The sequence below is a fragment of the Cydia fagiglandana genome, chromosome 24 (genome assembly GCF_963556715.1).
Source record: "Cydia fagiglandana chromosome 24, ilCydFagi1.1, whole genome shotgun sequence".
NCBI classification, from domain to species: Eukaryota; Metazoa; Arthropoda; class Insecta; order Lepidoptera; family Tortricidae; genus Cydia; species Cydia fagiglandana.
In genome coordinates this window covers 8282946-8532197 of record NC_085955.1, presented here as the reverse complement: position 1 = coordinate 8532197, position 249252 = coordinate 8282946, and the positions used below count along the sequence as shown (strand labels likewise).

The following is a 249252-nucleotide window of genomic DNA, read 5'->3' as shown; positions in this document are numbered from 1 at the left end:
CTTAATCATACATGCATAAGGTTCAAATTTAACCCAACAGTACCTATTGTCTGTCTTACAGAGTTTGTTCCCGTTTCTTTTACATAATTATTAAAAACATTCGAAATAACAAGATCAAGTATTTGTTATTGTTTTATTCGTTGACTTAGGTACCTAGTATATTGATTCTTGTCAGGTATAAGTTTTTAATTAACTGTAGGTAAAACTCAAAAAAAAATTAACAGGTGAGCGCTAGAAACAAAGCGCGCATTTTCAAACACCGATTAATTCACATCGCTGTATTTAATACTTTCCATTACCTACTTATATTTTTGCATCATATTTGTGGACAGGTGGCACGCTCTCGTTTCGGAGGCCAAGATTCTCTTTGGATCACTGAGCCAAAATAGTTAGTTTGTATTGCTGTTTCCTTCTTTTTTACTCTACCTGTTTTGCAAGCAAGAAACTAACAGAAATAGTTGTTCGCCGCATTTTACTCGCGAAAGCTCGGGAGGTACTTATCGAACTGTACTGCTGTAGCTAGTAGCTCGGCCAAATTGTCGACCTTGACAGAGCCGGCTTACACAGGACGGCACACCGTACTGCGCGAATGTTTAAAATATTGCATTGCCGCCTGAGACGATAATGACATCACGAAATAACGTAGAAGAACGGAAACTTATAAGGATAAGTTCGCCCATTTTAATACAATAAATATGTTAACTAAAGCATTTATTACGAGAATCATAAGTAATACATAGGCAAAGGGTTAGGTTAAGACATATGTAGGTAGGGTAGAAAAGGGGTTTCAGTCGATGTGTGGAAGGGCGGCACCGTCGTCGAACCCAAGCCACCTGGCGGGGGACTTAAACCGGTGGCGTGTGCCTCGGATGCACATGGTGGTGGCACGTATAACGGCGTTACTGATCCTGCATCTCAGCCAGCCCAGTACAGTACTTAGAGATCGGTTCCAACGTTGAGATATGGTTTCTGCCATATGTTTTATAACGGAGGACATTTGGGGTGCATAGACGCTGTCAACAGATGTTACAAGTGGTGTGAAAGTTGCATGTCGCATTTCACAGGCCGTGGAATATTTTCTCTGTTTTTCGTCTTCAGCTGATTTTAGTACAGATAATATGTCACGGGTCTTGAGAGGTAAGAAGGAGCGTCAGTGTCGACGACACGGATATCAAACAACGCCAACAAATACAACAAATAATTTTGATTAACCATAAACTTAATCGACGCTCTTCTGATATAAACCGCGAATAAACTTAACAAGCCTTGTACGCCCGTACAAAGTTATCGCGAGAGTCGAGCTCACGTAGTTGTACGCAGTGTGTAACAGATGGCGCTTTTTTGCTGACATGAAGATCGCAACGGGCAATTCGTATGCATGCGCTCATCCATAAGTTTATATCTATGTGGACTTGTAGAAAAGTTACTTCTTATAAATACGGTTTTTACCAAAATTTAAGATACAGAATAGTCATTTAGTCGAATTTTATTTATTGAGTCGTCAATTTATCTGCTTTTCTGGAAATAATTAATTTTTTAGAGGTCGCAGTTCTAACCTAACCTAACCAATTTTTCTGAAAAAAGTTCGTTTTTCTGGGGGTCGTAGTTTCTAACCTAACTCAATTTTCTGGCAACTGTTCGTTTTCTTGGGGGTCGCAGTTCTAACCTAACCTAACCCACTTTTCCAGCAACGGTTCGTTTTCTTAGGGGTGCAGCTCTAAACTAACCTAAACTGCTTTTTTAGCAATTTCAATGAATACTACGAGTATGTGAAAGTTAATTTAGTAAAATAATAAATTAGAGAGAAGTTTTTCTAGTTAATATTAATGCCAAATGAACATTCGACCAATTGGACGTAGTTTAGGGTAAAAGATCCAATCCACAAAAATCTGTTAGTAAAATTTGAACTTTCTGTCAAAGGGAAAAGTCATTCATTTAAATGACAAATTTTAGAGGATGGATCTTTTACGCTAAACTACGTCCAATTGTGTTTCGACCAATGGTTTCTCGGGTAATTATGACAGTTACTAAATGATTATCCTACGAATAGTAAATATGCGTATCAATGTTCTGCTTATTGACTACTCTCGCAAACGACTACTATGCGTAATGAGATTCGGCCAATCGTTACTCTGCCGAAGAACCCGTCGGCGAATCGTTGTCGGCGAAACAAAAATCGGCGTAAGTTTTTTCGGAATATCAATAGGGCACCCCCTTCGACTCCCCGGCACTCAGTACTACGGTTACTGAGTGCCGGCGAGTCGAACGCTACAGAACCAGTCTAAAATGTGCCATCGAGATGCGTAACAAAGGCGCGTTATCGGAGAGCGCACCTACACTGTTTTTTTAACAACGTCAGTTCAGTGTGTGTATTATTGTGTTCAGCTTCAGACGAGGAGCCCCTGGGTCCGCCTAAAGATGAGCCGCGGGACGAACATCTGTTACGTAAGTATAAACAATAGTGTCAATATATTTATATACAATACAATAGTCTACTCCGTCTATACCATAGAGTAATATAAGTAAAGAAAACGTGGTAACTCCATACATCAGATTTCTTACCAAAACGCGCGTTATTTCTTGGTCGATATCTAATCTCTATGGTCTATACAAATCCTTAAGCTACAAAATTGTTTTAAAATTATGAAACATCTGGACCAAGAACATAGTTTACTGTTATAATTACTTCAAAAACAATAACCTATCCCTTTAAAAAAAACGTAAGATGTATAAAGAATTTATTTGTAGCTAAAATTCATCAAATGTTATTACTTAGTTATAGTAGAGGAGCACAAGAGGAGATTTTTTGTAGTTACCTAATCCACTGTTCGATTTAGATATGAGTGATATCTTGCTACCCATGGAACTGCCTTTCAAGGTGGTTCGGTTTCCATACAAAAAAACAATTGCGTTATATTAAATAATTACACATACACATTACAATTACTACTACACCTACCTACTACATAAATATGTGCGCATCTGTCTTCTTTTAAATGTTTATTTGCTCTAAATTGATAGTAAAACTTTGTTTTATACAGAAATCACGCAAAAATATTATTTTGGTATTGCATTGATAAAAAATAAAACGTTGTTTTCAACCACTTTTAGCGTCTATGTTGTGGACAGATAAAATGTGATGTTTCAGTGTCTTTACCCGGCGGCGAGTACAGAGTTAGGCCGGAGCCTCTGTCCTCGCGCGTCTTTCAGCAGCTGTCGCTAGGGTGCTCGGTGAGGATCGAGCGCCTCCGCGACGCCGCCAAGCCGTGTCCCGTGACGTCACACCGCGAGCCGAGCCCCGCCAAGCCGTGTCCCGTGACGTCACACCGCGAGCCGAGCCCCGCGAGGAGTGTGGACGCGCCCGGTCACACCGCCGCCGAGGAACAAGCCCGCACGTCGGGTAGGTACAGTCAGCAGCAGAAGTAGCTAAGCGGGCCAGGTGTTCAAAATGATCTTGACGCGAATTTATTGTTAAGAGAATAAGAGTGTGTCAAGGTCATTTTTTCAGCAAATAGGCCACAAGGGCACTTTTACACGTCAAACGTTACGATTTTTAATTCCATTTTTGTTTTTAATTATTTCGACGATCATGATAGAAATTCGTATATTATTGACATCAATGAAAACTCATGATGTAATTTTCGTTCATGAAATAAATCATCTTATCTAATCTAATCTAATGTTATAAGTATCATATCAAGTATATATCATTAACGTCGGGAATTTTTCCTGACCGCTGGAAACAAGCTTTAATAACTCCTATACCCAAAAACAATAGAAAAGACGATGTATCCCAATACCGTCCAATCTCAAAGTTATGTATATTTGGCAAAATATTAGAAAAAATAGTTGTTATAAATGACCTATCCTTTGCAGTTCGCAACTATTTGTCTCCAAATCAACACGGTTTTTTCAAAGGTCGTTGTGTCGAATCCAATTTGGTCTCCTTCACTGATTTTTTACTAACCGCACTAAATAACAAATGCCAAGTTGATGTCGTGTACACGGATTTCTCCAAGTCTTTTGATAAAATCAGTCACAGAATCTTATTGGAGAAGCTCTGGAGTGCCGGAATACATGGCGACTTGTTCCGATGGATCAAGTCATACATCACAAATCGCTCACAAGCCGTTTCGATCAAAGGTTTCATGTCAGATTTTCTTTACATTCCTTCAGGTGTCCCGCAAGGGTCGCATCTCGGTCCACTGCTGTTTACACTTTATATAAATAATATTGGTGATGTAGTTAGCAGCAGTCATCACCTGTTATATGCTGATGATGCAAAAAATTTTAAGATTATTAACACAGTCAATGATTGTTGCGACCTTCAAGCCGATATTAATTCTATGTCTGCATATTGTGAGAGTAATCAACTATTTCTTAATCCTGATAAGTGCAACATTGTCACATTTACACGTAATAAAAATCCAATAACATATAATTACATATTAAATAATCAACACATAAACAGGGTTGATAAGGTCCGTGACCTTGGGGTTATAATAGATGATAAACTAACATTTAATAATCACATAGATGTTGTTGTTCAAAGGGCTTACAAACAACTTGGTTTTATATTAAGGGTTTGTAAGCCTTTTCAACACGAAATGACATACAGGATATTATACTACAGTTTAGTCAGATCAATCCTAGATTTTGCGTGTATCATTTGGAACCCTTTCTTTAAGTGTCTTATCAATAGGATAGAACGTGTGCAAAAGAAATTTCTTAAGTCCATCGACTTCCGTATGGGACGGGGTCGGAACTCATATAAAAACAGTCTTTCTCACTATGGATTGCTGACACTTGAAGATCGTCGAGCACAGTTTGATATAATGTTTCTTTACAAAATCATTAACAGCTTTATTGACTCCCCCTCACTTCTTGGTAGGTTATTATTTAAGACACCTCAACGCACTGCACGCCATAAGAAACTATTTGCTATCCCTTTCTCTCGTACAAAATATTACTCAAATTCTTATTTCAACCGTTGTCTCAATTATTATAATATAAATGTATCCCACATTGATCTATTTTCGTATAAAACCTGTGAAAGTTTTAAAAAACAAATTATTACTCACTTTAAATTGAAATTATAAACAATAACAAACTGTATATTTAAGTAGGTAACGATAATTAACGATAAAATAGGTATAATTGAAAATAACTTATGTATATTAGTTAGTATAATTTATGCACTCATTGATAACTTTGTTATTTAATGATAACTTTGTTTTCCGCTTACTGCTCCTACACTTAGATTAAAAATTGTTTTATTAAGGTAGGGCACTCAAGGTCTATTAACACATATAATATTATTATATAAGTTTTTGTACAAGACTGTTTGTTGCCTAAATAAATAAAAAAAAAAAAAGTAATAAATGTTAATATTTTTGTTTTAGATGTAAAATCATCGATTAAACCAGAGCCTTGTGATGACGTCGAGGGAGATGAGCAGCTGCTAGATGTGTCATGTAAGTCCCTAACCCTTGTCACAGCATAAATATTAGTACTACCGTACAGAAAGGAAACTTCCTACAAAACCGAAATTTGACTGCGGTTCAGGGTCAAAACATGCTGTCCCTTTTCTAATGTACGGCATTTTGGAGGCGCATCCATAAAAGCCGATTCCCACCGGCTTGCCTGTTTTTGGACGTTGGAGCAGAGTTGTAAAGTAAATATGTAAACCAAGTTAGCCCCGGCTTGCCTAAGGATATGTTTGACGCGCCGCCATTGCAAATTATTAGCAGTTCGAGGCCAGTTAGAAATACAGACTATACAAAACGCGAGAGTTTAAACTTTTAAAGTATTAGGTATATCATAATAAATGTTAATATATTTGTTTTAGTTGAAAAATCGTCGATTAAATCAGAGCCTGATGATGCCGGGGGAGATGAGCAGCTGCCTGATGCGTCATGTAAGTTTATCCTAACATGCAATATGCTCGTTTATTTTTTATTTATTATGAATGGGCTTACTCATGGCCACAGACTAGCCGAGGCGTAGACGTGGCCTACGATGGAGCGAGCTCGCCCAGAAGGTGCCTGTTCACTCTTGATTTGAAGGTTGCCGGGTTATAAGAACACGGAAATATAGACGCCGGCAGGGAATTCCAGTATATATAGAAGTTACTTGTAGAGCCATAAGAGCTTGTCACATACTTTTTGCAGCCAACCATACTCTGTATCTTTAGGTATTTAAATAAAAGTAAACACCATCTACCCTCAAATGGCTCCTTAAGCCAGTTGAGGGTAGATGAAAACATAACATGGTGAAATAATGTAGGTTAAAGTCAGGTCGTTCAGTGACTGATCCAGGCGGTTTTGTATTTGGTTGGTTAACCAATAAATGTTAATGTGGGATCCACCGGTGTGCGCCACTCAGCACAAACATTTTTGTACTGAATAGAATATGCTTGTGCCGCACAGTGCCGCACACCCTTGGAATCTTGCCATAACTACCCGAAAATGTACAAATTGTTTGTTAACTTTTATTTAAATACCTAAAGATACAGACTATAAATAGAGTGGTCATCATATATTTTGATTTGTGTCCAGCGGCGGCTGTTGAGGTTCCGCCGGCGCAGCCTGCCGCCCGCGCGAGCCGAGCCGAGCCCGAGCCTCGCCACGCCTCGGCGCCCGCGCGGGCGAGTCCCGTGACGTCACACGAGCCCACTCCAGCGACCAGTGCGAAGTTGCCTGTTGCCCGCCAACAAGCCCACACACACCAGCCTAGCTTAATCGGACATGTAATTAACACAGACACTGATGCAGTGTACTCATGCAGAGTCTGTCCACAAAAGTTCTCAAATAAAACTCTCCGCGAACTACATGAATACACTCACATGGAAGTATACATTTGCGATATGTGTAATAAAAAATTTAGGGTGAAATCAGTTTTAATTAGTCATATTTTTAAGTTACATATGAAGATAAATGCTGTGTGCAAAGTTTGCAACAAAATTTTTGAGAAAGCGTACTTAAAGAAACATCAAAGACTTCACACTGGTGACAAACCATACAAATGTAAGGCATGTGGTAAGAAATTTGCACTTGTTGAATATTTACGTTTACACATAAGAGTTCACACTGGTGAAAACCCATACAAGTGTGAAGAATGTAACAAAGAATTTAAATATAGAAGTGGGTATAACAGACACAAAAAAATTCACACTGGAGACAAAAGATATAGCTGTGATGAATGCGGCAAACGTTTTATAAGAAACCACACTTTAACTGAACACAAAAAAGTTCACACGGGTGAGAAATTATATAAGTGTGATGAATGTGACATGCTATTTGGATATAGAAATTCTTTAAAAAAGCATAAAATAATGCATATCCGAGGTAATATTTACAGCTGCAACTTTTGCGACGAGAAATTTCCACAAATAATACTTTTAAATAAACATAAAAATAAGCACGTCGGAGAAAAACCGTACTGTTGCGAAGAATGTGACAAGAGATTTAAAAGAAAAGATCAATTAGATTTGCATAAAATATCGCACAAAGGAGACAGACCATACACCTGTGACAAGTGTGGTAAACAATTTAAACGAAAACATAATTTATTTCAACATGAAAAAAATCACGCGGAAAAATCTCACAGTTGTAATGAATGTAACAAGAAATTCACACACAAACATCAGTTAAAAGCTCATGTTAGAACTCACACTAAAGAAAAACCCTTTATTTGTGAAGAATGTGGCGCGCGATTCGCTCAAAATTATATTTTACAAAAACATAAACAGATTCATTCTGAAAAGATACCCGTGACTGAGTGTGAGGAAATTATTAACTAAAGGAATTCATTATTATTTCTTTATTTATTTGAACTCTTAGGCTAGGTGATTTATAATATGAATATAAAAGTAAAATCTAAAAACACTTACAAAACAATAAGAAATACATGTAAACACATTGTAAAAAAACCTAACCTAAGGTGCCGCCGGCAGCGGGGCCCAAGCTGCCGGTGGTCAGGGCTGCAGAGAGAGAGGAACCGACGTACTATACGCGCCGTGTCCAAAATTACCGCCTTCTGCATCTGACCCTTGATCCAAACACCTATTATTATTATTATTGCTTTATTTCAGTGAAATTTTGTCCAATTTACAATGTTGGTTTTAGATAAATTAAATTTTAGTTTCTTTTATGTGTTAATATTGTTTTTTATTTCACTGATCCCTATTGGGTAAAAGCCTCCTCGAGTCCCTTCCATTGTTAATGGAGCAAGGAATTAATAGTAAAGATTATTACTGAATCGCAATTAAAAAGGGATTGAGATAGCTGTCAATCCATATTGATTTAGACGTAAGTGTATGGAAATCTGTCATTTCTAATCCCTTTCTGATCGCGGCATGATAATACCTAAAGCTGGACTTCCGAGCAAAGCGGCTCTGACGCATCGCCAGCAGCGTCAGAGCCGTTAACCTGTTTCGTAGTGAACGTTCGCGCGAACTCATTTCTAGGTTCGAAATGAGTGCGCGTGCAAGTGAGTCGAACTGTGCACATCACATAAATAAATGCCCTACCGGGATTCAAACCCAGGACCATCGGCTTCATAGACAGGGTCACTACCCACTAGGCCAGACCGGTCGTTAGTTTTAAAAGATAAAAATTCAATTAAGTATCTGGTTTCTTTTTTTCCGGGACCGTTTGGTGAGTTCGTAGAAAAAAATATGACATATTATAGATTCGTAAAAAACGGGTTCGTGTTGTAAAATTAAAAAATCATTCATGGATAATTGTGTAAGATTTTATAATAAACTTCCAAACCATATTACTGAATTATCTATTCATAAATTTAAGAATTATGTAAAGCGTAAACTTATTTCTAAAGCTTATTATACCACACAAGACTACATAAATGATAATACAACGTGGGATTAATTGTTATTCCAAATGATAATTTATTTATTAGGTATATTTGATTATTGATGAGGAGATTGATATTCCGATGTAATACTATCTACTTCTTTTGTTACTTATGCTTTTTTTTGACATTTAGATTTTATTCTAGAAATTCTAGACTGGTATTCTTTTATACAATTTTTTTATGTTTGACGATCCTTTTGTGAAATTTTTAGTATTAAATTTGATATGTATAATAATTATGGAATAATATTAACATCAATAAATTGCTCTGATAATTAGATTAAGATTAAGGTGTAAAGTAAAGCAAGTGCCCTTGGATGTCTGTATCGATTGGTTTTGATTTGCGCGCCATCTCTGTATTTATTCAAGAGTTAAGATCCATAGCGCTATTGCGACTATCGTTGAACAGTCGCGCGGCTTAACGAACAGATGGCGCTTATACAGGTAAAATAATATAAATAAATGACAAGACAAGACAAGTGAAATAAAGTTTCTGTTCCACATCGACTGCTGATCTAACAACTTGAGTTAGACCAAGATAAGTCTGCATCGATTTTTATAGGACACGCAGTGCAAGTGTTATTTTAAACGTCAAACTTTTATGAAATAAATTATGACGAATAAAATAACACTTGCTCTGCATGCTATCGAAATCGTTGCAGACTTCCCTAGGTCAACTCTATACATGATAGAAAAATTCTATGGGCCCTGGAACTACCTTTTAAATCTTTATAATACCAAATAATACTTAGCTTATTTTACGTAAAAAGGAAACATTCTTTTAATTTTGCTATATGTACCTATAGTAAAACTGCATTAAGTTTTTTTTCTACTTGTACCTATAATAAGTTGAGCAAGCTATTTATTTACAATAGAAAAATCTTATAGTACAAAAGGCGGACTTAATGCCATAAGGCATTCTCTACCAGTCAACCTTAAGGCTAAGCAGAGAGATCTCAACTCTATCTCAACGTTTCAAGGTAGAGTCCCTTCAGAGCCCATATTTTTTTCGGCCCTATGTAGGTGACCGATGAGAATAATAATATCCCCATTTATCCCCTATATCAGGCATGGACAGTGGCGGATTTGCCCTAAAGCCCGGGCCTAGGGTGGCCAGTTTATAATAATATGGTAGGTGCTGAGAAAGAGGTGGCTAGTACAGTCACACTCCGTGATTGTTGATCCATTTAGGGCTCTAGCTAAATTGGACATTCCATAGCGTACGTATTGAATAAGCAATTTAGTGAGGAGTCTAAATGGTTCAACAATCACAAACCGTGACTGTATTTACTTCAGGGCCTGAGGCCTAGGGCAGCCAAGACTGCAAATTCACCACTGGGCATGGAAAGGTAATTAATAAAATAAAAAAGTTCCTAGTGTTCAGAATTACACATAGACATAAAAGCAATTTTTGCATTACCTAGTAGAATTAAAATAAAAACCAACATCTCGGTTTTCTTCGTGTAATTTTGAACACTATAATGTTATATTTGGAATAATACAAATAAAACAGTTTTTATCGTTTATTTATTGCGACTACGACGGCTGGGGGGCGGTGGTATGTTTTCACTGTTTTCAGCTAGTTTTCTTTTTCTTGGTGGCGCAGAGGTTTTCTTCCTCTCTTTCTCATTAATGGCTTCTGTTATGTAGGCGGGGTCTCTAATCGGCATTTTCCGTGTGTGCCTGGGGTCAATAATTTCGGGCAGAAGACAATCTAAATAAAATTCTGTTAGCTGCCTTTCCATTTTTTCCTTCCACAATTGTGTTCCTTTGCATCTATGTTTCTACTCTGTGCTACAGAGCAAATTGAGCAATACTTGTTTTTTATTGCTACATACAATATTTTATTAGTCCTTTTGCCAATAATAGCAGCTGCACCTGATAAAGCAGAATAATTCTTTCTATAGGACCTTTTGGAATAACATCCATCAGCTATCATATCTATGATAGCAATGCCTTCAGAATTGACTCTTCCCTCTTTTATAGCTAATTCGCGTTCTTCTTCAGCAGCCTGGGTCATTGATTTATACAATTCTTCTTCCCACTTTTTGTGTACAACCGCCATTCTGGCAGAAAATATATTTTTTGACATTGGAGGTATGCCAATAGCAGCTGTTAAATCAGTGAGTTGAGTGTAGCCACACCCAATTGCTACTGTGCCTGCCACTGCGCTAATGTTCAAGTCCAATGTATCAGCAGCATTGTCTTTGTGAATATGAAACCTCATATTGCACATTTTGCACTCTAATGTGTAAAGTGAGATAAGACCAGTTCGTGTTTCTGATATGATCTGGACTGATTTTAATCCGCAATTGAGAGGGCCATGTGCAGATATTTCTTGTAACTTGTCAAAGAACTGGGCCACATTGACAATCCTCCTGCCATATTTTGTTTCATGGCCACTGAAATTATAGAAAATTATTAATAAAATAACAACAAATTAATTAAAACTACCTTTTAAAAATAAACTTTTAGAAATATTTCATTAAATACAGTTTCACATGTATATCGCTTCACTGGGAGAAGGGAGTCATAGGCACATCTTAGAGATCACAAAAACTTAAAGGTTCTCACCCGCCTTATCTTATACAGAGTGAGGAAGAAAAATGTATTAAGTAGTTTGTAAGAAATAGGTTCCCTTTTTTCATTAGGCTACAAAATCAAAGCCAAGTTCCTTAATTACAGGATTTTATACACAGCACAGAACTTGGCACCAATATATAGTTCGTTTTTTTAGCATTAGAAAAAACTTGCAAGAAGGTAAGCGATCTTGATATGTCTTTTAATTGAAAAACGCTTTTAAAAAAAAACTTTTTACATAAAAAGAAAACCGACTTCAAAAAGGATGAAATAAAATATTATCCTTTTTAAGTCTATGCGTTACCAACTGATATGTTTGAAGTCGGTGCCAAGCGAACTTTTGAAGCATACCATGATTTTGGTGCGATTCGATAAGGATGTACCTACGTGGATTGCCTTACACGACGACAATGAACGTACTTTCTGTAGGTACAGTCGACGTTAAAAATATGTTTACACTTTTCGTCTTATAACAAAGGAGTAAGGTGCAAAAGTGTAAACATATTTTTGACGTCGACTGTACCTAAGAACACACGATCAAACCTTCTTGGCACAGTCCGTACCATGTTTGTCGGCACGCAAGCGTGGGATTGGGACTGAAGTTATTTCCCGTCCCTTATTCAAAGGACTACATTTCAAAATATAAAACAATTCAAGGAATTTACTTTCTTGCCAAATTTCACCTAAAGCGGTTCAGTTGTTTAGCCATGAAAAGGCGACAAAGAGGCAGACAGAATTATTTACACATTTATAATAGTTATTAGTACAGTTCTAATGGGATTTATAGTCATAAAGCTGATTATTTTTGACGGGTATTGTTACTACTTGGCTTGGCACCGACTTCAAACATATCAGTTGGTAACGCATAGACTTAAGAAGGATAATATTTTATTTCATCCTTTTTGAAGTCGGTTTTCTTTTTTTTGTAAAAAGTTATTATTTTTCCATTTTTAGTTTTAACGCATTGTTAAGAGCGCGACGCATGAATGAAAAACGACATCATGATTAACACTAAATTCGTGTATCTACTTTAATAAATATGTAATCAGGAATTTTCCTTAGTCCGTCTGGGAAATTATAATTCCTGTCACTACACAAAATCCATCCTCCGCCCCGCCACTGACCCAATCCCTCAACCCCCCCGATCAACCCCTGATCCATGTACCCCTCGGCCCTGAACCAGCAGCCCTTCAACCACCATTACCCGACCCCTTAACTCCTAACCCTAATCCCCGATCAGTAGCCTTACCAGCTTACCAAGCGTTTGACATTGATTTAATCGCTAGCGTGTGTGTAACTTACTTTCTTTGCATCTCGCTCGTACTGGCATATTAGTGCGAGCGAGATGCATAAAAAGTAAGTTACGAAGACGTTAGCGACGCTAACTTAGCGAATATGTCAATGTCAAACTCGTGGTAAGGCTACACTTGCACTACATCAAATTGGCGGTGTTCGGAAGCAAATGCTCGAGTTACTTTAGAAAACACCGAAATCACTTTACACGTGCCTTTAAAAACTGAGGAGTTCCCTCAATTCCTCATGGATTCCATCATCAGACCAGAACCAAAAATAATATGGAAACACCTAGGAGGCAACTCCTTCCAAACAAAAAAAGATTTACTCAAATCGGATCACAGGTGCCGGAGTAATCGCTGAACATACTACATTTAAAATCATCATCATTATCATCAAAACAATCATCATCATCAGGTCTACTTCATCAAAGTGGTGGTTTTCGGGAGAAAATGCTCGACTTGCTTAAGAAAACACCCAAATCACCATGCATGTGCCTTTAAAAATTGAGGAGTTCCCTCAATTCCTCATGGATCCCATCATCAGCAGTTCCACTTCATCAAATGTCACTTTTTTGGATGTATATCCTTTATTAGTTGATAAAAACCTAAAAATCACAATATGTATGCCTCTAAGATTTGAGGAGTTCCCTCGATTCCTCATGGATCCCATCATCAGAACTGGGTTTTGACAAAAACGGGACCAATCTGTATGCATATATATACAATCAAAAAAAGAATTTTTAAAATCGGTCCAGTAATGACGGAGATATGGAGTACCAAACATAAAAAAAAAACATACAACCGAATTGATAACCTCCTTCTTTGAGATTTGGAAGTCGGTTAAGAATAAAAATACAACAATAAAATTCTCTGAATGTCATAAAAAATTCAAAATAATATTTATCGTCGAGCTATTCATCCCAGAATTCAGCAACGGAATAATAGACCTTTTGGATTAAAAACGACTTCAGTTTTAATATAAATCCTAAGTTGGTGTGAACGTTTTTTTATACTCCTTGGGATCTTATTATAAAGTTTAGGTCCTAAGTATATGTGTATGTTGAGAGCAGATTTTCTTAATCTATGTTTCGGCAGATCTAGGTCGTGTCGCCTCTGGTCCTGGAAGCGGTAGCGGTTTGCTGGTAGAATTGACTTAAATGATGATTTTGGATGATAAACATTTAATAACATTAATTTGGATTTGGTTTGATTTTGTTTGATATTTTACGTTTAATAATTGCTTCAGTTTTGATGTGGTGAAAAATTTTGTGTTTCACTCGGGGGCAAATTTTGTTTAAAGCTCATGCTTTGAAACCCTCGCAACGCTCAAGGTTCCAATTTTCCAATTTTGGAATCTTTCGCTTGCTCGGGCATCAATATTAGCATGAGCGGTTAAACAACAACTTTGCCCCCCTGTAAAACAAATAACTATTGAACAGTGCTATTGAATCATTGAAATATATGGACCCTTACAGGCACTACACTAAGAATGATGCTAGTTCAGCAGTGTCACTTACGAATTAACGCCCGTAAGGCCCATCTTTAGATATATCAGTGTCTTCACTCAAATTATCTCCATGAGCAGAAGATCTGTAACAATGAAAAATATAAATAAGCTGTAATTAAACAAGTAACCATCATGCTCCATTATGTGACCGACTCCATGTATGGCAAACCTGTTTGAAAAAAATGTTGTATTTTGACTTATTTACAATTTCCTGCTTAAAACAAGTCAACTCAATTAAATTACAGATATATATTGGGACATGGACACCAGACACAGGACCTATTTCACAAAATTATTTATATGTATTACTTAAAATGAGCAGCTTAAGGCCGGTACAGACGGACTGCACCCAACTGCAACTTGTATGGAACTGCATGCTGACATCGCAGTTGGCGTGCAAATCATACACAAATTGCAGTTAGGTTGCAGTCCATCTGTATCTGCTTTACAGAAATTTTGAGCTGCTGCCCGACTTATTGACTACAGACACTATGGTACCTAATGCAATTTATTACCATTTGTAAGTAACAACAGAAAAACGCATTGAAAACTTCAAATACCAACATATTATAGTTCATGACATACTGCTTTCGAAATAGATACCAGAGGCTTACTAAATATGGTTCCAATGGTAACCATGCTGGAAGGAATTTGTTAAATATTGACATGTATGAATATCTGCGGGTGCGGGTATGTACCACCAGTTTGGTTCCAGCTAGCATAAATGCAGGCTAACCTGGCTGTGAGGTAAAATTAACCCCTGGAACGCCGAACCGACAAACGTACTTGTACCCGTCAGATGCCTAGTGCCGGATCCGTCCCATCCCCCTCAACTGCCGGAGGGTCTTCAATTTTTGTACCCGTCAACTGCCGCGATCAAAAAAAAGTGATATTGTGCAAATGATATAAAACTCTATTTGTAAGTGTTTAGATCTCAAAATTGTAAAAATATAATACAATAAATTTGGTGACTGATAAGGCACAAGGCAGTTGAGACACTTTGTACAGATCTGGGACTAGGCAGTTGACGGGTACAAAAATTGAAGACCCTCCGGCAGTTGACAGGACTGGTACGGATATGGCACTAGGCGTCCCAAGGGTTAAACATAAGTACCTACTTAATATTATTATTATTACTCATCCAAATTTAATAACACTTACGGTTCAGGTTGATTTGTGGTTTCTTGAACAGAATGACACACTTCACTGTCAATTTGGTCATGTGGATCAGGTGGCCTAGAAGAAAAATACAGTGTACATGAGCTATACTATAAAGATTCCATCCAATTAACGAGATCATTAGTCTTATTTTGTTAGGCAATAATAATAAAATAAGGAAATTATTCTATTGTACCTAGTTATTGATCAGTATCAGTAAACGTCAAACTTCTATGAAAATATAATTATAAATAGCACTTGCACTAGTTGCACTGCGTGGGCTATCAAAATCGCTGCAGGCTTTTATTGGTCTGCTAGACTAAACCCCTAGTATTCGGCCTGTCTGATCATTGAAAGTAACCTTTATAATAAAAATAAAAACAATACTCTGACGCACGGATCTATATCACGAGAGGTAAGTTTGTTATTATAGGTAGGTAGGTAGGTACTTACTGTGCAGCGGCTTTGTTGTAACGACATTCCAGAGCATGTTTGCTTATACGTTTCCGCTTCAACCTCACGATGCACTAGGTTTTCGTCCTTTCTTGTTTCCCATTCTAAGGGATTTTCAAACATAAAGTACGTACGCACACGTACGTTATTAGTACGAAACGACTTGTACCACACAAAACACTAAGTTCAATAACAAACAAAACAATAACAACGAATGATAACAAGTAACAGGAATAAACCGATAAGGAGTACACGCTAACTCATACAGAATCGTCGCGGAACGCTATAAACAACACAATGGCAAGCAAGATTGACAAGTTTTCTAAATGTCCAAACAACAAACAACGAACCAGTCTGGCAGCAGCGCAAAGCGCTCGTGGCGATTTCGAACAATGCACGAACTTGCAACGTCGCTTTCTTTCTTTGCTACAAACGGTACAAATCCTTTATCTAATAATTTTAAAAACAAAGTATGTTCAAATCCACGTAATTTACTAAATTAATTTAGATCATTTTTTATTTTTTTTTAGAATAATTTACGCATTATATTAGATTTTTCTTTAAAAGAGTATACTCTATTCTATGTCATGGTATATATTCGTGTAATATTTTTATCTTTACGCTATAAAAGCGCCTGCGCAATATACAGAGCAATCGTAGTCCGACGATTAAGTGCGACGATTTCGTAGGCACTAGGTGGTTTTGGGTCTACAACCTATAATACAACTATTTTGAAGAAAACTGCACTATTAGAAAATAGACAAAGGTCTTACAAGTAAGTTAAAAAAAATTGCTGTCGTAAAATTCTGTCCGGATGGAATAAAATGCATATAAGTATTTCTTAAAACTAGTTTTTAAATGTACTTTCTAGCCTTCATTATAACAGACAGACACATAACGATTACATTATCCAATACTAGAGTGTATTTTCGACAGGAATAATCACTTTCCAGACCACCATATGCCATAATACGACCAAACTATTTCGACAAAGACACCTCTTTTTTCCGGTTTTGCCCACCCCTTCACCTTAATTACGATTCATAAGAGCTTGTTGCTAGGCCTACATGAATAAAGTATATTTTGATTGATTGATTGATATAGTTCGTTTTTTTAGCATTAGCATTAGAGCAGAAGCAAGCGTGCAGTTTTTATCAGGCTCGTTAATTGTTAATAATTATTGAATTATCTAAAGTAGCATGGTCAATACTTAAAATTTACTTCAAATTGTTACTGCTAAAAGTGCCAGATTTAGAACCACAAACGAACTTCTGCGAAGTTCTTTCTAATGCTAAAAAAAAACATGACTTTATCGACATGGCTACAACAAGGTGTTTCCACAGACCGTAGTTCTGTAGAAATCGTACAACTTTTTCGTCAAAGTGATTTACACACTAACACAGTAGCTGTGGTCGCTTTCTGCAGTGATAAAAAAATTGAGTAAGTATAGATGGTCAAGCAAATCTTGTCAGTTAAAAAAGGCGCGAAATTCAAATTTTCTATGAAACGATATCCCTTCGCGCCTACATTTTACAAATTTGCCGCCTTTTTCTACTGACAAAATCTGCTTGACCAACTTATAGGTCGTTTTCTGCATAACTACGGTCCACAGTGTTTCGTCTAGAACAAGCTAGGTGGACAAAATTATTTTTTTGTGTTTTTGGGTAGTATTATGGTTAGTATTGCTTAATTAAATATAATTTACTAAAAATTTTAAAATACCATGAAAAAAAGTAAAAAAATTAAAATAAAATATATATTTAAATTAATTATATATTTTTTTGCAAATAAATTATTAACACAATAATAAACAAAATTTTACAGTTCATTAGATACATTATTTTCATAGTATTTACTTTAAAATATACAAAAAAATAAAAATGTAATATAGAAAATTAATTAAAACTTAACTTATTATTAATAATTAATTTGTTAATTATTAATAACTTATAATCTGTTCTAACTCATGTATTATATCAGAATAATAATTGTTTTCCTTGTTTTGCGTAAGTTTTTTAAAGTTCTTCTGAAGGAAATAACACGCTTGTACCTTTTGCATTGGGCAAATAATCATATGATGAATATTTATGATAATCAGCCTTCATTGACCACATTTTAGTCTGCTTGTAAGTTTGTATTTGTCGATTTTGACTCAATATAATATGCTAATGCCTCATTAACACTTAGCTGCCTAGAATTCATTGAAGTACCTACTGCTGTCGTAAGAACAAGACTACGTTGGCTTATGTGGACTTTCTCTAATATTTTTTAACATTTTTGCCGTGTTTTATTTGCTGCCGATCACGAATCAATCGGGATTTCGGCAGCAGTTAAAAAATAGGTACGTAATTGTACCAGATCTTTAACTCAGCGTTTTTTCCGTTTTAAAAGGGGAACTTTTGAAGTTTAATTTGGGTCTTCCTGCAGGATTAACATTTTCAGACGACGTTGATGCACTTGGTCTAGTTATGTACACTCGTAATTCTATATTTTGGCCATCCATACCACTTTTAAACTTTTTCACAAATTGCTTCTTTAAATCTTGACGCACTATTCCACTTGGTATTCAGTTTTGATGAATAACTGGTTAAAATATTTTTTAACCGTCTCTCAGACTCTTCTTTGAAATCTCGTAACTCATATTTTACCAATATAAACTGATAAAGGTGGAAATTTTAGTCGTTTTTCCCCTTATTTGTCCATTCTTCAAAAACCCCTTCCTTAAAATAGAGAGAACGTGTTCTGCAAAAAAAATGAAAAAAAAATGTTATGCAAATTTATGCAAAATGAAATATACACCATCATAAAATAGAATTATGCAAGTAAATAATATCAAAAATCTAGACCGGTGTCAAGTATTTGCTAGTCTATCAAAGTTCTAAAATGAAGAAAATCTCACCACGTTTTTAAGTGCATATTTATTGCTCTATACGAGCATTATTACAACTGATATGAACATGTTTTTATGAAAAATATAAAGTGCTTACCTTCAGTTATAAGATCTATCACCAAACCTTTTCATAAAATAACGTTTTACTTGTAAGAGATGTCGTTGAACGCATCACAAAATTGCAACTGATTAAATTGTGCAATTGCACTTACCTCATTAGCTGACTTCTGCACCCTATGGCTCATAAAATTAGAAAGTTAGACATAATCTATTAATGGGTTTGGGGGTTTCAACATGTTGTTTATCATATCTAATGACTCATTAGAGATAATTTGATAACGACTTTTGTCCACCTAGCTTGTTCTAGACGAAACACTGTGCGGTCCTTGTTAAGTTGCTAACACACTATCGCACCGCACCAAGGTCATTGTGGGACGCACCCATAAGTAAGAGGGAGAAAGAGATATCGCTTTCTCCCTTTTACTTATGGGTGCGTCCCACAATGACCTTGGTGCGGTGCGATAGTGTGTTAGCAACTTTAATTGTACACTATACTGCAAAACGTAATTCAAGACCAAAAAAAGTAAGGAATGTTGCCACTTTTTTACTATAGGGTCTTGTATTTATGCACAAATAAGTAAATAAAAGTACTTTTTTAAATAGTAGGAGTAAAATTACTAATGAATAAATTATCTTAGCGTGATTATTTATCAAAAGGAATTTATAATTTTACAAACAAATTATTGCAGTGGCAACATTTTCTTACTTTTTTTGGTCTTGAATGAATTACGATTTGCAGTTTTTATAAACAAAAGTGGTCCCAGCATAGATATAAGAATATATACAGATGCCTTCCAAGCGAGCTGTCAGTGGGACCACTTTTTGTTTAGTGTACAGTAGCTAACACACTATCGCACCGCACCAAGGTCATTGTGGGACGCACCCATAAGTAAAAGGGAGAAAGCGATATCTCTTTCTCCCTCTTACTTATGGGTGCGTCCCACAATGACCTTGGTGCGGTGCGGTAGTGTGTTAGCTACTTACGATTAACAAAGCGACCCACTTTGCTGTAGCCATGTCGATAAAGTCATATCGATAAACTACCGACATTTTTGCAATTTTAATTTTACTTCAAAGGTTTAACTATACCTAAAATGAACAAAAACGCCTTTTTTCTTTATTGTGGTTATCAGATCACAATTTTGTAGTCACGCCCCAGGAGAGAACCAAGGGAAAGTTCAGATATTTAGTTAAAATACATAAATACCTATTAAAATAGGTGGTCCGCAATAATTGAATTATTTTATTACATTATAATATATTCATTATCCATTAGCATTTCAATTATGTTTATGTTTAACGAAGATATTGAAGCTTCAATTAATCGCTATTTGGTTCCGCTGTGTAGCGTTTATCGATATATAACATGATTAAAATCGACTTTTCACATGCCTAAAAGAGCATACATATACGTTTTTACGCACACATGCACAACCCGGGTCGCCTAAAAAGGGGCCACTTGGATTTGAAGTCCATCTTGTCAACAGTATAGTTGTCCTTTTTTGACAAATGGCATTTTAAAAGAGCGAGGAGAGAGAAATGATACTAGTTGCTGCGTCGTCAAATAGAACAATAAAGGTAGGGGCCTTGGGTCCCAGTGACAGCTCGCTAGGACGTAATCTCTGTATATTATATATCTATGAAAGATACTGTCACTAACGTATGTCAATGTCATTTCAATGATGTTGAATTTGTTGATTGTTGACTTGGAAATTGGGTTGAAAAGAGCTATTGTTTCAATATACCTATAAATGAATATAAAATCGGTACAGAACGTAAAAAGCAACTAATGTGATGGAATCGACAAACCAGTGCCACTGCTGCCTGCAGCGGCCTTCGGCGAAAGATCTGAGGAGACCGTACACGCGTTTCGGCATAACGGAAACATACTCGGTCATGATCGAAGAATGCTTTGTAATCAAAGTAAGTAATAATATTAAGTCGGTAGGGTAGGGTAAGACCTAAATTTGGTGCTTTACGAAGCCCTACGTCGCCTCTGCCTGGAATATGCTGTAAATATTATCTTAGTATAACAAGGGATACACGACGCACACCTGGTACTAAAGGTTCCGTCACACAGGCGCGTTTTCCGGGAGGGGCGTGAGCGGTCTGCCTGACCCCAACTAAATAGGATAAGACATATTAAATATATTAAGAACGGGTCACTCACGTATTTTAAGTCGAAAAACGCTCGACATGTTTCACTCCGTACCGAGAAGTGTCATCAGGAGCTTGCGTTTACGGTGACGGACCGGCCATTAGCGAATGACGTAGTGAGTGTTACGGGCAACCCATCATTTGACAATAATGCCATAAACGAGGGTAGTTTCTCGCTCCCCCTGCCGCCACCGCCACCGGCGCCTGCGCCGAGTCATCGGGCGCGGAGGGCTGCGGCTGCACAGTGAAACATGTCAAGTGTTTTTCGTTTTTAAATACGTGAGTGACCCGTTCTTAATATATTTAATATGTCTGTGTCTCACGGAAGTTTTGTTATTAAATGGGATAAGGTTTGGGAAGAAGAAGATTATCTTAGTACAGACCCTTGCACCTTGTTTACAGTTATTGTTTTTAGCTTAGATTCAATAATGTATGAGTCTTGTGTGCTAAGAATATAGACATAAATGACATAATGAAATCATGTATGGCATGATGTATTGATATTGATATTGATATTTATTGAAATCAAATTTGGTTAGGTTAAGGTTAAGTAGCAGTAATTAGTTTTAAGTGTGATTTATTTTTTGTGACATACGACTTTTAATGTTTGTAAAAAAAAAAAAGTTAAAATATTATTTATACAACAAATGTCACGTAGTATATTATTGCCAATAATTAGGTAAATGCAATGAATGACCTTGGACTTTCATGTAAGGCAAATTAAGGAAAGATTTCTAAATATGCGCAGTAACACATAAGCTGATGTCAAGCACTGTCGATCAATGTATGCAGTCTGTTGGAAGAACGTTACCAGGTCTAAAAGTATTATACGTGATTTGGCATAATCAAATTTTACAGCATTACAGCTAACACCAATGCACTGTAAAATCAAGTAGTAAAATTTAGTACCTAAGTAATAATAAAGCGATTAATAAGCTATCTATTACATGTTTGATTTGCAAAAACATAAAAAATCTTTAAAAAGTTTATGACTTTCGTCGGCAAACAAGTCGGAGTTAGGTGCAAAAGATAAGAAATTATTAAGGAGTGTCCGAGAACGGACAATTGGAGAGTACTGGTGTGCAGTCGTGTGAATGGTTCCATTATCTAGGAGGCGATGGCTACGACAACGTAGGTAGTTGTCGGGAACAAAAAAGGTAGTCGTTTTCGACACCAAGTCTAGGCAGTCTGATTCTCCCCTTAATATTTTAGATGTAGCAGACATTAGATTAACATGTATTTAGTCAGTGAGTTGTGTAACTTTTTGCAGCTAACTTCATGTGACAATGGCAAGAGTGGTATCTGTGAGGTGTGTCTGGGGCGGCTGCGGGAGGCATGCCTCTTCAAGCTCCAAGTGCAGCACTGCCAGGCCGAGCTGCAAATGGGATTAGAAAGAAAACTAAGTGTCAAAGGTACATATTAATAAGCTTTGCTATCACCATACAGCCATGCCACAGTAGATCAATGCCGTGCTTGAGAAGCAAAGAAACGGAGCTTCTCAATTTGTTTGGCTTCTCTTCTTTTTCAATTGTTTATGTGGGAATATCAATAATTTTTTGTCACTTACATGTCATGGTTACATTCTCCGGGTTTTTAAACCAGGGGTCCCCAAATCCCGGCCTGTGGGCCAAAACCGTGATGCGTTCTAATTCGGCCCGCCAACCCAAAGCGAATGCCCACTGTCTGACCCGCGCGGGCCAGGCCCTAGAGGTTCAGCATTCATTGTGAGTAACTCTGTTCCTAACAGTAGCAACCAGACATCCTCCCCCGGCGCAAAAACCGAGGGTGGCCCGCGGGAAAGTTTCTGAGGCGCAATGTGGCCCCAGGTCAAAAGTTTTGAGACTCCTGCTTTAAGCCATGGTTTTATACCGTTCAAATTAATTAATAATTATTTTTAATATGGGTTATGTTGTGACATGGCCATGAGCCATAATTCCCAAAATCTATTTCTTCTAAAAATTACAAATTCAGTTACATTCTATGTAAATATTTTAATTTCGTTTTTCGTCACTTACGTTTTGCATATCAAAGAAGAAGGTTCATTACGAATATTTGGGGCAAATACCGCGGCTAACGTTGGGACCGTTTCTGGCCTATAACCGCGAAAATCGAAGTTCGCAAATTGCGGGCATTTCTCTCTATCACTCTAATTACGCCTTCATTGGAGTAAAAGAGAAAGATCCCCCTGAGGTATGGTGGACAGTTGGAATAAAAGACGTGAGTCTAGCTCGATGGTTATAATCAGACTGACTAAACTAACTTACATGTTCTCTCTACATCTAGTTACATACACGTATAGTATATGCACACCTCACCTGGGGGGTGCTTTTGAAAAAAAATTAATTGTTAAATTACATTTTTTTTTGTATTAAAATAAATGTATAAAAATATACAATGTGTTTTTTATTTTATATGTAAATTTTAATCTTAAGAGTAAAGGTTACAATGACAATTATAATGGCAAAGTTAACTACAACATTTTAAAACATTAAAATTAATTGTTACACACTAAACATTAAAACATAATATAATACTAATTATAAAAAGGTTTAGTTCTATTTTTATGGACAAGATCGATCTTACCATCTATATCTAACTTAACATTTACTCCATCGTCCTCTATGACTTTAAAAGGTCCTTTAAAAAGGTTATCAAATTTTTTCCCAGTTTCTGACTTAATTAAAACAAGATCATCCTTTTTATAAGTCATTGAATTCGATAACTTATCATAATATATTTTTCGTAATTCTTTTGTTTTTAACAAATTTTCTCTAGCATCTTTATGTGCTAATTGTAGTCTGTATTTTAATTCTAAAGCATAATCTTCTGAGTTATACATAGGTTCTACAGTGTTAGTTAAATTACTAGGGATATTACATTTCTTTCCGAAAACCAACTCGAATGGTGAATACTTTGTGGCTGTATGTACTGTTGTATTATACGCGAAACACCAGAACGGTAACCACTGACTCCACGTGTCAGGGTGTCCGTCGCACTGTATTCTCATAAATGCGGCTAAATGTTTGTGCATATTCTCTAATGCGCCTATTGATTGATGGTGATATGCGGTTGAATTAAATTTACTTATTTTTAATAACTTACATACTTCGTCCATAGTAGCTGACATAAACTCCGTACCGCGATCTGTTGATATCGCTCCTGGGATGCCATACCTTAATATAAAATTACTTACTAGAGATCTCGCTACGCTAATTGTATCCTTACGCTGTAGGGGATACGCCTCAATGTACTTGGTCAGTTCGCACTGCAATGTGAGAACGTATTTGTTATCTTCCGCGTCGGCATCGAGTGGTCCGAGTAGGTCAAGATATATTTTCTCGAAGGCGGATGTCGCTGTCGTTGTGATAGTCATTGGCTGTCTTAAGTTCTTAGAGTACTTAGATACTTGACATTTACTACACTTTTTCACATATTCCCTAACGTCATTTTCTAAACCTGGCCAGTAGTATTTTGACTTAATATTACTTATCATTCTGCGAACGCCGGCATGTCCGCTTGTTGGTAACAAATGATAGTCGTTCATTATAACTCGTCTCTCATCTTTGTCAGTAATTCTGTTTATTTTTCCTAGGACATTTACTTTCGGTCCGGACCAACTTCTATTTACTTCATTTACCAGAGATTTTATAAATAACGCGTTTTTATCATTTTTTATTATACATAACTCATCTACTTGTATCTCTTTACAGAAATCACCTAACATACTCACAAATACGGCTCGCGTGAAATATGACGTATAATTAAGGTTAATGTAAAGACGTAATTTATCTTTTACGTACGCAAAACAATCTTTTTCTCTGGTTATTAACTTATTTTTTCTCAATATTCTTAACTCATCTTCTGACCCAAATAACATTTCTACAGAGTTATTAGGCTTTCTTAATATTTCCGCAATTCTCGGCTGATCAGACCTTAAATTTTCGGATATACTAAGATCCATAATATTACTGTCACTCGATCCGTTATCTTGCATTAATTTTTTACTCTGGGCCCTTGTCATAACCATAATCTGTTCACTCATATTTTTTAATTCGTCTGATGTTATTGTTATCCTACTTAAAGCGTCTGCTACTACGTTAGTTTTTCCTTTTATGTATATTATTTTATAGTCATATTCCTCTAACTGCAATCTAAATTTTACTAATCTGCTGGACGGGTCTTTCATACTGAAAAGATAGAGAAGTGGTCTGTGGTCTGTTAATATTGTAAAGCGTCGTCCAAACAAATATGGTCTGAAATAGCGTACACTCCATGTGATTGCCAAAAGTTCTTTCTGAATAATGGGATAATTTAACTCTGATTTATTTAGGGGTCTACTGGCATACGCTATAGGCCTTTTGTCTTTATTACATAGCACGGAACCGATAGACTTTGCTGACGCATCTGTTTGTAAGATAAATTCGTTTTCTATAGAAAAATCAGGATATTGTAAGATTGGTGGTGTTATTAGTTTTTCTTTTAGTATGTTAAACGCCGTATCGCACTCGTCGGTCCACTGAAATATTACGTTTTTTCTACATAATTTGTTTAATGGTAAAGTTATCTCCGCGAAATTAGGGATAAATTTCCTATAGTAATTGCAAAAAGCTACGAAACGCCTAACTTCGTCACTATTTGTTGGTGTTGGGTAATTTTGTAATACTTTCGTTTTTTGTGGATCTGGTAACACACCTTCCGCCGATACAACATGACCCAAGTAAAGTAATTCTTTTTTTAGAAAATCACATTTTTGAGGATTTATTTTCAAGTTAACTTTACGCAACCTCTCTAAGACATCAATTAAGTTTTTATTATGTTGATTCATATTTCTTCCAAAAATAACTAAATCGTCCATGTAAACAAAACATTTCTCGTACGAGAGACCTGACATTGCTATTGACATTACACGGGAAAATGCACTACCACTAATTTTCAAACCCATGGGGAGCCTTTTCATTCGAAATTGACCTTGACTTGTTGAAAACGAAGTGATATTTCTACTATCTTCATCCAGAGATGTTTGGTAATATGATTGTTGTAAATCAAGGTGACTAAAGTATATTGCGCCTGACAAAGAATCTAGAATTTCGACAATATTCGGAAGAGGGAATTTATCGTCTTGAATAACGTTATTTACTTTACGGTAATCGATAACTAATCTCCATTTTTTTGTGTTATCATCTGATTTTTTCGGTACTAAAAGTATGGGACTGTTCCAATCGCTATTTGATTCCTCAATTATATCGTCTTTAATCATTTGTTCAACTTGTTTATTTACTTCCGATTTCATTGCTGCTGGTAATCTATAAGGCTTTGTATATATAGGTTTAGTATTTGGTTTCACGGTAATACTTTGGCTCAATATATTGGACGTTCCTAATTTATCCCCTTCTAAGTAAAAGACATCGGCGTATTTGGCACATATTGACTCGATAAGTTTACGGTCTGTATCGTTTAAATGGTCTAATTTTAAAGATGGTAGTAATTTTTTAACTCGATCTACTCCGTTGTCGGTTTTGTGAAAGTTGCAAATGTTATAATTATTTAAATTTTCTAATTTAGGTAGAAACATGGGTAACGTCATGGTCACTTGTATTTAAAATTCGTACCGGTATTCTATTTTGTTTAACTTTAACTATACTTCCGGCTAAAAATATATTTTCGGCTAATTTTTCAGAATTTATAACGTAATCCTTTCCCAAGTCAAGAGATTTTACTTTAATTAAATGTAATGATTCACTTCTCGCTGGTAGTGATAAACAAGTTCCGTTATTGCTACTTCTCTGAATTCGTAACACGTATCTCTCGTTCCCATCGTGTAACGTGAGTTCGTCCGTCATTAAGTCTATAATTGCGTTATATCTTCGCATGAAGTCGAGTCCGAGAATGCCATCCGCGTGACATGGCATATCCTCATCCTGTAATATATGAAACCTATGCGTAAGCGATATCGTATTACTGTATTCTAAAGTCGCGTCTGTCACATGTTTACTTGTAATTTTTCCACCTACGCCTGATATTATAGTACCTTTTTCGTATGTCGGAGATTCTCTGGGAACCTTGCTACGTTGTAAAATAGATATACTTGCACCATTGTCAATCATAAGGATAATATTTTGTCCACCTACTGAAACTCTAACATAGTCTAGTCCGTCACATATAGTCAAAACTTTATGCTCGAAAAAACTGCATCTGTGAAGGTTCTTCACTCACCGTGTTGCGTGAGGTCTGCGGCTCGTGTGTATATGTATACACATTTCCTCGACGGCCGCGGTTCCTTTGTGTACCACGTCCTCTAAAATTTGCACGCTGTCCGCGTCCCCTATAAAAATTATTAGTGGGTACAGTACCTCTGCTCATCGGGTAGCTCGGTACCCAATGATTGCGGTAGGCTCTGGCTCGAGGCTGGTAGGCATGTCCGCGCCAACCATAACGCTGGGGTTGCTGGAAACCTCTTCTGGTCATGTTCATGACCACAGGCTCGGGCTGCGGTCGCGCCAGCTCCTCGTCTTGAGCAGCTCTGACGGCTTCCTTCAATTCTGTGTACTCCCGGGCAGCTAGAATTGTACTTAATCGGCGGTTTCGCAAACCGTCTGTAAACTTTTTGATAGCCAAGGACTCATTTATCGGTCTAAGGACATCGCAAGCTTCCGATTTCCCGTCAGCTTGTGCTATTGTTAGGCCGATAAACAATTCCTCTAGTTTATCGCCGTATTGGCTAATTGACATTTCTCTTTGTGAAATGTTGTTTAATTGTATTAGCAAAGAATTTGCGGATTTCTTAGGTAGCAAATATTTTTTTATATCGGCTACTAGCTGGGTAGCGGTGTCATATGTCGGTTTTAGCTTCAATTGCGCGATTTTATTAAGTCGGGTTTTTAAAACAAAAGAAATCAGCAACTTCTTTTCGCTACTATCTGTTAACATGCCATCTAACATTTCAATTCCCGCTATCATCCTTTCCACAGTTTCCTCCTTATCATCTAAAATTGGAATTAAGCTATTAGCTTCCCTAATTTCAAATTGTTTCGCCATTTTAGCTGGTTTTTCGGACACGCTTTCTATTATTTTATACTTTAAAATTCTATCGTAAACTTCTTCTATTTTCTCACACAATAATTCCGAAAACAAACATTCCTTTGACAGGTCATTTACATTAACAGAAACAACTAACTGCTTATAGTCCTCATATATTAATTGCGCTTCAGAAAATTTTATTAATCCTACTTCTTGTTGCCTTCTACACTCGCCTAATTTCCGCAGGTCAACTCTAAGTTTTTCTAACTTTTCATATATACTATTTAATTTTAAATCCATACCTTTAACAACACACTTTGACGCACTGAAATTTTAACGCTTTTCACTTCACACACGCGTATCACGTAACGTTCCTTGCTCCTTCCTTCGCCTCCGATCCTTGGTGCCTAGACATCTTCTTCGGTGACTTTGGCCGGGGCTGCCCGCCTTCCAGACAGCCTGGTCTGCATCCTGCTCCAGAATTCGCGTCGCACCTCTTTTCTGACACAATTCGCTTGTGCTTTTCTCGCCAACACGCATAGTCCACAGCAGAAAATCAGCGCTATTATGACAAATAGGATGCTCACTAGTATATTATTGATTCTGGTGTGTTCATTTGAGCTCGTTGCATAGTTGCTCCCAATTGCATTCTGTGTGATGATGAACTCCCTTTCTTCCTGTTTACTGTACTGGTGCCCCATTTTCACTTTCACTTAATTTATAAACTGTCCGAAAATTCACTGATTTAAAAGTTCATCGCTCGGTCGGTACGCGCTCGCTCCGCGGTCGGTCGTTGTTTATATGATATCCGATACCATCGCGCGCCGAGGTACGTCGAGGCCACGGTCAACGGTCGCCATGAGGTATGGTGGACAGTTGGAATAAAAGACGTGAGTCTAGCTCGATGGTTATAATCAGACTGACTAAACTAACTTACATGTTCTCTCTACATCTAGTTACATACACGTATAGTATATGCACACCTCACCCCCGCAATTTGCGAATTTCGGTTTTCGCGGTAGCCCCTCTGGTGTTTACTTTAGACGTTTGTTTTAAACCTTATACAGTCAGCAGCAGAAGTTGCTAAGCGGGCCAGGTGTCCAAAATGATCTTGACGCGACTTTATTGTTAAGAGACTAAGAGTGTGTCCAGGTAATTTTGAACACCTCGCCCGCTTAGCAACTTTTGCTGCCGACTGTACCTACCGTGTTATATTTTAGACGAAGAAGCCTTGGATGAACTATCTTCAGATGGCGCTTACAGCGAGTGTCCTGAGCCTTTATATTACCGTAAGTACCTAGTATGCTATTCAGAATTTAGTAGAATGAATTGACAGCAATTATAATAAAAGAAAACGAGCGCTACTTAGCAGTAAGATATGCAGTCTACATGTACTGTTGTGCCATTTGGGGCATTATCTATGAAAAGGGACCTTATTGTCGATGCCGCTTACGCCGCACGGCGTCGCGCGGAATTGTATTTCTATCGGAGCATTGTTAATAATGGCGGAAGCGCCATCGACAATAAGGTCTCTCTTCATAGATAACGTCACATTTAGGGTTCTACCTAAATTGGAAACTATAGTGTAAGTGTTGAACAACCAATTTAGCTAGAACCCTAAATGGCGCAACAATCTCGGAGCGTGATGAACTGATGGTACCATTGTACCTTAGAGCATTTACTAACTGGAGATGTCAGTCCTAAAATAAGGAGGACGCTAAATGAAAATGAGGAGGAGAGAAATGAAAATGAGGAGGACGGTAAATGAAAATGAGGAGGAGGGTAAATGAAATGAGGAGGAGGGTAAATGAAACGAGGAGGTATAAATCATCAGAACACTCTCGTAAACAACGTCAGTTCAGTGTGTGTATTATTATGTTCAGCTTCAGACGAGGAGCCCCTGAGTCCGCCTAGTAAAGAAGAGCCGCGGGAGGAACATCTGTTACGTAAGTACAGACTTTTAATTGAATTAATGATTAGTTCAGTAAATACAATAGTCTACTCCGTCTATACAAATCTTTATGCTACAAAATTGTTTTAAAATAATAGGGAGTGTTACTGCAATGTTCTGCCGCCAGAGTGCAGCACTAATTTGTTTAGTAAACCATAGAGTAACTTATACGTACTAGGCCTTAAACAGTTTTTAGGGTTCCGTACCCAAAGAGTAAAACGGGACCCTATTACTAAGACTCCGCTGTCCGTCCGTCCATCTGTCCGTCTGTCACCAGGCTGAATGTCACGAACCGTTCTGTTGCCGCTGTAACAACAAATACTAAAAAGTACGGAACCCGCGGTGGGCGAGTCCGACTCGCACTTGTCCGGAATTTTGACAAGTTTTTACTATGACATTGATGCATCAAGGCGGTTTGTTTACAGGTGGCCTACCGCGAAACGCAAAAGTCGAAATTTCGTTCACTGCCTCTCTATCGATCAAATAAGCAAGAGTGATAGAGAGGCAGAAACCGAAGTTTCGATTGTCGTGTTTCACATAAGGGTATATTGAGTTCGAGACGCCCTCTACGCAAAGTTTTGCCTAATATTTCCTATTCATGAAACATTTTAACCAAGAACATAGTTTACTGTTATATTTACTTCAAAAACAATAACCTATCCCATTAAAAAAAACTTAAGAGATATAGAGAATTTATTTGTAGCTAAAATTCATCAAATGTTATTACTTATAGTTCGTTTTTTTTAGCATTAGAAATAAGGTAAACAATCTTGATTTGTCTTTTAATTGAAAAACACATTTTTAAAATAAGTTACGTCAAATATGTAACAATTATGAATTTAATACGATCATTTATATTCTTCTGCTTTCATAAGTAATAGTTTTTGATTTTTAAAAAGCGTTTTAAAAGACATGTCAAGATCGCTTACCTTCTTGCAAGTTCTTTCTAATGCTAAAAAAAACGAACTATAGATTTTTTGTAGTTACTCCAGTGTGTCAGATTTAGAAATGAGTGATATCTTGCTACCCGTGGAACTGCCTTAACCACTTTTAGCGTCTATGTTGGTGGCCAGATGGACAGATAAAATGTGATGTTTCAGTGTCTTTACCCGGCGGCGAGTACAGAGTTAGGCCGGAGCCTCTGTCCTCGCGCGTCTTTCAGCAGCTTTCGCTAGGGTGCTCCGTGAGGCTCGAGCGCCTCCGCGACGCCGCCAAGCCGTGTCCCGTGAGGTCACACCGCGAGCCGAGCCCCGCCAAGCCGTGTCCCGTGACGTCACACCGCGAGCCGAGCCCCGCCAAGCCGTGTCCCGTGAGGTCACACCGGGAGCCGAGCCCCGCGAGGAGTGTGGACGCGCCCGGTCACACCGCCGCCGAGGAACAAGCCCGCACGTCGGGTAGGTACAGTCAGCAGCAGAAGTAGCTAAGCGGGCCAGGTGTTCAAAATGATCTTGACGCGAATTTATTGTTAAGAGAATAAGAGTGTGTCAAGGTCATTTTTTCAGCAAATAGGCCACAAGGGCACTTTTACACGTCAAACGTTACGATTTTTAATTCCATTTGTGTTTTTAATTATTTCGACGATCATGATAGAAATTCGTATATTATTGACATCAATGAAAACTCATGATGTAATTTTCGTTCATGAAATAAATCATCTTATCTAATCTAATCTAATGTTATAAGTATCATATCAAGTATATATCATTAACGTCGGGAATTTTTCCTGACCGCTGGAAACAAGCTTTAATAACTCCTATACCCAAAAACAATAGAAAAGACGATGTATCCCAATACCGTCCAATCTCAAAGTTATGTATATTTGGCAAAATATTAGAAAAAATAGTTGTTAATGACCTATCCTTTGCAGTTCGCAACTATTTGTCTCCAAATCAACACGGTTTTTTCAAAGGTCGTTGTGTCGAATCCAATTTGGTCTCCTTCACTGATTTTTTACTAACCGCACTAAATAACAAATGCCAAGTTGATGTCGTGTACACGGACTTCTCCAAGTCTTTTGATAAAATCAGTCACAGAATCTTATTGGAGAAGCTCTGGAGTGCCGGAATACATGGCGACTTGTTCCGATGGATCAAGTCATACATCACAAATCGCTCACAAGCCGTTTCGATCAAAGGTTTCATGTCAGATTTTCTTTACATTCCTTCAGGTGTCCCGCAAGGGTCGCATCTCGGTCCACTGCTGTTTACACTTTATATAAATAATATTGGTGATGTAGTTAGCAGCAGTCATCACCTGTTATATGCTGATGATGCAAAAATTTTTAAGATTATTAACACAGTCAATGATTGTTGCGACCTTCAAGCCGATATTAATTCTCTGTCTGCATATTGTGAGAGTAATCAACTATTTCTTAATCCTGATAAGTGCAACATTGTCACATTTATACGTAATAAAAATCCAATAACATATAATTACATATTAAATAATCAACACATAAACAGGGTTGATAAGGTCCGTGACCTTGGGGTTATAATAGATGATAAACTAACATTTAATAATCACATAGATGTTGTTGTTCAAAGGGCTTACAAACAACTTGGTTTTATATTAAGGGTTTGTAAGCCTTTTCAACACGAAATGACATACAGGATATTATACTACAGTTTAGTCAGATCAATCCTAGATTTTGCGTGTATCATTTGGAACCCTTTCTTTAAGTGTCATATCAATAGGATAGAACGTGTGCAAAAGAAATTTCTTAAGTCCATCGACTTCCGTATGGGACGGGGTCGGAACTCATATAAAAACAGTCTTTCTCACTATGGATTGCTGACACTTGAAGATCGTCGAGCACAGTTTGATATAATGTTTCTTTACAAAATCATTAACAGCTTTATTGACTCCCCCTCACTTCTTGGTAGGTTATTATTTAAGACACCTCAACGCACTGCACGCCATAAGAAACTATTTGCTATCCCTTTCTCTCGTACAAAATATTACTCAAATTCTTATTTCAACCGTTGTCTCAATTATTATAATATAAATGTATCCCACATTGATCTATTTTCGTATAAAACCTGTGAAAGTTTTAAAAAACAAATTATTACTCACTTTAAATTGAAATTATAAACAATAACAAACTGTATATTTAAGTAGGTAACGATAATTAACGATAAAATAGGTATAATTGAAAATAACTTATGTATATTAGTTAGTATAATTTATGCACTCATTGATAACTTTGTTATTTAATGATAACTTTGTTTTCCGCTTACTGCTCCTACACTTAGATTAAAAATTGTTTTATTAAGGTAGGGCACTCAAGGTCTATTAACACATATAATATTATTATATAAGTTTTTGTACAAGACTGTTTGTTGCCTAAATAAATAAAAAAAAAAGTAATAAATGTTAATATTTTTGTTTTAGATGTAAAATCATCGATTAAACCAGAGCCTTGTGATGACGTCGAGGGAGATGAGCAGCTGCTAGATGTGTCATGTAAGTCCCTAACCCTTGTCACAGCATAAATATTAGTACTACCGTACAGAAAGGAAACTTCCTACAAAACCGAAATTTGACTGCGGTTCAGGGTCAAAACATGCTGTCCCTTTTCTAATGTACGGCATTTTGGAGGCGCATCCATAAAAGCCGATTCCCACCGGCTTGCCTGTTTTTGGACGTTGGAGCAGAGTTGTAAAGTAAATATGTAAACCAAGTTAGCCCCGGCTTGCCTAAGGATATGTTTGACGCGCCGCCATTGCAAATTATTAGCAGTTCGAGGCCAGTTAGAAATACAGACTATACAAAACGCGAGAGTTTAAACTTTTAAAGTATTAGGTATATCATAATAAATGTTAATATATTTGTTTTAGTTGAAAAATCGTCGATTAAATCAGAGCCTGATGATGCCGGGGGAGATGAGCAGCTGCCTGATGCGTCATGTAAGTTTATCCTAACATGCAATATGCTCGTTTATTTTTTATTTATTATGAATGGGCTTACTCATGGCCACAGACTAGCCGAGGCGTAGACGTGGCCTACGATGGAGCGAGCTCGCCCAGAAGGTGCCTGTTCACTCTTGATTTGAAGGTTGCCGGGTTATAAGAACACGGAAATATAGACGCCGGCAGGGAATTCCAGTATACAGGGTGATTCAGGAGACGTGAGCAGGACTTACACTGCGCATTTCGTAAATTATAAGCAACTGTTTCGTATTAGTATTAGTGGGGTTAACGTTAATTTTCTAGTCGTGTTGAAAAAAAAAGTTATTAATTTATTTACGACATGCATGGTCACCCTAAATTTAGAATACTAAACTACCGATATTATGTGTCTAATTAAATGTCATCACTGTCATCACGGTCTGGTTACTTTTGAAAACTCGTATCTCACTCAAGTTGACAGTTTATTTTCTTCGTAATCAAAATGCTGTCATTACGGTTAAAGAGGTTTTATGTTTATTAATTAGGTCTTGTAGGGTGACCATGATTGTACAGAATTGAATTTGCCCTCACCAAAAAGTTAAAAAATAGGAAAAAGTGTGGTTGTTTCACCTAAATACGACGGTGATCGATCAATTATCAGTTACTGAGTGTGCAGGATTAGTCCTGCTCACGTCTCATGAATCACCCTGTATATAGAAGTTACTTGTAGAGCCATAAGAGCTTGTCACATACTTTTTGCAGCCTCCGAAGAGTAACATATATATTATTGCAGGTGATTGTACAACCATACTCTGTATCTTTAGGTATTTAAATAAAAGTAAACACCATCTACCCTCAAATGGCTCCTTAAGCCAGTTGAAGGTAGATGAAAACATTACACGATCAAATAATGTAGGTTAAAGTCAGGTCGTTCAGTGACTGATCCAGGCGGTTTTGTATTTGGTTGGTTAACCAATAAATGTTAATGTGGGATCCACCGGTGTGCGCCACTCAGCACAAACATTTTTGTACTGAATAGAATATGCTTGTGCCGCACAGTGCCGCACACCCTTGGAATCTTGCCATAACTACCCGAAAATGTACAAATTGTTTGTTAACTTTTATTTAAATACCTAAAGATACAGACTATAAATAAAGTGGTCATCATATATTTTGATTTGTGTCCAGCGGCGGCTGTTGAGGTTCCGCCGGCGCAGCCTGCCGCCCGCGCGAGCCGAGCCGAGCCCGAGCCTCGCCACGCCTCGGCGCCCGCGCGGGCGAGTCCCGTGACGTCACACGAGCCCACTCCAGCGACCAGTGCGAAGTTGCCTGTTGCCCGCCAACAAGCCCACACACACCAGCCTAGCTTAATCGGACATGTAATTAACACAGACACTGATGCAGTGTACTCATGCAGAGTCTGTCCACAAAAGTTCTCAAACAAAACTCTCCGCAAACTACATGAATACACTCACATGGAAGTATACATTTGCGATATGTGTAATAAAGAATTTAGGGTGAAATCAGTTTTAATTAGTCATATTTTTAAGTTACATATGAAGATAAATGCTGTGTGCAAAGTTTGCAACAAAATTTTTGCAAACAAGGCGTGCTTAAAGAAACATCAAAGACTTCACACTGGTAAAAAACCATACAAATGTAAGGTATGTGGTAAGAAATTTGCACTTGTTGAATATTTACGTTCACACAAAATAGTTCACACTGATGAAAACCCATACAAGTGTGAAGAATGTAACAAAGAATTCAAAGATAGAAAAGGTTATAACAGACACAAAAAAATTCACACCGGAGACAAAAAATTTAGCTGTGATGAATGCGGCAAACGTTTTATAAGAAACCACACTTTAACTGAACACAAAAAAGTTCACACGGGTGAAAAATTATATAAGTGTGATGAATGTGACATGTTATTTGGATATAGAAATTCTTTAAAAAAGCATAAATTAATGCATATCCGAGGTGATATTTACAGCTGCAACTTTTGCGACGAGAAATTTCCACAAATAATACTTTTAAATAAACATAAAAATAAGCACGTCGGAGAAAAACCGTACTGTTGCGAAAAATGTGACAAGAGATTTAAAAGAAAAGATCAATTAGATTTGCATAAAATAACGCACACTGGAGACAGACCATACACCTGTGACAAGTGTGGTAAACAATTTAAACGAAAACATAATTTATTTCAACATGAAAAAAATCACGCAGAAAAATCTCACAGTTGTAATGAATGTAACAAAAAATTCACACACAAGCATCAGTTAGAAGCTCATGTTAGAACTCACACTAAAGAAAAACCCTTTATTTGTGAAGAATGTGGCGCGCGATTCGCTCAAAATTATATTTTACAGAAACATAAACAGATTCATTCTGAGAAGATACCCGTGACTGCGAAGAAATTACCAAGAGTTAAAACCATAGTAAAGTAAATATTAAAAGAAAAAAGTATAACAAACATGCTGTCAATCATTCTTCAGAAGAGAACGAACGGGAGAAGATGACGTCTATGGCGGTTCCTGGGTCGAATCCACTGTTTTTTTTTTTCTTTAATTAATTGACGTGTGTACAGTTTTAAAGCCTGTGCACACCGGCTGCGTGTGCGTGATGTGCACGTGCGCGTGCGGCGTTGTAGTATACAGCTCCTCATGAGAGACGGCACACCGTTTGCGTGACGTGTGCGTGTGCGGCTCCAACGTTTTAGCGCACGCGCATGTGCACGTCACGCACACGCAAGCCGGTGTGCACAGGCCTTTAGGTTTGATTAGTTTTAGGTGTGTGTGTGATTTTATTTTAATGTTTTTGACATGTGCGTTTTTTACCGTATTGAACGCTCTGAATCCGAATCTTGCTTTGGATAAGAATTGTAACTTGTGCTATGATTTGTAACCAGTTTTGTCAAGTAAAGACTGCGAGTTGAATAACGTATTTCATTGAAAGCCTTCGTCATCCACGATTGAAGGTTCTGATGTGCTTCCGATATGTCGGCGGCCGATCGTAAGATCAGGCAGATCGTAATGTTCCTGTGTAATGTTTTGACGATAACCACATTAATCCAAGATATAGGTAGGATAGGTTCGTTAGGTTGCTTCAGATGCCCGAAGGGCAAACTGCCCAGAAATAGGAGCCCCGCGTAGCGGGGCTTCGTCGGCTCAGGGAAGGAGTCAAAGATTTTCACGTTTCACGATATCAGGTCTTACGATCGGCCGCCGACAGATATACAGTCAACTGTAAAAATATGGGTGTACAAATCATCTCAAAAATATGTCCCATAACTCTTGTCAGTGAATTAAGAAATATGGGACATATTTTTGAGTAAGTTGTCTACACCGATATTTTTAACACACTTTTAAACCTGTCGACCTGTATGTAACTATGTAATGGAATCTAAGGTAACTAATTTAACCATCTTCCAAGGATCGTAGCGTCATAAAAATTGGCAGCTGTATGTAGTTCTGATGACAATACAATAATATGGTACTGTCGAACTGATCTGATGATGGAGCCGGAAGATATGAACTGGAACTTCATGATGGAACATCGTATCATGGCTGTGTTTGGATTTGTTAGAGTCATTTAATGAACTTTGTCCACAATTAGGTTTCAAGGTCTGATGATGAAGCCGGAAGATAGGCACTGGCATTCCATGATGGAATATAGTATCATATAATCATAGTCGTGTTTGCGCTTGTGAGAAAGGTCACGTAATGGACTTTGAACACGATCAAGCGTGTTTTTCTAGAGTTTTTTAAACTATTAATTTATTGAGTAAGTGGTCTACACCAATATTTTTACAGTTGAATGTATGTACGTTCACAATTCCCGACGCGTTTGGCGCTCGGCAAACGGTTGAGGGAGGCAACGGGCGAACTCGCATCCGCGGAACATCCGCATTATTTTCAATATCCGCATCCGCATAAAATTGATGCGGAGCATCCGCATGATGCGGAGCATCCGCATGATGCGGATGTCGATCAAGTCGGTAACAGGAACGTATTAGCGGCGGCGCCGGTGGCGTAAGTGCTAGGTAATTTCGTCATTATATATAACGAAATCGTCTAGATCTTGAAAAGTCGGCCAAGTTACTGTTTATTAAATAAAACGCACCTAGGTATATTCTTGCTCAACTACTAAATGTTTCGGTTTTTTTTTTAATAAAAAATGCTAAAAATGTAATATTTGACGTCTTTAAGTACCAAATCTTGACATCCGCATCCGCGGATGTGAGGCTTTAAATGTCCGCATCCGCGGATGTCAAAAAATCTGCATCCGCAACATCCCTGGTCGGAATCCACTTGATAGAGTCAGACCAAGAATAGTCTGCAGCGGATTTGATAGCCCACGCAGTGAAAGTGTTATTTTAAACGTCAAACTTCTATGAAATTATGACGTATAAATGACACTTGCACTGAGTGGGCTATCAAATCCGCTGCAGACTTTTTTTGGTCCGACTCTAGATTACCTGACGATGGATGGCATTGTTATCTTTTGTTAAACCAAGCCGCTAATTAAGTGTGCAAAATAAAAAGCAATAACAACAAAAGATTCCATACAGATAACTACCGCTTAAAGAATAGAGTTAGAATTGCAATAGCAGGTACTACGGAACCCTAAAAAGTACTATATAAATATCGGTCGCCTTAAATAAAAAGAATGCCATAAATCTATAATCGACGCCATGGTTCCTAAGGACAGATTAAGCTATCTCTCATAGTTTCTGACTTCTCCATACTGACCCATTTGGATTGATCACCCTGTATATGTATAGCAAATCTTGTCACTAGAAAAAGGGCGCGAAATTCAAATTTTCTATGAGACGATAATGACGATATCCCTTCGCGCCTATACATTTTAGAAATTTGCCGCCTTTTACTGACAAGATCTGCTTGACCAACTTTACGTAGGAAAAGGCGCACTCAATACTTTTTACCATTTCTTGTACATACCTATATTTTTTTTTTAAACTGAATAGGCAATTTATTAAAAACCTTTAGAATAAAACAGATTAAACATACAAATTATAAACTAAAATAAACCTAAGAATGAGTAAAACTAACTTAACAAATAAAATATTGCCCCCCACTCTGATTGTCTCCCGGACCAAATGTGCCATAAATACTGGCGGCATTACCCCGCTGAATGGCCAGGTACCTATATTAAGTTTTTTTTTCGCCTTATATAATAAAACTTGTTTTAATTTATTAGGTACTAATCTATGCATTTTTAACGGAACCCTAATGCTTCTAAAACGCACGCTACGATTGCAAAACAAACAGGCGAAGAAGCGTCAAGTCAACTAGAGGTCAAGGGTCACATTCACCTAACCATTTTACGGCATTATCGACTAGTGCTCAGCCACACGGCGCCGCGCTAACTTGGCCTAATTAAAAAAAGTGAACTGTCATTTTGCGCGGGAAACAAGCACGTGATTTTTTTTTTTAATTTTTTTTGGGTAATTTTACAGTTTGAGTTCGTGGTGTAATTTTTAAAATAAACTTACATTTTGATTTGAGATAAATATACATATTTTTAATATTTTCTTTACTTTGTTATATTTATCTTTTTTATCACGGACCAAGATGCATGCCGTTGGATTTATGACTGTAAGTATTTGTTTTTATAGCTTTTTTTGTGTGGTTTTTGATTAGTGTTCGCATTCACATTGAATTTTATTTTATATTATAGATAACTTAGTTTATTTTTTTATGTGTCTACCTGAAACAGAAAATAAACAATAGTTATTAAATAATTTTTATTTAATTATATTTATTTAATTTCTCAATTTTTATTGATTTTACAGAACAAAGGTACGAAATTTTGGAATAGTAGGTACAAAATGCACCTAAGATATTAAAGACAAGCTTTTCCCCGCGACTTTGTGTCCGTGAAATGATGATAATTGAAAAAAAACTATCCCTGTCCTTTCCCGGGCCTCAAACTATCTCCATAACAAATTTTATCTAAATCAGTTTTGCGGTTTAAGCTTGAAAAGGTAACAGACAGACGCCTACTTGCCCATTTCTAGTATTAACTAGCGACCCGCTCAGGCTTCGCACGCGTTAACAAATTATACCTAAGCTTTCCTCAAGAATCACTCTATTGATAAGTGAAAACCGCATGAAAATCCGTTTAGTAGTTTTTGAGTTTATCGCGAACAAACATACAGACAATCAGACGCGGCGGGGTACTTTGTTTTGTAAGGTGTAGTGATAAGATAACTATATAATTAAGTTTTATATTAAGTATGGATAGGTAATTACAGCAATATGATTATTAAATACAGTTGGGTACCCTTATAGCCGGTCAAACAACTTTGTCAGTAGAAAAAGGCGCGATATTCAAATTTTCTGTGACAAAAACGCTTCGCGCCTACAGAACGCATTGAATAGCAAGCGACATTTTACGAATAATTTTACATTATCATTAATTGTTTTAGCCTTGGTTTAGGTTCGGCCATTTTTATAATGTTAGCGATCTTGAAGCCAATGACATTCGGCAATCTTAATTTGAATTTCCATATTTTAACCCATGATGTGAGGTCTACGACTACAGGTAGGTACCCACTCTTCGAATACAAGTAGGCGGATCAGGGGGCCGATTTTTGAAATTCGATCACACGATTTCGTCACTCGAAAATCGGTGGAAAACGGCGAAATGCTAATTTTTGAAATACGAGCGATCGAAATTTGGAATCTAGTGGTATTGACCACGCGATTTCTGTTTTATTAGTAGAATTTAAACGCCTAGTGGAGATCACAGATTATTAATATGTATCATTTAACGAAATACACGAAATCGAGTGGTCGAATTTCAAAAATCGGCCCCCAGTGGAGCATACAGGATTTTGGGTTGGGAGTACCTTGAAGGGTCGATAAAGGCGGACTGCAACTTGTATGTGTGTGAACTGCACGCCAACTACAACCTCGGCGTCCTTGTATGGGATTTTGCATTTTGTATTTGCATTTTAAATACAAGTATTTCAAATGGGGTCCCTTTGTTTCCCATAAAGTTTTAAGTCATAATATATTGTTTGTCATATTATTGTTAGACATAAAACTGAAACCGTTAACTTTTCAGGATTTTCGTAAGGATATTTTGTAGATTGGTTAGGTTAGGTTAGGTTTGTTTTATGGCAATCCTGAAAAGTTACGCGTTTCTGAGAAACACCAATTATGACTAACGAAAATTCGGACAAACAATACATTGTGACTTAAAACTATTTGGGAAACAATAGAGACCCATTTCAAATAAGTCACATCTCTGTTGGTTTGCCCGTTATGCCTATTTCGACAGAATGGAAACTACGAAACCCTACACTGAGAATGGCCCGACATGCTCTTGGCTGATTTTTTTAGCGTGGTGTGCCCATCATGCATGCACCCAGTCATTGAGGTTACTATATACCGGGTGTGGCCTGTAATATGAGCAAAAAATTTAACTGTAGGCTGTACTTCTCATACTGACCAACATTTGTTCAGCGACTTTTAAAAATAACTTGTGGTTTGAAGTTCTCAAGGGAACATTCTCACAGAGAACTTTCCAAGTTTCTTTCATGTAATTTTTCTGAAATTTCCGAGAACATTTCTGCAATTTCTGCAATTTGTACATTGCTAAGTACAATCTATGTTTTAATTATTTGCTCATGTTACAGGCCACTTGAACGGAGATGAGAATATAATTGATCAAAGCCAGATTAAAAATAAGTTAAGAAATGTCAAGATAAATGGATATACGTAGGCAATGATGTATCTTTCTCAACTCTCTATAGCTTCTGTTGAGCAATTTCGGTTTGAAACTCCTACCTAATTAGGTTACCAGATACAAATTTAATTTCCGATTTTTATTAGAGATTCCCCGAATAGTGAAGTTGGCCGAATACCGAATGTTCGGCGACCGAATATTCGGCATGAAATGCGAACATTTTGAGTCACAATTATTATGAAAACTGTTCTCCAACAAATCACAACGTTTGCTAACATATATTTTTATGTTGAACAGAATCAGTTGATGTAGTTAGAGTCAATCAAATCAGACCCATGATAAAAATAAAATATTCTGTAATCAACAAATGCTCAAAAACGTACCATGGTATTTAACTAACTTTCCAAGAATACATTATGTACCTAGTTTTTGGTTATTTTTTTATGTAATTTTTCTTTTTAGGTAGGTGCAACAGGTATTCGGTATTCGGCCGAATAGTAGGTAGGCAACATTCGGCCGAATACCGAATATTCGGCAAATTGGCCGAATAGGCCGAATACCGAATAGTTGCCGAATATTCGTGGCATCCCTAATTTTGATAGCCCACGCAGTGCAAGTGTCATTTTAAACGTCAAACTTCTATGAAATTAGGACGTAAGTATAAATAACACTTACACTGCGTGGGCTATCAAATCCGCTGCAGACTTTTCTTGGTGCGACTATAATTAAATGGGTACCAGGGCACTCCGACTGAAACGATTACTTCATTTGATCTTTATAGCTTACCTATTCTAAATGACAAAATGTCAAAATTCCGACATTATCGTGACGCGTTCACACGACAGGTACGTCATGTCAACCACAGTAGCATTTACCTCTAACCTCTGTGCGAAATGAAAGGGAGTTCGTTATGTCAACTTGTCGCATTCGCATTTAATTCGGGCGAGACAGGTAAAGAATACAGACTAACTCCATTGACATACTCGTATATCTCAGGACGGGCCTTACGGACACTAAAAATGGTAGGTATGGGTCAAACAGAAAACTGTGTTACGTCTTTCCTGTAGAAATACACAAGAGTCAAGGGCTATAAAGGTAAATTTTCTTATTTAACCCTTATCCACGTGAAAAGGTCCTCCTTTTATTTAGAGAACTATGATAAAATCATTACTTACCTACATTCCCACAAGCTGTTAACTATTGCCCACAGGAGAGAAAAATGTACAGTTCGCGCGAACACACAACTTTTCTCTCCTGTGGGCAACACTGTGGTATATGGTCAAGCAAATCTTGTCAGTAGAAAAAGGCGCGAAATTCAATTTTTCTATGGGACGTTTACCCATCGCGCCTTCAATTTTTTAAATTTGCCGCCTTTTTCTACTGACAAGAGTTGCTTGGCCATCTACAGTTCAGCGATGTTACTCACGAATTCGAGCCAATTGTGCAGTCTAATGTAGGGTTGCCATAAGTGTGGGGGCTCAGACCGGGACATTTAACGAAAACCGGCCAAGTGCGAGTCGGACTCGCCTTCCAAGGGTTCCGTACATTACACAATTTTCAACAATGTATATTTTGATGTGAAACGTGAGTGAAATGTTTAAAAAAGACCCGTAAGGGACGATCAAAAACTAAGTAATAAGTCCGACGCACGCTTGACTACATATTTCTAATAGGTTTTTCTGTCATCTATCATCATCATCATCATTGGCCACATCATCTGTTGTAGATGTTTGTTGCGGCGCTTGTGTGTTTATGGGGTCCCGCATCGCCGTTGATGGCTATAAAGTCCTATAGCAGCGCGGCATTTCTTGCCACATCGATCGCACACAAAACGCGAGTCCGCAGGAGGCGGTAGAGCACGACGAAGACTTTTCCGCTTAAGGTTCTGATTTTTATTTATTTATACATATTATATTTGAGATTCCCACAGCTCTATCACTTGATATATAACACCATGTAGTTTGCAAAACTTTGTTATATAGTGCCCCAATAAGTGCCCCCTATGTTTAAAATTCATTTTATTGACGTTACATGTCCGTCTTCGGGTTATAGATTGACATAATATATGTGTACCAAATTTCAACTTGACTGTCACAAATAATGTAGGTACCTAAATGAAAATGCGAGCGAAGCGAGCGCGAAATTTTTTCGAGATAATAGTAGGTAGATTTTTAGGATTTCCTACTTCAAAAGGATATAAAACGGAGCCCAAATAGGATCACTTTGTTGACCGTCCGGCCGTCTGTCTGTCTCAATGCCCCCTACAAAATAACTATGATTTATAAACCGGGACAATTTGCTTATGGGCCGGGACACCGGGACATCATGCTTCAAACCAGGACATGTCCCGGCGTACCGGGACGTATGGCAACCCTAGTCTAATGGCTTCTCTACAGCTACACGATGGGCCAACGCCGGCCACTCCAAGGGACGCATTGATATTGCTATCTCATTCTACCGCATGGCTGCGTCCCTTGGAGTGGCCGGCCTTGGCCCATCGTGTAGAGGAGCCAAAACGCAACTAGTTGCGACCAATCGCGCGCGTGATGCGAACTCATCAACCAATCGCGTTGTAGCGGTGTCACACCGCTGTACTGGCCTCATTCATGCCTCATGGTTATTGCTATAGTCACAGAATAAATAATAGTACTACCGTACAGAAAGGAAACTTCCTACAAAACCGAAGTTTGACAGCGGTTCAGGGTCGAATCATGCTATCCCTTTTTAATACATGACACTATCCCTTTCGGCTATTTAGGGTTGTCAAAATTCAAGTGATTATCTTATCTGTGGTCGTGCACGCAAAAGGAAGTCAAGTGGTGCCAACCCTAAAAATTGCTCGGAGCAATGCTGAGCCGAGCGGAGCCGAGTTTGGCCGAAGTCAGGAGATTCGCACCCCTGCTATAGTATGTCAATGACTAACTCTTTGTAGTAGGTAACTATTAATTAGTTAAGTAATACAAAACAGTACCTACATATTATTTGTGTACCTAAGTAGACTTGACTAGACTAGATAATGACTTGAATTTTGACAACCCTAAATAGCCGAAAAGGATAGTGCCATACGTTAAGGGTCAGCATGATTCGTCCCTGAATCGCTGTTAAACTTCGGTTTTGTAGGAAGTGTCCTCTCTGTACGGTAGTACTATTATTTATTCTGTGGACGTAACTCAACACGGTAGGCGTCCAATAACTCAGCACTGATTGAACAGACACACTTGACCTTTCGCAGTTTGTATAACACTTAACCCTTTCAACGCTACGCCTGTCGTACGCGGCGCGTCATCTTTAAACTTGTCGGACTGCACGAAGTTTGGGCATGAACCTAGTATATAAAGCGGTATCCAGACGGGATGACTAAATCGACCGATTTGATCAGAAATGAAATTGGCGTCAATCTCCAATTTAATCACCAATTTTAGATTTATGGTGATATTAGAGCCCACTAAATTGAAAAAAAAATGCCCCAGAACGAAAATACAGGCGTCACAAATTGGTATTCTTGCATCCGCACCTCATTTTATCGGTAATATCGGTCATTATCGGCGGTTGAATTCGGCAAGCCAAATTGGCGTTTGCGTCCGCACGTCCTGATTCGATAGGGCAATTTAATCAGATGGCGAAAAATTTACTAGTCTGGATCAGGCATGAGGGGTGGAAGGAAATTACCGAACAAGTCTTAAGCCTCCTCCACACTCGTGCGCGGATCGCGGCGCGAAGCCGCGAACGCGAGTGTGGCGTCGATTTTCGCAGACAGCGAAATCGACTCCACACTCGCGTTCGCGGCTTCGCCCGCGATTCACGCGCATAGTCTGGAGGGGGCTTTATGTATCTTTCAGTAGGAGTAGCAGCGAAAGAGCTAATTGAAAAACGCTTTTTAAAATTCAAAAACTATTACTTATGAAAGCAGCACAATATAAATGATCGTATTAGATTCATAATTGTTACATATTTGCCGTAACTTATTTTTAAAATGTGTATTTCAATTAAAAGACACTTCAAGATTGTTTACCTAATTTCTAATGCTAAAAAAAACGAACTATAGTATGGATTCGCATTGTGTAATAGATATGTTTTGTCCCTCACAGAGGCACGCGTACCTATAGCACTTCTAAGATAGGATCCTACCTACTACAACCTGTCTCTGACCATGGGGCTTTAATCCAGGGCTTGAAAGGGCCCTAAAATCGGGGAATTTATTTGGCTTTTCTATAGAAAACGTCAACATGTGATCAGCCAAAATGTATGAAAAAGTAAAAAAAAATTCGGGTTTTCGGGGTTGGTGCCATAATAAAAGTAGCTCAGTTTAGCGAGTACAATCGAGCCCTGAATTGAAAGCCCCATGGTCAGAGACACCCTGTATAATATTAGGCCACGCGCGTCAGTTGACGTCTTTGGCAGTCGAAGAGTTAAGGGGCGCGGCAGAGCTGTATGCCAAGTTCGCACGCTTCGCCCCAGTTTAAAGTTAACGAGCGATTGCGACACAGCGAGTTCATGTAGATGTAAGTAAGCTTTGAGTTTAATGTTTAGGCCTTTGAGGATTACTTGCAGAATAAATACCTAACCGGCCTCCAACCCCCACCCATCCGGGGGAGGATACACCTGCCGCGTGTGTGGACGAGGGATCCTCTCCCGCATAGGGCTATACAGCCACGAACGCAAGTGTCGTTACCGGGATGCTGCTTAAAACATCTGACACAGATGAAAAGGCCTATTACTTAAGGCCTTAAATACCTAACCTACACACGTCGAGGTTGCAATTATTATTATTAACTGTATAGGTTAGTTAAGTGAATTGTACATATTTTACGTAAAGTATTTTTAATCATCATCATCATCATCAGGCTAAGTAGTCCACTGCTGGACATAGCCCTCCCCTAAAGAGCGCCATAGCGCCCTGTCCTCAAATATTTTTAATACGTAACATAAAATCAAATATTGTTAATATTAAGTATTTAACGTACAAAAGTGTCTTTTGTTTTATCTAATTCTTATTCATAAAACTTTACGGGTCTGATTTAGTCAAATTATGTTTTATCCCTTTCTTACAAACAAATAAGTCAAAATGACAGATAAAGACAAACAATTTTATTATTAGCTAATTGAGGTTTGTAGTGCTTTTATGGTGTATGATTAATACCAAATAAAGATCTATCTAATATATATCTATGAATACGGAGGTAATATTTATGAAATCCTAATGTCAATCGTTTTTATTTGAATAAGTAATCCTTATTTGCACAAATCTAGTCAGAGTTGCTCTTTCTGTTTCCAAATATACTTTAGCAATACTTTAAAAGTGTTAATAAAGAGCTTGGCCCACTTTTTCACGCTTTAGGTCGCTCGCCCACCGGCCACTTTTTGTAGCGATGCTGTCGCGCGTTGACGAAACGCGCGACAGCATCGCGCCACAGAAGCTAAGGCGCTACAGCATCGCTACTAACACGCGTTAGTCGCATTACTATCATTTGCAAAATTGCAACACGCTGCAGTAGCGATGCCAACACGCTACAGTAGTTAGCGATGCCAACACGCTACAGTAGCGATGCCAACACGCTACAGTAGCGATGCCAACACGCTACTATAACGCGCTACAGCCGGCCTAGCCAACGTTACAATCGCTATCGCTTCGACTATAAAACGCTTTATGTCTCTCTATCACTCCGTATTAGTGCGACAGTGACAGTTGCGTTTTGCTGTCGAAGCGTTAGCGATTGGCATGTTGGCTACGCGGCCGGAATCGCGACTGTATCGATGCAAACGCGCGACCGTGTCGGACGACATCAGGGTGACTTCTGAATATGTTGCCTTATCGGAGTCCATCTTGCAACTGTAGCGATCGAAGGCATTTTTGTGCCGTTACTGAATCGCATGTGCATCGCGACAGAAGTGCGACGGTAGCGCGTTAGCATCGGAGACAGAAGCGCGACGGTATCACAGAAGAAATAATAGTACTACCGTACAGAAAGGACACTTCCTACAAACCCGAAGTTTGACAGCGGTTCAGGGTCGAATCATGCTACTATCTAATATATGGCACTATCTCTTTCGGCTATTTAGGATTGTCAAAATTCAAGTAATCATCTTATCTGTGGTCGTGCATGCAAAAGGAAATCAAGTGGTGCCAACCCTAATAATTGCTCGGAGCAATGCTAAGCCGAACGGAGCCAAGTTCGACCGCAGTCAGGAGTGTCTCCCCATCCCCACTGACTGTATCGCGTTTGTACTTTGTATCGCGACAGAAGCGCGACGGTATCGCGACTGAATCGTGTTATATGGGCAAGGGCACACAGTTAGCGACCGCATCGCGACTGTATCTATACCAACGCGCGACGTGGGCGAGCGGCCTTATATGACAGTGATTGAAGCCACTTATCAAGTGCTTTTCAAGTTGTTATGACAGTTCGATTTGACATTTGACCCGTTTTAACAACTATTTCGCTATTTATGTAATGCCTTTCACTCCGAACATCATACGATCTTACATTATGAACACAGAAATAAGAATATGGCTAAACCTCTTTAATATGTTCTGTGATTATGAACATATTTGTCAGCTAATGTAGATACAGCTAGCAATGTACAAATTGCAGAACATTCCCAAAAAGCGGAAACGTTCTCGAGAATGTTCTCAGAACATTCCTGCAACATGGAAATTATTGTTTAAACAAGAGAATATACTTGAAATAAAGTTTAAATAGGCATAACTTAAAACTAAATGTTATTATGCATATATTATTGTCTATTACAGTTAGCTATTTTGTTGATGTGATAAATTTACCAATAAGTTGCTTAAATTCTCACTTTATATCAGAGAACATTTCGACTTTCGACAAATTTTTCCAAAATTTTTTTTAGTTTCATTAGAATCTAGAGGCCTCTATCTCCCGCCATGCCAAATCTCAGCGGCTCGGACCAACTTGAAAAAATTAAAAAATAAAACCCCGTCCATTTTGTTTTTTTTTTAATGCAGTTTGTTTTGTCTCGGGGCCCTCTATGACATTTGGTCGAGCACCCCCCACCTATCACGCACCGTTTAAAAGTTGCCATACAAAATAAAAGTGGCCAGTTTTCCCGCAATTGTAGCATTTTTCCAAAAAAAAATTTTTTCATAGGTATCTAGGGGACCCCGAGATTCCGTGACCAAAATTTCAGCGCGCTAGGACAAAATTCAAAAAGTTTAAAAAAAAGTCGGCCATATTGAAAAAAAATGGCGGCGTCAAAAACTGCCAGGGTCCCTCTATGACATTTGGTCGAGCACCCCCCACCTAAGTCTGACCGTTTGGCCGGGCCGTCATACATTTTTCTGACCGGAAGCGGACGACCAAAAGTCGGAATTTTCTGGGGGTAAGGACTACACCTAAACTATCGTGAATATTCATGGTATAAACTACGATAAATAAATAAATTCTCGTTCTCGAGAACATTCTCAGAAGTTACCGAGAATTTCTCATGTGGAAAGTTTCGCAACTTTGGAAAGTTCTCGTGCGTGCATTGCTAAGATACAGTCCCCATCAGATATATCGGGGCGGGCGAGGTGCTCAAGAATATCTAAACACGCACTCTAAAGCCCCCTCCAGACTATGCGCGTGAGAGCTCGTTCCCACTATGTCGGATGTCGTGGCGATTTTTAATCGTACGTTCCACTGGCAGAACATTTTATATGAAGCTGTTCACACTCGTCCGACAACGATTTTGTGTCGGATACGACATAAAATGTCGTGCGTTTTGCCAGCCCTCCCAGCCCGGAAAAAAATCGTGTCGTGTCTCGCTCGCGTACGAGTGAATATAGCGCTGTTCACATTTTGTCGGATGTCGGAACGATTTCGCCCGCGCCGCCCGCGCAGCACCCCCTCACACACCCGCGCGTCGCTGCCGCGTCGTTGCGATCGCTCGCATTGCGCAAACATATTTTGGCGCAGAAAGAGAGTATTGAGTTTTTATGCTGCAAAATTGTAATAATGGCTGAACTTAATATATATTCTGAAGATTTGATCGCACTTGTTCAGGAAAGAGTTATTATTTGGGACAAGACTATAGAAGAATATAAAAATAAGCATTTGAAGTTGGCTGCTTGGCGAGAAATTTGTTCCTTGCTCGTACCAGATTTTGAGAAGTTAGATGAAAAAGAAAGACATAATACAAAACCACAAACATTTCGTCGACGTTTATCTTGTACTAAGCCTCGCTACCCACTCGAAAAATACACGCCAGCTCTGCTGCGATCGTGCACGACAGACGACTAGTGGGAACAGTACCGCCGACACCCGATTGAAATCCGGATCCGACATCCGACATAGTGAGAACAGCGGCAACGACACACGATTAAAAATCGCCACGACATCCGACATAGTGGGAACGAGCTCTGAATCGCGGGCGAAGCCGCGAACGCGAGTGTGGAGTCTATTTTCGCAGACAGCGAAATCGACTCCACACTCGCGTTCGCGGCTTCGCCCGCGATTCACGCGCATAGTCTGGAGGGGGCTTAACACTTTGACAATAGAGCAGTGGTTCTTAACCTAGGGGTAATTATCCCCGTAGGGGTAAAACTGGTATTTTACGGGGGTAATAAGCTAACCTAATATAACAATACAACAAACGTACACGTTTTATTTTTTATTACCATTGGGAGGAGGGGTAAAATCAGGTTCCCTCGTTAGTCATAGGGGTGACCGGACTGAAAAGGTTAAGAACCACTGCAATAGAGGAATGCTCAGATACTTGTGAGCATACTTATTGGGCGTTCCGGTATATCTAATGAGATGACTGTACCTCCCTCTATATCGGTTACGGATAAGTAGTTGTCTCTTGCACCATTCACTAACCCGGGGCACAGAATAAATAATAGTACTATGTACAGAAGACTCACTCTCTAACAAAACGCGTCTGTCACGATCAGCACAGATATGGCCGCTAGGTGGCGACAGCACCACGCGCGGCTTATGGCAAACCCCAAAATTGGGGTCGAACGGATGTACTTTTAGCTACCTGTAGCAAAGCGACGAAATCGCGGAGTGACCCACGCCTGCTCCTACTGAAAGATACATAAGACTATCCCGTCATTTGTCATTTCTCCCTACCCCTCATGCTACCTACCTACCAATGAATCAGCCTGGTTAGAATGTTATGTGAAGTGTGTGGTCAGTAATTACGCAACGGAGGCTCAGTGCCAAGACCATCAACAAACACTCGGAAAATTGGCTTAAATATTGGTAGTGCATTTACATTTCCTATTATTAATGTAAGGAATTACCTACCTAGTAGATCCTTCATAATAAACCGGTAACTAATGTTTTAATATTAAAACTTTTCACACTTGTCATATAAAGAGACAATAAATGTTTTGTTTATGTGGGCCCAAAAAACGTTAACATATTTTACGTTGAAATTATATTTTTTATTAAAATTTATATCTAATGATTTTTCTATAAAGAATTTACATATTTTTCTTACTTAGAAGTCTTTTCAAAATGTAATAAAAATTTAAAACTAATATAGGGTAATTGCCTCAGTTTACCGTACCTACACTTGACGGATTAGCAAATAATACATTTCATTTATAATTTGCTACTTGCGAAATATATTTTTAAATAAGTAGATAGATAAATTGTTTAGATATTAAGGATTGCAATAAGTCCAAATTTGTGCAGCAATGAAGGTTTATATTATTTCGTCAAGTGGACGAAAACTAGAGCCGGACGAAAACTAACGCAATGACCCTACCTGGCTGTAATAAAACGTATTTTGTTCATTTTGATACACAAAACGCAAGCATTTCTTAATTATTTTGTAAGACTAGATGGAAAATTTATAAAAAACCGAAGAAGTGCGAGTTGGACTCGCCCACCGAGGGTTCCGTACTTTTTAGTATTTGTTGTGTTATAGCGGCAACGGAAATATCATCTGTAAAAATTTCAACTGTTTAGCTATCACGGTTCATGAGAATCATGAGATACGGCGTTGACAGACAGACGGACAGTGGAGTTTTAGTAATAGGGTCCCATTTTTACCCTACGGAACCCTAAAAATACATAATGATAATGATAACTAAATAAATATCGAAATCTAGAGAAACTTTTTGGGTCGGCTAACAATGAAGAAACGTCTAGGCAACGTGTAGGCGTAACTAATATAACAATTAGCACAATCGAAATGCAATGCAATTGCATTTAGCATGTTATAACTTATGTAATGTTTCCAGTAGATGTAGAAAAGGCCTTCGTTCCAATTCACACTTTGAAGTTGCGATGGATTAGTTAAAAATTTAGGATATTCAAATATTCACAGAGTTGTATATCTTTGAATGTACCTTAGTGAAAATAACGATATATCTAATTAACAGGTGGGCCAAATAGTTAGTTATACGTTAACAAAGATTTTTTAGGAATATTTTTGTTAATGGCTCGTTATACATCTATCCTGCCATTGGAATGGAGTGGAGTGGAATTGGCGTCAATCTCCAATTTAATCACCAATTCCATCAGGTGTGACTAGAGCCAATCGCCGATCAGATTGTAATAAAAAAAAACACCAATTTTAGATTTATGGTGATATTTGAGCCAGGATAAGTGTAATAGGCCGTTTACTTACACGTATTTTACAAAGTGTCATTAAAAATATAATAGAATGAGTATAATATGGACTTACTTCTTGCTAAACTATGGAATGAACTGTCGGCCGTGGTATTTCCGGACCGATACGACTTTTATGCCTTCAAGAAAAGTGCTCCCATCTTAAATCGCGGTAACTCACTTGCGAAACTCCTTTAGTGTTGCAGGTGTCCACGGGCAAAGGTAGCTTACCATCAGGCGATTCGTCTGCTCGTTTGCCTCCAATATTATAAAAAAACACCTACATATTTAAAAAAAATGCGAACGTTACATATACACATTAGACTTTCAAATGTTTTAATAACCAGACTTTATCCGATATTTTATAATTATGAATATTATGATAGAAATGTCCTTCACAGTTTGAAGAAGCTCGCTATTAGCATAATTTATTCAAAAGCGATATACTTATTAATATTACTTAATTGTCTTTTTTGCCTCTTAATGATTTTGCGCAAGTGAGGCGAAAATGTCAACGAGTACGGCAATTTCGTGTATATTAATATAAGTACCTATATTAATTGATATGTATTTATACAAGTTCGGTATTTTATAACTTATAAAAGTAATCCAATTAAATTTAATAAAATATAAATAGGTTAAAGTAGAATACCACCCGAAGAGAAAAATAGGTTGTCAGGAGGCTCCGGGACGTGACCGGGCCGGGCCCGCACCGTGCCACGCCCGAGCCCCGGTGATCACGTGATGCTTTCCATAGAAAACGACGCTCCGGAAGCTCCGGCCCGGCCACGGCCCGGTCTAGCGTGAGTCATCCTTTAGCCATTAAAACCAAAATATTACTTTGCTAATCCGCGAAAAGATAACGTGCTAGTCAATCAGTGCAAACCCGTTATACTTTACTTGCGTATTTTTTACATGCAATTAATGCTCCCAGCCTCCCACCGCAAAAATAATTAATATGGGTATATGGATTATTGGTTTTAATTAATATTGATTTCCGCAAAGTAACGCCTGATTCTATTCACTAGGTTTAGCCAGTTGATAGCCAGTTGAACGCATTGACTGTAAGGGGGCGCATTTTGTCTTAAGTAGTACCGTAAAACGGGGTGAGTTGGTTTCGCGGGGAGAGTTGGGTTATGAATGGGGAGAGAAGGTTTGAGAGGGGGGGTGAGAAGGGATTTTAAGGATACTGCTACAAAAATAATGTATTCCAATTTAAAATGGAGCTATAGTAGTACGTATAAAAAAAATCTATCCAACAATCTTCCAATGAAGCCTTTGTATGAAAACCCCTCTCACCCCAAATACGAGGCACTACAGGGTGAGGTGGGTTTCCTCTTTATCGTCAAAGTTATGAAATGGAACTACCCACTTACAAACTAAAATACAAACGTCCGAACCACTTATTATATACACCATTCAGTTTTCACATGTAAAATAAAATTTTATCGAGGTTTGAAAGTCAAATTTCACCCAACTCACCCCATTTTACGGTATCACTCTCTGAGACTCTCTACGTCACACATTTTTAGTGGAAAATCAACATAATGGCAAAATGTGGCAATCATACAAATCCACTAAAATCACTAAATCATGATTTCGTCACTCATGACAGATATTTCCTAAGTTTAGCGGTTCTTTTGTTGAGTGTCGTCAGTGTGGGATGATTTGAGGATTTAACATTTCAATGACTTCCACTAATGAAGGTTATTGATTATACGGGGTGATTCATGAGACGTGAGCAGGGCTAATCCTGTACACTCAGTAACTGATAATTGATCGATCACCGTCGTATTTAGGTGAAACAACCACACTTTTTCCTATTTTTTAACTTTTTGGCGAGGGCAAATTTAATTCTCTACAATCATGGTCACCCTACAAGACCTGATTAATAAACATAAAACCTCTTTTTTAACTGTAATGACAGCATTATGATTACAAAGAAAATAAACTGTCAAACTTGAGTGAGATACGAGTTTTCAAAAGTAACCAGACCGTGATGACATTCAATTTGACACAGAATATCGGTAGTTTAGTATTCTAATTGTAGGGTGACCATGCATGTCGTAAATAAATTAATAACTTTTTTTTCAACAAGACTAGAAAATTAACGTTAACCTCACTAATACCGATACGAAACAGTTCCTTAAAATTTACGAAATGCGCAGTGTTACTGCTGACGTCTCCTGAATCACCCTGTAGACTCATGATGAATGAATAAATGAAATGATGATTTACTTTCAATATTAGAAAATGATCTGATTATACCTTAAATAACTTTAAAAAAAATATACCGAGTACAAAAAGGATAAAGGATGATATTAAAGCAATCTCTCTTCAATCGGTCCCTCATTGCTGAAGATCATGACTCCGTTTGATTCCGTCAACTAGTTGTCTCCATCGGTCCCGTTCTGTAGCTTGGTGGAGTGCGTCGCTGACAGGTATTTTTAGTTCCTCCGCTATTTGGTCCGACCATCGTTTGGGACTTCTACCCCTAGGCCTTTTTCCCTCTATTTTACCGGTCACGATAAGGCGTTCCAAATTGCTGGTATCCCTGCGTGCAACATGGCCAAAGTACCGCAATATTCGTTGCAAGCAGGTTGTGGATAGACGTTGAGTCTTTCGGCAATATTAAAGCAATATTTCAATATTAAAATGAGTGTTTACTATTTTATGATTACAGAGATACCTATTTACTATTTTAAAATTAGATACTTTGATGGTTGCCTGGAAGAGATCGCTTTTTAGCGATTAGACCGCCTGTTGTTACCTAGTCTACATTTAATGTTCTGTGTAGTTTTAACTGTATGTTGCACAAAAAAAAAACTTAATTATTTAATAAATATTTTACAGAAGCGTATATACCTAAGTACAGTCGACGTCAAAGATATGTTTACATTTTAGCCTTAAAATAAACATAAGTGAAGGAATGGAAAGATTCGCAAGGTTCTGGTAGGCTTCCGTAGCTTAATTGGCAGAGCTAACGCACGGATTGCGGCGGTTGCGGGTTCAAGTCTCGCCGGAAGCGTAATATAAATTTTTTAGCCTTATTACAAAGGGGTAAGGTGCAAATGTGTAAACATATCTTTGACATCGACTGTACATACAAGCAAAGAGAATTTTAAATAGAGGAATATTGTCAAAGTACCTAAATTAGGACCCGGGTATGTCCTTAAACTACGTCCAAGGCCACCGGTGGACGGGCAGCATGCAGCGTGCCTCAAATTCGGTGTACTCGACTGCGATCGCCAACCCGCCTGCCAAGCGTGGCGATTATGGGATTCACCCCCCCATCATGAAGGGGGAGGCCTATGTTCAGCAGTGGACGTCTTATGGCTGAGATGATGATGATGATGATGACCTAAATTATGTAGTTAGTAGTACATACATTTACTGCCATCCTTCGACGCAAATGATTAAAACTTTTGACTTTGATCCTTATTTTTTCACTGATATGTGTTAAAAGGTATCGCCATCTACTCGATCGAGAGTAGGCCAAAGGTAATGCGCAATCGAAAAGATGTACTGACTACATAATTTACTTTGACAACATTCCTCTAGTCTGAAATTTCTTTGTACCATCCAGAGTATCCAGACCATATACGACAGTTGAAAAGCGAGCTTATTACTGCAACTATAAGGTTCATTTTCGTTACAGTTGCTGCTGCTAAGCCTATGCCAGTGTCAGGAGGAGATCGTGAGGAACGACTTCGAAGGTCCGAATGAGGATGGCTCTTACAAGTTCGCTTATCAGACACGTAAGTATACTGCATTAGTGGCGTAGAGCAGCGGTCGGCAACAGGCGGCCCGCGAACCTCTCGCTTGCGGCCCGCGAGCCTCCCTGGCTAATATTGACAAACGACAATGTCTGCTAAAGCATAGAGAAATATAGTAAGACAAGAGTGCCCACTCCATACATCAGTTTTGGTACGAAAAATATTAGTATTTTCATAGTCGACGTCTAGCATCGAGTAGCGGAATTATCAGTACCGCTACTCCATACTAGATGTCTCTAGAGTGGCGACCCACGAAAATTGTATTGAACAACAATTTACAACTAATATTAGAAGCAGAAGGAGTTGAAAATAGAGTTCCGGTTAACCCGTTTAGAGTATTAGCTGAAAAATGTTGAGTATTAGACTTTTCGGTCGCCGCTACATCTAGTATCGAGTAGCGGTACTGAATATTATTGGTACCAAAACTGATTTATGGAGTGAGCACTCTTGTCATACTATATTTTTAGAGTCTGGCTAGCCAAAAATTGTTGACAGATATTTCGTTGTTGTATCACCAATTGTCTATGATTTAAAAAAAAGCTAAAAGTCAGTTGTAAATTTATGTCATTCATTCAAATTGTTTGCGGTTTATAAGGGGTTTATTTTAAATAATATTAATAATTTCTGTACCGAGTGAGGTTTGCAAACTATTATTTAAGCTCGTAAATAATTACGACAATGTGCGATGTCGACGTGTAGCGTTGTATAACGAAAAACTGCAATGTTTACAAGTCCTAACCAAATGTAAACAAATTAGGAGGTTGGTGCTCTATAAATATTTTGATACTTTAAGTACTAGTTCTAACATTTGCCTATTACTTTGATTAAGTAAGTGAATTTATTAATGCCTGAATCTCATAAACAGGACAAGTGTATAAAGAAACGGAAAAGCTAAAAGTTCTGAAAAATATCTATAAAATCTAAATATTGCAACGTAAACATAAGTGTTTTCGTTGACTGTACTTTAAATAGTGGTAGAAATTATGTGAGCTGACTTTGAGTGCACGTAAGCGTTTATTTAACTTATTTCCTTAGGTACCTTACTTGTGCACAGAAAATCAAAAATGTTGTCTAGTATCAAAACTATAATTCCTACTAAACAAAGTGTGACCAGCCAAAGATTTTTTGAATTTCCCGCCAAACATTTGTGTAAAATTTCAGTAGCCAGACTCTATTTTATTTTATTTATTTATATAGTTTATTGATACAGTGAAACATGATTAAACAAGGTTAGGTAAACTTATTCTAGTTTAACACTGCTAATGTTGTTGCAAGATATGAAAATTGCCCGTGACACCTGCACTAGGCTATGCCTGTCTCGCAGCACTTTTCTAGTTTGCCAGTTTTAATTGATTACATTAGGCGCTAAAGAATTTACTACTATCAGCTAAATTAACAAAATGCATGCTACCCTACAGTCTACTACCTAAGAGTACTAATACTAAGTATACTACAATTTTTTAAAATTAGAATGGGTTTACATTCGTAGTTGAAATATGTAGGTATATCATGAATACACTATAGGGTAACACATCCCCTATAGAGTATTCAGGAGATACCTTTTTAGACTGATTTTAAATCTATTTATTTTGGGCTCTTTTACTATATCCGTGGGCAAAGTGTTCAGTAAATAGGGTAAACGTTTCTTTAGTGTCCTATCGCCATAATAATTATACGCCCTAGGCACTTCATATTTGCCCGCAGTTAGTGCTCTGGTATTATGACTATGAATGACTAGATCCCTGTGTTCCTGGCTGCCATATTTCTCTATGGTATTGTTATCGTTACAGAGGGTGGCATCTATCACGAGCAACGTGGCTCGCTTCAAGGGCAAGAGCCGGCGCTGGTTGTGGAAGGGCAATACCAGTACACGGCGCCCGACGGACAGGTAATGGGCATGCATGAATCTAGGATATAACTGGATCTAGCACGAGGGGTAGGGGAAAATGACGGGATAGAGCTACTGTTACACATGCTGATTTCTAGCACGAAAGCATGCCACTAAAAGCACGCCCCCCTCCACCCGCGCTGCAGGTAGCATGACCAAAAATCGCACGACCGTTGATTTTTGAGCAAACTCAAAACGAGCATGCTTATTCTTAGCAATGTTTCGACACACATACTACTAAGTAGCAATTGCTCAATAGTGGCATGCTTTCGTGCTAGAAATCAGCATGTGTAACAGTAGCTTAATGTATCTTTCAGTAGGAGCAGGCGTGGCTCACTCCGCGATTTCGTCGCTTTGCTACAGGTAGCTAAAAGTACGTCCGTTCGACCCCAATTTTGGGGTTTGCCATAAGCCGCGCGTGGCGCTGTTTGTGTCGCGGTCGGTCGCTGTCGTGATCGTGACAGACGCGTTTTGTTAGAGAGTGAGTCTTCTGTACCTAGTACTATTATTTATTCTGTGGTAGGAGTAGCAGCGAAAACGCTATTTATATTGTTTGTCCTTACACAGTCTCACATATTTTTTGTTCGCCTCCGTAAATTTGGATGGATTATGGTGGGCAACAAATAAATTCGACCAATAATAGTGTCGCATTGCGTATGTTTTGTCCCTCACGGAGCGGATGTACGCGTATACCACTTCTATAGGATCCTACCTTCTATGTTGGCATGGCATTCCCATCTGATCTCTAGCCCCCTCCAGACTATGTGCGTGAATCGCGGCGCGACGTCGCGGAGCGAACATATCGCGAAGTTGACGTAAGACTCCACACTCGCACACTTCATGGCGATTTCGCAGTTTGGTTTGCGGCAATATGGCGGAAAAGCATCAGCTGATCGAGTTTGACTGTTAGTTATCTATGGCATCATACGTGATTTAGCTGTTTTTCCATTTTGTTTTATTGTAAAACCGTAAAATATAGCTGCTTAATATAATATAATCATGATATAATTCATATTTATCTTGCCACAAAGGAGCCAAAATATTGTGTAATGTGGAGTCTTGCAAGTTCGCGCTTCGCGTCTCCTTTGACGCGGGCCGAAATACCGACAAAAAACGGAGAACAAGGCGCGAAGGCGTGAACAATCTGCGAAATCGACGCCACACTTGCATTCGCGGCTTCGCCCGCGATTCACGCGCATAGTCTGGAGGGGGCTTCTGCCTTCCAGAATAAATAATAGTGCTACCGCACCGAAAGGACACTTCCTACTAAACCGAAGTTTGACAGCGATTCAGGGACGAATCACTGGTGGTGGTGTATGGCCAGGGGTGCAAAACTCCTGACTTCGGTCAAACTCGGCTCCGCTCGGCTCAGCATTGCTCCGAGCAATTATTAGGGTTGGCACCACATGCCTTCCTTTTGCGTGCACGACCACAGATAAGATAATTACTTGATTTTTGACAACCCTAAATAGCCGAAAGGGATAGTGCCATATATTAGAAAGGAACAGCATGATTCGACCCTGAACCGCTGTCAAACTTCGTTTTTGTAGGAACTTTCCTTTCTATACGGTAGTACCGTAAAACGGGGTAAGTAGGTTTCGCGGGGAGAGTTGGGTTATGAATGGGGAGAGAAGGTTTGAGAGGGGGGTGAGAAGGGATTTTAAGGCTACTGCTTCAAAAATAATGTATTACAATTTAAAATGAGGCTATAGTACCTAATACGCATAATAAAAAAAATCGATCCAACAATCTTCCAAAATCACCTTTTTATGAAAAATCCTCTCACCCCAAATACGAGGCACTACGGGGTGAGGTGGGTTTCCTCTTTATCGTCAAAGTTATGAAATGGAACTACCCAAAATAAAATACAAACTAATATACAAACGTCCGAACAACTTATTATATATGTCGCAGTCAAAAGTGTGAACTGGTCAAAAGAACTTTTAACCGACAAAAACAGGCAAAACTGCTTTTGACGGAGCATGTTGGTCAAAAGTAGTTTTACCTGAAAATCATTGGTTAATAGTAATTGTGACTGTTACTATCAGTCAAAAGTACTTGCACTTGACAATTCCCAGTTCCCAGAGATAGGTAGGTTAGGGTTTTTTTTTTGCTACGCCCAAAAAACGAAACTGTTCCCAGAGATAGGTAGGTTAGGGTTTTTTTTTTTTGCTACGCCCTAAAACGAAACTGCTGCCAGAAATAGGTATGATTTTCAGGTAAAACTAGGTACTTTTGACCAACATGCTCAGTCAAAAGCAGTTTTGCCTGTTTTTGTCGGTTAAAAGTTCTTTTGACCAGTTCACACTTTTGACTGCAACATATACACCATTCAGTTTACACATGTAAAAATAAAATTTTATCGAGGTTTGAAAGTCAAATTTTACCCAACTCACCCCATTTTACGGTACTATTAATTATTCTGTGGTAATACTCCCTATTTTAAATGGACGACTTGATATAAAACTTTAATATTCCTATTCAATATTCCAGGTGATAAACGTGATCTATAGAGCAGACGAGAACGGTTTCCAAGCGACGGGCGACCACCTCCCCACCCCACCCCCCATTCCGCCGGCGATACAGCGCGCCCTCGACTATCTGAAGACCCTACCACCGTCGGAGAATGACTATTAAAATTATATTGAGGCTTACCTACATTAAGGGTTATTTTTACAAGAATGTTCAGGCGATAATTAGTTATTTCATTGCATTTTGGGCTTTTCGTGATATATTTCGACTATAAGTAAAAGTGCTGTCTTGTCAGCTATAGGGAGCGTGCATTAACTGTAGATGGCAGCACAGAAGCCCCCAATTCATTGGCGCGAAGCATTATGTCAAGTTTCCAGTTTTAGATTTAAGCCACTAGATGGCAGACTCTACTATGTGAAATCATAGAGTAGGTAATATAAGTAAAGAAAGAGTGGTAACTCCATACATCAGTTTTCTTACCATAACGCGCGTTATTTCGTAGTCGACATCTAACGTCAAGTAACGGAATATATCAGTACTGCTAGTCAACAATAGATGTCGCGGCGAACAAAAACTCTAAGGCCGAGCCACACCGGCTGCGTGTGCAGCACGTTGCGTGGCGTGCGCTGCGTGACGTGCGCAGCACCCCTGTCACACCGGGTGACGCGCACGTCACGCAGCGCACGCCACGCAACGTGCTGCACACGCCACGCAGGCGCACGCTGCAGCTCAGTCATGCGTGCAGTAAAATAAATTAATCCTGCGACAGTACCTACATCATGTTATTATAACTCCCGTTGCAAATGGAAGCTGCTCACCTAATGCCGCCATTGCAATTAGAAGAAAAAAATGTCTCATATTTGAATCGAGATAGTTGAGAGTACATAATATTGTTCACCGACGCAAAATAGTTCACAATACAACAACCTTGTTTTCCAATAGTATCGTTAATACCTAAAATCGATTCTTTCCCACAAGCCAAATTATTATTTTTTAAACGTATTTGTGGTAATCTTTGTGCTATGTTGTAAATATACATTCATATTAACGAAAGATTTTAATTAGTTTTTCTTTTATCACTGAATCCGTATTAAAAACCAGCACGCGCACCGGCCGAGTTGTAAATAAATACAAGTGGCTGCGCGTGTACACGCACAGCACCCATGCAGCACCGAGCTGTGCGTGTCCGAACCTGCTCGGTTCGCCCTCTCATAGGGAACGCAGTTAAACACAACGTCATCACTGCACGCAACGAAGCGACGTTGCCGCTCCGCTGCGTGGACGCGTGCACGCAGCACGCAGCCGGTTTGTCTCGTCGGAGCTGCGTTGCGTGCAAGTCACGCGTACGCGCACGTCACGCACACGTCACGCAAGCGGTGTGTCCTCTCTTATGAGTTTTCATATTCTACAACGCAGCGGGACGCGTACGTGCACGCGCACGTCACGCACACGCATCCGGTGTGGTTTGGCCTTAATGCTCAACAATTTTCAGCTAATATTATAACCGGATTACTCGAAACTCTACTTTAAACTCCTTCTGCTTCTAATATTAGTTGTGCTTAAATTGTTTTAGCAGTACATTTTTTGTCAGTAGCGATACTTGTGCCATCTGGTGTCAAGTAGCGGTACTGATAGTTCCACTACTTCATGTTAGATGTCGACTACGAAATAACGCGCGTTCTGGTATGAAAATTGATGTATGGAGTTACCAGTCTTTCTTTACTTATATTACTCTATGGTAAAATAGAGCCAGCTTGAAGTGTAGAGGGCAGCACCTGCTTAGAATCGTGAATTGTGTTCACTATCGATTCAGAGCGGCTACCGCGAAAACCGAAATTCGCGAATTGCGGGGATCTTTCTCTTTTACTCCAATAAAGGCGTAATTAGAATGACAGAGAATAATCCCCGCAATTTGCGAACTTCGATTTTCACGTTTATAGCTTAGGTCACGAGATGGCAGACCTTCCAACACACACGGTCTCTACTCCATGGTCGTCAATTGTCAATGTTTTTTTTTATTTTTTGTTTCTATATCAATTAAATGTCTTAATAGTGCAATATTTAGTTATATACATACTTCGAGCAACACGGAGGCATTCGCACTATTTCCCCTCTGCCGAGGTACAAGATTAGCGCGTCAATCACATTTGACGTGTTGCCTCCCTGTCACACTTACGCATAAATTTACAAGTGCCATAGAGAGGCAACACGGCCAACGTGGTTCGCGGTAGGGCCTCTGATTGGATTTTGTATGTAAGTGTGTGAGAAGTGCGACTGTGTGCACCTTCCCCCCGCGAAAAATGGCAGAAAGATTTGTACGGTGAGATATCGCTTGGGCCCCTCCCTTCCGACGTGTCGGAAGCCGGTGTTGCTCGATGTATACATATGTATAGTGCGATATAAAATAGTAAAAATAAAATAAAATGGAACTAAAACATACTAAATTGTTGCCATGCTTAAGCATTGTGACGGGTACGTAAGAAGTGGCGCCCTCAATAATTTTCTGCAATTTCTTGTCGGACTATAATCTATATCAAGACTATATACCTACATAGCAAATAGATTACTTTTATACATATAGATGGTCAAGCAAATCTTGTCAGTAGAAAAAGGCCCGAAATTCAAATTTTCTATGAGACGATATCCCTTCACGCCTACATTTTTCAAAATTGTCGCCTTTTTCTACTGACAAGATCTGCTTGATCAACTATATATACTCGTAAGTGTACCACATTCGTCCCTATTAATAAAATAAGTTTCCTTTCTAGTAATTAATCACCTTTCACGACAATATCAATGAGAGTACAAACATAGGTGGTTATTATTTTATTAAGTTTTGTCATAATGTGTTTTGTAGACTTTGCGTTTCGATGTACGATCACGCCGGGTGAGCTGCATGCACTTGTCATCAGATATATCAAAGCCACAAATCAAATGTACCTATACTCATAAATATCCGAACATGCACTGCCCACGTCCTGATAGAGTCGGAACAAAAAAAGTCTGCAGCGGATTTGATAGCCCACGCATGCAAGTGTCATTTATACGTCATAATTTCATAGAAGTTTCACGTTTAAAATAACACTTGCACTGCGTGGGCTATCGAATCCGCTGCAGACTATTCTTAGTCTGACTCTAGCATAGGCTTTGTTCAGATATTTGTAAACACCTGGGAGGCGGTTTTTGAATTTCGATCGCTCGATTTCGTCACTCGAAAATCGGTCGTAAACGGCTAAATGCAAATTTTTGAAATACAAGCGATAGAAATTGGGAATCTAGTGGTATTGGGTATTAACCACTCGTTTCCCGAGTGGACCCGCATCGGTGTGAGTGTGATTTACTGCGTATGGAGTCTGTCCGACTTGATCCTATATGGAAGCAAGCATGCATTTAAGTTGTTAATAAAGTTTTTTTTTGTAAAAAGTTGTTTATTTAACCGCCATATTGGAATCCTAAATTATAATATTTTTCTCATCATCATCATCATCATCTCAGCCATAAGACGTCCACTGCTGAACATAGGCCTCCCCCTTAAGCATGATGGGGGGTGAATGCTATAATCGCCAGTTCGCCACGCTTGGCAGGCGGGTTGGCGATCGCAGTCGAGTACACCGAATTTGAGGGACGCTGCTGCCCGTCCACCGGTGGTTTTGGACGTGGTTTAAGGACATGCCCGGGTCCATATTTTTCTATTTAACTTTTATCAAGAATTTCGTAAAAATGACAATTTGTAAATAAATGAAACAATTCGCTGAGTCTATTTTTAGGTATTTAATAAATCAAATTACATCGTATAATTATACAGCGTGGAAATATTATTTCAACTAACAAACACCGCAAGGAATATGTGTTTGTTACTAATCAACATTTTTAATACAATCACATAATTAGCTGAAAATTGTTGAGCATTAGAGTATTTGTTCACCGCGACATCTATTGTTGACTAGCAGTACTGATATATTCCGCTACTTGACGTTAGATGTCGACTACGTAATAACGCGCGTTGGTAAGAAAACTGAGCGGCTACCGCGAAAACCGAAATTCGCAAATTGCGGGGATCTTTCTCTTTTACTCCAATGAAGGCGTAATTACAGTGACAGAGAAAAATCCCCGCAATTGACGATTTTCGGTATTGGCGGTAGCCCTACATGAGCCCTACTGATGTATGGAGTTACTACTCTTTTTTTTCTTATATTACTCTCAATTACTCTTACTCTATGGTCCATACCTACATGGCGTGTGATCACGTCACATTTTTAATACTGCTGCAATAACGAAACGCAAAGTTTAGTGTTACCATACAAATAGATATCCCCTGATAATATGGGTAAAATAGGAATTACGACAGAGAAACACAAAACACGAAACGAGTAGTAAAATAAGTTAAAGCTAACGAGTAGTAAGGACAATTTGATCACCAATCTGATCAAATTATCCGATCAAATCAGGCCGTGTGGAAGCAAACGCCAATTTGGCTCGCCGATTATGACCGATATTACCGATCAAATAGAGGTACAATGATACCAAATTGTGACGCTGGTATTTTGTCTTAAGGATATTTTTTTTAATTTAGAGGACACAAATATCACCAAAATCTAAAATTTCTGATTAAATTGGAGATTGACGCCAATTTGATATTATTACACATAATATTATCACTACTTGTAACGCAGAGTCCCTTGTGAATAAATAAGATGTTAAATAATAAATTAGTTTTAATTTATTAAGCAAAACAAACACAGACAGTTACACAGCATGACACTTGATAGAATCTAATTTTCAAACACGATTTGATATGAAATTACAGAATACAAAATGCGGCCAGTACTCTGGCGCCAAACCTCTTTTGACCATTCTAACACTCCTCCTTAATTTCATACCTCTAGAGATCTAGACCCATGCCTCTTGCACACAACACAAACTTACCCTTCAATAAGGCTTTCGTAAGTACGTCCGCCACCATTCGTTCTGTCTCCAAGTACACTAACTGGATATGCCCGTTCTCAACCGCTTCTCTCACATAGTGGTGGCGCACATCAATGTGCTTTGTGCGTTGATGGTGCACAGGATTCTGCGCGATGGCAACTGCTGACTGGCTATCACTGAAGATAGTTAACTGCTTTTCTTGTTCTCCAGTGATCTCAGCAACAAATCGTTTTAAAAATATTGCCTCTCTGGCTGCTTCTGAGATGGCAACATACTCGGCTTCCGCAGTTGAAAGGGCAATCGTTTTCTGTTTTTTGCTCTCCCAGCAAACAGCTCCTCCTTTCCATAGGAAGACCAAACCAGTAAACGATTTCCTATCGTAGGATGTAGCATGGCTAGCATCCGCATAACCGACTAGGCCTTTCATCTTGTCCGACTTTTTGTACTTGAGTCCTTGACTCTTTGTACCCTTTAGGTATCTAAGCACTCGCTTCGCTGCGATCCAGTGCTCGTCAGTATAGCACGTGTTAAATTGGCTTAGATAAGTCACAGTATGTGCTATGTCCGGCCTCGTGCAGACTGCCAGATACATAAGTGACCCTATGAGATTCTGATATGGTATGCCCTCATCAGTTTTGTGTGTTTCTCCTGGCTTCTCAAGCTTTTGTCCAGGCACTGCAGGCGTTGATGCGACCTTGCAGTCAACCATACCAAAGGTTTTCAATATTTTATCTACATAACTCTCTTGGTCGATTTTGATCGAAGTATCAGTTTGAGTAATCCGAATTCCCAAGATAAATTTCGCACGACCAAGATCCTTCATCTCAAACTTTTTCATGAGATCGGTTTTGACAGAGTTCAGCTCCTTTTTATCATTCCACAAGATAAGAATGTCATCCACATACACTGCGAGTATAGTAATCTTTTTGTTACTAGATTTAATATAAACGCATGGTTCGTTCTTAGACCTCGTAAAACCTAATTGTAGCAACTCATTGTTCAGTTTCGTGTTCCATGCTCTAGGGGCTTGTTTTAACCCGTACAGGGAACGTTTGAGTAAGCATACGTAGTCCGAACTCCCTTCTTCAAAACCTTCTGGTTGCTTCATGTACACAGTTTCAGATAAGTCTCCATTTAGGAATGCCGTTTTGACATCCATCTGGTCAATGTGAAGGCGATAATCAGCTGCCAATGCTAAAAGTGTCCTTAGCGAGCTGTGTCTAACGACCGGGGAGAAGGTTTCGTCATAATCAATGCCATATCTCTGGCTGAAACCGCGAGCCACGAGCCGAGCCTTGTACCTTTTTCTTCCCTCCCCCTCGTCTTTGATTTTAAAGATCCACTTTGAATCAACGACGTTGCATCGCTCTGGACGTTTGACTAAGACCCATGTCTTATTTTTCTTTATCGCATTCAACTCCTCCTGAATGGCGACTTTCCACTCTTTGCTGTCAACTCTTGACAGTGCTTCACGAATCGTTCTGGGTTCCTGTTCCGATTCTATGGCTTGATACAGTACATGATCCGGAAACTGAGTTGGTTTCCTTGTTCGAAGGGGGTACCTCCGTTCCTGTTCCTCCTCAGGTTCTTCATCGATACTTAAAAATGATCCACAGTCCGACTCGGCCAGATCAGATTCTATGTTTGGCTCATGGTCGACTCTAGGACTGTTGATACCACTTTCCGGTCTTTCCTCTCTAGGAAGGACGTCTTCCACTCTAGGAATTACGACTTCTTCTCTAGGAACCTCATTTTCTACTGCAAGTGGAATTTCTATTTCATCACAGTCATCACACATGTTCTGATGAGGTGTCGCCTTGACGTTTTCTTCAGACATATTAAGTATCTCCTCTGGATCTGTTTCCAAATGCTGATGATGTATTTCACTTTCTAAGAATATCACATCTCTTGCCTTATGCAGTTCGCCTGTAGTGGGGTTCACTAATCTATAAGCTTTGGAGTTGTCACAGAAGCCTATATAGATCAATTCTTTACTTTTGGGATCCCACTTTCTCCTTTTTTGTTTAGGGATATGCATAAATGCTTTACACCCGAAGATTTTCACATTGCTGAGGTCACATTTCCGCCGTGACCACTTTTCTTCAGGTGTCATATTCTTCACCGCTAGCGTTGGTGACCTGTTTTTTAAGAAAACGGCATGGTGGACTGCTTCTGCCCAAAAACGTTTAGCCAAACCGGAGTCATGCAGCATGCTTCTTGCTTTTTCGCATATCGTCCTGTTTGCCCGCTCGGCGACGCCATTTTGTTCTGGTGTGTAGTCAACTGTCAGTTGATGCTGTATCCCGAACTTTTTCAAGTAGTTGTCCATCTGTTTATTGACAAACTCTGTGCCGTTATCTGTGCGAAGGATCTTCAGTTTCTTCCCACTTTGATTCTCAGCAAACTCTTTAAACTCCATAAATTTTTCAAACACTTCACTTTTTTGTTTTAGAAAATATACAAAAGTTTTTCGAGTGAAATCATCAATAAACGTTAAAAAGTATCGGGCCTTACTGACTGAAGGAACCTCCATAGGTCCGCAGACGTCTGAATGTACCAGACCTAGCACCTCAGTGCTTCGCGTCGCTTTATTTTTTTTAATAAAGGGTTGTTTTGTCTGTTTTCCCATGATGCAGGGTATACACTCAAGTTTAGATAAAGTGTTAGGAAAACTTTTCCCTGTTGCCATCTTATCTCTGAGTAATTTGAGGTTTTTCATACCAAGATGCCCCATCCTCCGATGCCACTGCATCAGCTGGTCACTTGCAGTTGCGGATGAAAGCGCAGAACCCTGTGAACAGCACTTTATTTTATAAATGCCTCGTTCTTCCACACCTTTCACTACAGCCTTACCTCTAATCTCGCATTCATCACTCTTAAAGATGTCACACCCTTTTTCAGTAAATACCACCACGTGTCCCTTTTTCGCGATAGCATTCACACTCAATAAATTAGAGGCTAATTCAGGGACATAAGTTACATTGCTTATAGTCAAATCTATAGATTCACAAACTACCGTACCTTCACTTTCGCCAAGTACCTCATTACCATTTGCACATGTCACTCTCAAGGGTTTCTTAGAGTCTTTTAAGTTTTTGAACCAAGATTTCCGATGAGTCATATTTGAAGACGCTCCCGAGTCTATGATCCAGTCATCTGCGTGTGGATTCATCGGTGTACCAAACGCATAGGCTTGCAGTGCCTCCTTCCTCGTTTTCGGATTCTCTGGACATTCCTGTGCCTTATGAGATCCTTCACAAATGAAGCATTTGACCTTTCCTTTGGTCTTCCATTTAGGTGCACTCTTGCCCTTATGCTTCTTTGTTAGCAGCGCAGATGTTGGTTGCTTCTCGCTGGAGCCTGCTGCGAAGGTATCTTCCATTTGAAACAGCTTGGTTTTCACATAATCGGTAGTTAAACTAATGTTGCTGTTCTCTATGGCCAACCTCATCGGTTGAAACTCTGGGGTAAGGCCTTGAAGAAGTAAAGCTGCTAGTAGCTCATCATCAATCTCTTTCCCTAAATCTAACAGCTCTTGTGACGTCGCCATGACAGATGTCACATAATCTCGAACCGACGAGAATTGTTCCAGCCTCAAGCTCACTAGCTTTGACAATAGGCGGCAGCGATTGTTCAGACCTTTGTCTTCAAATGCATTCTTTAATGCTTCCCAAGCTTCCTTAGCTGATTTTGCTTTACGGACATGCACTAGACAATGGGGTCGGACCATAAGACAAATCTTTGCACGCGCTCTTTGGTCCCGTTTCGTACCTGAAACGTCGGTGGCTGCAGGAGTAGCACTCGTGTATTCCCACAAATCCTCGTGGACCAAATACAGTTCCATCATAAACTTCCATGTTGCGTAATTGGAATTACCATCCAGTTTTTCTATAGATGGCAAACCACTGATGCTACTACTCGAAGTTGCATTTCCACTGTTGCTACTACTCGAAGTTGCATTTTCACTCATTTTGCCAACACTATCTTCTAAATTATTCACACTATGGGCATAACGCAGTTATGGTTGCGCGACGGCCCTTAACCTGATATTATTACACATAATATTATCACTACTTGTAACGCAGAGTCCCTTGTGAATAAATAAGATGTTAAATAATAAATTAGTTTTAATTTATTAAGCAAAACAAACACAGACAGTTACACAGCATGACACTTGATAGAATCTAATTTTCAAACACGATTTGATATGAAATTACAGAATACAAAATGCGGCCAGTACTCTGGCGCCAAACCTCTTTTGACCATTCTAACACAATTTCATTTCTAACCACATTTCCAACCACTTAATGGGCAGTAATTTTATAGAGCAAGGATATTCTAATGGTAGACTGCACATCAAATCGTACATATTTAACATTAGATAGGAATTATTACCATTGAATGAAAAAGTATTGCAACATGACAGCATCAATACCTTTCACAATTGGGTAGGTAAAGTTTTTTGAAGATAGGCAAATTATATTTTTTCCCGATAGTATTCATTATAGCGATCACGGAAATGCAGCTCTTTTATTTTTATATCATTTTATTGATTAAATATAATTTTTTAAATGATCGATATGACGTTTGTGAGGTGAAATGGCAGACTCGAGTAATTAATTCCTTGGCGCGTAGTAAATGGGACGAGATAGAAAAAAAATCGATGTCAACTGTCAGTGTCACTTAGCTCTCATTCCCGAAAAATAACGGACAAGCCTCATGTTACCTTGCGAATTGCTATTAATGTTATCATTGAGATTTTCGGCGACCTCAGCACGACCCACGGACTTCTGATTCCCCACGACATCTGCGCGTATTTGGACAAAGATTGAATTTACTTTCGATAACTTGGCACTGCATAAATTATTGGACAACGTTTTCTTCCCCACCCCTACACGACGGCCCCTACGCTGACCCTTGGACAGAGTTTTGCAAGAAAAATAAGCGAGTTCATACTAGATTGCGAGCAGATTCTACAAATTTGAAATTATTATCATAACAGTGATAAGCACAATGCCGTTGAATTAGAGGAGCAATGGCCGTACAGGAGTACGTATCCGTGAAATACATAGGTACAGAAAACTTTCTTCACTTGTGTTTTGATTTTTATTATTAAATTGCCATGAGCTGTTAAGTTCGTAAACAAGAAATCGGTCTAATTTTTTCTAACAATTTCAACCATCTGTTAGTTTTGTGTGGTTATCCTCATTTTATGAATGTTGTTTTTATTTTCAGGTGGATGTAAACATTCATTGGCGGTATTATACTGATGGCTAATTAGAACCATTGACCATGACATACTTCCTTGCAGTGTTATTCGGCTAAGCCTCGAGCATCCTGTGAATCTGAAGGATATAATTATTTCCATAAAAAAGAGCAATCGAATTAGGACCAAGATATCCCGAGAATCTAAAGACATTTTATAAAAAATGCAATAAAATGAAAATGGGAGACTCTCTTATTTTAACAATGTTACAAGATCATGACAATGTTATGGTCTATACTTATTAAAATTTTAAAACCAACATGTCTTTATCTTTGAATTGAAAATGTACAAATGATTTGGGTTAAGTTTTATGAAATGCAACTTATGCTAAAAACCTATTATTATTATATGTCAAATTATCGTGAACTCGATGTTGCTTAAGGCGTATCCAAATTAGTCAATTTTTCGCCAATCTGATTAAATTGCCCGATCGAATCGGGACGTACGGACGCAAACGCCAATTTGGCTCGCCGAATTCAACCGCCGATAATGACCAATAAAATGAGGTGCGGACACAAGAACACCAATTTGTGAGGCTAGTATTTTCGTTATGGGGCATTTTTTCAATTTAAATGGGTCTAATATCACCATAAATCTAAAATTGGAGATTGACGCCAATTTCATTTCTGATCAAATCGACCGATTTGATCAGTCCCGTCTGGATACCGCTTTAGCACCGCGAAAGGGCGCTGCGCGGTGCGCGCGGATTGACGCATGCGCGTACCGTATGCTTTGTATCTATGGTAATATAATTTTAAAAAATATGCAAATAAAAGGCGGCAAAGTTTATTCGTTGTGCAATACTCAATAAGTTACCGCTTGTTATTTTAATACTCGTAATAAACAAAATGAGTTCAAGTGACGAAAACGACCTGGAATAGACGGCATGCACCGCCTCATTTTAAAGCAGAAGCAAACTTAATAATGAATAACTAGCTTCCTGCTAAGTCCTGGGACAAATACAACAGGACTTACGACATGCTCATGCTGTGGAAGGACACAAGAAGGACAGCCAAAACGCAAGAAACACCTACTCTGAAAGTGGTTTTTAGCGTATTTCTGTGACCAAGTGAAAACTAAAAAGCCATCTACATTTAATATAAACTAAGAATATGCGTTGTTTTTTTAATTGTATTCGCGTCACTTTACCCCTATTAAATACGCTTTACTAAATTGAATTTGTTTTATTTCCTCACATAATTTGAGAATAGTGCTTACTATGTATACCTCAATGGAAGCAAAAATGTAGTATTTTTGCGAGTTGATACACTTGCTACTTGTGTATAGTGGCAAATGTATTAAACCCGCAATCAACACTAATCAATATGTAACGCTACGTCTTACGTAGGCGAACAACGCGCGAACGCGGCGCGGCCTGACATTCGCGTGCAAATCGCGCCGCACCGTGTTCGCAACGAGATCGCTTACGTAGGACACTTCTATGGGCATCAAAGGATTGATTTCGCCGCGCCGCGCCGCGCCGCGTTCGCGCGTTGTTCGCCTACGTAAGACGTAGCGTAAACAGGCCCCAACGTGAAGCACATTTACCCTACAGACATACTTATCCATATTGACCATATTTGAACCTCTCAACTCTCTTCAAGGGCACGCCACACAGCGTGATTCTATATACTGTTGTTATGTTAATGCTTAAGGATAATAATTTGTGGATTTTAAAATAAAACGAAACGAAATTTACTGGATTTATATTATATTATTTTGGATTTATATTATAAGTTTTCTAAAGTACAGTCGCCATCAGATATATTGGTGCAGCTAGGGTGCTCATAAATATCTGAACACGCCTCTATTATCAGGGCGTGCGTGTTCAGATATTGTGAACACCTTGCCGAGCCCATATATAATAGCCAATAACGACCTAGTTATTAACACTATTACAATCTTAATCATTATGTATGTATAATACAACAATCACGTTTATATAGTCCTCACAAACGTATAAGTTACCATTTTGGCCAATATATCTTCAAAGCTTGGCACCGAATCGCTGTTAAAGACTTTGGTGTGCTCAAATACGCTGAATTTGGAAAGTAACGTCTGTACTTCCTACAAGACGGTACGACGCACTTTGAGTTCATCTCTGTAATATTCTATTTCCATTCGAACGTTTCCGGGATCGTCTCCATCTATTGTGTTGATACTGAGATCCAAAATGACTCGTGTAGCAGTCCAAGAGTCGTGGTGGAGGTGTTAATGAAAATGTTCTCCAAGAAGCAGTGCCAAGTAGTCGAAAGCAATCGTTATCATTATCAAAATATCCGTGTTGATCGTGCTAGGGACGTTAAAAATACTTATTCTAGAAATCACACCGACATCCAATTACAAGAAAACACAAATGTTTCGTCCGACCATTATTTTCCAATTATTTGCAAGTTATTTTCCAAGAATGACACTGACAGTTGACATCGATTTTTTTTCTATCTCGTCCCATTTACTACGCGCCAAGGAATTAATTACTCGAGTCTGCCATTTCACCTCACAAACGTCATATCGATCATTTAAAAAATTATATTTAATCAATAAAATGATATAAAAATAAAAGAGCTGCATTTCCGTGATCGCTATAATGAATACTATCGGGAAAAAATATAATTTGCCTATCTTCAAAAAACTTTACCTACCCAATTTTAAGCCTGGGACTGAGTTGACTTACGAACTCCTATTATTTATATTGTTTCCGCTGACTTTTTTTTTGTGTTTGACATTGTCTTTTTATTTATTGTTAATTGTTACCAATTTTATTGTTTTTTTATTATTATTATTTGTGTTTTAAACAATGATTGTAATATTTACGTATACTTTGTATGACATGTCAAAAGTGCTTAATAATTTATTATCAAGCCTACTTGAATAAATTATTTTTGAAGTTTGAAGTTGAAGTTTAACATTTAGAAGTTGTTTTCATGCCAGTTCAGCCACATGTTTTATTTATTTTCCAATGTTATTGAGTAAAATTAAATTAATACGCTGGTAACCTTCAGCTGTCAAAACAAGAACGCTCGTGCTCGTTCGAATTCGGGTTTCCGTTTGTATGGTTCTCGTTGTTTGTAGTGTACCGAGATATTTTTTATTTATATCTTTTGCCTGTTCATCTATCACCAAAAATGAGCCTAGAGGAGAAAGATCCAATATATTTAGATATATGCCATCAATTGGATGCTTTCTGTAAACAAGTTGAAGGTAATTTGACACTAAGTACATTGTACGGTTATCTCGATATTACATCGTATTTAATTGTTAATTTTATGTCTTACAAACAGAAAAAGTGGATAAGGATCAGCAGCAGTTAAAAGCGCGGAAGAAAAATACCGAACTCGAAGAGAAATTAGCTCAGGAAATGAAAAAGAACGTGAGTTATTCACCAAGCGTCAGACATATCCTAGCATTTTCATCGTAAATATAATTGGTTTTACATTGCAAATTTATTATTTTCATACTAAAAGACAGCTTTTATAATTATTTAGTAGAATTGCGTATTTAATTCAATTTTCCATACTAAATTAGTTCAATTTAATTCTGTTTATGATCACAGGCAGAGTTGTTACGACAACTTGAAGAGGTTTCAAGCCGTTACACGGAGCTGGACCGACTGTGCGCCCTGTTCCCTGGACAGCTCACTATATCTGACAATGACCAGACTAGGCTGGATCAGGCCAAGTTAGTATTAAACATTTTTTATTTAGAATAATTATGGCAGCGCCACAAGTGCCAAATTCATCAATAAGTAAACACAAAAAGAAAAATTTGCATAACAAAATAGACAAAAATTATGAAAGAATGGTTTCCACAAGATGGAAAAAGGAAACAAGGTGGCCCAAAACTAACGACAGAGAGGAATGGAAGAAGCTGGAAGAGGCATTTGTGTCATAGAACACTCTGGACACTTCTGGCTGGAAATTTTTCCATCCAACCGGTCAAGGCCACATGCTCCAAAATTTCGTAAAATAGACTCGCTATTTGGAAGTGCGGAGTGAAGATTTATGTTTAACAAAACCGAGAAAAAGTATCTACACATGTGGTAGGTATTTTTTCATAGTTTCGTTCGCTGTAGAAAAATACACGTGCTCTGTCGTGATTTTTTCGTGATCCCCACGTGATTTGTGCCCAAGCCCTAAACAATGATGTATGTTTCCACTTGTTTCAAGCAATAAAGGCTATAATAATAAAATAAACACAAAAGTTTATCTTCAAAAGTTGTAAAGTAAGTTTTTTGGAGTCAATCTGCACCACAGGTTAAAACGTATCTTAACCCTTAAAACAAAACATCGAAGGCTTTGAGTTCATACATCCTCGTCGTTAAAAAAAACGGTTGGCTCTCAATAATTGTAATGTCGGCCATATATACTTGTCAAGAGCCTCTCGCCAAGGGTCTTGGCACTGCTTCAATTTAATTGAAGAAGCGAGACGAGAAGGGAACAGCACGTACACACGACGCTTATCATTAACAGTGGCACAACTCAAAATGAAATGCTATTGCATTTAATATTCTAATTATTCTATCTTTTACTGGTAAGATTTAAAATCGAATGGCATTTCATTTTGTTTTGTGTCACTATTCATGATAAGCAACGAGTCTCGTTCTCGGCGTCTCTCAAGGAGTGTTTACAGTCAGCAGCAGAAGTTGCGAAGCGGGCGAGGTGTTCAAAATAACCTTGACACGCTCTTTCTCTCTTAACAATAAAGTCGCGTCAAGATCATTGTGAACACCTCGCCCGCTTAGCAACTTCTGCTGCTGACTGTACACACTGCATAACAATTCTGGTTGGGAAAAAATGCATAAACTGGAACCAAGGGATCTAGTATTTTGGATGTTGTTTTATTCTATTTTATTTTATTTATAAGGCACACTGTACAGACAACATTCAATACATGATTACAATAAAAGTGGTAGGGGTTTTATAGACATGTAAACTAGTGCCGACGTCAAATCATGGCATTAGTTGCCAAGCGGACCCCACGCTTCCATGAGCCGTGGTAAAAATGCCTTATAGAAATGCCATCCAAAATAAGTGAGCACAGCAAGAATAATAAATACCTAACAATGAGCAAAAGCTATCCTAAAATTATAAAAATAAAATACAAAATATCTTAAAAACATACTGAATTATAAAATTACATAAATGATCGTAACATGTTAAATTGCTTACTAATCTTAGGGGTTGTGCACAAATCACACTACTTTTTGACCCCCCCTCCCTGTTGGTGATATTTGGTGAGGTTTTCGGGTAACCCGCCTTCCCCCAACCAACCTCACGTGTATTTTATTGAAATTTTTTCATTCGACCTAATTTTAAGGTACAAGTAAATAGTAAGTATTGTACATAGAAAATTTAGTTTATTTTTCTATTTTTGCTATTTTGAAGTGCAGAGTGAAGATTTATGTTTAAATAAACCGAGAAGTATCTACTCATGTGGTAGGTTTTTTTTCTTAGTTTCGTTCACTATAGAAAAATACACGTGAGGTTTCCTTATACCCCCCCCCCCCCCCCCCAACGTGATCTATCGTGATTTTTTCGTGACCCCCCTCCCCCTATCGAACCTCGCGTGATTTGTGCACAAGCCCTTACTATTGTTGTTGTGTAAAACTCTAACGACTTGCCTCTTGAATATGGCTAGCCATGAGTTGAAAATATCAATGTTTCTTGTGATACTAAATCATTGTACTGACTACACATTTTATTCATTGTCGAAGGTGTGTCCTGCTTTAGTAACCTCTATCACCAGTTGTCTGTTTTCTTTGTTATTTTGATCAACTAAATATGCTTGTGTTTTTGGTTGACAGGTTATCATATGAAGTAGCCAAAGAACTGACAGGAGTGAGATTTGACTACACTGCCCCACCCAACATTTGCAAAGGCTGTATCCTTTTTTACAATTATTTCACTGCATATAAATGTATAGGACTTTTTCACACAATGTGACTAAGCCCCACTGTAAGCTCAAGAACCCTTGTGTTGTGGGCCTTGTGGGTACTCAACTACTGTTTATTTATACTTTTTAGGGTTCCCTACCCTAAGGGTAAAAACGGGACCCTATTACTAAGACTCCACTGTCCGTCTGTCGCCAGGCTGTATCTCATGAACCGTAATAGAGACAGTTGAAATTTTCACTGATGATGTATTTCTGTTGCCGATATAACAAAATTACTAAAAACAGAACATAATATTTAAGTGGGGTCCCATGCCACAAACGTGATTATTTTTTGCTTACTGGTACGGAACCCTTCGTGTGCGAATCCTACTCGCACTTGGCCGATTTTTTTCACGAATTGACAAAGATATTTCCTAAGCAATATATCAGATGTGAAGAGTGAGTCCCGGAAGCTTCTGGAACCGTTTAGCCTAGAGGGCGACGCCAGCGCAGCCATCTGGAGGCTCGCGGAGGCCGTCGCGGCGCCCGAGTGGCGCCTCACCGACAAGGAGAACCTACCACCCAACTAACCTGCTTATGTTACAGATAAAATGATAATAGAGAATATTAGGCAAAGCTCTGCGTAGGTGGCACCCCTAGCACATACAGTAAACAAACCTCATTGTCATCATCAATGACACATCATGTGCCACTACGTCAATCACGTGGCCTACCGTGAAACACGACAGTCGAAAGTTCGGTTTCTGCCTCTCTATCACTTGCTTTTACGATCGATAGGGAGGCAGATAAAGAAATTTCGATTTTCGCGTTTCGCGGTAGGCCACCTGTAAACAAACCGCCTTGGTGCATCAGTCATAGTGAAAATTTGTCAAAAAACTGTTTAAGGCTTAGTATGTATAAGTTACACTATGGTTTACTAAACAAATTAGTGCTGCACTCTGGCGGCAGAATGTTGCAGTAATACTCCCTATTGGAAGAGTCGCATTTGTTGTTCCGTTAAATTGTCAGACAAAACCAAAATCAACTCTATTGCACTACAGGTTGAAATTTCTGTGGCAAACTTTATTTTTTATGAATGGGTTTTCATTTTGGCCTTAGGAGGGTATGAATGAATTAATTGCAAAAGTTGCCATGCACTTTTGCTGCTGATTCTGCAGCGGGTGGAAACAAAAATGCTAATGAACCTTAACAAACAATTTTATTTGTAAGTAAAGATTATTACAATTATTTTAATAAACTTTTACAATGAATTACAGCCTTTATTATCTTAAACCTAGCATTTTAGCCCATCAAGAGGCTATAGAAATTTATTATTTATTTTATTTACACTGTCCGCATTTTCGTTAGTCATAATTTGGTTTTTCTCAGAAACGCGTAACTAACTTTTCAGGATTGCCATAAAACAAACGTCACCTAACCTATCTATAGAATAAACTTACAAAAATCCTGTACAGTTAACGGCTTCAGAATTATGACTAATGATAATCTGACAATCATTATTATAAAACGCGCGCGGGCCGACTTCGGCTTCGGCAGAGTAATCTCAATAAGGCTCAATCATTACTTTATGACTTTCAATAATCAGGTCAAACAAAAGGATCTGTGTAGGTACTTGATACACATGCAAAGTACAGTCGGCAATAAAATTGAAAGTACAACTGCTCTGCATGCATCATCCAATCCAATTTACTACTTCTTGTCTAACAGATCAACATAGGCACACTCAATCAGATCCTCATCCTTAACTCCAAGTTTGGTCTGCAAGTCCCGAGCGATGGCCTGGCCATCCTGTAGCGACTGCTCAGGCCGCAGCACCACCTCCAGCTCCATGAAGTGCCCGAGGTCCTGGACGGTGTCTATGTGGACTCGGGTCTGGCCGACCATGAAGAGCTTACTGTAAAAAAACAAAATTTGGTAAATAGATGTTGTTTAAGTATGTACTAGGAGAACTTCAATATGGCAACTTGTGCTATCCTCAAAAACAATCCTTCATCCATCCATCCTTAATAAAAGCTTGTAAAAAGGCCAAAAACACAGTTGGTTGGATCTTCACTTAAAATATGCAAATACTTTTCTGTTTAAATGCTAGCTTTTTATAAATCTACTAAGTAACTCAAACTACAACAATTTTACTAAGAATGAGCATATTTAATAGGACATTGCGATCTCCTTCACTTCAAAACTGCGTACAGTACGAAACGAAACCGTTAAGATTTAGGGCCTACCGCAAACCACGTTACGTGTTGCCTATCTGTCGCACTTGTCTTGTCGTACGTAAGTGTGACAGGGGGGCCACACGTAGAACGTGGTTCGAAGTAAGCCCTCAGAAACTCATTAACATACCGCTCCTTGACCACACGTCCTCGCGCGCCCAAACATTTCCTCAACATTCTATCCAGCAGCGACGCCTTCTCGCTTTCATTCGCCGAAAATTCCAATAACTCGTAGTTACTCAGCTTTGGTCCGCCTTCGTCGTCTCGATCGTAACGCACTAGTGTAGCCGACGAGTCCGCGTAGAAACGCATCTTTAACCGACCATCGTTGACTCTGTAGAAAGTATCGTCTTGTTTTATAATGGTTCCCTTTGATTGACTCAGTTCTGCAGCCACTTTGCAAATGTTCTCATAGTCGGTTATTCTGGCTTTGATTTCTACGTTGCGCATTGTGTAATGGTTGTTCTAAGAACAGAATAACAACAAAGAATACAGTAAGTAGTATAGTAAAATTAATAAAAACAAGCTACAAATTATTGCAGGTGTAGGCGCCAAATTCACAACTTTTTTTTTATCCGAGTTGACAGTGACAGTATTAAGTTTAAAAATGTGACTTTATATTTGGTCTTAAATATATTTTTATTCTCACTAATATTACAGGAACATAGGTATAGATATAATAAACTATTTTCTAAATATGCTGTTTTAGTATATTCTTTACATATTGACTAGTCTTTTCGTAATATATCTGTAAAAGTACAGAATAATTTTTATGTCCATGCGCAAAAATAAAATTTCTAAACGAAGCATCTTATTTGAGTCACTATCTTATGTGTGTTCTTTGCATTAAGCATTAAATAAACTGTCCAGATGGACAAAAAAAAAAACCATTAAATAAAAAAGTTTTATAAGTAAACATTGTCTCCAGGGCTGCCAGTACATAAATCTTGATTATACGATCCTGTGCCCGCAATTATACGAAATTCGATTGCATTATACGAGTACAAAAAATACTATTATTTTAAATCAATTTTTTAATAACTGGTGAATTTCGGTTTTCGCGGTAAGCCCCCAAATTAGGGGGATCTTTCTCTTTTACTACAATGACAGCGCAATAAGAGTGACAGAGAAAGATGCCCGCAATTTGCGAACTTGGATTTTCGCGGTTATAGCCACAGTTATAGCCCACGTTGACGTGTATTTAAGTAGTTGCTGTTCCATTAAATCGTTGAACAGTATTGGCACCACAGAATAAATAATAGCACTAGGTACAGAAGACTCACTCTCTAACAAAACGCGTCTGTTAAGATCAGCACAGATATGGGCGCTAGGTGGCGACAGCGCCACGCGTGGGTTATGGCTTTCCCCAAAATTGGGGTGGAACCATAGAGGTACAATAACATAGAGAAGACACGGGGGAGTGGCCAAATGACCGAACGAGATACACTTATAGAACTTTCAGTAGGAGTAGCAGAGAAAGCGGTACTATTGCTTGTCCTTGTCACAGTCTCACTTTTTGTTTGTTCCCCACCTTTTTGTTAGTATGGGCTATGGTGGGCAACAAATAACCCGACCGAATTACGTAGATTGTTTTTGGTATATTGTCAGGAATGTTAAAACGTGTTTTTAATATTGTCGCATTGCGTATGTTTTGTCCCTCACGGAGGCACGCGCACACCACTTCTATAGGATGCTACTTCTATGGGTGGAACGGATGTACTTTACCTACCTACCTGTAGCAAAGCGACGAAATCGCGGAGTGAGCCACGCCTGAGGGTCTACCGCGAACCACGTTCGACGTGTTGCCTCCCTGTCACACTTACGTACGAATTTACAAGTGCGACAGAGAGGCAAGACGTCGAACGTGGTTCGCGGTAGGCCTTCTGATTGGCACACTGTTTTTTGAAGCATTTACAGTAGTTATACATCGGTGTTTTTTTCGTATCCAATTATACCGATTGACCAACTATACGACTTGTATACGAAAATAATTTCATTATACGAATTTCGTAGCCTATTATACGATCTGGCAGCCCTGATTGTCTCAAATATATATATAATGCTAACAAATATGGTAGTCCGGTATAGCTGTCAAATATTCCCTTTGTCTCTTTTTAACAACACGGCTTACATTATGTTGAATGGGATAGCTATATTTCTTGATCCCGTCACATAAGTAACGGGTCGGGTAATAGCAAAATGTCAACATACATATATTGAATAGGATTGTTCTATTTTTTTCGATTACTTGTAATTTCTAAATAAAATCATGGACGTAGAGAATCTAAAGAGCTGGGTATCACAACCAGACGTCTGTCGGTGCTGCCTTTCAGCCAGTGGTACCTGGGACCTCACGGCATCGTACGTAACAGAGGATGGAGTCAAAGAAGTATTTTCAGACATTTTACAGGAATGTTACGGGATTTCAGTGAGTGTTATTTAATTGTTAATATCTCAGCTATATCCTTACAACTACACAGTAGCCCTTTAATATGTATTCTTTAGTAAATAACCTAATAATCCTTTAAAAATCGTCAATACAGTCATCCATATCTGTGGAATATATTTGGATAAATTTCAGCTCTCGTGCTTATCAGAGTGGGGGCCAAGTCGGTTGGTGTGTGCGCTATGTGTAGGACACCTGAGGGACGCCACCAGCTTCAAAAAACAAGTTCTAGAAGCAGACAGATACTTTGCAGAATACCTTAGTAAAAAAGGTACGTACTTATTTAAAATGATTTTTAACATGATTTGGTTACTACCACTAAACCTGGATTATGTGATAAATCTAGCTATATGCCATATAGCAGGGGTCGCCAAACCCCGGCCCGCGGGCCAAATCCGGCCCGTGACGCGTTCCAATCTGGCCCGCCGACACCCAAAGCACCCGGCCCGCGGGCGCAAGGCGTTTCTGAGGCGGAATTTTTATTGCATTAAAAATAAAGAATACCATTAAACCTGTTTTCAGAGTGCATTGAAATGATAAAGACTGAACCGGGTTCTGACCGCAGTGTAGATGACTTTGCTGAGCAACTGGAAATTCCTACAACAGGTATATAGAATAATTCCGTACACGGCGAAAGAAGTTGATAAAAGGCAATGACCTTTTATTTATGTAGACGTGTGACGTTCATAGTTGACAAAACTAAAATTTGATGCAACGATTTTGACAACTTGACTGGTTGGCGTCACCCATATGACTAACTAAATATAGGTTCCGGAACCTACCATATCTACCTTAATTTACTTACATCTATGATAAAAGGTGAGAAAAAATTGAAGAAATTTGAACTTTATGTACCTAGTTTTATTTTAAGTTCAAATTTCTTCAATAAAATATCTCGAGTTGTCAACTTCTGCCCGCCGTCACAGAATAAATAATAGTACTAGGTACAGAAGACTCACTCTCTAACAAAACGGGTCTGTCACGATCAGCACAGATATGGCCGCTAGGTGGCGACAGCGCCACGCGCGGCTTATGTCTTTCCCCAAAATTGGGGTCGAACGGATGTACTTTTACCTGTAGCAAAGCGAAGAAATCGCGGAGTGACGAAATCGCCCCTGCCGCCGTGTACGGAATTGTACTTTTTCAAAAGTTCATCTCTCAGGCCATTTTAAAAATTTAATATGCTTACATACTTACTATGGGACCAACTCCGAAATCACATAATTTTTTTTGGCCGTTTCATACATTTTGGTCGAGGTTTTGTATGGGAAGGCCAAATTTTTTTTGGGATTTCGTGGTTGGTCCCATAGAAAGTTGTTCAGTATGACCTACCTAATCACCTCGCACAATATGGCTAATGGTCCAAAAATGACCCTGTATAATTTATGTTACATGGTTTTTATACACTTCATTTCAGACACAAGTCAATTGATAAAAGATGTGAAGTCAACGTTAAAACAAAATAAATCTGAAAATAGAAAGAGACACAAACATTCAAGAGCTAAAGGAAAAACAAGAAAAGACTCTGACTATGATTCTGATACTCCTTTGACATTACTGACGAAAAGAAGTCAGGATATTGACACAAATAATATTGATGTCAATATTGATGACAATATGGGACACATGGATCTACAGTGTGAAGAAATTCATCATGAAAACAGTAAGTTTATTTACCATTTTAAGGGCTTATATTTTACTAACCAATCCCGCCAATCATGTTGATAACTCGTTGGATATGATATCAAAAGTAAGAAAACAGTTGTTTCTACTCGCCACTAGATGTCGCTAGTAGGTATAGATAGGGTTAATTTCATATTGTAACATTGAGACTGATAACTTGTCACAATGATTTATTTGATACTTCCCCCCGCGAAATCTATTTAAAGCCACTAAACACACTTTTACACTAAAGTCCCTAGACGCCTACTCATTGCAAGTCTGTGCTACGAATGCTTGATGTGTGCTTGCTTGCGTTTATTATTAATATATTTAACCTTTAAGAAATAAACGAAGTTAGTGTCAGTTATTTTTATTTTCGTTTCCAGGCCGCCAGCCTGTCAAAATAAACGCAACCAAGCAAATATCAGAGCGCAGACGCGTCATTTTGACGTGCGGCGCCGTTCTGCGGGACACCACGGCGTGCCCCTTCCGCCACCACAAAAGCTGGTTCCAATGCTTCTTCTGCCATGAAAACTTCATTCAACTCAATTTACTAAGAACCCATACGAACGAAACGCATTCTGACATAGAGGGAGAATTAAAAAAAATAAAGCGCTACCCGCGCTCGCTTCAAATCGAAATTTCGAATTTGGAATGCCGACATTGCAATTTGAATTTGACAGATGTCGAAAACATGCGCCGCCATCTTAGTGACGTCCATGATAAGGTTATTTATAGGGAATGCATCGCTGATTATAAAGTTGATGCGAGTCCCTACACATGTCATTTGTGTACGCAGGAGTTTCATGTTTTTAGAACATTGACGACGCATCTGAACGAGCACTACGCGAATTGCATTTGTGATGTTTGCGGGAAATCGTTCCTTAATTCTAAACGGCTTAAGGTTCATAAACGTACGCACGACACTGGCAATTTTCCGTGCTCTGAATGCGGGAAAATACTTAAAACGAAAACATCTAAAGCTAATCATATGGAGAGCGCGCATTCAAAACGCATAATAAAATGCCAGATATGCTTCAAGCCTATGAAACACTATAATGATAGAATCAAACACATGTCAGAAGCGCATAATATTACGCATAAATTTAAATGCCCGATTTGCTCGAGAGAATACAACATAAAGCATTATTTGGCAACGCATATAAGACAGACGCACGGGCATAAGAATAAAAAATGTTCTGAATGTGGGATGGCGTTCATAACTAACCATGGTTTGAAGAAACATATGTTGAAGCATACTGGGGAAAAGCCGTATACTTGTTCAGTATGTTGTAAAGCTTATGCGAGGAGTTATACTTTGAGGGAGCATATGAGAGCGCATGAAAATGATCGGAGATTCATGTGCCCTGAATAATCAATATAGGTATTTTATTTATATGTTATTGACCACCGGGCAAGCATCTATAATAGTGCCATTGATGAAATACGGCAAGCTGAGCCTCGTGCCAATTATAGCCAAGGAAGATAGAATCTTGTTGTATTTTCAATTAGGTTGAATTTCATTTGTTCGAAAATTTTACGAGACAAATGAAATTCCACCTACTTTGTTTTTAATTAAGGTTGACATTCCATCGAAACTGAGTGTATATCCTAATCTACATTGGGCGGCACGAGGCTAGAGTTTTCATCCTATTTCTATTTATATGGATCATCCAGTGTGCAGTGGAATCCAAATATCGATTTTACATACCTACTTACGACATCTAGTGGTGAATATGGAAAGTGCTAATACATATATTACCATATCCATGCACCTATTGATTAAAGATATATAATATCTAATATAAACATTTTTAACTTTTTTCAGAATTATCGAGCTGGAAACCTTCAAGAGTGACTCCCGAAAGCTACATAGAAAATCGTCATCTTAGATCAAATATCACGCTAATATTGAAAAACTCCACAATACTTCCTTTCAAACATATTAACAAATATAAATACACCTGCCTATATTGCGACAGCTCATATTTGTTTTTCAAACAATTAAAAATACATATTAACGATAAACATAACAATGTCACCGAAAAGGAAATATCAAGGCGTTTGAAAACACCTAAAAACTTAATAAAAGCCGAAGTTAGCGAAATAAGGTGTAAGCTGTGTGATGTTACTTTAAAAAGTATAGATACTTTAATAGATCATTTAGTCAAAAATCATAATAAAAAATACTACAATACTTCAAATTTTAAACAATCGCATGGAATTTTAGGTTTCGAATTGACATCCGAAAAATTCCGATGTCACATTTGCAAGAGAGAATTTAGATTTTTCAAAAACCTTTCTGTTCACATGAACGAACACAGCGCCAATTTCGTATGTCATTATTGCGGAAAAAAGTTCTTGTCTGACCATAGATTGCATGCACATGTAAAAATGCATAAAGAGAACGATTTAAAATGTAAAGTTTGCGAAAAATTATTTCGCAGTTCTTCCGCTAAGGCTTATCATGTAAGAAAAGTTCATTCCAAGACCGCTTACAAATGTCCAGAATGTGACGAAGTGTTTTTGCAGTATCAAAAACGGATGCAGCACTTGGTAGATGCACATAACATTAAAAAACCTGAATATAAGTGTGATATTTGTGAAAAAAACTATGCTAGCTCCGGGGGTCTTAGCGCTCACGTACAGTATTCACATTTAAAAAATAAGGAATATCCGTGTCAAATATGCGGAAAAAACTTCGGTTATAAATGGACTTTGAAAAAACATTTAGTTGTTCATACTGGGGCTAAAAATTTTGAATGTAAGTTTTGTAGTAAACGATTTGCTGAACCTTATACTTTAAAGGTACATTTGCGAATACATTTAAATGAGAAGCCCTATTCTTGTGCAATATGTAAAGCTGCATTTATACAAAAATGTAGTTTAAAAAATCATATCCGCGTTCATCATCCTGATTTGGAAATTGATTTGAAATAGATGTGTTTTTATAAATACATTTTTATAATTATGTACTAAATCTGTTTTATTTAATTTTAATTTTAATTTATGATATAATAAGCCGTTGGTTATAGTTCGTTTTTAGGGTTCCGTACCCAAAGGGTAAAACGGGACCCTATTACTGAGACTTCGCTGTCCGTCCGTCCGTCCGTCCGTCCGTCCGTCCGTCCGTCCGTCCGTCTGTCACCAGGCTGTATCTCACGAACCGTGATAGCTAGACAGTTGAAATTTTCACAGATGATGTATTTCTGTTGCCGCTATAACAACAAATACTAAAAACAGAATAAAATAAAGATTTAAATGGGGCTCCCATACAACAAACGTGATTTTTGACCAAAGTTAAGCAACGTCGGGAGTGGTCAGTACTTGGATGGGTGACCGTTTTATTTTGCTTTTTTTGTTTTTTTTTTTGCATTATGGTACGGAACCCTTCGTGCGCGAGTCCGACTCGCACTTGCCCGGTTTTTTTAGCATTAGAAAGAACTTGGCAGAAGCAATCGTGCAGTTTTTATCAGGCTCGTTAATTGTTAATAATTATGGAATGTAGCATGGTCAATACATATAATTTACTTCAAATTGTTACCGCTAAAAGTGCCAGATTTAGAACCACAAGCGAACTTCTGCGAAGTTCTTTCTAATGCTAAAAAAAAACGGACTATAGGTATAGGCTACATAAGTATATGTGAGGTACACAGACAAAACATCCTCCAGACTGAGCATAGTCGCGCTACCCCCTCTGCCACGCATACGGTAATTTTACTCCATGTTCGAGTCGATAGTGTCGTTGTGTGACGTCCGTGTCTTTGAACGGACCAATCACGGCACGGGATTTCGCTCACCTCGTCCCGCGCACCCCCGCATTTTTGGCATCATCGGTTGCATGAAATAATTGCTCTAACCTCTTGGGGTTCAATGACCTAATACTAGTACAAATCTACCTCCAATATACCTCCAATGAAATTTGAATCCTTATCAAACGGAACAGAGTTGCTTTTGTTTTGTTTTGTTTGATTTTAAAGCAAAGCAAAATCGACTCTATTTTCTAATACAATTAATTCAAATTTGCCTGGCAATTTTTCTTAAGCGCCCTCCAGACTATGTGCGTGAATCGCGGTGCGACGTCGCGGAGCGAACATATCGCGAAGTTGACGTATGACTCCACACTCGCACACTTCACGGCGATTTCGCAGTTTGGTTTGCGGCAATATGGCGGAAAAGCATCAGCTGATCGAGTTTAACTGTTAGTTATCTATGGCATCATACGTGATTTAGCTGTTTTCCCATTTTGTTTTATTGTAAAACCGTAAAATATAGCTGCTTAGTATAATATAATCATAATATAATTCATATTTATCTTGCCACAGAGGAGCCAAAATATTGTGTAATGTGGAGTCTTGCAAGTTCGCGCTTCGCGTCTCCTTTGACGTGGGCCGAAATACCGACAAATAACGGAGAACAAGGCGCGAAGGCGTGAACAATCTGCGAAATCGACGCCACACTTGCGTTCGCGGCTTCGCCCGCGATTCACGCGCATAGTCTGGAGGGGGCTTTATATGGTGGGCCGCTAGAGGCTAAACTCGGTCTAGTGGATTCCTAGTCTATGGTGAGGTAACTCATTTTTATATAGGAAATTATGCTATTTAAGAGTGCTATTACATTTCGGGGTTGAGCGAGTTTAGGTATTTTACGCGCTGCGGCAGGCCGTTCGAGCTCAGTATTCCGATCCCTTTTACCACACTCGCACTACAATGATGGATTAAACAATCTTGATCCTTCGCGAAGCATATTGAAATCAACCATAACAACAATAACTGTACTTAACTTATAAAGTCCTAAAACTGTTATTTGGTAAGTACGAAAATACTAAATGCAGTGCAAATGTACATAGGGGCACAGGGGGCTGTTCATAAATTACGTCATCTATTTTTGACCCCCCCCAACCCTCAAATCATCCAAAAATCATGCTTCGGATGACTCTGTTTCCTCCTACGTCATGCTACCATCATCCGATGTCCAGCCCCCCCCCCCTCCTCCCATTTGAAACGACGTAATTTATGAATAGCCCCATACTCGTACTTATGAACGTATATTACTCGAAAGAAATTATAGGTACTCATTTTTATAGGTGCTTATTTACATATTTCGTCATTGCATTTGGTACCTATAGGTTGTAAAGTTTGTATCAACGAGGGTTTAAAAACGAACTGGTACTGAGGATCTGATGATAATGATGATGATTAAGGTGGTCACGGATACCAATCAACCATGTAGTACCATGATTAGGCTCGTTTGATTAGTCTCAACAAGATCTTTGACACTGAAGATACACAGGGTCTTATGATGGAGCTGGAAGGTGGCCACGGGTACCAGTCTATCATGTAACTAAACCACTTCGTGTTTGGGCTCGTTTGATTCGTGTCAACAAGATCTTTGACACTGAAGATACACAGGGTCTGATGATGGAGCTGGAAGGTGGCCACGGGTACCAGTCTATCATGTAACTAAACAATTTCGTGTTTGGGCTCGTTTGATTTGTCTCAACAAGATCTTTGACACAAGACAGTACTCAGGGTCTGATGATGGAGCTGGAAGGTGGTCACCATTACCAATCAACCATACAACTAAACCACATCGTGTTTAGGCTCGTTTTATTCGTCTCAACAAGATCTTTGACACTAGGTGATACTCAGAGTCTGATGATGGAGCTGGAAGGTGGTCACCGGTACCAATCAACCATGCAACTAAACCACTTCATGTTTAGGCTCGTTTGACTATTCTCAACAAGATCTTTGACACAAGGTGATACTCAGAGTATGATAATGGAGCCGGAAGGTGGTCCGGTACCAATCAACCATGCAACTAAACCACTTCATGTTTAGGCTCGTTTGATTAGTCTCAACAAGATCTTTGACACTAGGTGATACTCAGAGTCTGATGATGGAGCTGGAAGGTGGTCACCGGTACCAATCAACCATGCAACTAAACCACTTCGTGTTTAGGCTCGTTTGATTCGTCTCAACAAGATCTTTGACACTAGGTGATAAACCAAACACGAAGCCCAAACACGAAGTGGTTCAGTTACGTGTGGTTGGTTCAGCCACCTTCGAGCTCCATCATCAGACCCTGAGTAGTATCTTGTGTCAAAGATCTTGTTGCGACGAATCAAACGAGCCCAAACACGAAGTGGTTCAGTTACATGGTAGACTGGTACCCGTGGCCACAGTCCAGCTCCATCATCAGACCCTGAGTACTAACTTGTGTCTAAGGTCTTGTTGAGACGAATCAAACGAGCCCAAACATGAAGTGGTTCAGTTACATGATAGCAGTGTTGGCAAAAAATCAATTCGAATTGACGATTGAGGATTGACCGATCAATTCGAATTGACGATTGACAAAACTAATTCTATATCTACTGATTGACGATTACTAATCGTTAATTCGAATTGATCGGTCAATCCTCAATCCTCAATCGTCAATTCGGATTGACGATTACTTTGTATGTACCTACCTAATGTCCTTTTTATTTAGGCCATTTTTGTGAAACTGACCAAATGCGTTCAAAAGCGGTGTCTGAGTTTACCAAAGATTCCGAAACATGTTTCCGACGGCTATATGAAGGATGTCCTTTTTGGAACATTTTCGGGACTTTCCTTGAAATTAACCGATAGCGTTCAAAATCGATATCTGAGGTGCCCAAAGGTTTCGAAACTTGTTTCCGAGGGATATATTGAGAGATGTCCCCAATCCGATGTCCAAAATCGATATCTGAGGTAATCAGAGGTTTCTAAACATCTTTTCAACTGCAATATTGAAAGGTGTCCTGTTTTGGGACATTTTAGTGACATTCTTTGACAGTGACTGATTTCATTCAAAATCGATATCTGAGGTGCAAAATATGGTTTCAACGGCAATATTTAGATTCTACAATTTAGCCGCGTACTTACTTTACTACCTGCATTACGCCACCCTGCTGAAAAAAGGTCATTTCTCGGTATTGCCGTCAGAAACATGTTTCGAAACCTTTGGGCACCTCAGATATCGATTTTGAACGCAATCGGTTAATTTGAAGAAATGTCCCATAAATGTCCAGAAAAAAAGGAAACTCCGTCTGTATTGCCGTCGGAAACATGTTACGGAACCTTTGGAAATCTCAGATATCGTTTTAAAGTGCCAACGATCAATTTAAAAAAATGACCCGAAATGGAAGGGACATCCTTCAATACTGACGTCAGAAACATTTTTCGGGACCTATGGTCGACATCGATTACGAATATGAACGTAATTGGCCTATTTCGAAAAATGTCCCTAAAAGGGACATCAGTCAATACTAACATCAGGAACATGTTTTCGAACCTCTGGGAACCTCAGATATCGACTTTAAGTCCAGTAAGTAAGTCCCTAAAAAGGACACCTTCGAAAACTAATCTTAGGGAAGGGAAAGGGACCCTAGGTTAATCTAGATTGAGAATTGATTTAATCCGAATTGAGGATTGATGCGTTAATTCCAATTGATTCAATCGGATTGACGCGTCAATCAGAATTAAATCAATTCGAATTGATCAATTCGGATTGACGCGTCAATTCGATTGATCAATCCGGATTGATTTAGTTCAGATTGATGCCAACACTGCATGATAGACAGGTACCCGTCGTCACCTTCGAGCTCCATCGAGATCCTGAGTACTATCTTGTGTCAAAGATCTTGTTGAGATGAATAAAACGTGCCTAAACACGAAGTGGTTTCGTTGCATGGTTGATTGGTACCGGTGACCACCTTCCGGCTCCATCATCAGACCCTGAGTACTATCTTGTGTCAAAGATCTTGTTGAGACGAATAAAACGAGCCTAAACACGAAGTGGTTTAGTTGCATGGTTGACTGGTACTGGTGACCACCTTCCGGCTCCATCATCAGACCCTGAGTACTATCTTAAGTCAAAGATCTTGTTGAGCCGAATCAAACGTGCCCAAACACGAAGTGGTTTAGTTGCATGGTTGATTGGTACCGGTGACCACCTTCCGGCTCCATCATCAGACCCTGAGTACTATCTTGTGTCAAAGATCTTGTTGAGATGAATAAAACGAGCCTAAACACGAAGTGGTTTAGTTGCATGGTTGATTGTTACCGGTGACCACCTTCCGGCTCCATCATCAGACCCTGAGTACTATCTTGAGTCAAATAAATACATATAGAATGTCAGGTCGTTTCAAATATTTTTAATCCTGTCCGGTAGTTTATTAAACTGTACCATTATAAATTATAATACTATAAAAACAGTGCTAGGATCAAAGTCTCTCGTTGCGGTTTACACGCACACAGTATAGCGTTTTACACGGCGCCCGCCGCACACAATGATAAAAAACCTCGTCGTCGCCGTTGAAAATGTGCGGAGCCAACCGACACACGTCCTGCCTGTACAAGCTCTGCCGCGGCACTGAGTTGGCGCAGCGCGCGTCATCGGTAATATAGAGTAGTTTTCAAAAAATTGCCAAAAAATTATAGTAGAATTTCATAAACACTAATGTATACCAACAGTATAAGCAAACGTTGCAGATTGCTTGAGTAAGAAAATGACTTCGATATTAAGTAGATTTTCGTAGAAATTGACACTTGTTTCGGAGAGAAAATTGAGTTCGTTTTACTTTGATTTTCTCTTTCTCAAAGGTATGGAGGAAAAATATCGTTTGATATGCCTAAAGTACAGGGTATTAGTAATACAAAATAGCCAGGTTTAGCAGAGTAAACTTCTCAACATTTCCAAATAAGAGCTTGCCATTCAGTGCTTCACGGGGTTTTTCGGAAACGACCATCAGAAAAAAAATCATTACTAATTTAATAAGTGTTTTTTCTAATATTTACAACGATATTTAAAAAGATAAGAAGACGCTTTTTTTGGAACAAGTACTCATTGCTTCTAATAATGAGCACAAAGTCCTGAATTTCGTCGACTAGTATCATCAATTTTGCATTATTTCGACTTTTCTTGTAAGAGCGCTCTTAAAAGTTTTTATTGTTTACATGTCTTTGTCGTTAGTGTTCTCTACTCCACAACAGATGGCGCTATAATCATTATGTCGTGTTGAGGCTGACACACACTATCCAGCATTAATATCGAAACGAAATCACGGCTACTTAAACACGAACCAAACGTTAAAAAAAAAAGACGATACAACAACATGGCGGCCGCTGCACGAAGATTACGGCGTTAGCGGATAATTATGCTTTAGTTCTAGAAAAACGTTTAACGTTTGTCTATTTTGTGTTTAAAGTTAGTGTAGTGTAATGTATTAGCTTTGGTTTACCGACCAAAAAAGAATTGTGGCGTCTAACACTGAAAGTGTGATGTTATTGGACATTAAAGATGTCGGCAATGTGGAAGCTAGAAAAGGACTTGTGCCGATGTTGTCACGCGGAGGGATCCTTTAAACATCTATCGGATCCCTGCTTCCTTTTGGGGCAGGAGGAAATCTACTCCATCATGTTGCAAGATTGTCTAGATATCAAGGTTCGTATGTGAAGCCCACTGTTTCCAGCGCTCGTAGCTCAACGTTCATTGTTCTAGTCCGTTGATTAAATACTTTTATACAATTTGTAACGCAAAATCCTAATCTTTTAAGTAATGAAGTTAGTTTTCATGTTTTACTTCCGTCATATAATATTACTGGCATGTTTTCGAAGGAAACATTTGATGTACATTATAAACTTCAATTAGGGCGGGAAATGAGCGGCAAACGCTACAATAGCACGCTTATTCTATTCATAAGCTTAACAACTACTGGCCACAAACTGGCAAGATTCTCACATGGGCATTTATGTGGAAACGTGGATATCTATCCCTTGTCAGTTAAGCCTTTGAAGGCAATGCTATAAATAAAAAAATAAAAAAAAAGCCTTTTATTTCCTTTCATTTTACATAAAGTTTGTTAATATAATTTTGTTAATTTAATTCGTAGGAACCCGTTAGGTGAAGGCCTCTTCCAAAGACGTCCATTTTTCACGGTCTTGTGCTATTCTTTTCCAATTTGGACCAGCAATTCTTTTCATGTCTTCTTCCCAGCGCATGCTTGGTTTGCCTTTTCGGCGCTTACCGTAATGGACGATTACAGTTTACGATTCAATTTATAATGGTTAATGGCCAACATTTTCAATTGCCACGTTTCGACACGTTTCAACGTTTCGGCCAACACTGATATAGAATAGCTAGACAATGTTTTATTATTGTACTACAGATGATACGCATGTTTTTTACATGTAAACTCATAAAACAAATGAGCATTAAATCCTTTAAAAATTTATCACTTCTAACTTTGAACCCTAGCAATGTCACATATAATTGCAGCATAGCATTCTAGGCATAGTCTAGTAGATTCGTTTGAACCACTTGGTACCTACCTATGCCATGCTTGATAACACCATTAGCACTAGGGTGAGTTTGACTAAAATTGGACACCTGGTAATATAGGATGATCCAAATTCAAGCCTACAGCATAATTTATTTAAATGCTGGCACGGTCACTCGGATGTGCGATGTGCTACAACCTAACTGGCCAGTTCATCTTAAACACCACAAAATATTTTTACAATAGGTGTGAATATGAATACAATCTTACCCAAGGTCAGGCATGGCTCAATCCGCGATTTCGCGGTGTCGTCGAAAAGTACATCCGTTCCAGACCAATTTTGGTGGCTAGCCATAAACCGCGCGTGGCGCTGTCGCCACCTAGCGGCCATATATGTCCTGATCGTAACAGACGGGTTTTGTTAGAAAGTGAGTCTTCTTTACCTAGTACTATTATTTATTCTGTGCCATTGTCCAATCTTAATCTAACTCAAGGTGCCTGTGCCTACAATGTAACCAAAATTTATCGGCTCTTTTATTGTTTTGCATTATTAATGCAAGATTGTCCATTGCAGATTGTCCCCATGACGGGGCCTCTTTGCGACGCCACATACACAATATGCGAGTCATGCGTGGCGCGGCTCCGAGACGCCTCCAACTTCAAGCGCCAGGTGCAGGACTGCGAGGAGCGCTTCAAGGAAATGTACAGCAAGAACATGATTAAAGGCAAGTGCTTTATATTAAGGCGCGTCTCGATAACTTATGCGCGGCGGCCGCGCGCGGCAGGCGATCCGACGATCGACCACATTATATCACAAAAATTAATTATTCGGAACGGAATTTTGCGATAATCACTACATTTACTGTTCCATAGAAACTGTTTAGTGCCGTATAATTCAATTAAAGTACGACACTTCTCATTATCCATCTATGCTGCCGCGCGAGCCAACTGAAATATATACACACCCGTCCCAACTGCGCGCGAACATTCCTTTGCCGCGCGTCGAAACACCGACAATGAATGGTTCGTCGCGCGGCGCGTGGATCGCGCGCCATTGATCGAGTTGGCGCGCGGCAGCTCGGTATCCATTGCGCGCGGCTGCCGGGCGAGCCAATGTTCGATAGCTTGCCGTGCAATATGGAGACTTTATAGATGCACCCGGATATTTTGTTACTATGCCTATCCGGACGTTATTTTAGCATCCTGCTGGATACCGGAAAGTGTCCTATTATCTGGCCGGATACTGGATAGTAACTTTGCTTAATTTCGGAGTAAACAAATTGTACTTGTAATATTCGGCCGATGGTCAGGCCGAACATTCGGTATCCGGTCAAACAACTATCTGCTGCATCTCTACTTTATATAAACAGGGTACTTGTTGAACCTTTTCACCACCATTAACTTTATAAAGAACAGTACATGCACTTGGTGTTGATGGTACTTTTTTAGGGTTCCAGAACAGTACATGCACTTGGTGTTGATGGTACTTTTTTAGGGCTCCAGAACAGTACATGCACTTGGTGTTGATGGTACTTTTTTAGGGTTCCGTACCCAAAGGGTAAAACGGGACCCTATTACTAAGACTTCGCTGTCCGTCCGTCCGTCCGTCCGTCCGTCCGTCCGTCCGTCCGTCCGTCTGTCCGTCTGTCTGTCCGCCCGGTTTTTACTTCATTGACATGGCGAAAAGGTTAAAACAGGACAAATGGAGCCTTCTTCTTCTTGACTTCTTTTCAACTTGTTAGAGACCCAAGTCTTTTGTAGAGACTCGAGTCCTTTTCAGAGAACTCTTAATTTTTTTACAAACAATTTAGAAATGCATTGTCTTTATGTAGAATTTGTGGATTTGTGTACGTACAAATCATACAATAACGCTTAATTTCTTTTCTGTTATTTATGGCCATGAAGAATGTTTATTTCAATTTTTCGTTTCTTTGTTGCAGGGTTTGAAGTGAAAGACGAGCCGTTTGAGTCTGATGGTAAATAAATACTAATTAATATTTATTTTAGCAATCACTGAAATCAAAAAACTTAATAACCCTTCAAGTATAAGTATAAGTACACTAAGTATACCCTCTTAGCTATCTTTGTTGTAAGAACACTCTACGACGCGCCCGTCAAAAAATGACGTACGATAATACAGAGAACCTACTAATAGTCGTAAAATGATTACCTACTGCACTGTGATATTTAATACTTAAGAACCTACTTCTTTGTTAAGGTGATTACAGTTATATTGTGTAACACATGTAGTTTATAAGTGAATAATTAAAAATTGATTAATATTGTCCTTCACTGCCTGAAACACGGAATCCTAGTTCAGGCATTTGTAAACCACTTGTCTCTATATAAATTCTTAGTCTTTAAGAACAACCACTGTACTATACTTTTCTCAATAAATTATTTGTAATTATTTGTATTTGTAAGTGGCGCGCGTCTTGTTTGAGTTGGAAGTTTGGTTTTATTTTAATAAATCAAATTTCAAATTAAAAGGATCCAGTTGCTGCTACTTGAAGGGTTATATAAGGGTATCATCGTCTTGGGTCGTCCCATTCGTTTTTCGTCAAGTTCTTAAATTTATTAGTCCTATTCTGCTTTCGTCACGCATTCTACATTGAAAGCCACCGACGATTGTGACGAATGTAGAATGGATGACGAAAGCAGAATAGGACTAATTTAAAAACTTCACTTCCTACAAAACCCATGTTTGACAGCGATTCAAGGACGAATCATGCTTTCGGGGGGGCGTCCTGGTAGAATGTTCGCGATCCCAGGACGCCTCCCCAAACGGCATATTGCGGGAAACGCCGGTGTGGGTTTAGTGGGTAGGCTCCTCCCCTCTCTTCACAATTGAAGAGAGCTGGGAGGTGAGAGTCCCACATACCCCCCACAATGGGCCCACCTCGGGACCAGGGGGACGATGCGTAACGGCATTCCCACATCGAAAAAAAAAAAAGGACTAATCATGCTATCCCTTTCTAATGTATGGCACTATCCCTTTCGGCTATTTAGGGTTGTCAAAATTCAATTCTATCTTATCTGTGGTCGTGCACGCGAAAGCACGTCAAGTGGTGCCAAACCTAATAATTGCTTGGCGCAATGCTCAGCCGTAAGGAGCCGAGTCTGCCCGAAAGGAGGAGTGTCTTCCCACTGACTATGATTAGTGTTTATTGCCACACTTAACTTATTTTTTCTTGCAATAAAACTACTTTAAGGTTCGCCATATTATTTTAGTGACTTATTTTTTTTATAGCTGATATGAAGCAAGAATTCCAAAGCATTGAAGAGGACGAAGATGATGATGATGCCTTCATGAAGTTTGATGGTATGTATCTTATGATCAAATCGGTTGATTTGATCATTCCGTCTGGACTGGCCTTTGCTTTTGCCACCAAGTTTTAAGAGTGTTTCTTTTATTTTTTGCCATTTTTAGGGTTCCGTACCCAAAGGGTAAAACGGGACCCTATTACTAAGACTTCGCTGTCCGTCCGTCCGTCCGTCTGTCACCAGGCTGTATCTCACGAACCGTGATAGCTAGACAGTTGAAATTTTCACAGATGATGTATTTCTGTTGCCGCTATAACAACAAATACTAAAAACAGAATAAAATAAAGATTTAAATGGTGCTCCCATACAACAAACGTGATTTTTGACCAAAGTTAAGCAACGTCGGGAGGGGTCAGTACTTGGATGGGTGACCGTTTCTTTTTTGCTTTTTTTTGTTTTTGTTTTTTTTTCATTATGGTACGGAACCCTTCGTGCGCGAGTCCGACTCGCACTTGCCCGGTTTTTTTTATACATATATTGTGACCTTTTTTGCCACTTTTATGTTATTTTTACTTAGAATCACGAGCTCTTTCGATCCTAATGGGATATAAATATGTCCCAGAGCTTTATCCTATTGTGTTACCATTTCACCATATACTTTGTATGGCGGTAACAAAAGAGAAAGTTTGAAAAATGTATGGAAATTTTGGGACACTTCTTTTCTCCAATAAGGATGAAAAGGGCTCGCGATCCTGTCTAGAAGTAACACAAAAGTGCAAAAAAGGTCACAATACGAGGGTTGCACTGAAAATGTCGGGAATAGAGAAAACTGTCGCATCTAGACAGTCAATCTTTATTTTAATGCATACTTAAACTCAAACTGACCACGCATATAAATTTTCTTTTGAAAGTAATCATTCTGTAATGCACACGGCTCATAATCCCAAAGTCCTTTTTGTATGGCGATTTTGGGGCCTTAGTGGTTTTGTATGAAATTCGTAGAGTAGCCAACGGAATTGAAGTTTTTTTTACATATATCTATATATAAAAGATTTTTTTACTGTTGTCATATGAATATTTAGGAATGTCGAAATCTGCCGATATGCAACTTTTTTGGCAGTCTTTTTAATTAACAGCACAAATGCGATCTTAAATTTTGACGTCGCTTTGGAATGACATGCTTCTTTAAGATCACCCATGGGATAAAATGAAAGTGACTTTCATATATAATTTTAACTGCAAACGAGCGTACGATGAACTCTAGTTCATAAAAAAATAACAGAAGCCCATTGTAACTTTTATTTGTTCGCTGAGGGCATATTGAAAACCGTTTAAAAATGTGATCCGAAAAATCACTTGGCCAAAAATTCAAATAATGTTCGACATACAATTTTCAAATTGTCAGTAAATTTTAAATATAAATGACAACCAAATGGAATATACCTTAAAAGTTTTATAAAGAGTTACATTTTTATAAATTATATGCCTCATTCTATTATGTTATTTCTAAGTGTCCCATTCCCGAATATTTCAGTGCGACCCTCGTATATAAAAATGGCTAAAAATAAAAGAAACGCTTATTAAATAAAATGTTTTTTTTTTCTATGAAATAAATTTTATAAATATGTTTATTATATTATACTGATATTTGTTCAGATGACGACGCTTCATCGTACGAAGAGCACGAAGAGCGTGAAGAGATGATCACCGTTGAAGTCGAGGCCGAGCCGCGAGCCAAGGGCAAGGGTAAGGGCAAGGCGAAGCCCAAACCCAAGCCAAAGAAGGCCCCCGCCAAGAAAACCAAGACCAAGGAGAAATCTATCAAGGTAAATAATAATAATAAATGTGATAGATGGATCGCAGCGCCGGGCCGTGCTCGTCGACGTCACCATGCCCCATGATGAGAATCTCGTGAAGGCCGAGAAGGACAAGTCCAGCAAGTACCTAGACTTAGCTCACGAGATAACCGCCATGTGGGAAGTTGACTCGATGATCATTGTTCCTATAGTCGTGTCAGCGAACGGTCTCATAGCGAAGAGTCTCGACCAACACCTAGAGAGACTCTCGCTGGGTGGTTGGATTAAGGGTCAGATGCAGAAGGCGGTAATTTTGGACACGGCGTGGATAGTCCGCCGGTTCCTCTCTGCAGCCCTGACCATCGGTACCTTGCCCCAATGCTGGCGGCACCCTTGGTTAGGTTTTTTTGTAATGGGGCATTCCATGAAATCGTGTACCGTTTGTCCCGTACAAACGCGAATTTTCTGAAGATTTGCAGGTATAAGAGTTTCTTTATTATGACAAATAGTCAAAAATATGCACAGAAAAATAATCGATTGCTTTAAATGCCGAAAAAAAGTCGCAACACAGGAAATAAAATGCGTTTGTACGGAACAGCCCGTGGAATGCTCCAATGTGTTTATATGTATTTTTTATTGTTTTGTGTTTTTATATTTTACTTTTATATTCATATTATAATAACCTAATCTTAGAAATTAAATGAATAAATAAATAAATATTATAGGACATATGTAATTCGAAAAATTGACTAAGTTCCACAGTAAGCTCAATAAGGCTGTTGGGTGTTGAGCACATACAGTAGTGCTATAGTTCGTTTTTTTAGCATTAGAAAGAACTTGCAAGAAGGTAAGCGATCTTAACATGTCTTTTAATTGAAAAACACTTTTTAAAAATCAAAAACTATTACTTATGAAAGCAGAAGAATATAAATAATCGTATTAGATTCATAATTGTTACATATTTGCCGTAACTTATTTTTAAAATGTGTTTTTCACTTAAAAGACACATCAAGATTGTTTACCTTATTTCTAATGCTAAAAAAAACGAACTATAGTGATGTCACCTACGCAGAGCTTTGCCTAATATTCCCTATTGTTTAAATTCCTGTGATAGCCAGCCGTTATAATCTTGTGTCACTTGCAGGAGGAGACGGAGGATCTGACGGAGGCGGCGGTGAGCGGAGAGAAGAAAAAAGGTAGGTGCCTCTTTTGATTACAGCGCGGCAATGTCAGTATGGGGTCCGCAACCAAATGTGACGCTCCACGGCAAAAGGTACCTTATGGAAGCTGGCGCTTACGTCGCATAGCGCCGCAATAATATTGGAGCGACGTTGGTTATAGCGCAAGCGCCAACCGCCATAAGGTACCTTTATCCGTGGGACGTCACAAATATCGGCCAAAAACACGACAGTTTCACATTTACACTTGCATTATTAAAAAATATCTGAAAGACCGAGAATTGCACAGAAAACATAAAAACTCAAAAATGCGAACTTCGACTTTTCGCTCTCGAAAACCCCTGTAAAGCAAATTTCATCGAAATCGTTAGAGCCGTTTCCGAGATCGCCGAAATATATATATATAAATAAATAAATAAACAAGAATTGCTCGTGTGAAGGTATTATATAAATCACAATTTTTTTTCCAAAATATGCCTTTTCCGGGGCTGGCGATCGTAACTAGTCACCCTGCCTACTTTCATAAAAATATTCTAGTTTAAAAGGCTCTCAATATTAATAAGGTAAACAAGGAAGTTGTGTGATTCCATACTGACAATATCGCGCAAAGTACAGATTTGAAATGTGGCCACCGACGCCATATTGTGCCACCACAGTTATTTTATTAGGTACTACCACAGAATAAATAATAGTACTAGGTACAGAAGACTCACTCTCTAACAAAACGTGTTTGTTACGATCAGGGCGACTATGGCCGCTAGGTGGCGACAGCGCCACGCGCGGCTTATGGCTAGCCACCAAAATTGGTGTGGAACGGATGTACTTGTAGCAAAGCGACGAAATCGCGGAGTGAGCCACGCCCGGTACAGTCAACGGTAAAAATATGGGTGTAGACAACTTACTCAAAAATATGTCCCATAGTTCTTAATTCACTGACATAAGAGTTATGGGACATATTTTTGAAATGATTTGTACACCCATATTTTTACCGTTGACTGTACTACGGAAACTAGCTAAAAGAAAATGAAATAAATATAATGATCTCGCTACAACGTAAGGGATTCGTATAGAAGTGCAAGCCGTACGTACTGCTCGCCCTTTGGAGTTGGTCAAAGGCGCATAAGCCATTCAATGATAGCATACACGGTGTAACATGAGGAAACCGAATAATTTTAACCACCCATTTCTAAGGTCAAAAGAAGGAAAAAATGTAATATGAGTTCAAGTCAATTTCGCCAAAAAAAAAATTTTTTTTGTTTCGTTTTTTCAATTTTTTGCATGTATTTAATGTTATTGGTAAACTTGTCACTTAAAATTGATTTTTACTTTTTTTTTTCGTAAAACCTACTTTTTGCAAAGTGTTACTTGTCACTTTTTGACATCTATCAATAAGGATATTTAGACTACGTCCCATAGCAGCAACATCACCATCAAAAAGGCCTTTTACACTATGTAACATTAAAAACTTGTTTTTTTTTTTAATTAATATTATCTCTGAAACTAGGCGAATTTCAAAAAACTTTATAGGACATTTTTGTCTCTAAATATGATCAGAAATACGCTGTTAAAATTATTCGGTTTCCTCATGTTACACCGTGTATACCAAAGAGAATAGAGTGTATAAAGGCGGATTGCCAAAGTAAATTATGTAGCCACTGTAAATTTACTGCCATCTTTCGACAGAAGATTAAAACTGTTAGAACGCCATTTGACTTTGATCCTTATTCTTTCACTGATGTGTTAACTTGTTAAATATTAATATTAACGCCATCTACTCGACACTAGGCCAAAGATATGATGCAATCTTTTCGAGCGATGGCGCTATAACCTTCACCCTACTCTCGAGTAGATGGCGTTAATATTAATATTTAACAAGTTAACACATCAGTGAAAGAATAAGGATCAAAGTCAAATGGCGTTCTAACAGTTTTAATCTTCTGTCGAAAGATGGCAGTAAATGTACTGTAGCTACATAATATACCATGAAAGTAACTACATATTTCAAATTCTCTTCGATTATACTCAATAATTTGGGATGGGTACCGCCGAGCACAGATAGCCTAGAGGTCCAGTAAGTTAGCCGCGTAAGCTGGAAACGCCGGTTCGAATCCGGCCTTCGGCACCTAGTGACTGCAAAATCTGCCAGGCTAAGGTCAGGCCGACCAAGACGTGTCAACAGATTTAATTTACTTATTATAATCAGTTTTTTTTAATCTATTTTTCGATGAGGTAAATTGTAGCTGTCACGTGGTACCACAAATTCGGTCGGAGACAGGAACCTGCCAACGCAGGATTTGGCCGACCACTTTTTTTTGCTGTCCTTAGTTTCAGCTATCCTGTCATACAAGTTTCATTCCATTTTACGATGAGGTTTTTTTTTGATGAATTATTGGTCCCCATTTTTTGCCCATTTGCCATGTTAATCCGCGGCCGACCAAAAGCAGTTGAAGCTACTAGAAGTCAACTACCCCACACAGAATAGGTATTTTCTATTTTTTTTATGCACCCGGCTACCGGACTGGAAATAATCAAGATTATTTGTAAAACGACATCAACTACAATTTTAAGAGTTTAGGATAAATTTAATTTTTACCAGATATCAATTTTTTCAGCAGTTATTCGGGAAGTGGTGGCACTATGCTATATTGTATAACTAGATAAACTTTTTTTTAATAAGCAATTAAAATAAAACGATATCCTGCATTTCAAATCTGTACTACATTTTTTTTCTATGCTTGTTTGTTGTTATTGTGATACCACGAGAAGGCACAACGATCTTCGATTTTGGAAACGTGTAGTGTAATTCAGGCCATGGTAACAATTACTATTAAACATGTATACGATTTTTCATCTTATGTTATTCTAATTAAGGCCAATGTGGGTAAATCCAGCGTATAAAATGTATGAATGGGGAAGACCGTCGTAGGAAAAAACCTCCCGTATTCCCGCTTTCCTCCTTCTCTACCGACCTTCTGTAAGAAGTGTGCGTAGAAAAGCAGAGTTAGAAGCGATCAAAGAGCTTCTATAGACCGACCGCTTAAATGAGTCCGCCTGCGCGGTACGGGGGCGGCGGGGTAGGACGACTAATGGCGGCGGGGAAGGTGCGGGCACCGTACGCCTATAGACGATCTTTTCCACATGGACCTTATATTAGATGATAAATTGTATACATGTTTATAAGTAACAGTAATAAGCCAGCCATTTTTTCGAAACGTTATACCTTCTCGCGTTGTGTTCTGGCAGGCCACATGTATTATATTCTCATTTTACGGACATATTCGGAACATATTTGATCTCACGACAAGTTTTTGGTGAGTTTATCATCAAAATTGGTTTTCTACAAAATTAATTACAAATATTGTAGGTGATTATATTTTGAAATTGACAGGTTTCGTTTAGATACTTTATGTAGGCAATTAATCCACTCGGAAGTTTTACTAATTGCGTTGTACTTTAGAAAAACAATTTTTCTTTAGATATAGGATTTTTTAAATCCTTCTTTAACTTGAACCTCTATAAAACGCCTTCGGTTTTTACTGTTGGCGACGAAAAGTTATATTTACTTGGGATACAAAACTTTAACTCGTTCTTATATTTATACTTCGCAAACGAAAGGTTTTTTTTTAGTTTGATTTAATCTTATATTGAACAGTGAAGAACTTAACCCCCAAAAAAAGGACTAAAGACACCTCTAACGCAAAAATATGCACTGAACTAGGTTATCTGCACTTGTTTTCAAGATTGCGTGAGTAAGAACAAGAGCGGGAATCTATCCGTACAAGATACCGACGTCAATGACCTTACGCCGTCATGCTCCTAATGTAAGAGACAAGGCCATGTTAAAGCGAGAGACCGACACGCCCCTTACCACATATGTTGCGCAGTAACCTGTCTATGACTAAGCAAACGCGCAGAGGAATGAAGACGAGATAAAAGTAATGTTTTTCTGTCTTCAGGCGTCAAGGCGCCGCGCGCGCCTAAGTTCCGCCTACGCGATGACGACTATAGGAAGGAGGGCGACGCATACCTCTGCACGCGGTGCGACAAAAAATACTACAAAATATTCTCACTACGCTTCCACGTCAAAACGAAACACTACAAGATCCCTCGCTACGTATGCCAGTACTGTTCTAAAGAGTTCATGACTCTCGCCCCACTCACCGTTCACAAACTTGACGAGCACAACATAGATGATCGCTTCAAATGCAACGCTTGCAAGGGCACGTTCAACACGAAAATACAACTCAGGAAACATATCAACAACTTCCACATGTTAGGCGAAAAGTACAAGTGTGAGTTTTGCGAATACGAGTCGTTTAGCTTCGAAGGTATGTACAAGCATAAGTTCAAGCACAGAACCGTCAAGGATTACCATTGCAAATTTTGTAGGAAATCTTTCTTAAGGAAAACAACTTTGGATCTTCATGAAAGGATACACACTGGGGATAGGAGGAAAGTGTGCTCTGTGTGCGGTCAGGCGTTTGTGCAGAAGGCCAGTTTGAACTATCATATGGCCAAGTATCATCCCGAAGTGAACTTTTAGTGTATGAACCAGTGACTGTGATTTGTTAAGGGACTATGGACATTAAGGTAAAGGAATTTTGTTTTATTTAGTTTTAATATATCACATTGGATTCTTCGCAGCTCCTTTTACGACATACGATGTGATTATTGTCGAAGTAAACTACAATTTTTATTTATTTTTATTTTTATTAAATATGATTTATATGCCACAAAGTTTAGATCGATTCCTTATTCTACATCAATGCTATTGTAACCAATTTTCACGTTCGCTTAGGTTGCACACTTTTTGCACTTGTAACTCTTACCGCTTAAAAGCAAATTTTAAGATTTCTGTAAGAAAGTAACATTGATACAAAATGTGTTTAAATTACAGGTATGTATCAAATTAATAGATTTCTAATGTGTCGGAGAACAATAATAACACGTCACTTTTACAATACTTTAATACATTGACATCTTTTTACTGTTAACGATTTACTAGCTAGTCATTGACTGTGTAGTAAAAGCTATGTCTGGATCGGATTCGCAATCTTGTGGGGGATTCATACCAGTCGGCCTCAATCGTCATAAATATCGACTCTAATAGCTATACAATGAAATTGACCAGCCAAACCGAACACTGAAACGTTATTTTATGTGTCCATTTTTAAAAGTCTTGAATCTTTGGAGCCAAGTCATTTATATGGCGTGTAGGGATAGATCCAACACGTAGATGCCGTTCAGAGAGCTTATATGTCATTATTATAACTGAATACGTACCTTAAGTCGGCTGAATTGGATTGAACCTCAATAGTCCACATTGTAGCTAACGCGCAGGCAAGTTTGCGTGCCGTCTAAAGGTGTCCTAAGTGCCGCACTTTAAACATTGTAACAAAGTTAAATCTTAGTATTTCCAGATTAATCCAATAGGGATAATGAGATATCCCAAGAAAGCCCAAGGTCCTACCTATGGTACGAGGGCTGCTACTTATGTATCGGGAATGGGCCACTTACTGGAACTATATTAAAAATATATTTATAACATATAAAAATGGAACTCTTTGGAAGCAAAATACAGTTTGTTTCACATGTTTATCAATTGGTTTTACATTGTAGCATTATTTAAAAAAAATCTTTGTTGCACCATCAACGGATTTTCTTGTGAAAATTTTCGTGCAGATGTTTTTTTTACGATGTTCGGAGTGGATAAACTCAAAAATAGTGCATAGATCGACTTTTTTCGACTTTTGGGGAGTAAGTTCCATCGAAGGTCAATGTTTTAGTGAATAAATTGTGGTCGTAGTATATTACGGTATTTATGGTAGGACGAATAAAAAAAAAACGCTCAAAATCGGCTGTTATCCCACAAAATATAGATGCTGTGAACGAGCTTATAATGCAAGATGGTTATAGTATATATCGCAAGATAGAGGCATCTCATGGCAATAGTATGACGAGCATTTGTAAGATATTACATGAACATTTGGTTTAAAAAAAAAAAGAAAAACTCGCGAAAGAGCCGTTCTTGCCTACAAAATGCACGTCTTGTATACCAAGATCAGAATGGAAAAAGTGCTATGAAAAGTCGTTTCTACATTTGCAAAAGTGCATCATTCATCTTGGTGGACAAATACAAAGGCAATGAAACCATTTATAACTATAGATATTTGTTATTTTTTGTGTTTCCGGATACATAAGTAGCAGCCCTCGTACTTCCTACTTTAATCATTTCGATGAAATTTAAACCATATTAAAATAGGAATAGAGTTGCAATGTTTTGTTTTGTTCACAACTCAAACAAAACAAACTCAACTCTATTTCCTCTATTATAGGTTCAAATTTCTGTGGCAAATTTTGGATTTTCCATTTGTATGTCTGGGGCTTAGGAGGATATATGTTGAGGTTTCTGCCTACCCATTGCCTGGCTCTCTGGAATGGTCTTAAGGCATAACTCATATATAACATTTTTTGACAAGATGTGATAACTGAAGTACTCGTTTATTTTGGTTTCTTATCAGTGCAATGGTAAACTGTGCAATATTAGTAGTTTATGTGACTGCTACATAATGAAAGGCATTAAAATACGAACATGGCTTTATGAAACGAGCAGAAAGCGAGTTTCATAAAAACATCAGACTAGTGTTTTGATTCCTATACATGTACAGTTAAATATACTACTGTATCTACCTACACACATATTATAAGCTCTCTATAATGCGTTGAAAACCCACATTATACGATTGCCATAACGTCATTTGAGCACACCATGTGCAATTGACATTTCGCTGGCCCATTACTACAGGGTTCTATGTTTTTCTTTATCGAACTGAAATTTGAACATTGTCACAGTGACGTTAAGTCGAATTTCGACTATCTTGAAAATGTAGCATAGAACACTGTAATATTGGGCCAGCGATTTCACATCGTTTGATACTAGATATGGAGTCAAATGAAAATCCCTTTGTGTTTCAGTGATATTCGAAATTTGAGTGTCATTATTATTATTACATGATGTCGACATTATTATTACGCAATAATAACAACGCATCATAGAGGTATATGATATGTGTGCAGATAAACATTATTATTATATACTAGAATAATTCTACTGCTATTAAAAAAAAAGTTATTCAATTTATTTTATATTCGACTTGTAGTGATCTGTATTATGTTATACAAAATTGGAATGTCTTATTATATTTATTATACATTGAAGCGTGTAATCAAATGAACACTATGTCACCACAAAACCTTTTTTCTTGAAATAATTTGTGTTAATTTCTTCATCGTCAAGGAGCAAGACTTCTTTACTTTTTAATGTTGATGATATAATGATACACGTATCAACAGCAATAGGACATCACTCATTATCATTTTATGTAACTCCTACTGTCTCCTCCATATATTGATATATTGTTTACATCGAAATAAATCCTATCAATAAATCCAATAGAGACGAATGTATTTGTAAAGGATATAATCCATCAATATCATGTACTCTGCAATTTCTATTGAAAATCTTGCATTACCCAATTTATATTATAAATTATAATTCTATTTAATGGTACCTTAGATTATTTTGCATAAAACATCACTAAGTACATTATTTTTAAGTTTTAAAGCATATTAAAGATACGTAATAAATTGTACATTGTACATACAGTACCGGTCAAAAGTTTAAGTTCACTCTGCGAAATAAGGTTATCATATGTAATTATGCTCAAATATAGAATATGTTTTGAATTTCAAACGTTTAATTGTTTCCACGACTACCAAATAACAATAAAAATACCTCTTGGAGGAATCGTTTTATGTTATTCGGAAAATTTGATCCATTTAATATTTTTGTTCCGTATTTCCTATGAGATTTCGTGAAGTTAGAAATCATTTAAAATGGGTCGCAAAGCCGATTTTAGTGTCGAAACTCGTGCTGTTATTGTAACTCTGTCAAATGAGGGCTACACGACGCGGAAAATCGCTGAAAAAATGAAGGTTTCTCAAACCGCTGTCGTGAGTACTTTGAAACGAAAACAAAAAACCGGTCTTAATTGCAGTCGATCTCGATCAGGTAGGCCAAAAGTCACGTCTAAAAGCGAAGACCAATTTATTTGCGTGCAGAGCAAACGCCAACGTACTCTAACTGCTCCAGAAATTTGCGAAGAACTCAACGCCACCCGAGAACAGCGAGTATCGGTTTCGACAGTGCAACGGCGTCTGCGAAACTATGGTCTAAAAGGTCGTATTGCTGCCAAAAAACCCTTGTTACGTAGTCAGAATAAAGTTAAGAGGTTGAAATGGGCCCAGAAACACAAAAACTGGACGTCTGAACAGTGGTCTAAAGTTTTATTTTCTGACGAATCGAAGTTTGAAATTTTTGGAGGGAGACGTCGTCAATATGTTCGACGACAAGTAGGCGAACGAATGATAAAGCAATGCGTGATGCCAACAGTGAAGCACGGTGGAGGATCAGTTATGGTCTGGGGATGCTTTGCGGGTGATAAAGTTGGTGATCTCGTGAGAGTCAATGGCATAATGGATAAGAAAATGTATCATAACATTTTGCAACGTCACGCTTTTCCATCTGGAAAACGGATTGTAGGCAGAGGTTTTGTTTTCCAACAAGACAACGATCCCAAGCATACGTCGAAGTTGTGCAAAAACTACATTTCATCCAAAGAGAACCAAAAAGAATTAAAATATATGGATTGGCCTCCTCAATCGCCCGACCTCAATCCGATTGAGTTGTTATGGGATGAATTGGACAGGAGTGTGAGAAAAATGCGGCCAACTAATAAAGAACAGCTTTGGGAATACCTATACATTTGTTGGAATAAAATTTCGACATCAACACTGCAAAAACTAATTACGCGAATGCCGAAAGTGTGTATGGCAGCATTGAAAGCAAAAGGCGGATATTTTGAAGAGTCTAAAGTTGGCAAAAACTGATCTTTTTTATTTAATTGTGGTTTTAAATTAGAGAATTACCTTTAATTTATTATGTAATAAAAGATTATTAACTACTTTTATTAGTACATTGTGTTATAGCTTCATTTAACCGAATTTACAGAGTGAACTTAAACTTTTGACCGGTACTGTAGGTATATAAGACTGTTAATTTTATTATGTAGATATATGGTTATTATACATACATAGTATGACATGTTTCTTTTATTTGAAGCCCGATTTTTTTTCTTTGCCCACATTATTACCTGTAACCATTGAAACTTAAGAAATATTATTCAAAATAATCTCAGAACCTAAAAGTAAGAATCGAATGAATTAACCTCGTCCGCATTGACAAAGAAAATTGATTGAAATAGGGAGGTAAGAGACTAAGAAAAAAACGTGGCCCTTAGTTTGACATTCAAAACAGAGGGCGATGTACTGTGCCATGTTTTGCGGTCACTGAATTGTAAAACGTCAACTTTTGACAATCTGAGTTACCGCAAAATGTATGGAGCTGTACAGCGCGATCTCGTTTACCTGTCAAATTTAAAGCACGAAATTGACATAGATTTTACGCATCTTACCCAATTAATGTATCTTTGGTATCGAGAAACGACATGTGGGTACTTCATATCTTTTAAAAATTAGTGATTTCACCGATTTAGTGAAGAATGTTTACTTTAATACACAATAGGTATTTATTCTTTTAAAAGTTTGCAATGTTGTTAGTTAAGGAGTGTTGCCTCCCATGGTCTTGTCACTAGATGGCTCCAGCCAATGCATTTTAACTCTTATACAATCTAGCAACCGTAAGTGCCCCGGACCGGAACAGATATAATCAGGCCAACCAATACTATGAAATAATAACTTCCGTTTTTGACGTGTTAACGTCATTTAAAGCGATGAACACCGGTAGCATGCACGAAAAAGTGTTACGTTGTGGACAGATCTCCATGGTAAAGTTACGTAAAGAAATGGTAATGTTTTCTTATGACGTTATCACGCAAAATTATCATCCGTAAACCGACTTTACAGACAACCATATTTTTTCGCAAGATGTGTTCCTCAGTGATGTCTAAACAGCCTATGACGCCCTGTTTCTTTTCTAGGAAGGCCACCGCGAGCCAAATATTACACACTAACACCGGACAACAAGTACGCATGCAACGAATGCGAGAAATCATTCCTCTCCCAACCGCTCGTCTCTCAACACTACCGCTTCGTCCATCTCAAAAAACGACCTAGAGAACGGAAATGTCCACACTGTGACGCCAAAGTCCCAGGCTATTTGAGAGCCTATCATTTAGAGGAAGCCCATGGAATACCAGCGCCGACTTGTGGAGTATGTAACAAGAAATTTCGCTTCCCATGCCATGTTCTGGAACATCAGAAGAAAGTTCACATGGGAGAGAAAACTGTGAACTGCAAAATGTGCTCGAAGAGTTTCTTCAACAATTTAAGCTTAAGACTGCATATGGCGACGCATTCTAGTGTTAAAAAGTATAAATGCGACCAGTGTAGCAGAGAGTTTCGGTGGGAGAATAACCTGAAAGACCACGTGAAGATTCATACAGGGGATAAAAGATATACTTGTCCGGTGTGTGAAAAGGCGTTCGTACAGAAGTCCACGCTGAAGCAGCATGCGCTGAGGAATCATAGAGGAGTCGATGTTGACCTTAAGAGATAACGTTAATTTAAAAAAAATGGGTCTTGCCAGTTAAGCAACAGAATGAATGCAAATATCCGTCTTTATATGCCGCGAACAGTTGCTGTGCGTGAAGACTAATGGCGTTTTGCGGCGTTATTTATTTTACAATGTTACAAAAAAAAAATCCGACCTAGTGAAAAATTAAAGATTAGAAACTCGTGTCCCTCTAAAACTGTTAGCAATTTGATCGGAGTATGAAGTTGATTTAATAAATTCATTCATTACTTTAAATATGATTTTTTATTTAATATTTCGCCATTCGAATGATCGTGCCAATTACAATTCAAAGCGTCAATTAAACTGCTTACAAACTAATAACCCAACGCCTCAAGAGCCTCAGGAACGTTGCCATTTCACCTCTCGTTCTTTTCTAGGGCCCAACAACAATTTTACCCTCACAGTGGATGACGACGGTACCGAAACATACACTTGTGACGAATGCGGTAATGGCTTCAAGAAACGGAACCACTTCAGCCAACACTACAGGCATGTTCACCTCAAGCTACGCCCTAAGCTACGCTCCTGCCATCTTTGCCACCTCAAGGTTCCCGCTCACATGCGAGCGTTCCATCTAGAAACCGTCCACGGCTGGCCTGCCCCCTCCTGCGGCGCCTGCGGCAAGAAATTCGCCTACCCCTTCCAAGTACTAAAGCATCAGAAAGTCTACCACATGGGTGAAAAATCTTACACCTGCGAAATATGCAGCATGCAATTCGTTTCGAAGTACAGATTGAGCCAGCACGCTATCAAGCATACGGAGCTGCGGAAACACAAGTGCTCGTTCTGTGGGAAGGCGTTTAGATGGAGGAACAACTTGAAAACTCACATCATGATACACTTGGACGATAGGGCCTGGGTGTGTCCACTGTGTGGGGAGGGTTTCGTTCAACAGAGCAGTTTGAAGTATCACATGTCTAAACGACATCCCGATACCGCGTAATTTTTAAAGTAGGAGAATCTTTAGGGTATTGTGACGTCAGCGACTGCTGAAGCCCGTTCGGACCCGGCCTTGGGTTTTTTTTTGTTAAAATAATAAAAACCAATTTAAATTGTTGACATTGTAAACAACATTGCGAAACATGTGACGTCCACCAGGGGGGGGGGGAGAGGTTAGCCAGTTAATGTGACCAGGTGTGACAAGGGGGGGGGGGGGAGGGGTAAATTTTTTTTTAATTAATGGGTGACCCTTTACTTTCAAGGTCACACGATGATTCTCCTGGCGTTAAACGTCAGATGCAGTTAAATGTTGCTTCTTGTAAAAAAAGAATTATATTGTACATTAGATGATAGAGTCGGACCAAGCTAACTCTGCATGGCATTTGCAATGAAAACGTGTGGCATATTAGTGTGAACTTTCTATGAAAATATAACGTGTATAATGACACTGTCTCACTTTGTTAAATTAGTTACAACCTTACAATGTTAGCTTGGACGGATTCTAGAGATGTGTATTTTCTTGTTATTTTAGAGCATAATACAAACTATTGTTAATTAAATCACCGGTCGGCAACCTTTTAGCAGCCAAGGGCCACATAGTAGTTACCGAAGTTGACGCGGGCCACACTTTGTGATTTATGGCTTTATCAGACATTGTCGTTTGTCAATATTACATACAAAATTGCCAGGGAGACTCGCGGGCCGCAAGTGAGGGGTTCGCGGGCCGCCTGTTGCCGACCGCTGAATTAAATGATTAATTTTAATGATTTTAGTTTGCTCTTACACGAGTATTGAACTATCATTATAACTTATTTTAATGAATAATGATACTATATTGTCAAGGCATTGATAGTAATATTGTTAGCATTAACGTCTGTTGATTTAGTTTAGTTTTATTTTAATAAAAACTTAGATGCGTATGCAGGAAAGTTTCATTTTAAAACCTCTTAGCTTAAACTTTAAAACCAAAACCACCTAATCAAAACTTGCCGCGGCAAATGAAATTTTATTTTTATAATTAATGATTCTAGAATGGGAGACCTTTTCATAAACCCCTGGGCAGCTAAAGAATAACTGAGTTACGGAAGCTATTTACGTAATACGTAACGTAAATTACGTAAGCCATATAAGTCAATGAGAGGGCCATTCATATAAATGTATCTCAATGTGGATGAATGTATCTCAGCAGGCGTATAATGGATGGCTTTATCCACGTGATAACGTAACTATCACTTTTTAACACCGTGGGATAGAAAGTGACGGACGCCGTTATATCACACTGTCACATGGACAAGAACGATCATCATGTCCGTACAGGACTCGACGCTTAGATATAGTTAAAATGTTAATAAACTTTATTAATAAATGTTAATTACTGCTAAATTATGTAGGATATGTAATTGGAAATAAAACTAGTGGCTGTGCCTTTCCGTCCCGTCAACGCCATCGTGTCCGTCCCGATGACTCGCAGAATCCTTACGATATCTTTCTCTTCTAGGTCCTAATCGCGAAGAGGCTCGCATTAGTAACGAATACGCTCAGTTCTGCAAGGTCCTCACCACTCGGGATGGCGAGACAAAATACGCCTGCACTCTTTGCGTTAAACAATTCGACGAGCGAAAGCGCTTGAACGGTCACTACAAGACCGTCCACTTGCGATTGTATCCAACAAAAAAAACGCGCCCCTGCGTCATTTGCAAAGAAGAAGTGATACCCAGAAACAGATGGAAGCATATGGAGGAGCGCCACGGGTGGAAAGCCCCTACTTGCCCCGACTGCGGCAGGAAATTCTCCTACCCTTTCCAAGTGCCCGTACATCAGAGAGAGGTCCACAACAGTCTGGAGAACCTCACATATGTATGCGAGCATTGCGGTGACAAGTTTCCCAGCATGCCTAGGCTAAGACAGCATGTAATTAAGCATTTAGATGTAAAGAATTACAAGTGTGATCAATGCCCGAAAGCATTTAAAACTATTACTTATTTGAAACAACATATGGTTCGACATTCGGGTGTGAAAGGACATGTCTGTGACGAGTGTGGCGCGGCCTTCTACAACTACAAGGATTTGTACTCGCACGTGACTGGAAAGCATGTTGTTGAGAAGAATTTCAAATGTCAGTTTTGCTCCAAAGCTTTCAAAACTCGAAGATTGTTGAATATCCACGAGAAGATACATACGGGAGATAAAAAACACAAGTGCCCCGTGTGTGAAAAGGCGTATGTGCAGTCAAACAACTTGAAGTATCACATTAGAACGAGTCATCCGGAAAAAGTTGTTGAAACTGAAACGCAATCAATTTTAGGACCTTAAATTATTGTATTCAATGCATAAATGTTTTCAAGTCTTAGCTACGTCCTTACTATTTGGCAAAATTTGTTCATTATGCTTTTTAGAAATACAATTTTCCTTTCTGTAATTGTTATTTTTATTTTTTCTATACGGAGTGCTTGGGAGAAACCCGCATGATTTCAACGGCTTATTTGTCATTATATTTTAGGAGTATCTTTACAAAGGGGCTTAGAGTTATACCAAGCTAAGTTGGCAGCGATTTGATGTGCAAGTGTTATTTTAAACGTCAAACTTCTATGACGTTTAAAATAACACGTCCACACTCCAATCTAAATCGCTGCCAACTTAGCTTGGTCTAACGCTGTTTCCATATTTAGCTATTTCTATATTAAGCAATTAGGTACCTAATTTAAAAATTTGGTAATTTCTTTGATATTTAAGTTCTTTCATTTAATTGTGTTAATCAAATTATCCGCACTAGATACGATTCGTACTAACCCATACATACAGTTGACAAAATATATTTGGAGACGAATTAAATCAAGTTTATGTGTCACAGCGTCCGTAAAAATGGATAACTGTTAGGAATCAGGCGGCTTAGTACTTTTTTTTACATTGGCATATACAACTGTTTGCAATATTATAGCCATGCACTTGACAATTCCGCATCTTTACAATATCTTGTTCTATTCTAGGGCTACCTTCAAATATAAAACCAGAGGTCTCAAAATTCTGCGAAGTGAAACACATGAAGAATGGAACTAAATACAGTTGCACCATCTGCGACCACCCATTCAAAACGTTTGACCAGTGGCACCTCCACTACTTTAAAGATCATCTCAAGAAGAAGAGACATCCTTGCATCATATGTCACAAGGTGTATGCGCCTTGGCAAAGATGGAAACACATGGAGGAGCATGGATGGGAACCGCCAACATGTAATGAATGTGGGAAGAAATTTTCCGCCCCTTACCAAGTCGTCGCCCACCAGAAGCAATTCCACATGGGAGAAAAGAATTATAAATGCGAACATTGCGGGAAAGCGTTCTCGACCCTCAGAAATTTGCGTCAACACAGCTCGACGCATTCCAAAGTGAGGGAGTTCAAATGTGAATACTGCTCTAAGGAATTTAAGTCGGCCAGGTATCTCAGGTTACATGCGAAAATACATTTGAATGAGAAGAAATACGTGTGCTCGGTCTGTGACAAGCCGTATGTACAGCTGAGCAATCTCAAATATCATATTAGAAAGCAACATCCAGATGATGATGAATCTAGTAAAATAATTAAACATTTAGGAATTTAAGAATTATTTGATCGATAATGTAAGTTTATCGAATGCATTGATTTTTCTTATATCTGCACATTTATGTAATAATTAAGTTTACGCTATTAACTTGTTTTTAAATAAATACACTTTCAGGAATTTTGCTTTTTTTGCTTTTCTTTCTTTTCCAATAACTTCACTTCTATAAAGCCTACGTTAATAATAACTGCCATGATCACTGGTAGGATCTGCATCTACTATACCTTATGCCTAGTTATTAGGTAGTTGAAAATTATATTTAAAAATTGTACTTTTCTGAACGCCCTTGCAACGTTTCCCTTAGGGCACACGGTAACTAAACTGGACTGGATGATTCCTGTACCTAAAATATCATGGGACTGGAGACCAGTGCCAACAAACAAAAGCTGTCAAAAAGAGACTTTCACTTGTATCCTAAGTTACAAGCTTTTGATAAACAGGGCATAGTAATAATAGTAATGCTGATAACCCTGGCAAGATCTATGGTGTACGTCTACGTGGTACGTTTCCAGTACGGTGTATATTTGCTATCTTATGCCAGAGATATTTGCGTGTGCATGACGTTCTTGGGCTTGCCAGATGTTCAAAAGGTTAAAATTTGCTTGCATTCATAATGTTAATCAAAAATGTGGTAATTGATGATCCTGCATTGATTTTCGAGCGATGATGAAATCTAAAATGTAAGTGAAAAACAATAAGTAATTAACTAGGTAGGTATTAAGAAAGTACTTTCATAGGTTGCACTGGTCAAACACTCCAGGAGCAAAGGGGCTTTCTTAGTTTTAAAAAAACTTAATCATTTTGCTACTTATGTTTATAATAGACATAAAATATTGCCATCATTAATATATAGCCATAACATTAGAAGAACATACAAATGTGACAAACGTTATGACAGCAGATCCTCACAATCTGTCCTTCTATTCTAGGGAAACCCCCAGGATCAAAGCCAAAAAGAGACGTGGCAGGATACTGCGATGTAAAGGACAAAGAAGACGGCTCTAAATCCTACGTTTGCACTATCTGCGACCGCGAATACAAGCATTGGAACAACTGGCTGCAGCACCATAACCATGTCCATCTCAAACTTAAAAAGAAGACGCATCCCTGCGTCCTTTGCCACGAGGAACTGATACCCAGGCACCGCTGGAGTCATATGGAACAACAGCACGGTTGGAAAGCGCCAACATGCGACGCTTGCGGCAAAAAATTCTCATATCCACACCAAGTTCTTAAACACCACAAGCATTACCATATGGGGGAAAAGAACCACACGTGCGAGGAATGCGGCCAAGCGTTCTCCGATACCAAAAACTTAAAACAGCACATGTTCAAGCATTCTGATGTTAGAGATTTTAAATGCCAATATTGCTCGAAGGCGTTCAAAACGCCCAAGTATCTGCGGTTGCATGTAAAAATACACTTGAATGACAAGAGATGCGTGTGCCCTGTGTGTCAGGAGGCGTTTGTGCAGACGGCAAGTCTTAAATACCATATGTCGAAGCGGCATCCTGATTATATTCGGTAATCAGTTAACGCATTCAGTGCCGAAAACCCGACTATCGGGTATTTTATGATTTCGTTCACAGGCCGGACGACCCGATAATCGGGATCGTGGTACTGCTTTATATGACGAAATTGCTGTAGCCTGGCGCGGACGTCGTTTGGCTGGGTGGCAATGAACGTGTTAAGAACATTCAAGCCTGGAAGCGTATTGTCAAGGAGATGGAGAAGTGAAGGCTATTTTTGACTGTCATAAGTTAGAGCGATTATATCAGTATGTGTAGATGGCTGACAAAAATGTGCCCGTTCTTTTAGACTATCAAAATGTCGTTGGTTTCTCGAACTAAAATCGACGGGCCGGCTTTTAGAGTACTACTTACTATTGATAGGAATAAACGAACTTACCTGAAGTGAAGTTCAATCCTGATTATTATGATGTATTAAGTCCTAGAAAATTATCTGTGTATTTCATCCCCGCTGCTAAATTACGCGAATTCAGAGAAAAATCACATGTCAACATGATATTTAGTTTAGTTAGAGCATTCATACACTAAATAGGAAGTAACCATGGATTAATTTCAATATGTAACTCTTTAGGTACTTGTACCTGGTTTCATTTTAGGTTAACACTTGACTCAGAGGGTTGGCAAAGCAGTTAGTTATGCGGTGGTTTTCTTGTAAAGGATAGTTTATTTTTAGACCAAAAGTAATTTTGAGTATTTGCACTTCACTACTTACTAAAACTGAAATCAAGCCTTCAACCAGTCAGTCAGCCATTGATTTAATGACTTTCTTCCCAACACTTTTATTAAACGGTAGGGGAGAGCCGTCCCAAAAGAAATCGCTACAATGTTCTGATTTTGACATCGTAGTAAAGTTAGAGTTGCTATCTTAGATGTATATAAAATTTAATATTACCTATGGCCACTTGCACCATCCCACTAACCCGGGGTTAACTGGTTAAACCTGGACTCTGGAGTTACCATGGTTACCAGTACAATTTGACACTGGGTTAACGGTTTAACCGATTAACCCCGGGGGTTAGTGGGATGGTGCAAATGGCGCTTAGTAATTTAGGGGACCAAGTCCCCTTTAGGATCAAGTCCATTTTAATTGTAGATATTGTTAAGTAGGGGAGAGCGGGCTTCAACGTGCCGGAGGTAAGTTGATCCGATGGGAATAGGAAGTAAACCATGGAGCGATTCGTATGATGTTTGTCGCGAAAAGTCAGCCGTTTTCGTTGCTTCCATTATAGTAGAATAGTAGTTATGGAAAATAAATCAAAAACGAGGGCACAACGAACCCCACGGATAATCACATTTTTGCTTTGGATTTTTTTTACTATCTGTTGATAGTACACAACAAATTATCATATATTTCGACGAACTGCAAAATACTCTTTTAGCGTGTGTGAACTGAGTTTTAAATATTTGACGGATAAGTTATAAATTTTAGCAACGGAACAACCCGCCCCATAGCGGGGTTAGTTGTTCCGTTCCGACCTATCACATAAAAAAAATTCTGGTAAAAAAACTGTTTAACGATGCACAAAATAGTATCGCTACTCAGAAACGCAAATAATCATTATTTAATATAGCGCAACCCACATACCTTATTCACAATGTTTTCATAGATCAAATTTGTATTTTATGAAAATCGGCACGTTTAACCCCGCTCTCCCCTACGTCATTTGTTTTAAGCGAATATATCAACTCGTGGAATTGGTAACAATGTTTTAGTTAAGAATAGATTTGTACTTTACCAGTTAAGTATGTACGTTCAAAATAGAGTTGCGTAGCAAAAATGTGCTTTCAAATGTCTTTTGTTTAATTTAATTTTACCTCCCTAATTGGATCTAAATACACGGTGTAACATGAGGAAACCGAATAATTTTAACCACGCATTTCTGAGGTCAAAAGAGGAAAAAATGTAATATGAGTTTAGGTCAATTTCGCCAAAAAAAAATGTTATTGGAAAACTTGTTACTTAAAACTGATTTTTACTCTTTTTTTTTTCGTAGAACCTTCTTTTTGCAAAGTGTTACTTGTCACTTTTTGACATCTATCAATAAGGATATTTAGACTACGTCCCATAGCAGCAACATTACCATCAAAAAGGCCTTTTATATTATGTAACAAAAAAAAACTTGTTTATTTTTAAATTAATATTATCTCTGAAACTAGTCGTTTTTTAAAAAAAGTTTATAGGACATTTTTGTCTCTAAATATGATCAGGAATACGCTGTTAAAATTATTCGGTTTACTCATGTTACACCGTGTAGATTCCAAAAAATCTCTGCTGTAATTTCAACATACGATTACAGAAGTTTAGCATAAATACAACAAATACAAATACAACAAATACAAATACAATAAACCTTCAGATTTGACATTTGTGTAACCATTTCGGTTTGTCTACTTGTCTCTTGCATACTAAGTTGATAGAGAAGCAGCAGATAATTGAATTATGAATAGAAATACCGACCTTTGCTTGCATCCCAATTCTAATGTAAATTTTCTTTACAATTGCAAGTGCAAGGTAGAGTGAGCATAAATACCTAAAATAATGGGTCATTTTGCGCCCTAAGACTACTCGTAGCAAATCTACTATTATTTCAATTATACTAAAATTAGAACCTTCATCCTTAGGAGTGTACTTTAAAATTGACAGTACTTTAGACTTGAAAGATAAGTTTTTAAAAAGATTAGCTTAACCTTATTGAACAGAATATTTAATTCTGTTTGATTTAAGTACCTGTATCAAACAAATCCTTATTACCTCCTTGGTATCAAAAGTTCCTGTTCTGTTTACCATACCTAATATTTTGCCATTTCAAGAACATTATTTCGGGAGATATAATATAAACCTTACAAAGTTAAAGTAAAGTATACTCCAGTGTTCGCCATAACTTAGCTACTTTAGCATTATTTGCGGGACAATAACTTACGACATTTTTGTCGTTTGAAGTGTTATTACTTTTAATTAGTGAGTGTGTTTTAATAAATAAAGCGCATAAACACACTGTTCGGACGCTGCACCAAACAACACTTATGGCATAACAGAGCTCCTCACAAATTGTTAATTCTTTTTTAGGGTTTGCCAGCGAGTACGCAAAATTCTGCACCGTGACCGTGACTGAAGAAGATGAATTATTAGGCTTCAAGTGCAATGTTTGCGACAAGATATTCAAGAAAAAGACGCTTTTCCGCCAGCACTTCCTAAAAGTGCATCTAAAGTTAACGAAGAAGACGAGGCCTTGTGCCGTATGCAAAGTGCAGGTGTCTCCATATTTGAAGTACAAGCACATGGAAGAGGCCCACGGTTGGAAGGCCCTTACATGCGGCGTGTGCGGAAAAAAATTCCCCTTCGAGAACCGACTCCAATGGCATCAAAGAGTTTATCATATGGGCGAAAAGGATTATGCATGCAAATATTGCGACATGGCTTTCGGTACTCGGCAGAGCCTCCTTAGACATTCTGCTAAACATTCCAATGTAAGGCCCTATACATGCGAGTACTGTTTTAAGACGTACAAAACTGCGAAGGCTCTCAATGCTCACACGAAGAATCATTCGGATGAGGCAAGATATACTTGCGGAATATGCGCTGATACGTTTGTGACGAATGGTATATTGAAGTACCACATGCAGCAAGTTCATCAATGCCTATAATGATTCCCTATATTGAATCACAATAGTGATAGTTTATGGGTAATTGACAGGAAAAAATGTGTCGCTTTAAATACCTACATTTTACAAAAGCTCAATTGTCATAGCTACTAATCGTTTGTTATCTACTCTTTTGATGTTTTGATGAATGCTTTTTGCTGTTTATTATGTAACTAAAGTATCATCACCGTAATTGATTCTTCATTTTAATTATGAAACATTCTGTATGAAATATTTACTATTTACTTAGGGTCGGTTGCACCAAACTGTTCGTATCGTTAAAGAATTCGCTAAATTTTTATGTATGGAAAATTCCATAGTAACGCGCAGGGGCGCGCCGGCGGACGTTGATCAGTCTGTCAAATGTGGTTGGTGCAACTGGCCCTTATTCTGTATTTTTGTGTTAACTACAATAAAATGTCTTGACTGTAATGGTTTGTTCATTTATGGGACACGTAACAAACACTTGCGGCCGTGGAGAGCATCTTAGGATTTTTACATTGAATGACCTAAACTAAAATTCACCAGTCACTGACAGGATCGAAAACATGTTCTTTTCTAGGAGAACTTAAGTATTAGCAAAGACATATGTAACTTCGTATAAGATGAATAAAGTCTAAGAAAAAAACGTGCCTCGGAAATCAAGAAAAAGTCATTCTTGGATAGATGGCGCACACACCTTTAGCCTATTCTCGGCTAGATTGCGTGACGACACCGTTTCATATTTTACAATTTTAACACATAGATATCAGTGAATGAACATGGGTCAAAATGATATTTAAATAATAAAATCATTTATCCATATATTTTATTTAATTTTATACGTGCTTATTTTGAGTTATAGTCGTGTGTCGATAGATGGCTGTACATTTACAGTGACTACAACATTAACTACAACAGGACCCCTCTATATTATCTATTCTTTTTGGTATTAGTCTACCGTTTAGAATATTTAGACGATGCGGTGGGCATTGGCAAGAAGTTAGTATGGTCAGCTACGGACTGGCTAAAAGCTTGATTCCCGGTGTACTTCTTCTCGACGGTGAACTTTATCATTGGATGCAACATAGAATAGCCAAGTGGCAGGCCTGCGTCCTTGTCAGATCAAACATCACATGTCGCCAGCACCGTATTTGCTTGTATGGACAATTCCCTACTGCCATCCGGACAATTTTATAATGCTCAAAAGCTAATATAAAATATATTGACTACATGACTACCACTGTTGCCACAGAAAACCCATTGCCACACCCTTAACCAAACTTTATTATGTAACTAAAATATCTTCACCGTAATTGTTTGTTCATTTATAATTTAAGAAACATTCTGTATAAAATACTTTTACTTTGTACTTTAATGTTAACTACAATAAATCGTCTTGACTGTAATGGTTTGTTCATTTATGAGACATAAAACAAGCCCTTATTTCGACCGTTGAGACCATTTTCGGTTTTTTTAACATAGCATAGAGTCTGGCTACTGAAATTTTACCTAAATTATTGGCGGGAAATTCAAAAAATCTTGGGCTGGTCACACTTTGTGTAGTAGGAATTATAGTTTTGATACTAGACAATATCTTTGATATTCTGTGCACAAATAAGGTACCTAAGGAAATAAGCTAAATAAACGTTTAAGTGCACTTAAAGTCAGCTCACATAATTTCTACCACTATTTAAAGTACAGTCAACGACAAACACACATGTTTACGTTCCAATATTTAGATTTTATAGATATTTTTCAGAACTTTTAATTTATCCGTTTCTTTATACACTTGTCCTATTTATGAGATTCAGGCATTAATAAATTCACGTACTTAATCAAAGTAATCGGCAAATGTTAGAACTAGTACTTAAAGTATCAAAATATTTATAGAGCACCAACCTCGTATTTTGTTTACATTTGGTTAGAAGTTGTAAACATTGCACTTTTTCATTATACAACGCTACACGTCGACTTCGCACATTGTCGTAATTATTTACGAGCTTAAATAATAGTTTGTGAACCTCACTCAGCATATAAATTATTAATATTATTTAAAATAAACCCCATAAAAACCGCAAACAATTTGAATGAATGACATAAATCGACAACTGACTTTTAGCTTTTTTTCAAATCATAGACAATTGGTGATACAACAACGAAATATCTGTCAACAATTTTTGGCTAGCCAGACTCTATAGACATAAAATTCACCAAGAACACAGTCTCAAAAAATGTTCTTACCAGAACTTTAGTATCGGTCTACCGATTAACTGGTGCGGTTGGGAATTGGGAACAAGTTTCTATGGCTATGGACTGTCTGGAAGTTTTAATGGAACGTATTATGTTAAGCAAGTGAAATGTAATATATAAAACTGATCATACCCCTAATAATTGGCAGGCACCCTTTGCGCCGAATGCACAGATTATGAATGCCGATACGTGTGTGTATAGGTACTTTTTCGCTTAAGGGGCCCACAGATTACTAGTTCGCCGGACGATATCAGCCTGTCAGTTGGTCGGAGTTATCAAATTTTGCGTTTAACTGACAGGCTGATATCGTCCGCCGAGCTGGTAATCAATGGACCCCTTTACGTTTAATTCTAAAACGACAAGAAAATGATTGCCCCGTTGCACTCCTTCTCAATAGACAAAAGAAGCTAACGCATAATTGCTGATTTCATATTGAATTCTTACACATTTTAATCAAAGGTGAATGCTATGAAAACATTCACTATGAATCTAGAGTCTAGATATAGTCTAGATTCTAGACTATATTTGCCAGGTTAGACTAAGCAAAACAGTAAAAGGTATTTTAATTTTCAATTGTATATCGTTAGCTGGCATATCATAGCAGTATAATTTTAAACAGAAATATACTCTCAGAGTTATCGAGGTAGTTAAAACGGCTGACTATTTTAAACGGTTTTACCATTTTAACGTCCAAATTTCGCGTGGCGCGCCATATCTTTTGTTCTTATCTGATTACGTAGCTTTACGCCCTCTCTTCACAGTGGATACAACACAGTTAAGAATAGTCAAGTAGCCGGTATCAAACATGCTCTATTACCAATCGATTAAAATCTTTCGTAAAATATTACTAATATTTATTTATAATATTAGTCACCATCCGGTACCACAAGAAAGCCACACCCTCAGATCATAGATCACAAGACACCAAAAGATAAGACTAGTCACTACATGTACTGAGTTTGTTACTAACTGATTTTAATTTTAATAAGTATTGTAGAGAACCCTGGATCCCAAGCAAGACGCCTCCCAATTCTCACAAACTCTTCATTTTTTTCTAGGGCGTACCAGCGAGTACCTAAAATACTGCACCAAAACGGGAGAAGGCGCATCGCGACTTTACACGTGCAAAATTTGCGACAAGAGTTACAAGAGGAAGATTATCCGGCAGCACATACTAGCCGTACATCTGAAGCTGAAAAAAAATACGCCATGCGTTTGTGTCATATGCAGAGTGCCTTTGACCCCATATACGAAGTTCAGACATATGGAAGAGGTACACGGGCAGAAGCCCCTGACGTGCGGAGCGTGCGGAAAAAAGTTCCCCTTCGAGAGTCGACTTAAAAAACATCAAAGGCTTTTTCATTTGCGTGAAAAGGATTTCAAATGCGAACATTGCGACATGGCATTCGGCACTCGGCAGGGTCTCACGATCCATTCCGCTAAGCATTCCGATGTCAGGCCCTTTACATGCGAGTACTGTTCGAAAACTTTTAAAGTTCAGAAGGTTCTTGGTAAACACATGAAGTTACATTTGAATGAAGCGAGGTATATTTGCAGAATATGCGGAAATGCGTTTATAACTGATGCGAAATTGAAGTACCACATGAAGCAAGCTCATCCAAATGCTGATTGTATTGAAATTGCACCTGTCAACGTACCTATCGAGTTTGAAAATGCTATAGCTAACAGTTAGTAGAAAGGAGGAAAATGGCTCCCTTTAAATATTCTTGGTTTTGTAGTGTAGGTTATTTTGATAATCTTGCTGTCAGAGCTGAGGAATTATCCATTATGTAACTATAATAAAGTATCTTCACTGTAATTGTTTGTTCATTTATTAATTTAGAAACATTATGTTTGAAATACATCATCATCATCATCATCATCATCTCAGCCATAAGACGTCCACTGCTGAACATAGGCCTCCCCCTTGGACCTCCATTCGTACCGGTTGGAAGCCACCCGCATCCAGCGTCTTCCGGTGTTGAAATACATATTTCGTACTTATATACTTTTGTATGCTTTCGTGTTAATAAATTGTTTTGACTGAAATGAAGCTGTAATGGTTTGATTTATGAGACATGAAACAAGCAATTAAGTAAAAACATACATATAACCTAGTCTTAATCTCAAAACTCAGTTAACTGGCAATTTACATACGTACAACGAAAAATCTACTAGTCAAATGGCAGTAACAATGTACGGGTGCGCCATAGATATCGCAGCGCGTGGTGTGAAAACTTAACGTGGTCGGACTCTATCAGGAAATGGCAGAACTAATGAGTAAATTCTTTATGGATCATAGACAGACGCTATTAATAGCTCTCTAGGACCCTCTCTGAACGGGCTCCTATCTATGACTGGAAATCATATAGGGAAGCCCCAACGGAAACTAGCCCCTTCATTATTCTTCTCACCTCTTATCACGGCAATTTTGCGCCCATACCTACATATGGCTTATCGTAATCACTAAAGAGCTTGATACCTATATCCATAAGTTACCCAATGGGCCCCATAGGTCCTGGATCGTAAGAGATTGTAGCATCTTCCTGACCTCAGTACAAGGACGGACAATTGACTCGATGGAAATTCACTAATCTTGCTGGCCATTGCCGTAATAATTGGCAGGCACGCGGGCGCCCTCTGGGCAGTGAGTACATTCTATGAATGCCCATATCTCTGTGTATAGGTCCTTCTACTCTTACGTTTTATACTAAAACATCAAGAAATTGATTGCCTCGTGCCTCGTTGCACTTTGTTTGCACTCCTTCTCAATGGTTATTGGACACAACACGTTGTGTTGAGAATAGTCAAGTAACAGCTCGACGTTCTTATCAGATCAAGCATCACATCACACATTGTAAGAGACGATTCTCCAATGTCACCCGCTCTAAATCTTCTATAAAATATTGGCCACGACTTTTGCTACAACCTCATAGTACAGTCATTATATCCAAAAAACCGACCCTACCCGTGATTAATTAGTTCTTGGATTTTTTTTTCGTAGGTCCCTCGGGGGGGTCACTGGGAGTGTAAATTCAAAAAGTAGGCTTAATCAGGCTCCTGCGTATATTCGAAAAATGGTTTATTTCCAAAGAAACGGTTTTTCTTCAATAACTCGGCCATTTTTGATTTTACAGTAAAACCGTAAGGACAAAAACTGTAGGAAATTTGATTCTCTACAAGTTAGTCCAGTCATTATATCCAAAAAACCGAACTTTCCCATGAATAATCAGTTCTTGGATGTTTTTTTCGTACGTCCCTCGGGGGAATCACTGGGAGTGTAAATTCAAAAAGTAGACTGAATCAGGGTCCTGTGTATATTCGAAAAACGGTTTTTCTTGAATAACTCGGTCATTTTTGATTTTACAGTAAAACCGTGAGGACAAAAATTGTTCAGAATTTGATTCTCTACAACTTCGTTTCCCTTCATTTATGCCGTAAAGCGTGGAACATAGGAGATAATGATAATATTTTGAATTTGTCGCATTTTTTAGGTTTAATTTCTAAAATATCGATTTTGGGGGAAAGAAGGTAGGAACCAAAATTGTTCAGAATTTGATTCTCTACAAGTTTAGTTCTCTTCATTTATGTCGTAAAGTTGAAAATAAACGGGATGTTGAAAATATTTTGAATTTGTCGCTTTTTTCAAATTTTATTTCCAAACTATCGATCCTAGAAGAAAAATTGTGAGGACCCAACTTGTAGAGAATCAAATTTTCTACAATTTTTGTCCTCGCGGTTTTACTGTAAAATCAAAAATGACCGAGTTATTCAAGAAAAACCGTTTTTGGAATATACACAGGACCCTGATTCAGTCTACTCTTTGAATTTACACTCCCAGTGATTCCCCCGAGGGACGTACAAAAAAAAATCCAAGAACTGATTATTCACGGGAAGGGTCGGTTTTTTTTATATAATGACTGGACTAACTTGTAGAGAATCAAATTTCCTACAGTTTTTGTCCTCACGGTTTTACTTTAAAATCAAAAATGGCCGAGTTATTGAAGAAAAACCGTTTTTTGGAAAAAAACCATTTTTTGAATATACGCAGGAGCCTGATTAAGCCTACTTTTTGAATTTACACTCCCAGTGACCCCCCCGAGGGACCTACGAAAAAAAAATCCAAGAACTAATTATTCACGGGTCAAAATCTATAATGACTGTACTATCAGTTTATAAATCATAAGACGGCAGAGCAAAATACATTATACTCAGTATGCTATTAACTGATTTGTATTTTAATACTACTTATTACAGCTCAGATCCCAAACAAGACGCCTCACAAATTCTTAATTCTTTTCTAGGGCGCATCGGCGAGTATTTAAAATACTGCACCAAAACCGGAGAAGGAGAATCACAAGTTTACACGTGCAAAGTTTGCAATAAGAACTACAAGAAAGAGACAATACGGCAACACGTGGTACATGTGCATCTGAAGCTTAAAAAGGCATGCGCTTGTGTGATTTGCAAAGTTCCTTTGGCCGAATATTCGAGGTACAAGCACATGGAAGAGGTCCACGGGTGGAAGCCCAGACATACATGCGGAGCGTGCGGAAAAAAATTCCCTTACGAGAACCGACTTAAAAAGCATCAAAGGGTTGATCACTTGGGTGAAAGGGATTTTAAATGCGAACATTGCGACTTGACATTCGCCACTCGGCAAAGGCTCACGAGACATTCTGCTAAGCATTCGAATGTTAGGCCCTTTACATGCGATTACTGCTCGAAAAGTTATAAAACTAAAAAGACTCTTCATAGCCATATGAAGATACATCTGAATGAAGCGAGATATATTTGTGGAATATGCGGAAATGCGTTTATAACTAATGGTAGATTAAAGTACCATATGAAGCAAGCACATCCAAATGCTGATAATGAAAGGTCATACAATGAATCACAAAAGATTGTTAATTGAAGGGACGAGAAAATGTGTCGCTTTGAATACCCTGTAGGCCTGTAGGCCTAGCACAGCAGTGGCGCGACAGTATCGCGACCCTCTAGGGTTTGTAATCTAGGCTCTCTTCATGTTTTTGCTGTCTGAAAAATCTAAAAAGGTTTTCACTATATAACTAAAATAAAGGATTAAAACTCAAGAGAAAACATTTACCTTTCAGAGAAATCCTTTTAGAATTTTAGGAACAAATCTAAATGACGCTATCGGTCCGACCAGCGTCAATCCAAGATGGAAGCCTGCCAAGCCGAATGTGCGCATGCTTCTATAGAATAGTGTGTGCCGTTGCATCGTTCTTCACTGTAATTGTTTGCTAATTTATGAAAATTATGAATTACTATGATGATAATATTATGAAATAAACTGTATGATTGATGATAGTGTACTTTAGAGTTAACTATAATAATAAATGGTCTTGGCTGTAATGGTTTGTTCATTTATGAGACATGAGACAAGAACTTGTGTTGAGAAAACAACTGTCGAGCACTAGATATGAAAGATACGAGATAAATCCAAGTTAAGAAAGATAATATTTCTTCACATTCTTTACGATGAACATTGAACATCTTCCGCAGATTTCGGTACGGTACGGAAATTATTTTTATTATCAACATCAGATAGCAGATGTCTTATACTATCTTAAATCTTTACTCCTTGAAAATCCTGAACTGCAGTGATCACTGCGTCATCATCTTCAATTTTATAGCCCCTTAGACGTTCTCTTATCTAAACTAAGAAAATAATTGGAAATAGCCAAAAGCACAGTCTAGTGACATGTAGGATGTTGTGTCAGTTCAAAGCCAGCATCTTGGTTGGCACAACGTATTTTCCTAACCGCAAGAAAACATGAAACTTGGCACGCATAGCTTATGTAAGTTAGAAGAAGTCTCAGTAATAGGGTCCCGTTTTACCCTTTGGGTACGGAACCCTAAAAACGGTTAAATTTACAAGAAAACTGACGACGAACAAAATATTCTTAGCAACATTTTCTACAATATTTGTCTTTGAAGTATGTTGCTAAGATTTTAATATTATATATTAGAGAGCCGTGGATCCAAAAGTAGCCTCCTCACAAATTCTTAATTCTTTTCTAGTGCCCACCAGCGAGTATTTAAAATACTGCACCAAAATAGGAGAAGGCACGGCAATTATACACGTGCAAAGTTTGCGATAAGAATTACAAGAAAAGCACAATTCTAGAAGTGCATCTGAAGAAAAAGACACATCCTTGTGTCATATGCAGCGAGCCTCTGCTTCCTTACCTAAGGCCCAGGCATATGGAGGAGGTCCACGACTGGAAGCCTCGTTTTATTTGCAGAGCCTACGGCAAAAATTTCTCCTTCAATCACCAACTTCAAAAGCATCAAAAAGTCTTTCACATGGGCGAAAAGAACTTTAAATGCGTACAGTGCGGCATGGCATACGCTATTCGATAAGCTCTCACAAAGCATTCGGCTAAGCATTCCGATGATAGGCCCTTTACATGCGAGTACTGTCAAAAAATGTACAAGACTAGAAAAAAATTCGAAACCCATTTGAAGACACATTTGGATGAGCTAGATATATTTGCGGAATATGTGAAAATGCTTTTTTACAGAATGGTAGTTTGAAATATCATGTGAAGGAAAAACATCCATATGCTAATAAAGATTGATCTCTATGTTGACTCGGAAGAGAAAGAATAGGTACCAATACACACAAAGTATTTTTTAATTGACTTAGATATAATAAATACATTTAATCATACATGTATGCTGACAAAAGGGTGTACTCCCGGTACTGGTTTTCTACACAAAATCAGTTCCGGTTCCCGCTTTACTATTCAGTCCCGGGAGCATTCCTTTCGTCAAACCTAAATAAATTCTTGCTTTTAGGTAAGGTTAGATGGAGTAAGAGAAACATTGAGCAAGAGAAACACTTACATAGAGAATCAGGTTTCCATACTGTTTCTCTTCATCATACTCTTGTCCACTGCTGGACATAGGCCTCTCTCTCTCTCTGGACTGTTTATCTTGCCCCGAGCAAAATAAACTCTGTTTCTCTTACTCGTGACCTTATAATTGTAATAAATTGTCTTGACTGTTACTTGTTGTGTTCATTTACGAAACTGTAATCAAATACTTGAGAAATAAGCTGCCCGAGAAAACGTATTCCTTCATTGAATTAAAACCTTACACCATTTAAACCATTACCAAAGCAACCTCACGAAAATAACATCCTCACGAAATATTACTTCTTTTCTAGGGAAGATCGTAAGAAGTGAATACTTAAAGTTCTGCACCATAACGGAAGAAGACGAAGAACAGACATTCACGTGCAACACCTGTGGCGGGCCGTACAAGAAATGGAGCTCCTTCTTACAACACTACCAACACATACATCTCAAGCTAAGAAAGAAAACATTCCCTTGTGTCATCTGCAAAGAACAGCTTATACCTTGGCACAGAGCGAAGCATATGGAAGAGATGCATGGCTGGAAAGCCCCAACCTGCGGAGCGTGTGGCAGAAAATTCGCTTACCCACACGAATTGGTAACACATCAAAAGGCTTACCATATGGGTGAAAAAAATTACAAATGCGACAAGTGTGACATGTCCTTCGCTAGATTGGAAAGCTTGAAACGCCATTATCTTAGACATTCTAATGTTAGAGATTTTAAATGTGAGTTCTGCCCGAAAGCTTTCAAGTGCGCAAAGTATTTGCAGGTTCATATGAAGATACATTTGAATGACAAGAGATACGTTTGTAAAGTTTGTGAAGAGGCGTTCGTTCAGTCGGGCAACTTGAAATATCATATGAATAAAAGACATCCTAATGTTCCTCTGTAGGATCTATGTCCTATTAACTGACGGATTCTATTATTCGATAACGACCTATTAGGTCTTAAAGTCCTAATATACATATACCTATATATAGATACGTCTATTTCTAGAATAATATAGTATTTCTGTTACAATTTGTTTTTCTCTTAGGGTCAGTTGCAACAAACAATCTGTCACCGTTAAAAGGTTTCCCCTAAATTTTGTAGTATGAGAAGTTTCATAGTTCATGGCTGATTAACGTTGAGTGTGGTTGGTGCAACCGGACCTTATTTCTCTTAAGGTTTTAGGTTAAGGTATTGATGTGCCGCCGGAACGTTTCTAAAATTGCGAAATGTCCACTTGGAGAAATATTAGTATCCAGTGAATATATTTATATAGAAACCGAAATTTTCAATATCCTACATGAAAGTTTTCATTGTTACCTGTAAAATTTTCCTGAAATATCCGAGAACTTTTCGGAAATTCTCCGAAACTTGCACATCTTTAGGTTAAAATTTACAATTTAAGAAACCTAACCTAGTTATAACAGTTATCATTACATTTAAGAGAAAAGGCACCCCTTACCCTTCCTCCTTTTCCCTTGGATTCGAGTATATCCAGAGAGGAAAACTGGGACTACGTTTATATGAAAAAACGGTCGTCTTTTATGTAATACAGTAAAATTATACATTTTGCGTTTGCGTCAAATCCGGTAGTTCTGATTTTTTGCAGGCTTGTTTATGATGTTGGCCCAATGAATAATCCAAGTTTGTGACCTCGAGCGCCGAACGCAACTTTGTCAAAAATTGAATAAACCGCAATTTTTTTTAGATTTGGGCGATTATAACCCTAAAGTACTAGTTTTTGATAGTAACTTCCCAGGGTGCTTTTAAAGTAGATTAAATTTGCTACAATAAGACACTAGAATTGTCTCTGTACATCTAATATTTTCCGAAATAAAGCCTTTCAAAATTTTATAATTTTACATCAGTTCTTAGCTATAATATAAGGGTTAGGTAGGTAATTTATATGGAATTCATCACCGGCGCGTTCTACAAAATATTTATTTTCCATAAAAAAATGTATGAGTGCCTATTTTGAAAAAATATTAAAAAATATAAAAATTTAAATATAAAATTTTGATAGGCTTTATCTCGGAAAATATTAGATGTACAGAGACAATTCTAGTGTCTTATTGTAGCAAATTTAGTCTACTTTAAAAACGCCCTAGGAAGTTACTACCAAAAACTAGTACTTTAGGGTTATAATCGCCCAAATCTAAAAAAAATTGCGGTTTATTCGATTTTTGACAAAGTTGCGTTCGGCGCTCGAAGTCACAAACTTGGATTATTCATTGGGCTAACATCATAAACAAGTCTGCATAAAATCAGAACTACCGGATTTGACGCAAAAGAGCCAGGTTACAAAATTCGACAAATTTACTGGATTAATGGTCCTAAGTTACTTTTAGTTTGATTCTATGAGTAGGAATAGAAATTTAATGTTAATTCTCAATTTCAACATGAATACATACATTAGTGAATTGATTCTTGTTTCATTTACACTATAAACCATCTCCTAATTAACTTATAATTTGAAATAAAACTGAAGATTTTAATAATATAACTTCAAGTGGGATTCGAACCCATTACTTAAGCGCGAGGTTGTTGTATGCGATAAACGCAGCGTTGAACGCATGCGTCAAAAGAATGTAGAAAAAATGTCAATGCGCTTACCGGTTACCGGTGCGTTTACCACGGAAAACAATGTAGCGATTGTAGTGTCATTAGTACGGCTACCACCAGTTTTGACATTGACAGATACTCTCGCGTCTACGTAAATTACTTTCTATACATCTCGCTTGCACCAATAGGCGAGTACGAGCGAGATGCATAGAAAGTAAGTTACTTAGACGCGAGCGTATCTGTCAATGTCAAAACTGATGGTAGTGGTTTAGATTATCCGATGTAAAATGGGTGTGCGGCAAAAGCATTGCGTTTAACGCTCCGTGTATCACAAAGCAACCGCGCGCTTAAACCATCTCCTAATTAACTTATAATTTAAATAAAATAAATAAAAAGTCATTTATTGTCGCAACAAAACTTACAGCAACAAATCGAACAAAGAGAAAACAAAAAAAGGTTACAGGTTACATAATAATTTGAAATAAGGCTGAAAATTTTAAAAATATCACTTAGAGCGGGATTCGAACCGATTACTGGGTAATTTTGAAAAAACGGCATACAAAAAGATTCCGATCACATTTGTGGAAATTGGCGTTATTCATAAAACGTTTGTCAAAACTAACCGTTGATAATCGTTTGTCCCTATCAATCATTTTAATATGACTGTTTTTTAGAAAGAGAAAAAAAATCTGAGGTTGCTAAATTTTAATAATAAGTGGATAAACATTGATCACTTTTTTCAAGGCACTAACAGCAACACACTTGACCCTTAATAAAATAGTGACATTAATAAAATAAGTGTGTGGCAAACTTCTAGAGATAGACTAGAGATGCAACGGATAGTTGTTTGGCCGGTATCCGGCCGCCGAATATTCGGCCGGCAAAACTATACCTACATTTCGTTTATTCAGGTGCGCATTCTGCAGGTTTGACCTGTTTCCTAGTGAACGTTCGCGCGGACACATTTCTAGGTTCGAAATGAGTGCGCGTGCAAGTCAGTGGTATGTTTAGATTGTTTTAAAATAATAAACAAGTACGATTATGACCGTGTCTGATTCTTAAATCCAATTTGTTTACTCCAAAATCAGACAATGTTACCATCCGGTATCCGGCCGGATAGTAGGTCACTATCCGGTATCCAGCCGCATATTCAAATAATGGCTGGATAGGCCGGATACCGGATAGTAACCGGATATCCGGTGCATCTCTAATAATGACATTAGGTTTCAATAGATGATCTAAGTATTCTAAGTGTGACAGGTATGTTATCCTGTCGTTTTATGAGGATTTGTTAAATAATAATAGCTTGGATAATAGTAAGTACCTATCGGATAAGTCTGTTCAAATAACTCTATGTTATAAAGTTAACACACACACACAGTTACACACACACAGTTAGTTAATGTTAGTTACTGTACATTAAATACAATAAAGAAGGGAGGATAATGGATTTCAATCTTTAGGTTTCACATTTTGTTATTTACTGTTTCAATGTGGAAAAATAACTAACGAAGATTTCATCACTATCGAGAAAATGCCTCAGAGTTATTGTTTTAGTTTTTTTAAGTGATATATGTTAGAGGTTCATTCCGTAATATCCAAACGCATGACATAAATATAGATTTTTTTAGAATGCTTCCTATAGACCCTGCAACTGTATGAATCAAGACAGAAGAACAAGCATACTAACACATCTTCAAATTCTTTTCTAGGGAGATTACGGAAGGAATCGAAGGACGAAACAGACAAATTAATATGTACCGTTACTCGAGAGGAAGACGGCTCGAAAACCTTCACTTGTCTCACGTGCAGCAACACTTTCAAGCAGCGCCAGTACTTCAGACTACACTACAAGCACGTACACCTAAAACAGCGCCCGAAGACCCGCCCCTGCACTATCTGCGGGGCCCAGCTGACCCCCCACAAACACGCCAGACACTTAGAACAGGTCCACGGCAAACCGGCCCCCTCTTGCGGGGCATGCGGCAAAAAATTCTCCTTCCCCTTCGAGGTCATCCGCCACCACAAAACCTTCCACATGGGGGAGAAACACTTCCAATGCGATAAATGCTCAATGACGTTCTCACACAAGAAAAATTTAAATCTCCATATAATGAAGCATGAGGATATAAAGAAGTTTAAATGCAAATTGTGTGGGAAAGCTTTCAAGTGGAGGAATAACTTAACAGAGCATGAAAAGACACACGTGAAGATTAAGAAACATGTTTGTACTGTGTGTGAGGCCGCGTTTGTGAAGCATAGAAGTTTGCAACACCACGTCAAACTGAGACATCCGGAGGCGATATAAGAGAATATAATAATAATATAATGGAATTCCTTGCCGGCATCTATATTTCCGTGTTCTTATAACCCGGCAACCTTCAAATCAAGAGTCAACAGGCACCTTCTGGACGAGCTCGCTCCATCGTAGGCCACGTCTACGCCTCGGCTAGTCTGTGGCCACGAGTAAGCCACATAATAAAAAAAATGAGAGCATTTCTTAGAGTTTAAGAATCTCAGACAACGCATTTTTAGAAGTTAGAGGTATATGCTCAAAGTTGTGCATGTTCTGAAATAGTCTAAATGTTCTAATAATGAGACTGGATTTGCAATTTTCTTTTGCAACAGACGATCAAATTGAAATAATTGCTAAAAGGAAGAGTAATCAGATAGGTATTCTTATGTTTAAACAAAGACAAACAAGCATTTTTTATTAACGATAGTATTATTGAATTGTATAACATTGTTACCTAAGCTTTAGAAATACTCGAAGGTCTACAAGAAGCAGAAAGTATTGTCGCAATCCTCAATATATTTGCATTTTTAAATATGAATTTAATTTAACACATTCACCGCTGAGCTACGGTCGTCGCAGATAACGTGGCTTTCCCGGTATGTAGCAAAAATGCTTCGTAGAGGCAAAACGACAACGTATCGTGATTAGCGCTGTATGGGTTAAGTACAAACCGATTCTATGCATTTTCATAAATTGTGCTCTTGTGGTTTTACCCTAGTCAGTCAAAATCACAAGTTTATAATTTTAAACTTTAGATGTAGATATATTGTAGTCCATTGTACTGTAATGAGTTTATAGTGCAATCTACAAAGTGTAAATTAAAAAAAAATGATACAAAAATGACATTACATTACGTAATAACATATGAAATAAGTAAATAAATAATCACCATTACATTTTGGATTAAATATAAACATTTTGCAAAATAGTAATAGTACTTAATTAATTTTAATATGTATTTAAGTTCAACAATTTATGGATTTTAATGAATAAATAGTTGACTCTAAATGGTTTCTAATTTTTTTACCGGATATATAAAAGACAGCACCCGATGTTTTTGATGATGAAATGATGACCTGTGCCTAAAAAATAATTTATATTCTAGCGACTCGTATACGTATAGTAATCATTTTTACGGAATATTTTTCGTATCGTGATAAAACCTGCATACTTCCGCGAAGAAATTCAAAGGTGTATGTGAAGTCCCCAACCCGCATTGGGCCAGCGTGGGGACTATAGCCCTAACCCTCTTATGCTTGAGAGGAGGCCTGTGCCCAGCAGTGGGACGTATATAGGCTAGTATATTATTATGACATTTATTTCGGTTTCTAAGATGGATCCATGATTGAACTGGAAACTTATTAAGCTCTCCCAAACATGTCGTTGTCATATGTAGTGTCCCTAGTGAGCAACGGCAGATCAGTAAGATCGTAAAATTATTATCTGTCTAAACATTATAAACATGCCCAAAATGTTGCTTGTTACAGTTAAAAAATTAATCGTTTAATCTGGGCAGCTAACTACTGAATCGAGCATTTAAATATCAAAAGGCATTTTATATATAGTGAAAGACTCGGACAAATATAGCAATTTAAAAAAAGTACACTATGTTTTACCAATTTTGACGAATATAAGGCGATAATCAGCGTTTTGAAGATTTTACAAGGTGTGAACGTTTATTATTTTTCGCTTTTTTTATATACACAAATCTCAATCATAAAGTCTAAGCAGATATTAATCCGCCTACTTCTTATACACTTACTACTTATACTTACTAATTATAGTAGATTTTATAAAATAGTGCAGTAGATTATATTATATTATATATATTAAATTAGCATGAGCACGAGAAAGTAGTTACAGACCGAATAATAATAAAGTAACACACTTTCTCTTCTTTTTAGGTAAAGCTCACATAGACGAGTTCGTCACAGAGGTCCCAGACTTGTCAACGGACAAACAGCACATGTGCAAAGCGTGTAAAGTCTCTTACAGACGCCTGTCGGACCTGCGCAACCACATATCGCGCACTCACTTGAAACAGAAGTTCATCAAATGCTCACTCTGCTCCGAAACCTTCATGTATCACACTCAAAGAAAAAACCACATGTATTCTGTACACGCAGTGGAGAAGCCAGAGAAATTCCTCTGCGGTCACTGTGGCAGGGAATTCAAAAGGAAAAATACTTTAGCGGAACACATGATGGATGTACATATAGAGAGGAACTGCTCGCATTGCGAGCTCAAGTTCGTTAGGAAAAAAATACTATTTCATTTAAACGAGGCACACGGCGTTCCTATGCCGACCTGCGGAATATGCGGATTAAGGTCTGTAAAAGAAAGCGCCTTGATCAGACATCAGCGGAACGTGCACCTGAATGAAAAAAATGTTGTGTGCAAAATTTGCAAGCGGCGATTTTTCACTCGATCTAACTTGCATGATCACATGATCACGCATAATCAGGAGAGGGTGTTCAAGTGTGACGTGTGTGCTAAGACGTTTGCCAGAAAGGAGTGTTACCGGACACATTATAGGATCCACACTGGGGAGAAGCCCTATAACTGCGAAGTGTGCGGTGCTGCTTTTGTGCAGAGAGCCGGACTTAGATTCCATGCGAAAAGCCATCACCGAGACAAGTGAATTTTAATTAAAAAGTATGATTCATATTTAAAGTAGGTAACTTGTATAATAGTCAACTCCTGTATTTTTAGTAGTGTATAACAATTGACTGATTATTTGATCTCAATGCGCTTTAATTGCATTTATTATTACATATATCAAATAAGGAAAATAATATTCTTACATACTGTATCCCTAGATGTCATAGTGATTATGGAGTACTTAGTATACAAGTACATGTAAGTAAAGATTAAAATAATAAAATTATTATAAAACTTGATGTTTTTTATACTGGTATTTTCGGTTCCCCACCGTTTCTTATGCCGACAAAATAACGTAATAAAATATGTCATAGATAGGTAATCATTTTTTAAACACGACTAAATAATACAGATACGATAAGTATTGTGTAAAAATTTTGAAATTATCTATCTAAGTTTCTAACACTTATTTTATTTGAAATTTATATTATATCGTTCTTCTATCTAATCAAATACAATTGTATTGACTTGGTGTGACTATTTCAAAACGGTTGATCTGAAAACAAGCAACAATTTCTAGTAGGTATGTTGTTGCCCGTGACACTATAGGACCCCACAGAAAACCGCCTAGGGGTTGGTCTGTGTAGGACCCCTATACTGCAGGAGACAGCATCTCCTATAGAAAAGTTAGTATCGTGAATTCGGCATCAAATACAGGTTTCAAAATTAATCTAATTGAAATTTTTATGTATTAATTTTATGAAACTAAGCAAAATGAACAGTGACGTTGATTAACCACTCTTAAACACTGAAGAAAGCAATGGAGGAAAATTTAATTAGATAAGTACTAACCAAATTGTGATATGTAGCTTGAGGTATGTTTTGTTGAATAATACTTACGGTAATTTCTTTATACAAATAATTTAGCGACATTCACAAAATCAAAGCCATCAAGCACGCATTTTATCGACTATCCATTGATTTTCAGGTTCATTAATTGAAGAGGAACTACGTCTCCTTCCATACGTGTCCATCATCGAGGAACCCGGGCAACCTGCCGCCAAGAAGAAATATATGTGCGTACTCTGCGACAACCGGCCCGTTAGCGCCTACACGATGAGGCGTCACGTCATCACCCGTCACACAGACGTCACATGTCCCATTTGCCAAGAAGAATTCACAACCACACAGAAGAAGAACGACCATCTCGTCAACATTCACAACATAGAAGTCGAAACCAATAAAAAGGTTATAGAAAACAGCAAATGCACCTGTGATATCTGTAAGAAACAATACACGACTAAACTAGGATTACAGAATCATATATTCAAAATGCATACACTGAAGAAATGCCCCGATTGTCCTTTAATGTTCACAGACAGGGAGCTATCCATGCATCGGAACGACGTTCACAAAACGCCAATACCTACATGCGGGATCTGCGGTTATAGAAACAAGAAGACTAGCCTAGTCTTACTTCATCAACGACAAGTGCATTTGAGAGAGAGGACCGTGCCGTGCGAGTTTTGTAATCTGACGTTCTTCAACTTAAAGCACCTGAAGAGGCATTTAATCAAGCATAAACCGGAAAGGATACACGAGTGCGGGTGGTGTCACAAGAAATTTCCGCGGAAGACGACGTTACAAATGCACGAGAAGATTCACAAAGGGGAGAAGAATAAGGTGTGCGCGCTGTGCGGCGTGCGGTTTGTGCAGAAGGCCAGTCTGAATTATCATATGGTTAAACATCATCCGGATGCTTGTTAATACATTCGCTGCCAGCGATGCGGATTGTCTATTAATGGGCGCTAGTTGACGGAATCAAACGGAGTCACGATCCTCAGCAATGAAGGACCGATTGAAGAGAGAGAGATTCGCTACAAAACGGAATAAACGTGCTATCGGCTACATGCGTAGCTCGCGCTGGAAGTGAACATTTAAATGTGCAGTGCCTGTAACATCTATAGGTAACCATTTTATGATAAGTGAGAATCCGGTGAAATTATTTCATTTCCAAAATGTGAGACAAAACACACATTGGACAAATAAATTGGACAGAATACCACCCTTAGTCTAAACGAGAGTTATGTGTGGAGATTTTATATGTTATAAATTTATGTTATATCACGTAATAATAAGTCTTACTGAGTTATTTTAATGTTCCTTTCAGATATCTGCTGTTTATTGCATTCCTATAAAACTTGTTTTATGTACTCGCATGTGTATTAAATTGTTATCAATGATATTATTATATTTGATTCGTTAATTATAAAATGTATTCAATTTTTAGTTTTATTTCTTTAACGTTAAACGTAGTAGTTTTGTTGATATTGATACCTACGTTTTTTATGCCCAAGAATACATAGATGTGTATGCGTTTGTAGGCATCTTCACTTAACTGTGCACCTTTAACGGCCGGTTAGCAATCGTTACAAAACTGACGGCCAATGTCAAATCCCATACATTTTCTCAGGAATGTAACGTTTAGGGCCCCCCCACATCTAGCGTCTTTCGAGCCTAGGCGTCTACAACTCTATGGCCGCTGCTCGACGCAACGTCGACGCAACTGCGCAGCGACGTCATTTTCCATAGCGCTGACCAGACGCTGACAGACGCTGACGCTAGATGTGGTGGGCCCTTAGACGTTACTGAAACACGACTTAAGTCGCGCTTTAAATTACAAGTTAAATGAAAATGCCCTTGTATCTTAAATCCGGAACACAGTAAGGATGTGACGTATCACCTAGTGTGAATACAATACAATGCTCTTTATTGCGAACCTATATTAAGTAAAGCTAATTTGATTACTTGTAATTAAGTTGATGCTTAAATTAGTAATACATAAAAAACGTTTTATTTTTTATTAAAAAATAACGTTTTTTGCGCGATTTCTGTATAAAAGACAGTTTTAATATCAATTTAGCGCAAATAAATATTTGAAAGCAGACAGATGCGCACATATTTATGTAGTAATAGTGTGTAATTACTTGATATAACGCAATTGCTTTTTGTATGGAAAGCGCAACACCTTAAACAGTTTTTTAACAAGTTTTCACCATGACATTGATGCATTAAGGCGGTTTGTTTACAGATGGCCTACCGCGAAACGCGAAAATTAAAGTTTCTTTATCTGCCTCTCTATCGATCGAATAGGCAAGAGTGATAGAGAGGCAGAAACCGAACTTTCCATTGTCGTGTTTCACAGTAGGCCACCTAACCTACGATTGACCTAGTGACGCCCTCTACGCAGAGTTTTGCATAATATTCCCTATTTAATCGCCCAAAAAATGATGACAATTATAATAGGTTTACAGATTGTGACTCATGTCATGGCATGACAACCGTATGTCTTCTTCTTCCTCGCGTTATCCCGTCATTTTGCCACGGCTCACATAGGAGCCTGGGGTCCGCCTGACAACTAATCCCATGATTTGACGTAGGCACTAGTTTTTACGAAAGCGACTGCCATCTGACCTTCCAACCCAGAGGGGAAGCTAGGCCTTATTGGGATTAGTCCGGTTACCTCACGATGTTTTCCTTCTTTTTTCCTTCATGACAACCGTATGTAAGAATATAAAACTCATATAATGTTGAAATCAATCTTCCAATATCACATAAAGTAAACGTACTGGTGCTCGACGCGGTCCCAGTACATGTAATCTTGAAACTTAAGTCAGTCAATAGAGGTGACAGCAAGGTGTCATCTATTGGCCATTAGGATGTCGAGCACTAGTACGTTTACCTTACGGTTCTCATGCATGGGACAGGATTACCGGCCGCATATTCAAGATCATTGCTCCCGAGAACCGATAGATCAATAGAGGTGACAGCAAGGTGTCATCTATTGGGCATTAGCATGTCGAGCACTAGTACGTTTACCTTACGGTTCTCATGCATGGGACAGGATTACCGGCCGCATATCCAAGATAATTGCTCCCGAGAACCGATAAAGGGTAGCAAAAGTAAGTATTATAGTACTACCAAAGACAAGAAGTAAAGACTGGCAACACCACACTACTTTTTAGGTAATTTAAGTATAAATCGCATTGAATTTTTTTTTTCTGACAAAAACTCGTTCTTCATTTATTTATTTTTTCCTTACAGACGAAGAAAAGCATCAAATGAAAGCCTGCTTCAAGTGCAAGAAGATACGCAAAGTAGAAGAGCTGGGCGACACTAAAAGCTGTCCGGACTGCGCCACCGGCCTTACCAACTGCGTCGTAAGGCTGGTCAGAGAACAGCTCCAAGCGGGGCCCATCACCAACTTCTTCATTACTACAGAAGAATCAGTTGACAACGGGCAGGCTAAATCAGGTAACGATAACACATAGTTACACATAACTTCAGCTTCATGACAAATAGTCAACCAGTAATAGGGATAGACTTACAATAGTGGGTCGAAAGACACCAAGAGATGTCCGGACTGCGCCACCGGCCTTACCAACTGCGTCGTGAGCAGCTCCAAGCGGGGCCTATCACCAACTACTTCATTACTACAGAAGAATCAGTTGACAACGACGTAGGCACTAGTTTTTACGAAAGCGACTGCCATCTGACCTTCCAACCCAGACGGGAAACTAAGCCTTATTGGGATTAGTCCGGTTTCCTCACGATGTTTTCCTTTACCGAAAAGCGACTGGCACATATTCAGTTACATTTCGTACATGAGTTCCGAAAAACTCATTGGTACGGGGATTGAAAGTCGTATGCTCTTATCGCTAAGCCAAAAGCGCTTTTAAAATAACCATGGTTCAAAAAAGAAAGAGATAAAAGAAAAGAAACCTTTGTTGCAGAGCCCCAGGCGGCCGGGAGCTCAGCTCCGGACGCGGCGCCGGCCAGCGTGCTGCGCGACTTCCTGCTGAGAGGACTCGCCGGTGAGTCCTACATCACATTCAAGGGTTAAATAAGGACGCTGAGCATGAAGAAGTTTGTACAATGACCGCTATTTCCTATGTCTATCGCACGCGAATAATTATATTTCTGCCCCCTCAACTCAATTCTAATTACTTAACCTGCTCACAAAATTTCACGAGAATCTGTTGAGATTGCGACCTGCAGAGTCAATAGGACATACGAAAACATTTTTGCCAAAGCTGAAAGCGAAACCTTCACCAGCGCTCGGTCAATTAGTAAAACCTACTGGTTTGGCACGATGACCCAAAATGAGTCTTGGGAATTAAAAAAACCATTTAGGTATTTTTCATTTTTATAGTTCTGAACCGTGGTGGCCTAGCGGTAAGAGTGTGCGACTTTCAATCCGGAGGTCGCGGGTTCAAACCCCGGCTCGTACCAATGAGTTTTTCGGAACTTATGTACGAAATATCATTTGATATTTACCAGTTGCCTTTCGGTGAAGGAAAACATCGTGAGGAAACCGGACTAATCCCAATAAGGCCTAGTTTCCCCTCTGGGTTGGAAGGTCAGATGGCAGTCGCTTTCGTAAAAACTAGTGCCTACGTCAAATCATGGGATTAGTTGTCAAGCGGACCCCAGGCTCCCATGAGCCGTGGCAAAATGCCGGGATAACGCGAGGAAGAAGACGATAGTTCTGAACCGTCATATATCACTCCTTGAAAAATTATAGGGTCCTAATACAAAGTCATTAGTTCGTCGAATCAAACATTTGACTAATTGGTTCTTAATTTTGCATAGTGCGCAACCAAAGCGAGGAGCGACCTGCGTATAAAATACTGCACGTTACTCACCTCGGTCAGATTAACTAGAAACGCGGACCATACATATAATGATTTGATCAATTTCACGTAATATCAGTCCTCAAACATAGGTATCCCTCTTCTTCCTGGCGTTATCCCGGCATTTTGCCACGGCTCGTGGGAGCCTGGGGTCCGCTTGACCACTAATCCCATGATTTGACGTAGGCACTAGTTTTTACGAAAGCGACTGCCATCTGACCTTCCAACCCAGAGGGGAAACTAGGCCTTATTGGGATTAGTCCGGTTTCCTCACGATGTTTTCCTTCACCGAAAAGCGACTGGCAAATATCAAATGAAATTTCGTACATAAGTTCTGAAAAACTCGTTGGTACGAGCCGGGGTTTGAACCCGCGACCTCCGGATTGAAACTCCGCTAGGCCACCAGCGCTTCAGCGCCAGCAGCGGTATCCCATCTGTAATATATGTTTCTTTTTCAGGTAATTCAAAAAAAGATGAAAATGAAAGTGGGAAAACCGATAATCAAAAAGTGAAAAAAGAAGACTCCGACAACGATAGTTTAGAAAGCTTAGATATGAAAATGGAAGATTTTGAGGTGTACGGCTGTGTGGAATGTCAGAAAACGTTCAATAAGAAGTCCGGCCTACAGAAACACATACGGAACCTCCACAGAAAGGTTTTACAGAAGTGTCCCGACTGCGGAGACAGTTTCCCTACCAAAAGAACACTGCAGAATCACGCGAAGAAAGTGCACGATAAGAACACCGAGCCCGAGAAAGGTAAGAGTCGTTTTTAACTGTTCCACTCCTAATTCTCATAAGTCCCTCCCAAGTCTCATATTTTTTTTAGTTTAAGGACAGTCCAGAAAGGTGCCGGGATCGTGACGCTGTTTTTTTACACTTCTAAAGCTTTAGCTTCAAGGATATTGGCGAGGATTTTTTATACTTACATTAAATTGGACAGTTCAATACAAATCTTGCGCCGACTCTATAACCACAAACTATAAGCACCTAGTCACTACACTACATTATGTTTTTTGTTGTTTTATAGACTGCAATTTATATATGGCATGAAACTAGATGTTTGTATTTAATAATTTAAATTTTGATAATATTTTAGTTAACGCGACATTTTTGTAACTTATATTCCTTTGACATGCATGAATTATGTCAATACAAATAATTTTCACATGCCATAAGGCTGAACATATCATGGGTCAATATGTATACCTAATAATATCTACTGTACCATATGTTCTCGTGAATAAACTTTCATTTCATTTCATTTCATTTCATATGTCGCAGTCAAAAGTGTGAACTGGTCAAAAGTACTTTTAACCGACAAAAACAGGCAAAACTGCTTTTGACTGAGCATGTTGGTCAAAAGTAATTTTGCCTGAAAATCATTGGTTAATAGTAATTGTGACTGTTACTATCAGTCAAAAGTACTCGCAGGGATAGATAGGTTAGGGTTTTTTTTTTTTTCCTACGCCCAAAAAACGAAACTGTTCCCAGAGATAGGTATGATTTTCAGGTAAAACTACTTTTGACCAACATGCTCAGTCAAAAGCAGTTTTGCCTGTTTTTGTCGGTTAAAAGTTCTTTTGACCAATTCACACTTTTGACTGCAACATATACAAATTTATCTGGGAGACCGAGCTTTGCTCGGAAAACTTTGCTAGCAAATTTTACCGAAATCCTTAGAGCCGTTTCCGAAAAAAAAAAATATATATATATATATAAATAAATAAACAAGAATTGCTCGTATAAAGGTATTAGATAGATATAGATAAGGAAACTCCAGGTCTTAATTTAGGAAATATTTTTGTATAGGTACTTGTTTGTAAACGACTGTTTTTTTCTTAAATAAATAAATAAATAAAATAAAACAAAGAAGTCCATATTTGGCATGACAACTTTTGATAACTTAGCTTTAAATTCAACGGTTTATACATCATACAGCAAGCAGCCATACGCGTCAGCGTCACTACCCTAACCCAACAAAAACCTTTTTTGTGGAATGCCTTCACCATAAGTTTTTAAAACATCAATTTGTTCTTCAAGGCAGGGACACCAGGGACTTATGAGGATTTTGGAGTGAATATTTCTTTAGGTCAGGAGACAAGTATTGACAGAGAACGAGTATGGTTGGGAAACCAGAGCCAGGACCAGAATTTAAGGTAGGGCAGCATACACAGACACATCACAGCATGATACAGCGTCCTGTAGGTCGTCCTAAGTATCGGGTGGATCGAGTGGAGGCAGATCTCCGGGAGCTCGGCGTCAGTGAAAACTGGCGTGATCCGCGCAGGACTGAGTAAAATGGCGTGCTCTTGTGTTGGAGGCCAAGACTCATTTTGGGTCATCGCGCCTAACCAGTAAGTAAGTAAGCATACACAGAACGGTGGCAGAATTTTCATTTACAGGTAGGTTTTGCCCTATACTAGATTTTGTCAGGAAGATATTTTCGAACGGTTAGGATTTCGTGTTAGAATTTTATGACTTGCACTCATGTAAATACTCGTACCGAGATCGTAAGAGTATGAACAAAATTATGAAACCTATGTGTACATGTACAGCTGTGTATTGGGCGTAGACTATGTTTATTGACGTAGGATGCAACTGAAGTTCAGCGCGGCGTTGTATTTTGCAAATGTGTTTGAGGTTTGTCCACGAAAGTGGTGCCCTTGTAGAGTCCGTCAAAGTTACCTTTGCATTGGCTTGAACAGAACAAATCAAGGAAGTTTCTGTATAAAAGTCATATTTTCACGAAAATTTGACATCAATAATGACATTACCAAACTAAGGCACTATATCTACGTCAATTCTCGGGATTAGTTGCCAAGCGGACCTCAGGCTCCCATGAGCCGTAGCAAAAGCCACGATGATGATGACATTACCACACTTTGTCATTACAAATGCAGAGTTAGTTTAGTCTGATTTAAGCGTGTATCGGGTCTGTGGGCTCTGATTTTTTGTGTTCCGTTCCGTACAAAACTTTGTTCACGGAACACTTATGAGATCACTACGGTCTTGCAAATCAGTTAAATGCGTTTTGTCAGAGACCGTTTGAAGTCGATATTTTTTAAACAACACTACATCGCTTGGATTTAACGGATTCATGTCATTAACATGAAACTTAAAAAATTGGCCACATTCGGTTGGCGTTGTTTCACTTCAACACCAAGCAATATTCAAAACTATACTTAGTGGTATCCGTATTGGGCTAGCGTGGGGACTATAGCCCAAGCCCTCTAGCGCTTGAGAGGAGGCCTGTGCCCTGCAGTGGGACGTATATCGGCTGAAATTATTATTTTATTATTATTATACTTAGTGGAGAAGCGTGAAAGTGAACGAGTAAGAGTTACTTAAAAGATATTTCCAGCGAAATAAAGGTAACTTATTTTTTATTTATTACTATTAGGTTATAAATAAAACTTGACAATATTCCGTCCTTACCTTTAGGCTAAACTACTGACCTGTACCCTATATGCGCTATAAATACTAGAGATGCACCGGATATCCGGTTACTATCCGGTATCCGTCTTATCCGTCCATTACTTTACTATCCGGCCGGATACCGGACAGTGACCTAATATCCGGCCTATACTGGATAGTGACCTACTATCCGGCCGGATACCGGATAGTAACATTGCTTGATTTCGGAGTAAACAAAATGGATTTAAGAAACAGACACGGTCATAATCGTACTTGTTTATTATATTAAAACAATTTAATAATTCCATTGACTTGCACGCGCACTCATTTCGAACCTAGAAATGAGTCCGCGCGAACGTTCACTAGAATACAGGTCAAACCTGCAGAATGCGCACCTGAAAAACCGAAATGTAGGTATTGTTCCGCTGGCCGAATAACCGGCGGCCGGATACCGGATATTAGGCTGATGGTCAGGCCGAATATCCGGTATACGGCCAAACAACTATCCGTTGCATCTCTAATAAATACTAATGTAAATACATGGAAAACCATTTGTGCATTTTGGAATGTCATTTGGAACTTTATTCCCAGAGTCTAAAACAATAATATAAAACAATAGAGAAACATGGCGGGAAACAACAAAAAAGGCTGTAGAACGACCTCAATGACCACGACTGCTCTGACAAGAGTATCCGACTAAGAAGAAGATAAAACAATACAGTAATTCGACTAAGCCGTCTAGACAGGGCAATCGTGCGGGGCCGGGGTGCGAGGGGTGAGTCGCGTGCACCCGAGCTACATATATCGCCATTGTTATTAGCTCGGTACTACTTACAGGGCTAGCGTGTCTTATTTGAAATGTTCGGTATGTTTGTGTTGGAGTGTAAAAGTCTGTAACTACCCTACTGTTCTTTTGCGATGTCGTCATTTACGCAAACATGAAATGCGTCGGTCCACTGTTACTTTTTACACTGTGATTATATTATGTGTTTGAGACAAACGCGTCTATAGTCGCACCAAACGAAGTCTGCCCACGCAGTGTAAGTGTTATGTATACGTCATAATTTCATAGAAGTTTGACGTTTAAAATGACACTTGCACTGCGTGGGTTATCAAAATCGCTGCAGACTTTTTACGGTCTGTATATAACTATAAACGTTTGGAGCGTTATGTTCTACGTCACAAGATATTTAAATATTAACCCCCCTATTCATAAAACTTAGCAAACTTCTGTTAAATTGTGTCCCTTTCCAACAAACACAAATGTCAAAAAGACGGATAAGGGCTTGTTGCTTAACAGTCCAGATCATCCAGTATCATGTAACCAATCGTATTTCCTGGTTTTAAAAAGAACTTAATACCATCCTCTATTTCCTTTCCTTTGGTTACAGACACGAGATATAAAACATTTATCAGAGTGATTCAAGGGGAACCGCCAGACGAGGACCTATACGCGTGTACGCTGTGTGACTACAAATTTTATCGACTCATGGAAATCACCGCTCACACGAAAGTCCACGCGCGCAAGCTAACGTGCCCAGTGTGTTTCATGTTCATCCCCGATCCCGTGGAGTATAAAACGCACAGAGCCCAGCCACATCCCGATGCTAAAAAATTCACATGTCCAACCTGCAAATGCGTGTACAACACCATATATGAGCTACGAACACATAAGAAAACGACCCATTATCGTTACAAATGTCCTCATTGCCAAGAAATGTTCACCAATAAGTCATTACGTAAACACTTGAGACAGTTTCACAGTGACTCCTTGCCGACTTGCGGAATATGTGGTTTTAAGTCATCACTACCATCTTTAATAATCCACCATCAAAAAATGGTGCATTTGAAGGAAAAAAATGTCATTTGCGACATCTGTCAGTTTCCATTTTACAATACCACAGAATTAAAGAGACATATGGTGAGTCACAAAGCGGAGAAAATTTTTGAGTGCGGACATTGCAAGAAGAAATTCGCGCGTAGATCAACTCTTAATTTGCACGAGAAGATCCACACGGGGGAGAAGAACAAAATTTGTGTCGCGTGCGGCGCCGCCTTCGTGCAGAAAGCGAGCCTGAACTACCACATGCTGAAGCATCATCCGGACCGTGTTTAGTTCTACCAAACTATTCACTCATATCATCTATATTATGCCCATGAAATTTCCCGCAGAAGTAGGCAGGGTTTTCACGTGCTACACCCTATTAAGTAAACTAAATAGACTACCTGCGCTCTTGGCTCCTAATGAGGGTGTCCGCGATCGAGATTTTCACTAGAAGGCGGCACCGGGACGCGAGGTCTTTTAGACAGCTGCTGTCAAAATCTACATATAAAAACATGGTTAAACATGATTCGTGGATTATGACAGCTAGACCTCTCGCCACAGTGCTGTCATGTAGTCAAAAAATTATTCTAAATCCTAATTAATGGATTTAGAATACATTAACTAGTTTTTGCTATATGTGACTTACTAGTAACTGTATTTGTTTGGGAAAACCTAATATATAAAACCAAGAAAGTATATTAATAATAAAAAAGCTTTTATTTTTTTTCTCATTGTATATGAAATATGAGACTATGTCAAAGATTCTAACAATCATTTTAACGTCATAATTATCACGAACATTAAATTTAGTTCGCCATTAAGGCCATACGTATTAGGTAAAATTAGTTAGCTGCCGGCCTAGCCAAGGTGCAAGGTTACAATCGCTATCGCTTCGACAGTGAAAACCATTATGTCTCTCTATCACTCTTCCATATTAGTGCCTCGCGATCGGCTGCGCGATCGCTGGTTGTCGATTTGCGGAAAATACCCAGCAAAACTAACTAACTAGCATCAAGAGACGGCCGTGGCCGTGATGCGGACGAGATTCGGGCCACGAGTAGGCAGTCACCTGCAATAATATGTTACTCTTCGAAGGCCGCAAAGATATATGTCACGCTCTTATGACTCTACAAATACGATCGTGTCAGATATTTTTGCGGCCTTCGTTGTGTAACATATTATTGCAGGTGACTGTACAGATTGCGAGGTCAAGGCCAGCCCTAAATTATGTACCCATTTTAATATAATTTGTTCACCTGTCTACTATTTTCAATATAATAATTGTAAAAGTAGCCTGTATAATCGGGCTGAAAAATTTGTTTCATATTTTTAACACGCAATGCTGTAATTTTAACACGATAATTAAAGGTATTTGACGTACCTATTTTTGTTAAATAAAGCATTGTTTACTTCCACGTGATTATTATTTTCGCAACTACATATTCATCATCATATATTTAAGAGTATGACTCTTGTCGGTGGAGCAATTTCCATGTTTGGCGGTCCTCCGCCTTCTCTTATTATATATTAGCAACGTAAAATCTTTAAAAATTGTGAAATGATGACTGAGCCCGTAACCCTAACATAGCATAACAAATTCAATCACCTAACACTTTGCATGGTACTGTTCTACGATGCTTTAAATTAATAGGATAAAAAAAATATATTATTTTTTCGTTTATCGTGCGTACTGTAAAGTTAGAAAGAGACTGCTCCTTTTGTTGTGACTCCGTATTACTCCATTAACGTATCGAAAACTACATCAAGTTAACGCTAGCAAGTAAGTATAGCAAGTACGTATGGTTCATGGTACGAGTTAAAAAATTTAGTTCTGTAGGTGACCGCTAGAGCCACTACAATTTCTCCATACATATTCCTTAACATTCTCGCTATCCAGTAACGTATTGCTGATCATGTGGTATGCGTAAAGATATTTCCGATTTGACTGTATATACAGTGAGCTACGAAATTGCATGGAGAAATTATGATATTGATAAATTAGCCATGCACTTTTGCGTCTGCTATATGCGCCATAAACACTAATGGAAATGAATAGGTATCCTCATCTGCCTTTCTTCCCAGGTGTCATTTTTCTCTCGGATGAATTAATTTAAATTGTATCAATGCCGTTTGTAGCTCGCTGTATAACCTTAAGCATGATTCTAATCATACTATGTCGTGTGTTCTATTTACCTGCCTAGCTACGAGTATTACTACTTATACAGGTTTGGAGAGAAATTCTTGGTCGCGAGATGACCATTTAAATATAAACCTCCCATTTATTAAACTTAGCAAACCTCTGTTAAATTTTATCCCTTGCTACAAACACAAATGGCAAAAAGAAGGATCAGACCTACTTAGACTTGTTAGGCATTAAAGAATAACGCTGTATGACATCATCCAGCATTATTTACGTATAGTATCGTATTTCTTGGTTTTAAAAGGAACTATGCCATCCTCTATTTCCTTTCCTTTGGTTACAGACACGAGATATAAAACATTTATCAGAGTGATTCAAGGAGAACCGCCAGAAGAAGATATATACGCGTGTACGCTGTGCGACTGCAAATTTTGTCGGCTCATGGAAATCACCGCTCACACGAAAGTCCACGCGCGCAAGCTAACGTGCCCAGTGTGTTTCATGTTCATCCCCGATCCCGTGGAGTATAAAACGCACAGAGCCCAGCCACATCCCGATGCTAAAAAATTCACATGTCAGGCCTGCAAATGCGTATACAACACGATAATTGAGCTACGACAACATAAGAAATTAACCCATTATCGTTACAAATGTCCTCATTGTCAAGAAATGCTCACCAAAAAGTCATTACATAAACACTTGCGACAATTCCACAGTGAATCCTTGCTGACGTGCGGAATATGTGATTTTAAGACATCACAACAATTTAGAATAATCCACCATCAAAAAATGGTGCATCTGAAGGAAAAAAATGTAATTTGCGACATTTGCCAATTTCCATTTTACAGTACCACGGAATTAAAGAAACATATGGTGAGTCACAAAGCGGAGAAAATGTTTGAGTGCGGACATTGCAAGAAGAAATTCGCGCGTAAATCAACTCTTACTTTGCACGAGAAGATCCACACGGGGGAGAAAGACAAAATTTGTGTCGCGTGCGGCGCCGCCTTCGTGCAGAAAGCGAGCCTGAACTACCACATGGTGAAGCACCATCCGGACCGTGTTTAATCTTTCATATGGGTGTGGTGCTGTCTCTGCCTCCGCTTATTTTTTATCAAGCAGAATATTCCTTTTTTTTTATTTAAAACGATGAATTGAAGCAATAAAACAGTACGAAATAACAGTACCTAGTATTCGAAGGTCAGATCAAGACAAGGTCCAATTGTGATAAGAAGTATGTACCCTGAATTTTGTTAATGAGATAGTGCACGAGTAGGTAGGTGTTCTATTTTTATTATACCTTATTTTCATTTATCTGTAAAGCATTATGTAATTTGTGTATTATGACACATAGGCTGCGCTTCGACCAGAGATGTGCGAGGCATATGTTTCTTAAGAACCAATAGAATCATAATCATAATAATCATAATCATTTATTTATTTCTTGAATGCGGTACAATAAAGATGTAAAATACAATTTCTGAACAGCACATCCTGCCTGAATAGGCATAGAAATATTGAATATTACCTAAATCTATGACTAGATTCTTATGACCTACCATGCAGCATGCAAAAATAATACAGTCACGATATTTAAATACTCACTTCATATTTAATCACTTCGTTTGTTTTCCTCGCTCAGTGTGTAGTGATTATTTTGTTTTTACAAGCTTTTATTTAGTTTCACCTGACCGTTGTCTTGTCTGTGTGTAATCAAATCTTGCAAGTTAAATTTGATCCACTTCCCGGTTTCCGATTGAGCAGAAATTTTGCATGCATGTATAAATCGGATGACAATGCAATATTATGATACCATCGAGCTGATCTGATGATGGAGACAGGAGGTGGCCATAGGAACTCTGTGATGAAACAACGCAACCTAATTGTTTTAGGGGTTTTTAGAATTGTCTCGATGAGTATTACAAGTTCTGTTGTCTGTCGTAAGAAAAGTACAGTCAGCGATAAAAGCTTGTACCAAAAATGAAATTTTTGCCAAAAACTTATTTAGAATTTCATCCCTTGCAACGCATCCTCGCATATCTCTGTTCGAAACGCAGCCTTAAATTTGTTATTGGTAAATAGACAAAAAGATAAAATTACGGAATGTTATAGATAATTTTTTGTCCAATAGGTTAATATTACCTATGTATAATATCCTTGTTATACCTATTTTAGTTATAACTAAAACTATTTTAGTTATGGTTATCTTTTAAGTTTCCTTTTATTATGTAACTAAACACTTGTAGAATTCAACATTGTCAGTGATTTTGTTTTTATTTTAAGAACTTAGTTTACTTAAAAGTTAAAAGTGAGCCTCTTTTAGTGTATTTTAACGAAGTGTAGTTATATTCCCATTTCATAATTTAAACGTCATTAAAAATTGGGTTAAAGCAATGTTTTTTAATGCATTTCAAGTCATCTCACTAAAAATCTGAGTCGTAAATTATGGACACCTGCTAAGCTATGGGCACAGTAATAATTTTTACTTAAGTAGCTATGGGGCGTCGTGCGTAATTTTGTGCACTTAGACATTACGTATGAGGGAACAAAGGTAAAATAACATAACAATACTGTTTATTGCACACCTTAAATAATCTCCATGAGAAGGTAGCTTTAAAAATAAAAATAAACTCAAATAAAAATAACCCTAACGTACAAACGGATGAACCGATTTTGATAAAACATGACTAAGAACCGTGTTTATAAATTTAAAAAAAACCAGCATGTAAATTGGTTCACCCGTTTAAGAGCCACGGTACCATAGACCGACACACTCACATAAGCTGTCTTAAAACACCCTTTTTTGCGTCGGGTGTTAAATACGGGCTTACAAAAGGATTGGAGCCAGGCAACATGAGTGTGAAGTCTTTTTTTTTATAACCTCCCAGAGACCTATAAAAAGGTCTACTGTTCCATTCTAATTTGAACTCTGTGTTGACAAAATAAAATTTCATTTTGCTTGGCAAGGTTTGACGTATGGGCGGCTATCATGCTAAATCAAAAAGGACAATACCGGTAGAGGTAAGTAAATGGTAGGGAAATAAGTGTTTCAAAAATATGGCAAGAATTCAAAAAACGTGGCAGACCTAGGAACTAAACGATTGTGGGAAGACTCGTTGAAGAGAACGTTGATGTAATGACAAAGCAAGCGAGAGAGAGCGTTGTTATTTAAGAAGTGTTTTATACTCATGAATTCATTTTATAATTCATTTATGAAAATGAAATCTCACCTCTCTCTCATTTCCTTTGGTTGCAGACTCGCGATATGGGCAATTTATGAAAAAGATACCAGAAGCCACACCCGACCAGAGGTACGTCTGCTTGCTGTGCGACTTCCGAACCAATCGCAAGGCCATCTACCACCACATACGCAACCATGTGCTCAAGATGGAGTGCCCGATATGTTACGAGATAATACCCAATAAAGACGAATTCGCAATCCATATAGACCAATCACATCCAGACAAAAAGAAAACATTACAGTTCTGCGAACCGTGCAAACTTGAATTCCCAAATACTGCTGAACTGATCCGACATAAAAAATTCTCCCATAACGCTGTCAAATGCACCTTCTGCCCAGAGATTATGATCCGAAAGAAGATGGTGAAGCATATGAGACAATTTCACGAACTCGATTTGCCAACTTGCGAAATGTGCGGTTTCAAATCCATACATAAAAGTAAAGTGACGCGTCATAAAAAACTTGTCCATTTGAAAGAGAAAAGGATGACATGTAACATTTGTAAATATAAATGCTTCGATACTTACGCTTTAAAAAAGCACATGGTTAGGCACGAAGGGGAAAAGTCATACGAGTGCAAGTATTGCAAGAAGAAATTTGCGCGTAAGACAACTTGTAGTATGCATGAGAAGATCCACACGGGGGAGAAGAATAAGGTTTGTGAGTTGTGTGGCGCCGCATTTGTGCAGAAAGCGAGTTTGAACTACCACATGTTGAAGTACCATCCTGATAGTGTTCAGGACTGCAAGCCAGTGGCGTAAATAGGCGTGGGCGACGTGGGCAGTCGCCCACAGCCTCGCGCCCCAAGGGGGGCCTCGCGCGAGGCCCCTTCTGGCATAGTGATACAGCTCTGATAAAGGAAGATAAATATTGTAATCATACAGGAATAGGTCTTGTAAACTAAATATATATGTGACGTTCCATGGCAAAAAGTACCTTATGGCGGCTGGCGCTTACGTCGCATAGCGCCGCAATAATATTGGAGCGGCGTTAATAATAGTGTAAGCGCCATGAGGTACCTTTACCCGTGGGACGTCACATATATTTGCTAACATCGCAATTACAGTCGTAATTTCATCATTATTATAAAACGTAACGAAAAATTTCCAATACCGGAATTTCGATATGGATCCACTTTATTTCGGTATTGGAATATGGTGAAACATGGTCCGATTGGATTTCCGGTATTCATGACATGCCCTAGCAGGCCTAGTACATACTTGCATCTAGTGAACGATTATTCCCGAGGGCTCATGGAACGTGAACAGTGTGAACATGTTATGTTATGAACGATCATTGGGTTGTTTTAAAATAAGGTTTCCTTATGAGAAATTTGCTTATTTGTGATCTTTAATATTTAAGTGTCTCTCTCTTCAATCATTCCTTCATTGCTGAGGATCGTGACTGTTTGATTCCGTCAACCAATTGTCTCCATCGGTCCGGTTCTGTAGCTTGGTGGAGTGCGTCGCTGACAGGTATTTTTAGTTCCTCCGCTATTTGGTCCGTCTTAATCTCTTAATATTTAAGTGTAATAAAATGAAAATCAGCGCCACGGATTACCGCGGCATTATGCTGAGCGGATTTTAGCGCCCAATGTTTTTTTTTATGCCTGCATGTCTTCTTGTTCTTTGCGTACTATGTTATGGTGTTCAATTTCAATAAATGTATTTTATTTCTAATTTATTTTAGTATGTTCATAAGTATTTATAATTATTAACTTATGTAAAAAACACACGAATTTTGGGAATACATAGATAGGTAGGTACCTATAAAAAATAGATATCTATGTAGATATAAATATAGGTAGTAATGTTATCGATTTTCGATGGTAAAGTATTAAATAATGTTACACTCAAATTTAAAATGCATAAATTGCATAACGATATAATGGTTTGGTTAGACTTAATAAATATCTAAGATACCTACTGAATGTATTTTATTTTAAGCTTATCCTTCGCTCTTCTCTTTTGTAAATATATAAAGACTTCGAACCTACTTCAAACATAATAGTTATTTATTAGCGCATCTATGCAAGATGGATAATGTTTTATTGTATTATTTGTGAAGTAGGTTTCTGTTTTTTTTTTATGTTTTACGTTTAGTTTTATATGTGGGTTATAAGTGGCGCAGCATTCTGCAGAAGTTATTCTTATCTGATCAAACAATTATGTTGCTAAAAGATTTCGCGTTTCGAATAAGTTTCAAATGTCATGATATGTATCAGGATCCATCAAGATTCGGAGAGTTCTCTCAATTCCTCATGGATCTATCATCACAACTGGATTTTCAAAAATGTGATTATGATTTACTTGGAACTATTTTTCATTCAAAAACATACAGTCGAATTGATAACTTCCTTATTCTGAAACTACTTCGTAAAAATGGGGCCTATTCGCCGGGTAACTTACTTAAAAAAACTAACCTTGTTCAAATGCATAAAGAATATTTGAACGACGTGCGTGTCACACACGGCACGGCGATTGTGCTTAGACCACGTCATGAATTTAATGATGAACAAACATTTTCTCTTTAAGTTTCGTTTTTTATTTGCAGGACGAAAAAGGACAAGGATATACAAGTCAAAATACAAAAACCTGTTCAAGGTCGTCCATGGAGAGGAACTGAAGTACGTTTGCAGCCAGTGTGACTTTGAGAGTAAAAATCGACCTGAGCTGCTTATACACATCCGATGGAAACACGATAGTCACATCAAGAATCTTACATGTCCGACGTGTGATGCAGTTTTTACCGACATAAAACTGCTCCAAGAACACAAAAGCCAACCGCATAACGCGAAGTATCCGTGTGAACATTGCGAATTAAAATTCACAAAAAAACTACTGCTAGCAAAACACAATAACCAACATCATGGTCTTGTGAAATGTTATTTTTGTCCGAAAGTATTCCCAAAAGTGGAAGTAAAGAAGCACGTAGAGGACGTTCATAAAGACATCCCGACGTGCGGAGTGTGTGGTTTCACAGCTCTAACAGAAGGCGCTATAATAAGACACCAACGGAGACTTCATTTGAATGAGAAAAATGTGACGTGCTCAGTTTGCGAATTTAAATGCTTTGGCAAAGCACAGTTGGCGAGACACATGATAAGCCATAAGGTGGACAAGGTGTACACGTGCAGGTTTTGCAAGAAGACGTTCCCGCGGCGGACGACGTGTCGGATACACGAAATGATACACACAGGGGAGAAAAATAAAGTGTGTGAAGTGTGCGGCGCCAAGTTTGTTCAGAAAGCTAGCCTCAACTATCACATGTTAAAGCACCATCCTGACCATGTTTGATTTGTTTAAACAGTGTTGCAAAAGGTACTAAATAAAGGTAGAAACGTGGCTTGCCAATTAATTCCCGATTCCATGAAAGACGGTTTTATTTACTTACCTCGACTGTTACTAAAAGTTATCTCCAAAGGAACTACAAGTATACGAGTTTCTTATGTTTTATAAAATACTCGTAGGTATACGTGTACATAAGTAAGTTCTTATATCTTTCTGGTATTCGAAATGAAAAATACGCATTCTGCCTTTTATCCCTTAGTTCTACTAGTAACAGAACTAATCATGGGAAAATTAAGAGACAATTTGGAATACTCCAAATTTTTCCATTTTTGTATTTACCTATCTAATATTTCTCTCATATCAGTAAAATTTCTACCGCTTTACACCTAATCAAATGAATGACCTATTCGTCGTGTTCCTTTGATATAACCTGCAATTAAAGGTTGTCTGAAAGAGATCACTCCTCAGTGACGCAGCATTGTGCAGGACTTGTTCCTATATCTGACTAAAAAGTTTCGCGTACCTTTCAAATTTCAAGATCTGGATAAGAATCCCTCAATTTCTCATGGATCTCATCATCAGAATTGTATTTTAACCAATTTTTAAACCAAAAAGTATTGAGTTAAATTGGTTCAGAAATGAGGTAGCTCTAAAGTAATATATACAGGGCGTCCCACAGCTATGCCACATGGAGGGTAAGTACCCTGAATATTGTAGATAGAACATTTTGCTGAAAGAAGACATTATTTTAATTTAAAAAACAATTTAAACTGCATTCATAGATTTTTAAACAATTACATGGTTGAACCGGGAATCGAACCCGCTACACGGAAAAAAAAAAACATCCTGTAGCTTTTTCATACCGATCGAAAGGCTTCATCATAAGGATTATTTTTTGCTAAATAACATAGTGTCGGTAATAAAAAGAAACCCATGAATTTTAACATTTTTAATTCAAATTAACCAATTTAATTTATCAAATGCTCAAAATGAGTGTCATTCTGTTGAATACAAAGCCGCTCTCTTTTGATTATTTCGCTAAATTTCACATCAAATGTTAAAATTCATGGTCTTCCTTTAGTTTCTGACACTATGTTATTTAGCAAAAAATAATCCTTATGATGAAGCCTTTCGATCGGGATGAAAAAGCTACAGGGTGTTTTTTTTTTTCTCGTGTAGCGGGTTCGATTCCCGGTTCAACCATGTAATTATTTAAAAATCATGAATGCAGTTTAAATTGTTTTTAAAATTAAAATAATGTCTTCTTTCAGTAAAATGTTCCATCTACAATATTCAGGGTACTTTCCCTCCATGTGGCATAGCTGTGGGACGCCCTGTATATTTACAAAAAAATTACCATGCGTAGGGCCTATTTTACCATGCGTATATCTAGTTTTAAGTGAAATCGTATAAGATAATAAAAAAATAATTCATATCATTTCAAAATTTATTTCATGCTAAGGTACTCGTAATTTAAAAAGAATCTTTCTTGCTAGGACAACTTTAAAAAAAATCCTCTCTTGCTCTTCTGGCACGCCACGGGCAAATAAATGAAGAATGAAGCTGAGCGCAGGAAGAGACGCGTGCCGTACACGATGCACGGGGCTATTATGGTCTAAGCTAACTAACAAACGTTTTCTTTTTAAGTTTTGTTTTTTATTTTCAGGACGAAAAAGGATCCACAAGTCGAGCTCAAAATACCAAAAACTGTTCAAGGTCGTCCATGGAGAGGAACTGAAGTACGTTTGCTGCCAGTGTGACTTTGAGAGTCATGATCGAGCTGAGCTGATAACGCACATCCGCAGAAGTCACATCCAGCAGCTGACTTGCCCAACTTGCGGTGAAGTCTTTACCGACATAAAACTGCTCCAAGAACACAAAATCCAACCGCATGACGCGAAGTATTCGTGTGAACCATGCGATTTGAAATTCACAAAAAAAATACTGCTGACAAAACACAACGAACATCACCATGGTCTTGTAAAGTGTTATTTTTGTCCGAAAATATTGTCGAAAGTGGAAGTAAAGAATCATGTGGAGGACGTTCACAAAGACATCCCGACATGCGGAGTATGTGGTTTGAAAGGGCTAACAGAAGGCGCTATAATAAGCCACCAACGAAAAGTTCACTTGAAAGAGAAAAACAAGACGTGCTCAGTTTGTAAATTTCAATGCTTCGGTTCTACGCAAATGAAGAGACACATGATAAGACATAAAGTGGACAAGGTGTACTCGTGCAGGTTTTGTAAGAAGACGTTCCCGCGGCCGACGACGTGTCGGATACACGAGATGATACACACAGGGGAGAAAAATAAAGTGTGTGAAGTGTGCGGCGCCAAGTTTGTTCAGAAAGCTAGCCTTAACTACCATATGTTGAAACATCATCCTGATCATCACGTTTAGTTAGTTCATAATTTATGTAAAGATAACGTCAGAACATGTCAATTGAACCTTGAATGAATGAATGTTGCCACAGGTTGTTGGAGGTGAGAGCGTAGTCTACTTGTATGTCTAAGCTTGTACGTGTGAGCGGTTGACTGTCATAATCACGAAATTTATGTAATCTGTAATTTAAGCAAGAAATTTATGTAGAGTATGTTCGGAAAGAGAATCGCTTATCGCTTACTCGCCCTTGGTGGTACTAGTGCCTCTCTTTCCGCACAGATTTGATTTTTCTGTACCAACTTACTAGTTTTTACAACTTTTCACAACACAAGCGTCACAAATGCGATTTTGACACCACTGTTCTGTTCTGGCTCACTTCGTAGTTCCTGCGAGGCCAGTTTTTTCGAAGTATGTGTATGTCAATTCTTAGTAGCCGTTGAGAGTTTGAACTTCTAGAAAATAAGACATTATATCGTGAGTAGAGGCCACTGCACTGATTTTTTGCGTTATATTTAATCAAACTACTGATAGGCCTCAACTTGTGCACTTTTTGTGATGGGGAATAAATGTTAAACTCGCGACAGGTCACGTGACCGTAAGATTCGTAAGACGGACACGTGACCTGATCGAAAAACTGTTACAATGTCATTGAGTTTTCACTTCTGCCGGCACTCCCGGAGTGCAACCCGTTTTTTTTTAATAAGGCTTGCAGTTACTTAGGTTAGGTTATTGTTAAATATTTTGTTTCGCATATTATTTTTAGGGTTCCGTACCCAAAGGGTAAAACGGAACCCTATTACTAAGACTTCGCTGTCCGTCCGTCTGTCACCAGGCTGTATCTCACGAACCGTGATAGCTAGACAGTTGAAATTTTCACAGATGATGTATTTCTATTGCCGCTATAACGACAAATACTAAAAACAGAATAAAATAAAGATTTAAGTGGGGCTCCCATACAGCAAACGTGATTTTTGACCAAAGTTAAGCAACGTCGGGCGTGGTCAGTACTTGGATGGGTGACCGTTTTCTTTTTGCATTATTTTCCGTTTTTTTTTGCTTTATGGTACGGAACCCTTCGTGCGCGAGTCCGACTCGCACTTGCCCGGTTTCTTTTCTAACTTGCGTAAAGTGTGGGATTAGGAACTTGGTTTGTTTACATTCTTCGCAATTTCTGTTAAGCTCCATTATACAAAGATTATTAATATAATCACTGGTACCTCATCATCATCTCAGCCTATATACCGTCCCACTGCTGGGCACAGGCCTCCTCTCGAGCGCGAGAGGGCTTGGGCTATAGTCCCCACGCTAGCCCAATGCGGATTGGGGACTTCACATACACCTTTGAATTTCTTCGCAGATGTATGCAGGTTTCCTCACGATGTTTTCCTTCACCGAAAAGCGACTGGTAAATATCAAATGATATTTCGTACATAAGTACCTATTAATTAGAATTGATACGTGTTTCATTACTTATGTGTATTTTTCGTGTTACTTTTTAATAAATTAATTAAATCTTGGACTATTCGTTTCATTTTTGTTTTGCTGTCCTGAAGAAGCTGAAAGACATTGGACTGTACCTGGAATGGTATAAAAATAATGCTTATACATGAACGAAATTTCGGTTTTAGGTATGTAAAAGTAGGTATTCCCAACTAGTACATTTAAATTTCACGAATTTGTATTTTAATTGTTGTACATCACTATTATGAAGTTCAATTTAGCAACTTTCGAGGCGAAAGACAAAATCGAGGCGGTCAGGGATGGGAAAGATTCATTCCCATTTGTCCCCGCCGGCCACAGATGGGAATAGGCGCATTTCCATTCGATTTTCTTCTTTAACATGCTGACTTCTAAAAAATTATGATGAATAAAATAACACTTGCACAGTCTGTCCTAATAAAATCGCTGCCATAGCTTGGACTAACTCTAATGACTCAGAATGAAACCAATCCTATACGCTCAGTAAACGTTAATGAATCTTTCACCGTGGTATTTACTTACAGAGTAATACTACCAAACCATTTTCCTATTAGATTTCCTTTTTGGTTGCAGGATTGAAAAAGTCAAAATACGGGGATCTCATCAAGCTCATCCAAGGAGAGAAACCCTACGCATGCCGCCTATGTGACTTTGCCTGCGAAGAACGAAGACCGCTGCTCGCGCATATCCGTTCAGGACACATTCCCAAGATCGCCTGCCCCATATGTGACGAATACTTTCCGGATCAAAAGCTACTGAACGCTCATAAAACCCAACCGCATCACACAAAGTATTCATGTAAACCGTGCAATTTAAATTTCACTAAAAAAGTACTCCTGACGAGACACAACAAATGCCATCATGACCTTCTGAAATGCTCTTTTTGTCCTGAATTGTTGTTGAAAAAGGAAATAAAGAAACATTTGTTGAATTTCCATGAAGATCAAGTTCCAACGTGTGGTGTATGTGGTTTTAAAGGTCAGACAGAAGGTATCGTAGCGTCGCACCAAAGGAAAGTACATTTGAAGGAGAAAAATGTGACGTGTTCAGTTTGTAAATTTAAATGCTATGGATATACACATTTGACGAGACATATGATAACCCATAAGGTGGACAAGGTGTACACGTGCAGGTTTTGTAAGAAGACGTTCCCGCGGCCGGGGACGTGTCGGATACACGAGATGATACACACAGGGGAGAGGAATAAAGTGTGTGAAGTGTGCGGCGCCAAGTTTGTTCAGAAAGCTAGCCTCAACTATCACATGTTAAAGCACCATCCCGACCAAGTTTGATTTGTTGAAACATCATCCTGATCATCACGTTTAATAGTTGGTTCCATAAGTATGTTAAAAGAAGACATACCTAAGCAAGCCTTTTAAGCCAAGATTTTAAAAGTAAAGTAATAGCGTCAGGAGACCTAGCCAAGGTGACAGAAACAGAAACGAAACGCTATTATTGTGTCTCTATCACTTCCATATTACCTAGTGTGATAGGGACAGATTCGTTTCTTTGCCAATGGTACGCGATCGACTGTCATAATCACATAATGTAATTGTAGGATCACTTAAAACTTGTTATAATTAAAGATCATCTTTATTGGTCATCAAATATGTAAAATTATAAAAAAATAGAATAAGCAACAACAAAAACATGACGCTAGTGCAGAGTGGAGGTAGACGGGTTAGGTAGGGCTGCACCGTCATTGAGACCGAAGAAATGTTAAACTTGTTATAAGCCAGAGATTAATGTAATCTATAATTGTTTACATTAGATATCAGATCTCATCTATCTGTTTGATTTTTCTTTCATAGCCTTTCACGACACAACTAGCGAGTTGGTCACCTAGTCATTAAAAAAATGTTGCACTACGCATTTCGGTTCGCGTCGGTGTTACAAATGCGATTTTGACACCAGCGAACTAGCCCCACTACGAGAGCTTGAGCTTGTAGAAAACATGGCATCGTGAGATTCGTGAATATAACCGTTGCAATGATTTTTGCGTTGTATTCAATCGAACTCAAACCCTCTTCGTATCATCAACAATGTCTACATGTAATCTTTGTTCTTGTTTTCATTCAAAAGATGTACCTGAACATACAATTCAATTCGTTTAAATACATTTTTTATTTCACACGCGTGCAGCCTTGCAGTTACTGTTATTGTTAAATACCTATTTGTTGTTTGGTATTAAAACCCACGCACTTTATTAGAGTTAGACCAAGAAAGGTCTGCACCTGCAGCGATTTTGATAGCCCATGCAGTGCGAGTGTTATTTACACGTCATAATTTCATAGAAGTTTGACGTTTAAAATGACACTTGCACTGCGTGGGCTATCAAAATCGCTGCAGACTTTTCTCGGGCTGACTCTATTTTTGTTTTCTAGATTAAAACCAATGACAAGTAAGAAATAGTGTCACTTTTTCGATTTAATCTTGTAAATCGCGTTATTTTATAATTAATAAATCATCAGTGTGTTTAATAAAGAATTAGTGTGTGGAATATATGTGTTTGATTCAAAACAATCCTTCGAACCGGATATATAATAACAGTTTTATTTTTTATAACTTGAGTGGAAATCAGTGGAAATGAAAAATACTAAAACATTCTTGATTAGTTGGCAACTGTCATAGGTTTGTATAGATAGGGCCAACATATTAGGTTTTACCTGTCTATATCGATTAATGTATTTTTATAAATTTAAAGACAATTGATAAAATGTGACGTCCCACGGGTAAAGGTACCTTATGACGGTTGGCGCTTACGCTATTATTAATGCCGCTCCAATATTATTGCGGCGCTATGCAACGTAAGCGCCAGCCGCCATAATGTACCTTTTGCCGTGGAACGTGACATATTGTATGCCCGCCACGGGTAACTGTGGATACGTCTTAAGTATATCATGTCAACTGTGTACTCTAGCTAGGACTCCTTAATCTTATCAACAGTTTATATGTCTAATACTTACCTAAATCTACCACATCACCTTAATTAACAAAGTACCCTGCCGTGCCGCGTCTGTCTGTTTGTGGGGTCTGATTTTCATGCGGTTTTATCTATCAATAGTAATTCTTGAGGAAGGTTTCGGTGTATAATTTATTAAGGTTTTGTGCAACCCGTGCGAAGCCGGGTGGGTCGTAGATTAAATATAAATTTCAGTTAATATCGTTCACCATCGTATTTAAGTAAAACAACCATACCTTCTTCCTTTTAAATTGCTTTTTGGTTGCAGGATTGAAATTGAAAAAATCCAAATACGAGGATTTCATCAAACTCATCCAAGGAGAGAAGCCCTACGCATGCCGCCTATGTGACTTTGCCTGCGAGGAACTAAGACCGCTGCTCGGACATATCCGTACAAAACACATTCCCAAGATCGCCTGCCCCATATGTGACGAATACTTTCCGGATCAAAAGCTACTAAACGCTCATAAATCTCAACCGCATCACACAAAGTATTCATGTAAACCGTGCAATTTAAAATTCACTAAAAAGGAACTCCTGACGAGACACAACAGATATCATCATGACCATGTGAAATGCTCTTTTTGTCCCGAGATTATGTTGAGAGGGGAAATAAAAAAACATTTGCTCCAATTTCATGAAGATAAAGCTCCGACATGCGGAGTATGTGGTTACAAAGCTCAGACACAAAGTATCGTAGTGCGTCACCAACGAAAAGTGCATTTAAAGGAGAAAAATGTTACGTGCTCAGTTTGTAAATTTAAATGCTTTGGCAACGCACAGTTGGCGAGACACATGATAACTCATAAGGTGGACAAGGTGTACACGTGCAGGTTTTGTAAGAAGACATTCCCGCGGTTAACGACATGTCGGATACACGAGATGATACACACAGGGGAGAAAAATAAAGTGTGTGAAGTGTGCGGCGCCAAGTTTGTTCAGAAAGCTAGCCTCAACTATCACATGTTAAAGCACCATCCCGACCATGTTTGATTTGTTTAAACAGTGTTGCAAAATACAAAAGGTACTAAATAGTGGACTTAATTATTTTTTATTTTTTGGTCTGAAAGTGGCTGACGGTATATGAAGCGGGTTGAAAGTGGGATATTTTGACCCTGGGGACTCTAATTTTCACAATATATAGTTATTTTTTCATGATTATCGAAAAAGGATTAAATATGTCACATGATTTTCATTGAGATACCTATACTCTGGCAAGTCAACTTTGTTACTGTCAGTAGAAAAAGGCACAAATTTCAGAACTTGTATGACAATCCTAATGTGCCTACATTTTTGAAATTTGCCGTAAATTCCTACAATCAAAAGCGGCTTGTCAAAGCGTATTTAATTCTAGATTCCATGAAAGACGGTTTATTTACTTACCGCTATTTTTTACTAATCAAACTACAAGGGTACCTAAATTTCCAAGTAACCACAAAGCACCCTTCATGTAGGTCGCTATTTTATTTACTTTTCTCGTATTTGAAATGAAAACTCATTCTGCCTTTCATCCCTTTTTCCTTAGTTCAATGTTTACTAGTAGATAACGGCACCAATCATGGGAAACTTGAGAGAACATTTGGAGTATTTTTAACCTTTGTTGCAGAAAGTGTTATATGTTTGACACCAATGTCTTTTTAATCAATGTCATGTCTATGTGCCTGTACTGTAATGGGGTTGATAATGTGTTGTTCATGGGGGCTGTAATGGAGATACAGATGTAGTGCATATATAATTGTATTCCTTCGTATTTTCTCGGAAACGTTCGTATTTGTCATGCTACTTCAATCAACCTCAGTACTTTTTGTACCGAGACTGACTGATATAGCAAGATACGTTCGTACGTTTCCGTGAAAATACAAAGGAAAAAAATGATGCACTACATCTGTAGTCATAACCCTCGTACATTTAAGGCGCCTATTTTATTGTGAAAATATAATAAAGGCATTTAGGCACGCGCCGCACGCGGCATTAAATGGATCTTCAAACTATTAAAGTCGATGTGAAAGTAAACGTGGTTTTATAAGAGCATGCGCGAGATTTCTACAGTTTAGTTTATTTATTTATTTAGAAATTAAATTCAGGCAACAAGGCCCATATTACAAATACCTTACAGACTAACATACATATGTATTTTATAAACTTAAAACTAAACACTATTTAGACGATAAAACGGTACGGTTTAGGTACTTACATACTTTACTTACCGCCGACAAGACCCGAAGTGCACATCATGCACATATTGTGCACGTAGTGCAGTGCATAGTTCATTCTCTGTCTAAAGCTGTTCCCAATCGCCGGCTTTGTTTTATCCACCGGTGGGTACCTAGGACTACCTAGGAGATTTGTACTGATGTGTCAAAATTCTCATGTAAAATGGACGCCAGCTTTCGTGAACGACCTTTCACTGTGCTCATATTTCGTATTTATTTTTGTCAAGATCTAGATTATGACAGATTAATTTATTGACCAACAAAAACACAAACTGAGGTTTACAAAATGAGGATAATTTCTAGAATGATTATTTTTTCCCACTGTAATTTTTGTATAAAATAATATCGACGAAACCTACATTTGTTTCCATATAAACTATTTATCTTACACGAGCGAATTTGTAGTTTTTTTTACAATTCCATCTTAACATTCCGTTTTTTTTTTGTTACAGTATCCATACAACCGAAATACCGAGATTTTATCAAGGTCCACAATGGAAAGAAACCGAAGTACGCCTGCCGAATCTGCGGTTATGAGATTAAAAATCGGGCACGGCTGATGCATCACATCCGCTCGAGTCACATTCCTCAACTCACCTGCCCTACATGCGACGATATCTTCCCTGACCAAAACCTATTACAAGCCCATACATCCCAGCCGCACCAAAGAAAGTATCCATGTCAATCATGCGAACTAATTTTTCCCACCCATGCAAAGCTAATGTATCATAGAAAACATAAACACACCCAAATACAATGTTCTTCTTGTCCCGATGTAACATTCTACACAAGTAAAGAGCGAAGGATTCATATGTTCAAGTTTCACGAAGACCGCCTGCCGACGTGTGGAGTGTGTGGTCTCAAAACCATGTCACAGGGTCAGATAGATAAACACCAACGAAAGGTGCATTTGAAGGAGAAGCATGTGGAATGTCCAGTTTGCAACTATCAATGCTTCGACAATCCGCAGTTGAAGAAACACATGATAAGGCATAAAGTGGACAAGGTGTACTCATGCAGGTTTTGTAAGAAGACGTTCCCGCGGCCGGGGACGTGTCGGATACACGAGATGATACACACAGGGGAGAGGAATAAAGTGTGCGAGTTGTGTAATGCGTCGTTTGTTCAGAAAGCGAGCTTGAACTACCATATGCTGAAACATCATCCTGATCATGTGTAGTTCCGATTTTGTTTGCAACAAATCGTCAGATGACAAGCATAATTCACTAATTCCAACCACAAGTTCAGGGCGATCGTGAACCGTACTAGTATTGAAACAAAGTTGATTTTTACATAATTATTTTTTTGCAATAATAGAGTTCTGGTTGTCACTTGACGAAAACCAGGTTCTGAATGTGAAATATGCTAGAGTACCTATGTTGGAAGCTTACAAGAGGACAGCTGTTTGGAACCTTGAATTAATATAAGTCTTAGCGGATAAATTGTACTTTTGCGCGCATATTGAATGAATATCTAAAAAGTCTTAATTTTTGTAAGTTTAATTTTTTGTTTTAATAAATATTTTCACGGGGCCCATTGCTTTATTTGAAAAGTTCTACGTAAACTGCGCTGCGGTGTATTGAGTGCCCTGTACGCTACTTAACCTAGGTAGTTTAGTAGCCCAATTATATATAGTCTGACAAAAAAGAGTAGAAATTAAAAAGTGGCAATACTGTACTTTCGTCCCTTTTAATCAATCTACATAAGAAAACGGGACTACACTACAGTACTGCCACTTTTTAATTTCTACTCTTTTTTGTTAGACTATACTTTCAGGCCTAATGAGTACGTGTCGAAAAATAAAATCAAATAAAATATATAAATAAAATATATATATAAATAAGTTTAAGATTAAGAATAACTTTTTTGCGACGCTTTTATGTAAGTGCGCCCAAGTGGAGGATATTTTTTAATGATGATAATAAGCAAACGAGCAGACAATACGCCTGATGGTAAACAATTGCCGTCGCCCATGGACATCTGCAACACCCGAGCCGGATTTAAGAAGGGAGTAGACATCGCTCTATATTATACATATTCCTCTGCTTGTTAGCCTCCTCCCTCTACTTTTAAATAAAATCATCATCACCATCAGGCTATAGTAGTCCACTGCTGGAACATAGCCCTCCCCTAAAGAGCGCCATAGCGCCCTGTCCTCAGCTTGCCGCATCCAGCATCTGCCTGCGGTCTTTCGCAGATCGTCATCCCACCTGGTCGGAGGGCGTCCTACACTACGTTTGCCAAGTCGCGGTCTCCACTCAAGAACACGTTTACCCCAGCGGTTGTCGGTTCTTCGTGCGATATGGCCAGCCCACTGCCACTTCAGCTTGCTAATTCTTAGAGCTGTGTCGATAACTTTGGTTCTCTGTCGGATGTATTCGTTACGAATCCTATCCTTCAGAGAAACTCCGAGCATAGCTAACTTAAATAAAATAAACTTAGGAATTGTGTAGGTAGATACTCGATCATACTACCTGCCTAGCATAGAAACATAATGAACCAGAGGGGCTACCGCGAAAACCGAAATTCGCAAATTGCGGGGATCTTTCTCTTTTACTTCAATGAAGGCGTAATTAGAGTGACAGAGAAAAATGCCCGCAAATTGCGAACTTCGATTTTCGCGGTTATAGCCCAGTGCGTGTTTCTGTTGCGCCGCTCTGCTCACTGCTGAAGATATTCTTTGCTGAACTTTGACCATCGACCAACCGGTAATTTCGCACAATATGGCCTATATAAAACTATGTGACAAAGACCAAAAGTTGGGGAATCAGTAGGACAACAATATTAAAATAAGGTAAACGTACTAGTGCTCGACATGCTAATGCCCAGTAGATGACACCTTACTGTCATCTCTATTGACAATGACTTAAGTTTCAAGATGACATGTACTGGGACCGCGTCGAGCACCAATACGTTTACGCACCGTTTACCTTACTGAGTTATACAGAAATTAATTGGTTTATTAGAAAACGTTCTCCCAATGAGGGTGCCACTGGACGGCCGTCACAGTGTTGGCATCAATCTGAACTAAATCAATCCGGATTGATCAATCGAATTGATGCGTCAATCCGAATTGATCAATCCGGATTGATCAATTCGAATTGATTCAATTCAGATTGACGCGTCAATCCGATTGAATCAATCGGAATTAACGCATCAATCCTCAATTCGGATTAAATCAATTCTCAATCTAGATTAACCATAGTCCCTAAGATTACTTTTCAAAGGTGTCCTTTTTTGGGACTTACTTACTGGACTTAAAGTCGATATCTGAGGTTCCCAGAGGTTCGAAAACAAGTTCCTGATGTCAGTATTGACTGATGTCCCATTTTGGGACATTTTTCGAAATTGGCCGATTACGTTCATATTCGTAATCGATGTCGACCATAGGTCCCGAAAGATGTCCCTTCCATTTCGGGACATTTTTTTAAATTATTCGTTGGCACTTTAAAACGATATCTGAGATTTCCAAAGGTTCACATTGTAGGTAACATGTTTCCGACGGCAATACAGACGTAGTTTTCTTTTTTTTGGACATTTATGGGACATTTCTTAAAATTAACCTATTGCGTTCAAAATCGATATCTGAGGTGCCCAAAGGTTTCGAAACATGTTTCTGACGGCAATACTGAGAAATGACTTTTTACCTACGCTAAGGTTCCGAATCATGTTTCCGACGGTAATATTCCGAGATGCCCTGTTTTGGGACATTTTGGGACATTTCTTGAAACCAACCGATTGCGTTCAAAATTTATATCTGAGGTGCCCAAAGGTTGCCCAAAAGAATGATTTATTTTTATTGAATGCCTTGCGAGTATTACAGTAAGTATCGGGATATCCCCCGGTATTCACTGTAATACTGGCAAGGCTTTATATATTGAACTTTACTTGTTATTATGGATATTATTTATTCATTTATCTCACAATAACAATCTGTCATAAAAACATAACAAGCATCAAATGAAATCGAAGGGAGCCCGAAATATGATATTTTTTAATTGATTTAGACATAATTATAATATCGTATAGAAGTTATCTTACAGATGTATTCTCATAATTATTTTTTATCCATTAATCTTGCACACGAAAATAACAAAGTGAAATTTTTAAACCCACATAACATTGTTCTAGAATAAAAAAATGTACCTATAGATATTCAATGTTAACCTTTACGACAAATAATAGTTGGTAAATGTTACTTACCGTAAGAACAACTGCGATGTCCAATCCTCAAAGTCACGCCAAGTTAATCGTATGAAACAGTCCAGAAGTAAATCCAAAAGTCCGTATAACAAGCCAAAGCCAAAAGAAAATCCACAGTCCAATTTAAAACAAACACACACAGTCACACAACAACAAACAACAAGGGTTGAAGACCGAATGTCTTATCTCTACTGGACTCAAACTGGACACCACTAGAACAATAAAAGGATTAGAATCATGCTATCTCTTTCGCACTCGTACGTTTTTAGAACGCATCTTGTTATCAGCAGGGTGGCGTAATGCAGGTAGTAAAGTAAGTAGGTACGCGGCTAAGGTGTAGAATCTAATCTATTGCCGTTGAAACCATGTTTTGCACCTCAGATATCGATTTTGAATGCAAGCAGTCACTTTCAAAGAATGTCACTAAAATGTCCCAAAATAGGACACCTTTCAATATTGCAGTTGAAAAGATGTTTAGAAACCTCTGGTTACCTCAGATATCGATTTTAAACGCAATCGGGTAATTTCTAGAAATGTCCCAAAAAAGGGCATCTCTCAATATTTCCCTCGGAAACAAGTTTCGAAACCTTTGGGCACATCAGATATCGATTTTGAACGCTATTGGTTAATTTTAAGGAAAGTCCCGAAAATGTTCCAAAAAGGACATCCTTCATATTGCCGTCGGAAACATGTTTCGGAACCTTTGGTAAACTCAGACACCGCTTTTGAACGTATTTGGCTAGTTTCGAAAAATGGCCTAAATAAAAAGGACATTAGGTAGGTACATACAAAGTAATCGTCAATCCGAATTGACGATTGAGGATTGAGGATTGACCATCAATTCGAATTAACGATTAGTAATCGTCAATCCTCAATCAGTAGATTTAGAATTAGTTTCGTCAATCGTCAATTCGGATTGATCGGTCAATCCTCAATCGTCAATTCGAATTGATTTTTTGCCAACACTGACGGCCGATGCCCTCTTAAGACTCACGAACCGTCGCGATCCTAGCCGCCGCCAAACAATCAAGAGCGCTCTCATTTTAAGACGACATTTCGACAACAAAATAACATATAATTTGACATGAACACGCAAGTAACGTTTAACCCCTGGAGCGCCCTACTGTCACACGTGTTGCTGGTAACTAGTATAGGAGTTCCATACTACGGTAATTTTGGGGCGCTCCACGGGATATATATCAGTATAGGTATAAATTATCTGTCCGGTACTAGTAGAGAATCTAATTTATTTGTAACACATTTTCTAGCGGCAGATAGGGTCGTGTGACTCTTAAAGGATGACTCGCGCTAGAACGGCCCGGGCCGGGGCGTCCGACACTTCAGTTTTCTATAGAAAGCGTCACGTGATCACCGCCACCTGTCTTAGAAACAAGTGTCGGGCGCCCCGACGCGGGCCTGGGCCGTACTAGCATAAGTCATCATTAATAATATTGTACTCAATTACAAGAAGGGTAAAGGTTAACCCTTATACCGAATAAATACAAGTATCTATGGAATGCCAATATATTAATTGGTACCTACAATCGTCGAGCCTGTTTGGGTATCGAATCCTACCCTGGACAGTCACCATCAGATCTATAGTTGTTCAGATATGTACAGTTGGTCAAACCAATTTTCAGTCTGCATTAAGAACCAGGAAAACTATACCTAGTCATCCTTTGCTTTTGGGTGCTAAATAGTAATATAGTAATAGTGTAAGACAAAGATAGTATGATTCTCTCTGTACATGATTGAAATGAGACAGTCCTTTGACAAATTATATCTGTTGGCGTCTCTACTTGACTTAGGCCCACTTGCACCATTCTACTAACCCGGGATTAAGCAGTTAAACCGTTAACCTAGTGTCCAATTGTACTGGTAACCATGTTAATGCCAAGTTTAACCGGTTCATACAGTTTTAATTACTAATCAAGAAAGAAAGATCGAAAAGATATAGTGCGTAATTGTTTACCATCGTATTTTTTCGGAAACTTTCGTATTTGTCACGCTATTCAGTTAACCTCAGTACTTTTTGTACCGAGACTGACTGAAATAGAAAGACACGATCATACGTTTCCGTGAAAATACGATGGAAAATAATTATGCACTACAGATTCTGTCGGGACAATAACAAAAGCCTCCGGCAGTTTGATAATACTTACTGATAGCTTCACATTCGACGTTCAAATCTCGATACCAACGCTGATTTGGAATGTAGTCGGGATCTCGGGATAGCGGTGATTTCGCAGCGTGTTTCAAGATGGACGTGTGTTCGGGTAATTCCGACTACTTCAATATCTCCATCCTAATGAGTCCATTTTTGGAATAACCCGACCTTAATATAAATCTCTTTTAGTAGAATGTCATACTTAAATCAAAGTATAAACATATTTGTAAGAACGAAGGAGTTTGCACTTTCACTTTTTTTTAAACAGTAAAGGTCGGTTGCACCAAACTGTTCGTATCGTTAAAGAGTTCGCTAAATTTTGATGTATGGAGAGTTTCTTAAAGCGCCGGGGCGCGCCGGCTGACGTTGATCAGTCTATCAAATGTGGTTGGTGCAACTGGCCCTTAGTTTTCTAACTGCTATACGTAACTATAGAGTCACCCCAATCTAACTTTGCACCAACTTGACCATGTTTCATAATTTGACATCAATGACGACAGTGCCACACTTTATTTCAAATGCAATGCAGAGTTAGTTTCGTCTGACTCTAGACTCTACATCTACACTCATTTACATAAATATACCTAAATAAAGACTGACTGAGACCGAGTACTTAATTTTATAATTTCAAAGGATTTGATGTTTTTGGACTCCGCCTCTGCATCAAATGGAATGTTTTAGTATGGACTGTAAGCGACCTTTGGTTATCGAACGTCTTGGTGCAAGCCTGACAGTGCAGGACTACCGGCTCCACCCCATGAACCTTCACTTCGTGGTCGTTCTTCTTAGTGTAATCTGTAAACTTCTCCCCACAGTATCCGCATTTGTTCCGCTTGTTCATCAGAACGTGGACGTTCCGTTCGTGTTCCTGCATACGCAACTTAGCATCGAATACTTTAGGGCAGTAGCGGCAGCTAAAGTCACCAGTGATATGCCTGTAACTATGCGCCTGTAATATCCGCTTAGTAACAAACCCAGCCCCGCATATTTCGCATATGCAGTTCCTGTAATGCTCGTTCATGTGCGCTAACAACACTTTAAAATTACTAAATTCTGCTGAACACTCCACGCAAGTGTGCAAGTTGGATTCGAATCTGAACGGGACTAAGTGGTTCTTCAAATCTGTGATTACAGGACGGTCGTGAGCGACTTTCAAGTGCTCCATTAACTGTCCTAATTCCCTTATAGTCGAGGAACAGATGTTGCATCGGAGCGACGTTATGTCCAGCTTTACGATGAAACCTACGATGGACTCGCCTTTCATGTAGTCAGCTTTAGTCGTGTCGTCGTGGGAGGTTATAGTATGTTGCTTCAAATCTGCTGGATCGCGGTACTGGTCGCTGCAGAAACAGCAAGCATACCCCACGCTCCCCCGACAGCGGATTGGCGTCGCATTCGAGCAAAGTAGGATTTCCTTTAGATTAGCTTGGTGTTTGTGAGCTTCGTTGAGTTTCTTAAACGAGACGTTAACGGGTGCCGGCTTAATTTCTATAATCTTGCACCGTTTCTTCCGAGGTTTCTCTGTCTTTGGACTTATGACGATCGTTTTCAGTTTAGAAGATTTGGTGTTCTTACCCTCACGGGGTGCGATCATGGATCTCCGGAGCTTCCATCCCACACCTATGGAAATAGAAATCGGCATTAGAATTCCAAATGCGTTACATTTCAGATATATTAATTAAGTATTTCCTTGGTTGATGCTACTAGTTGTCTCTTCTGTTAACTTTTACCGTGCAGAAATGAAGATGCCTTGAACTAAGGACTTAAATTAAACGAGAGTATACCTACTCTTTATCGGTTTAGGCCATTTTAGGTACGTCTTTAAAATATTGCAATTTTTAGTCGCTGACACGTCATTTCTTAAAACAAGACGAATCGATCATAGTATAGAGTTAAGGTACATATATTGTACAAAGATAATAATGTAATAATTTATAATACTCGTAACATTAAAGGAGACATTTATTTACATTAAATATTAATACAAAACCAAAGTAAATCACACTTCCTCCCCGTGTTTAGATCTCATATGGCCCCTCCAGCTACATTTCTGCACAAACGTCATTTCACAGTGTTCACATTTAAATCGACGATCGTCCGCGTGTATCCTCATGTGCTCTCTCAGCGTACTCTTCCTACCGTACGATTTACTGCAGATCACACAGTGGAAGTCTCTCTGCCCCGTGTGCGTTAGCATATGGTTCTTTACCTCAGGCGTGGAGAAAAACATTTTATCGCATTCAGGACACTTGTGCCGTTTCTCCATCATATGGAAGGTCCGCTTGTGGATGGCGAGATATTTATGGCTTTTAAAAGGCTTTTCACACGCTGGACACCTGATCTCAATTGCGGGTTTGCCGTGGACATTGACCATATGGATATTTTTAGCTATAGTCCCATTGAAGCGCTCGTTGCAGTAATCGCACTTGTTACGTTTGTTGAACCCTAGATGTACGGATTTTTCGTGCTCTTTCAATTTGAGGTCGTTATTGAAAACTCTCTGACACGTCTCGCATTTGTGTTCTCCGTTCGCGTGTTGGCGGACGTGGTTCTGCAAGCTCCTCTGGTTCACGTACCCGCTGCCGCAGGTGTTACATACGAAGTTAGGGATATGTATGTTCATGTGATGTACCAATGTTTTGAAATTGTGGAATTCGTGATCGCAATTCACGCATTTCAGATCTGTTCTGTTAGTGTCGAATTTAAAGGGTACCATGTAGTTTTTATCAAATGTATGTATCATTTCTGAATGTTCCTTTTTTAAATGCTCCATTAACTTCTCGATGCTGTGGATTTCACACTGGCAAAGTTTGCATTGCAAGTCTGTTATATCCACTCTTATTATTAGTTGCGCGATGTCCCGGCCAAAGTAAGCGTTCTGTCCAGTGGGGTGTTTCTCTGAAGTATGCCTTTTCAGAGCCGCAGTGTCATCAAATCGTTCAGGGCAACAGCAGCAGGTGTACCATTTGCCGTGCAGTCTTAAGGGCGTGGCGTTCGAACACCTCATTATAGTGCGGAGATTCTGGATATGCAAATCAAACTCATTCGGTTTTCTGGTTGTGTCACTTTTAGATACAGATTTATTAATTGACCCTGTGCTTTGGAAACTTCCTTTCTTCTTCGCTAGATTCTTATTTTTGTCAGTAGTTCGATCTTTCTTTAGTTTTTGTTCGTCTTCTTGTGCCAAATCAACCTCGACTTTTACTTGGGAACTTCTTTCTTCGGGTACATCTGCAAAGATAAGTTTTGATTTACAAAGGTCACACATTTTCGCCACCTTCCTGCGTATATTAAAACACGTAAATCGGCTTATTATTATTTATTTTTCGCATTGTTTGTAGACATTTTTACACATATATCATACATTTTAAAAAATGAACAAGTAAATTGGGTACCAAGATCACACTTCTTCCCCGTGCTTGGATCGCATGTGTCCCCTCCAACTACATTTCTGAACGAAAGCTATTCCACAGTGTTCACATTTAAATCTGCGATCATCTGCGTGTATTCTCATATGTTCCCTTAATGTGCTCTTCCTACCGTAAGATTTACTACAAATAATACATTGGAAGTCACGTTTCCCTGTGTGAGTTAACATATGTTGTTTCACTTCATGGGTAGAAAAGAACATTTTATCGCATTCTGTACATTTGTGTCTCTTCTCCATCATATGAAACGTCCGCTTGTGGATGGCGAGGTATTTATGGTTTTTAAAGGTCTTTTCGCACGCAGGACACTTAACTTGGATCTCTGGCAATCCGTGAGCTTTAATCATGTGTGCGTGTTTTGCTATATAGCCAACAAACCGTTCTTCACAAAAGTCACATTTGTTTCGTTTATTGAATCCCTGATGTACGGATCTCTCGTGCACTTTAAGTTTGGCGTCGTTATCAAAGATCCGTTGACATTTCTCGCACTTGTGTTCTCCGTTGGCGTGCCTGCTCGCGTGGTGTTGATAGCTCCGTTGATTGACGAAGCCGTTGCCACAAGAACCGCACACAAAGTTCGGATAATGCACATGCATGTGTTGAACTAACGTCTTGAAATTATGGAATACATGTTCACAGATAACGCACGCTAGCTCATTGCCGGTATCGAATTTGAAAGGGATCATATAGTTTTTGATCCGTGTATGTATTCGTTGTGAGTGTTCTTCCCTTAAATGCTTTGTTAATTTCTCTAATTCACCGATTTTGGTATTACAAAGGTTACATTCTAAACCCGTTATATCAACTCTTATAATTAGTTCTGAAATGTTACGTCCGACGTTTGCCGCTTTTCCGTCTGGATGTTTCTCAACCGTGTGTTTTTTCAAGGCCGATGTTGTTTCATACCGTTCAGGGCAGAAACAGCAAGTGTACCATTTACCATGCATTCTCAGTGGTGTAGCATTAGAACACCTCATAATCGTTTGTAAATTCTGTAGATGCAAATCCAGTTCAGTAGTTCTTTTAAGAATGATTGATCTGTTAGTTGTGATGGAGTTGTGTTGTGCTGGATCATACCAAATCAGTCGGTTGTTTGTACTTTTTTTATTTTTACTTTTAGCGCCTTTGTAATTGCCTTCTGTTCGTAGTATAACAATGTCTTCTACGCCGTGCTCTTCCAGTGATTCCACTTCCAGGTCAGAGTTGGTCTCGAGTTTTATTAATATGCTCCCATCCTCGGAATCATCTGTAAAGACAAGTTTTGTTTTATTCTAGTGCTTAAACTCTTCTTTCATGGCAACATCAACATGATACCCAAAGAGGATTACTTATTTAATAGCCGAATCGCATTCCACATAGAGAGTTTGGTGAAATTAAGTTTGTTTACCATTTAAACTGGACCAACTTCTCTTTTAAAAGTCAAGAATTAGTCACTTTTTAGTAAAATAAAACGATGCTAGTAAAACCATAATTAATTACATGTATTTATCTCACAAAAAAAATGGCATTGTAACAATTCATTTTATTTTTTATTTTTCTTCATGGAAATTCAGTTTTATTGTGTGACATCTTCCCCATGCTTCAATCGCATATGCCCCTTCCAACTGTATTTGTGTATGAACGCCATGTAGCAGTGTTCGCTTTTAAAATGACGATCGTTATTGTGAATCCTCATATGCTCACTTAAAGTGGAGCGCCTGCTGAAAGCCTTAGAACACACCGCGCATTGAAAAGCACGCAACCCCGTGTGGATTGTCGTGTGATGCTTCAAAGTGTGTTTTTGGAAGAATTTCATGCCACAGTCCGGGCAAGTCTGTTCTCCATCAGATGAAATCCTCGCTTATGGTTCCTCAAACTCTTCGAACATGAAAACTTCTTATTGCATACTGTGCATTTAAACTCTGGCTTTTTAATCCCATGGACTTTTTCTAAGTGGTCCAACTTCCAATTCAGCTCAGAGAATTTTTCGCCACAGTAGCCACATTTGTTTCTTTTAATGCCGAGATGAACTACTCGCGTGTGATTCTTCAGTTTAAGGGTGCTACTGAAGAGTTAGTTGCATTCCTTACTGACAAGGAAGGGTACCCAACTGTCCAACTCCGATTTGATTTATTTTGATAAATTTATAGAGTAGTCTAAAATAACGGACACGTATTTTTTTTAGCTGCCCAAACTCAACCTGTTAGGAGAAAATGGCCTTCAAAGTTCTGAAAATTGACCAAACCTTCTAATTTCTGAGAAGAACTTTTTTCAAAAAAAAATGTAATTAATTACTGGTTTCGTTATATGTTGGAGAAAATGAATAAAGAATGGGGACGTGTTTTGTCATTTCACCACAAACTCATTTTTTATATAATAAATAAATATAATAAATATATTTTTATATAAACCACCACCACGACCACGAAACCAGTAATTAATTATCAATTTTTTTGAAAAAAGTTCTTCTCAGAAATTAGAAGGTTTGGTCAATTTTCAGTACTTTGAAGGCCATTTTCTCCTAACAGGTTGAGTTTGGGCAGCAAAAAAAAAATACGTTTTTAGACTACTCTATAACATATATCAAAATAAATCAAATCGGAGTCGGACAGTTGGGTACTTTCCTTGTAAGTATTCGCCGACATTATGCCCGAGTTGGTGAATTTTTATACTGTTATAGCCTAAATAGCCTTCGTCACAGACATCGCAAATAAAATTCCTATAGTGTAAAATTCGCATATGATCAAGTAAGGAATGGAAATTATTGAATTCATGGCTGCAAACAGCGCATTTCAGTTCTTCCGTTTCGAACTTAAAAGGAATGATTAGGCTTTTGGTGACTGTGTGAAGTGGTTCTTCGTGTACTTTCATAAGATGTTCGGACAACTGTTCAAGTTGATCGATTTTTCGATCGATCGATTTGATTGATCGATCGATCGATTGTTCAAGTTTTGATTTACAATGGCCACACATTTTCGCCACCTTTCTGCGTATATTAGGGTTCCGTACCACAATAGGAAAAAACGGAACCCTTATAGGATCACTCGTGCGTCTGTCTGTCTGTCCGTCTGTCACAGGCTATTTTCTCGGAAACTACTGGACCAATTAAGTTGAAATTTGGTACACATATGTAAATTAGTGACCCAAAGATGGACATATTTTTTTTATAATTTTAAAATACATAGGTTCGAAGTTATTTAAGAAAATAGGCAAAAAATGACCATTCCCCCCACTTTATCTCCGAAACTACTGGGTCTAAAATTTTGAAAAAAATACATATAATAGTTCTTTACCTATAGATGATAGGAAAACCTATTACAAATGTGCAGTCAAGCGTGAGTCGGACTTATGTACGGAACCCTAGAAACGCGAGTCCGACTCGCACTTGGCCGGTTTTAAAACACGTAAATCGGCTTATTATTATTTATTTTTCGTATTGTAGACATTTTTACACATATATCAAACATTTTTAAAAAGGAACAAGTAAATTGGGTACCAAGATCACACTTCTTCCCCGTGCTTGGATCGCATGTGCCCCCTCCAACTACATTTCTGAACGAAAGCTATTCCGCAGTGTTCACACTTGAATCTGCGATCATCTGCGTGTATTCTCATATGTTCCCTTAATGTACTCTTCCTACCGTAAGATTTACTACAAATATTACATTGGAAGTCACGTTTCCCTGTGTGAGTTAACATGTGTCGTTTCACTTCACGGGTCGCAAAGAACATTTTATCGCATTCTGTACATTTGTGCCTCTTCTCCATCATATGAAACATCCGCTTGTGGGTGGCTAGGTATTTATGGTTTTTGAAGGTCTTTTCGCACGCAGGACACTTAACTTGGATCTCTGGCAATCCGTGAGCTTTAATCATGTGCACGTGTTTTGCTATATAGCCAACAAACCGTTCTTCGCAAAAGTCACATTTGTTTCGTTTGTTGAATCCCTGATGTATGGATCTCACGTGCACTTTTAGTTTGGCGACGTTATCAAAGATCCGTTGACATTTCTCGCACTTGTGTTCTCCGTTGGCGTGCCTGCTCACGTGGTATTGATAGCTCCGTTGATTGACGAAGCCGTTGCCACAAGAATCGCACACGAAGTTCGGATAATGCACATGCATGTGTTGAACTAACGTCTTGAAATTATGGAATACATGTTCACAGATAACGCATGTTAGCTCATTGCCGGTATCGAATTTGAAAGGGATCATATAGTTTTTGATCACTGTATGTATTCGTTGTGAGTGTTCTTCCCTTAAATGCTTTGTTAATTTCTCTAATTCACCGATTTTGGTATTGCAAAGGTTGCATTCTAAACCCGTTATATCGACTCTTATAATTAGTTCTGAAATTTTACGTCCAACGTTTGCTGCTTTTCCGTCTGGATGTTTCTCAATCGTGTGTTTTTTCAAGGCCGATGTTGTTTCATACCGTTCAGGGCAGAAACAGCAAGTGTACCATTTACCATGCATTCTCAGTGGTGTAGCATTAGAACACCTCATAATCGTTTGTAAATTCTGTAGATGCAAATCCAGTTCAGTAGTTCTTTTAAGAATGATTGATCTGTTAGTTGTGATGGAGTTGTGTTGTGCTGAATCATACCAAATCAGTCGGTTGTTTGTAGTTTTTTTATTTTTACTTTTAGCGCCTTTGTAATTGCCTTCTGTTCGTAGTATAACAATGTCTTCTACGCCGTGCTCTTCCAGTGATTCCGCTTCCAGGTCAGAGTTGGTCTCGTGTTTTATTAACATGCTCCCGTCCTCGGAATCATCTGTAAAGACAAGTTTTGTTTTACTCTAGTGCTCAAATTTATCCTCTTCATGGCAACATCAACATGATACTTAAAGGATAACTTCAAATTCAAATTTCAAATCAAATTTCTCTTTTAAAAGTCAAGAATTATTCACTTCTTAGTAAAATAAAACGATGCTAGTAAAACCATAAATGTATGTATTTCTCAAATAAATCGCATTGTAACAATTCATTTTATTTTTAATTTTTCTTCATGGAAATTTAGTTTTATTGTGTGACATCTTCCCCATGCTTCGATCGCATATGCCCCTTCCAACTGCATTTCTGTACGAACGCCATGTTGCAGTGTTCGCATTTAAAACGACGATCGTTATTGTGAATCCTCATATGCTCCCTTAAAGTGGAGCGCCTGCTGAAAGCCTTAGAACACACCGCGCATTGAAAAGCGCGTAGCCCCGTGTGGATTGTCATGTGATGCTTCAAAGTGTGTTTTTGGAAGAATTTCATGCCACAGTCCGGGCAAGTCTGATCTTTCTCCATCAGATGAAATCCTCGCTTATGGTTCCTCAAACTCTTCGAACATGAAAACTTCTTATTACACACTGTGCATTTAAACTCTGGCTTTTTAATCCCATGAACTTTTTCTAAGTGGTCCAACTTCCAATTCAGCTCAGCGAATTTCTCGCCACAGTAGCCACATTTGTTTCTTTTAATGCCGAGATGAACTACTCGCGTGTGATTCTTCAATTTAAGGGTGCTACTGAAGAGTTTGTTGCATTCCTTACATGTGTATTCGCCGACATTATGCCCGAGTTGGTGAGTTTTCATACTGTTATAGCTTAAATAGCCTTCGTCACAGACATCGCAAATAAAATTCCTATAGTGCTTTCGCATATGATCAAGTAAGGAATGGAAATTATTGAATTCTTGGCTGCAAACAGCGCATTTCAGTTCTTCCGTTTCGAACTTAAAAGGAATGATTAGGCTTTTGGTGAGTATGTGAAGTGGTTCTTCATGTACTTTCATAAGATGTTCCGACAACTGTTCAAGTTGATCGATACTCTCACCACAAAGTTTACAGTGAAGAGCTGTTATATCTAACTTTACGAAGTAGTTGGAATTGTTGCCCTTTATGAATGGTTTATCTTTGCATGTGTGGTTGTCCCTTGTATGTTGTTTGAGGCTACAAGCTTCACGATAGGACGAGGCGCAAAAGTAGCACGTGTAACCGAGGTTGCCGCGACTACGGATTAGCGTTGCGTCTGAACATCGCAGTATTGTGTATAAATTCTCCTGGTGTTGTCTTATTTCTTTCTTCATATAGTGTCCCTTTCGAGATAGTACTGGTTGATTCCTAATTTCTAAAACTAGTTCGGAACAATTCTTCTCTTTGCCCTCTGTTGAATTTGAAAACACATTCTTCGATTTGGTCGGTTCTATATCTTCAACCTCTATTTTTATCTTCGCCTTTGGTTTTGTGGTCTGTTTATTGTTGACTTTTTTGTTCTGGCTACTTTGCAGTCGTTCTGGAAAGAAATACATAAATATTCACTGGAAGTGGATCTTTTTAAACATGTTAAATTAGCTACGGAATCATTAAAAATACGACAACTACCTATTTAGTCGCTAAAGGATATGTTTGATAAATAAAAGACTGGAAATCTTAGCAATTTATGAAATATATTTCCAAAGACATGGGTAAATATTCTAATTAAAGTTTAATTCAGAGTGGTTAGAACGCATATGACCTCTTAAGCTGCTCTTTTGCACGAAAGCCATTTCGCAATGTTTGCACTTGTACCGTCGATCGTCGGTATGGATCCTCATATGATCCGACAAAGTCTTCTTCCGACCAAAAGACTTAAAGCACACGGCGCACGAGAACTCCCTAGTACCAGAATGAATAACAAAATGATTCTTCAACTGAGCCTTCGCGTAAAATGACATATCGCACTGAGAACATTTATGAGGTCTTTGAATTAAATGATCTCTTTTGATGTGAAGTCGAAGAGCTGCCATGGTCTCGAATGTTCTTTCACAAGCTTTGCATTTAGGAGATTCCCTTTGTATACCGTGTACATCCTTCAAATGTTTTACTTTTTGTCTGAAATCTCTGAATCTCTCGTTACAATAAGCACATAAATTTAGCTTTCGGAGCCGGTGGACTTGTTTTTCATGCGCTCTTTGTTTAAGTGCCGTGTCGTAAACCTTAGGACAAAAACTGCAAATAAACGATCCGGTTTCGTGGGTTTTCTTGTGGTTCCTTCTCATGTTGCGTGTAACGAAACCACTATCGCACGTTTCGCAAATATAATTTCTGAAATGGACATTCATATGCTCCTGTAGAACCTTGAAAGTGTTAAAATCGTTGGGACAGAAGACGCATCGCAATGTTTCGTCGCCAAATTTGAAGGGTAAGATGTGGCTGTCGATGTCTGTGTACATTTTTTTACCGTGCTTGTCGATTAAATGACTTGTGAGTAGTTCTAGTGAATCGACATTGCTATTGCACAATTCGCAGCGCAGCGCCGTAATGTCAAGCTTCACAAAATATTCAGCCATCGTCTTTCCCCTCATGAAAGCGCGCTTAGTCTTAGCATCGTGGCCCTGCATGGTGTGGGTTTTGAGATCAGCGGGGTTTGGGTACTGCTCCGGACAGAAGCAGCACTGGTAGCCAATACCGCCGTGAGCCCGAATTGGAGTAGCATTCGAACTGTCTAAAATAATTCTTATATTATTCCGATGCATTTCTAATTCTGTTGGGCCCTTTGTCTTTTTTGATTTATTTTCTTCATTCTGAGCTGTCGCCGATCCTTGATTTCTGGTAGATCTCTTGTTTTTGGGATCTTCTTTTTTCGAAGAGCACTCAAATTGGACGCCAATATGAGTCTCTTCACCTATAAAGAAAATCAGAAATTATTGCGTTTCTATTACCCCGACGACAAAAATAAAAAGAAACGTGCGGTTCCTAATTTAGTATACTCTGCAGGTTTAGTTATTCTGCATTTAAGCACGTCTTCTAAATCCAAAAAGTTAAGAGTGCCTATATGAAATATCTCTCGAGTATACTTAGGGTGATGCGAGTGCATTCCTGAATATTTAAGCCGGAATAAAATGTAGGGAAGGATAGCCTGACCAGTAATATATGACCACTCTGCTTGAAGTAGAATAAAATTAGCAGACCACCATAGTAGCATAGAGTAATATAAGTAAAAAAAGAATGGTAACTCCAAACATTAGTTTCCTTACCAAAACGCGCGTTATTTCGTAGTCGACATCCAGAACAGTTATATTACTCTATGATAGTAACGACTCGGCACATTATCTCGTCATACTTTTCGCTAACCACACTCTCATATCGTCATACCTATTAAGTATCGTCTCATCGCGTTCTCATCTCAATATCAATAATGGTATAAGCCGGCAAGATGATGAAAATGTAGTGCGTTGCGAATATGGTGGTCTGTGCATAAGCGCTCAAGTAAAGAAAGAACATTATTTAAATAAAAACTTTATTTTGTTACAAACAATTTTTACAGCAATGTAATCATCAATATTATCATAAGTCACGGTAAAAATAAATTGTAGGAGCAGGCTAAACCAAAAGCTTATAAGGAATAATCTTACAACTAATAGTAAAAACGAGAAAGCTTAAATATATAAATAAAGTATGTATGTTAAATACTTTATTTATATATTTAAGCCTTTCTCGTTTTTATTAGACAGAGTTTTTGAATGTAGAAAATACAGATTTAGTCGTGAATAAGAATAGTGTCCGCTAGTTCTGTTTGAAGGCTGAAATAGATGGTGCATATGTTTTGTATTATCAAATGTCAATTTTTGACAATCAGATTTACCGCTTTTAGGATGATACACGGTAGAACGTTCCGGGTCCGGGCCGAGGAGCCCGACTCTTTCGTTTTCTATATGAGCATAACGTGGTCACTGATTCACACAGCGCCATCTACATCAGCTGTCAAATTTGAACACGGTATTGTCTTGGAGTTTATCTTTATACCTAGATACAATTAATTAATCTTTGCCTAATATGTACTTATAAATTGTAGGTACGTTAGTTCTGTTTTGTTTATGTATCTGTCACAGGTAAAAATTAACATTCCTTTATAACATTTTCATTACAATACAGGAAATACAAAATTACAAACTAGTAATGTAGTGGAAATTAATATAAATACTAATAATTGACGACAATTTTTTCATATTGCCGTCTGGCAACTTTCATGAATAATTTAAGTAATTTTATTATTTTAAAACTTACAATGAACATACAATTTATTTAGGAGTACGAGTATTACATCCATATGCAATTCGCAACTTCGAACATGTTTAATGAAATGAAATAAGAGATACCTACAGATACCGTATGCATGTTGTAAAAATTATATTTTTTACAACATGCATTGTAAAAATTATATACTAACAATTATTTAATTTAACAAAACCAAGTAGTGTGAAAGGATACAAATTAAAATATAAAAAAAATACATATTTACCAGGATATTATGGTTACAGAGAACTTCGTTTTGCCGAACCTTTTTATACTTGTTTAATACTCCATTACGCGCAGCCGTCAGGGAGGAGTGGAGGCGAGCCGTCAAACGTGTCACAAAGGGAGACTTCCAATGATGACCACGACCGCTCTGTCAAGAGTGTCCCGATCAAGAAGAGAAGAATACTCCATTGTTATTGTATACGGTATCACGGTCACCAATTATTACCTATAGGGGTCCGGTTCTTAAAACAAAATGAACATCGCAGTCCGTTCCTCCTTAAGATTATTAAATAAGCAAACAATAAAATAGCTCGGCGGTCTGCCATTTGATGACCCCTGCTAAATCGTAATTAAACCTAACATATATAGCATTTACAATGACCTTTACAAACCTAATAATGAAATTATTGTTTTTTGTTTGTTCAATGAACGGATATCAACAATTATACGTAAATATCCCACCCCACTCATCCACTTATTATCAGGATCAAAACAAAAGAAAAAAAGTGTTAAAGTTAAAAGTAAATTCATTCCTTTAATTTATTTTTCTGTGGCGATCTTATTCTTTTAGCCTGTAAATGGTAGATCCTGTAATGAACTCTTAGGCGCTCGTAGTTTCCGAACGTCTTATCACACGCCTTGCACTTTGCCTCTTTAGGACCAACTCCATGTACTTGTACTAAATGATCATATTTCTTTGCAAAACGCGTGAATTTCTCATCACAATAACCGCATTTGAATCTCTTATCCTTGCCCTCGTGGACGCAGCGAATGTGATATTTTAATTTTCGAATAGAATCGTAGACTTGGTGGCATTGGTCGCACTGGTAATCGCCCTGTTCGTGTTTTTTCTTGTGCGCTAACATGCTATCTTTTTTAACGAAGCCCGCATCACAAATATCACAGACGTGATTCCTATAATGCCTGTTCATATGTTCTATTGCCATTCGGAAAGCGGAGAAGTCGGCGTCGCAATGGACACATTTTATCGGATAACTGTCGAATCGAAAAGGCAACAAGTAACTTTTGACATCGGTGTGAATGGGTTGATCATGGTCGACTCGCAAGTGATCTATTAATTCGGTAAGTTGTGCGAAACTTTTAAAACACACTTTACATTGTAAACCCGTGATGTCGAGTTTCACAGAACAGTCAGTGTAGTTAGGTCGTCGCCAATGTCGAGGATCGTGTTTTAGGTCTCTATGAGAGTCGAGAGTATGAGTCTTGAGATCGGCCGGCTCAGGGAACTCCGACGGACAGAAAAAGCACGCATAGCCAATGCCGCGGTAGCTCCGTATCGGTGTCGCGTTGGAATTAAGCAAGATGATCTGTAAATTATTCTGAGCTTTAGCAACTTCTGTTTCACATCTTTTTATTCTTTTTTTTGAACATTTTGAACGCTCATCTATGGGTGTTGAAGACTTCTTGAGGGAAGTTGTTGACACAATAATAGGGAGTACGGTTTTACCTGATGGGACGAGACGTTTAATCTTTGGGACTGGTGAATGGTGTGTAACGTCTGCAAAGAAAGGTAAGGGTCACAGAAGTTCGCAGTCTGGACTGAAGAAATTAAGTTATGCAATAACTTATTAATCTTAGTATCATTAAATACATTCCTCTAGAAATGGACTTCAAAAATAGGATCATTCAGTTAACAACACCACAGTCAAGCAGTTAGAATGGAAAATAATACATGATGTATTTTTTAGTTAATCACAATTAACTAATTTATTTATTGATTAATTGTATTATTTGTATCTCCTTTTTTGGAATCACGGGCCTGTAAATCCCGGTTTTTTTATAGGCTTGCGTGGGGACACAGATCCAACACGTAGAGGCCCCTTGGAGAGTTTTTATGTCATGTAGTATTATTTTATTATTAATCACATTACGCTTCTGAGCTAACGCCTGTCCACTCTGTTATCGCATGAGGATCCCTGCATTTGGTTTTTTTAACGCTCCGCCGTGTATCGCGAAATTACCATGGCTATATTGGCTATGCTTCGCAATAAGTAAAAAAATCACACCGTACTTACTGAAATTATATTGTCACTCAGAAATGTAACTCAAAATATTGCTACGATAAATGTATTCTGTCCTTAACATAAAAGCGGCAATCATAAAGTCGCACAGGGCGCATTTTTTTAAGATATACGAGGCAAACGAGCAGACGAATCGCCTGATGGTAAGTGATTACGCCCGCCCATGGACACCTGCAACACCAGAGGGGTTGTAAGTGCGTTGCCGGCCCTTAAGATGGGAGTACGCTTTTTGAAGGTGTGATTTTAAATCATCGTTCTCAAATCGAAAAGTTCTACTCGCAAGTCGCAATTAACGCAAGTGGGAGATTCAACCAGTGGTCAGCTACTGGTTACTGGTACTAAATTTTTTCAGTCTAACAACGTCTAAAAACATACGTACTCGTATTTGTAATGTAAATTTTTACTGAAAACCAATCGACTTTTTGATGTCTTTGAGAACAATCAAACCAATCCTTAATGAGGCATTTTGTGGCTGTAACATGACTGATAAATGTCATTACTGTCTTAATTATTCACCTCCTTTCGATTCTACTTATGTTTCGACAGTATGTGCGATTTTAGAGTGCATTTCTGGACGAAAGCCATCTCGCAGTGTCCGCACTTGTACCTGCGGTCATTATTATGTATCATCATATGCTGCGTCAATGTTGACTTCCTTGCGTACGCCTTCTGGCAAACATCGCATTTAAAATCACGAGTACCGGTGTGTTTCAACATGTGCCTATTCAAATCGTGGCTGTACGAAAACTCCATATTACAAAGTGAACATTTAAACCTTTTTATCATCAAATGGAATGTCGTATAATGTGTTCGTAGACTACTGTTGTTCGAGAAGACTTTATCACACGCCGTGCACTTGACTCTCTTGGGCGCAACTCCATGCTTTTTAACTAGATGATTGTTCTTCATGACTAAACTACAGAATTTTTCGCCGCAATGGACACATTTGTACCTTTTACTTTGACCTTTGTGGACGGAGCGAATATGATTAGCTAACTTCGACTTAGTATTGTATACTTGGTTGCATTCTTTGCATTGGTTATCTCCGTTCTCATGAGTTTTTTGATGAGTTCGTAGGTTAGCATGGGTGACGTAGCCTGCGTCACAAATGTCGCATATGTAATTTCTGTAATGACTCTTCATATGTTCTACTGCATTCCTGAATGCTGTGAATTCTCGTTCACACGATGCACATTTTACGTTACCGCTGTCGAATCTAAAAGGCAAGAAGTAGTTTTTGATATCAGTGTGAATGAGTTGAATATGTTCGACTTGCAAGTGATGCATGAAGTCGGTGAGTTGAGTGCAATTGTTTTTTAAACATATCTTGCATGTTAAGTTTGTGATGTCGATTTTTACAGAATAGTGCTCGGAACGCTGTGACCGCTTCGGTTTTATGTCGTTATGAGAGTTGAGAGTGTGTGTTTTGAGATCAGCAGGGTCGGGGAACGCCAGAGGGCAGAAGAAGCACTCGTAGCCCGTGTCAAAGTGACCACGTATAGGCGTAGCATTAGAATGACGCAAGATGATTTCGAAATTATGATCATGCTTTGCCATTTCTGCCGCTAATGTGGCTCTTTTTGAAGGTTTTTGCGGTTCTACGGTTATGGATGCTGAAGGTTGATTTTGAAGAGACGTAGTTGACGAGATAAAAGGCGTTTCATCATCCGACGGCGACACATATTCTACCTTCAAGACGGGTGTTTCATGTAGAACGTCTGAAAAGAGAATTAAAAGTCACAGTAGTTTTCACCGGCATGCGCAATGGTACTGGCATTTTTAATTATTTTTAATAACTGTCATTTTAGAAATGTGTCCATCATAAAATCATAACTTGGTGAGGACCCCTGAATGAGACTTCTGAACGAACGCCTGTTCTTGCCTAATTTACTCGCGGGTATTCCTGTTCCGTAACTAAAAACGGGTACCTAAACGTTTTATTTTTCTACCGATGCTTTAATTGCTAATTTAAGTAGTGTGTCTGTGTGTCTAACTACTATACATTTTTTGGCCGCCCTGTATGTAAATTATAAAAAGTGCGAGGGCTGGTCTAAAAGTTGTTAGCTGCTCCGGCTTGACTATCAATATTTATATCGTCTTAAACGAAAAGTTCAATGCTAATTATGGGTGTGAAAAATATGTTTTTGCTAAATGGTGTTTTGAATGGGAGTTAGAAATGACTGCATTTTTTGTCACAATCTTCATGGATGTTGGCTGGGCTGCGACATGTCGACGTAAAAAAACTAAGCTTTATCTTAGAATGGTTTTACACCACCACAATGCGCACTGAAAGATTCCTCACAATGGTACTTATAAATATTGTTCAATGAGATTGAGTAGTATCGAGGCAGGTAATAACTTTCGGTAATAACCAGTCCTCGTATTTTTCGTTTTTTACATCTTCGGGTGACTCCCGTTCCTCAAGCTGTCAATGGTTCTGATGTCCTTAGCTCATGTCCACGAAAATGCATACGCTTAGACACTTTTCAAATTGTCGTCTGGGAGAAAATAACAATGTACGATGGATCCTGTGTCCGATTATTTTTAACAGAACTGCTTTAGAGTCAATGGTGCGCAATGTACCTACGCGTATTAGACCCATTGTTATTATAGACCGACCGCTTAAATGAGTCCTCGCCTGTGCGATACGGGGGCGACAGGGTACGCGCAGGCAAGGACTCATTTAAACGGTCGGTCTATAATTTACAACGCCGAATCGAAACTATTTGTATGGCAAAATTGAGATAAAGGTATGCAGGGGAGGATTAAAAGTCAATTATACCAATTAATTTATAAATTGTCTATTTAACAATTCAAAGTAAGTAGTAGTGGTAAGTTAAAACTAACATAGCTGTTTAATATTTGATAGACTAACAGACAAAGTATTCAAGAATGACTCAACTGTCTCGGTTACTTTACCATTTCGATTCCATGTTTCGAGTACAAATGAGTTTTTAAGCTGATTTTTTGCACGAAAGCCGTCCCGCAGTAATCGCACTTGTGCCTGCGATCACCGTTGTGTATCATCATATGCCGCGTCAACGAAGACTCCCTTCCGAACGCTTTCTGGCAAACATTACATTTAATATCCTTAATCATTAAATGGCAACACTTGTAATGCTCTTGCATGACCTTGTAGTTCACGAAGGTTTTATCACACGCGGTGCACTTGACTACCTTGGGAGCTACCCCGTGTTCTCTAACCATGTGATTGGTCTTCGTGCGAAAATTTGTGAATCTTGCATCGCAATATGAACATTTGACCTTCTTATTAGCCTCTTGACCTTGGTGTGTGTAGAGAACGTGATTCTGTAAGTCGACCTTAGTATTGTACACTTGGTCGCATGTCTTGCACTGATACTCTCCATTGTCATGAATTCTTTTGTGTGATTGCAGGCTAGCTCTAGTAACAAAGCCTGCGTCACAAACGTCACAAATATAATTTCTGTAATGCATATTCATATGTTCTACTGCATGTCTGAAAGCTACGAATTCTGTTTCGCATGACGCACATTGTACCTTACCGCTACCGAATCGAAGAGGCAAGAAGTAATTTTTAACCTCGGTGTGAATGAGTTGGTCATGGTCGACTTGCAAGTGGTGCATTAACTCAAACAGTTGATCGAAACGTGTCAAACACTGGCATGTTAAATTCGTGACGTCGAGTTTTACCGAATAGTGATCGTATTTTGGCGGTCGTTGATCTTCATACACTAAATCTCTGTGAGAGTCTAGAGTATGTGCTTTGAGATCGTCCGGGTTGGGAAACTCCATCCGACAAAAGAAGCACATATAGCCCACGTCGCTGTGGCCACGTATAGGCGTCGCATTAGAGTGGCGTAAGACGATTTCTAAATTATGCTCATGTTTAGCAATTTCTGCCCCAAGTATACTTCGTGTTAGTTTTGAGTCTACTTTCACAGACCTTTTTGTCGTTTCGGGTTCTGCTGTTATGGGTAAGACAGGTTGATTGAAAGGGGGCGTTGATATGTCAAACGGTATAGATTTTTCAACGGACGACGTAGCATGAATTTCCACCTCTAAGAACGATGTCGGATGTGGAACGTCTGAAAAGAGAGTCAATGGTCACAGATGTATGCGAAGTAAAGACGTGGTTACGATATTAACCTATAGCTTTACCACGACTGCCTTAGCAGTGTCAAACTGACATATTCGCTAACGTCTGCGTAACTTACTCGTACTTTCAATAAACCTCGCTCGCATTAAAGTGAGAGGACGAGCGAGATGCATAGAAAATAAGTTAGGCACTCGCTTGCGAATACGTCAGTGTCAAAATGGTGGTAGCCGTACTAGTCTCCGTGACTAATTAACTTATCTTTCTACCAAGGTACGTGTTACTTGGCTTAGTTAAGTTCATGACAGAGACTTTTAATATAAACCGGCTGTTTCAGAATGTCTTCATGCTACTAGGAGTTCATTACTGCATATTTCACGAAGTGGCTCTATAAATTACACATCTAACCTAACGCATGTTCGAAAGTGTTAAATGTAATATCAGTGTTTTAAGGCGTCATTTAAAATTAGTTGTTTAACGACCGCCACATACAAGTGTGGCAGTGAATCTTCTTTAATCAGATACATTGTACCATCCAAGCGACTCTTCTAATAGAACTGCTTTGAGCCTAAAGTGCGCATGCCCTTCATCAATTGTTATTTGTTATTTACCATGCCTAATTTGTATGGCAAAATAAGTTAAGGTTTACCTTAGGACGATAATAAAATGTCAATCGTATAAAATAATATATAATATTTTGTATTAAACAACTCTAGAGTACCATATCCTTACAACATAGGTGTACTGTTTATGACACGGTAACAGACTGGACTAAGTATTCAAGAAGTATTATTAACTGCCTCGGTGACTTTTTCCATTTCGATTCCGTGTTTCGAGTATAAATGCGATTTTAAGCTGCATTTTTGGATGAATGCCATTTCGCAGTGCTCGCACTTGTGCCTTCGGTCGTTGATGTGTATCCTCATATGCTGCCTCATCGTAGACTCCCTTCCGAACGCTTTCTGACAAACTTCGCATTTGTAATCACGAGCACCGGTGTGTTTTACCATATGCCTTTTCAATCCGCCACTGTTTGAAAACTCCATAGTACAAACTGAACATTTAAAGTTCTTAATCTTTAAATGGTAAGACTTATAATGCATGCGTAGGATCTTGTCGTTGCTGAAGGTTTTATCACAGTCCGAGCACTTGGCTACCTTGGGAGCAACTCCATGCTCTTTAACAAGGTGACTGTTCTTCGCTGTTAAACACGAGAATTTTTCCCCGCAATATGAACATTTGTTCCTCTTATCTTGACCTTGGTGGGTGTAACGAACGTGATTGTGTAACTTGACCTTGGTATTGTATACTTGGTGGCATGTCGTGCACTGATATTCTCCATTGACATGAATTCTTTTGTGTGCTTGCAGACTAGCTCTAGTGACAAAGCCTGCGTCACAGACGTCACAAATGTGATTTCTGTAATGGATATTCATATGCTCTACTGCATTTCTGAAGGCTTCAAATTCTGTTTCGCATGACGCACATTTTAGCTTGCCGCTATCGAATCGAAAAGGCAAGAAGTAATTTTTAACCTCGGCGTGAATGTGTTGGTCATGGTCGACTTGCAAGTGGTGTATTAAATCAGTCAGGTGATCGAAACGTGTAAAACACTGGCACGTTAAATTCGTGACGTCGAGTTTTACCGAATAGTGATCGTATTTTGGCGGTCGTTGATCTTCATACATTAAATCTCTGTGAGAGTCTAGAGTATGTGCTTTGAGATCGTCCGGGTTGGGAAACTCCATCCGACAAAAGAAGCACATATAGCCCACGTCGCTGTGGCCACGTATAGGCGTCGCATTAGAGTGGCGTAAGACGATTTCTAAATTGTGCTCATGTTTAGCCATTTCTGCCCCAAGTATACTTCGTGTTAGTTTTGAGTCTACTTTCAAAGACCTTTTTGTTGTTTGCGGTTCTGCTGTTACGGGTAACATAGGTTGATTGAGAGGGGACGTTGATATGTCAAAAGGTATTGGTTTTTCATCTGACGACGGGGCGAGAAGTTCCACCTCTAAGATTGATGTCGGATGTGGAACGTCTGAAAAGAGAGGCAAAGGTCACAGATGTATGTGTAATAACCACGTTATTAAGATATACACCCAGTCTCCGTGGCTGCCAGAGTATGACGTGCTAGGCTTATCAAATTGGCAAGGGAAATGAGGCTTTTTTATTATAAATATAAATTGGTTGTTTCTTAAAACTAGGCGTTGACAGTATATTTCATCCGGCAGTGGCTTTCTTCAGCACCTACACTTCTGGACCAACGGGTATTGTAGTGTTAAATGATAACAGCATGAATGTCATACATTATTGGCATGAATCTCAATGAGCTCAATTTATAATAACTTATGACGTTGACTGCCACCATATGCAAGCATGGCACTGAGTCTTCTTCAACCAGATACCTACATTGTACAATCCAACCATCTCTTCCAATAGAACAACTTAGAGCCTAAAGTTCGCATGCCTTTACACCAATTGTTATTTGTTATTTACCATGTCGAGTTTGTATGCCAAAATAAGATAAAAGTTTGGTGATAATAAAAAGTCAATCTACAAAACAATATATAATTTTGTGTATTGAACAACTTATAGTACACTTTTCCAACTTAGTTGTTTAATTTTTGACACAGTAATAGATGATTAAATAATAAACATTTAAGAACTATTTACTGTTACGTCTACTTTACGGTTACTTTTTCCATTTCGATTCCGTGTTGCGAGTACAAATGCGATTTTAAGCTGCATTTTTGAACAAAAGCTATCGTGCAATGGTCGCATTTGTACCTGCGATCATTGATATGTATCCTCAAATGCTGCCTCAACGTAGACTTCCTTCCGTACGCTTTCTGGCAAATCTCACATTTGAAATTACGAGCACCGGTGTGTTTCACCATATGCCTTGATAATCCTTCGCTTTTTGAAAAATCCATGTTACAAACTGTACATTTATAGTTCTGATTCATCAAATGGTAAGACATATGATGTATTTGTAAGTTCTTGTAGTTTCCGAAGGTTTTATTACACAACTTGCACTTGGCTATTGTGGGGGCCACGCCATGCTCTTTTACTAAATGATTGTTCTTCATTTTAAAACTCGAAAATTTTTCGCCACAATAGGCACATTTGTTCCTTTTATCTTGGCCTCGGTGCGCGTACCGAATATGATATCTCAAATTCATCATAGTGTTGTAGACTTGGTGACAGTATCCGCATTGGTAATCTCCACTGTTATGAGTTTTTTTGTGTGCCTGCAAGCTAGCTCGGGTGACGAACCCTGCGTCACAAATGTCGCAAATGTGGTTTCTGTAATGTTTGTTCATATGCTCTAGTAACACTTTGAAAGCTGTGAATTCTGATTCGCACAATGCACATTTTAAAGGATCGCTATCGAATCGAAAAGGTAAAAAGTAATCTTTGACATCGGTGTGAATGGGTTGATCATGGTCCACCCGCAAGTGCTGCATCAAGCCAGTAAGTTGGTCGTAGCTTGCGAAACAAACTTTACATGTTAAGTTGGTTATGTCTATTTTTACCGAAAAGTGATCGTGTTTTAGGGGTTTTTGCGAAGAATCCTGTTTTAAATCTCTGTGTGAATCTAAAGTATGTCTCTTGAGATCGTCCGGGTCCGGGAACTCCATCGGGCAGAAGTAGCACACATAGCCCATGTCGCTGTGGCCGCGTATTGGCGTCGCATTTGATTGACGCAAGACGATTTCTAAATTGTGCTTATGTTTAGCCACTTCTGGTCTATATTGGCCATATACCACTCTTTTTGGTTTTGAGTTAGTTTTCGAACGCATAGCTACTTTGGGAGAAATACCATGAGCTGTTAATATATGATAATTCTTAAGTTGAGAACTCGAGAAAACATTTTCGCAATAGGTGTGATGACTTGGAATAACACGCAATTAATTAATGCTGTATTCTTTATTGGAACACTAATTTATCGATCTTACAATCAAGACGCCATATTGGAGAAGAGCGAAACAGCCCACAGATAAGAGCGACCATAGGCACTTAAAGCTGACATACACGAGTATATCACACTCTCCCCCACCAGTTTTAAACAGTTCTCTGGAATGTTACATTTTACCTTACGCTAGACTTATTCCTAAAACAATATAAACTTAAAATGACTGTACTTAAGTTTACAACTTCTTTCGCTAACTATAAAAACCTATTTTATATAGTTGTAGTTAACTTTTCACATAACATTCTTATTGCTACGTTTACTCTTGGCATCACACATACGTGCACATCCTAGGATGGCCTGCGAGTATCTTATTCTAATAAACTAAGGCTACAATTTAACATTTGATTAACATGTCGCTTCCATTTACACCCCTCCACGTCTATGATATACGTCGTGTTAGGAATCGATTCCTCCACTATAACTCCTTGTATCCAAGGTTGTCTGTTTTTCCTATAATCCCTAACCATTACCTTTTCTCCCACCACAAATTCTATGTTTCTACTCCCCGATGCCAGTTCCCTCTGCTTTTCTAACATATGTTGAGCTCTTTCTGTAACCGGCGGCGGTCGTAGCAGAGCGAACCGGGACCGGAGATCTCTATTGTACATGAGCGAAGCAGGCGTCACTCCTGTTGTACTATGTGGTGTTACTCTGTAATCGAAAAGGAATAAGTTAATTGCAGATTGGATTGTATTTCCTCTGCTTTCTTTAATTTTTAAGACATGTTTTTTAAATATATCCACCAATCTTTCTGCTGCTCCATTGGTCGCAGGGTGGTATGGAGGAGTAAAGGTATGTTTAATGTCTTTCAGCTTACAGAAATCTTTAAATTCAGCCGATGTAAAGGACGGCCCGTTGTCAGTTACCAAGTGGACAGGGTAGCCATGACGTGCAAAAAGACTATTGAAAACTTCGATCGTACGAGATGAGGTTATCGAGCTCATTTCTATAATTTCTGGCCACTTACTATAACTGTCAACCACCACTAAGTACATTTTATTGTAAAATGGTCCACAATAATCCGCATGAATGCGGTACCATACAGATGGAGCCACTGGCCACGACTTCTGGTGCCCCTTAGTGGGATTATTCCGAACTGAAAGGCAAGTAAGACAATCATTTGTGATTTTCTCTATTTCTGCATCTATGCCTGGCCACCAGAAGTAAGAGCGTGCCAGCTGCTTCATACGTACAGTACCGAAATGACTTTTATGTAGTTCAATTAAGATTGCCTGTCTTAATGACTCCGGTATGATGATTCTATAACCCCAGAAAAGGCAACCTCTGTCAAAACTTATTTCAGTTTTCTTATTACCGTAGGTTGACAATTCTTTGTCCATCATTAAGTCAGGCCATCCGTCCATGGTATATCTTATGACTTTGGCTAATGTTACATCTTTTCTGGTTGCCTCCTGTATAGATTTCCAGTCCAAGTTATTAATTTCACAATTTTGAATGTAATAAATATTACTTATCTCTGCATCGGTACAAATAGGATGCATAGTATCTTGATTTTTATTAATTAGCATAGGGGTCCGTGATAAAAAATCTGCTGGATTTTTATCAGTTTTAATGTGTCGAATTTTGTAGTTGAATGCTGACAAAAAAATTGCATAATGTTGCAACCTTTTTGCCGCCATTTTAGGAATGGCTTTAGTTGGGCCAAAAATGCGTACTAAAGCTGCACTATCAGTTTCTAACTCAAAACTCCTACCATATGTATAATTATAGAATTTTGTCACACCAAACACTACTGCCATAGCTTCCTTGTCTATAGTAGAATATTTAATCTCTGTCTCATTCAGTTTTTTACTTGCATAAGCAATTGGTTTTACGACTCCGTTTCTGTCTCTATTTGAAATTACTGCAGCCAAGCCTGTCTCTGATGCGTCACAACTTAAAATTAAAGGTAAATTAGGATCGTAATGAGTTAGATTATCCATGTTAGCCAGCTTATTTTTTATCATAACAAAAGCATTATCACATTGGTGCGTCCACTTGAATTTATTTTCTTTGGTACATTCATATAATGGTGTCAATATGCTGGCCATATCTTTTAAGAAACGAGAATAATAGTTAACTTTGCCTAAAAATGACCTTAACATTGTTACATTTGTGGGTGGTGTGGCCTGCAGTAATGGTTCTATATTCTCTTTATTTACCCGTATACCATTGCTGTCGATCGTAAAGCCAAACACGTCAATGCTTTTTTCAAAGAATTTACATTTTTGTATTTTTAACTTAAATTCACTTTGTTGTAACCTCTCTAAAACCTTAGATAAAGTGTCTACTGTATCCTGGATATCTTTACCACTAATATAAATATTATCTATAAATACAGCAGTATTTGGAATATCTGATAATTTTTTACTCATGAGCCGCTGAAATGACCCTGGTCCTGTGCTCACACCATAAGGAAGATAATTATACCTGAATGTGCCCACTTCTGTAACAATAACTGTACAATCTTTTGAGGCTTCGTCTAATGGTGCCTGATGATACGCCTCTTTCAGGTCCAGCTCGCAGAAGTATTTTCCATTATTAAGGGAATTAAATATCTCTTCTATATGAGGCAATGGAAAGTGATCCACCTCTAAATGTGGGTTGACGGTTAATTTGTAGTCTCCACATAACCTTACCGAACCATCTCCCTTTAAAATTGGAACCACAGGTGTACCCCACTCACTGGTCTCCACGGGTTCAATTCTACCATTTTGTAAAAGTCTAGAAATTTCAGCTTTTACCTTGTCTTGAAGTGCAAATGGAACTCGGCGTACCGGCAGGCTTTTTGGTTTGGCATCCTTTTTTAATTTAAGGCTGATGGTTTCACCTTTAAAATTTCCCCATCCTTCACTAAATACTTCTGCGAACCTTTCCTTTATTGCAGCTCTGGCTTCTGAAACATTATTAACATTTTTATTTACTACATTTGCTTCATTTGACATTACAAATTGGGGCGGCCATAATCCTAACTCCTGTAGCCAGTCTCTCCCTATAATACATGGTGTGTTCTCAGTTACAAAACTGTTTAATTGTTTAGTTACATTATTCAATGTGACTGTCAAGTTATCTATTATTCCTAATGGTTGTGATATCTTTTGATCAAAATTTTTAAATAAAACATTACATTTTTTAATGTCCTTATCAGGTAATAACATTTGTTTTTGTTTTAATGGAATAACGGTAACCTCAGACCCTGTATCCAGCTGAAATTCTACCATACAACCCTCAACATTAAGACTTAACATATGAGGAGGCACTTTACTTACATTTACATAGTACATTTGGTACTCATCCATTTTTTGGTTTTCTGAGATATCCTCGGTTTCCTCTTTCTCTATACAGTTAATTTTGAAACTCTTCTTCTTGGGACAGACCTTAAAAATGTGTCCTTGTTGACCACATTCCGAACAATATTTTTGGCGCAGCGTACACTCTGAACGCAAATGATTGTGACCACCGCAGCAGAAACACCTCGTAGCTTTATTCATGCTTGGCTTCCCTCTTGTTGGTCTACCTTGAAATGATTTGTTTCTGTTAGTTTGCTGATAGTAAACATTAGCTTCCACTTCTGCCTTCTGCCCTGTTTCTTTTAATGCCGCTTCTACCGTTCTAGCCAAAGTAATGTAATCTTCTAATGTCTGACTTGTATCCGCTTTTAGTAATTCAAATTTAATGAGTTTGGAATGCACACCGTCGATGAACTTTTCTTTTAATTGATCCTCGGAGTCCTTGAATTGACATTTGCTAGCTAACTTCCGTAGTTCTGTAACATAATCCTCTATTTTTTCATTTGGAAGCTGATTCCGACTTCGGAACGTCGCACGTTCCAAAACAATAGACTTTTTTGGTACGTATTTGTTTTTCAAAATTGTAGTAAGCTCAACATAAGAGAGACTTGAAGGTTTTTTTGTGTTACACAGAGACGTCAAAATTTCGAAAACCTGAGGTGTTATTTTTGTTAACAACAGGGGCACTTTTTTCTCCTGTGGCACGTCATTCAATGCAATATAGCATTCTAATTGTTGTTCAAAACATTCCCATTTAGTGCCATCAAATGGTTGAAGATTTAAATGGGTTATGTGTGCGTGTGACATTTTGGGTTGGCTCGCGTTTATATTTTGTTTCTTTTTGCAATATTTTACCAATATTTGTCGCAATTCGTCGACGGTTTGCTGTTCATCGAATGTGATTTTAAGCTTATTCAAGTATTCTTGCAATTCAATTTTTGACAGTTTGTAAATCCATCCTGTTGTCCGTACGTCCGTAGAGTCACTGATTTCGGCGTCCGTCATCTAATTCAAGGTCAAGTTCGTCGCTTTTTAAACAAATATTATTGTGGCACACGTTGTGAAGATTTTGCATTTTTGTCAAGCGGCCGCCATTATGCAAAAACAAAAGCAGATCGACTGCGTCTATTTTGCTTTTTCAACTTTATCACTTCTTACACTTTGTTATTAATTAAAACTGTGATTTTTTTGTTGGTTCGTCTATCTCGTCGCCACTGTGATGACTTGGAATAACACGCAATTAATTAATGCTGTATTCTTTATTGGAACACTAATTTATCGATCTTACAATCAAGACGCCATATTGGAGAAGAGCGAAACAGCCCACAGATAAGAGCGACCATAGGCACTTAAAGCTGACATACACGAGTATATCACAATAGGTACATTTGTTACTCGGATCTTGGCCGCGATGGGCATAACGAATATGATTATTCAACTTCCCAATAGTGCTGTAGACGTGGAGGCAATGATCGCATTGATAATCTCCGTTACTATGAGTAGTTTTATGTGTCCGCAGGCTAGCTCTGGTAACGAAGCCTGCGTCACAAATGTCGCAAATGTGATTTCTGTAATGCTTGTTCATATGCTCTATTGCACTTCTGAAAGCTGTGAATTCTGTGTCGCACAGTGGGCAATATTGCTTACCGCCTTCGAATCGAAAAGGTAACAAGTGGTTATCAACTTCGGTATGAATCGGTTGATTATGGTCAACTCGCAAGTGGTGAATTAAATCAGTCAATTCATCGAAAAGTTTAAAACACTAGCATGTTAAATTTGTGACATCAAGTTTTACTGTATAGTGATCAAGTTTTGGCGGTCTTTGAGACGGATCCTGTTTTATATCTCTGTGGGATTCGAGAGTGTGTGTCTTGAGATCGCCCGGGTCGGGAAACTCCGACGAGCAGAAGTAGCACACATAGCCAATATCTCCTTGACCGCGTATAGGCGTAGCGTTGGAATGGCGCAAGATAATTTCTAAATTTTGCACAAGTTTAGCCATTTCTTTTGCGTGTACCGCTCTGTTTAAAGGTTTTGAGTTCTTTTTGTTCATCGTCTGTTCTACGGTTACGGGTGTTGAAGGATGATATAGACGATGTGACGAGAGGTTCTAGCATTAAGGCTGGTGTTTGATGTTGAATGTCTGGAAAGAGCACAAACGGTCACAAATGAACATGTGAAATGAAGTTATAGGGACATATAAGGCATCGTAAAATTGGCGATTTATTATGAGTTAGGAATTAGGAAACCGACCGTTTTAGAATAAAAATAAACTAGGTATTTCAGAATGACATTCGGTATAGAAGTTACAACTTGACGATGACGAGGCTCTCTAAATTACACTTCTGAACGAACGTCTGTTATCAACTTATCAGGTGATATAAGAATTGCATGTCATCGAAGCGGATTTAAGGATCGCTTGATGATTTTTTTCATCCAATATCTATACCGCAACTTTACCAACCGGAGTTGGGTGCCCTCACCACCTATTACCTATTGCACAAAATGATACTCGTAGTTTCTTCCTATTCTTACGGCTTTTGGGGATCCTCTCGGCCTCCCAAGTCTGTAGTATTTTGCCCGCAGTACCATCCACCAAACCGAGTTAGTAGTAACTACTGGGAATTATTTTCCCAAATAAAATAAGAAGTAGTGGGAATAATCCGTAGATAGTGTAATTTTTAAGTAAATTTAATGTCCAATTTGACAATGAGGGTGGAGAGCGCAGAGCCCGACATGCCAGTCGTGCCTTATCATATTGTTATTACTGTGTTCTTCAAGATTTTTTTTGTAGTGTTTGCGCATAGGGTACAGTTTTGGACAAAAAACACATATGTGCCGCCGCAGACCGTGGGCTTTTATTGGACTCATAGTCTAATAAAACATGGTCTTCTCTTCCCAGAGTGACACAGGCCTACGTCACAATAACATGGCCGCTATATATATAGCGCTATCGCATATTATCATATAGCGCTGTCGCATGATGACGTAGGCTTGTGTCAGTTATGTGACCTAGAAAATACGGGAAGAGAGTACCAGGCGGAGTATATTATTATTATACCATGATTGGACTTATATTAGGATTGAGTAAAAGCTGACCTAGATTACGCAAGATCTTCCTCGTCTCACTGACATCGAACTTTTTGTAAATCTTTAATTAGGAAATAAGGCCTCCGTCGCTGTGCGATAATGTCGGCCTAATAATAATAAATCATTCCATTGAAAAATACTATTTATTCACTAATCAATTTATAAATTCTAAAAAAATATAAATGTTATATTTTTATCCAATTTATCGGTACAATTGGTACGGTAACGGTCGTTAACGATATTATCGTATGTCATAACTGCGTCTTACTATTTGTTTAGACAAAATATTGGCTAATTAAATCATCCCGATTTTTTTTCTATCCCGTGTATCGACCGCATGTGCGATTTTAACGCGCATTTTTGGACAAACGCCATCGAGCAGTGGGTGCACTTGTGCCTGCAGTCATTGTTGTGGCTCCTCATATGCTGGACCAGTGTGACCTTTCTACCGTATGCTTTCTGGCAAATCTCGCATTTGAAATCTCGAGCGCCGGTGTGTTTCACCGTGTGATCTCTTAAATCTGAGCTGGTCGGAAACGACATTTCACAATATGAACACTTGTAGTTCTTTATCATTAAATGGTGTACCTTATAATGCACACGAAGGCTTTGATTGTTTCGGAAAGTTTTGTTACAAGCCTTACACTTGGCTAACTTGGGAGCAACTCCATGCTCTTTAACTTCATGATTATTTTTCATTATTAAGCCCGCGAATTTTTCGCCGCAGTAGGCACATTTGTGCCTCTTGTCTTGACCTTGGTGGGCGTAACGAATGTGATATCTCAAATTCACTATAGTATTGTAGACTTGAGGGCATTGATCGCACTGGAAATCACCGTTCTGGTGAATTCTTTTGTGAGACCGAAGGCTTGATTTAATAACGAAACCTGCGTTACAAATATCGCAAACGTAATTTCTATAATGCTTATTCATGTGTTCTAGTAAAATTCTGAGACCCGAATATTCTGTGTCGCATACTGCACATATTGGACGATCACTGTCGGTGTCGAATCTAAAAGGTAACAAGTATTTTTCAGCATTGGCGTGAAGGGGTTGATCATGGTCCACCCGCAAATGATGCAGTAAGTCAGAAAGTCGGGCGTGACTTTCAAAACAAATTGTACACATTAAATTAGTGATGTCTATTTTAACGCCTAATTTATCGAGTGTAAGCGGTGGCAAAGCAGGATCTCGCTTGTTATCATCGTGGAATTCTAGAGTGTGTCTCTTGAGGTCGGCCGGGTCGGGGAATTGTTTAGAGCAGAAGAAGCAGGCATAGCCGATACCGCGGTGGCCAAGTGTCGGTGTAGCGTTGGAATGACTTAGAATGATTTCTAAATTTTGCTGATTTTCAATCACTTCGCCCCCTGAGTTTGTTAAACGCTGACCTGGCTTATTCTGTGCTTTGGTTACAGGTGTCGATTGCTTAAGGGACATACTCGATACGATAATGGGCAGTTTGTTTTCAGCTGACGTAATGAGAGGTCCCATCTTTACGACTGGTGTATGACGCGGAAAGTCTGAAAAAAAAGGTAATTTTCATAGATATACGTGAAGTTACGCCACAAATCTAGGGTTCTTTTAGCAACTTGTTCTTTTAATATTTCCACTGGCATTTGATGTGAAACATAAGCATCACAAAATTGACACGGACTCGTGTTGAAAGTTGAACAATAATACATTGGAGTATACAAATATCATAGCATTGCGAGTTCACGCCATCATGTTTTAACTTGGCATAGTTTTCTAAATTACACTTCTGAACGAACGCTTGTCCACAGGTGCCGCATGAGAATCGGCTTTCACCAGACCGAAACGTCAAATGTTCTATTGACGACTTCTTGGTCATGTAGCAAGTTCACCAAAAGTCTTTCATTCCGCCATGATTTCACATAAGGTTTTCCATCTGATTCTTCAAATAAAACTTATGGTAACACGTTTTTACGTTCCAATAAATGGTCCCTTTACCCTGGACAATGATCTTAGTCTTGCGAAGGTACGATCGCACGTTTGATATTTGAAAACAAATATTAGTGTGGTCTCAAAACTTTCTGAGATGACAATTAGTAAACTATGTGCCGCATAGCTGATAGCGCACAATGAAACGATTCAAAGTCAATCGGTGGTATTACTGGTATTCGTGTCATAAAACTCGTAAATTATAATAATATATTTTTTAACTGTGTTCTTATTAAAGGTGTCATGAATGGTAGCTACAGCCAGCACAGCTACCAAAACCACTGAGTGGTTGACATTGATGAAAATATATTCTTATAATGCTAAAAATAAATTAAAAAGTGGCAAATGTCTTGGATATTTTTCCTGATAACAGGTACAACTGAAATCCAAGTTACATTTGAAAAAAAAAAAGAAATATATTTACAGGTTTTTCTGCTTGTTTCTGTGAGTTGTTGAAGATTTCACGATTTCGGTGTTGGTCCCATAGTAAAAGTTGCTCAGTAAAATCCCAAAACCTCCCCGGCAACGAGAATGCACTTATTTTTTGGCCAACCAGTATACAACATACACATGGCGGACTTAATGCCAAATGGCATTATCTACCAGTCAATTCAACCATAGGGGCCAAACAGAGATTATATTTATTTACTTTAGATTCCTTAGCACTGCAGTATAAAAATAAAGTACAAGTAGTATCAAATAATATATTTCGTAAACTCAACTTAGGTCAATAAGTTAACAAGGATCGAGCGCATTTGCGATTAAAAAGAATATTTTTGAACGAACGCCATCAGGCAGTGACCTCATATATTATGCTGGACCAGTGTGATCTTTCTACCGTATGTTTATTCGCAAATATCATATTTGTAAACTCTAGCGCCGGTATGATTCACCGTGTTTTAATCGCCGTTGGTCGGAAGCGCCATTCCACTAACTAAATGAACACTACAATTTCTTTATCAATAAATGGTGTAACCGTAATGCTCACGTAGGCCTTGGGCTTTGGTTGCTTCGGAAGGTTTATCCACTAACGGTTTTTGGCTAATGTGGGAGCAACTCCATGCGCTTTTGCTTGGTAATTATTTTTCATTGTTTAAGCCCGAGAACGTTTCGCCGCATTAGCTACGTTTTTCGCCACAGTAGACCTGGTGGCCTTAGACACTCTGATAATCACCGATCTCGTGAGTTTTTTGGTGACACCGGAAGCTTAATTTAGTAACAAAGCCCGCGCTACAAATGTTACATATGTAATTTTTAAAATGCGTATTCATGTGTTCCAGTAACTTTAAGAAAGCCGTATATTCTGTGTCGCATATTGCACATGTTAATGTTACCCGATCACTGTCGTATCTAAAAGGCAACAAGCATTTTTCAAAATCAGTGTGAACGGGTTGATCATGGTCCACCCGCAAGTGGTGCAGTAAGTCAGTAAGTTGGGTATAACTTTCAAAGCAAACTGTGCATTTTAAATTAGTTATGTCTATTTTAACTGTATATGTATCGTGTCTTAGAGCTGGCAAAGTTAGGTCTCGCTTGAAATCATCGTGGAGTTCTAGAGTGTGTCTCTTAAGTTCGGCCGGGTCGGGTAATTGCCTAGGGCAGAAGAAGCAGGCAAAGCCGATACCGCGGCGGCCAAGTGTTGGTGTGGCGTTGGAATGGCGTAGAACGATTTCTAAATTTTGATCATTTTTAATCATTTCTCTCTTTGCTTTTGTTAAACGCTGTTTTGGCTTTTGTTGCGCTTTGATTATTGGTGACGATTGCTCAAGTTTGTTTTCAGCCGACGTAATGAGAGGTCCCATCTTTATGTCTGGTGTATGATGTGGATGTGGAAAGTCTGAAAAGAGAGGTAATTTTCGTAGATATACGTGAAGTTACGACACTGACCCAGGTCTTTATTGGCAACGACTGTCGTTTAACTGAATCTTTTGAAACACAAGCATCACAAAGTTCAAACGGGCTCAAGTACTAAGGAGTTGAATTAGAAGTATAAAAATTACTTAGCATTAAGAGTTCATGCCGTCATGCTTTAACCTTACATGGTTTTCTTTTGAACGAAATGTTAAAATTACACTTTTGAGCAAACGCAGAACGAAGGTGTCGCATGCTAGCATGAGAACCAGCTGTCACCAGCATGACACGTCGAATGTTGTATCAACGACTTCTTGCTCATGAACCTCAATGTTCACCGAAAGTTTTTCATTCATGCCATGTATTAACAAAAGACTTTCCGTCTGATTCCTCAAATAAAACGTATGACAAATATGATCTCAAATATGAAGTATCTTAGATGAACTTGCATTTTTAAATTCAGTGCCGCAAAGCGCGCAATGAAACGCATCAAAGTCAAATTATGTGTTACTTAGGTTAGTTTACTTTTGTGTTGATAGTGTAATTATGAGTCAGTTTAAGGGAATATTTATAATTACAAAACTTCAACAAACATAATTTTTAAATATTTGGAATGTTGAAGAAAACACAAAGATAGAGTAAGACCGTGAGGAGTCTGCACCGATTTTGATAGCCCACGCAGTGCAAGTGTCATTTTAAACGTCAAACTTCTATGAAATTATGACGTATAAATAACACTTACACTGCGTGGGCTATCAAATACGCTGCAGACTTTTTCGGTGCGACTCTAGCTCACAAGGTGTTGGATATTGTTTTTGATACACATTACAACTACAATCCAAATTTTCCATTGTCTCTGTTCGGATTATTTGGCGTTTATTTTAAGCACCTGACGTTGGTTACCAACTTACCAACACACAAAAATCATTGCTATCCATTAACTTGCTTTTTGTTATCTTAATATTTTTCTTAGGATTCCAGCACCGCTGTATAAAAATAAAGTACATTTAGAATCAAATATTATATTTCGTAAACTCAACTTAGGTTAACAAATTAACAAATATTATCCTAGATGATGTTAAACGTTCTCGCCGTGCTTTGATCGCAAATGCCCCTTCAAGCTACACTTCTGTATGAATGCTAGCCCGCAGTGAGCACACGAAAACCTCCTGTCGTCGGTGTGTATCCGCTTGTGTTCCCTTAGAGTCGACTTTCTACCATACTCTTTGGAACACACTTCGCATTTGAAATTCTTTATACCCGTATGTTTAGGTAAATGTTTCTTAAGCGCACTCGAGCTGAAAAATTTCATTTCACAATAAGAACATTTATGTTTCCGTTCCATGAGATGATCCTTCTTTGTGTGCCGAGCCAGTGCTCGTTGGTTAGCAAAAGTACGCTCGCACGCCCCGCAGCTCAGGACTACCGAGGGAACTCCGTGCTCCTTGACCATATGGTCGACCTTCTTCCAATAGTCTACAAACTTCTCCTCGCAGAATTGGCATTTGTTCCGCTTATCTAAGCCCATGTGCACACGTTTCACGTGCTCACGCATTTTCAGCGTATTGGTGAAAGCCTTTCCACATTCGGGACATTCACCTTTTTCGTCACCATGCCGGCGGATGTGATGCGCCAGAAGTCGCTCGACTACGAAGCCAGCGTTGCAAATTTTGCATATATAGTTTCTGAAATGCGCATTCATGTGTTGCTGCAGGAGTTTGAAGCTGCCATACGTCACCGAGCAGATTGCGCAACACAACTCCGGCGTGTCAAATTTGAAAGGCAGCAACTGATTACGTACATCAGTGTACAATTTTTTATTGTGTACCTCTACTAGGTGAAGTGTAAAGTCCTCTAGTGTGTCGAAGTCAGTGTCGCACAGAGCGCAGTTCAGAAGCGTAATGTCTAATTTCACAACGTGGGTGGAGAGCGGAGAGCCCGACATGCCAGACATGCGCCTTATCAAATTGTCATCATTGTGCTCTTCGAGAAAATGTTTTTTTAGTTTTTGCGGTTCGGGAAACCGTTTTGGGCAAAAAGCACACATGTACCCCCGCAGATCGTGGGCTTTTATTGGACTCGCATTAGAATTGAGTAAAATCTGACCTAGATTATGCAGGTTCTTCCTCGTCTCACTGGGGCCGACCTTGGGCAGACGCAAGATATCAAGCTTGATACCCGCTTTTTGATTAGTTGCATCGATTGTGATAATCCTAGTTCTTCGTGCGTCACCTACAAAGAAAAAGAAAAAAAAATAGTCAATATAGCTCTTCACCCAGCTGCTTACTCTTACGTACCGCCTACAAATAACGCTAAGTACCTGTTGGCAATACTTCTTGCAACCAAATATGTGCTAGGGTAAGTAGGTATTCCTAATGAAAATGTTAAAATAAAACAGTTTGGATATAGCAGATGACTTTTTAATATGTTCGCTAAATCTATGTTAATTCGGAATGTTTAGACCGCAAGTGTCCTTTCAGGCTGCACTTTTGCACGAAAGTCATACCGCAGTGCGGGCATTCGAATCGACGATCATTCGTATGTATTCTCATGTGTTCGACTAGAGTTTTCCTCAGACCATAATATTTATAACAAACATCGCACTGGAACTCTCTTGTACCGGAGTGTTTCACCAGATGGTGCTCCAACTCTCTTATGGAGTAGAATGTCATTTCACATTGATCACATTTATGGTGTCTCTCTATTAAATGATTGCGTTTAATGTGAACGCTAAGAGCTGATGGGGAACTGAAAGCTTTATCGCACGCTTTGCATTTCGATTTCTCCTTTTTAATCCCGTGGACGTCTGCCAGATGCTTAAGTTTATGTTTAAAGTCTTTGAATTTTTCGCTGCAGTGACCACATTTGTTATACTTTATGGTAGAGTGGACTTGTCGTTCGTGCGATTTTAGTTTCAGTACAGTGTCGAACACCTTAGAACACGTGCTGCATACGAATTTACCGGTTAAATGTGTTTTAGCGTGGGCTCGCTGCATTCTTCGATTGATAAATCCACTATCACATATGCCACAGACATAGTTCCTGAAATGCACAATCATGTGTTCTTGTAGATGTTTGAAAGAATTAAATTCGACCTTACACATGACACATCGCAATTTGTCATCATCAAACTTGAAAGGCAGAATATGATTCTTAATATCCGTGTAAAGTTTCTTGCCGTGACGTTCAATTAAATGGTGAACCATTTGATCTAGACTTTCTTGGTCACTGGCACACAGTTCACAGCGTAAGGAGGTAATATCTAGTTTAACTACGTACGAATGCATTACCCCTCCTCGCATAAAGTTTTGCTTGGTTTTGTGGTCGTGTTCTTGTATTGTGTGATTTTTGAGGTCTGCGGGGCTTGGGAACTGCTTCGGACAGAAGCAACACGTATAGCCGATATCGCCATGACAACGAATTGGAGTAGCGTTGGAACTGGCCAAAATCTCTCTAATATTGTTACGATGCATGTGTATCTCAATAGGCTTCTGATCTTTCTCTTTTGTCTTATTCTTATCGGCACGTTTTCTTATTGTGACTCTTTCATTCTTTCGGACCTCACCCTTTAACGGTTGTGCTTTTCCTGCTTTCACAGCGCTAGCAATATTACTGGAAGTCTTTCTTTGATTCTTCGGTGTCGATTTAACTTTCACGAAAGATTTCTTCGTGAGACCTACAACAAAAGTACAGATTATTGGATTTCTTAGTCCTCGGCGTAGTTCTACGGATATCTTCTGGCACTACGCACGTTACTCACTTGGTTATTCGTATGTTTAAAACGTATGTAAATTTTAAATAACTTATTCACATTTTAATACTGTAACCTATTTGAGACATCAGCTTAATGACATGTTATGCAACTGGTGTTGCGCTTCTGATACCATATGCATTGTTTGATACCATATGCAGAGATGAGCTACAGCTAAATATAAATAGTTTGTACTGTGCGTGTACACCCACACACTTACAATCTGGAATCTTTAAATTTAACTGAACATTAAGTTCATGGATCTCGTAAACTTTGTGCAAAGATGCTATATCAAGCAATGAGGCTAATATTTTTCTTATTTTAGTGGGTACTTATTTTATGAATAACTTGAGCTTTGGGCTTTAAGAGTTTAAGTAAGTCCAAACACTCGTACCAAACTTTCTATGTTTTTTTTTTTTATATGAACTACTTTAAACATAAACGTACCTAATTAGATGTTAAAATAATTTGGTCTTAAATGAAACACATCTTTACATATTTCTTTACATATTTTATGTTTAAATATTTAAGCACAAGAACGTTTAAATAAATCACAAACATTACAAGATGCATAAATAAAATCAGTCTTTCTATTGAGCTGCACTACAAGTCGAAATTAGTCAAAAAACACATCTCGAACAATAAAGCAAAAATAGTATACCATTTAGAATAGATGCCTAAATAAATCACAATGATTCATTACATAACAGGAAGTAACTATTACAATTTATATTTAATTAACTCGCTTATGGCATAGTACATATATATCAGCAGTTCCACGATTGTTCAATACTTTTCAGATTTATTTATATATACTCGATAAAACACTCCAGTTTATTTCACTCACATTATTTAGGAATAGTCTGATTCTGCGCCAAAATGGTACTCTTAGAAATGCCGTGATTTTTCTTCATATGTTTCCGTCGACTGTTCTGAGTAGCGTACGCTTTTCCACAAACGTCACATTTAAACTTCCTCTCGTTTGTATGCGTCGCCATATAATGTCCTAGCATGTGCCTTTTAATGAAGAAGCCCATACTACATACCGAGCATTCGAAGGGTCTTTCCTTTAGATGTACGCTTCTCATGTGTAACATGAGATTTGACTTCAAATTGAACTTTTTGTCACACATGTCGCACTTGATACCCTCAACATTGTGGACTTGCATCATATGTCTAGTTTTCTGATAGTAGTTCTTGAAACGCGCCTTGCATATTTGGCACACGCTGTCTCCGGCTATGCCTTTATGTTCAGTATTAACATGAGCTTTCTTCTTCGACTCTGCCGCAAACACCTGACCGCAATGTCTGCACGGAAAGCTGGATTTCTTCTTGCCGTGCGTGGTCTCATGCCTGTTAAGTCTAAAGCTGTTAACAAATCCGGCTCCGCAGGTTGTGCAGATAAAGTTTCTGTAATGGACGTTCATATGTTGCATGAGCAACTTCATGTTATGATATGCTTCGTTGCACAGGCAGCATTTGATCTGTTGCTCGTTAGTCAGCTTGAACGGTTGGAAGTAATCGGTGACGCCCAAGAAGTATTTCTTGTCGTGAACTTTGACTAGATGTTCGGGGAGATCTTTTAAGTTTTCAAAGGGTAGATTGCAGAGAGTGCATTTGAGGTCGACAATGTCGAGGAAAGCGACGAAGCTGCTCATACCGGAGCCGGCCTTATAGGTGGGTTTCTCTTTAACGTGGTCATTCTGCGTGTGGTGCCGCAGGACCTCGGGGTCGGGGTACGTTTTGAAACAGTACGCGCATATGTAGCCCGCATCGTTCCTGTCTTTGAAGGGTGTTGCGTTAGTGTACTTGAGCAAGGTCGTTAGGTTGTGCCACTGTTTCTGCATCTCGGGCATGTGTTTTTCTCGTAACACCGTTTTAGGAGCTTCATTTTCCTCCTTTAGAGCAGTTTTCCGTTTTTTAGTCGCTCCGGTGTCGCCTATAAAAGAAAAACAGTTGTTCACACGCGGTCAGTCTCCTTAATTTTTAAACTATGCACATGTCATCACATTACTATAAAATAATTCAATATCCGCACTACTATACTTATAATTGCTAGGCTTGTAAGAAAAAAGGACACAATATTTGAATAAGACGCAACCACGCAACTAATGCACAATTAGAGCCAACAGTTGACTCTAAAATGGGTTTGTCAACTTATTGTTATAATGATTCGTACTGCCATTTCGTTACTATTTCCGTTTTTAACAGCGGCATCTGTCTCTCGATAGCTAATATTTCAAAATCGATAAAACATTCCATGTTACGTGAGCATGTCCTGATAGAAAACCGATAGTTAGGGAGGCGAATAGGGGAATTTTTTGCAATACTCGAGCGTGGCAGTTTAAGATATGAGAGATACCTTAGACCTAATAGAACAACCTTGTAAAGTATTTAGCTCTATATGTAGTGACGCGCGCCTAGGATAGACGATCAGATTAGTAAAAAAAAATGGATAGTCTGAAATACTCGAGCGCGTCAGATTAAGATATTGGGGGTTGATTTTAGTGTTTAAAGACTAAATTTAACTAATCTGACGATAAGTCCTTGACGCCGCCGAGTTATAGGGTCGCGAACTTGTAAAAAAAAAACGTTAATCCGGTATTCTCGAGCGCGATTTTTTTATTTTTTATTTTGAAGAATATAATCTAAAACTTACTAAAAATACAAAATCTGCCGGTTTCCGCATGACCGGAAGTGTGGAGGAGCCATTTCGTCTTCCTAAGAACGCGTTGCGGCATATAAGTCGCGAACGATACATTTTACAAAAAAAAAGGTTTAAATAAACAAAAAAGGTAATTTTATTTTACACAAAAAAGGTCTCTTTACATTTTTGACCAAAGTTAAAACTTTTTGACTTGAAGCATCATAAAATCGGTCAGATTAAGAGAACCCACCAACATTTTTGTCAGATTAAAAAAATATGCTTTCAGGATACCGAGATAAACCTCCCCTATGAAAATCTGACGCGCTCGAGTATTTCAAAAAAACATTTTTTTTTTGCATTTTCAAAAATTCATCGTAACTTATCGTCACGCCGAAATCGTCAGTTTTTTTAAAGGAAGCTTCCTTGGGGCCTACTTAACACCCCTTCCGAAAATCTGACGCGCCCGAGTAAATTTTTTTTTTTTGCATTTTTGACTACATTATATGCCTACCCCCACCACGCAAACCGGCAGATTAGTATACCGTTGTTATCAGAGGCACTCGGGGCATACGTAGTATGAATATCTGACGCGCTCGAGAATGCCCAAGTAACTGTTTTTTTTAACATTTTTGAAAAACCGTACACGCCAAACCCACCGCTAAAATGGTTTTTGCCATACGAGCTTTTCTTTTCGAAATTATTTTATCTTTCGATTTTGATAGGTCTCGACGGCGCCGTTGAATTACGCCATTTAGCTACCTCGCCTCCCTAACCACGAGTGGCTGGTTAAAGGAATTAAAGTCAATGTAAACACAAAACTCTGTATAAATTGTATTTCTTGTCCCTCTTTAACGTCTCAGTGACACGTATGTGTCGGCTCTCTCTTACTTTTAGTTTAGTTTTAAGTTAGGTCCCCACTGAAAATTAGGGCCTTGGCTTTCCGTGGCAATAAGCTGGTGGGAATCCTGTTTTAGTATCTAATTGTCTATTTTATAGTATCATCAAATGTGGTACTTTTTATTGTTTTGTATTCTTATATTTTACTTTTATATTCATATTATAAAACCCTAACCTTTAACCCAAGATAAATATAGAGAATTATAATAGAACTTCGCACTGCGGTCGGTCTCGTAACAGATAAAACGCTTATTAATATTTTTGCTCTAGTATTTTAAGGATATGGGTACTATTTAAAGAAAGAATGTATAGTAGTAATACATATAATATATTTACTTCAACACACATGGTTCTTGTATATGGTAAAACTTATAAATATAATAATAATTTTCAATTTAAAGCACTTCCTGGCGAGCAGATCTTCCTAACCTATTGTTAAAGCCTGGCAAAAAAGAGTAGAAATTAAAAAGTGGCAACACTGTAGTGTCGTCTCGTTCTCTTATACAGGGTGCTTCCTGTAACAGGAGCAATAAATTAAACTAAAGGCTTATTTATTATTATTATTATTAGCCTATATTGTCCCACTGTTGGGCAAAGGCCTCCCTCTTATTCTTCCACGTATCCCTATCCTCAGAAGTCTCCCACCAGTCTCTGTCAAAAGCGTCAAGCTCGTCCCGCCATCTCCGACGAGGTCTACCGTGACGCCTTACAATTTGTGGGACCCAACGGGTGGCTGTTTTGGCCCACAGGTCTTCCGGCATACGGCTGACGTGTCCTGCCCAATCCCATTTGAGCTTGGCGGCAGTTTCAGCTACATCAGTTATTCCAGTTTTGGAACGTAGTATTGTATTTTTAATGCGATCGGTTAATTTCACGCTCAGAATACTACGTTCCATGGCTCGCTGACAAACCTTGAGTTTGGATTTCTGAGCCTTTGTCAAAGACCAAGTCTGTGCTCCATAGGTAAGGATGGGGAGAATGCACATGTCCATCAGTTTTCTTTTGAGTGATATAGGTAGGTTTCCCTTCATGTGCTCCTTCATGGACCAAAAGCTCCTCCAGGCATTCTCGGTCCGTCTTGCGACTTCTTTGTCTTGCCGTGCCTGGAAGGAGACAATTTGGCCCAGGTATATATACTCATGGACATATCCTACTTCTCTGCCGTCCACTTCTACTGTTATTGGTGCACTATTGGTCATGAGCTTGGTCTTTGACATGTTCATTGATAATCCAACCTCAAGGCTTGCCCTGCTTAGGTCCTGCAGCATGACGCGGAGCTCTGTAGCTGTAGATGAGAACAGGACAATATCATCGGCGAAACGCAGATTGGTTAACTGCTTTCCGCCGATGTTAATTCCTTTGTGTTTCCACCCTGTCGCCAGCTTCCTGAACACCTGCTAAACTAAAGGCTGTACTCCTCAAAGTGACCAACATTCGTTCAGCAACTTTTAAAAATTATGAATCCTTTAGACCTCTTTTTCATACAAAATAAATATTGCCTTCAATGTACGCTGACATCAGTGTATTTGACATTGCTTGTCACGCTGTAAACATGACAAAATTTGCAATACATAATTATACTTGGTCAAGCAGATCTTGTCAGTAGAAAAAGGCGGCAAATTTGAAAAATGTAAACGCGAAGGGATATCGTCTCATATAAAATTTGAATACCGCGCCATTTTCTACTGCCAAGATTTGCTTGACCATCTATATATTGCGTCTTAGAATAAACTTTAAAGTGTAATAAAAATCAAACCATGACTTATTTTCAAAAGTTGCTGAACAAATGATGGTCAGTTTGAGGCGTACAGCCTAGTTTAATTTATTGCTCCTGTTACAGAAAACACACTGTATATATTGATTTGAAAGGGACGACACTACAGTGTTGTCACTTTTTAATTTCTACACTTTTTTGCCAGGCTGTAGTTTGGATATGACAACTCCTAAAATGATTTATATTTTTTACAACCTCTCTATGCTCTAGCCCGTAATCACTGACAGCCTAATTTAATTTTAAATGTCAAAAACAATATACACTTACACCGATGTAGATAAAGTACCTCTTAAAATAACAAATTTCGTTAAATAGACATCCGTGATTCAAGTATATGAAGAAGATATACGTAACATTAATAACACAATACATGATGATGAGATGATGACGTACTTTCTTACATCTGGAATCTCATATAAAACAACTATATATTAGCATTTACATAATAATTTCAAAGACATTTGAATGTGAAGATAAATCTTCAATGATTGACGGTCAGCAAGTTTTCAGTAAGTGCCGCAAAATACTATGAAAATTATAAACAGAATAATATGACGAGAAAGGCAAATGTGAGTAAAGTTTAAGCAAATCATATTTTTAACACATTCACTGCCCCCAACGCACATGTGCGTTCACCGTCATACAAGTTTGTTCCTAAGCCACGCCCCCTGGCAGTGAATGCGTTAAAACGAGTTATCTACCAAGCAAAAAAGCAAGAAGTATGACCCTGTTTATTCAAAACCTCATTCGCAAATTCGAATGCAGATATTTACCATGATTTACGCCAACTATGTATTTTGAACCTATTTAGTCCTTGACACATTGACTTGTCTCTACATCTTATCAAGCGGGAGAAATTTTTGTTTTCTTTTCTCCTCCTCCGCTTTCTTCTTGCTCTCCGCGGCTATCTGTTTCAAGGTCAGCTCCCTGTCGTCTATCAGGTGCTTGACATCATCGAATTCCTTGAAAATGTCTAGGTGGTCCTGATGTAAGCGCATGTGGCTCTTCAGGCTGCATTTCTGTACGAAGGTCTTCTTGCAGACCTCGCATTGGAATCTCTTATCGTCCTCATGAATTCTTATGTGCTCCTTCAGAGTCCTCGCTCTAGCGAAGGTTTTGGCGCATATCTCACAGGTGTACACTTCTCCGCCAGAATGCCTGGACAAGTGGTCGACGAGACCGCGTTTCGAGAAGAATTTAGCATTGCATTTGTCACATAAAAAGCTCTTTTGCTGTAAGTGGTGATGTTTAATGTGACGGTTAAGCTCGAACTTCTTCTTGTATACTTTATTGCACGCGTTGCAGGGATACTTGACGGCCTTTTCGTTGTGTACCTGTACTAGATGCTCGCTCCGGTCGTAGTAACTGACGAAAATCTCAGGGCAGTGAGGGCACTTGTTCCTCAACCACCCGCCGGTGTGGACGCCTTTTTCGTGGTTCCTCTTCTTTGTGAAAGAGGTGTATGTTTTATCACAGTAGGCGCAGGGGAAGTTCCCCTGCTCGTGGGTCTTCATGTGCTTGCGGAGCGCCGCTATCGTGATGTAGCCGGCGCCGCATTTGTTGCAGCAGTAATTTCTATAATGGCTACTCATGTGATGATAAAGGTTTTTGAAAGATATGTGAACAACGGAGCATACGACGCAGGTGAAATTGTGACCGTCTTCGAGACGGAAAGGAAGGATGATGTCTTTAATGTTTTTGTAGATAGTCTTATTGTGGACGAAGACTAGATGATCCTTCAGTTCGACGAGATCCCTCATGGGTTGGTGGCAGACGGTGCACTCGAGATTGGTGATGTCCACTTTGATGGGGTTGTAGCTGAGCTTGTAATCGATCATGGAGTTGAGCTTGTCCTTTTCGGGCTGCTGCGCGGTGTGCGCGCGCAGCTCGTCGATGTGCGGGAAGTGCGCGCAGCAGTAGAGGCAGGAGAACCCTCGGGCGGTCTTGTCGCGGAACGGACTGGCGTTGGAGTACTGCAGTATGGCGGTAAGGTTGACCCTGTGCTCAATGCGCTCTGGGGTCGCGCTATCGTCCGATTTCTTTTTCTTTTTCTTGCGCTTCTTGGGCGCGTCGCCGTCCGTTCCTATAACAAGAAACGAGCATCTCAATTATCTCCATTCAGTCTTCTTACTATTAGGGGGGGCTCTTCCATTGCCCTTTTGTCCTGTGGTCATGGGTCGATAATTACGAGCGTGAAGAGCTCTGCTGCTAATGTTTTAATTATAATTAAAATGATTTAATAATAACACTTCTCAATTTAAAAACGCATTTCTTAATGAAGAAAACAAAACGCTATATCGTTTAATATGTTCGCGTCGCGTCTATCTACGATTTATAAGCAGACGTCTGCAAAAAGATTTGTAAAAAGATATTTCGAAGTCACCATTGTCAACCACTACTCAGCACTAAAGTAACGTACGATGTATCCGTAAAGAAAATAATATTGTTATTGTTTTAAAACTATTATTTATACCTAATGCTGGAGTATTTTGATGTTCAGAATCATCGTCTCAACAGAAGTAGTACCTATGTCAACACTACTGGTGGAAACTACTGCAGAAAGAAACTAGAGTTAAGCCACGAAAAGTCTGCAGCGATTTTGATAGCCCTCGCAGTGCCAGTGTTTTTATACGTCATAATTTCATAGAAGTTTGACGTTTAAAATAATACTTGTACTGCGTGGGCTATCAAAACCGCTGCAGACTTTTCTTGGTCTGACTCTACTACGTCTAAACATTATTCAGACATCAGAAGCGAAGGGTTAACACTGTTTAGGTTTATCTTTTGTGTAGCACTGGTATAACGCCGCCGGTTTATACAATTCAAAAACAGTTTCACATGTTTCAGAATTTGTTTCGTTTTTTGAATCCACGTTTCGCTGCCATTTTTTTGTGACCATATTTCATCTTGTTTTCTTTTTATACATTTTGTAATCCGTTCTGTAAAAGTGGTCTTTGAGATTCTTTGCTTCCTTGGCATGTCTCACTCTCTTGATGATTTCATTCTTGAAATGGACAATGAACATTAGTTACATTTGAGGTACTTACATACCCAATAAATACCCATAACAATCGGTCACTTTATTCGCAGAAATGGGACCAAGAAATTCAACCGTTCAAAACTTTTTTCAAACCCACAGCACTAAAAGTAGATAACGGAAACATAAAAAAGAAGTAGAGGAGAGGTTGGGTTAAGTTCTGCCACAGCCGAGTTAAAATCTCGGCGGGGGCATTTTTCAATTTTAGTAATCATTTGATAACAGTAAAATTATAAGTACGAATATGTGTAATGTGTCCTATAAAAAATCTTCCTCGCGTTATCCCGGCATTTCGCCACGGCTCATGTGAGCCTGGGGTCCGCTTGACAACTAATCCCATGATTTGACGTAGGCACTAGTTTTTACGAAAGCGACTGCCATCTGACCTTCCAACCCAGAGGGTAAACTAGGCCTTATTGGGTAGTCCGGTTTCCTCACGATGTTTTCCTCCACCGAAAAGCGACTGGTAAATATCCGCGACTGCCCAACAAACAATTAGGCGACACTTAGCACTTATTTTATCACCTAAAGACATATAACGGCTGTAGAATAGCTATATACTTTAAGCTTACAGGCTCTGGTGACATCAAGGTCTTTAAGAGGTCCATGTATAGCTTTAAGATCCACAGTAGCCGTTTTCGCCGCTATAATGGATCTTAAGCAGCTAGTGTTATAGCTCAAAGTGAATTCTACCACCTTAACATCTATATGAGTAATAAGCAGCTGCAATTTTCACTTAAGGTTCTAAACAGGCGATAAAAACTCTTTTATAGCTCCGTTACTCGCAATCGCTTCTTAACTCTCTTGTCTCACTTAGAGTCGAAAAGAGAAGTTATGAGTGACTTTTATAGATCATGTAGTCGCAGACGGGCGTTATTCAATACCTTAGTACATCTTATAGTGTTATTAGAGTCTTACTTACAACCTAAGCCTATAGCGCCATGTTAATATGACCGATGAATCAATAAGCAAAACAAAAACTGTTAATTAGAACGTAAATACTTAATAAAAATCGATACTTTTACTCAATATAGACATAATGTTAGTGTTGTTGTATTTAAAACCGGACTTCACGTATATTGTGTAATTTTGCGAAAATTAAATACGGTGGACCACAATTTAAAAAATATTATATTCAGATAAATATGCAAAGGATCAGAGGCCCTTTAAAATTTTGTTAGTAATACATATAGTTATTGACAGTGTAATTAATTTCGCCATCATAAATCCGCAGATAACACCGGCATCAGTGAACTAAAATAATTATTTGCTTTTATTTATCCGCCATTACATTTCACTTCAAGCTGTCACAGTGCAAGCTTACAAATAATAATACAAAATGGAAACATCTGCAACCAAAGCAGGCAGGGCTAAGGAAAAAATGTGCAATTACCTTCTTGAGTGTTACAAATATTGCATGACTTCAAATGCTAATATACCATCTAAAGCTGAAAGTATCATCTATATAGCTCTACACTACTACTCAAACAGTTAGTAGTCGCTTATTTGGCACCCTTTTAAATCTAAGTTGTTAATCAACGCTATTACAGCACTACTTTAGCGCTATTCTACTACAACAGTTTGTAGTCACCTATATGCAACCCTTATAGCTCCTAAAGAATTAATTAACACTATTGTAGCTCCACTATACCGCTCTTATGTCTCTTTTTTTATCCGCTAACCCTACTGTAGCACTGTTATAAATCTTATGGTGATAAAATTTGTGCCCAATCCGGGGTTAAAACGGGGTTATAGCCGGCTATAACTCCTATTTTTAGAGCACTAACTACACCTAAAGAGTAAATAGGCGCTTATATAAATCTCTTCTAACCCTTAAATTTAGCGCCTAATGTTAGTTGGGTGGTAAGTGTCCTATAAAAAATAATATTTAAAAAAAAAACATCAACAATAACTCACCCTAATAAGAGTAATAAGAAAGATTTTTACATAATACTTCTACGTAATATTTGATCTAGGCTTCAAGTAGGTACCTAAGCTATGAAATACGTAGTAATAAATTGATGTAACTTACCTTCACATAGTAAAAGTTCATTGATTCGTTAGTTTCATCGTTAAAACTGTTTACATAATCTTCTTGTTGAATTCCAATAACAAATTAACCATCAATCCGTATATTATGTCTCCATACGTCATTTGTATGTTTCGGTGTCAACATTTCTATTTAACACACTCACTGCCAGCGACCCACCAGGCAGGTTTTCTGTTCGTAGTTTTTTGCTAAATACGGTTTTTCTCGTGTTATCGACTACACTCGTAGCGTGTAGTTCGCGCTAGCACTCAATGTGTTAAACCATTTGCTAAATTCATTGTCATTCCGTTACTTTTCAAATGCCTTTTGTATATAATCTGTAGAACGTCAAAAAGGCCAATTGTGTCGCGATAATAAGACACAGTATAGTTCACAGGTTCCATATTTATGTGCGCATTGTGTTGGGTTCTTGAGTAACGTCGAGTGAGCTTTAGATTTGTTAGAAATTGACGGTTTCGGAACGGCCGCAGTATTCACTTACGTTAAAAGTAAGAATATCAAAGTAAGTTCAATATTCAATGTGCATAAAACTTGGATATCAACTTCGTGGTCAATAAGCACATGGTAGATAACAATAATAATCGATGGTAGGTCATTTTGAAGTGAGAGAATAATAAAACATTGTCAAAAGCTAAAGTCATGAAGAGAGGGGCAAAAACCTTAATACAGATGCTGCAATGTTACAATATGATCAGTCTCAACTCGTTATGGAGTTTTTCGGTTACTTTAATATAAAATCGTATCCAGCCGTTGTCATGTAAAAAACTAGTTTGTATTGTAGTCACTGATTATTATGATATAATAGCTTTCCAACAATAATAACTCTGGGAGTATGAGTGACAAAACAACCGAATATTGACAAGTTGTTTCCACTACTATTGCTTTCTCACCTAGACCGAAACTTAGTTGAGAAAAAGCGGCACACAGTTACGAATCGTAAGAAATTTTAGTTTTAAAACCATTGAAAAAGATTGCCTTTGACTGTTTTTAGGGTTCCGTACCCAAAGGGTAAAACGGGACCCTATTACTAAGACTTCGCTGTCCGTCCGTCCGTCCGTCCGTCCGTCCGTCCGTCCGTCCGTCCGTCCGTCTGTCCGTCTGTCACCAGGCTGTATCTCACGAACCGTGATAGCTAGACAGTTGAAATTTTCACAGATGATGTATTTCTGTTGCCGCTATAACAACAAATACTAAAAACAGAATAAAATTAAGATTGTATGGGAGATACAACAAACGTGATTTTTGACCAAAGTTAAGCAACGTCGGGAGTGGTCAGTACCTACTTGGATGGGTGACCGTTTTTTTTTTGCTTTTTTTTGTTTTTTTTGCATTATGGTACGGAACCCTTCGTGCGTGAGTCCGACTCGCACTTGCCCGGTTTTTTTTGATTGGCATATTAGTCTTGTCATTCGTGTGTCTATTCTATTATGTCATGATACTCATGATATAGCCACATTCACGGTTGAAACTAGTCACACACGCGTGAAAATCCATCACACGTCCGTAATGTAGGGCAATCCGATTGCACACATGCATACATACGTACATACAAGCACTCTACCAGTGGGGAGACACTCCTGCTTTCGGGCAAACTCGGCTCCATTCGGCTCAGCATTGCTCCGAGCAATTATTAGGGTTGGCACCACTTGACGTCCTTTTGCGTGCACGACCTGAATTTTGGCAGCCCTAAATAGCCGAAAGGCATAGTACCATACATTAGAAAGGGACAGCATGATTCGTCCCTGAATCGCTGTCAAACTTCGGTCTTGTAGGAAGTGTCCTTTCTATACGGTAGTACTATTATTTATTTTGTGGCTCTACTGTGTATGGGGTCTCATGAACAGGATTTCAAAAGGTTGGCAATGTGCGTGTGATAATCCTGGTGATAGACTGTCACTAATACCTCTCGCCTCGAATGATAGTCCCTGTGACAGTTCATTTTTATACACGGTGGCCAAAAGATAAGTGAATTCCCGTTGCCGGGGAGGTTTTGGGATTATACTGAGCAACTTGTACTATGGGACCAACCCCGAAATCGCAAACAAAAGTTTACCCTTGCATAGAAAATGGACTAGCCAAAATGTATGAAACAGACAATTTTTTTTTTGCAATTTTGGGGTTAGTCCAGTCAGCATCCAAAGTATTCAAATAGTTCGGTACGCCATACATATAATTATGGTGTACCGAACTATTTGAACATATTGGATGCTACCTACTATACGACGCTGACTGTCCCATAGTAAAGTTGCTCAGTATAATCCCAAAACCTCCCTGACAACGGGAATGCACTTATTTTTTGGCCATCCTGTATATGACGGCGACCGATCGTAAGATACACCCTAGTATGCCTCCAGCCTGGCCGAAATCCCTCGAACAATAAAAAAAATAGTTTTTGAGCATGTCTTAGGCTTAGATACTCCAAGGGATAAATGTCATATTGTAACATAGTAACATTAATTTAGGTAAATAGAAACAAATAAAGTACTAAATGAAATGCGTTAGAAGAGCTGTCAAATAACAAATTGAAATAAGTTTTATTAGGCCAAGCAATAAGAAGTTATAGAGGGAAAAGCTAGGAACACAATTTTTGACTCCGTAACTTTGTTTGGACTAGTTAGGAGGTGAACATATCAAAAGTCCCCGGCCGTAGCCCCGGTGCTGGGGGGTAGAGGAGGGAAAGAAGGTCTCGTTTTTCGGTTTTTCACTTATATCTTGGAAACTTTGCGTCTTAGCGAAATGACTACTAAGACACACCAAAAGCTGATAAAACTTGTTACAAGTTTTATTCAGTCAAGTTTTTTGATATCTTGAATAGTTTTTGAGATATCCGCTCTTGAAAGTTTAATTTAGGGCTTTCAATTTTGTCTTGATATCTACATTATTGAAGCTGCTAGGCCGAGTTTGGTATCATTTTCGTATAAAACGGGGGCGCTGAATTAATTTTTGGTATCACATTGACACCATTCCTAAGAAAAAACATATAAACTTTAAACAAATATCTTATTTTTAAAATTCCTCTTCACGCTTAAACCGCTCAACCGATTTAATTGAAATTTGGTATACAGCTATTTCGAGTCTCAAGACAGGACATAAGATACTTTTTATTTCAATAATCATCCTTTAAAGTTGTGAAATGGAGTATGGGGGGAATTCAACTTCGTCGACGAAACTGAATTCCTGAAGTTAATACTGATTAAGGTAAGGTTTGAAGTCATGTTTGGTATCATTTTCATCTAAATCACAGATGTATACCATCCTAAATATCATCTAAACCGGTTCAGTGGTTATTGACTCCCCATACAAACTTCCACCCCACTTTTCACACCCTCAAAAGATGCTTTTGGTTATAAAAACTATCCTATATCCTGTGTAGAAACTGGAACTATTTCTATACCAAATTTCAACGAAATTGGTTCAGCGGTTTAAGCGTGAAGAGGGATTTAAAAAAATATATTTTTTTAAATTTTGGTTTTACTTCGTAATAGTGTCAATGTGATACCATAAATGAATTCAGCACCCCCGATTTATACGAAAATGATACCAAACATGGCCTAACAGCTTCACTGATGTAGATATCAAGATAAAATTAAAATCCCTGAATAAACTTTCAAGAGCGGGTATCTCAAAAACTATTCAAGATATAGAAAAACTTGACTGGATAAAACTTGTAACTAATTTTACCAGCTTTCGGTTTGTCTTAGTAGTCATGTCGCTAAGACGCAAAGTTTCCAAGATATCAATGAAAAACCGAAAAATTCGATCTTCTTACCCCCCTCTCCCCCCAGCACCGGGGCTACAGCCGGGGACTTTTGATATGTTCACCTCCTAACTAGTCCAAACAAAGTTACGGAGTCAAAAATTGTGTTCCTAGCATTTCCCTCTACAACGTTTTTTGAGCATTCATTTCCTGACCTATATAGTTAAATTGAAATTGGCTGAACTCATGTGCTTTTTCGTGTGTTTTATGGTTTATTTTTCCTTGAATTGGCAAATCTAAATCAAAGGAAGGTAAGATTTTGTGCGTTTAAATAAACCATAGAGTAAAAGTAAAGTAGAGGGCCTTGGCAGTTTAAAAAAAGTTAACAATTAGAGATCTTAAAAATATGTTAATGTGTGTTATTTTACAATTTTATGCAGCTTTTCTAACACTTTCAAAGTGAACGACGGTCGTGTGATAATGCAGATTATTGTTATACATATACATATCTTTGGTTTTCTTATTGTTACATAAAATGTGTACAAAATTCTTTATTTAAAATAATAATATTATAATAATTTCAGCCTGTATACGTCCCACTGCTGGGCACAGGCCTCCTCTCATGCGCGAGAGGGCTTGGGCTATAGTCCCCACGCTAGCCCAACGCGGATTGGGGACTTCACATACACCTTTGAATTTCTTCGCAGATGTATGCAGGTTTCCTCACGTTGTTTTCCTTCACCGAAAAGCTAATTATTTAAATCAAGAAAAGTGACGTTACGTACAGCGAGAATAAGGCATAAAAAGAAACGAGGTACGTTAAGCAGATAAGGAATATTTAATCAATTCCGATAAAACGGTATTTTTATTAGTTGGAAATTGTACACATTTATGACTTTTCAGAGAATCTATGAAAATGATAATTAACAGCTGGATGCCTGCCTTAATTTGATACTTTCTCTTCAGTATCGATCTGAAATCCGTGTACTGAGACGATTGCAGGAAGACTAAAACCAATGTAGTCCAACTGGCAAGGTACCTATACTTATCATAATTTCATACCTAGCAGTTATTAGCCAAAATAAATAATACACATATTATTAAAAATTTAATCTAGTATAACTACATTTACTTGTTTGTTAGGTAGCTAAAACATCAAAATAAACAATAATTCGATAAGCACTTGAGACCAAAGTTTGTTCAAATAAGGCGCGAACAAAAATTTAATTTTATAAATGAATCCCAAAGAGCTGTCCCCTAAAAATTATAAATTAAACCAGCAACACATGTATTTGCCCAAACCATAGAGAAATATAATAAGAATAGAGTGCTCACTCCATACGTCAGTTTTGGTACCAAAACGACTATTATTTTCGCAGTCGACATCTAGCATCGAGTAGCGGAATTATCAGTACTGCTACTTGACAATAGATGTAGCCGCGACCGAAAAGTCTAATTCAACAATAGTCGTTTTAACCAAAACTGATGTATGGAGTGAGCACTCTACGTAATTTTTTTTGTCCAAACTACGTAATTTTTTTTTGTGTTTCATCTCTTTCCTTAATACGAAAAAAGTGACGCAATGACACCTACAACCCGGTTTTTAGGCATAATAAATAAGCCTTGTTAAGGCAGAGGGAATAAACAAATTACCCACAATGATTTTGTACTTTATTTCAAAGCTACAGGGTTCAACTTCACCTAATATCAATAATGCCCGTTAAAAGAGTAAGTGTAGGCACCCAGCTATCCGCATAAGCACACGACCGCCGGCACTAGTAACCAACTATCGACTTACGTTGGGAGGACTCGGCTTCGGTCTTGGCTTTCTTGGCGCGCGGCGCCGCGGGCTTGGCCGGGCGTTTCTTGGCTTTCGGCTTCTCTTCCACCTCTTGTTTGATGGGGACCTCGTATTCTAGAACAAAATGCGAAAATATTGAAGTTGGAAGATCATAGGCACGAGACAGCAAGATAGACTTATAGTTCGTTTTTTTAGCATTAGAAAGAACTTGAAAGAAGGTAAGCGATCTTGACATGTCTTTTAATTGAAAAACGCTTTTTAAAAATCAGTAACAATTACTTATGAAAGCAGAAGAATATAAATGATCGTATTAGATTCATAATTGTTACATATTTGCCGTAACTTATTATTCAAATGTGTTTTTCAATTAAAAGACACATCAAGATTGTTTACCTTATTTCTAATGCAAAAAAAACGAACTATAGCGTAGTGGTGACCAGGGGGAATTTTCGTCTACATTTCTTAGTAAATCACATTATTACATTTCAGGTTACACTTTATATCCATATGACCTTCTCCAGCGTGTGACCATTATTTTATTTTGGTATAAACATCGGTTGGACCAATCTTCTTTCCCCTGCCCTTATCCCACGTTATGTGGGGTCGGCACAACATGTTTTTCTCTTCCATTCTCCTCTGTCTTTCGTGTCCTCAGCACTCACTCCTTTCTTTCTCATATCGGTTGGACCAATGGGGGTAGAAAAAAAATCATCACAGTGATGTTATTATGACACCTATTTTTCATGATGTTATCGTAGAGAATACGCTAAAATACACTTTTACTTGAAAAACTTTTTTCCTAAAATCAAAAAATGCCCGAGATATTTGACCCGAAAGTTGAGAAAAATCTAGGACTTAGTAAAAATTACGATGGATGTTGTGTCATAATAACACCTATTTTTTATTGTGTTATCTTACCTTCTGTGAAGTCTGGGTCAGACAGGTGATCAGAATCTATAGGATCCTCCACTGATTCAATTTTGATAGGGTCTGAAACAAGTCAATATTACATAGGTCAATAATTGAACTGGTTTAAGAAACCAAATACTTGGGATGCACTAACAGATTTCCAAACAGAAATGGAAAGTTTCAATCCTCCTACAAAAAATATAAGTCTCCGAAGCTTTTCAATGTGGAAAATTCGAAATTTTGGAAATTTTCCAACGGCACATCAGTTAGTAGGACTTAATTATAAGTTTAGATGGTTTACATTTGATGGTGTATAAGGAGTATGGTGTAGTGGCCAGACTGGTCAGGGATCTATCCTCCTAAGGCCGAAGGTCCTACCTATATCTCTTCAGTTCAATGAAATTTAAATCCTATTCAATTGGAACAGAGTTGCTTTTGCTTTGTTTCAATTTTCCAACAACGCAAAATCTGCTCCATTTCCTCTACTATAGGTTCTAATTTCAATGGCAAATTTTGGATTTTTCATTTGTATGGCTTGGCCTTAGGGGCTATTCATAAATTACGTCATTTCAAATCGGTCAAAAATCGATGACGTAATTTATGGAGAGGCCTTTAGAAGGCTATGGAAGACAAAGATATTGGTATATGTTTGTCCAAGTTTGAACTACTAGACAAAAAGAAATAAAGAGAAAATGATCAAATTGGATATATACTTTTAACATCCCGTCCCTGGAGTCTCCTCTTGAACTGTTCTTCGGTGTGCAGCACCTGCTTCTTGAAGTTGACAGCGTTCCGCAGCTGCGTGATGCACACCTCGCAGATGCCATTGTCCATGTCTTCCGGAGTCTGTATCTGTTCACAGAACATTGATATTAGAACAAATTTTTATCAAACAGATAGGCACAGGCACCTGCAATAATGTTACTCTTTGAAGGCCACAAAAAAACAAATAAGATTGTGTCAGATATTTTTGCGACCTTCATTGTGTCACATGAGCTATTCTCAAAAAGTTTGTACATCTTAGATTTCTATAAAAATTGGTATGCTGGTAAAGTACCTACATGAAGCTAAAAAACTTCCACCACATTTCCAAAAATTTCTTGGAAACATTCATTTTGTGTTACCAAATGTGTAAGGAAATCTGGTACAAACAAGGAATGTTTCTTAGAAACTTTCTGGGACATTTTGGGAAATGTGGTGGAAGTGGTTCAGCTTCATGTACTTTACCAGTATACCAATCTAAGATGTGATCAATATGTACAAACTTTTTGAGACTCGCTCACATATTATTGCAGGTGACTGTACTACTGCTATAGTTCGTTTTTTTTTAGCATTAGTAAGAATTTGCAAGAAGGTAAGCGATCTTGACATGTCTTTTAATTGAAAAACGCTTTTTTAAAATCAAAAACTATTACTTATGAAAGCAGAAGAATATAAATGATTGTATTATATTCATAATTGTTACATATTAACTTATTTTTAAAATGTGTTTTTCAATTAACACTTTGACTACCGAGAACCCGCCTGGTAGGCACTCGTAATGTTTGCTCAGATGCCGGACAACCCGCCCAGCGGGTTCTTTTGTACGCAGATATAGATGACCGGTTTCTGGAGTAGTGCGCCGTTTTTTGCCCGGTTGCGAAAGTGTTAAAAGACACATCAAGATTGTTTACCTTATTTCTAATGCTAAAAAAAACGAACTATGTAATAATGCAAATTTTTATATTAATTGAAAAGCCAGTTTGAATCTAATCTGAAGCAGTGAATTTTTCCATTGTTCCTTTAATATAAAACTGTTATTAGCAGTTCTGATTTTCATTTGTGCTTACTGATAATATTAAATAGAATTACATTGTTTTGGTTTAAATATGTGAGTCGCTCAACTTCAAACTTGGGTAAATCCAACTGTCAGATTTTGCGATTTTGGTTTTGATTCAAAGTACAATAAGCATGAGTGCACATTTCTCTTTTGAATCTTAGCAATGTACCAAAGTACATACAAGTGGTACCTATAGTTCGTTTTTTTTAGCATTAGAAAGAACTTGCAAGAAGGTAAGCAATCTTGACATGTCTTTTAATTGAAAAACCCTTTTTAAAAATCAAAAATTATTACTTATGAAAGCAGAAGAATATAAATGATCGTATTAGATTCATAATTGTTACATATTTGCCGTAACTTATTTTTAAAATGTGTTTTTCAATTAAAAGACACATCAAGATTGTTTACCTTATTTCTAACGCTAAAAAAACCGAACTGTAGTAATAATGCAAATTTCAATCTAATCTGAAGCAGTGAATTTTTCCATTGTTCCTTTAATATAAAACTGTTATTAGCAGTTCTGATTTTAATTTTTGTACTTACTGATAATATTAAAAAGAATAACATTGTTTTGGTTTAAAAGAATTACATTGTTTTAAAGTAATTCTTTTAAACTGTGAGTCGCTCAACTTCAAACTTGGGTAAATCCAACTGTCAGATTTTGCATTTTGGTTTTGATTCAAAGTACAATAAGCATGAGTGCACATTTCTCTTTTGAATCTTAGCAATGTACCAAAGTACATAAAAGTGGTACCTATAGTTCGTTTTTTTTAGCATTAGAAAGAACTTGCAAGAAGGTAAGCAATCTTGACATGTCTTTTAATTGAAAAACCCTTTTTAAAAATCAAAAATTATTACTTATGAAAGCAGAAGAATATAAATGATCGTATTAGATTCATAATTGTTACATATTTGCCGTAACTTATTTTTAAAATGTGTTTTTCAATTAAAAGACACATCAAGATTGTTTAACTTATTTCTAATGCTAAAAAAAACGAACTATAAACAGAAGTTAAAACTGTAGATACAGTAAATGTCAAAGAAATTGCAACCTTATTCTAATGAAATAAGATTCTAAATCCTAACCATCTTTGACCTCGACTGAACAAACAGATCCTCCATTTTGTATAACGGCGTCCATTGCGCGGCGCCACATTGCGTAGTAACAAAATCAATACGGTCATGCAGCAATGTACTTGATCAATCACAAAAATGACAAATATAATATAATACTTGTAATTATTCTTCTTATTTATGGATTAATCTGATATCTACTTAATCTTAAAGGCTAAACTTTGGCCTTTTTAGCTAGAGGATTGTGTAAGCGTCATTAAAATGGTAGCAACCGAAAACGACCTTCCTAAAGAGGAAGTAACAGCATAGTTATTGGAAACTAATATTAAGCTACTAGTATAATATTGTATTGCAAATAAGACTAAAATATTAACAAGTAGGAAACTCACTTTGATATCAAAACAATCGGTCAACATCTCAGCATAAACCTCTTCCTCTCCCATCCAATGATACTTCGTTTTAATGTCTTTGAACGTGCCCTCCGACGAGCAGCATCGGCACATGCCGCTGTGTAACGTATTCGGTGTTTCCATCATGTTTAACACTATTTAACAATCATTTAAACATCTAGGCCAATTTTAAAATAAAAATTGATGCAGGCAGACGCTATGCAACCGGGCCGCCATTTTCTTTTGAAACTAGCCTAGCCTTTTGACACGTTCAGAAATGTGGCATAAATACGTTGTAAATGTCTTTTTTATGTTTATTTGTACGAATTATTAAATGACAACTCATACGTCGAAATTAAAAGGTAAAAGTAACACATGTTAAACATTTACAGCTTACGATTTAGATACTCAATGTACAATAAAATTGTCAATCACAGAAGTGTTTGCTAGATGTGAAATATGATTTCTGAACGAAATGCATTTCAATAAAGGTGTTATTGTTAAAGGTGTTACAGATGTTAACTTGGCCATTTTTTAAGCAGACACGGAAACTTGGCTTCGTATTCGTACAGCAATAAATGCTCTTAAAATTGTACAAGTAATTAAAAAAAAACAAATGTCAAACAACTGTCAAAATTAATTTAATGGGCTGTCGAGACGATCAGAAAGTTTCTATTTTAATATCGCTTTAAATGAAGACTGCTGATGAGATTTAGTTATTTCTCTTTAAATTGGTTACCGCCTACAAGTTTATCTAATGGAGGAAATAAATTCGTGCCGCTGCTGCTTAATGCGGCCGCCAGACAAGCATTTGAATTCGCCGTATACTCGGCTCGGCCAAACAGAGATATACGCGGATATGCTAAAAGAGTGCTTCGAAATACATGTAAATATCGTTAGTTTACGTCTTGGTCGACAGAATAATTGATTTACAATAACTAAGTAGTGAAATTTGGCCCGGTAGATTGAATTTTGTGTGTTTAGATGCACAAAAGCTGCTACTTATGTAGACTTGTATTTTTACAATTCTATTTATTTTGCATTATTATTGTTTTTCTCTAACACCTAGCCTTAGTAGTGACCTTGCCAAGGAAGCAGGGGGTTACTATCCTAGTAAGGGCATTTATTTGTGTGTTTTTCACAGATATTTGATCCTGAGCTAAAAAAGTTCTCTATGTATTACATTACAACAATATATTAATTATTGGTGCAATAAAGAATATTTACTTATGTCACTTTATTATGTTCGGGCCCATAACAGGCGTAATCCGTAATTTTTTTGAGGTCGCCGTCATCGAAATCAATGAGGAGGACTATAAAACATTTTTATACTATATCTACAGTTTTCCATAATCTAAGACAACTGATTCTGTGTGCCTTTGGGCCAAAGCCTCCCCCAATCTTCTCCACTCTTCCATATTTTGCACTAATCTGGTCCATGTTTTAGTCCTTCCAGCTATATCTCTGTTTCTTTCATGCCCTCTAGGGCAGGCGTGGCTCACTCCGCGATTTCTCGTGCGAAAAGTACATCCATTCCACACCAATTTTGGTGGCTAGCCATAAGCCGCGCGTGGCGCTGTCGCCACCTAGCGGCCATATCTGTCCTGATCGTAATAGATGCGTTTTGTTAGAGAGTGAGTCTTTGTGCAAAGGCCTCCCTCAATCTTTTCCACTCTTCCTTATTTTGCACTAATCTGGTCCATGTTTTAGTCCTTCCAGCCGTGTCTTCGATTTCATCGTACCATCTTTTTAATTGCCTGCCTCTGTTTCTTTTATGTTCTCTAGGATGCCAAAGTGTTACAATTTTGCTCCATTTACCTCGCATTATCCATAATATTGAATAATTTTCTTCCAGTTACCCCTCGGTGACAACAGTGAGTGTGGTATATGTGAGATATGTGTGAGCCGCTTGCGGGACGCCAGTGATTTCAAGCTGCAGGTGCAGCGCTGCCAGGTGGAGCTTCAGACGCGGCTCACCAGCCCACTTAAAGGTATTTCTAACCTACCTTTTAATTGTGTTCACTGACTACACTGCACTGCACTTCCTACCTATTGTAATGAAACATTTTACTTGAATACTTAATACTCATTTATTCCTTTTTTTTTTAACATAGAATTTAGAGTCGGCCGGACAAATCCAAATCCGGGCCTGTTTCTCATTGGCCTTAAATCTCGTTTATTTCAAAACCAAATTTACTATATAAGGGACTGTGGAAGAATCTCAAGTAGCAGCGACATCTATTGTGAAATTGGGCAACTATAATAACTAAACACTACTACATTCAACTGATTCAACAAATTGAGATATTATTTTCCAAAAAGTTTTTGTTCTAAAATGTTGAACTGTGTACTGATTTGTTTTTCAGTAGGTACTTAAGTTTAAACATTTTTTAAGTCTCAGAATAAATTTTTATTTTTGGTAAAGATATAAACTCAGATTACTTTTAAAAAATTTGATTACTTTTGTTTGATTTTTAGGTGAAGAGGCACTAAAAGTGAAAATGGAGATGTCTGATGATGATGATGATAATGGAGCATATATATTGCGTGAGTATCATTCATCTATTATCAGGCGTGTCTCACTCCGCGATTTCGTCGCTTTGCTACAGGTAGCTAAAAGTACATCCGTTCTACCCCAATTTTGGGGAAAGCCATAAGCCGCGCGTGGCGCTGTCGCCACCTAGCGGCCATATTTGTGCTGATCGTGACAGACGCGTTTTGTTAGAGAGTGAGTCTTCTGTACCTAGTACTATTATTTATTCTGTGCTATTATTAATTAAATATTGACCAAAAATTTGCTCTGACTTTCTTCTTCCTCGATTCCTCATGACTGAGGGTCGCGACCACATGAGGTCATTATTTTGTGCACCAAGGCTCTCCATTCTGCACGATTTTTCGCCGTCAGGAAGGCGAAAAATCGTCGCTAATGATAGCGAGCCGTAACCGTTGCATGTACTGTAACCAAAAAAACATAGTGTGTACGTGGTTCGCAGGTTTGCGCAAACGGCTACGGCTTGCGGTTACGGCTCGCTTATGAGTATCCGGCTTAATAATAGGCACCTTTGTAGATCCCTGGCAGGCCTTCTCTACAATGTCCACCCAGCATAATGGATGGCATAATGCGCTTTTCAAAGTTGTCCGGCTCCCGTCTGGCCACGTGTCCAAAGTAGTTAAGGGTCCGATTACTCTGACATTGGATACCCTTTACCATCTCCAAATTGAATTTTTTTTTCGTAGTCTATTTAATTTTGCACAACACCACGCTGCGCTTCAAAACCCTCATTGCTGACGTAGGCGAGAAAACCGCTAGGCTCAAATGGGACTGGGCCGGTCACGTCTACCACATGCATCCGGAGAGGTGGGCTAGCTTAGCCACCAAGTGGATGCCAGTAGAGGGACGTGGCCGCGGTAGGCCCAAACGGAGATGGCGAGATGACCTGGACAGCTTCCTGAACAACTGGCCTGAGGAAGGACCAAAGCGGGAGTCGTGGAAATTAAGGGGAGAGGCCTTTGCCCAGCAGTGGGACACTCAAATAGGCTAGGAACAAAAAAAATGATTGTCCCACTGCTGGGCAATGGCCTCTCCACTGGTTCTCCATAACTCCCGATTTTGGGCTTCCTCCGGCCAGTTGCAAAGGAAGGTGTAAAAGTCGTCTCGCCATCTCGTTTAAATAATTTTAATAATATTTGTTGTTTACAGAGCTGAAGGAAGAAATGTCAGACTACGAGGAGCTGAAAGAAGAGGACGGCAAGCTGGCCGAGCTGCTGGCCTTCGAGCAGGTCACCGTCAAGCGGCGCAGGACCAGCTCCTCCAAGACAGGTCCGTTACCATAGAGTAATACAAGTAAAGACAGAAGAGGACGGCAAGCTGGCCGAGCTGCTGGCCTTCGAGCAGGTCACCGTCAAGCGGCGCAGGACCAGCTCCTCCAAGACAGGTCCGTGACCATAGAGTAACATAAGTAAAGACAGAAGAGGACGGTGAGCTGGCCGAGCTGCTGGCCTTCGAGCAGGTCACCGTCAAGCGGCGCAGGACCAGGCCGCGTAGCCAAGATGCCAATCGCTTACGCTTCGTAGCGATCGAAACGCAACTGTCACTGTCACACTAATATGGAAGAGTGATAGAGAGACATAATGCTTTTCGTTGTCGAAGCGATAGCGATTGTAACCTTGACTAGGCCGGCAGCTCCTCCAAGACAGGTCCGTTACCATAGAATAATACAAGTGAAGACAGAAGAGGACGGCCAGCTGGCCGAGCTGCTGGCCTTCGAGCAGGTCACCGTCAAGCGGCGCAGGACCAGCTCCTCCAAGACAGGTCCGTTTATCATAGGGTAGGGTAGGGTATAGGGTTTAGGTTCGGCTCATGCCGAAAACTATTAAAAAACCTGGCAAGTGCGAGTCGGACTCGCGCACGAAGGGTTCCGTACCATAATGCAAAAAAAGGTAAAAAAAAAATCGGTCACCCATCCAAGTACTGAACCCGCCCGACGTTGCGTAACATCGGTCAAAAATCACGTTTGTTGTATATTTATTTTATTCGGTTTTTAGTATTTGTTGTTATAGCGGCGACAGAAATACATCATCTGTGAAAATTTCAACTGTCTAGCTATCACGGTTCGTGAGATACAGCCTGGTCACGGACGGACGGACGGACAGCAGAGTCTTAGTAATAGGGTCCCGTTTTACCCTTTGGGTACGGAACCCTAAAAATGTCGGTCCGTTAAATTATGACATTCCGTTTTGTCATCGAATACTGGATGAACGGAATACGTATCCGTCATATATCTGGGCTCTCAGTTAATGCCGGATACGTTATACGGTGCCTGTGTGAACAAAGGATAATTTTTTGTTGTATCCGTTAAGAGTCCTTACTCCTACAGACGAGCGTATTTTGCAAAATGCTTCCTTTTTCATTCAAGATTACGACGTAACTATTAGTATTTATTCAAAAACTGATAACGTACTTAAATAATCATTTCTTAAACTAGGGGCTGCAAACGTTCTAATTTTCATTTTCTCTTTTTGAACCTAAAATAAATGAGTTTTCTTAGAAGTCTTTTTCAAAATTTGCTGTGAGAAGGGTCGTTTCGGCTCTCAATTTTGCAGTAAACAAGAATCATTTGGTATATGAATGATTACAATTCAACTCATCATATGTTATACGAGGGGCTTACATGCTTGAAAATCGAACTTTCATTTAAAAAACATGATAAAATACCTTCCGAGTTTTCTTCATTTTTTTGGTGAAAACAGAGTTACATTACATTTTTTTATCGCTAATTGGACTTATATTTTGCCACAAAAAAAATCTTTTAACAAACTGTAACTTTATGTTTACTCATTAAAAAAAATCATAACTATAGGACCTACCTTGCCGTAAATATATATTTTTTTTAAAGACCTATAAATCACGCTGCAGCGACGCCGCGCGCTCATTCTCCGCCGAGCGCGCTTAGGGAACGGACCTGCGCTCGATCGTCAGACGCTCATTGCTTCGTAAACATTGAGCGAGTTCCGAGAACTGTTGTATACTATGATTAGAAAATCTTGATCCAAGGGAGAGTACATTTTTCACACCATATTAAATTTTAACAACCGACTCCCGCTTATGTGATAGATTTTCAGTGTTACTTGAATTCTGGTTAGGGTTTGCATTTTAATTATACCCGGACGACCTGGATGATGTCCAGGTTCTCTTGATGGAGTCAGGAATTGGCCACCGAACTCCTAATCTACTCATCTTAACTCCATCGTGTTTGGGCTCCATGGATTTGCCTTGACGAACACCACGGATCTCATGATGGACTCAGGAGTTGGTCACCAGAACTCCTAATCTACTTATTATCACTCCATCGTGTTTGGGTTCATTAGATTTGCCCTGACGAGCATCATCTGTTTAGATGAGGTCCAGGGTCATGAGACCCTTCTGGTGACCAACTCCTGACTCCATGATGAGATGGTCACCTGAAGTCCTAATCTACTCATCATAAGTCCATCGTGTTTGGGCTCAATAGATTTGCCCCGACGAGCACCATTGATCTAGATGAAGTCCAGGTTCTCATGATGGAGTCAGGAGTTGGTCACCAGAAATCCTCATCTACTCATTATAACTCCATGGTGTTTGGGCTCATTAGATTTGCCCTGACGAGCACCATCTATCTAGATGATGTCCAGAGTCACGAGCCCCTTCTGGTGACCAACTCCTGACTCCATTAATGAGATGGAGTTAGGAGTTGGTCGCCAGAAGTCCTAATCTACTCATCATAACTCCATCGTGTTTGGGATCAATAGATTTGCCCCGACAAGCACCATCGATCTAGATGAAGCCCAGGTTCTCATGATGGAGTCAGGAGTTGGTCACCAGAACTCCGAATCTACTCATTATAACTTCATCGTATTTGGGCTCAATAGATTTGCCTTGACGAGCACTATCGATCTAGATGCGGTTGGTAGATTATTAATATTATTTTATTTTATATACTTACAAATAAAGCTTCATTTGCTTCCTCCCTTTTCACATCCTTAAGGGATAATTTTTGAGATTAAAAGTTTGCTATGTTATTCCCTGGGACTCAAACTATCTCTGTACCTACCAAATATGAACTAAATTGAATATTTTAAACTTTCGCGTTTTGAACACATATTAACTCACATACCCGCGTTAGACCCGTCTATAATGTGGGTTTAACTAAATTGGTTCAGCAGTTTAAGTGTGAAGAGGAATTTAAAAAAGTATTTTTTTTCTTCATATTTTATGTGTTTTTACTTCGGAATGGTGACACCTGATGATGATGATGATAATGACAATGAATTCGGCACCCCCGATTTATACGAAAATGATACTAAACTTGGCCTAGTGGCTTAAATGATACAGATATCAAGATCAAGTTGTGAGCCCCCCCCCCCCCCCTCCGCCCCCTAAAAATTTACATCAAAAATCTGGGTGGCAGAGAGTTGTTACATTGTTAGTACTCTCAAATTTATTGTTTTTATACAGGGTGGCCAAAAAATAAGTGCTTTTCCGTTGCTAGCAAGAAAATGGTTGCTAAAAAATGTACCCTCCCATAGAAAATGGACTAGCCAAAATCTATGAAACAGTAATTTTTTTTTTTGCGATTTCGGTGTAGGTCCCATACTAAAAGTTGCTCAGTATAATCACTAAAGCTCCCTGGCAACGGGAATGACCTTATATTTGGGTACCCTGTATATGCATACAGGTATATATTAGGGTGTTGCTTATTTCGTCGAAATTAAAATTTTCTATGTCTCACCCCCTTAAATTGTTCTCTTTCACTAAAAAACAATTATAATTTTTTATTTCGTTTTAGGGGTCGCTACCGAATTTAGAAAATTTGAATCCTTCATACATTATGATTTTTTTTTAATTTTTAGTTTTTAATTAGTGAGACAGTGAGTCAAAGTATATGGAAGCTATTTACATGTAATTCAATACTAGGTATAGTCAATATATTTTAATTTTTATTCCTATTTTAGGAGTGCGCACTGCTGAATGAATATTTAGAACGCCTAAAACACGCATAATAAGCTTTAAAAAAATAGTGGTATTATTTTATGTTAAACTGCACATTAATACACCCTGATCCTGACCCGTTGATTCATATAAAAAAAAACAAGAAAAAAGACTTAAAAAAAAATCTTGTATGGAGGGTGCAAATTTTCAAAATTCGGTAGCGACCCATAAGTAAAACATAATTAAAAATTCTGAAAAAAATACACATTTGTTTTTTAGTGAAAGAGAACAATTTAAGGGGTTGAGACATAGAAAATTTCAATTTCGACGAAATAAGCAACACCGTATGTATATATACTATAATTTAGTATAATATTATCTTTCAAACATTTAATTATTCAACTTCCTTGGTGAACTGACTTGAATAGTTCCTTGACTTCATGGATGAACTTGTCGCAATAATTCCATGTCATAGGTAAACAATCATTATTATTTATTCGTCGTTGGTTATATATTTTCTCAACGCATACACTCTATTCACTACTATCATGCTTATAAAAGAGTGCCAATATAACGTTAAAATAAATTTACTTGCAAATTAAATTGAAAAGTATCAATATTATTCTCGTCTGCGTTGAAACGCGCATGGCTTTGCCGGCGCTCGCGTATCAAGCGCCAGCGCCATCTATCGAGTGTTATTTCGTAAAATCGGCGAACGCTCTAAGGAATAAGGGCTCTTAAAACGGGTACCGTAAATACGGAGACTCTGTGTGAACGGGCTCTCGACACTATGTCTACACTGGCCGTTTTGTGCGCGTATGCTCGCTCAAAATACATCAAAATTTTTGTATAGTTCGTTTTTTTAGCATTAGAAAGAACTTGAAAGAAGGTAAGCGATCTTGACATGTCTTTTAATTGAAAAACGCTTTTTTTAAATCAGTAACTATTACTTATGAAACCAGAAGAATATAAATGATAGTATTAGATTCATAATTGTTACATATTTGCCTTACTTATTTCAAAATGTGTTTTTCAATTAAAAGACACATCAAGATTGTTTACCTTATTTCTAATACTAAAAAAAACGAACTATAGGTATACCTATAATTGCGCTAAATATTGCGCCGCGATTGGTCCTTCCTCATTGAGGAATCCTCAACCCTTAAATGAATTCATTTTTACCAAATCGATCTAGCTCTGTTTCAGTATTCGCGAAATACATACGCATATTTATTTATTCCAACGAATTGATGAAAACTTCACCCTTAATTAAAAATGTGTCGTAATTAGTTCATAAAATAGAATTTCGAGTTTGAGCGCTTTTTAGGGGCACAATTCGAAAAAACCGGGCAAGTGCGAGTCGGACTCGCGCACGAAGGGTTCCGTACCATAATGCAAAAAAAAAAACAAAAAAAAAAACGGTCACCCATCCAAGTACTGACCACTCCCGACGTTGCTTAACTTTGGTCAAAAATCACGTTTGTTGTATGGGAGCCCCACTTAAATCTTTATTTTATTCTGTTTTTAGTATTTGTTGTTATAGCGGCAACAGAAATACATCATCTGTGAAAATTTCAACTGTCTAGCTATCACGGTTTGTGAGATACGGCCTGGTGACAGACGGACGGACGGACGGACAGCGAAGTCTTAGTAATAGGGTCCCGTTTTACCCTTTGGGTACGGAACCCTAAAAAGCAACTTAAATAGATTCACCTTTTACTATGTCTAGAATAAAGAACTTATTAGTTTCCTTGTTTCCCTAGCACTTAGTGTATTTTATATTCATTTACTAAAACTAAATGTCTATTACAGAACGAAAATCCCGAAAAATTCTGTCACGACCAGCGCTCACACTTTCTCTTCGTCAGCTCTCGAAAATGGAGAAAATCAAGAGCCCCATCGAAGACCGCGCCGGCCACGTCAGCGAGAGCCGGAAACACAGGCACAATATAGAAAATCTACTCAAATACTGCAATGGGACTCCGTTCTCCAACAAAACGTTATATGGCTACATATGCGCGTATTGCAAAGAGACATACCCAGACCCACAAGATTTGAGAACCCATACGGAATCTGAACATAAAAACGCAGAGTTTTACGACACAAAAAGAATGGACAAAAATAATATGTCAGTCAAACTGGATATAACTGATCTTAAATGCAATCTTTGCAACGATAGATTCGAAGATGTAGCGACTTTGAAGAAGCATTTGATCAAACAACATGATATAAAGTTTCACCCAGATGTAAAAGATTACATCATGGAGTTTAAGCTCACTTCAGGCGATATATTAAACTGTGCTCACTGTAATTCAACTTTTGAGACATTTAAAATGCTTCTTCAACATATGAACGGCCATTACAGAAACTATATTTGCAATGTATGTGATATGGGCTTCATAAATAAGCACAGATTGAAAAATCACGAGCGTACGCACGACCTAGGCACGTATAAATGCGAATTTTGCGATAAAGTCTTCAGTACGAGAGTTAGAAAGATGTGTCACGAGAAATATACTCATAATAGTAACGCTAGATATACTACTAACTGCCCACATTGCGATCAAAGCTTCACAAGCTATTACCAAAGGAATAGACACATGTTCACTGAACACAACACGGTCGCAGCTTCATACAAATGCAATATATGCGATAAGAACTTCATTTTGAAATCAAAATTGACATCCCACATTAAGAAAGTACATTTAATGGAACGGAACCATATTTGTCCGGAGTGCGGGCAAGGGTTTTTCATTAAGCAATCGCTAGACGAGCATATGATCAAGCATAATGGAGAACGGGTGCACAAATGTAATGTATGTATGAAGGCCTATGCTAGGAAGAAGACTCTCCGGGAGCATATGCGGATACATAATAATGACAGGCGGTTCAAGTGTGGTGTGTGTGGGTTGGCCTTTGTGCAGAAGTGTAGTTTGAAGAGCCATATGTTGTCGAATCATGGGATAACGCTGTCGGAGTTTGAGAGTCGGGAACTGAGTAGTCCGCAGGCCACATAAGCTTTAGTCCTACCTCAACGGGCCAAGCTATCTTTACATAGACTGTGACAGAGTGTGTAACACCACAAACAAATTCCTATGCTTAGAAACAAACGAAAGTGGAAAAACTCAGGCGAGCGGAGAAGAATAAGGAATATTAGGCAAAGCTCTGCGTATGTGGTACCATTAGCACATACAGTAAACAAACCTCAATGACATCATCAATGACACATCACACGCCACGTCAATCACATGGCCTACCGCGAAACACGACAATCGAAAGTTCGGTTTCTGCCTCTCTATCACTCTTGTTTATTCGATCGATAGAGAGGCAGATAAAGAAATCCCGATTGTCGCGTTTCGCGGTAGGCCACCTGTAAACAAACCGCCTTGGTGCATCAATGTCATAGTGAAAACTTGTCAAAAACTGTTTAAGGCCTAGTATGTAAAAGTTACTCTATGGTTTACTAAACAAATTAGTGCTGCACTCTGGCGGCAGAACATTGCAGTAATACTCCCTATTATTATACTTTTGCGGTGGATGTTGCTGGATATGGTGGAAATACGCGTTGTCAATGGTCTTGGTAGCTTAGTAAAGCGATGGGCACGTATCCCGGAGTCGCGAGTTTCAAGTCTGACCCTCAGTGAGTTTTCCCACTTTTTATTTATTTCTAAGTCTTGTGCTATAGTTTGCAGACTTTTCTGCTTAATACGTTCCTATGAAAATATAGGAAGTTTATAGTGGCATTCCACACTTTGTCACATCAAAGTTCGTGCAGAGTTAGCTTAGACGGGACACTGTTGTAGAAAAATCGAATAAATATTTAATTATTGTGAATTATATAATACTTGTATTAAATGCTTGCCTCATACTGTAAGTAAGATAGACATGAAAATGATAAAGAATGACAATGTTGAAGAAAATGTTTTGAAAATAGGAAGGCGCATATTTTTGTTTTTATGTTGCCTATTTGGCACTAGGTATAGTAATTGCGTTATTTTTTTACTGTTATTTTCATGTGAAAATGTTTGACTTACAATTACGTGACACTGTTAATCGATTTAATCATGAAATTTAATGACACTTCATTAAAAATGTAGCTAAAGAAAAAATATCATAGAGATATAATTAAGCTGACCTGTCACCGCATACATGAGAATAACAGCGCCCTCTTGACATTAATCATATATTTCTGGACGGGCTTTATTATCATTTGTGTTATACATACATACATCACTGGCTCAGTGACCCAAAGAGGATCTTGGCCTCTGACACAAGAGAGCGCCATTCTGCCCTATTCTGCGCCACTTCACGCCAGTTGGGTATTCCGAGGGCGGACAGGTCTTTTTGGGCTTCGTCACTCCAGCGGCGTCTGGGGCGCCCAAACGGACGTTTCCCCCCGGGTGCCCCACATACGCTCTTCTCACAGCACGATCCTCCCCCATCCTCTCCAGGTGACCAAGCCAGCGGAGTCGTGTTATAAACTTAATAATATGTCTTGTGTATTACATAGTTCAATTGCACAGAAAACATTTTTTTTAATAATATCTTTATGAGCATACTTTTATCAAATGTTAAAAGCTCATATAAATAGCAAATACTTTAGAAATAAAAATAAAGTACATAAATACTGCCAACTAGTATTACGAAACGCAATAATTTATATTAAAAATGTACATATTTTAAAGGCCCCTTATTATATGTGACTTCTGTAAGGGATACAGCGATAAAAGAGTTATAGTCGCGCCAATAAAAGTCTGCAGCGGATTTGATAGCCCACGCAGCGTAAGTGTGTTTTATACGTCGTAATTTCATAGAAGTTTGACGTTTAAAATGACACTTGCACTGCGTGGGCTATCAAAATTGCTGCAGACTTTTTACGGTCTGACTATATTTCCCTACTTCATCGATTCAAAACCTGATTAAACTACTTTCGCTCGATGAAAAAATAAGGAACAGTGCTAAAGCGCACTATTAACTAAAGAAGCAATTTTATTTTTGATCAGATTCATCGATTTTTTGTTAGAACTAGGTTGTTAAAAATAACGATTCAAAACAATAAAACCGAGATCCGGGCACAGAATAAATAATAGTACTAGGTACAGAAGACTCACTCTCTAACAAAACGCGTCTGTTACGATCAGCACAGATATGGCCGGTAGGTGGCGACAGCGCCACGCGCGGCTTATGGCTAACCACCAAAATTGGTGTGGAACGGATGTACCTACTTATAGCTACTTGTTGCGACGCGACGAAATCGCGGAGTAAGAGAAAGAGTGAGAGTCAAAGATCCTGAACTCACGGCGCCTTAACAGTCTTTATTTTACTTGTCTTTGGTTTATGGGGCCTTTAGCGTTGAATAAGTTTGAATGTTGTTTTGTTATTAAGATACTTGTTTACATAAATGTTTATATTATTATTTAATATGAGTACCTACAGCTAATACTTTTATTGTTTCATTTATTGCACCATTATCAAAAAATGAATTAATTGACTTTCCTGATGGTATTCCACCTGTCCAATGTCAGTGCGTCTCACTCTCTCATTAAAGCAAAATGTGAGACGCAATACATATTGAACAATGAAATTGGACAGATGAACCACCCTTAGATAGTTGAGAGTGTAAAGTGGACACCTCATTAGAGTTGAAATTGGGTTGAACAGTCGAAGTATTTTACATATGGCGCCAGCATAGGTTAATCCTACGAATAGTGACATTTTTAGTGTACCGCACAAAACTTTGTTCACGCTACACTTATGGGATCACTTCGGTCTTGCAAATCAGTTAATTTTTTTTAATGTCCTGGATGTTATAATAACAAAACAGGGAAACCTTTGCTAGCGCCATCTATCAAAACGTTGAAAGTTGCCAACCCCATTACAGCAAAGTGTTTTAGTAATGCTACTCCCCGTTAGAGGTCGCCAGTAACAAATACTTCAATAATGCACAGCCACGTGATTACGCGACCGGACGGACACTGAACCACTAAGGATATTTGTGATGGATAAATAAAGTCATAAAAGAATCTCATCTGTGATGTGGTTGGAACTTAAAACACCTGTCACCTCAAACCTGTCGTCCAAAACCACAAAAAAGACACCGCAATCCACTACCAACACATCCTGAAACAAAGAGGAAACGGCCGCCCGTATCTCTAGCGAGGACCGTTTGACTCAAATCATACTCAATTACAAAAAAAAAAACCTCAAACCTGTCAGTGTCAAATTTGTCGCAGCGACTGTGCGTATACAAACAGAATTCATTTTACTATTTCTAACATCATTACTTGAATATTGCTCATCTAATCACTACAAATATAATGGCATCGACGGAATTTGCGGACGCCACGGAGGTATTGCATTCGTGCGGTTGCTGCCTACAGGGCGCGCCACACATCCCTGACTCGCGTATACGCGGCAACATGAAAATGTACTGGACAATGCTGCAAGAATGCTTCAATATACCAGTAAGAGAATCTTCTCATATTGAACATTCAACTTAAGAGTGCATGCGTACTGTAGGAGGGAACGAACCCCACGCAAAGTATTTTTAATTTCGAGATATTTGTTTGGATAAACTTATTATTTATTTTATTTGTGAGCCTGTTGTGTGTCCCACTGCTGGGCAAAGGCCTCCCTCTCTTTCTTCCACGTCTCGTTCTATGGCAATATTAGATCTTGCCGAAAGACGTCAAGATCATGCCGCCACCTCCTAGTTCTGCCGTGACGCCGCACTATGTTTGGTGTCTACTCGGTAGTTTTCTTGGCATACGGCAGATGTGTCCGGCCCAGTCCCATTAAAGCTTGGTGGCTGTCAGGGCTACTGCTACTTTGGTTTACAATGTGAATTATATTTCCTTGTTGAATTTTGGACTAACAATAATTGCCTATAAGCTTAGAAGTACTGGGCTATATGAAGGGAAAGTTGACTGTGTGCTATTGTGTGCAGGTAATTGAAGCCTCGGAATATGGGATCTGCCAGAATTGTGCGGGGCGTCTGCGAGACGCGAATGAATTTAAGCTGCAAGTGCGGCGCAGCCAGGCTGAGCTGCGGCTGCAATTGCTACAAGCCAAAGGTAAGTTATGATAGAGAGTAGAGAGTGTTTATTCAAGGTGAAATAAAGAAATCGGACAAGTGCGAGTCGGACTCGCCCACCGAGGGCTCAGTATTTTTTAGTATTTGTTGTTATAGCGGCAACAAAAACACATCATCTGTGAAAATTTCAACTGTCTAGCTATCACGGTTAGTGAGATACAGCCTGGTGACAGATGGATGGACGGACGGACAGCAGAGTCTTAGTAATAGGGTCCCGTTTTAGCCTTTGGGTATGGAACCCTAAAAACAACATGGAACACAACTTAACATATAAATAAGCCACGAAATGGTCCCGATGCAGCATTGTCAAACAATAACCAATATCAATGTAATCAATTTTGCAATTGAAAATAAGGATTAGAACAAATATATAAGTACCATAAATTTGCCTTTAGTAAACTCTTTATTGTATAAAAAGACATATTAAAAATTACATAAAATTAATAAGAAGTTCAAAGGCGACCTTATCCCTTTAACTACCTAACTAACTATTGAGCCGGGTATTCATTAGCGAGCTGTAACCATAACCGATGAGTACGCTCGGTGAAAGCGTTCCGGCGACGTCGCGAGCCTAAACTGTAACATGCGTACACACTAGAACCTCGTACTGTATGTGTTTGGTTACAGTTACAGCTCGCAAAATGAGTACAATCGATGAAAGCGTTCCGGCGACGTCGCGAGCAGAAACTGTAACACGCGTACACACTAGAACCTCGTTACTGTATCACGCATGTTACGGTTACGGCTCGCTAATGAGTACCCGGCTTTATAACTTTGCTTTAACTCTGATTTACATTGTATCATGGGATTCATGGGCATATTCAATGTTAAGGATTTTGAAGATGTTTTTGTATAATTTTCATAGTAAGTACAAAAAAAATATAAGTCGAAGATTGATGGTGGTATGTTTGGTTATGAAGATAGCTTATTTTAGCATTATTTTATTACTTTTATACTACGAGTTTTTTTTAGCAAAATGTAGGCCTGAAGGTATGTTGTAATGGATCTAGTTTTAGTAGTAGTAGTAAACTCTTTATTGTACAAATAGACATATTAAAAATAACATACTTACAATCTAATATATCATCATCATCATATTTCTGGATCTAGTTTTTATTAATAAATTCATTTTTGTTTTAGATGAGGAACTGGAAGTTGAGTTGCCGGCCGCAGACAGGACGAGTGATGATATGTCAAGTTAATATTTTTTTTATCTATTTTTTGACTATAGCTACTATCAAACTGAAATTCTTAATTAATAATCCAAGCTATTCCAAGTAAGTGCCAAATTGTTTGAAATTAAGTAAACGAATGTAAATTGAGTTCTATGAACATTTCATGTTGCCATTGGGTAGTGTCAAATCATCATCATCATCATCTCAACCATAAGACGTCCACTGCTGAACATAGGCCTCCCCCTTGGACCTCCATTCGTACCGGTTGGAAGCAACCCGCATCCAGCGTCCTCCGGCGATCTTAACAAGGTCGTCTGTCCATCTTGTGGGTGGACGTCCTACGCTGCGCTTGCTAGTCCGTGGTCTCCACAAGTGTCAAATATATGTATTTAAATATTTTTTATTATTCTTGAAATAAAGGCAAAGCGAAAAAGAGACGGTTCACCACTCTGCTACGGAGTTTTGGAAGTTTATTTTTCACCATGTTTTTTTTATTATCTTTTATCATTGGAATTCAGTTTCCGCCGTAACACTTATATAGGGTTTACTTAACAATAGACAAAGATTAGCCGCTCGGGGCCAGCTACAAATCGAAAGACTATCTATCTACCGAAATATCGGCTCGAAACATTATAAAAGGTAATCAGAGTCCATATTCAGACCAATATAAGTCTAGTACAAATAATAGCAAGGGTGCGAAACTCCTGACTTCGGTCAAACTCGGCTCCGCTCGGCACAGCATTGCACCGAGCAATCATTACGGTTGATACAACTTGACGTCCCTTTGCGGACACGACCACAGATAAGATGATGGGTTGAATTTTGACAACCCTAAATAGCCGAAAGGGAGAGTGTGCCATAAATTATAGTTCGTTTTTTTAGCATTAGAAATAAGGTAAACAATCTTGATGTGTCTTTTAATTGAAAACACACATTTTAAAAATAAGTTACGGCAAATATGTAACAATTATGAATCTAGTACGATCATTTATGTATATTCTTCTGCTTTCATAAGTAATAGTTTTTGATTTAAAAAAAGCGTTTTTCAATTAAAAGACATGTCAAGATCGCTTACCTTCTTGCAAGTTTTTTCTAATGCTAAAAAAAACGAAGTATAGAAAGGGACAGCATGATTCAACTTCGGTTCGGCTGTCTAACTTCGGTTTTGTAGGAAGTTTCCTTTCTGTACGGTAGTACTATTATGTATTCTGGGATAATAGTTATATTTTTTTATTGAACAGATACGGATCCATTGCTAAACGTGGAGGTGGTGATAAAGAGGGAACCCCTAGAAGAAGCGAGCTCAAGCGTTGACTCGGCGGGCCAGTACGGGCAGCCCCTGTCGAGCTCCAGTGGGAACGAGCCGCGGCCCGGGGAACATTTCCTGTTGGGCGGTAAGTGCTTGAGTCTATGTGGGAAATATATATCCCTTTACCAGGCAAAGGGATATATATTTCCCACATACGGCACCAGGCGTGTCTCACTCCGCGATTTCGTCGCTTTGCTACAGGTAGCTAAAAGTACATCCGTTCGGCCTCAATTTTGGGGTTTGCCATAAGCCGCGAGTGGCGCTGTCGCCACCTAGCGGCCATATCTGTGCTGACCGTAACAGACGCGTTTTGTTAGAGAGTGAGTCTTCTGTACTTAGTACTATTATTTATTCTGTGACGGCACTTCAAATATGTGTTCTATTTTCGATGAGTAAGACTGACATTCGATCGTCACATTTGAAATGTCAGCCTGGTAAGATAATTATCACTACATTTTATAAAACAAAGTCCTCCGCCGCGTCTGTCTGTTTGTGGGTACCTATGCATGTTCGGGATAAAGTCAAAAACTACTAACGGATTTTCATGCGGTTTTCACACATCAATAGAGTGATTCTTGAGGAAAGTTTAGGTATAATTTGTTAACCCGTGCGAATCCGGGGCGGGTCGCTAGTACACATATATAAACAAGTCACTACAACACCCACTTTACCTAAATCATAGACTAGGAATCCTCTAGACCGAGTTTAGAGCAATTATTTCATGCAACCGATGATGCCAAAAATGCGGGACGAGGTGAGCGAATTCCCGTGCCGTGATTGGTCCGTTCAAAGACACGGACGTCACACAAAGACACTTTCGACTCGAACATGGAGTAAAATTACCGTATGCGTGGCAGAGGGGGTAGCGCGACTATGCTCAGTCTGAAGGATGTTTTGTCTGTGACCTAAATGCTCCGAAATCGCTATCGTTCTTTAATAATTTTGAATTCGCATTTGTTTCAGTGAATGGTGCAAGCACTAGTTCCTGCGAGCAGTCAGATGACCCAAACACACCCTCGGCGGGCGAACCAGAAACCCAAACAGCGAAAAAATTTTACCCCTGCACAATGTGTGAAAAGAAATTCACATTTCCAGGCTCGTTACGAAGGCATTTTAGACTTCACACTGGCGAAAAACTCTACTCGTGCGAAATATGTGAAAAATCATTTTCACAATCTTGTCATTTACAAGAACACAAATTAATTCACACAGGAATCAAACCATACTCCTGCGAGACATGCAAAAAGAGCTTCACACACAAAAACAGTTTAACGCAGCACATACAATTACATAACGTAAAACGAGATAGGCCGTACGTCTGCGAAGTCTGTAATAAGAATTTCGCCCGCTTAGGCGCTTTAAAGACTCATGAACGAATACACACTGGAGAAAAACCGTATGCTTGTGAAATATGTTACAAGGCTTTTACGTTGCCAGAAGGCTTGAGGCGCCATAAGTTTACCCACACTGATGAAAAGCCTTTCCCATGCGAAATATGCCATAAGAGATTTTCAGACACCGGTGATTTAAAGAAACATTCAAGAACTCATACTGGGGAGAAACCGTACTCATGCGAAATATGTGAAAGAAAGTTTGCGCAGTTAAGTAATTTAAAACAACACATACTAATACATACCGGCGAAAAACCACACGTGTGTGAAGTGTGCCAGAGAGGGTTTACGAAGTCGAGTCACTTAAAAGTACACATGAGACTTCATTAATTAATTAAGTTAAGAATTATCTAAAGCGTAAACTTATGTCTCCAACCGGTACGAATGGAGGTCCAAGGGGGAGGCCTATGTTCAGCAGTGGACGTCTTATGGCTGAGATGATGATGATGAAACTTATTTCTAAAGCTTAACACATTCAACACCAAGAACCCGACTGTCGGGTACACTGTTCGTAGCGACTACGCGCTACATACGACGAAACCGTGGCTACGCGCTACGAGCGTAACCCGTAGCACTTAGTGGTATTGAATGTGTTAATATACCACACAAAACTACATGAATGATAAAACAAAGTGGGAATAATTGTGATTCGAGATGTTTAATAATTTTGAGGTATGTTTTGTTAATGATGAGGAAATGGATATTGTAATGTTTGTACATCTTTTGTTGTTTTTTATTGACATTTAGTTTTTATTCTAGAAACATTCTAGACTGTAAGGCCTTTCTATCAGAATTACTGTTGGAATTTCAGATAAAAAGGACCTTATTGCACTTGAAACATGAGAACCCTTCTGAGATGGAAAATTTACCTAGTGTGTCAAACCAAATATTAGAGCAAATTAAGAGGTTCCAAATCTTCATCATAACAAAAGAAAAACACTTTAAAATCGTATTACTTGTACATATTCTTCTTTTCGTGTCGAGGTTCCATTTTTTATACGATGGATGCCCAGTAGGCAGCGGTGTTGACAGCCCTGGCTGTCGCGTCCCTCAGATCTAGCTCCGAGCAGTGATATGGGCATGCGGGGCACGCCAGTAGATGTGCCATGGTTTGCGTTGCTGTGTCGCAGGTACACTGAGTCGAGGGGCTACGGAGCATTCCCCATTTGGCCATGTTTTGCCTACAGCGACCAACTTGGGACCTGAGCCTGTTTAAGGACTTCCAAATTGGCCAAGGTTCTTTATGGCCAGGCGGTAGTTTCTCCAAAGCCTCCACGTACACGTCCGGTGGGGGGCACCGGGTCTGCCACAGCAAGCGGCGCACATCGGGCGGCTCACCCTGCAGGGGGCTTGTGCTCCGCATGAAACTTCTGCGACTTTTAAGACGAGCGGGTGGTGGGATATGTCCATGCAAGGGGTGCCGCTTGTCGTTCTCCTGCTTGTGCTTTTCGACAGCGCAGGCTACCTCCCGGCGGATGTCAGGGGGAGCCACTCCAGCTAAAGGGTAGAGCTTGTTGAGCGGGGTCGGCTTGAGGCAGCCTGAGATGGTGCGGCAGGTGTCGTTGAGCGCGGCGGTTACGAGGCTGGCATGTGGGGACCGATGCCAGACTGGGCAGGCAAACTCGCCTGCAGAAAAGCACAAAGCTAGTCCAGTGGTACGCAAAGTGTGCGCGGTTGCGCCCCAGCTCGTTGAGGTTAGCCTACGCAGTAGATTGTTCCGTGCACTAACTTGTACATATTAACGTATATGTATATGTCGGCGGTCAATCGTAAGATCAGGCATATCGTGAAATTCCTATAACGGCATTAAGTCCGCCTGTTGTACTTTTTGTATGTGCAATAAAGTTTAAAATAAATAAATAAATTCCTAGGCATATCGTGAAACGTGAAAATCTTTGACCCGTTCTCTGAGTCGAGTTCTATTTCTGGGCAGTTTGCCCTTCGGGCATATGAAGCAACCTAACGAACCTATCCTACCTATATATTGGTTTAATGTGACTATCGTCAAAACATTACACAGGAACATTACGATCTGCCTGATCTTACGATCGGCCGCCGACATATATACATCGTTTTTTACTTCTTATTTTATTTGTTTATAATGACAAGAAATATGCAAAAACATTTTCAACTGTCACGTTTATGGAAAGCTTTTTGTTTAAGTATCTATTAATACTTACTGCTAACTCACTAAAACTGCTTACTGCTAAAAATTTAAAAACCATCGTCTTATACATACATTGTATTAATAAATATTTTATATTAGAAACACCCAGTAATTTTGTGTTTTTCCTTATCCTTCCTTTTAAATAATGTTGTGGCACATGGGCAAAAATACAATACTCACTAGGTCTTGCTTATTTCGACGGCTGAGGTCAGCCTGCCGATAAAAACGAAATTTCGTTATCTGCCTCTTTACAGCCTCTGTATCACTCTTACAGCTCGGCAAAAAAAATAAGAAATTAAAAAGTGGCAACACTGTAGCGTCGTCCTTTTCAAACCAATATACATATATAAGAAAACGGGACGACACTATATACAGTGTTGTCACTTTTTAATTTCCACTCTTTTTTGCCAACCTGTACGTATTCGAGCGAAAGAGAGGCAGATAAAAAAAAATCGCGGTTGAGCCTCTGGTCATATTAAGGACTCCATTGGTTTGGTTTGGAGCTCGATCCAACTCGCTACACCAGAGCAGTGGGGAGACACTCCTGACTTCGGTCGAACTCGGCTCCGTTCGGCTCAGCATTGCTCCGAGCAATTATTAGGGTTGGCACCACTTGACTTCCTTTTGCGTGCACGCCCACAGATATATTATATTATATTAGCCTTTTTTTCTTTTCTTAAATTACGAATATTTTTCAATTGCG

General features: G+C 38.5%; 16 protein-coding genes and 1 long non-coding RNA gene across 29 annotated transcripts; 8 read left to right on the top strand and 9 right to left on the bottom strand.

The window, feature by feature from the left end:
• The first annotated feature begins 2102 nt into the window (after positions 1-2102).
• Positions 2103-8055, top strand: LOC134676696 (zinc finger protein 723-like). Its single transcript, XM_063535096.1, has 6 exons — positions 2103-2106; positions 2386-2445; positions 3149-3400; positions 5403-5474; positions 5849-5917; positions 6558-8055. The coding sequence occupies exons 1-6, from the start codon at positions 2103-2105 to the stop codon at positions 7799-7801; spliced, it is 1701 nt and encodes a 566-aa protein (XP_063391166.1). The 3' UTR covers positions 7802-8055.
• Positions 8056-10383: 2328 nt separating this feature from the next.
• Positions 10384-16894, bottom strand: LOC134676475 (uncharacterized). Its single transcript, XR_010099939.1, has 4 exons — positions 15867-16894; positions 15417-15491; positions 14266-14338; positions 10384-11275 (listed from the first exon to the last, which is right to left on the bottom strand). It is a non-coding gene; the product is annotated as an uncharacterized LOC134676475 (long non-coding RNA).
• Positions 16895-29717: 12823 nt separating this feature from the next.
• On the top strand, positions 29718-36409 carry LOC134676695 (zinc finger protein 154-like). The gene is made up of 6 exons (XM_063535095.1): positions 29718-29772; positions 29874-29936; positions 31042-31335; positions 33332-33403; positions 33778-33846; positions 35017-36409. The coding sequence occupies exons 1-6, from the start codon at positions 29718-29720 to the stop codon at positions 36276-36278; spliced, it is 1815 nt and encodes a 604-aa protein (XP_063391165.1). The 3' UTR covers positions 36279-36409.
• Positions 36410-39406: 2997 nt separating this feature from the next.
• On the top strand, positions 39407-60425 carry LOC134676346 (endocuticle structural glycoprotein ABD-4-like). The gene is made up of 4 exons (XM_063534704.1): positions 39407-39449; positions 55777-55876; positions 57685-57782; positions 60276-60425. The coding sequence occupies exons 1-4, from the start codon at positions 39426-39428 to the stop codon at positions 60417-60419; spliced, it is 366 nt and encodes a 121-aa protein (XP_063390774.1). The 5' UTR covers positions 39407-39425; the 3' UTR covers positions 60420-60425.
• A 13053-nt stretch (positions 60426-73478) lies between these two features.
• On the top strand, positions 73479-77486 carry LOC134676430 (uncharacterized). The gene is made up of 5 exons (XM_063534826.1): positions 73479-73647; positions 73728-73816; positions 74000-74124; positions 76250-76326; positions 76768-77486. The coding sequence occupies exons 1-5, from the start codon at positions 73572-73574 to the stop codon at positions 76905-76907; spliced, it is 507 nt and encodes a 168-aa protein (XP_063390896.1). The 5' UTR covers positions 73479-73571; the 3' UTR covers positions 76908-77486.
• Positions 77487-77996: 510 nt separating this feature from the next.
• LOC134676068 (uncharacterized) lies at positions 77997-79100 on the bottom strand. The gene is made up of 2 exons (XM_063534352.1): positions 78682-79100; positions 77997-78232 (listed from the first exon to the last, which is right to left on the bottom strand). The coding sequence occupies exons 1-2, from the start codon at positions 78999-79001 to the stop codon at positions 78028-78030; spliced, it is 525 nt and encodes a 174-aa protein (XP_063390422.1). The 5' UTR covers positions 79002-79100; the 3' UTR covers positions 77997-78027.
• A 1668-nt stretch (positions 79101-80768) lies between these two features.
• Positions 80769-84614, top strand: LOC134676544 (zinc finger protein ZFP2-like). The gene is made up of 6 exons (XM_063534932.1): positions 80769-80979; positions 81133-81268; positions 81520-81603; positions 82415-82660; positions 83046-84043; positions 84488-84614. Exons 1-5 carry the CDS (start codon positions 80821-80823, stop codon positions 84032-84034), a joined length of 1614 nt encoding a protein of 537 aa, XP_063391002.1. The 5' UTR covers positions 80769-80820; the 3' UTR covers positions 84035-84043; positions 84488-84614.
• A 7177-nt stretch (positions 84615-91791) lies between these two features.
• LOC134676378 (zinc finger protein 852-like) lies at positions 91792-166301 on the top strand. 10 transcript variants are annotated; one of them, XM_063534744.1, is made up of 10 exons: positions 91792-92124; positions 93534-93684; positions 94900-94935; positions 96210-96281; positions 97880-98049; positions 99164-99215; positions 140230-140439; positions 140919-140999; positions 142277-142576; positions 165222-166301. In XM_063534744.1, the coding sequence occupies exons 1-10, from the start codon at positions 91981-91983 to the stop codon at positions 165947-165949; spliced, it is 1944 nt and encodes a 647-aa protein (XP_063390814.1). In that variant the 5' UTR covers positions 91792-91980; the 3' UTR covers positions 165950-166301. The 10 variants fall into 10 exon arrangements, with proteins under 10 accessions (XP_063390814.1, XP_063390818.1, XP_063390813.1 ...); XM_063534748.1 differs by lacking the exon at positions 165222-166301 and adding an exon at positions 160168-161349; XM_063534743.1 differs by lacking the exon at positions 165222-166301 and adding an exon at positions 157397-158838.
• Positions 166302-171758: 5457 nt separating this feature from the next.
• Positions 171759-172733, bottom strand: LOC134676694 (zinc finger protein 574-like). The gene has a single exon (XM_063535093.1). It carries the CDS (start codon positions 172731-172733, stop codon positions 171759-171761), a length of 975 nt encoding a protein of 324 aa, XP_063391163.1.
• Positions 172734-173089: 356 nt separating this feature from the next.
• On the bottom strand, positions 173090-174498 carry LOC134676399 (zinc finger protein 431-like). The gene has a single exon (XM_063534785.1). It carries the CDS (start codon positions 174405-174407, stop codon positions 173139-173141), a length of 1269 nt encoding a protein of 422 aa, XP_063390855.1. The 5' UTR covers positions 174408-174498; the 3' UTR covers positions 173090-173138.
• A 3457-nt stretch (positions 174499-177955) lies between these two features.
• LOC134676401 (zinc finger protein 808-like) lies at positions 177956-186841 on the bottom strand. The gene is made up of 3 exons (XM_063534788.1): positions 186810-186841; positions 185284-185334; positions 177956-179321 (listed from the first exon to the last, which is right to left on the bottom strand). The coding sequence occupies exon 3, from the start codon at positions 179299-179301 to the stop codon at positions 178048-178050; it is 1254 nt and encodes a 417-aa protein (XP_063390858.1). The 5' UTR covers positions 179302-179321; positions 185284-185334; positions 186810-186841; the 3' UTR covers positions 177956-178047.
• Positions 186842-191984: 5143 nt separating this feature from the next.
• On the bottom strand, positions 191985-193755 carry LOC134676405 (zinc finger protein 879-like). Its single transcript, XM_063534792.1, has one exon. The coding sequence runs from the start codon at positions 193736-193738 to the stop codon at positions 192617-192619; it is 1122 nt and encodes a 373-aa protein (XP_063390862.1). The 5' UTR covers positions 193739-193755; the 3' UTR covers positions 191985-192616.
• Positions 193756-193850: 95 nt separating this feature from the next.
• LOC134676388 (uncharacterized) lies at positions 193851-198206 on the bottom strand. Of its 2 annotated transcripts, none has more exons than XM_063534769.1 (2): positions 196656-198206; positions 193851-194562 (listed from the first exon to the last, which is right to left on the bottom strand). In XM_063534769.1, exons 1-2 carry the CDS (start codon positions 198204-198206, stop codon positions 194548-194550), a joined length of 1566 nt encoding a protein of 521 aa, XP_063390839.1. In that variant the 3' UTR covers positions 193851-194547. The 2 variants fall into 2 exon arrangements, with proteins under 2 accessions (XP_063390839.1, XP_063390840.1); XM_063534770.1 differs by having other exon boundaries at positions 193851-196807; positions 197181-198206.
• A 6901-nt stretch (positions 198207-205107) lies between these two features.
• On the bottom strand, positions 205108-206201 carry LOC134676413 (zinc finger protein 57-like). Its single transcript, XM_063534801.1, has one exon. It carries the CDS (start codon positions 206146-206148, stop codon positions 205180-205182), a length of 969 nt encoding a protein of 322 aa, XP_063390871.1. The 5' UTR covers positions 206149-206201; the 3' UTR covers positions 205108-205179.
• A 304-nt stretch (positions 206202-206505) lies between these two features.
• LOC134676384 (zinc finger and SCAN domain-containing protein 12-like) lies at positions 206506-228189 on the bottom strand. Of its 3 annotated transcripts, none has more exons than XM_063534759.1 (5): positions 227947-228189; positions 225378-225516; positions 224674-224745; positions 223753-223869; positions 206506-207777 (listed from the first exon to the last, which is right to left on the bottom strand). In XM_063534759.1, the coding sequence occupies exons 1-5, from the start codon at positions 228091-228093 to the stop codon at positions 206540-206542; spliced, it is 1713 nt and encodes a 570-aa protein (XP_063390829.1). In that variant the 5' UTR covers positions 228094-228189; the 3' UTR covers positions 206506-206539. The 3 variants fall into 3 exon arrangements, with proteins under 3 accessions (XP_063390829.1, XP_063390830.1, XP_063390828.1); XM_063534760.1 differs by lacking the exon at positions 206506-207777 and adding an exon at positions 208558-209791; XM_063534758.1 differs by lacking the exon at positions 206506-207777 and adding an exon at positions 213879-215253.
• Positions 228190-228590: 401 nt separating this feature from the next.
• Positions 228591-239786, top strand: LOC134676080 (zinc finger protein ZFP2-like). The gene is made up of 5 exons (XM_063534363.1): positions 228591-228832; positions 229802-229937; positions 230425-230493; positions 231647-231766; positions 237227-239786. The coding sequence occupies exons 1-5, from the start codon at positions 228704-228706 to the stop codon at positions 238429-238431; spliced, it is 1659 nt and encodes a 552-aa protein (XP_063390433.1). The 5' UTR covers positions 228591-228703; the 3' UTR covers positions 238432-239786.
• Positions 239787-241659: 1873 nt separating this feature from the next.
• On the top strand, positions 241660-243741 carry LOC134676235 (uncharacterized). Its single transcript, XM_063534558.1, has 3 exons — positions 241660-241878; positions 242361-242487; positions 243648-243741. The coding sequence occupies exons 1-3, from the start codon at positions 241732-241734 to the stop codon at positions 243707-243709; spliced, it is 336 nt and encodes a 111-aa protein (XP_063390628.1). The 5' UTR covers positions 241660-241731; the 3' UTR covers positions 243710-243741.
• The last annotated feature ends 5511 nt before the right edge of the window (positions 243742-249252 follow it).

Coding starts and splice junctions, on each gene's coding strand:
- LOC134676696 (XM_063535096.1), top strand. Junction 2,446..3,148: donor GCGGGACGAACATCTGTTAC/GTAAGTATAAAC, acceptor GTGATGTTTCAG/TGTCTTTACCCGGCGGCGAG. Junction 5,918..6,557: donor GCAGCTGCCTGATGCGTCAT/GTAAGTTTATCC, acceptor ATTTGTGTCCAG/CGGCGGCTGTTGAGGTTCCG.
- LOC134676695 (XM_063535095.1), top strand. CDS start 29,718: ATGAGGAGGAGAGAAATGAAAATGAGGAGGACGGTAAATGAAAATGAG. Junction 29,773..29,873: donor AAATGAAAATGAGGAGGAGG/GTAAATGAAATG, acceptor TATTATGTTCAG/CTTCAGACGAGGAGCCCCTG. Junction 29,937..31,041: donor GCGGGAGGAACATCTGTTAC/GTAAGTACAGAC, acceptor GTGATGTTTCAG/TGTCTTTACCCGGCGGCGAG.
- LOC134676346 (XM_063534704.1), top strand. CDS start 39,426: ATGCATGCCGTTGGATTTATGACT. Junction 39,450..55,776: donor ATGCCGTTGGATTTATGACT/GTAAGTATTTGT, acceptor TTTTCGTTACAG/TTGCTGCTGCTAAGCCTATG. Junction 55,877..57,684: donor CAAGTTCGCTTATCAGACAC/GTAAGTATACTG, acceptor TTATCGTTACAG/AGGGTGGCATCTATCACGAG.
- LOC134676430 (XM_063534826.1), top strand. CDS start 73,572: ATGAGCCTAGAGGAGAAAGATCCAATATATTTAGATATATGCCATCAA. Junction 73,817..73,999: donor CTCAGGAAATGAAAAAGAAC/GTGAGTTATTCA, acceptor TTATGATCACAG/GCAGAGTTGTTACGACAACT. Junction 74,125..76,249: donor ACTAGGCTGGATCAGGCCAA/GTTAGTATTAAA, acceptor TTTGGTTGACAG/GTTATCATATGAAGTAGCCA.
- LOC134676068 (XM_063534352.1), bottom strand. CDS start 79,001: ATGCGCAACGTAGAAATCAAAGCCAGAATAACCGACTATGAGAACATT. Junction 78,233..78,681: donor GGACGTGTGGTCAAGGAGCG/GTATGTTAATGA, acceptor GTTTTTTTACAG/TAAGCTCTTCATGGTCGGCC.
- LOC134676544 (XM_063534932.1), top strand. CDS start 80,821: ATGGACGTAGAGAATCTAAAGAGCTGGGTATCACAACCAGACGTCTGT. Junction 80,980..81,132: donor AGGAATGTTACGGGATTTCA/GTGAGTGTTATT, acceptor GATAAATTTCAG/CTCTCGTGCTTATCAGAGTG. Junction 82,661..83,045: donor AGAAATTCATCATGAAAACA/GTAAGTTTATTT, acceptor TTTCGTTTCCAG/GCCGCCAGCCTGTCAAAATA.
- LOC134676378 (XM_063534742.1), top strand. CDS start 91,981: ATGTCGGCAATGTGGAAGCTAGAAAAGGACTTGTGCCGATGTTGTCAC. Junction 92,125..93,533: donor AAGATTGTCTAGATATCAAG/GTTCGTATGTGA, acceptor TGTCCATTGCAG/ATTGTCCCCATGACGGGGCC. Junction 93,685..94,899: donor CAGCAAGAACATGATTAAAG/GCAAGTGCTTTA, acceptor TCTTTGTTGCAG/GGTTTGAAGTGAAAGACGAG.
- LOC134676694 (XM_063535093.1), bottom strand. CDS start 172,733: ATGATCGCACCCCGTGAGGGTAAGAACACCAAATCTTCTAAACTGAAA.
- LOC134676399 (XM_063534785.1), bottom strand. CDS start 174,407: ATGTGTGACCTTTGTAAATCAAAACTTATCTTTGCAGATGTACCCGAA.
- LOC134676401 (XM_063534788.1), bottom strand. CDS start 179,301: ATGTTAATAAAACACGAGACCAACTCTGACCTGGAAGCGGAATCACTG.
- LOC134676405 (XM_063534792.1), bottom strand. CDS start 193,738: ATGCGTTCGAAAACTAACTCAAAACCAAAAAGAGTGGTATATGGCCAA.
- LOC134676388 (XM_063534769.1), bottom strand. CDS start 198,206: ATGACGGACGCCGAAATCAGTGACTCTACGGACGTACGGACAACAGGA.
- LOC134676413 (XM_063534801.1), bottom strand. CDS start 206,148: ATGTGTGCTTTTTGCCCAAAACGGTTTCCCGAACCGCAAAAACTAAAA.
- LOC134676384 (XM_063534758.1), bottom strand. CDS start 228,093: ATGATGGAAACACCGAATACGTTACACAGCGGCATGTGCCGATGCTGC. Junction 225,517..227,946: donor CCGATTGTTTTGATATCAAA/GTGAGTTTCCTA, acceptor TTCTGTGAACAG/ATACAGACTCCGGAAGACAT. Junction 215,254..223,752: donor CGAAGCCGAGTCCTCCCAAC/GTAAGTCGATAG, acceptor TTCTTGTTATAG/GAACGGACGGCGACGCGCCC.
- LOC134676080 (XM_063534363.1), top strand. CDS start 228,704: ATGGAGGAAATAAATTCGTGCCGCTGCTGCTTAATGCGGCCGCCAGAC. Junction 228,833..229,801: donor AAGAGTGCTTCGAAATACAT/GTAAATATCGTT, acceptor ATTTTCTTCCAG/TTACCCCTCGGTGACAACAG. Junction 230,494..231,646: donor TAATGGAGCATATATATTGC/GTGAGTATCATT, acceptor TGTTGTTTACAG/AGCTGAAGGAAGAAATGTCA.
- LOC134676235 (XM_063534558.1), top strand. CDS start 241,732: ATGGCATCGACGGAATTTGCGGACGCCACGGAGGTATTGCATTCGTGC. Junction 241,879..242,360: donor AAGAATGCTTCAATATACCA/GTAAGAGAATCT, acceptor TATTGTGTGCAG/GTAATTGAAGCCTCGGAATA. Junction 242,488..243,647: donor GCAATTGCTACAAGCCAAAG/GTAAGTTATGAT, acceptor TTTTTGTTTTAG/ATGAGGAACTGGAAGTTGAG.